Here is a 243,031-nt window from a genome sequence, read left to right as displayed (position 1 = left end):
CCTGTATCTTTGATTTCATTATGTACCAAACGTTTTAAGTTGGTGAACGTCTGGACTGCGCTCTTATGGACAAAGATCTTGGATGTTGTTCCTGGGATCTGCTGGAGCCACTCACCCAGCTTGGGAGTCACTGGACCGAGTGCTCCGATTACTGCCACTGTTAACTTCACCCTCCAAATCTTCTCGAGCTCTTTTCTCAGGCCTCGGTATTTCTCAAGCTTCTCATGTTCCTTTTTCCTGATGTTGCTATCAATCGATGAAGCTACATGTATCACTACAACTGCTTTCCTCTGCTTGTCCATCACTACTATGTGCGGTTGCTTAGTCATCACCAGTTTGTCTGTCTGTATCTGGAAGTCCCACAGGATCTGGTAGTATTTCTGGATGTCAGCCACTTCTTCTAACTGACAGGCTGCTGTACATACCGTACAGCAGCCTGTCCTTCCACGATGGTTCCTCTCCTTGCTCCATTTCTTTCTCCGGTTTCTGCCGCCTGAGATAAATAAATAAGCATGCGGTCAGTTGTGGCCATCTTGCTGATGTACTCATAGATGTTTGTCTCAGTGGTTCTGACACCCACTAGTCCTCGTCCTCCTTCCTTTTGCTTAGCATACAGTCTCAGGGAGCTAGATTTGTGGTAGAAACCATCAGCTACTGGTATGCCAGTACCAGTGTACTAGCAGCTGGCTAATTTACAGGGAGTGCAGAATTATTAGGCAAGTTGTATTTGTGAGGAATAATTTTATTATTGAACAACCCAAAAAACTCATTAATATCAAAGCTGAATGTTTTTGGAAGTAGTTTTTAGTTTGTTTTTAGTTTTAGCTATTTTAGGGGGATATCTGTGTGTGCAGGTGACTATTACTGTGCATAATTATTAGGCAACTTAACAAAAAACAAATATATACCCATTTCAATTATTTATTTTTACCAGTGAAACCAATATAACATCTCCACATTCACAAATATACATTTCTGACATTCAAAAACAAAACAAAAACAAATCAGCGACCTGGTGTCTTCCAGAAACTGGCAGTAGGACTGGGAGTTGAGCTTGACTCCATCCTCAACCCGAAAAGGCCCCACAAGCTCATCTTTGATGATACCAGCCCAAACCAGTACTCCACCTCCACCTTGCTGGCGTCTGAGTCGGACTGGAGCTCTCTGCCCTTTACCAATCCAGCCACGGGCCCATCCATCTGGCCCATCAAGACTCACTCTCATTTCATCAGTCCATAAAACGTTAGAAAAACCAGTCTTGAGATATTTCTTGGCCCAGTCTTGACGTTTCAGCTTGTGTGTCTTGTTCAGTGGTGGTCGTCTTTCAGCCTTTCTTACCTTGGCCATGTCTCTGAGTATTGCACACCTTGTGCTTTTGGGCACTCCAGTGATGTTGCAGCTCTGAAATATGGCCAAACTGGTGGCAAGTGGCATCTTGGCAGCTGCACGCTTGACTTTTCTCAGTTCATGGGCAGTTATTTTGCGCCTTGGTTTTTCCACACGCTTCTTGCGACCCTGTTGACTATTTTGAATGAAACGCTTGATTGTTCGATGATCACGCTTCAGAAGCTTTCCAATTTTGAGACTGCTGCATCCCTCTGCAAGATATCTCACTAGTTTTGACTTTTCTGAGCCTTTCAAGTCCTTCTTTTGACCCATTTTGCCAAAGGAAAGGACGTTGCCTAATAATTATGCACACCTGATATAGGGTGTTGATGTCATTAGACCACACCCCTTCTCATTACAGAGATGCACATCACCTAATATGCTTAATTGGTAGTAGGCTTTCGAGCCTATACAGCTTGGAGTAAGACAACATGCATGAAGAGGATGAAGTGGACAAAATACTCATTTGCCTAATAATTCTGCACTCCCTGTATGTTTCATGGAGTGCGGTCCGGCTCTTCAGCCAGTAGGCGTGAATCATGTCTTGATGTCAATCATCATGTGATGCTATCCAGCTCATCATACTGGAGACCCTTTCTTAGATGCCTGCCACTGTGATGCTTACTGGATCCGGTTCAGGGAGGTTGCTGTGATCTGCTCTTAGATCCACTAGCCACTGTGGATTGCTGTTATGGGTTTTGTCCTTCTTCAGTATGCTCTTCCCCTATTTCTCCATCTCCTGTCTTGGTGGAGCTGTTCTAATATTGTTCCCCTGCCACTGAGAATACGCCTTGTATCCCATCCTGTCTGAGGGTTTATTAACAACAAACCACTACAGGAAAATTGTTCTGAAATTGTTTCACAATTTCTAGATTTTATTTTGATTTTTTTTTTTTTTTTTTTTGCAGATTTGTGAACCTCTATCCATCTTTACTTAATATTTTACAACTTCTGGACTTCAGGGTATAACTGGCTGTCTTTTTACTATTTTTGATTTTAACTTTAAAGACAACCTACTTTCATTTTATTTTACATGTCTGAATTTAATTTGTGTTTTGACATGCTGTATGAGCACAATTGATCTAAAATCACACACACACACACACACACACACACACACACACACACACACACACACACACACACACACAAACTAAAATCAGAGTAGGAAAAAACAATATTTATTAGTGTAAAAACAACAAACATGTAGGAATTCAAATATAAATTGTAAATTTATACAATAAGGTGTCACAATAAGATGGCACACAAATCATTTGTGCCACTACAAAAAATAGTTTCTGTCCACCACAAGACAGAGGAGCACATCATGAGCCTGACAGCAGGTGTATCAGTATATTAGTCGACATGGTACAATGTTTTCCTGCATAGGAAAGGGGTTTTGTGTTTTTCTTTTCTTGCGTTTTCCCTCGCTGCTCTTAGAAAATGCCGTTCTTATCGTTTCTTCCCACACTAAAAGTGACGATAGTATTGAGGAAAAAGGATTGAGTATATTTATTTTTATCATAACTCTGGTTTTACGTGGTCCATCCACACTATTTATTTATTTATTTATTTTTACCTGTCCCGTTTGGATCTTTAGCCATCAGAATTGTTGTCTGAAGGCCAAGAAAGATGCCAAGCGGATTTACTTTACCAAGTGGATCATCATGGCCTTGCCATATTGGTCGTTTGGTTGACCTTTATTATAATTATGTATTTATTTGATTTGATTTTCAGTTGCTACAAACGGGACAGACATGACTGGGGGATAGGACAGGGAGAAAGAATGAAAGAAAGAGAGGGAGAGAAAGAAAACCAGAGGAGAGAAGAGATGGTGAGAAAGGGGGGAAGAAGAAAGAAAAGCAAACAAAACACCTGGATCACCTGTATGGAGATGAGAAAAAAACAGAAGAGAAAACAAACAAGAAAGAGCAACATAATAAATACAACACCATCACAATATACTAGCTAACAGTAGATAACAGTAGATACTAATATCAACTAACTAATATTACATGTTATTGTGCAGCACGCAAGATCGACAGCGCACAATGTGCTTTGAAGTAGCAGCCAAGAAAGGTGTAGTTTGTGTCTGTGAACACCTGTGTGGATCAGCATGCTTGTATTCAAAAGGTTTCTCCATGTATCGATCTAGTAGGGAGTGTGGGGACTCATAGCCCCGTCCCCCAGGGCATGAAGCAGGTATGAAGAAGATCCAGGCCCCAGACATCCAGCGGCCCCAGAGTACGAGGACCCAAGGAGGACCACCACAGGGGCAACTGTGCCACCCTCCTGGGAAGAGCTGAGGAGAGCCCCAAATGAGAGGTCACTCAGCAGCCACAGAGCAGAGGCCAGAGGGGGTTGCAGTGACATGCCCGTGGGCTCTGCCGGTAGCCAGCTGTGACAGAGAGGACCAGGCCTTGGGCCCAGAGGCCACAGGCCTGAGGGCACCCCACCCCCTGGAAGAGGCCCAGCCGGGCCACAGGCGCTAGGCCCCGCCAATCGGCCACCAGGAGTGAGTCGGTACATAAATGAGCGCCCAGACACCAAGAACCACCAACACACCAACGTCTGAGGGCATCAGCCACTGGCAGGGAGTGTGGTGAGGGGAGACAGGCCTCCATAACTCGGAGAGCCTGAGATGTCCCCAGAGAGGTGGGAACACAATTTCCACAACATCCACACAATTTAAAACGTGTATAGTTTGAAGTCTGCACTTTCAACCCAAATTGAACTAGAGACTCAATGTGGCTGTATCTTGTTGCTATGTCATCTTAAATCGCTCATGTAATGTGTATTAATACATTGAAAAAATGTTTTTTTTATTTATTATTTTTTGTGAGCTTTAGTTACCTGCTCCCCATTTTTTTTAGACATGTTGCTGGCATAAATTACAAAATAAGCTCTTTATGAACTAGTAAAATGTATCTATTTAAACATTTGATATGTTTTCTATTTTTTTACTTTGAATAAAATATGAAACTTATGAAACTTTCAAATCGTAGTATTCTGATTTTACTTACATTTTAGCCAGTGTCCCAACATTTTTGGGAGTTGGGTTGTATTTTTAAACTCATGTTCAGTATCATATTTGTATCAGTGTGTTTCAGTAGCGTCTTAAAGAGGAAAAACAAAAAGTGAATCTACTCAGTCTCTGGCCACACTGGCCTGATATGCCCAGTATGATGCATCAGTAATGCCAAACTTCTCCCAGAAGCAATTCCCGACCCTATAGCCATCTTAAAACACCTCTATGCATTTACGTGGGCTTTTTACAAAATGTTTTGAATGCACATTTATTTCAGTGATCAGAAAGACCTAAAAGCAAATGCAGGAATCACTAGTCAAATCAAGCTTTAAATTTAAATAGAAATGTCACTTTTCCGATCAGTAATGAATAAGGCTTAATTAAAAACCCATAATTAAAAGCTCGCGAATCCATTATTGAATTGTCACGTGTTGTCTCCATATTCACTTGCTGTAGGTGGAATCTTAAATGTAAGTAACTACTAAACATTTACAACACTGGGGGGCGGGGGGTGATTGGGTGTGTAACACCACACGTTATAAAGGCCCGCACTTTTACGGTTTGTGCAAACCTATCAGAACGCGAGGCCGCGAGTGCGTCATTCACACGTCAGGACAAACATTATCAGTTTGTTTGCTAACACCGAGTTAATATTATTTTCGTAAAATGGATGAAATGGGCAGCGCAGGATAAAGAACAGCCCACCGTGGTGCGGAGCTGTCCGTGGTGCTGAAAACTGCCTTTACCTTCTCTCTCTTTTGTTTTTTGACAACTTATGGAATGAAAAACCTGAGCTGGCAAATACTTTAGTTGGATTCCTTCTGAAACCACCCTTTTATTATTTTTTTTCTATTATCTAGAAGAATAAGTTAGCTTTTCTAAATATACAAATTATTTATATTATTTAAAAGAAAAATGTTGATTTGTGTCAATATTAAAGCAACAATCCTTAAAATCGATAATACAACATCACTTATGGTGGTATTAATACTTGTCTTACAGATTTTAGTTAAGCGTCAAAAGCTGTAATTCATTTTGCACAATCCAATTACTAAAATCTGTTAAACAGGTTTTGTTTTAATCAATTTTTTTAATCAGCTTTAAAGTTTAATTATCAGATATTTTATTGCTGTTATAGATTGAATTGAATGTTAGTTCTTGTTTTTTTCTGCATTATTACACTCTTAGAATAAAACAGTGTAACAACTACCAACTGAGTTTTATTGGTTTGTTGATAACAATCATACACAGTTACATCTATAAACAAATCATGAGAAACCGCACACTTGTACTTGACACAAATACCTAAAACCCACATGAATATTGCTACTGCTGGTATGAATTTGACATTTCAAATAAATGTACAGTTTGTTGGCCTTTAAGCCAATCTATTTTTTTAACGGTTACATACCACATTAATGTGGCCCAAAAAGAAAAGAAAAAAAAAAGAGGAACAAATTCCATTTTTACCATCCTTACAAAGTACCATTACACACTGCATACAGAAAGATTGAAATCCTTTTTCACAGCAACTATACAAATTCATTGCAATGCTATCACAGAACAGACACAACCAACACGCGCAATGCACAGTTCTGAAAGAGAGAGCCGCAGTACTAGGGGTTTTAGGTTTATTGGTCAGATTTGTTAAGAAAACTGCATCAGTACAAGAGTTAACAAATAGGAACAAAGCTTTTACACACACCCTAAAACACTGTTCTTCAATAAAAACAATAAGAGAATGAGGTGCCCTGTGACTTTGTCAAGCCCCACCCCGGCACAGATTACACACACTGTCCCTTATAAAGCATATGGAATGTAATCCACGCAGGCAAGCTCTTCCAGTTGTTTCCCCAGCTCCTGTGAACGTCATGCTTGTGTGCCGACACGGTAACCTGTCCCGCACCCTCCACTCCTTCACATTTACACAAACTGAAAAAAAAAAAATAAAAAATCCACTGACAGTAACAACAATGACCGCAATTTTCATGGCGATGCACAATTGTGAGATGTGATGAAATTCCCCGTCTCCAATTGACTTGTTTTTTTCCCCTCTTTCATTTAAAAAAGTGTTCTCTACAATCAAACTACTAAAAAAACCTGTATTTAGAAAATAGTTGATAAAAATATTCCCCTGAATTGTACAAGAAAAGAGGTACAGGGAGCACTGGTAAAAGACGTGGCTTGAGAGATGTTATTCTGCTGCCTTATCTTTTTGTTCAGCTCCATCTGTAGTGGGTGCCTGTAAGATGACATTCAGAGTTTAACAGCACCGCCAAGAAGACTATTATCTTTCGATGTGTTTAAACGTGTCGCAGCACTTACCTCTTCCTCAGCTTTGGCTTCGCCATTCTCAGCAGGAGCCTCCGGCGCCTTCTCTTCTGGCTTGGCCTTTTCCACCTCCTTAGCTTTCTTAGGCTTAGCAGGTCCCTTCTGCAAAAACAAATATTAACCACATATTAGCCACCATATGCTAACAGTTCAGGTCTTATGAGAAGTAATTAAAATGAGACCCTACCTTTGGCTTAGGTTTGGGCTCTGGCTTTGCATTTTCAGGTCTCTGTGAGTAAAGAAGATCATTTTCTTTTAAACCAAAAAAAAAATAACACAGTAAAAAGACAGCATTTTATCTATGCTTCTCCATACTTACATCTTTCAACCTGAGAGATCTCCTCTTGGGCTGCAGAGAATAAACAAACATAGTGATTACTTTTAACAGTCAGTCTCAGGCAATGGCTTTGAAAGATGAGATATTACTGACCCCTGGTGAGTGTGGAGGCTAACTGTTAAAATATCTAAAACCAAAAAACAAGAAATTCAGAAATGACTGCTTACCTCTGAGTCACCTGCACCTGCCTGTAAGGAGAACAAGAGAAAAAGTAAATAAATCAGATTATGATAACTGTCTGCATTCTGCTGTGCCTCTGATTGATTTATCTGGTACTGGGTGAGGACAGTTTTTTTTAATAAGTTATTATCCTATTTGAGTTGAGTAAGGTAATACATGCAAGGCCATTTAAAAACTAAAAGCAGTTTAATCAGCATGTTAACACTAAATGCTACTCCTTCAGGAACTACATTTTCCAGCGCAACGATAACTGAGCAGGAATAAAGTGCCCTGTAACATGCTGGCCTACAAAAGTCAGGGCAATATAATAGCATAATGTAGTTTAAACTGAGTCACGTGGTGCTGCTCTCCCAGCTCCTGCTAGTGATTTGCCTACAGTAATACTTCAGTGGAGGAGGGGGCCGACTCCGCCTCCTCACGACACATTCATTCATTGGTAATAAATGGGATTGCCAGTGGCCGGAGAAACCCGAGCAGCGTAGCCAGTGTTCCCGCCACGAATTTGAAAAAGAATATCTCCGAGATGCTCTGCGACTCTGTCGGTCTGCATGCAGAATCTACTAGAACCCCCAGCAACAGGAGCAGCGCTGTGCTGACGGAGGCTCGCCATTGCATAACCTACAACTGGCCTGAGCCGACAATACACAGAAAGCCTCTCGGCTAACGAGCCGTACGCCTTCCAAGAACTGCGTTTTCGCTTGCCGTGCATTAATAAACAACGCCTGCACACTAACTTTATAAAACAATATCGCTAATCAAAGCGTATTATGTGTTTGTTTGTTTTGTCCAACAAAAGAACTACAGAGGCCACTTTGTGCCCGCATTAAAATTAACGTTACAGCCAACCGCCACAGAATAATAAACCAATTAGGAATTTTGTACGTTTTTTTTCGCTACTGGGTCTTCTTTCAGGAAAACTTTCGCATCCAGGGTGACGACCCCAACAGAAAACAATCGATATGCCGCCAACTTTCTGCGCAGAAAAGCCATCTATCGGCACGGTAAATGAATTCGATGCAGCTGCACAAACTGTTTTTCTGCTATAAAACGGGCAACCACTTGCCGCCGACAGTCACTGCACGAAAGAGAAGCTTCAATAATTAGCCGCTTGACAAAATCAAAACAGACACTACATGCTAACTAAACTCCGCGATACACAACACTGCTGTTGACGTTCACTTGGTACATAAAACGGACATATTGCAGCAACGTTTGAACAACTCTCGCCACAAGCCCCTTAACAAATTTTAGCTGTGGGTTATAAATACTGTGTTATTAAAGGCATGAAAGATAATGGTCTACTCACTTTGCTCCTTTTAGGCATGGTTGGTTTGTGGGTTTAAAAATAGCTAAATGTAACTGAATACAGGAGAAAGTACAGTGGTATATTCTGGATAAAGCTTTGCCAGTACAGTCTAATACAGCGCAGGGAGACGTTAATGTTCCATTGGAAGAAAAACTAGCTCAAACCGGATTGGATTCTCCCCCTACCTCCCTATTCAAACAGTTATAGTTCCTGCATGATTGACGGCGCTTCTGCCCGCCCACGCTGCACGCTGATTGGAGAACACAGCAGTCGGCAACACCATTTCAAATCTGTGCCCTTATCCGTGTGGATACGTGACACGTCAGTCAACAATTATGGTGAGGTATTTGTCTTTCTGTGCAGCCGTCTGCTAAACAAGGCAAAATTGTCATTAAAGCCGTCTTTCAGCTGGCCAGAAACGTCTTAATTTTCTCTCTAAACGTTCCACGGCTTTGAATTATGTCTATGTGCGCGAAAACAAAACACATTTTGCGTTTACAGTGCTAGTGTGGAAAGACTATCCATTGGCATATGACTGTGAGAGGGGTGTGTACTCCTCGAGCCAAGTCTTTGTAGTTTAGCTTGGGAAAATGGCGACAGGATACGTGTGGGTACAGCTTCTTGCCTCTGTGTGTGCTCTTGTGCAGCCCTTCTCATGCAGTCATCGTCCACTTGCTCAATGGTGTGCATACAGTCCAAACATGACTTCACTGGAAACAAGTGCGTTGGCTTTGTGCTGAAGTCATTTCTCACGGTTCGGCAGGGGACATTTATTCATTTCCCCTGAGTGAATGACACTACCCTGACACGGTTACCTCTTACTTCTTTACCGCCCTGAGAAAAATACAGCTGCAAAAATACAACTGCTCATGATCAACTACATACATGGGAAATGTTTAAATATTTTCTGGAACAGATGAATACTATGATAAACTAAACTGTTTCTGTGTGTAAGTGACAAATGATTTATTTATTTACTTTTTTTTTTTTTTTTTTAGCTCATAACCGTTTCTGTAATTTCTTAAATTAATAATTGTTAATTTATCCCATTTCTAGACTCTCTTCCTATTAGAATTTTCTTCAATTTTGCAAAGAATAATATCTCTAGACAGGCTACTGTAATAGAGAATTGAAATAAATTTAGCATACAAACACTGCATTTGGGTGTATTACCGGGATAATTACAATAATTCCCTAGATACAGTGATCAGGAAGCATAACCATAATATGGTATATATTATATTGCACAATATTGTGTAGGTGCACCCTGTGCTGCCAAAATAGACGTGTCAGGCCATGGACACGGGACTGTTGGCACCAGTGTTGGTAAAGTTACTTTGAAAAAAGTAATCAGTAACTAATTACTGATTACTTCCCCAAAAAAGTAATCCCGTTACTTTACTGATTACTTATTTTCAAAAGTAATTAATTACTTAGTTACTTTTTAAAAACACGATTTACAACCTGAAGAGGTGATAAAGCGATAGATCTTTCAGCCCAATTCTACTTTTTCTGCATAATCCATCATACAAAATGTAATCAAATGGAAAAGTCTCTTTTTTTTTTAACTTGTTTTATTAGTTTTAATCTTTTAACTTTATGCATCAAACAAAAATTTAATTATATGCAACATTCTCTGACTTGAATAAATTCGTTTAACATTTAAACCTATTTTCTGCACATTCCAGCACATAAAATTAAATATTTTTTTGTGTTTACACTCAGTCTTTCAAATAGATGCAAGTAAAACACAGCAGAAAATAAATAAAGTCAAAGACTCAGCGGTCCTGTTGCTCTATTTTCACCTGCAAAGCAGGAGTGGAGTAGGCGGAGGTTTACCCTGGTGCAGGTGTGCCGCGGTCAGTTGAAGAATCCGCGAGTTTCTCTGTGAGTTTCCCATTACGTCGTAGCTACTCGGTGCTTGCTTGGAAGTTTAGGGGTTTTTTTCGCTGTAAAAAGAAGTTTTCTTCCCACGCACGATGGACGCTAATGTTTTTGTCACTTTTTATGGAATCAAACTCAAAGTAAGGTCAGTGCTTCCACGCTTTAAACGCTGCACGCTCATACTCTCTCCCACAATCGATATGTGATCCATTGTTGATCTGCACACAGCTGTTGTCACTTAGGCTACGTTCACACTGCAGGTCTTGATGCTCAATTCCGATTTTTTGATCAAATCCGATTTTTTTGTCTGCTCGTTCACACTACAAATAAAATGCGACAGCAAACGCGCTCTAGTGTGAACGCTCAAAGCAGCCGCATGCGCAAAAGAAGACGTCACACACAACGCGCTCTGTTTAGACCCAGAACAAACTATATTGTTTGACTGATGGCCTTAATATAAAGACTTCGGACTTCATGTTTCCCGATTTTTGCTTTAAGTTATTTTGTTATTTACATAATAATGTAAATAACCTAATAATGATCCTTATTGCTGTTTTAGAGGAGCGGTGCTTCAAAGGATAGCTGCAGATTTCTGTCAGAACCTGCAGGTTATGCAGTACAAATAAAATGTTAACGTTTCTCCAACGTTGTCTTCCCAGCAGTTTCACTGGATGGCCAGGAAGCGTTCACGGTGTCTTCTCTGGCGCTGATAATTGGCCTCTGTCTTGTGTCAGTGACGTAAAAGACGGATTTAATGCAACTTGACCGTTCACACAGCAGTCGCTTTCTGAGACATCGGATTCAGTACCACATACGAAAGTGACCCAGATCGGATTTGAAAATATCGGATTTGTGCCGTTTACACTGTCAGCCCAGGATCGGAAATGGGTCGCATAGGGTCAAAAAAATCGGATTTGATGCGCTTTCGCCTGCAGTGTGAACGTAGCCTAACTGCGCACTCGCTTACGTCACTGTCGTGAGACATTCTCGCAAAAATCACAGTTTTAGTAACGCAGAGGTACTACAGGAAAGTAACGGTAATCTAATTACCGTTTTTGCAATAGTAATCCCTTACTTTACTCGTTACTTGAAAAAAGTAATCAGATTACAGTAATGCGTTACTGCGCATCTCTGGTTGGCACTATGTACTATTTTGACTATGCCTGCCCCAAAGCCAAAAACACTTTGCTGTTAATCATGTTGTTCTGGGCACAAAGTTGTCCAGCAGGGTTACCATTCTCCTAGAATAGTTTCATATTTGTAATCTGCAGTAAATGCAAAAACACCACAATTTCTTCCAATTTTGCATCATTATTTGTAAAAGAAGCAACAACCAGTGTAATACCTCTGTATGCTGCAATAATGTATTTTGCACTGTAGAGCACACTGTGTATGAAATTATACTGGAATAAGTATTTTGTTTTTTCCTTAAGTAAAAGCTAAAATATCAATATGTAAAAATACTCTGAACAACAAAAAACCTTGCATTTAAAATTCTAACTAAGCAAAACAGATCAAAAGTAAAAGTGCTCGGTTTGCAGCCATATGTATTGCTGTGCAGTCTTGTTGTTGGAAATTGAATTTCCTTTGGAGTATTTCATTACATTCTATTTATATCTATTATTCAGTGTAAACAGACATCTGTAAAATGTGTTTGTAAATTCAATTCAGTTTTCAGAATGTACAACGAAACCATTATTTCATTCAATTTCATTTCAAATTGTACATTAACAATGACAATAAAGGGCTAATCATAACATCAGTTGTGTCAAGGCACTTTATATTGTAAGATAAAGCAGCAGCGTAGGTCTATTATAGCATAACAAAGGATACAGGGTCCCCTGATCCAACCTTAACTAGATGCTTTGTCAGAAAGGAAGGCTTTATGCCTAAAGTAGAGAGGGTGTCTGTCTCCCAAATCCAAACTGGAAGCTGGTTCCACAGAAGAGGAGTCTGGAAGCTGAGGGCGCTGCCTCAAATTCTACTTTTAAATACCCGAGGAACCACAAGTAAACCAGCAGTCCATGTGTGTTTTCATTTGTAAACGCATCATTTTCTCTCCGTTTTGGCCTCCCGTCCACACTGAGACGGCGCTTTTGCTCATGGAAAACGCAGCGTTTTGGAAACGCTCTCGTAAACGCATACATTTGAAAACGGTGCTTTTGCGTCGCAGTGTGTACAGTGAAAACACAGACTTTCTAAAACGATGAGGCATGTTAGTCATGTGATGCAGTCATGTGACCAATTAAACTAAGATAACGGAGGGCATTACACAGCAGTTGTTTTGTTTGCTCTCAGTTTGACAGCCCTATTAAAGATTAAATTCAGTATGTACACGCTCCAGATAGCTTTACTTAAAATTCTTTAACTCTCACTCGCGTTTGCAACTTTGTGTTTTTGTGTTACCCGCAGCAACAGCACCTCATTGTTAGTCCATTTAAAAAACTCGGTGCTTTTCCTCGACATTTTGCCGCGACTTTTCAAAGAGCCGGAAGGAAAGTAAATAAGCAGCAGACAGAAATGAGGCAAGTTGAATCTTCTTGCCCTTCACGCATGTGCAGGACTGGAAGGTAAGCGTTTTTGACCGTTTCAATGTGGTCGCACAACTGCAACGCTAGTGTGGGCACGGAGCGTTTTCAAACGAAAACGCCATTTTCAAATCTATCTGGGCGAGTGTGGACGTTGCCTGAGACTGAAGTGCTCTATTGGGGCGATTCGTTACTATGAGGCCTTTAAGATAAGATGGGGCCTGCAGACCTGCAGTCACCTTTCAGAAAGGTCCCAGGGGCCCGATACACAGCAGGTGCAGTACAGATTAAAAGGTTACAGGTTACTATTGTTTACATTCAGTGCCGCCATCTTTGATTGCTAACTTTTGCTGCTTCGATTTGCAGATTGGAAAGTCTGAGGTGAGTGAGTCTTCCACAAAAAAAACTCAGACTGGGAACTCGGAATTTCAGATTTTTTCTGTAACGCACCATTAGAACAACCTGATCATTACAATAGTTGATCCTAGAAGTTATAAATGCATGAACTAGTTTTTTAGCATCACTCTGAGACAAGATGTTTCTACTTTTAGAGATATTGTTTAAATTACATATTTGTTTAATGTGCACATTGACAGACATATCCTGGTCAAAACGATTCCTCACAGTGTTCCTGGAGGCCAAGGTCGTACCATCCAGGGTAAGAATATGGCTAGACACCATGTTTCTAACTAAAAATGTATGCTATGTTTTCGAATGATAAAAGGAAGCATGTATAGCATGTATATTGTAAATAGAATTGCTCAGAGCACTGCAAAAAAGTAAAAGAGCCCAGAGTAGCAGCCTGGACTCCAATTTATTAGATCCCAAACAGATCGAGATGTGCATGGTGGCTTAAAGCCCAAACCCTGCGGAACCCAAAGGATCCTCCGCCAACATCTCAGTCCCAGCAGAGACCACACACTCCCAACGCCTTGTAGCTGTTTGATTCAGGAGGAGGACCTGCACATGTCTATTTGTTTATTGGTGCTACTACCATTAAACAAACAGTCCTGACTCACAGTGAAGTGCTATTTCCTGGAGGTGTCCATTCAACAGCAGTTTGAGAACTCACCAACTCCTTTCTTTTTGTTTATGTAAAACCCACATCACACCTCAGCCCTAACAAAAGCTACCATATGTTAGATTTGAGCTTTTCCGTATAAGAGCCAAGTATTAGTGAGAAAGTGAAATCAGCTAATGAGTCAAAGAGGTGTTATTACCCGAGGTCTACTTTTCATTCCACGAGACATGCTTGAACAGCCAAACAGGCGGGAACTGATGTTTCTGTAGCTTGTGTGGCAACAGCAGGACAGAAGGGAATCAAAACGTCTGTTCTCTATGGATAAAAGAGAAGGTGATGTCAATAGACATTGATTCATTTATTTTATTTTTATACATATATATTTCTATTGTTTTTGTATGTATTCCTCTTCATTATATATATTTCTCCTGTTTGCTATTTATATTGTATTCTGGCACCCACTGCCCCACTCAGTGATGTGTAATCTGTTGCAATCTCTTTTTTTGCTTCCTAAACAACCATCTTAATCGAAGCATCAGGAGTTTGTGTTCTCTGTTAAAGGTATAAAACTGAATGACAGCAACCAGTTCCACAGGTTTTTAATCTTTCTATTTACTGCTTCACTTTGCAAACTATGTTCACTGTGAAGGACCTCTCAGAGCCAATTTAGGACGAAGAACCATTATATTGCACTTATAGCTCATTAATTAAAAACTGATGCAGAAATGGACAAAACCAAAAATCCAACATGGATCTGTGGACCCTCAAGTGACACTGCATTGAAGCCAGGAATGATTCCATCATGGAAATCATTGCATATGTGCACATGAGATCCCTGGAAATCTTTGCTGGACTCATTTAAAACAGACTGAGGCAAAATGGAAAAGAAGCTATAATGGTAGTAATTGTCAATGCTTAAAAAAATATAACAATATGCAACATTCTTTTATGATAGAAACTCTATATTCGTGTCCTCAGTGTGTATTTGTTGTTGTACACTCACTGGATGCTTTATTAGGTACACCTAGCTAGCTTCTTCTTGGATCACCTTTTGGTGAGTGCCTGAAACATTCCTCACAGATTGTAGCAGTTGCTACAAATGCATTAGCTGCATGTTGCAATATTTCATCTTAAGCTTAAAAAACAAATCTAGTCTATTTGTGTATTTTTTAGTTCCCAACAAGATTCTACTCTGAAAAAAATGTAATGTGTGCATTAGTAAAAGAAATCTGGATCCCAACACAGCAGAATTGGAACTTGTTGAACAACATGATTAACTGTAAAGTCTATTTGGCTTCAAGAAAAATAAACCTCAAAGTGAAGGAGTGTGGAGCACAATCAAGTATTAAAGGCTTCCCTATTGCATGATTATGAACTGAAAAGCATGTTGCACAGCAGTAGTTGCAGCTCTGTCTTGTCTTGAACTTCTGGCTTTGCAGGACTTGATAATCTGGATGTCCTTAAGAACATTCTGCAGCTCTCTGCAAAAGTCTTTCTTTAAGGTAATATATGTACATAACAGAGGGAGGTGAAAAAATGAAGGAAGGGCACAGGGAGGGGTAAGGGCATTAGGTAAGTCTCAAATAACAATGGTGTTGTTGTGTTGAGTGTGGAGGAGCCCTTCCATCACAGCCGCTGCATGTTGCTGTCTTTCCCCTCCTTTTGGCCCACTCATTTTCCCTCCTGAGTTGTAAGAACAGTGGGAGGAGGGAGCAACACCTCAGACGACTGTGGAAAGGAGTCTTACTGCAAATGTATGAAAAATGACTGTTTTACCTCACAGAAGGCAGCGTTGCAAACTGACCCCTCTGATCTTTGTTTTTTAGGCACAAACAGTTAATATGTTGTATTTAAGGAAGTTCTCAGAGGTAACTGGACCACAAGTGCTGTCATAATCCTAGTTGAAGGGTGACAGGATGAAGGGAAAGGTGACCTCATCCAAAGCCTCTTTGACAGAGGGCAACTTGTTTATCTTCCTAACCGTCAGTCAGTCAGTAGCAGCTGGTTAAGTCTAGTAAACAGGATTGGAGCAGGTGAGACTCCACAGCTGCTTTTGTGCATACTTCTCTTTACTTCTGCTCAGCTGTAAAACTACCACGTGGTCCTTGATGCAGCCAGGCAGAGACGTGACAGACTGGTCAGCTGGACGTAAGGAAAAGCTGAGTCGCTCCCTCTCCCTCTCACTAAGTGGATTTAACCCATCAGCGAATGGTAGGCTTCCCATATGGAGCACCGGGTAAAGCCAGATTATTGCAGTTTGTGTGAGGGGGGCTCCAGCACGACCAGAGCTCACAGTGTGAACCCAAGAACGTGACATTATGGGGCACAATAACAGCATCTGCACAGGTCGTTTGTGTAGCCAGACAGTACGCTCTTTGCTGACAGGCTAATGTTCTAGGCTTTGTAACAAGCCAATTTTTTGTGGGACACTTAATATAAAGTTGGATATTTTTTGATGAAAAAAAATCTTTTTTAAAAAATCCTTTTGACTGATACATATTTGTTTGTATTTAATATACATGTCTATATTGATTCATTGATTCAAAACGATTCAGAAAGTAATAATAGTACAGTTGAGAATGAAAAAATATATTTTCTAAAAAAAGAACACTGAATTGTATTTGTCCAGGAAACTGTTGCAGTCTAAACAAGGGAGTGTCCATGTTTTGCCTTTAACAGTATTTTACAGGTGAAAGAGGGCGGCGGCATGTCCCAGTGACAACATAGCTTAATAAGCTCAGGAACAAAAAACCTTAGTCGGCTTTAACCATTGATTAGCTGACAGCTGACACAACAAAAACAAATCTTACAATGGTAATTAATGTTGCTCTGAATTTCTTTGTAAGGAATGTGTTCCATCATGGGGTCATATCATATTTTCTTCTCACAGATAAAGGAAGTGAGAAGTAGAAATAATCTGTGGTTGCAAACAATGTATGGAAACAAAAGGCTAGTTAAGTGAAGCAGCAGATGAGTGATACACTGGGACTGGTGATCCCTGACAGAGCAAACCTGGTGGCAGAGAAGGCCATCTGAATTACAGCAGAGTCGGTCATATGCAGGGATCAGTTGACCCTCCCCCCACCGATCTACTTCCTGTGTTTCATGGTTGTCTGCTCACTTATGCCTATACAATACCAACTGTGTCTGGAGATGTTCCAGCTCCTACTACACTGCTGCATTCAGAAATTGTGGCCCACATCAGCCTTTTATTTAAGCGGAAAGGCCGGTCATGTTGGCATCTTCAGCTGTCCATCAGTCAGGCGGCTGTTCCAACCAAAGGCCTCCTTTCAATCACATGTTCATCTTCAGAAAGATCGTTTTGGTATATTTTATCAGGTTCTGCATAAGAACAAATGTACTAGTATAGCTACAGTGTAATGTTTATTTTGCCATCACTACGTTTCAGTAGGAAATATTAGACATTTCACTCCATTACAATTTAAAGTTTACATTTTAAACGTATAGCAAACAACTTACAAATAATTCACTATAGTAACAGAAGCCAGGTTTAAATTTATGTATAATTTTGAGACCTGGGAGACATCTTTTTCTTTCTGTTCTTCCACTTTGAACACATTTGGATAAACGCCCTGTAATAAACTCTTTTTCTTTTTCTATTGTGGCAACAGGTAATTTGAGTAAATTACCTGTTGCCACCTCTTTGTTCAAATATTTAATTCATCTTCATGCATAGAAAACAAGTCCCAAATCCACAGAAACACAAAAACATATTTTACTTTTTACATAAATTTTTTTATTCATAATTGCAAAATTCACTTCCCTGCTTTAATGCATGAAAATTGAATTTTTCCAACATATGCAACTGTGGTTCACAAGTTAACAAGCAAGCAACAAGCAGTAAGTGCGTGTAAAATGCTGCCATATGCGCAATTTCTACCCCAGCCTTTTATATAAGAAGAACGTGATCCCACAGTGACCTCTAGTGGTCAACCAGGAAACCCTGACTGACCCAGTGTCAAACCCCTAGCTTGCAAATCAAACACTAAGCAATCTGCATGTCTTTGATGTTGATGAAGACACTCATTGAAATGTATCACAGGTCCACAGGCTGCACGGCTTTAAGAATCTACACACACAAACCTCCCACCATCATTCATAAGCATGCTGCAGGCTTACAGGGTAATCTGGGGAACTGCTTTTACAGTCTAAGCAGCAATAAGGAAGACAAGTGTGTGATTAGTGTTTAGAGCAGTTAGGTAGCGCTTAATGAGCGGCTATGTAATCTCTAAAGTTTGTTGATCTTACTGTGCAAACGAGACTGAATCCAGACAAGATTACGTTTTTGGAAAAGACTTACACTAGACTATTCTAACTGCACAATATTCTTATATTTATTATAAGTTATCATCATCTGATTTCTGAAGCAATCATAAATCAAGGTCATATACAGATCTGAATCACCTTTCTATGAACAATTAAGACATAAGCACTGTGGACATCAGAGATAAACAGAGTTAATGTCCCTTTACTAATGTTGAGGAGTAGTCTGATAAACAAACATAAATATTAATATAACCAATTAGTGAAAAATAAAGTTGTTTTTTACATGCACTGCCATATTCAGTCGCTGTTCTGCCTTCTAACCATCTTTGGTTTTAATAGCCACTGTTGCTTGTGAGACATATTTGTTTTCTTATTATGCAGGGTGAGGAGACGAGGGATAAAAATGCCGTGGAAACCTGGCTGAGCTAATTCCAGCCCACCTTGGGGTTGGAGCTGACAGTGACACTGCATGAACTTATTGCAGTGACTGAAAGGTGAAAGAAGTATCCTGTGCTTTCAGTCGAGTACAAGTAGCAACACTGTAACATGATCAATTACCAATCAAAGTCTTGTCTTCAGCATGTTAATTATATTAAACTGTGCCAGTATTAGCTAGTATCAACTCACTGTTGTATTAACGAATTAACAAACTACCTTTCCAGGAAGGATGATAGATGTAAGGTTAGGAAATAATTTTAGATAGTGGATATCTCCTCTGTGGAGTTCCTGAGGTGTGATGAGGCTCTTGAAATCCCTGAAAACTTGGCACCACATCTCAAAGGTGCCCTGTGGAGGTTTTATGTAAGTAAACAGAAGTTATATTAACATTCAGCATTAGCTGCCAAATGGCACTGTTTGTATCTACGAGGTGTATATTAAGTGTGTTTAATACATGCCTCCTTCATAATGTACTCATAAAGCTGAATTTGGGGAATATTACAAAGCCTGCATTGTTAACTTGCCAGCAGTCCAGTTCTAAACTGCCTATAGCTGTTTCGCTCGTTGACTTTCAGCTGTCAGCTCTGGTTTCCCACTGTTTTGCATTTACATTGTTATCTTCTCCAAGGAGGTAGTATTTGCATGCATGCATATCATTCTGTCTGTAACGATAACTCAAATAAACTTACATTAATTCTGATAAAAGCTTTTTATGGCTGTAAAGTTAACAAGTCTTTACAAACTTGCCTTTTATCGACCAAGTCTTTAAGGTCAACTTAAGGATTTATTGGTCAAACTGGGACAAAAAGCCATAAAACTGTTATAGTTAGGTGGCATGAATTGTCAACATATAAAAGTACTGTGTAAAGATTTAAAATTTCATGTTACATTTGACCTCTGACCTCTCCTTCAAGGTCAATAGATTGAGCTAAAACTGCTAAAACTCTCTTTCTTACTGCCGTTGTTTGTATTGACCACATGTAAGCATATAGACAATGATTTCTGAGCTTTCTAAATATCACGTTACGTTGGACCTCTGACCTCTTCTTCAATGTCAAACAAGGTCAAACTTTCATAAAATGTCTGTTATCTTTAAAACTACTGATTTTGTTTGTATTTTTTTTTTGTATGATAAAGAAGTGTAGAAAGAACAGTCAGGAGAAAGTGAACGAGCTGCCTGGTTAGTTATTAGTTAAAGAGTCTCTAAAACCTGTATATGTTGTTCAGCACTAGCAGGACTTTCTCAAATACATTAATTATGTGCATTAAGCCCTCCATACGTAACAGATGCTGGTTTTGAATTCAAGAATTTCAGACTTGGACTGGTCAGACCACAGGACAGTTTTAAACTTTGTTCAAGTCCCAGAGTCTGGGCTCAGACTGGGCTCAGAGAAGGCAGCAGCAGTTTGCTGGCAGAGCTGCTTCCCACCTTTACACTTATTTGGGATTTGGTCATAACTTTTTTGAATTGTATTCCTGGCATCAAATTCAAAATGAGCGGGATGTTTGCTAACTTAACTAATCCTTTTGCCAGTTTCTGAAACTAAGAAGGGTAACACCAGTTTGCACAACTATAATCGTATCCTCAGGTTATTAGAGGATAATCTGAGCATTAATTAGCAACAAGAAAAACTTTTCGTCTTTTTAAAAAAATTAGTTAATATGAGCAAACTATATTTCATTTCGAATTAACCCAATTCATAATGACTAATTATTAATTCTGAAAACCTTGCAGTAGAACAAGAACTGTGATTGTTGCACTGAGCTACATGACATTAGTTGCTTCTAACGGAGTTTCCACTGTCTACTAAAGATTATTTATGTCTTTGAGATTCATATTCATAGACTGAAAGGTCACTTTGGATCTGTGTTTGCTCTGTTTTATGATAAGCAGGTCTGACTGGAGTGTGACTGTGATAATAAAGGACTCAGGCACACAGCGTTATAGTTGCAATCTGTTTCTACAGCAGCTTTCCAGCTGCTCTCCTCCAGCTCCACACCACACTCTCTGCTCTGATCCTAGCGACGTACTCAAAAGGGGAAACATGATCAGATGATGGAGGTCAGGTGTATTGAGTCAGCCTCCTCTGACACCACAGCCTGAACCAACTGCTCCACCCCTTCCCTGCAGCTGAGCCACAAACCACACTGTGCCACAGTGACGGTTAACTTTAGTAATAACAAAACAATTGATGGTGTTAAATAAACCTTTTGCTTGCAGCGATATAAAGTGAGCATACACAATTATATTATAGTATATTACAGTATATTGATATATGTGACATTAGGACATTTATTTAATGCTTGTTAAATAAACACTGACTAACATGGCTGTTTATGACTCTGTTTGTGAATCAGTTAACTCTTATCTACTTTTTATCCCTTTTTGTCCCCCATAAACCCCCCACCAGAGCGGCCAAAGGTTCGCCATCGAGCCCCACCCTCAACAGAGCAATCGAAGTCACATTGCCCAGCCTCGCCCCCCTTAGTTCCTCTTCATGCCCTGTCTCCGCAGTCTGATGCGTGATGTGTGAAGGGTCCGGGCTGTGAGGATTATGGCAGTGATGACTTTTCCCAGGAGAAGCTGGGACCCTGTTTACTAGAAGGTTTTAAAATTTCTGTACTTTTAGGTGACAGGAGACATGTGGCCTGGTCAAAACACAGAGAGCTGCACTCTAAAAGATCTTTAAACATAGTAAACATACCTTGTGTGCCACAGACTGCTCCCAAACACGAGGGGACAAGTAATACCTCTAAAACACTTAAGTTGGCTTTATTAAACATTAGATCTCTAGCTGGGAAAACATTTTTAATTAATGATTTAATCACTGAGCACAGCCTTGATTTTATGTTTTTAACTGAAACTTGGTTGGACCAAAGTAACAGTGGAGCTGTTCTCATCGAGACGACCCCTCCTAACTACAGTTTTATCAGTGAGGTCAGGGCGAGCAGGAGAGGAGGAGGGGTTGCTGTCTTATTTAATGAATCATTTCAATGTAAGCAGCTATCTCCTGGAAGTTTTCAGTCTTTTGAATATGTGGCTTTACAGCTGAAGGCCCCATCCAAAGTTGTGTTTCTTAATGTTTACAGGCCTCCCAAATACTGCACAGACTTTTTTAATGACCTCAGTGAACTGCTGTCTGTGATCTGTGTTGATTTTGACTGTGTAATTATTGTTGGGGATTTTAACATTCATGTGGACAACCCTCAGGACAAAGGGACTAAAGACCTGAGTAACACTCTGGGCAACTTTGGGCTGACTCAGCATGTAACAGAGGCCACACATAATAGAGGACACACTCTTGACCTACTGATCTCCAAAGGCCTGAGCATTTCAAAGGTTACTGTGTCTGATGTGGGCCTGTCTGATCATTACTGTGTTTTCTTTGAAAGTAAAATCTCAGCCCACACAAATATATCAACAACAGTGATCACAAAACGGTGTATAACTGAACACAGTAGTGCAATTTTTAACCAGGTCTTCCCATTAACACCTGACCTGTCCAAAGGTTCAGTCAATGAGCTCGTCAATAGCTTCAATGCTAACATGTTAAATGTAATGGACACTATTGCTCCCATTAAGGTGAAGGTTATCTCTGGAAGGAAAAAGTCTCCATGGAGAAACTCCACACTGGTGAAAAATGAAAAAAGAGAGTGTAGGAAAGCTGAGCGCAGATGGAGAAAAACAAACCTCCAGGTTCATTATGACATCTATAAAGAGAAACTTCACAATTATAATTTACAACTGAGGAGTGCAAGGAGGTCCTACTTCTCTGACATCATCACTAAAAACAGCCATAATGCTCGGGTCTTATTTTCTACAGTTGACAGGCTAACAAACCCTCCTGTGTCAGTGGCAGCTGAACTTCATTCAACCATGGCCTGCAATGACTTTGCCAAATTCTTCACAGACAAAATCCAAAAAATTAGACAAGCAATTGGTACATCAACAGCAGATCCAGGATATGTACTGTGTCCACCAAAAAACTGTTTAAACACCATGAAACAGTTTCAACCTATTAACAGCAAAGACCTGGAGGACATCTTAGGTCAACTGAACTCCTCCTCCTGCTGTTTAGATGTCCTGCCAACAAGTTTTTTCAAAAAGGTCTCAAAGACTTTAGAGTCAGACCTGTTACAGATCGTCAACTTTTCTTTATTATCAGGTGTGTTTCCAGAATCACTAAAAACTGCTGTAATCAAACCTATACTGAAAAAGGACAATCTTGACAAATGAACAACTACAGGCCGATCTCAAATCTCCCGTTTTTAAGTAAGATCATTGAAAAAGCAGTTTCTCAACAGCTCAGTTACTTCTTAAAACAGAATAATTGCTACGATGCCTTCCAGTCAGGTTTTAGACAGAACCACAGCACTGAAACCGCTCTGACCAAAGTGTTTAATGACATATGTCTGAATACAGACAGTGGAAAAATGTCAGTCCTAGTTTTACTGGATCTCAGTGCAGCATTTGATACAGTTGACCACAACATATTACTCAAACGACTGGAGAACTGGACAGGTCTTTCAGGAACTGTACTAAACTGGTTCAAAACATACTTAGAAAACAGGAAATACTTTGTATCAATAGGTAACTTCACATCTGAGCAGACAAGTATCACATGTGGAGTTCCCCAAGGTTCCATCTTGGGACCCCTTCTGTTTAACATCTACATGCTCCCACTGGCACAGATTATAAACAACAACAAAATAAACTATCACAGCTATGCAGATGACACACAAATATATATCACAATGTCACCAGGAGCCCGAGGCCCTGTACAGGCTCTTGGTAAATGCATTGAGGAAATCAATGACTGGTTGTGCCACAATTTTCTCCAGCTAAACAAAAACAAAACTGAGGTAATAGTCTTTGGCGCCAAAGAAAAACGATTACAGGTCACCAGAGAACTTCAATCTATACATCTAAAAACCACAAACCAGGCGAGAAATTTGGGTGTAGTGATGGATGCAGACCTAAACTTAGAAAAACACATTAAGACAATAACAAAGTCAGCTTACTATCACCTCAAGAATATATCAAGGATAAAAGATCTGATGTCTCAACAGGACCTGGAAAAACTAGTCCATGCATTCATCTTTAGTAGGCTTGATTACTGTAACAGCATCTTTACAGGTCTACCTAAAAAATCAGTCAGACAACTACAGCTCATTCAGAACTCTGCTGCTCGAGTCCTCACTAAGACCAAAAAAGTGGACCACATCAGTCCAGCTCTGAGGTCCTTACACTGGCTGCCTGTCCGTCAGAGGATAGACTTTAAAGTTCTGATGCTGGCCTATAAAGCTCTGAATGGTTTAGGACCAAAATACATCAGTGACCTCCTGACCCAGTATGAACCATCCAGATCCCTCAGGTCATCTGGATCCGGTCTTTTATCAGTTCCCAGAGTCAGAACCAGACACGGAGAAGCTGCATTCAGCTTTTATGCTCCTTATATCTGGAACAAACTCCCAGAAAGCCTCAGATCAGCTGAAACACTCAGTTTATTTAAATCCAGGTTGAAGACTCACCTGTTCTCAGCTGCATTTGAATAAAGCACCAAATCCACACTTTAAGCTTAAATTTCAAAACTTACATTTAACTACTGATTTTATCTACTGTTCTGATTTTATCTGTTTTGATTTTATATACTGTTGTTTGTTTGTTTGTTTGTTAATTAGTTAGTTAGTTTATTTGCTTGTTTTACTCAATTTTAAATCATGCTTTTTATTTGTTCTTGTTTCTAATGTCTCTGTAAAGCACTTTGAATCACCTTGTTGTTGAATTGTGCTATACAAATAAACTTGCCTTACTTCACATCCACCCCGAGTGGATGTTTGGGACATTATTACTCACTGACAGGTAAGCTGATAAGGGCATGTTTCAGTGACCAGGTTTGAACTTTGCTCCCTGTGAGAGTCGCAGGTGGAGTCAGCCACAGCGCTGCTCACCTGCCGTTTCAGGAAATGAAGCGTTGATCCACGGCACCCGCCACGACCCACGACTGGAAGTATCACACAGTAAGTTGATCTAATTGAAGATGTTTCTATTTCTGGGGATTTTTTTTTAAATATTAATGAAAAGATTCAAAACTGAGATGATTTTTTACATTTATATATCAAAACAGCAAAGAGTGGAAAACTTCACAGCAAGTGTAAAACGTATTACAGAACAGCCTGGCTCTGCCGTGAGCAAATAAGTGATAATTAGTAATAATAATTAGCGATATAGCGCTAATAGAACTATTATATTATATTATATTATATTATATTATATTATATTATATTATATTCAGTGTTGGGAACTAACGGAATGCATGAAACCCAAACAAAACACGCAATAAGAGGCTCTAATATAAGCGCTTGATGTTGGCGACCCGAAGCCAGCGCAACGCAGCCAGCAGCGCACGGGCAGGAATCCATTTCTTACTTGGAAATTCCGTCACCACTTCACATACAAAAAAGAAAGGGATGGGCGAAATCTGACCGTGCAATGCAAATTCAGTTTGCATTGCAAGCTGCTCTCAGCATCGAAGGACTCCACCAGGTTTTAGTTGTGGTTGCTGCCTGGGTCATGTTGAAAGCAGACAGAAAGAAAACACAATACTGATACAGAAATTGTTTTCTATACGAGATCTCTGCAAAACCTACAGCCTTACCTAATGTCCACCCTACTGTTGCTCATTTATATTAAGATTTAAACATCTAGTTGGTACTGCTTTCAGAGGAGCACATGATTGTTTGCAGCTAGCAGGTTGTTAATGTTATCCATCAAGTCTAACAGCACCTCAGCTAACACCAGCTAACAATGTTAGCTTGGTAATATTAATAAATCACACAGTAATAGTACATTACATAGTTGTAAAAATCATGACAATATATCAAGTAATCCAACGTATTCAGAATACGTTACTCACACTGAGTAACTTAACGGAATATGTTACAAACTACATTTAGTGCCATTCTGTATACTGTAATCTGTAGTGGAATACATTTTAAACGTAACCTTCCCCACGCTGATATTATATTATATTATATTATATTATATTATATTATATTATATTATATTATATTATATTATATTAGAACTATTTAGTCTGACTGCTTTGCTTTTTAAAAATATTTTGTTGAGAATAAAGAGTTACAAAACTTCAATGGATCAACAAACGTTTAAATCAACTAAATGTTTCAAATTTCAGTTTTCTACTTTTCATTGCTTTAAAATTCTCTGTTTCAGATAGTTTTTTGTGTCAGTTTACTTATGTTTTAACAAGATTTAAGTTCTTTTGCTCATTATATCATGGGACTATTTTTAGGATCACAAGTTTCTAATTACAAATTGTGTGGATTGGGAATTGTTGAATGTTGTCAGTTTGTATGCCCCACAGGTCAGATTGAATTGTCAGTTAGAGAGAGAGGAATTGTACAATAAGCTGGATGAAGTGATAAAAACAAAAAATCTTTTGTCTATTGAAGTTTGATTTAAGCAAACCTTAATAGACATGTAGTGGAGGGGAACAGAGGTGTTAGGTAGGTACTGTGTTAAGGAGATAAATGCAGATGGACAGATGGTGGATTTTGGAAAAAGAATGGAAATGACTGTGGGGAACACTTTGAGAAGAGGGATGGGTGATGTATGAGAGGGAAACAAGGTGTACACAGGACGACTACATCACATGCAGTGAGTGCAAACTTAAAGAGATAGGAGGAGGCGAGGTGTGGTGGCAGGCCAGAATGTAGCTGGGCAATATCACATGGTGTTCTACATCTATGATACGTTTGGACATCAAGACAAAGAAGCAAGTGAAGGCAGTATTAAAGGATCTATTAAAGGGTGGAAGTTAAGAAGAGAAGACTGTTGCTCAGAGTTCAGGGAGGAGTTGAGACAAGCTCTGGGTGGCAGTGAAGGGTTACAGGGAAATTAAAGCTTTACTGCTGAGGGAAACTAGCAAGAAGGCATTCAGTGTTTCCTCTGGATAGAGGAAAGCGAACAAAGATAGAGGTGGAAATGTACTAATAGGTCAAAGAATTGTGCTGGAACTGAGCTAATGAATGATAAAATGAAAGAGAGAGGAGGCTGGATGAAGGACAGTTAGTGAATGAGGAAGCAGAGTAAGGAGGAAGTGAGGCCAGCTGTGAAGGGGATGAAGAGTGTGAAAGCACCTGTGGAGGTATGTCCAGGAGAGAGGGCAGTGGACCTTATAACAAGACTGTTTAACATAATCCCAGACAGTGACGACGATGCCTGAGTGCTGTCCTTTGTTATATTTGTAGTTTTGAGTTATTTACTTGAAGTTTAACTTTGTGCTTAAGCATGTCCAACAGTCATTTTAGAAACATTCAGGAACATTTTTCATTTTTGAGTTGCTGAGTTCTTGTTGCTGCTCATTACAGCCGCCTGTCCCCATCTTTGAGATAAGCACTACCATGACTGTCTCCTGGGCCTCTCTCTTCTTCATCTGTTTATTACCCTGCACGATGGGAGGTGAGTATTCATTTCATTTTGTCAATGACTTCCAAGTTTTATTTTTGTTGCATGTCAGTAGCAGACCTGCCCAATAACAACAAGAGGGGGAAACCTCAAAATATGGAGCAGCTTTCTTTGATGTGAAGAACAAAATAATTACGGACAGTGTAATCTCAAGAGAAAATACACAGGAGAACAACATGATCAGAGCTTCCACCTCAGATATCACAGTTAGAGCTGATAGATTTTGAGGCATGTCCACATTTCTCATATAGAAACCGCACCAGGCACATGGTTTCACTCCACACACTGAGAAAGACACTGAACGCTGCGCTGAATTAGGAACTTTGGTTAAAAGCACACTGTAGAGAGAGTAAACCTCATATAATTTTATATCCTTTTACATGCTAAGCTCATAGTGGACCTCAGAGCCACAAATTGTTAGACTCACATTGCGGTTTCAGGATTCTTTTCCAAGACAGCCAATAAATGAACAATAACAATCAGCTTTATTGATCAGTGTAGTCATAAGATCATGGAGTCAGTCTGGGGCTGTGAGATCTGCAGGGAAATACGTGATCCAGCTTTGCCGCTCTTCACAAGAATGAATCGAGTGACCTGACAAGTACAAACATATCCCTGGATGTGCTTTATTTGTTGTCAGATAAAACAAACCTCTGATGTCTGATTCCAGCTTGTGGTACTGTGTAACTATGGTGACTATGTAGCAAATGTTTCTGAAACTTATATTTCCACAGCATGTTTGAACCTCTCGCTATTACAAAGGATCAGTCTTTACCTATGATGCAGTCTTGGGGGAAAAACTGATCAAATCTATAATTTCAGTAACATGTCAACAGCCGTGCTCAGACATTTGTTTAATAATGTGACTAACAAGGAAAATCTTCCTTCTAGGTTTGAACAACAGCGAGAAAATATTTTACAATGTCAGCTTTGATGCTTATCAATTGAAGGATCAGTCCTGTTTTGTGCTGTGTTTAACTTTCAGCCTTGTCAAAAGCCAACACAACAAAACCAATGGCCTTTGTGATATTTACTTACCTTGAGCAAACAGCTCTCAAGCACCATATTGAAAAAAAAGCAGTATGTACCTGTATAGCCTGCAGCATGCATTGCCATTGTCCTGTGACAAGGAAAAGTTCTTCACTGATTGATGTCACTTCCATATTTCACTTGTATTTTTTTAGCATTTGTGTTTAAAATGTTGTGATTTGCCAACACCACACCTTTATACACCTTTCATAATAGTCTACTGTAGTTAAAACGTCAGTTAATACCAGAGTTACTTTGTATACTTATGCATATTTATGCATTTATCCAAACAGCTATTATGTGCCAGCGTAGAGTTTAAAACCCTGCATATGCAGGAGCTTCAGGCAGTTTCACATCAAACGTTAGAATAAGTTAAAATCCACTGAATCAAAATTCAGTGGAACATTTTTAGGATTTGATATGATTGGAGATATAACTGGTTGCAATCTTTGGAGATGTTGTAATGCAATCATGTCAACACACAGCAGAATCTCAAAAGAATATCTCCAATATTTTATTATTATATTACATGAAGAAGAATGTGTATTTAAAGCAAATTCAAACCTTACCTAAGAATGAATGTGGCCCTTTTAAGTAAATGTTACATACACTTTGAGATCATGATATTAAATAAAATTTTTTCATATAGTAAGGCCAAAAGTATTTTCTAAATCACAGAATTAAGGTATTATCACAGTAAAGAAATATGTTTTATATGATCATCAGTGACAGGAGCTCATTTAGTCAAACAAAATGTGCAGAAACACCTCTATGTTCCACACAAGGTTGCAAATCCTCACATCTATTCTCTTTTAAACCTACCAGTGTCAGACCAGTTTCAGCTGGAGCCGATGACTGCAGCAGTGTTTAAAGGCTCCGATGCCCAGTTCATCGCCAGAGTGACCGGATTGTGGGAATTCATGACCTGGACAGTTGGACAGTTTCTGGTCCTCACGGTCCGTAGAAACACTACAATACTCCAAGTAGAGCAGTATTCAGCTAGATTCTGCTCCAGTGATAACAGCAGTTGTGTGGAGTTTACCATCCATAATGTCAGCCGCTCACTGATCGGGCCCGTCACCTGTGCGGTTCAAGGGTCATATGGAGAAAAAACAGCACAGCTTTCTGTACAAGGTGGGTTCGTAAACATGTATCAGACGTTTTGAAATCTAAAAGCCTAATTCATGTATCGGTTGACCTCTAACCTCAATGTGCAGTCAGTCAAACCTAGAGGAGGATGTTACCTTCAAGGTCTTTACCTTCTTTTCCTTGTATTTTCGCACCATTGTTGTAATGACTGGAGTGTACTCTGGAGGACAGCAGTGAGCACTGATTTTCAGGCTTCTCAACGGCCTCTGGCAGCAGCGTCTAACCATAAAGTAGATCTGATGAGAAAGAGAAACAAAAAGCTTTAAAGCTAAAATGAAAGTTGAAATGACCATTTCTGTGACGCTGACAGAATGTTAGATGGTAACAGGCCAGCCTGTTTTATTTTATTTTAATTTGATAAATCTAGTTGGATAAAATTAGCATCACGCATGCACAGAGTTGCAGTGATCTCATAAATGAACCAGTTAAACAGTTTATTTAGACCCTGGCTGACAATTATGAATAAATTATCTGGGTTATTGTTGTGGAACTTCAGGATTTATAAAAAACGAGCGAGTCTTTTATATTTTCCAGTTTAACAAAGTGTAAACCTAATGAAACCGTGGCAACAGTGACTGAAATAATTCCTTAGGTGTTCCCCCAAAACAAAAAACAAAACCCTGTACAATAAATTTGTTGCAGGCTTAGAAAGATTTAGAAAGGTTGTAAAAGTGTCAGCAGTTCAGTTGTATGTGAGCTCAGCCCTGACATGTGTTCAGCTCAGATGTTGAATCTAGCAGTTTTCCAGATAATCAGCCTGAAGCCAAGCTTTTACACAGACAGCAGTACGGAGTAAAATATGTTGTTAATCTGAGTCCTGGTCTGCCTATTAATGGACATTGATTGTGAAGCACTGATGGAGAGCTGTCTCGTGAAGTTGATTAGAATCTTATTGCTTTTCTGCAAGGGGACATTAACGAGGGACACTCGCAGTGAACATTCTGGTTAAAGAGAGTTTCACAGTGAAACAATACAAGTTCCTGAATGGGAGCACCCCTGTAATGATCGAGCCCTTGTCAAAGACGTGCTGATCTTTACACCTGCCTATTTCTCCCACGTGGTGATCTGGCCATGTGTTACCTGGTAATTTCCAGTGTCCATATTAAAAAGAGTCCCTGGAAATTTTGTTCTGCCCAACTTTGCATTGGTAGTTTAACTCTGGGGATAAAATCAGTGCATAACCTTATGCTGAAGAAAACGATGACCGTACCCCCGGTCGTGCTTCTGAGCTGATTCTAAAAACTATTACTTGGGGTGTAGTCAAAGACTGTAGATGAGAGCTGGGTCACTTTGACACAGAAGCTAATATTTCAGGTTTCGTGGTAAAATTGTAAAAGTGCAAATGGTCCGAACACGTTTTACAGGGAGCAAAGGCTCATTTAGGGGAGAACTAGAGTAGTGCATGGATCGACTACTGCTGATCGCTAACATTGCAACAGTTTCCTCCACCCAGTCCCTTTATGTAACATATTTAAAAAATAAAGAAGTCAACAGGCAAATACTGCATTTCAGCATTTAATAAAGCACACAGAGAATCAAAGCCCCGACATAACACAAAGGAGTGCCAGGAGAGGGTCTTTTATGAGATAGCGACCAGACATCTGGTTAAATGAAGCCTGCTGTTAGAAAACAATAATTTCTTATTAAGATATAAGAAGTTATTATAAAATATTATCCACACATGCGTACAAGGTGTATTTGTCAGCAGTTGTTTATAGCCACAGGTTTGTTTCTGTGGTGTATATTTATTAGAGCAGGATGAAGTATTTATTTCACTCAGCTTAATGATAATTTGAGGAAATAACATAGCTCACTCTCAGAGATATAGTGAGTGAAAATTTAATTAAGCTCGATCAACATTTGGCAGTGGTTTATTGGTTGTTTGACTAATTTACTACATTGGCTTCTATACTAAACATGAATCTCTAAATCTCAGCTGGAGGAAGTTATGAGGAAGTCGATCTCTGCTTACATGACTTTACTGCAGATTTTTGGTCTTTTCGTGTTTTTTAAGGGCAATGTTAAATATAGGGAACAACTTTCATCTATATTTTTCAGTTTATTCTTCAGGTCCAATCATGAAGCTAAGAATTTATTGTGGACAGCGCATTGTCGCCACTCTTTGATTATAAGGTCAGAAATGGGTTTTCTTCTGGACCTAAACTCTCCTCTGTCTTTCTCAGAGAACGGTACGATCAGCATCGCAGGACCGAGCATGAAGGTGATGTATGACCAGCAGGTAACGTTCCAGTGTGTAGCAGCTGGTTGGTACCCCAAACCTACAGTCACATGGACTCTAAATGGTAACGCTATGAACAGCACCCTGGACAACTTCACAGATAATGGGGATTTCTTTAACTCCACCAGTGTACTAACCTTCCAGGCAGTCAGAGACACGACAGTCAAATGTTTGGTGAGCATCCCAGCACTGACATCTCCGCAATCAACGTCTCTCTTCTTAGTAGTTGGTAAGAAACTCTTACTTACTTTTTGTGTATAAAGTTGAAAATGTTTAACAAAGAAGTTACAAGCCATGACTTCTGCTACCTTCAGAAACAAGAGGATCTGTTTTTGAGTCATTTCCTCTATTTGTGTTACTGCCACTACTTTACACTTTAATTCCAACTACCTTTGCAATGCTGCCAGTCTGACCACAGACTGCAGACAAGCAGAAAACTGTCATTTTATGTGCAAAGCAATCCCTGTGTAAAACAAAGATGTTAGTATTTTTCATTAAACCTTTGGTATGCTGCACTATTTTTTGCTAAACCTAAAACAAAATGTTGCCCTTTTTAAATCTAAAAGCTGTTTTAAATCACACTTTTAGAAAAGAGTTAGATGTACGTGCCCTCGTGGTGAACTTCAGACGATTTTGGTTCAGGAGATTAAAAGCAAGAGAGCAATAAACTGTCACCTTCCAAAACACACTGTACAACATACTTGCATGACTGAAACTTTTCTAATTAAAACCAAATCTAAAATAAAGGTCTAACCAGGTAATGTAAATATGATGTAATAGAATTTTATCATAGGTCAAGTCTGGACAGTCATGGACACAATGTGAGGCAGTGGTATAGCTGGAAACTGTCCATGTATTAGGGTACTCACAAAAAGTAATGTATTACATTACTTACTGTTTTCTTCAAAAGTAATGCAGTATGTTACTTTATTACTTGCTGGAGAAAGTAATTTGTTACACTACTTGTTACATTACTTTGTCATTACTTAATAAAATTACTTGAATTATACTGTCTTGTTGTCTGCACACCAATACACATGTGTAACCTAATGAAAAAAATCTTTCTTTCAGTTCTTACGTATGAACACAAAACAATAAAACAAAGATGAAAACCAGCCTAAGAGACTTCAAAGTGATCGCCACAGTCATCCTGCTTTAGAAATACGAACAGGCAGCTAGCTTAGTGTTAGCGAGCTTTATGTGCAGATGAGACAAAAGTTCAAAGCGCCAAAGTTCTGTTAGCAGGATAATACATGTGTTTCTCTCCCGGATGCAGTTTGGTTTACCACGATGCTCGTGTCCTGTTAAGCAAGCAAAAAGCTTGCGTCAAAGCTCTAACCATTTTCCTTCTCCTGAAATCCACTGACTGCTGCAAGAGTGCGCAGGAAGAAAAATGTTATTGTTGGATTCTTTTTCCTTTCTATCCACCCGGCATGCAGATAACTAATGAATGTTAGTAACATGTCACATTACTATGTTACTGAAAAATATAAAGTGATTACAGGCATGTATTACTTTGTAACATATTACACCCTACACCGATATATTATAATCATATAAGGAGATAATTATATTTTCACGTTTTTTTCCGTGTGAAGGCAAATCTCACATGGGATTATAAGACATATACTCTCTCCAATTAATGCGAGAGATTTTTTTTCCACTTTGCTTATTTATGCCTGATAGATTCTCTAAAAGTGCATAAACTTCTTCGGACATGAAGGTCCTAACAATGATTTCAGTGTTAGAAGTAATCGGCAGGGTCTTCCTTTAATGAATGACCCTGACAAAGCACGACAGCATGAATGATGATATATTACTGTTTGCCTTAGCCAGTATAACAGAATCCTTCTACTGTATGCTCAGATCTTATGAATAAGTGAAAATCCACAGATAGACATAAATATATAATTTATCAGATCTGATAAAAAATAAAATAAAATAAATAGACAAAAACCAAATAAAAGAAATATTCAACTTATAACGTAGAGTAATTACCCTAACACCAATAGCCCTGAATGTTTGGAGCCAGCCAAGAGGACACAGATATCACATGGATTCTATGCTGTAATATGCAAAGAGGGAGAAGTGACATTTCTACCAGGAAGTAAAGCGTCCTGCTTCAAATAAATAGAGTAGAATAACAGCTACGGACTGTTCTGAATGCCCAATCTTAGGTTTTTTGAATCTTGTCTCTGTATGATGTCAGTAAGAAGAGATATACCTAATATGGTCGTGTCCACTGTCATTATGCAGTGCCACAGGACTAATTCTTGAGTTGGTATTATACTCATCTAGTTCCCACACCTTTTAGGTTTTTTGTTAGATGCCTCAGAAAAAGTATCCAGTTAACGCAAGCTTTAGACATTCACATTCTGTTCTGCAGAATTAAATATGTAATTTAACACGCCACGCTTTTGCCTCTCCCAGAGAAGAGGAAAAGACCACAAAGGTTGTCATCAGTTCTCATTTGTCAAGAGAACCACAGTCGTGCTGTGGCCAGGATGTCAGTCTCTGTTCAAATATTTTTGTTTTGTGAGCGATAACCAATCAGATGAAGCAGTTTAATGTGTAAAGCATAAAAGAAGTGTGTGTGTATGTGTGTGTGTGTGTCTGTGTATAGGTGTGTGCTTGCTCATGGGGGGTCATATGATTGTTGGGGTTTTCTCTGTATGTGTTATTGTAGGGTCTACCTTACATACAAAGCACCTTGAGGCGACTGTTGTTGTGATTTGGTGCTGTATAAATACAACTGAATTGAATTGAATTGAACCTAGGCACAGTATGAGATACATAGGGATTAGTTTGGACACTGAGTTTTAAATAAGCAGAAATTTATTCCTTTCCCTCCGTTTTAGGTGCTTTTATTGAACAGTTTAGTGTGATAACAACAGCTTTAAATCTTTGAATCACTTTCTCTTACTTCTGATCTTTCTTCTGCAAAAGCTCCCAAGCCGCCTAATTGGACTGTGTTGATAGCTGTGGTTGTGTCCTTTGGAAGTCTTGCTCTGCTGGTTTTGCTCATCATTGGAATTTGGTTCTGCTACAAACGCAGGAAAGAAAAACGTAAGGGTCTCATTATGTCTTTAACTACGTAGATTCTGTGTCCCCACAATCACAAATGTTATACTAACAGATGATGAGCACAAATACAGAAGTCACTGTTTCATTTGTTAACTACAAGTATTTGTGAATCTGTTTTTAGAAACAAACTATCAGGATGAAATGAGGTAAAAGCCGATTTTAAATTATTCTGCCATTTAATTTATTTATTAGCTAATAAACCTTTTTCAGCATACAGTAAAACTGACTGATGTTCATATTTGTGTGCTGTAGGAGAGTGAGGACACAGAGCCAGTTAAGTGGTGTGCATGGACCCAGAAACAAAGAGGGACAAGTGAACACAGCATATGTGCCGGAGGGTCAGACAAGTAAGACTGAACACAAACACACAAGCCTTTAAGAAGTTACTCGTGTACTGTACCAGTATCTAACAGATAAAAGGGTACTTGTTCTTGTACTTTGCTCTTTGGTGGAAATCTCTGAACAATCTTAGAGGTAATCCAATTATCCAAAACCATCTGATACACTTTGAATCTTTACATTTTTTTGCATAGTTGCTGATCCATCCTTCTTTTCCTGTTTTGCTTCTCTCTTCGCAGGTGTTCCTACCAGTGAAATCACTGACAATGGCTTATTCCAGGTAAATAGCTCCAGTAATTTAGATCCTGGTCTGGGTTTTATGCAGCAGTAAACATGCTAGCATATCAGCCTGTCCAAGCTGACATTGGGATGGGTTAATAGGCCGTCAGGCAGACAGCTCACCAATCAATCACAGGACTGTTATTGGACAATAGAAAGCAGTTTTGTTGGGTTTGTGACTTTCTTACAACTCCTTTTCTTACAGCTGCACTGTACTGGTGACTTTGGTGGAAGCGAAGAGCAAAGATGTGTTACAGTTCTCGTCTATGTCTTCCGTGCTAGCAGCCCAGTAAAGCTGTAGCATATTAGCAAACTACTATTTGGCTACGTTCACACTGCAGGTCTTGATGCTCAATTCCGATTTTTTGATCAAATCCGATTTTTTTGTCTGCTCGTTCACACTACAAATAAAATGCGACAGCAAACGCGCTCTAGTGTGAACGCTCAAAGCGGCCGCATGCGCAAAAGAAGACGTCACACACAACGCGCTCTGTTTAGACCCAGACCAAACAGTATTGTTTGACCGATGGCCCTTAATATAAAGACTTCGAACTTTACGTTTCCCGATTTTTGCTTGAAGTTATTTTGTTATTTACATAATAATGTAAATAACCTAATAATGATCCTTATTGCTGTTTTAGAGGAGCTGTGCTTCAAAGGATAGCTGCAGATTTCTGTCAGAATCTGTGTCTTGCTCGAGGATACTTTGACATTTTGCTATTCAAACTGAAGCAGCCAGGAATCAAACCATCAGCTGACCTGCTCTACTTCCTGTGGCAAAGCCAACCTGTAGAGAAGCATCGTTTTTTTCACAGTTCAATCTTTGTTTCATGCTGTAATGTCATCTCATGGATCACACAATAGAACACCAGTTTTTCTAGTATTGAATCCATCTGATCTTTGGAACCATATTCTTTACATAAACCACAGTGAGTAACACTGGGCAGAACACTTGACACAGGTGGCGTACATTACAGTCCAAATTTTGCTTAGTCATGCTGTGTGCCTTTGGAAATGCTGAGACAGTTTTGATTAATTCAGATCATTTTGCTCTGGTAAATGAGCAAACATGATAATGTATTCATGTGGCTTCACTTCTGCATTCAACCACGTGAAAATATATTCTCCATAATTATGAACATGTTAATTTTTCCATGTACTTTAGCAGGCAGGGCACAAATGGATGAGTCACTGTTTTACCATGCAACTAATTTAAGTTTTGAATGACGCACCCAATAAACAAAGATGTTATTCAAGACCACAGTTACATTGCAGTATTTCCAAGCTGATTACGTGTTCAGAGGAGGAATATGATTAATGTGTTGTATAGATTTTAAAGTAACACACAGGAATATAGGTTGATGAAAATGTTGAAAGAAAATTTTGGATTTATTATTATTTATAATGTTAAATTTTGCTGTTTTTGATTTTTAGGTATCTACTGTGGCAAACAGTGCACAAGCAGGTGGTGCCTTCTACAATTTTGAGGATCCAGGCTTCATAAAACACAGACACGCCACGATTGTGTGAGGACAAACAGAGGACACGTCTCTGAATGCTTGCGAGCCTGGGAACAAACCTGCACAGCATCTAAACGGTGCTCGGCTTTGTCTGGATAAAAGGTGATGTGAATGACTGGATCTGCTCAAACCAAAGACTGATGTAGTGTGAAGGCTGTAGCCTCAGGTGGCCATGCAGATTTTAAATCCTCCATAATTTATTGTAGAGAAGAAATCATATAACCCTGCGATATATATACGAATTGTGTACATTTTTATTGTAACATTATGTGAATTTAAATATTCAAAAGTGATGAAAGTGATTAAACTTCTAAATCCCCTAATTTGCATCTCCTTACTTGTAAAGCAATTGTTCTCTGAAGAGTTGTCTATTTTAAAAAACATTATTAAAACCTGTTTTAAATGGTTACTTTGAGAATGACATGGCAGTTTCACATGTATAAGTTATTAGCCAGCTGCTGTGCACGGGCAGTTTGCGGTGGTTGTAGCTCATGAGGTGGAGCAAGTCATCTACTAACTGGAGGTTTGGCAGTTCAATTCCTTGTTGTTCCAGTCTCCATACCAAAGTATCCTTTGCTCAGATATTGCATGAGTACACGATTTCTTTGAGTTATAGCAATTTTATTTGTCATGGTGCAAAATAGAAATTCGTCATTTTGCCAGGGTCACACCCTCTGACAAAAACTCAGTTTTCAATGTAGCCCAAGACCAACTTCTTAAGGCTTTTCCTGGACAAATTTAGTTAAGGTTGCTCGGGTCACCCACCTCTACTCTGTATCCCAAAGTGTTAAACATGACATTTCCTGTTTCCACTAGGTGGCGCTGTCACCAATGTCAAATATGGCAGTTGAAATGTTTTCAGGGGCGGAGCCTTATCACATGTGGGAAGTTTGGGCCAGATTGGACCATGTTTGAATGAGAGCAAATACAAATTTATTTATTTATTTATTTATTTCTGCCTGTCCCGTTTGGCTCTTTTGCCATCAGAATTATTGTCTAAAGGCAAAGAAAGATGCCCAACGGATTTACTTTACCAAATTGACCATCCCAGCCTTGCCGTAATGGTCCATTTGATTCACCTTTTATTGTTTATTTTATTTTCACTTACTGAATACGGGACAGACTTGACTGGGGGAAAGAAGGGGAGAAAGAAAGAGGGAAAGAACAACAGCGGAGAAGAGGGACGGGGGAGAAGGGCAAAAAACATAAACCAACAGAATGAGCAGAAAAAGAAAAAAAAAAGAAATAAAAAACGCATATATCGATCACCTGGATCACCTGCTGAGAAAGAAAAAAGAAAACAAGCAGAAGAGAAGAAGAGTAATAGAATAAACAACGTCACAATGATATATGGGAATATGACAGTAAATACTAAATATTAAACATTATTGTGCAGCACATAAGATCAACAGAACACAGTGTGCTTTGAGGTAGGAGCCAAAAAGGGTATAGTTTGTGGGTGTGATCACCTGTGTGTGCACCTGTGAGCATGGACGCGCTTGTTTTTTTAAAAGGTTCCTTCATGTAATAATCTGCTAGAGGGTGTGGGGGGGCCACAGCCCCGTCCTCCAGGGCATGAAGCAGGTATGGAGGAGATCAAAACTCCAGACATCCAGAGGCCCCCAGAACACAAGAGACCAAGGAAGACCAACAGAGGGGCAGCTGCGCCACTGTCCCAGAAAGAGCTGAGGAGAGTCCCAGATGAGGGCTCACTCAGCAGCCGCGGAGCAGAAGCCAGGGGGAGTTGCAGTGACGCGCCCGTGAGCTCCGCCGGCAGCCAGCCGTGCCTGAGTGACCGAGCCCCAGGCCGAGAGGCCGGGGGCACCCCACCTCCGAAGTGGCCCGAGCGAGCCCCAGGCTCCAGGCCCCGATAAGCGGCCGCCAAGGAGTGAGCCGGTGTGTACCTGGACGCCCATCCCCGGACACAAAGAACCACCAACGCACCGATGTCTGAGGGAGTCCGCCACTGGCAGGGGAAGTGGTGGTAGGTGGAGATAGGCCTCCAAACCTTGGAGGGCCTGAGATGTCCCCAGAGAGGTGGCGCCTGACACCCAACCTGACATATAGACACAGACATACAGGCACACACAGACACAAACATCCATTCCCACCCTCATGCTCTCATATGCACTTACTCCACACTCAACCAACGTGGAGACAGACATAAAGAGACGCTGTACACACGATCACACTCCCCAAGCGTACTCTACGAACCGGGTCTAGGTACCCTTGCCCCTGGAGGGGGGAACTGCACCCAGACCCAGGTGGTGTTACCCTTTTCCCTGCGGTGGGGAGAGGCAGACCGCCCCGACTCCGCAGCAGCAGGGAGGCCCCACACTCCAGACCGCAGTCGGACGGCCAACTCCTCCTCCTAGCCCCCCCGCTCCAGCAGGCCGCAGAGAATGGGGGTGAGAGAAGACTCCAAACCTCCCTCCACCCGCTCATTGTAGTGTTGATGCATGTGTGTTCTAAGGTGCATTTAAAACCCAGGAGGGCATGGAGCTACCTGCCAGAGAGCAGCAGGTAAGCGCATGGTCCCTCCTGCTAGCCCTCAATGTCTACGTGTATTTAAAATTGAGAGGTGGGCAACGACGCCAGGGGTGGGGTGTACACCCTGATGGTACTTTGGACTCCGTGTATCGTGCCCACCCCCAAGATCCTATATGTATGTGTAATGAGAGTGTGAGTAATGTGAATGTCTAAGTTGTGGGATAAAATTGAGGCAGAGGCAGCCAGAAGGGGACAGAGGGGGGGGGTGGCCTCCTCTGCACCCTGGTGACATACCCCTACTCCAAGGTCCTGCATGTGTGGGTGGTTGTGGTGGAGCGGGAAGAGGGAGGCAGCTGGAGATGGGGAGGGAAGGAAGGGAGGGGCAAGTGACCCCTCCCTGGGGCCAGCTCCCCCGCTGACCCCAGTAGGGGTCAGCGGGGGAGCTGACCCCTTAATTTAAAATGATCGCCGTGGCGCCACAGACTCACCCTATGACAAAAACTCAAAAGCTCCACAATTTAATGTGGCCCAAGTCTGTAGTTGAGACTGACCAAATATGATGTTGATTTGTCCCTATGAGGAGTTCGCAAAAGTACAACACCTGGAAATCAGCTGGAAAATATCACCTTCAATTGAACAACGGAAGCTAAATGTCCCTCCATCCATTCCCTTCCACTTATCCTTGTTAGGGTCACAGGGGGGCTGGAGACTATACACCCTGGACAGGTCGCCAGTCTGCCGCAGGGCTAACACACAGAGACAGACAACCATTCACACCTATGGGCAATTTGAAAGAGGTACCATAGGATGTTCATTGCCTGGGCCCTTCTGGCCTTAAGAATTAAAGGCATAGTACAATTAAACAAACCAAATGAGGGGTCCAATCATTGTAGTTTCATTCATAGTAGTTTCATTGGTTTCAATCATTGTAGAAACCAAATTGCCTGGCGACGGTATGATGTGTACGGCTGCATTTTTCCAGCAAGGCACCCAGGCTCTAAGTGGTGTCCTGATTGGAGCTTTGTATACTGGAGTGTGGGGCCACATGGGTATACCTACAAAAAAGTGCCTCACACTTATATCTAGACTCTAATTTTTGAGATTTATATTTCCATAGCCAAGTGAAACCCTACTGAGCCACAACAAAACTTTTAAATTAAATAATAAATATTTCAAATATTTTGGACCATTTAAACCATTAAAATCAGATTTAAATGAGCAGATTTCAATTACAAGTTCAGACATTTTTGCTGTTTAAGCGGTCAAAAGCCAAAACGAACCGTAATTCCTGCTATGGCACAGAAATGCTGTTCTCACACTTTAATGTACGCCAGTAATTCCAGATTCAGCACGTTTTTATCGACTGCTGGATCAGCTGGACTCAGATTACCTTTACTTGGCCAAGAAACAATTTTTGGAATTTGTTGGTGAAACCGACCAGAATGCAGCAAACTCGTCCAGCTGAGCTTTACGATCAAATACAAGCCACTGATTGGCAACGCTCCCCACTGGATCAATTAGGTGATAACGTGACATCGCTCTCATTATCACTCCTATGTAATTAGAGATTAAACTTAATTTGTGAGTAGATTTAATGCGATCTTCATTCAAATAGCCACTGAAGGTTCTGAGATGAACTTTGGGACTACTTAGTGAGAAAGTTTGACTTTGTGTTTTTATGAGACAAAGTGGAGTTAGCTGAGACATCACAGCTAAATGTTTCATCTGATCTGCTTAAACCAGCAGTAACTGATTTTAGAGATAAAGGCTGAAAACACCATATCAGCTGAGAGACAACAGCTGAATCATTTCTACAGTCACAGAGAAGCAGTTTAGCCTCTGTGTAGCCTGAGAGGAATAACCAGCAGCTTTATGGCTCTGCATCTCTGTGTGTGGACAACTGATGGGAGTGACTCACATTAGACAGCCGATGTGCTGAGGAGGCTTGTCAGAGTGTCTTGATGAAGAGTGAGGTTCCACAGCGCTGCTGTAAGAGCCCTTCAAGTCTGAGAAAACTGACACTAAATCCGATTACCTGCACTGTTTACGTCTCCATATTTGAAATCACATTAGTGTCTGTAATGTTCTCTTCCATTTAGTGTCTTTGAAATTGCGATTAATGGCTTAAATATGAAAGAAGATCCTCTTCATACTCCTTGATTTTACTCTTGTTAGTTGTTCACATTTTCTGTGAGTAGAAGACTAGTAGCTTATTTCAGCCTTCATATATGATTATTACGATTTACAGCATTGTAATTGGATGTGAAGAGCAGAAACAGTGGCTTCTTGGTTCCTCCTAAAAATAGATAATTACTTAAACAGCAGGCTGGCAGTGGATGTAAGTGGTAATGAACAGAACCAATAAAATTAATGAATAAAGCTATGGTAATGACTATTGATAAGCCATATATAGTGCTGCTTGTTGAGTCATCCTGGCTTTCAGGGCACTTCTGGGCAGTTTCACGCTTGCATTAGGAATGTCCAACAAATTAATCTCACAAAGCAGACTTCAATCATCAAATTTCCTGTGCAGAGTTGGAAGCGCACACATGCATCCTGCTTGCAAAAACCACTGGCTGGCAGAACATGTCGATAGTGTCATAGTGTCGATTAAACTATGGAATATTTGGATCCTACTAATCATTTTCTACTAGGAAAAGCAGCAATCAAAAAATTACCTGGCCCGATGAGTAACCCCTTTATTTCTCCTTTTGTTTATATTTTAACAAAGTCCAAGAAAATGCCCTTCGCATTACAGGCATACTGTACAGTACACAAATGTTGGAGGACTAGACCTTTTCTTTGTCGTTATTCATGAAAGTGTTGGGACAGTGATTCAGAGAACTGTGTAAGTCAGTCAGTTTGTATTATTGCTGCCACAACCATCCATGTTGCTAACGGCTGTTTTTGTAATAACACTGTTGAACTATTGTTCCTTTAAAGGTCCATCCTTCCTCTGCCGCTTATCCTTTTCAGGGTCGTGGGGGGCTGGAGCCTATCCCAGGTCACCAGTCTGTCACAGGTCTAACACATAGACACAGACAACAATTCACTTCTATGGGCAATTTAGAGTTTCCAGTTAACCTATCCTCACTAACTGCATGTCTTTGGACTGTGGGAAGAAGTCTGAGTACCCAGAGACGACCTACGCCAGGGGTGGGCAACTCCAGGCCTCAAGGGCCGGTGTCCTGCAGGTTTTAGATGTATGCTTGATCCAACACATCTGATTTAAATGGCTAAATGACCTCCTCAACATGTCTTGAAGTTCTCCAGAGGCCTGGTGATGAACTAATCATTTGATTCAGGTGTGTTGACACGGGATGAGATCTAAAACCTGCAGGACAGCGGCCCTCGAGGCCTGGAGTTACCCACCCCTGACCTACACAAACACGGGGAGAACATGCAAACTCCACACAGAAAGACCCCGGCCTGATAGTGGAATTGAGCTCAGGATGTTCTTGCTGTGAGGCAACAGTGCTAACTATCATGCCACAATAATTCCACAAACTAAGAAATGTAAAAAAGTAAGAATGACAGATGAATAAAGTGAAGTCTTTAGTTTATTAAATGCTTTGTTCTGTCCAGAATAACCAAACTTTAATGTGTTGTTTCTCTTAATTTACAGCCCCAATTAAAAAAAAAAAGCTGTTTAAAATTTGAATAAGATTTTCAAATCCCATGTTTTGTTCCCAGTAAAACAAAAAACATATGACATGTTCGATATGAGACCTTTTACTATTTCATGAAAAAATAAAAGCTTGATGGCAGCAAAACATCTCAAAAATGTAGGAAGGCAACGAAGGAAAAATACTAAAAACAAACAGCTGGAGGAACATTTTGCAACTAATAGTAACATAACTGGGTTTGAAAAGAACATCTAAGAGAGGGAGAACTTCTCACAGGTAAAGAAGGACAGATGTTGAGTAATCTGCAGCAAACTACTTCTTCAAACTGTGGAAAAACTAAAATTGTGAAGACTTTGAATATTTCATCGTCTGATTGTCTGCATACTATCATTAAAACATTCTGAAATCTCATTTTCATTGCATGGGGTCAGAAACGCTCACAGAAACCACTGTCTGTGCGTTTACCTCCTAATATCACCGCATAGTGTATTCAGCTGCTGTATGACTGAAAACAACTATCTGATTTAGTGATGGGATTTATTGCCTTAAGCTGTAAGGGAGGCAAGGAATTTTCCTCACACAGTATGATGGAGCGATCAAAAACAACACAAAGTTCCAGTTTTTTGAAAGCTCTTTCTTCAGAAGACCAGTCTTAAAAATAGCTGATCTCGAGGTAGCAGCTTCTTTGCTAAAAATGCCTCAGCAGCATTACAAGAGCCAGAATGAAGCTGGTGACTGTCAGACTGGGGGAGAAGGCTTACTTGTGCTGCATCTGGTAATAGATAACCCTGCAACTTAGCGTGCAAAGGGAGAATGCGTGAGTGCCCACTTTGTCAGATTGTCAATATGTCTTCAGGATACGGAGACAGAGTGGGTCTAGAGTTCAGAAAGAGTTTGCTGACGCGATCAGCAAGCCAATATGTTCACCACATTCTAGAAACACATCCATATACTGTAAATGCTGATGTATTTAAGGATGTAACTAATAATATCATTTGTGACATTTTTTATTCAGAGATTTCATTTATTGTAGGATCTACCTAACAACATAAAGCGCCTTGAGTCGACTATTGTTGTAATTTGGTCCTGTATAAATAAAATTTAATTGAATTTCCAGAGCAGGGATCTAAAGACAGTAAGAGACTTGAAAGCTGTGGGGCTGCAGGTCCTTTATAACACACTGCTTCTTTTATAGCATCTTTCTACTCATTTGAACACTTTCTCCCACAAGTCTCACTCTTCCAATCACACACTGCACAGGGGGAAGCTTGGGGAGTAACATTTTACACAAGGATACTCTGGCATGTAGACTGGAGAAGTCAGGGATTGATGCACCAGCCTGATGATTGGTAGATGACTAAATCTACCACCTGAGCTGCAGACAAACCTAAAACTGCTTTTCAAAACAAAATGAGAAATAACAAAAAGACAAAAAACAACAGAACGAAGAAAAACTAATTACTGGAAATCACATGGAACTTACTTGTTTATCCATCTAACACAAAAGACTAATTCAGACTCTTATTATTGGATTTAAAATAATATTGGGTTTGCTTGTTGGCACAAAATTGCGTGTCAACATATCCCAAGCTGCGTTATTTGGAGCTCTGCTTCAGGTCATGTGGAAATCTAAATCTGAAGCTAATTTATTTATTTGTTGCCATTATAGTGGTGATGGTCAATTTTAAACACTTTACATATGTTTTATTTTCAAATGTTGAGTTACTTTAACAACACTGTGTTGACAACTGACAGATAGATAAAGAAATAAACAAACAGTCTTGCATATATTCTGTAACTTTTGGGTAACCTGGTAAAGGCCACTGAAGCTTTCCAAAGTGAGCCTTTGTTACTTGTAAAGCAGGGGTCTCCAGGCCTCGAGGGCCACTGCCTGCAGGTTTTAGATCTCACCCTGGGCCAACACACCTGAATCAAATGATTAGTTCATTAGCAGGCCTCTGGAGAACTGCAAGACATGTTGAGGAGGCAATTTAGCCATTTAAATCAGATGTGTTGGATCAAGCACACATCTAAAACCTGCAGGACACCGGCCCTCGAGCCCTGGAGTTGGGGACCCCTGATGTAAAGTATTACTCAAAAAGATCCTGAGCAGCTTAAAACAGAATAATGCAAAAGACGTTTCATTAGCACTGAGTTCAAATGCATAAAAAAACCCCACCAGATGTATTTTGTTTATTTATCCATTCTTTTCTTTTTTCTTTTATCAACGATAGCTGCAGAGATGCTTTGAATGTATTTCTTGTTTTTCTGCCATGCTGCAGCCACACAGTCTCCACATGTTCAGCATGCTCCTGATAAATAGGACTGGGACCGATTAAGAAAACAAGCTGAGGATCCTTCTTTAACATCTCTGTGAAAAGAGAGAAATGAAACAACACCATGAAAATCTTTAAAAATAAGCTCTGCACACTGGTGAAGACTTTATTTCAAGGAGTCGATGAGATTTGACGTGTGTGGGCAGTCCCAGTGAATCAGGGCTTTGAGTGACTGATGATCAGTTATTACCTCAGGTGGATCCTGAGGGACACTGAGTGTGGTGGATCTGTGAGCAGCTTGAGGCTCTGATTAAAACATGACTGATTTGCGGTTTACTCAAACTCTGCCTGATTCACGAGTGTGCAGACACACACATGCATGCACATGAAAAGTTATGAAAAAGGTTTTCTGAAAACTGTAAGAACAGGCAAAAATAAATCTGAAAAAGAAAAAAACCCTGCAAAAATGTAAGTTCATAATTTATTCCAGTGCTCTTCTCTGTTGCACAGCAACAGTTTGGTAGTTTGTGAATACAAATGACTAAATCATATATTTCTCCTCAATTAACAGTTTCAGCCATAAAATCAACACGAGTATGTTAAAAATCTTTGTGGTATTTTTTCACACTCAATAACTTTGTTTTATTGGTATGTGAGTGTTTAATGGGAGCAATTATTAGTTTCCCTGATGTAGTCAAAACCAGTAATAATAACATAGTTTGGCCTGATATTACTGATTCTTTCCACACAGATTTTTTTGTCCTCTAAAGGCAGCAGGACTGATTCACACACACGGGGTAACACATTCATTCAGTCTGATAAATATGGCCATGGTGTGCTACGGTGGCTACAATGTTCCCCCTTTCAACTGGATTTGCTGATAATAATTAATTATATAATACGAGTAATAATAAAACCTATCAGTCAGTGTGTTATATATTGAATCAGGCACACATTCATAATGTGAAAACACTCTATGCATTATTGTAAAATCAGTAGTCACTGACATAAATGAGACATCTTATAAAGTGATCTATAGCAACATTGCACATCAGTTTGCCTGCTACATTTTACAGCGGTAAGTGTGCCTGAACTCTTTCACTGAAGTATTTAACCGGGATAAAATGTTACTTTCAGGTCTTCAAGATAAAATAGGAAATAAATAATGTCCAACTTTGCAGTTTTCTGCAGCAGGGTTCCTCTTTTATATGTACTATTAATATTCCCTCTACCCCAATACGCCTTCAGGCACCTGCTGCTGCAAAGGAGCCCCACAGCATCAGTGCTCTGCCAACCAGACTTCACCATCATCGTGAGAAATACTGCTGGGAAGTACAAAAGTGCAAATTTGATCTCCGCTTACTAACAGTGCTACTTATTAATACTACATATCTGCCCACTCTATTTGTAGTTAAAGGCTCTGCAAACCCACGCAGCTATGAGTAAAAACACCTGTGTGGGTGGATAAAAAAAATACATTCTGGATAATACATTTTTATTGATCAAAATGCCAAACAATACTCCAAATGTGCTCTGTCTCAAGCAGCAGCAGGAGCCACCATGAAAAAGTATAATTTTTTTCATGAATCCTTACTTTTATTGTTTGAAAATGTTGGAAAAATAATATTGGAGACATCTTTGTATTATCTTTATTTTATGAGGGGTGCGCCCGCCTCGCCCCCCGGTTGGTGGCATCTCTGCCCAACACATCTTAAAAATGCTACAAGTACAACATAAAACAAACAAAAATCCACAGCATAACACAGTGGTTTAAAAAACATTACAAAAGTGGCTTTTTTCAAAAGAAATATCCACAAGTCTCCTTCACTGCATTTCTCATGGTGTTTTTTAGATTCACCAATAGTCAGAGGCCTGGTTACATTCCAATTCCCTGCTTAATTTTCAACCATTGCTTTGTCCTCATGATGCAGAGTCACTACAATTGATATAAACTAATCAACTAAAACTGATATACATTTATAGACTGGAGATTAATACTAAAATTCAAATTGTTGAAATAGTTGAAAAGTTTAATCTTTTAGGTTTTAACAATTAATCAACATTAGCCAGAAAACATCGGAAATGTAAGACCACAGCGACTGGAACATGCAGTACTGGTTCGGGATTAACAGGAGCTTCACATCAAACTATCCAGTTTAGTAAACATATAATACATGAAAAAAAAAAGTGTTTGATGGCTTATTTTATTTTCAGCGGACCCGCAGAATCAGCAGATGGTGAAGACGTGAAGGCTGCTCCTTAGTGTTGAGCTACAGACGAGGAGCCCATTGGCTTCATGGAAATGTGGTGAGGGGGGAGCGGGGCTTCCTGCGCTATAAAAGCGGAATGTGCGCGCGTGGAGAGGACGGTACCTTCAGTCAGTCGACCGGTGAGCATCACAGAAATCCACACGCAGACACGCACAGCGAAGCCATGAGTGAGGTAGGTTCTTCTTAGTAAATCGCTTTTTCCGCTTTGTGTTTGTACTTTGGCGTCAGAGACAACTGATATTCCGGACTTGGTATAAAGTTATAAGAGCAGAGCTGCAGATTCAAATAATAATAACATTTAACCCTCGCTTTGTCCAACACTCTTGCTGCTGAGATAATCGATATTCAACTTTGGTGTAGAGCCATAAAAATAACATGCACACATGTTTAACATGAAGAATGAGCTCAGTGTGCGCTTTTCTCGATTTTTCCACACATTCCTACATTTTACGCAAAAAAGCGATAAGCGATAGTGTTACAGTGAGTCACAGCCTAGATGAATATTGCTTCTGTTGTCATGACTGGAACTGATGTGCAGCTACCAGGCAGACTCTCAGCATACGTGATGGGATTTTTGCAGCTCTGATGATCTTAATCACTTCACAAACTTAAAATGACAGCCAGCACAGTCAGGTTGTTTGAGCCACTCCTCAAACCGCTGAACTGTGTGTGTGTGTGTGTGTGTGTGTGTGTGTGTGTGTGTGTGTTGAAGTTTTACTGGTGAATATGGCTACCAGTGACATTTCAGGCAGCATTGACCTACACAGTTAGTCTAATCACACAACTATTCAGATGTGATAGAAGAAGCCAGTCTGATAATGTCAGAGTGGATTAGAAGTAAGAGTGTTCACTGGCAGGGTAAGTCCTGTTGTTTCTGAATTATTCAAGGATAGCTGGGAACCCAGGGAAATAAAACATTCCTTGAGCATTCACAAGGAGCCAAGGCTCCAACAAGACCGCTCGTTCAACCCAAGAACCTGGACTGACTAAAACCATATAATACAAGGCTACTTTTAACCTGTCTCTAGCTCTGAGTCCACTGTTGGGCTTTATTATGCAGTAATTTTGTCACTCGATTAGTGCTTCCAGTGTATGTAAATTGTGATGAACACCAGCTGTCTCTACCTTATGAATCTTTTATTGGAGACTTGTTATGTCTTTTTGTTCACTCACATACACACATACACAAACTCACTGACTTCTCTCTTCCCCTCCTGTGTGCTGCTTACAGAGTGAAGTTAAAGTCCAATAAATAAGTTATTATTACACAAAGGAAAAGTCATGAAATAAAATTGCATAGCGCATGTCTGTGATGGATTCTTGTGTCTTTAAAAACAGCAAGACCAGGGCAGGAATCTGTTGCTCTGAATGAATAATTAAATGCAAATCAGTGGTGGGCTCCATTTACCTTTAAACACTGCTCTTCTAGCTCTTTTTTATTGCGCTCAGAATCCCACACAGTTTTAATGCTCGTCAAGATAACCGGCATTCCCACCAGAAGCAGAGAAGACTCACATCACTATAGAATCATTAACAACAACAACAAACTTTATTTATATAGCACTTTAAAAAACAGTGGTATGCCAAAGTTAACATACAAGAGGGTCAGATATAAGTAATAGAGACAGATGAAGGCAAGTACCATGTATGCTCGCAGGTTGATGGCATTAAAAACACAGAAACAAAAGAAATACAAATAAAAGCATAATAGAACAATATGTGCAAAGGATAAAAGAGTCAAGAAAAATTTAAAAATAATTTAAAGTTAAGAATAGAACTAAAGTAGCAGCAAGCATTAACTGGTAGAAAAGGCTAAGTTAAATAAACAGGTTTTAACCGCGATTTGAAGGATTGAATGGAATCGGACTCACGGATAGTAATGGGGAGGTTATTTCACAAATTGGGTGCAGCCAAGGCAAATGCGCGGTCACCTGTAGTCTTCAGCCGGGATCTCAGCTGTACTAAAAGTGACTGGGAAGATGATCTGAGTACCCCAGCACGGGTGTATGATCTAAGTAGTTCAATTAAGTTGTCTAGACAATGGGGGAGACCTTTATCAAAAACACGGAGACTTATTTCTCTAGTGACACTTGATCTTACCACCTAAAGCAAGTACAGGCAGTGCATATAAGCAATAAATATGCCTATAAACACTGTGTAACTGCATTACAGCAATCTACCGAGGCTAAATCCTGTTTCAAAGCCAGACAGCACTCTACACCAGCCAACCTACTGCCTGGATTGGTAGTGTTTTAAAAATCAATGCATGTATCACTGTCGTATTAAGCCTTACACTGTGCTATGATTCATGAAAAAAAAAGGCCATAAGTGATCCCCTGCTGTATTGTTCAGGCTCGGACTGATTCATCTTTGGCAGTGTCCACAAACATCAGGCAGTCTGAGGCTCCTGTCGAGAAAGTGGCTTAAATGTGCTGCCTGTCACCATAGTGATGAACAATTCTGCATTTCCAGCCAGTAAGAGGCTTTGAAATTACATTAGCAGCATTTTAGGCTGGTGAGGACTGCATTGCTGATGTTTATGTTGCATATTATCCATAAATCTCTCAACATTTTGTTTCTCAAACTCAACCAATGTGTCTGAACTCGGCATCATCTTCTTATTTAAAGCTACATAAAATAGAAACTTTCATTTAGTTGCTAGTTGCTGTGTACGTGTCTAATGGGAATTTTCCAGTGTAAGTAACCTAGTGTCGCTTGTAGTTGCTGTTGTGCTGTTTCGAGTTTTAGTCCTTTTTTTGTTTGCTTAAGCCTCCGGTTGTTGAACAAAAATTTAATTAGATGGCTCTCAGTGGAGAGGTTTCAGCCAGCTGTTTGTGGTTGCCAAGATATGTCCGTTCCACTTTTCAGATTTCCAGCTAAAGATAATGACTCCTTGTGTAGCCCAGTTTCTCACCTGGAGATTTGCCTACAATACCCAGCCCCGTGGTGGTTCAGGGGGAAAAGTGCCAGCCATGCAAAAGCGACTGCTGTTGGTCATGTTACATCTCCTCCCTTTTGTGGGATTAGTAGAAGTACATTGAAAGTACAGTGTGTACAGTAGGCTGCTGCACAGGGCAGATCCATGTAAGAGAGAGAAAAACACATCTGGATTGGTCACATAGCTACTGGATAACTGTAAAAAAAAATCTCCTCTAACAACAATTTGTGATTTCTGTATTCACTTGGTTACATCTTTAATGATTTTTCCTGTTTCAGTCACTGAGGGCAGTGAGGATGCCGCTGCCCGGTGCTTCTTTGGTTACATGCAGACTGTAGCGGCTTTACACCTGGGTCATGTTTTCATTTATAAAGGTATACGACCTCTATTTTGGTGACATACTGCCAGTGACCCCTTCTCAAGAAGCAAGTGAGCAGTCAGATGGTGTATATACAGTTTAACCAGATAAACCACTGTTGAGGTAAAACTCAAATTTACCATGAAAATCCTAAGTTCTTTATTATTATAGTAAATATCAATTTTCTTTTACTTTTCCGAGGATCTGTTGTGAGCTGAGTGGCGGCCTAGAGCTCTTCCATCTTCCCATCACTCTATCTCTAACTCCAGACACCTTTTGAAGGAAACTCATTTCCACCACATGTATCCCCAAGCTCATTCTTTAAGTTACTGCCCACAATACGTAGTAATGTAGATCAATGAGTAAATTGCTTCACCTTCAAGCTTAGCTCTCTATTTATGGCAACAGACTGGTACTATCTGTTACTGTACTCCAGATCTCTCCCTCTACTTTGCTCTCTTCCTACTCATGAACTCCTCCCTAAACGTGAGCAGGTAAGCCATTGTTTTATGGCTGAGAGGCATGGCCATTGGACTTAATGGTGCTAATTCTCCCAGCCACTTAGCACTGGGCCACAGATGTAGCCTTAGTCTATGTCCAAACTTGGTATATCCGCAGTTATTGAGTAGTTGTCCTGTTATTAATGCTTGTAGAACAATAAAACTGTAGTGAAATTGTTTAATATCAGAAAAAATAAAGGAATATGATGATTTCATATGTGTTGTTCTCTTATCTGGAACATAACCTGCTGTGGAGCAGGTTTCCAGCTACCATGGCAACATATTCTAGTAAGAAGTGAACCACCTTTGTTGTACAGAAAACCCAGAGTTTACCCTGAAGATTTCTGGATAAGATGAAATACTGCTTTGTAGTACAGGCCTCTGATGGCAAGGTCCAACACCCACCAGGAACATGTCTCTTTTTGCAACATGAGCTAAGTTATCACTGTGATAGTACAACTACTGAATGGATTGCATTAAATTATCCATCCATTTTCTGCTGCTTATCTAATTCAGGGTCACGGGGGAGTTGGAGCCTGTCTCAGCTGACATAGACCATGGACAGATCGCTGTGGCTAACACAGAAGGACAGACAAGCATTCAAACTCACACCGATGGCCAAGTTAGAATCACCGATTAACCAACCCTTATGGTGGTACCCAGAGAGCCCCCACAAAAAGAACATGCAAACTGCACACAGAAAGGCCCCGGCCAGATGATCAGTTCAAACCCAGGACCCAGTGCTAATCACACCCCTAACCGGTGGCCTGCACTGAGTTAATCTGGAATAAATAATGCCATTTGCAATTGAGTGTTCAGACTTTGTTGTGGTAAATAAAGTAACTTTTAGGACAGTGATGTGGTCTTCCTCACCCTGGCGCTAACTACAGAGACTGACGTTACTGCATTCAGGCAGTAGTCTCAGACGTTCACTTTTATCACCTTTTTGACTTCTCGGTGCACAGTGTTGGTAGCACAATGGTGAAGTCATTAGCAAAGTTGTCACACAGAATGGAGATGCAGGGGAATTTTTTATTAATCCTTTATTTATCCAGGTAAAAAAATCTCATTGAGATTAAAAATCTCATTTCCAAGAGAGACCTGGCAACAGGAATAAAGTTTTCCTCTCCAGGGACTCCAGTTTCCTCTGGAATTACACTTTTTTCTGGAAAACAGACAGGTGGTGATTTCATATGTGTTGATCTCTTATCTGGAATATGTTAGGTTCTGGTGAGAGAGACTGAGTGGCTGTCTGTCTGTGATGGACTGGTGACAGCTGTGACTGTGAATCGGACATGAACAGATAGATTTTTTTAAATTATTGGTGGACAATGTCATGATGCACTGCACAATAATAACCACGAGGAAGATGGACAAAGCCACACAACTGAGACTCACAATGCAATAAAACAGATTCAGCCCTGGTGTCAAATTGTGCAGCAGCTTTTAGTGGACACCTCCACCTGCTAAAAGCTAGTGTCAACAAGACTGTACTCAGATGTGGAAATCTGATTTTCTTGTAATGTCTCTGTGATTCTGCTGCAGGTTAATCGAGCTGTGCTTAAGTGCTGCTTGACATTACAGTTTTTTTAGGATTTGACTAGCCTTTTAAATCAAAGTCATTTTCATTGTGATGATTCACTTTAAGCATGTTGTTGCGTGTGGGCTGTGGCGTGTACAGTGTGTGGATGATTAAATGGCAATTTCTTAGTCATCTGTTAAAAATCTGCTTGAAAATGTAATTATTGAAAGATGGCCACAAGGCCATATTAATGGGGATATCCTGTTTTGTCCTTCAATCAGTGCATCGACATTTAAGTGGTCTCCTGTTGTGTTCACCTACCTCATACTTTAATTATATTGAGAGTGGTGGCTATCATGGCTGCTTGGCAAAGCATTTAGTTTCATCATCCAAAGTGGACTAGAGCCTTTTTTATTAAATTAATGAGATAAGAGTGTTAGAAGTTGCTGATCAGTGTAAAAAGGACAGCAAGCTGAGTGGGGGAAAGCGTTCAGGGATAGATTTTCCTTAAAACTCCTTTTTGCTGACTGAAGATGAGGTGATAGAGATGTGGACTAAAGTGATGATTAGAGGAAAAAATCTCTGCAACTGGGAGAAAATGTTCAAATAAATTTTGACTGAAATATTGTTGATTCCATGTGATGTTTTTTTCTTGCTCATTGACCATAAATGTCAATTTCTGGTCATTTCAATCTCCAATTCTCTAAATGAGATGCACACACTAACCCTAATCCTGCTTTAAACAGTGAACAGAGATTACACTAAAGTAATTTGGTGGCATTCCTGGTTTCTGCACATGGAAAATGACAAACAGCAGCGGGGGAAGAGTGGGATGAGTAAGGCCAACGTGGGAAAAAATAAAACTGACTGCGGTTAAATGACCAAGATGGGATTTGTAGGGAACCTTGCAGATGTACAGGTTTACTCCAAGGTTCCCAAAATGCCATTCATCACTTCTCTGGGGAACTACAAATAATCTTTTATAGGAAGAACTCATACTGTGCTATAATTCGCTTGTGGCCATTGCCTGACATAAAATGCAAAGCCACCCTGAATTGAAAGCGAAATCCTAATTTATTTATCAAGTTATAAAACCATCACATCAACCACATTATGCCCCTTGGAGATTCTTGACTTTCCAGTCTCCAGTAGTGGTATTACCTTTCCCTGAATGAGAACAGTAAACGACTCTCTTAACCTTTATGTGTAAATCAGAATCAGCAAATGACCTTTAACTGTTAAACCGATATGAGCTTCATTCATCTGTTTGTTAGTTTGTTTATTTTTTACTAAAATGGTTTGCCACACCACTTAGCAGTTCATATCATAACAGCATCATCCATTTGGGAGAAAGTACCGACAGAAGCGGAGTGTTTTTAAATTCCACTGGGATATTTCTGGCATACAGGATGGAAGAACGTGAGCTGGCTCTAATCTCTGTAGGTTTCTGGAGATACATTATAGTCATTCTGTGCAACAGTGCAGCACATTGTTGCTTATTATTGTTTTAAATTATGTATTCAGTGTTTACAACTGCTTTTTTTTAAGACTATGAGTATAGTTTTTAATGCACACTCTGCCTAATGCATACTAATGCTCTTTGGGAAAACCATGCTGATCTTTTATTACTTTTACTTGAATGACTCCGGCTGGAAAATACTGCACACTGCTCCTTCCATATATTGAAAATATGCTGTTTTAGATGTTTATGTGAGATAGACACTTTCAGTTGAGTTTGAGGGGTTTAATGAATCAGTACTTTTCAGTGCAGAGAGGTCTATTAACACATAGTGAGTGAAAGTAAAGTGACTGAAGAAGACATGAAATGCATCATGGGAATCCCCCGGCAGCCTACACCTATTGCAGCATAACTAAAGGAGGATTCAGGGTCACCTGCTCCAGCCATAACTATATGCTTTAGCAAAAAGGAAAGTTTGAAGCCTAATCTTGAAAGTAGAGATAGTGTCTGTCTCCCAAATCCAAATTGGAAGATGGTTCCACAGAAGAGGGGCCTGAAAACTTACAGATTATCATGCTACAGAAACAGAAACAGAGGGAGGCTGACAAATGGCAGTGAGGATGATGGGTGGCATATTTATTTATCTACAGAAGAATTAAAGTGAATGAAAAATGTAGCTGATATATTAGCAAAACAACTGGTTAAACTTTGTTTATTTGGTCAACCGAGTGATTCAGATGTTAATCTGAAAGTGCTGCTGAAGTATGCATTCAGTTCAGTTCAATTCAATCCAATTCAATAAATCACAACCTTGTTTGTATGTGAGGAGAATGATTTTAAATTCAATTCTGGGTTTAACAGGAAGCCAATAAAAAGAAGCCAGTATAAGAGAAATATGCTCTCTCTTTCTGGTCCCTGACAGGACTGTTGCTGAAGCATTTCAGATCAAATGAAAGCTTTACAGGGAGTTTTTAGGAAAACCTGGTAATAATCACTTACAATAGTCCAACCTAAAAGAGAAAAATGTATGCTCCATCCATCCATCCATTTCCACTTACCAAATTCAGGGTTACTTGAATTCAGTTACTACAGGGGTAGAGGCAGAGTACACCCTAGATAGCCTGTTGCAGGTGTCCCAAGGGAAGCGTGAATAATGTAGATAGAACTGGTCTCAGCACAGAACCCTGTGGAACACAAATTAATTCGTCTTTTCAACTTGACTGTTTTACTAAATCGAACATGGCAAGAGTTCCCCTATTTATCATTAAAGCTTTCACTACTAATGTGCACAGTCTATATTAAAAGTTACTTACATCACACATGGTGACCAAGCTTGTTTACAAGAGAAGCTAATCTGCTATGCTGAAAGTGCTCGTTTATCTGCTAATGCTAGCTCGTTCCCCACAATTTGTGCAGCTGTTAACTGATCTCACAGCAGTGAAAGCACAGTCAGTGGCTTGTCTACAAAGCTAATCTCCCATCAGTCTCAGCTTGACAAGCTCCATGCACTCTTTATGGGACACAGGCAAGTCCATGAGAATGCCTGTCAGATAGCTACAGTCAAGTCAAAGATGTTGTGGAGTAGAAACATGAAAAGAAAAGTGCAAATACCTCTACTTGAATAAAATTACGTTCCAGCCCTGCACTACTATGCTCAAAATAGTAAACATGGTAACAAGGCCAAAAACCTGGTTTGTTGTTTGCTGATGTGTAACCTTTTTATTGTGCTTATATAAGCTCGTGGTACAGCCTCAGAGCTACAAGCATGGCTTTAGCCTCATTCACTGGTGTTTTACTGCCGTGAGTGCTGATGTTTTACATAACCCACAGACAGTTGTACCTAAGCTGTAGTTCTCAGTGTCACATCCTGTACAGTAAAAAGAAAAGAAAATAATAAGCTATTTTTATATCGTTTTTTTCTTTTTTTGTAAATCTGGGATGAATGTGTAAAAAAAAAAAAGCCTAGTCCATCAAATGTGTCATCACACTGCTCAGGTAGTCAGTCATCGCTCAGCAGTGTCACTCTTCCATGCTGTCATCTCTGCTTCCAGTCTGGTGGTGGGGAAGCTGCTACACAGTTGTAATGGTGCTGGGATGAGCTGTCTGTGACCTAGTTTTGCTGTCTTCTCGTTAAATTGTTAATAGATCCTGAGTGCAGCATGGAGTCTCTCTAGGGAGCTGCAAAAAGAACCAAAAATAGCCCCCCACACACTACCGAGGTAATTTATTTATTTTACCAATTGCCAGGTCTTATGAAATCAGTCACTGAGAGAAAACATACATGAGCATCACATGAGGAAGGAGTGACGGAAACAACAAATCTTTAGAAGCTGCAGAAAAACATGTAAGTTTCTGCTGACACTGAAACCAACCCGCTAAAGAGCAAATTCTGGATAGACTCCATCTGAATTCTTGCAATGTGGACCGAACAAACAAAGAGAACTTGATGATGTCATGGTCCGCGGCCCGGCGTCCGGGGTGCTGCTGGGATGTCCACGCCCACGAGCGTGGCTGCTAACCCCACACCTGCATCCCATCCCAGGCGATCACCAGGTGGACTATTTAATCCTGCCCTACCTGCTGCTCCACGCCAGTCCGTAGTCGCCTCTCAGCGATCACAACTCGGCGTGTTTTTGTTTTCGAGCCACCTGCCTGTCCACCTGTCCGCCTGAGATTTGGTTCACATTCAGCTTCGCCGTCTCGACCCCTTTTGGAGCTCCACCCCCCTCTGGTTCACTCGGCCCGGCTATCACCGTGAGACGCACACTCCACCTTCCCTCGTATGCTGCCTTTTTTCCGCACCCCAGTAATCTGTCTCTCTTTTTGTTTTACAGCCTCTCACAGCCCCGCTCTCGGCGTTCCCTGTGCGGTCCCTCGGTTTCTTCTGGTTTCATACGTTGTTTTTCTGGCTACCCTCACGGGACACCTTTAGTTGCAATAAAAATTACTTTCTTTATTCGCTCCTACCCTAGTGTGTGTGTTCTGCTACTGGCTCCTGCCTGCGCTCGGAACTTCGGTTCATGACAGTACGGACTGGCCAGTATGGACCCAGCAGATCCACTCCGCTCCGCTATTAATAAACAGGGCGCTATCCTCGGTCGCCACGATCAGCAGCTCCAGTCTCTCCAAGACCGTTGTCAAGAGCTCAGTGACACTCAGAATAAATTACAAACTAGGCCGTCCGACCCCGTGCACCGCGGCGTGTCGCCTCCGCCGCTGGAACCCTTCCACGGGGAGCTGGACCTGTGTGGGGGGTTCCTTTTCCAGTGCTCCTTGTTTTTCAGTCGCACGCCTCACGCGTTCCCCACGGATACTGCTAAGATCTCCCACTTCGTGGGATTGTTACGGGGGCGTGCTCTAGCATGGGCTGAAGCCTACTTAAATTCTCACCCCATTCGTGATTGTGATTACGATGACTTCCTGGAGGAGTTCCAGGCTACGTTTTCCCCTCCGATATCGGAGGACGATGCCGCGCAGAAGTTGCTGGGGCTCCGTCAGGGGCGGCGCAGTATTGCGGAGTACCTAGTTGAATTCCGTACACGAGCGGTCGCCGTGGGTTGGCCCGATTCGGCTCTTTGTGGGTTTTTTTTACGGTCGTTAAATGACCAGATGAAGGACCAACTAGCTTTTCACGAGGAGACCAGATCCTTTGATGAATTGGCCTCCCTCTCCCGTAGGATTGATAGACGCTTGCGGGAGAGGGATGCCGAGCGGCGGTCTAAGCCTATGGGCTCCGTATTGCGCCCCGGGTTTCGCGTTTCTCCGCCCCCGCCCCCAGCTGCGTGTGCGCGCTCTCCGTCGCCGCCCCCACCTGAACCCATGCAGATCGGACGCTCTCGGCTTTCTCCGGAGGAGAGGGAACGCCGATTTCGGGCTGGAGAATGTCTGTACTGTGGGAGGCCCGGTCACCGCATCGCTGTTTGCCCGGTCCGCCCAAACGACCCGGCCCACCGGTGAGTCCGGGGATACGGGTGGGCAGCACTCTAAGCACTATTAGACCCCGATTGTTACTGTCCGTTACTATCGTGACTTCTAATCAGACTTTTACATGCCCCGCGTTAGTGGACTCCGGGGCGGAACAGAACCTTATGGATGAGAAGCTGGCTAAGAGGCTAGCTGTGTCTCTTACTCCACTCGAACCGCCCATCCCTGCGTCTACATTAAACAACCAAGTGTTTGCATACATAACTCACCAAACCGCGCCTGTACGGTTAATCACATCAGGTAACCACCAAGAGCAGCTGTCCTTTTTCACTTTTCCTGCTCCTGACACCCCGCTTATCCTAGGCTACCCCTGGTTACAGAGACATAACCCACACATAGATTGGGCCGGAAAAAGTATCGCGAGCTGGAGTGTGTTTTGTCTGGCGAACTGCCTGAGGTCAGCCGTTCCCTCCGCCTCAACGGAACGGAGGCCCGCCCCGCCACCCGCGCCGGACCTCTCTTCCGTGCCCCCCGACTATCACGATCTCCAGCAGGTGTTCAGTAAAGATGAGGCGCTCTCACTCCCGCCTCACCGTCCATATGACTGTGCTATCGATCTGCTCCCGGGTGCATCGCTGCCCTCTAGCAGATTATACAACCTGTCTCGCCCCGAAAGAGAAACCATGGAGAATTACATCCAGGAGTCGCTAACTGCAGGACGTATTAGGCCGTCATCCTCTCCCGTGGCTGCGGGTTTTTTCTTCGTGGGAAAGAAAGACGGGACGCTCCGCCCGTGCATCGATTACAGGGGGCTGAATGACGTCACCGTCAAAAACAAATATCCCCTCCCACTCATTAGTTCTATTTTTAACTCACTCCAGGGAGCTACGGTCTTCACCAAACTAGATCTGCGGAACGCCTACCACCTGGTACGGATACGTGAAGGCGACGAGTGGAAGACCGCCTTCAATACCCCACTAGGGCATTTTGAATATCTAGTGATGCCGTTCGGGTTAACGAACGCCCCGGCGGTTTTTCAAGCCCTAGTCAACGACGTGTTACGGGATTTCCTGAACGTGTTTGTTTTTGTTTACCTGGATGATATTTTGATTTTCTCCAAGACGCTCGAGGACCATCGCATCCATGTGAGGAGCGCGCTACAACGGCTGCTCGAAAATAGACTGTACGTAAAAGCGGAAAAGTGTGAGTTCCACGCCTCATCCATTTCCTTCTTGGGCTACATCCTCGCTGGTGGGCAGGTGAAGACCGACCCGGTGAAGATCAAAGCAATATTGGAATGGCCGGTTCCGGAGACACGAAAGAAGCTTCAGAGCTTCTTGGGGTTTGCGAATTTTTATCGCCGTTTCATTCGAAACTACAGCCAGGTGGCCGCGCCTCTCACCCAACTCACCTCACCCAAGGTGTCTTTCACATGGTCCCCTGAGGCCCACGCAGCCTTCGCTAAATTGAAGCGATTATTCACGTCCACACCCATTCTGACCCATCCTGACTCTTCTAAACAGTTTGTTGTTGAGGTCGACGCATCTGATGCGGGAGTCGGGGCGGTTCTTTCCCAGCGGTCTGGGCCCCTGAACAAACTCCGGCCGTGCGCCTTTTTCTCACGCCGACTCACCCCCGCGGAGAGGAATTACGACATCGGCGACAGGGAACTCCTAGCGGTAAAACTCGCATTGGCGGAATGGCGTCACTGGCTGGAGGGGACTGAACAGCCCTTCGTTATATGGACGGATCATAAAAATCTACTGTACCTTAGAACCGCCAAGAGGTTAAATCCCCGTCAAGCTCGCTGGTCCCTATTCTTCGCCCGCTTCAACTTCACACTCTCCTATCGTCCCGGGTCACGAAACATCAAACCCGATGCGCTCTCCCGTCTGTATTCCCCCGACAGCGAGGCGCCCCCCCCCCCTGCCACCATCCTGCCTGCCTCCTGCGTGGTGGGTGCTCTCACCTGGGAGATTGAGGAGACCAAGAGGACCTGTCCCTCTCCGTCCCGTCGGCCCCTCATCACCTCCGGCGCTGCCAACGTGTGTGGCGCTGCGCTCGCCGCGCCCTCCTGCGCGCAAAGGAACGACAGGCGCACTACGCCGATCGTCGCCGCGCCCCAGCCCCTGACTACCAGCCGGGACAGAAGGTTTGGTTGGCTGCTGGGAACATCCCGCTCCGGGGCACGTCCTGCAAACTGGCTCCCCGTTTCATCGGGCCGTACGAAGTGGACCGAGTCATCAACCCGGTGGCAGTCAGGCTCCGGCTTCCGGCCTCTCGGCGTGTGCATCCCACGTTCCATGTATCTCAACTTAAGCCGGTCCGCCTCAGCCCCCTGTGCCCTCCTTCCGTGCCCCCTCCTCCCGCCCGGCTCGTCGGCGGCCATCCGGCCTATGCGGTCCGGCGGATCCTGGATGCGCGCCGGCGCGGGCGCGGCTGGCAGTATCTTGTGGATTGGGAGGGGTACGGCCCCGAGGACCGCCTCTGGGTCCCGCGCTCCTTCATTCTGGACCCTCGTCTCATCTCTGCTTTCCGTGCTTCTCTCCACAGGCGGGGTCCCGGCCGGTCGCCTGGGGGCGACCCTTGAGGGGGGGGTACTGTCATGGTCCGTGGCCCGGCGTCCGGGGTGCTGCTGGGATGTCCACGCCCACGAGCGTGGCTGCTAACCCCACACCTGCATCCCATCCCAGGCGATCACCAGGTGGACTATTTAATCCTGCCCTACCTGCTGCTCCACGCCAGTCCGTAGTCGCCTCTCAGCGATCACAACTCGGCGTGTTTTTGTTTTCGAGCCACCTGCCTGTCCACCTGTCCGCCTGAGATTTGGTTCACATTCAGCTTCGCCGTCTCGACCCCTTTTGGAGCTCCACCCCCCTCTGGTTCACTCGGCCCGGCTATCACCGTGAGACGCACACTCCACCTTCCCTCGTATGCTGCCTTTTTTCCGCACCCCAGTAATCTGTCTCTCTTTTTGTTTTACAGCCTCTCACAGCCCCGCTCTCGGCGTTCCCTGTGCGGTCCCTCGGTTTCTTCTGGTTTCATACGTTGTTTTTCTGGCTACCCTCACGGGACACCTTTAGTTGCAATAAAAATTACTTTCTTTATTCGCTCCTACCCTAGTGTGTGTGTTCTGCTACTGGCTCCTGCCTGCGCTCGGAACTTCGGTTCATGACAGATGATAAAAGAGTTTTATTAAACTTAATTCACTTCATTATTTTTAGACAAATAATGTTTTAGGTCGTTAGCCACAAACACACAAAACAAAATAAGGAAAACAAACAAACAAAAACAAGAATTGTATGACCATTGAAAGGCTTTGATCATTTAAAAACTGCCAAACTTTTTAATAAAACTTGTCACTTTAAGTTCACGTGTTTCCTTGCACTCCATGTAGGATGACATGTGGGTCATTTCTCACATATTTCCTGCTCGGCCATCTCGAATTTGCATGAAAATTTTATGGTCCCAAGTTTTAACACATGCAGTGAGTGCTCTGAAATTTTAGCTTCATATATCAAATACTTTGAAAGATACTGAAAGTGGTCAAAGTTTCCTTGTGGTGCTCTTATTATAACTCAGAGCAGAAAATATTCTAAAAATCTGATGATGGTGCGACCCGGGTTTTAAAATGGAAGAAGCACATATTTAACAAAATGATTTTCTGAATTATAATTAGAGTACCATCTGGTTTTATTTGGACAATCTAAAGATATTTTTGTTTTTGTGATACAACTTGTTATATTTGCTCCGTCCAGCATGACAACTGATAATGGCATTTTCTTCAAATATGTGATTAATTATGTCACATCAAAAATAGTCTACATACTTTATTTTATAGTATTCTCTAATTCAACTATGTATATTCAGAAATGGTCAGTAATTATTTTTTTTTGCAATTTGGAGGGGTGCTGGATTTTATTAATTTTATTTGAACTAGTCAATATTTTGACATGTTTTGATGTATCTGTCCCAGATCACATCATGATTGTGATTAATTCTGATGGTAAGAAAGACCAGTGATACAGGAGCACAAAGGACGAGAAAACTAATAATTTCTGGTGTTTATCGAGCTCTGTTTGTTGCCAGTCAACCATGATAGGCATAGTGGCACACACTGTACAGGAGGAGATCATCATTAGCAATATAATTATCATCACTGCAATCCATTTGTCAAGCTCCCTCTGTTTCTGGCATATGGGACTGGAAGCCTGCAACAGTCGTGGATCCTCCTCTGAGACAATGCAAGCTAAAAAAGAAATATACAGAAGCTGCATATAATCTGCTCAAACACCAACCAGTAACACAAACTTAGGTTCAGTTTAGCTATTGGCACCAGAACGCGTACGAGACTCGTGGTCTGCTCTCATCCAGCTTCCTGCCCTGACTCCCCAGATTTGTCTTTATGTTTGTGCTGCAGGGCCAAGACTTCAGAGTAAATCCAGATAACAAAGTGCAGAATCGATCAGTTCAATTATGTTTTAACAGCTAATGCTACTGATTGACCTGGTAGTTCAGCTTTCCATACTACATTGTGCCAAAACTTTAAACTAGCAAAAATCTCTTTGCTCAGTGTCCACAAGTTTGGGTCAGTACTCTTACCAAGATAGTTCCAAAGGCCAGATCTGAATGAGGGTGGGGGAGGTTCAATTTGCCATGTTGCAAGGAGAGCTTAACTTCTGTCTCGCTAGCTTGCGCTGCGCTCAGTGGATCTGCGCTCGACAGTGCAGCCTAGGCAGAGTAGTCGAACACAGATCCACCGAGCTCTCAACACAGACAGCATCGTCAGAAGAAAAGTTGTTTAAATAAATTAAAAATTTTGTATTGTTCGATACATATGTGTACCGAACCGAAAGCACTGTATCGAACGGTTCAATATCGATACGAGTATCGTTGCACCCCTAATATATGTATATATATATTTGTGTGTGTGTGTGTGTGTGTGTGCATATCAAATAATCTTCTTTAAAGTACATTGCAAAGTGTTTCCTATTGTAGAATATAAATTGCTAAGAAGTTTTCTTTTCTTTTTCTAATTATATACAACAAACATGTCTGTGGTACCTGCTCCTTTGGCAGTTTTAATAATCATGATAGCAGGCATCTCAGCTTGGTGTCACATCTGTTCCTTAGAATGTCAAGGTCACAGCTGTCAAGTGTGAACATTAATGGAAAGTGGACAGCTACAGGAGGTTAGATGTGCTTTAATGATAAAAAATATGCGAGGAGGGATATTTGATCATGTCTTGTAGAGCTAATCACAAAATATGGAAATACTACAGAGGTAGAATGCAGTAAAAACAGTAGAAGTGCTGTGTAGAATAACAACAGAACTTAAGATCAAGCTAGTCTTTCTTTCTGTTTGGCTTCAAAGGAGCCTGAAGTCTTTAATCGGTCTTGAGCAATACTTCTCCAGGCTTTATGAATGTTTGTTAATTATGAATTAATTATGAATTATGAATGTTCAAGCTTTTTCTTTGGAAATTGGCTGCTTGTATGCCAGAGGCGGAGCCAGACATTTGAAACACCCGGGGCTTAGCCATAAAGGGTAGTATGCATTGGCGGCGGGGGGGTTTGCGGGGGGGGGGGGGGGGGGGGGGTAGAAATGAATGAGCAAGGCAGAGCAAAATCAGGGCTGTATCAAGACACCGGGACTGAACCCCAATTCAACCAGACCCAGAACTGATCCGGAATTAAAACAGGACTACAACAGTAACCAAGACAGAACCAGAATCAGAACTAGATGATAGCAGCACTAAAAATCATCATAGCCCTGCACTACACTTATTTTTTAATTCTACCAAAGTCCACTATTTAGATTGAGAAAAGTTTATATAATTATTTAGCCTTGTTGTGCAAACAAGCCTGCAAAACTTAATAAATATAGAATTTGAAAAATAACAAACCTAAAAAGAAACACTAGGTACGAGATACATGAGTCCCTATGATACGGTGATACTTTTGGTAAACGACCATTTGACTAACATGTGTGTCTCACCTGCTCTTGTTCCACCTCTGTTCTGTCCTCATTCTCCATCTCCCTCTCTGTTCCTCTCTCTCCCTCTTTGTGCTGACAATCATCAAATATACAGTTGAAACCAGATATTTACACACTCTTCAGACAAAAACACTTTTTTAATTGTAACATCAAATCAGACTAAATGTTTAATTTTTTAGATTGATAAATATAAAAACATATTTGTTAACTTTCAGAGTAAAGAGAGAAACTATCTGTATTTCTTAATTGCAAATGGCACCAAATTGTATTCATAATTGAGCCACATTTATGGAGCTCCACAATTCTTTTCTTGGTGTTTTGGTTGACATCTCTGGATTTTCCCATGTTAAAGAAACAGGCTCTGTGTTTTGCCTTATATGCATCCACAGCTGTGCCACCAATTTACTCACATGGACTCTACTAACCTATCAGAAGAGTCTTCAGCTCGCCTGGCTGCGTTTCTCTAACAGCGCACTCGCAGGCAGCAGCTGCCCCGCTTAGTGTCTGAGCTTGGATCATACCAATATTAGGGGGGATTTACGCACAGTTGTAAATTCCCGAAGTACGGAGCCCCGCAGGGGACATGGGAGAAAAAAAAATTAAGACGGACTTTTGCGAGATCTCGCAAAACTATCTCGGGATCTCGCAAAAGTTTTGCGAGATCTCGCAAAACAAACTCGGGATCTCGCAAAAGTTTTGCGAGATCTCGCAAAACAAACTCGGGATCTCGCAAAACTTTTAGCCACATTCTTCGGATGCCGGCTCGAAGCCGACCGGGAGGTCGAGGCGTGCCTCGACCTCCCGGTCAACTTTACTGTGGGATCATCTTGTCAGGGAACCAAAGGTGAACATGCAAGCAGTGGAGATAGCAAAAGTAGATGCATTTAAATACCTGGGTATGGACTAGGGCTGGGCCATATCATACCTTTCACAGTGTAATGTTGGGCAACGATAAGAAAATGAAATATGGCGATAGAATATGGGTAAAACGCGCATGCGCAGTGCCTTTGTTTTCATACATACATGGCGGCGACGCAGAATAAGAAGAGCGAAAGCGGATCGTTGAATGAAACTGATGAACCAGAACTGGTTTGTAAAAATGCTGCAGCTTCACTGGTGGAACTGGTTTAGCTTTCGTCCATCAGATACACAACAAAGCACTATTTTTTGGTAGCGCATGCTAGCGGGCCGTCGTTATTACCGTGTTTTTTGCGTCCACCCTCCCTGCACGGCACCGCAGACCGCGCCCCACCACATACCTCCATCACCCGATTGAGGCCGGGGAGCCATCTGGCTGAACCTACTCCCCCGCCGCGAGTGGGAGAGGGAATCAGCCTGGACCGTCGGCACCCAACAGGGAGGTGCGAGTTCAGGTGGCCGCCCGCGAATCGAGTGGCGCCGGCGATGCTGGTTTGGAGGTCGGCCGCGTGGCAGATGGACACGGCACGGCTGGAACAGTCGTGAGCCCCAGCTCACAGGCGGCCAGCCGCCTGGACATGCAACACAAACACATTTCTGCACAGTGACAATGCTGCTTCCTCAACTGAACTAAGGGCACAAGTGATGAGAGTCAAACCTAAGTAGGGATGGGTATCGAAAGCCGGTTCTTGTTGAGAACCGGTTCCCACTGTTTCAATTCCTTGGAATTGTTTGCCCTTTTTGCAAACGATTCTCTTATCGATTCCAGTCGCCCCGAATGATGTCAACACGTTGCGGAGCGTCATTTACCTGGCAGGAAACATGGCACCTAAGCGGCTCAAACGCTCAAAAATTTGGTTATACTTTACGAGAACTGATGACAACAGGACAACTTGCAATACTTGAAAAGTAGATATTTCATTTAAGGCAGGAAACACTACGAATATGCAAAAGCATTTGCTCACAAAACACGCGATGACCTTAAATGAATGTCGTGTTTTTAATTCCGCTCCGGACTCGTGAATCTCAACCAGCAGCAGCGGTAACGTTTGCACGTCCTCTCCCATTAATGCGGCAGGTAAACAATCAACTAACAGTGCATATTATGTTAGCGCGATCTGCCTTATTACAAAACCTGCCATTACTGTGCATTTAGTGACCATGATGAGAGAGACAGAGCCTGGCTCAGATGCTGGCAGTTCTCACTGCAGTCTACTGGTAGCGTCTCCTTTCAGGCCAGGATAGACGAATGTCACCGAGCAGTGACTCAGTTTGTGGTTAAAGGCTTGCACCCGTTTGCCACAGCAGATGATTTTCAGTAAGTGAATGTGTTTAATTGTAGGCAGGGACATTACTGGATATTCTTGTGTAATTGCTACAGAATAATTTATGTTACACTTTGTTATTGCTACAGAAGAATATTTATTTTATTATTTTACATTTACATTTTTTTTCCTGGGGACCCTGTGACACCACATTGAAGAGCTGTAGGCTGGATCTCTTAAGATCTCACTGTTGGGTTTGTAAGGCCATGTTACTCCTAAATTTCTATCTTGTTCAAAGAGAAGATATAAAACAAAGTTCTAAGCTAATCGACCTTATTGTTCTCCTTTTTTATAAAGAATCGAATCGTTAAACAGAATCGAAAATGGAATCGGAATCATGGAAATCTTATCAATACCCATCCCTAAACCTAAGTAAAAACTGGGATGGGCCATGACAAACAACTCATATGAAAGTCACTCGTTGCTCCCTAAAGTCATCTTATGATATAGACTGCAGGCGCGCTCTTGTTCTGAAATTGAAGAGATGAAACCTCTGCTGAAGAAGTGAAATGGAACAGAGAATCAAATAGTGCAGAAAAAATGTGCTAATGTGTAAAGAGTGTGCACATTAGAAGTTCAGCCGTCATGTAAGCTGTGAAAAATGGAAGACTGTTAAGGGAAGAATGGAGTGGGCATGTTGGAGAAAAGAACGCTGTCCTCCAGACTTTAAAGGAAAACATTTTATTTATATTTCATGAACCAATAAGGCTAAACATACTTTGTTGCCATAGCTTGCAGCTAAAATACACCTGGTGATGATGCAGGAGTTGCTATGATAATGATATATACAGCTCTTGTTCAGTCTCCGTCTTTAAACTCAAAATTAGTTTTTGAGACAAAGACAAAAATAATCTCACTCAAAGTAACCACACACACACACACACACACACACACACACACACACACACACACACACACACACACACACACACACGTGTGTGCATCCAGTTCTGACCTGCCGTTTTTTACTGTTCATCAATATTGTGCTCCATCTTCACATTGTACTGAAACAATTGCTCAACTCTTATTGTCATTCTCCTCCTGGATCTCAGCTCTGGCTGAATGCTCGCTTGTGGTGGGTGGAGGTGTGATGTATGGCACCATCACTTCATGGCACTGCCTCCTGCCCTCTTGAATAACAGACCACAATCAACCAACTGACAGTAAGCACGATGCCAGGAATCCCAGGAGATTTCTGCATGTAAACAGAAAAACAGATGGCCAAGTTGCCAAACAAGTTTTTCTTCTACTTGCTCTCCTGATGGCATAAGGGGACTCTGGGGGGAGATATTTGGCTTTATCTAGGCGTCCAGGCAGCAGAGCTATATAAACCCTCTATACACATTGAATATTCTATTATATTCTCATAAAAGTGTTCTATTAGGTTGAAGTCAGGACTCTGTGCAGGCCAGTCAAGTTCTTCCACACCAACCTCTTCATCCATGTCTTTATGGACCTGGCTTTGTGCACTGGTGTGCAGTCATGTTGGAACGGGGAGGGGCCATCTCCAAACTGTTCCCCCAAAGCTGGGAGCATGGAATTGTCCAAAATGTCTTGTTTTCTTGAAGCATTAACAGTTCCTTTCATTCGAACTAAGGGGATGAACCTAGCTCCTGAAAAACAACCCCACACCACAATCACCCCTACACCAAACTTTACATTTAGTACAAAGCATCAGACAAGTACCGTTCTCCTGGCAACCACCAAAACCAGACTTGGTAATCTGAGTGACAGAAGGAGAAGCATGATTTGTTACTTCATGGACTATAGAGCTAGAGAGAACACGTCTCTACTCCTCAGTGGCGGTGTGGTTTGCACCACTGCATCTGATGCTTTGCATTGCTCTGGGTGATGTAAGGCTTGGATGCAGCTGCTTGACCATGGAAACCAATTCCATGAAGCTCTCTACACACTGTTGTTGAGCTAATCTGAAGGCCACATGAAATTTGGAGGTTTGTAGCGATTGACTCTGCGGAAACTTGGCGACCTTTGTGCGTCTCAGCGTTTTCTGAGCCCGATCTGTGATTTTGCATGGCTGTGGCTGAATTGCTGTCATTCCCAGTTACTTTCACTTTGCTATAATAACACTAACAGCTGACTGTGGAATATTTAGTAGTGAAGACATTTCACGACTGGACAAGTAACATCCTATCACTGTCACGGTTGACACTGGCCAACCGTGGGGATGTGAGGAAGGCGTGGAGCTCTGAATGCAAACAGTGCATTTATTTACAGTGAAAATGGAAAATAACAATAAATCCTCAGTGCGCTCCCGACTCCCGTGACGTCCTCTTCCCAGTGTCAGTGTTCCTTGTCCCCGCTCCTCAGTGTCTGAGCACCCCGTGCTCTCTGAGCTCTTGTTTCCACACTCCTCCTGGGGAGATAACAAACAGGCAGCTGTAAGACACACACAATGCAGCAGACTAACCGTACTGACCCGACGAGAGACTAACGTGAAGTCACGCAATGATCCAGCGTCGGAGAGAGCTCCACCACAATCTTAAGTAGCTCCTCCTACGGGGCTTCGTCAGCTGTGTGATGGTTTTCAGGTGTGGCCAACCACCTGGCAGGGCCACACCTACCAGGCCTGAAGGCGCCTGTAAACAGGTGCTCCCAGACACACCCAGACTCACACACATACCTGCAAGCAGGGAGAACGAGGGACAGCAACACCAAAAATACATATAATGTAATACAAGTCCATAACTGCTCAGGGACCCCAGGTCGCTCAGATCCAGGTCCCTGACAATCACGGTACCAGGCTGCAATTCACTGAGCTCCTGAATTCAGTGATTTACATGGGTGGGTGAATACTTTTGGCCATATTGTGTGTTTATCAAGAATGAGGAACACTGATGGCACAGATGCCAAACTAAAATGATACTTAATACTTTATATAATTATACTCTACACAGTCGCAGTCCGTGCATGTCAATATCAAGCATAAAAAATAAGACGTGCCTTTTTTGTAGCATTAAGTATTGGCATGATTAGCAGTAAACTGCATGTTGCAGTACTTTTTATACTTTGTAATAAATATTTATTAACAATCCAACCACTTTTTGTATGCACATCAGCTCAGAACCCAGTATATGTTGGTATGCAGCCAATGATTGACCCGCTAACCTTTGACCTGTTCTAGTGCTTGAGCCACAGCCACCCCAAATAAACGGCACGAAACCAAAGGTCCATGTGAAGGAAACTCTTAGAAAAGCAGAAGTTGTGAATGAAGCGAGCCTCGGCTCACACTGTAAGCCTGGATGCAGTCTTACTGCAGGCGAACGGCATCATCCCATCAGAGAACTCTCAGGAGCTGCAGGAGCAGGTAGAGCAAACTTGTCTCTGCTGCAGAAACATGGATTATAGATCAGCTTATCACATCCTGGCTCGCCTCACAAAGAACCACACCTCTCCTTTCAATTGTCTTATGTGTTGCTCACATCTGTGTGACTATAGCAGATGCTTGTTTTGGTCCAGGAAACGATCAGATTGGTACTTGGGGGAATGAACAACATATTTTGGGTTGAAGGCAGGTTTACATGTAGCATTTCAGGCTGATGTTAATTGTAACTTTTAATTGCTCATTGTTTCTCTTCTCATTTTTGCAGAGACAAGCATCTGGCCCAATGACCGGAAACAGCAAAGCATCTGTCCAAGGTATTTTTAAACCGAATTTAAATAATGTGAAGTTTTCACCAAAGATTAGATTGTTTAAAAGACAATCGTGCATAAATCTTTACACACTAAAGTGACTTCAACACCACAATAACAAGCTAAATTTCTCATATATTCTCTACTTCTGAGTGGTTTAATTTAAAGCACTGCATAAGTGTTTTTAAAGCACATTATAGGTTTTATATTATCCACAGCTGTGAACATGGTGGAAAAGATTTACAGTAAAATAAGCGTATTTTTTGCATTTAGTAAGCACAGTTCTTGAGTAAATGTACCCACACTAGAGTTCAAGTGTTTGGGCATTTTTGCATATTTAATTTTAAGATATATTCTGCTTTAAACCATCAAGTTAAAACAACAAACTGAGAGACAAAAACAAACAAACACAACCTCATAAATCCACCAAGACAGTTTTTCACACCAGCTTGTGCACATGTTAGTGTCACAATCTGGCTGAAGCAGACTGTATGGAGTGAGGAGGAGGACCCAAGTCCTGACATTCGAAAGAACAAAACTTGAGCTTGACAAAAAACGAGCCATTTATTCAAGGCCGGTGGAACAATACAAAACAGAAGGGCAAGTGTGAAACTAAACTATAACCTAAACTGGGTGATCCAACGATAACACAAAAAAACTGGAACATGAACGTGGAAACCCGGCATGAAAAACCTGGAACGTGAAGACTTGACATAAATACACGAAATCCCTGGAAACATGGATGTAGTAACAAGCACACATAGCAGGAAAGCAGACAACCGGACAAGGAATGAGTGAAAACTCGGAGACTAAATACACACAGGAGGTGATCAGGGGAAGTGAAACTAAATACACTGAACATAGAACGCCAGACCTCTTCAAAATAAAACAGGAAACATAACAGGACGCAGACATGACACACGGACTGTTGAGGGACACGCACATTATGAATACAGAGGGGGAAAGGGGACTGGGGATGAGACACGGACATAACTAAGCACAAACAGAACATGATGGCTGGGGGGAAACACGTGACAGAAGGAATGCATCACAAGTGGAAAACATGTAAACAAGAGGAGCAGATGGGAGAGAAAGGCATCAATGAACCACATGAAGGGCGACTTAAACACAAGGGGTGAAGACATAAGGGGAATCTAATAAAAAATGAACTATAACTGGGCAACATAGGGGCATAAGGTAACTAAATTGTCATGCGCCGCGGCGCGCGTGCACAAAAGGATCCAAACGCAGACTCAAGCGCTAGCAGAAAAGGACACTTTATTATAATAACAAAAGGCGAAAACCAAAGGAGCAAAACGAGGAACTACAAAACCCGGGAAACAATGATGCGAGGAAGCCGGAATCGGGACCGTGGGAGGCTGCAACAGAAAGGGGAGAAGATTACTAGGGAGCCGGGAAGCGGAGGAAACACATCAAAACTGAGTTAGACCAGTTGGCTTACGATTAGAGCGGGACCGTGGGAGCTGGGGAGGGAAGTCCGTGGAGGTAGTGGATGGGCCAGATGATGCACCGGGTGATCCAATTGAGCAGGAGGACAGGCAGGTGGCAGACGCTGAACGCCGGATCGAAACCTAGACACAAGTAGGCAGATTTAACGCAGCTCCAACAAGATAGTAATGCAACGCTTTCGCGGGAGTCTAGTTACCACAGAGAGGTGATTAACGGACTGGCGTGGAGCATCCGTCAGCGCCGGGTTATTAAGTAGCTCTTCAGGTAATCACCCCGATGGAGAGCAGGTGTGCCGGTGATGGCCCAGCCTGGGGGTGTGGCTACCCGCACATCACACACAGGACCACGGACAATGACATAAATGAACTTAAACATAGACCATCAAAATAAAACTCAAAGCACTGGGTCAAACGACCCAGGACCGTTACAGTTAGTTACAGAGCTGAAGCTGGGCATTTTAATATGGGAGCGTATCAGGACCCATGGCCTCTAAACCAGCCTCAAAACAGTCGTTTTTGGCAATGCTGCTATGGCTTCATTTTTCATCCTCAGAGGTTTTCACTTGGTAATGATACAACTTGGCAAAAACATAAATTTTTATATCTGACATCTTTAAACAATAAGAAAGTGTTACAACCAGTTTTCTTAAAATAAATAAATGAATAAATACAAGTATATATTTTTTAAATCCTCATATTTGAATGTTTTCTCTGCAATTAAGGATTATTATTGTGAAATTTCATGCTGATAAAATGAAATCTAACATTGTGCTCCAGTATACCTGTCGTGCTTTTCTTATTTAATTTGAATAGTTAATTTCAGTTTGTTTCTTCACTGTTTATCTGAAACAACACACCAGTTCTTTCTAGCATGGCAGTGACTTACTTTGTAAACTGGGCCATGGTATTGTTGGCACGATGAAGTAATTCTAATCCCTTGAGTTATAAACAGCAAAATTGGACTGTGAATACTTGGCAGAATCCTTTGAAATTCATAAATGGTGCTAAGTGCAGAACTATCATCCTGGCAAAATGATAGTGTGGAAGAACAAAAGACTGCTTCTAATGAACCTCACACCAGTGAATGGCATTTTTCAAGACCTGAGCTCAGGTGAGAAAATCAGTCTGGCTTGCAGGATTATCAGTCGCTAACTAAGCTTAAAAATATATATCCTGTCAGGAATATGCATTCAGCAGCTGTTCGACCATGGAGAAGGTGTCATAAATCTTGTAAGTAAATCTAAGTAAGTCATTGTAGTCTGCACATTTTCTGAATTCAATTTCACGGCACTCACTGAATGTAATCTCCTCCACTGCTCGAAGGTAACATTCTTCTCACACAATCAGTGTAGCAGGTTAATAGCAGCCCATTCACTGCCAAACAGTTCCATAGTTCATTCAGCACAGAAGGACCGGATGTTATTTCGCCTCCGTCTCTGGGGCTGCTGATAACCCTGTAAAGACCCCGTGTTGAAATGGATTTTTGTCTCAACCTTTGGGATGATGAAGTGTGTTGCAGCTCTGGCTCGGTCCGAAGGGGGACATGACAGCAGTGATCAGGAGGAATTTGAGGACACTAAATTGAATTTGACACGTGTGAATTGCATTCTTGTGACATTTGTCCGTTTTGGTCTTTCCTTTTAAGAAGAGGTGGTAAGCTGTGTGCCCTTGAATTCTATGCAGGAAAGAAAAGGCACTCACAAAATGAATAATGCTCAACACATGACAATATCAGGAATCACAAATCCAAAGATGACATGTGTTGCATAGATTGTATAGAAACCTCCTTCACATAGATGGAGCCATACAACTGCTGTCATTTGCCTGTTTGCTTTGGCATAGCCACTCCAATGTCTCTATTCTCACCTCTAACATTTTTTTAATCCATTCATATAAATTACATGCCATGTTCCAGCTTCAGAAAAAGGGAAATCTCAAAAAGCAATTTCTCACTGTAGCAGTTTATATTTGTCAGCAAGACCTTCCTGCTCTTCCATGTGCGTATGCGGACAGTGGCGTGAAAGAGGCCCAGAGAACAGCAGCAAAACCTGAAGTCAAACATGGCGGCCCATTGTGTGGGGCTTGTGGGACGAAGCTATATCTCTTAAAAATACAGAACATAATAACTAATTTACTTTACAACATTCATGGACTGTACCATTTAATATACTCAGAATTCTAAGCAACACTTAAACATATGGGAATTGTTATCTTTTATTTCTTAATTTAAACTTTTTTTTCTTTTCTGACTCCAGCAGATAAAGATAGAAACAAAGTTACTGCCAAAGTCCACAGTGCCTTGCAGTCTGGGATAATTTACATTTCCCTGTTTCAAGATTATAGATGTTTCCAATGTTTGTTTGCCTAGGCCTTCACTAATCATTGTCCATATACTCTAAGGTTGCTGTAATATATATGTAAATGACCTGCAGCAATGATTTACAGATGGGATTCATTCATTGGTTCAGCAGTATGACATACATATGACCTAAAGCCTGATGTGCTTTTAAAAGTTTCTTTGTGGTGTAAAGGGCATGAGCCATGTGGAGCAGGTGTGACTATAAAGAGTGATGGTGTGTGTGTGTAATAGAGAGAGATGTGTGTGTGGCTTCTGCAGTTATGAAATATAAAGTTGTTTTTCACTGTCATCCAAGGGCTTCAAGGTCAACAAAAGGTACCATCTAAGCGTAAGTAGGCCATTTGGAAAAAAATCACCTTTCATGCAAGAGTGCACAACCACGCACGGAGCACTGTACTGCATGAAAACTGTAATGCTCAAATAAACAACTGACCTTTTAAAAAAGCGAATGAATGAGCATGATGTTTTCTGGTGGGTTTTTTTTATTGCCGTGAGAACTGAAGAGATATCCTGTAAAACTTTTCACATGTTCATGTTCTGTGATCAAGCAGCCAGATGCACTTCTGTCTTCTCTGTTTATCCCTGTTTGGGCACTTCATCTTTGTTGCTTTGAATCTATTAATCAGAAGCTTGTTTCTTAATTAAGTACAGTGCATCTCATTCCCTTCACACACAGCACCCGGAGGCTTGAAGGAGTTTTGGGTTCTGGCTTAAAGAACTAGAATCTTCTCTGCTGCGCTGTGAAGAGCACGTTCCCCGTTTGCTTCTTTTGTCAGTTTGGGAGCTTCTGCTCTGTCCTTTTACTGAATGTCAGCCATCTGTAATGACATTTACATCTAACAAGAAAGAGGTCACTTCTGCAGCACTGCAACAGAGCAGTAAACTGCAAAATCTTTACTAAATGTTTTCTTTCTGTGTTTATAAACCGCCGTTTATACTGTTGTGTTCGTGTCCAATAATGGCTCGTTTAATGGCTTCCCCATGCCCAGAGTTTACCGGTCTCTTTGAATCTGTAAAACATTAGGCTTCCCTCAGCCGTCGAGGATCTTCCAGCCTGACGAGGATAAAAGTTAGGCTCATGAAGCTGGCGGATCAGTGTAAAATAATGGTTTGAAATTAAATACAAAGAGAAAATATAACGTAAGTAGAAGCGGCTTTACCTTGCTCTCTGTGTCAGGAGTAGAGGTTAGCCAAGTTTGTCAAACTAACCAGCTAGTCTTCATCTCAAAAAACTTTTATGCAAATTTACATATTTTTGTAAAACCAAAAGTTTACAATACCTGTAATAACTAGGAATAAAAAAACAGCCCTGGTTGCTGAATGTTCTCTTTCACAGGATAAAACAGAAACTTAGCGTTTTGGACACCAAGGGTAAGAAATATTGAGACTCCCAGTTCATGACATGTGGACTCTTGTAAAGGTTTTCTTTGCCAAAACACATAAAAAGTCATTTGGCATCAAATATTTTTTCAGCGCACAGGTTTACCAGGTAATTTTGAAGCTTGAATCCATCCTGTGAAAGTGAGACAAATTAGTGAGTGAAAACAAAGCCCCAAACTTCCTTAACTTGGATGAGTTTACATCCTAATTATTGACAGGAATTACAAACTTGCAGCTTACAGAACAACAGTATTTGACCCTCTGGGATGAAGTGTGTTGGTGATTATATGTTACAAGCCTCAGGGGGGCAGTAGTGAGTCCTTTATCATTTGATGCACTGTATTCAGATGACGTCACATTACTAGAGGTTCATTTTGCTCAGAAGATAGAACAGGTCATCCTGTTGGAAAGTTGGTGGTTCAGTTCTTGGTTGTGGCCTGTTGAGGAAAAGCTGGATCGTCAGACACCAGCTTGTCGGTCTGGTGACTCAAACAAGCTCTCCTCCGCATAAATCACTTCGCCAACCCCAATGTTACGGTTAACAGGTGGATTTTCCCATTTGAGTGCAGCTAGCCGAACAGCGAACACCCACTTATTGCTAAAGAGACAGAGAGTGAAAGTGGACAGCATAGATTGTGCCTTGAGAGAAATCTTTCAGGAACTTTTGATATGTTTATGAACTCCCCTCTTGAAAGTCCTGCTGTCCTCTCACATTTCCACGTCTCCTCTCTCCCCAGAAGAAAAGAAGAACAACCTCCCCCCGGATTTCGACATCGACATGGACGCCCCGGAGACGGCGAAGGCTGCTGTGACCATCCAGTCACAGTTCAGGAAATTCCAGAAAAAGAAGCAGGATGTGAAGTCGTAGAGTGGCATCTCTTAGCCTCGTCTTCAGCTGACGTGGGCCCGGTCATGCATGTCAATTAAACTGCATCATTATGAACTGGAAAGGGAGGGTGAGGGCGAGATTCCTGAAGGTGGAGGTAGAAGGGTGCGGTTAAATTGTACCTTTGTGAAAGTCTGTGCATAATGAATAACTTTACTATATACAAAATGTTGCATTATTACTTTCTTGGTGTATGTATTTAGATAATAATATAATTTTGCTATTTCTTTTTTACTTCAGTGACACTTTACAGTGTGGTTTCACACTCACTGCACACCCACATAAACAGGAAGCTGGCAGGTCTTCTCATGTAATGTTAAACAGCGATCTTTGATTGATGCTATAATCTGGGTCACAGTACCAGCAGAAGAGTTGGGCTCCACTGGAGGCCTGTTACTGGCTTCTTCCTGTGGCTGAGCAGAATGATTCCATACTGTTACCAGTGTCTTTAAAATCCAATCAGTTTAGTGTCTCTAAATGTGTTCACATGTCAGAGATCTCCTCTCCAACACACTTTTCCCCCGATGACTCTCTCAGTTGTATCTTTGTTGAGACTGCAGATGTTGTGATTGTGGTTCTTTGTTGTGGTTCCAGTGTGATTGTTCATTTTTAGATTGGCTCACGTGTATTGTACAAGCACACACATGCATGCATGAAAGCTCACACATACGTGCACACATGCATACCCACTTCTACAGAGAAATAAATAAAGACAACGGAAAGGAGTGATTTTTTTTTTGAGTATTTCTTTCCTTGCTACAGAATTCGTGCACCGCATGCAGCAGGTCACATGCTTCAACATCTGTGATTTAAGAAGAAAGTTGAAAAAGCTGACAGTGGAGCATTCATGTGCAAAGCTGCAAGATTATACGAAAACTTTAGTGACGATTGTGAAAGTGGTTAAATGCACACACAATGTACTTTGTGTGCTGCAGTTAAAAGTCTATTTTCATTGATCACAGTGCTATACAAATATTGCACTAGTTAATTTTTTTTGCTAGTATATACAAGCTGGGATCAAAAGGTTCTAATGATTGACCTTGAAAAGAGGTTTTAAGTGATTCATGAACGTCGTTGATTTCTCATTCAACATCCTTTTGTCCTTATGGACCTGTGCCCTTAACTTGATTTACATTTTTGGTAATGTGGACAAAAGAGTTGCACTAACCAAACTGTTGAATATTTTGAATTTAAATATTTTTTAAAGCAGCTTAAAAGTACAACTTTCTCAAACACAGATTTCTCCATCATTCTAGTAGCAGATGTTTGGCTTCTAGAAAACAAAATCATGAATTAATTAAAACTGGAAAAACAAAACAGGAGATCCAATTAAATTTTTATTTTCGATTGTCACAAACAGTGTCCAGGAGCATAAAATCTAAGCAATGTAGAAATGAGCTACATTCTACGCATCAGAAATGAGCTCCTGGGGCTTGTTGACATGACAGGATTCAGTATGTGACTGGACTGTCTCCACTTGGCTCTAAAAACACCTTCGCAGCATGGCAGACCACAAATGCTGAGCCACGTGTTCCTATTTTTGCCCTGCAGTGCTACTCATTACTAATTTGTTACCATGGAAACACTGAGTTATAATGCAGGCAGACTTTTTAAGTGTAAGTTACGTGGGGTTTTTGTGTCGTTTCAGAGCAACAATATCATACGGCGTTAAACACAGTGCTGCAGGTGAATCTCTGCTCTTCTGCCATCTCATCAAAAAGCACAGCTGCTGACCACAGTGTTCAGTAACAGAACCTCAGTGGAGTGGAAGACGTGAAATTCTAATTTAAACCTGTTTCCTAGTAGATATATTGGGTATTATTTCACATTAAAATCATTCGTAATGGAAGCTGAGAATATTAAACCAACGATTTTATCAGGAAGTAATGACATGTTTGTTATGCTGTGTATTATGTTCTTTTCAGAAACTGTCCAGGCATCCTACTGCACTGTATGATCTGTAAAATTCATTTGAAACATTTGCCATATTCCCACAAGTAAACTCAAGCTATAATGACAAACTAAAGTGAAGTTTTCTTTCTTCTTTTGTGTCTTTATGATTTGCAAACCTGGATGTGGGCAGATTATCCCTTTCTTCTTAGCATATTGTGTAAAGTAACTTCAGACTGGAAGGGAAGCATCTATGATGACGTGTCTTCTCTGTGCGGGTTTGTGCCTTTGGCCCTGGGTTTTTCATCACCTCCCTGATCGATAACCTGGCAGCCGGCTTCAGAAAGAGTCCTGATAGTTCCAAACTTCTTCTATTTTACATTTCTTGAGTGCTCATAGCAGCCCTTGCACAAATTAAGGTTTAAGTTTCAGCAAAGTTTTATTATGTAGGCATTTTTCCCAACATGCTGTGTTTAAATTGGGATTTTATATACATGTATGAATGTGTGTCCCAGCTAAGTACGAGTTGGGCACACTCACATTCTTGAATACATCTGTAAGGAACAATTTCAATTTAGATTTTCAGTGAAATCTGTAGAAATTTCTGATTAGTTGATCTGATCTGATCTCTTCGCTTTTTCATTTGGATATATCGATGTTGATTTTGCCAGCTGAGTGCGAACAGATCACACTGTAAGGATTTCTCTGTGATCATCACATAAACTCCTTTGCTGTAACTCACTAAATGAGTTTGTGAGGAGTAAAAATATCTGGAATCCAATAAATGACAACATAAACAATGCCAGCTGCCTGAGCCATGCTCAGAGCTCATTGCTTCAGGTCTGCACTGGGACATGCATCCGTGCTTATTACTTTACGTTTTCAGAACCACTTCCTCAGCTCTGCAAACGATGGATTCATATTTCTCAGGCTGATCAGAGGCAAAGAATTCAGTGCAGCCTGAACCTTATTTATGACAGCTGTTATTAACCACTGAGTGTGGTGGTGAGTAAATCTCTGTCACCGTGCTTAATTTGTTGTGGACTTTGGAGGTGGATGGCAGATACAGTTGTCATGCTGAGTAATACACCTTCCTGCTAATCTGTGTCTTGTGATATAAGACCATGGAAGCAATTTAGCAGGCAGGACGTGTGAGGCTCAGGTGGACTCTTCAGGATGGCAGGCTGGTGAGTTCAGAATCAATAAACCAGTTTAGGAAGATTCTTCATAATTCTGTCACTACTGTTCACACTTATCCTCTGCAGCAACACCAGACGGAGTCTTGACAGGCTGAAATTTAACAACACTTTAAATTGACACTGACTTCATTAGAGCAGAAAATTAAACTGATATGTTTCACTCCAGTCTTTTCAGCGCATTTCGTCCCTTGCGTGATATTTAACTTCAGCCTACATGTCCCACAGTGCCTTCTGCCTGTTAAGTGGCACTTTATTGCTTGGCAGTTCTCTTTATCCTTTCTTAATAATACCACAGAAATGTGTGAAATGATCTGAAAACCTCAATGAACATGTCTGTTATGGTGAAGAAGCTGTTATCGGTCCAACTGCATTTCTGCTCCGGCCAAATGTCACCCTCACAAGCTCTAGAAGTGCTTTGATTTTCAAATGACAATAATTATACTAAACTTTATCGATTAATGCCAAAAAAAGCTTAAAATGAAGTTAGTACCTTTTATTAAAATGTGTTCTGGAGCAGTGAACCTGATGCCTCCAAATACCGTGGACAGTCATGTGGTACAGAGGGGCACTGGTAGTGAAAGAACTGGTCCCACTCCCCAATTTCAGATGAATGATCTGAATTACACTTGTAGTCTTTAGAAATGAAGTTTCATGTTTCAGGCAATCAGAGCTAAATCCATCCTAGAGTTTCTCAGTGTACGGCACCACAGCAGTTAGTCACGACCAACTGTGGCTGGCAGTCTGGCACTAAGTTAGAAAAACGAAAAATGTTTCTATGAGAATTTCTATTTAAAATTAAGTTCAAAACTGAAGAAATACATCAGTTTTAAGATTGTGGGAATAATTTTAGAGCCACAACTGAATTTGATAAGTATGTTTGGAAGATTTCAGATATGTTTAAGGTCAACCTGAACTGTTTTAAGTAAATTTGACTCCACCCGCTCCGGCAGCACAGTCATTTGGGCATTCATTCATATTCTATGGCAATATGGCATCAAGCACCACCATCTATAATTAAATATCTGACATGTTTATATAATTAAACTCTGACAACATTGGATAAAAAGTCTGTTCTGGGGCATCGCTGTCACATTTAAAAGAAATATAACTGATTTAGTTTTGAGTGTTTCATTCATTTGGTTTTCTTAAATGAGTTTTGTATAAACAGTCCTGCCCTGTTTATACAAATGCGTCTTTCTAGATAAACCCAAAGACGAGACAGTAGCAGAGTTACCTGGAGCACGGTTAGTTGCTTTAACCTGTCACATCACTGATCTAAATTTGGATAATCAGCGTTGATGTTCCACGTCATCGATGGACGACACAACTGAAATCAAACTGATCACAGATTTTCAATCTTTCACAGTAAAGGTCAAAGGCTGCTTTCAAAATAAATCTGAACTGCTTTTATTTTAAATGAATTATATAATTGTATATAATTTACAGTGTAATTTCTCAGTTATTGCAGTCAACAGCTGCAAAGCCTCATGGAGAGAGTGGAGCCACTGACATTAGGAGTCTGCAAACCACTGGATGTCATGGCGTTTAAAAGTGAGGCTGCTGGTGTGTTAGGCATTCTTAAAATAATGTTTTGTGCTTTCAGTCAGCTTCGATTTATACAGTCATCCCTGAGCACAGACGTGGGATTCATTCTGAAGCTACGGAAACTTTTGAAATTTTGCTTAAAACACATCTGAGCTGAGGATGAAAAATTATAATAGCTTATCATGAAGAGTTCAGACGTCTGACTCTCTCTCAAAACTGGGAACCCTAAAGAGTAAGTCAATAGATGTCAGTGGGAATAACATGACACCGGGAAAAATGACTCAACTGTACTGCCTGTTTTCTTTTCCTTTAGGGCAGGAGTGTCAAGCATAACGCCCGGGGTTGAGAATCAGCTTTGGAAAGGTGAAGAAGGACCCTGGAATTTCAACTGTATTTTCAGAAGTTTCCTAGTGTTTCCTACTGATAGCTTTTCCTATTCATACTAAAGTAATTGAATTCCAGATTTCTGTATTTTACACATTTAAGATTCATGCTCACAGATTTCTTTCATTTACGACAGCAGCATGTAGAAAAAACAAGACTTAGTGTTGAAATTGCGCTTGTTTTTCTTATATCTCACTGTTTACACTGACAGAAAGGGGACTTTCACTACATACGATCAAAGGGAATAAAATGGCTTGGACACCCCTCCTGCTTTAAGGAAAAGAAACATTTACACTGTTGCTGTGCATTCTGGGATTTTGAGGCTTTGTTGGTGTTTTCGTCATTTGTCTTCTGACAAAATCTCTCCATGCTGCACATTTGCTGCTGAATATCTCTGGAAAACATCCCGTCCACGATTCAGGGCAGACTCAGCTGCTCATCTTAGTTTAAAGCAGGTTTGATAGAGAGGGTCTCAGCACACTGCAGGCTCATTGTGTTGACCAGACTGTACTGAGCAGCACATCACTGCCACCTGCAGGTAGGGAGTACAACGCTCAACATTAGGAAACTCATGTTTCATTGCTGTCACAGTGACAAAAACGAGGTGAAGACCGGGCATCTCTCTCGCCGAAATTCACGGCCCAAGCAGGCAGGGAGCGCGGCCTCCACCCGCTCTGGGCCCGTCTGCTCCGTCACCTCCGCCCCACCATCAAAGCTGCGAGGGACACTTTGGGGAACAGCCATTTTATTAATCAAATTTGAACCTTTGTGTTAGTTTCTCTTTATTCCAGTGCCACCATGGTGAACACTCATGTTAAAAATAAAAAGTGACATTTTTTTTGTTAAAATGTATAATCATAATGAAGACAGTTAATCATAGAAACTAATCATAGAAACTGACATTATGACCTCACAGCATTTTGGATCCCTCAGGCTAACTGAAAGAAAGAGAACAGAAACGGGCCAGGGCAGACAGGAACAGAAAAACAGTTTCTTACGTATATATCCACATGAACTTTTTTTTTCAGATACTTCCCATAGACATTATAGGTTTGGTTCGAAGGGGGGAATTCTGCTGGATTGTCTCACGTTTTTTTTTCCCTGTAGAGGAGCATTGCTGCAATGCAGCAACAGTAAATCTACTGAGGACAGTGAGAGCCCTGAAGACTCTACCTAGTGCACTGAGAGAAGGGATCTGGACACACTTGAGTCGGGCTGTTGTGAAGTGCAAACCATCAGTACTCAAAAACCTCCCTGTTCTAGCTAACATCATTTACCAACCTGGCAGACAAGCAGTGGTAAACTACACCTGAATACAAAAGCTGGAGTGTGTCCGGCCCTGTAAGTATACTCACAACATAGTTATTTATCATCATTACAGTACAGTATAGAGCAATAGTTTCCATAGACTTTTCATATCTTTTTTCATATTGCACCATCAGAGAATGGGACACAGAGAAAGATCAACAGAGACTCCATTTCCTAATTAAAATGAGATATGTGCAAACATGACTAAGGACTTTATTAACCAAATCAATTCTTCCCTGTAATATCCACAAATAAAAGTGATTTCTCTTTTTATATATATATTTATAGTAATAAGAATAATAAATCTTCACATTGGATCATTTCATAGTGTGACAAAATGCTCGACTGGGCTGCCCACCCAGCCGCGATCATAATCCTCATTGTCTTTTAATTGGTCAGTCCCCATGCATCCATAGGAAATAGATTTTTTTTTCTTCAAAAAAAGTAACAATTTGAGAGCAGCTGAAAAGTTTGGACTCTAGTTTCAATTGCTTTTGTTCCGAGATTTCTCCGAGTTTCACTGAATGCTTCAGAAGAAAATTCCATAGGAAAAAACATGACTCCAAATCGTCATCTTCCAGAAACCAGGAAAAGAAACCAAAGAGGAAGAAAAAAAGATGTCCAGGTTCTTATGAAAACACTGGAGAAGTGATGGTGATAATAGATCACTTGGTAATCAGTAATTAATGATCAATAATAGCTGACAACTAACAATTAATAATCACCAATTTCTTATAAAGAATGAACAAGAATAAATAAATGCTCCCTCATTACTCAATTAGTTTGGCAAAGCTCCGACTGGACTCTAAATTTTTTTTTCTCAAGTGATACAAACAAATAAACAAAACAAAACAAAAAATACAAACAAGAGGTGAAAGAAAAGTCTAAAATAAATAAAAGGACATTAGTAAAAGTGACCCCGTCCTCGGAGGGAGGGGACATATATACAGAACTGTGTGGTGAAAGTCAGTTTACTGCACTTGAGTGTTAAGTCCAGTGTTAGAGTGAGTTCTAGTCCCGCCCCAGGTGCCCCTGCTGTTATACTAGCGTATAAGACTTTGCGTAGGGGTTGCTGCTCTGTTTCAGATGTCCTCTGGAGTCCAGCAGGGACTCCTGGGAGGTGCTGAGCTTGGCTGCCTGGGCCAGCTCTGAGCCCTCTCTGTGGGGGAGTGTGGCCGCTGATCCGGGTTGCCACTGGGCCACTGGGTCCCTGCTGGCCTGAGGGGCCTCTGTAGGTGTCGGGGGCGCCATCCGAGAGGGCCGCTTCAGCGAGCGGCTCTTCTGGGGCTCAAGGCAGGCTTGACCCATGGCCGCTCTCTCCCCACTAGCTGTCCCCCTAGATGACCCCGAGCAAGACATGCCTCGGTTTAACAGGAAGTCCATGCGCAGATAGGGAGGAAGGTGAACCAGCTCGCCCCCTGAGGGACAACAAACACAGAGCAGGGTCAGTAAGACGACAGACACTCCTGAACAACCTCACCCTGTTCTTATCAGGCTAAAATAATCCTGCTTATTCTTTTCAGCCAAATTACTCTTCCACTCCTGTGACATTGAAGGCGTGTGGAATAACTGGGCACTCTTATTTTGAAATGCACAAAACACCAAATCAGCAGTAATGCACTAATGCATGCGCTAATCAGGTAATGGACAGTTTCATTCATGTGGATTTACATTATAATGGCTGGGATTTGCTCACACTATCAAAACGTTCCTGTGCCTTTTAAAGCAGATATCGCTGCCTTTCTTTTTTGCCACATTTATAATGAATTTTTAGACAATGCTTCTGCATCTGTGTCCAAGTTGTTTTCATTCAGATTCGACTTGTGGTTTCACTTTAAATAAGACGACTATCAGCTTGAATGAATTCACTGCTGGTGTTAATATTAGGGGTAAACATTAGAGATGTTGAGCAGTTATAGTTTCAGGCAGGCTGACGTGTGGCCTCTGGACAGCTTGGCCTCACCCGGTCTGTGAGCCTTGGGCACGGCCATGTTCATAACCCGACTGACGTCCTGAGGCTTGGGTGGGGAAGCGGTGAAGCGGCAGATGCCTGATTCGGATGGTGTGCTGGAGGTCAGGCTGTCGGTGTAGTCGTTGGTGCCTGCCGTCATCTGCTCTGACGAAGTGTCAGAAATGAAGCATTCGGTGATGGTGAATTTGGCGTGTCGCAGCTGCTCCTCCATCTTGGCGTGCTCGTAGGCTCTGGCGAGCTCCTCGTAAGTGGAGGAGGCGCTCTCTGTTGACACCATGCTGCTCCGTGCACGGTCTGGATCAGGCCCAGAGTTAGTGGAGTGGATCATTGTTAGAATTAGTGCAATGGCATTTTGTGAAGGTTAATACAGGTGCTATGCTGTTAGACACGTAGGGTCACACAGAGCAGCTCTGTGTCATTTACCTGTGTCCTGAGATGGGCTGACGCTGTAGCTGTCACTCTCCTTGTCAACAGAGCCTGCCACTCTGGGTGTGGGCAGCCTCCAATCAGTGCTCAGAGTGTGAGAGGAGACTGGCGGATGGGGGCGGTTTAGGGTCCACTGGCTGGCGTACCTGTTGCGAGCAGCTGGGCCAGCTTTGGCTGTGCGGCGGGCTGTCGGGTCTGAGAGCGAGGCAGAGAAACGCAAGGTATTTAAACAGGTCGAGCAACAACTTGGCTCAATGAAATGGTCATGATTACAACAGAAAAGAGTGGCAACAGTATATAGTCTCTGGGATTACAGTGGATTTTCTTCTGCGTCACTATGCAGACTTTGATTACTAAAGTAATAAAAACTAACGGTGAGCTCACTGCATGAGAGCTATTGAGCCAAATTTATTAACATGTTGCACGAGTGTAAAAAAAGTGTTGTCAGTATTTATAAAGAGAGCACAGTGAGAAGATTGCATGTAAGAGGCGGGAGGAATTTTAAAATCAAGAACTTTATCTGATTCACTAATGTTGGCGGTGCACAATTTACCACTAACTGTGCCGATATCACAGCAGCTACTGCTGCACTGAGACGGCATCGCAGAGATTTAAGAGTGTGTGGATTACCAAGATTACCAAGTCACCCAGTTCTAAATGTGACCCGGAGCCTCGAACCTGAAGGAGGTCATCCAATGGCAACAAAACTTCGTCCAACTTTTCGTGCTTGTGGCATTGAGTTCAACATACTGTGGCTTCTGTGGCAGTAATTCCACAGTGGGGTTCAAATACAAAGGCTAAAGAACAACCGAGGGATGATGGCGCTGACTTTAAAAGCTGTCCTGCAAATAATAGTTTGTGCAGCCATCCTGCAGCTATTTATACCTGATAATAAACCAGCTGAAGTCTATTTGTGGAGTGGATTTCATGTAAATATAGAATCTGTAGTGAAACCGCTCCACAAGGAAACACCTTATTGACTCCAGAACAGCAGGCATGGCAACAGCACTGTAACTATGAAGCAGCATAATGTGGCGTATGAGTGTGGCAGCAGTCTGCTGAGCTTTTCAATGAATCCTCATAACTTCCAAAACAAAAGGCAAAGTGACAGAGGGAAGGTTCATGAAAGGAGAGAGTTCTGGGAAAATAAAAGGACACATAAACATTTTAATGTATTATGAAGTTAAAAAAAGAGTCCGTACTGGACTTACTAGTTCCTGGTCTGGCATCAGACACGTCTACCAGTGGACCAGTGGCCTGGGAGATTGATTGGTAGTGGACAGTGTGGGTGACTGTGGACGACTTCTGCTTCTGTGTCTCCCCGAAGTCGTTGTCGGTCAGTAGCACAGTGGACCTGTCATCTTTGAGACAGCAGCAGAAACAAACTTAGCCTGCGCGCCATCGTACATTATGTCCTGTGTCACCAGTGCTCGCTGCGTGCTTACCAACAGTCTCCATGGTGTCTCTCTCCTCGATGAGAAGCTGGGCTCTGGGGATATCGATGTGCATGCGGAGCGTCTGCTGCTGTTTGTTAATTGGCTCTGCTGGACGCGTGTTTTTACTGAGAAGCACAGAGCAGATGAAAAATGAGTGGAAGTAAAAAGATCTGTAATTGCGTCTGTGTGCATGCTGAGGTAAATGATGACGGCTTAATGAAGATGTTACCTCATGAGCATCTCAGCCAAGCTTTTTGCATCTAGGAAACATAAAGAGAAAATGTTAGAGGCAAGCACGTAGCAGATTTGGGAAACCCGCCCATCACGTGCGGGGACCCCCATCATCTCACCTCTGAGCCTCTTGAGCCTCTGCTCCCTCCTCCTCCTCCTCAGCACCAGAAGGCCGATGAAGATCACGACGATACCCACCAACACGCAGGAAATGGTTACCATCATCTTCAAACCCTCACCGCTCCCAGAGTTATCCTCGCTCACATTGGGCGCCTTCACTAAAGGTGCGATGGTACCTGTGCAGAGGTCATGTGACAGTGTCAGGAGACACAACCTGCATGACAACCCCCTGATCTGTCTCTTTAAATGAAAGCTACTGAATGAATCCTAATGAGTAAAAAAAAGTCAAGAGCATTACAAATTTTGTGTTTCACCATAAGCTGCTGCCCTTTCCTAATCGTTGTGCTTGACCTTTGTCAAATTGACACTAATGCTTTGTTCTCATTTCGCCCAACTGTACCTCAGTACCAATGAACTCATCCTTCACAGCTTAATGCTCACCCCCACCCTCTCTTCAGCAGTCGCAGAATGTGAGTGAGGGAGGAAATGAAGTATTTGTTCCTCAGAAGTGATTGTGGTAGAATACTGCTGAGCCCCTGGTGTGCAATATGAGCTGGTAATGCTGGTATCCTTTATCTCAAAGGAGATCAGGAGATTATTTGATTCTTGTGTTAGAATTCAGAGGGCTTGTGAAGGCGGCGTCATCATGAAAGCCAAGCTGCAGCCACTAGATTTGGTATGAAATGTGCTTTTTATTGCCCGATTTGTCAAAGGCGGCTCAGTCTCCTTGAGCCTGGAGCTCTGCCATTAACAGAAAAGGTAATTTATTCCTCTTTGCCTCAAACTCTCACACTTAGTCAGACTCTTAATGCTATAGTTACTGAGAACTTATGGCTTTTATCACCAATTCCCTCCTAAAGTGTGAGTGTTCACATGATACTACCTCTGGAGCAGCCAGTGAATCACGCAGCTACAGTACCCTGCTGGTTTCAGTAGCCCACGACAGACAATCACTCTGCTCCCTGTGAAGAAAAGAGTGGGAAACAGATGGTCTCCTGCCACCATGTGAACTCACTGCCATCATAGCTGAGTGTTCCAAACTTGACTCTCTTCTCGGCATAGCCGGCGCTGTTGTAGACTTTCATCTGCAGCTCGTACCAGGTGGCCTCCTGCAGGTCGTAGAGGACGTAGCTCTTGGTGAGGGAGGTGCGCTGTGCCGTGGTCCAAGTGGGCGAGTCTACCGGCCGATACTCCAGGGTGAACGAGGTGATCGGGCATCCGCCGTTATTCCAGCCGTTCAGGTTGAGCTTGACTCGAGTGGCATTGATGCTAGTGAAGAGCTCCTGTTCTTTAGAGTACTGAGGTTCTGTGGGAAGAAGGAAAAATAATCAGCATTCAGACACAAAATTAAGAGCTTAAGACGAAGTACACCTTGATTAGACCTGCTTTTGCATTCACACAGTCTTTATTCTTTGTTGCATACGTTCAACAAAGTGCTGGAAACAGGAAACCTCAGAGATTTGGACCCATGCTGGCATTGGCAGCTATCGTGATAAGGAAGCCATTTGAGTAAACTCACTGTCAAGTTCATGAACTTTGTGACAGAGTGCATTATTTGCAGGAAGGATTTACCAGTGACTGTGTGTACACTTAATCAGATGCAACACATTCTGTGCTATCACTTTATTTTCTAAATCAGGATGTTTTCAGAAACTGAAACCAAATTCAAATTTGGTGGATCTGTCGAGCGCGCTCTGAGATTTCACCAGGGATCTGAAACCTGCACAGGCGGCGGTCTGAAACCTGAGCGGGTGGTAGGATCTGGGTGTCCTGGTAAGAAAGTCTACAGCTGAGGAGTCCACAATGAGAATTTATTCTCCAGGGTGAGACTGTCAGCTCAAGCCCCGATGAGGGAGTGCAACCTCCTGAATTGCCACTGAGCCATTGTGTGTTTGCACAAAGTACACTAAAAAGTTGTTTCCATTGCTCCAAAAAATGAAAATTAAGTTAACACACCGGAGAAGATCCAGGATAATTAAAAGGCAATGATCTAAAAATAACTGCAGTCTGCTCATGCATGAGAATTTTGAAGGATCGGTCTGGTTTAAATCCAATAAGGTTTTGGCTCTTCACAGGTTTGATCACACCGTATATATTATTATTTCTCAGGGAAAAAAGTTAAAACCTCTTTGACCTTTTAAAACGTGTTTATCACTCCAATCATTTGCTGTATTGTTAAGTATTTTAAGTTTACTTTTAAATAAGTGGAGGCTGCACAACGACTAACCTGTAACATGCCCCTTAAAGAAGAACAGTTCATACCTTTCCCATGGGTCTTTGCTTCAATGATCTCACTGATGCGTCCGGGGCCCACGGCATTCTGGGCGGTTAGGGTGAACTTGTACCAGGTGCCGCATTTGAGATTCTCTAGCCTGTAAGAGCGCTCACTTGGACTGATGGCAAAATTACCCCACTGTTCACTGTTATCCTCTGAGTACTGCAAGATGTAGCCTGAAGGTGGCACAGATGGAGACATGAATGTAAATCAAATGGTAAAAAAAGCAGTGACAGAGAAGGACAGGCAGAATTTCTCTGACCTCTAATGGAGCTGCCACCGTTATCTCCTGGGATCCAGGAGAGGGTGATGGAGGTGGTGGTTGTCTTGGTCACTGTGAGGCGAGGCTGGTCAGGAGGAACTGAAGGAAACAGCAGGATTTAAAGAAAGAAATCTAGCACTGAAAAAGATGATAACGTGTCATTCTTTTGTCTTTCTGCCCATGTTGTAATTCTCACCTTGAACCTGGAGGTTTAGGACAATCTTGTCCAGCCCAAAGCTGTTACTGGCCACACATGTGTAGTTCCCAGAATCCTCTGCTTTCACTGTGCGGATAACGAGGCTGCCGTTCGTATGGACGCTGCGCCGGCTGTCAATCACAACGGGTGCTGGGGTCCCGTTGCTGAGGCAGAGATGCATTTACGATTAACTTTCAGCTTCTAGTGTGCCACACAGACACTGGATATTTTAAGGAGACAATATCCACAAATATTCAGCTGTGAAAAGATCCTCAGTGATCCTCAGTGATTAGTATTTTACTCACATCTCCTTCAGCCACTTGATGGTTGGTGAAGGATCACCAACTGCCTTACAAGGCAGCAAGATGTCCCTCATCCAGGGGGTCGTTACGGTCCTGTTGAAGGTCAGGATCCGAGCCGGAGCTGCAAAAACACACAACTGATCAGCCTGCAGTGAAATTCAAAGACATGTGTTCCTGTTTAAATATTTCAGATGGAGAATTTAACTTAAGGTGTGCTCACACATGTCTAACCTGACAGACTTCTTAAAGAAACTAGTGAAGAATACATTTCTGTGACAATTATTGCAACTTTCTACAGGGGAGCAATAGAAAGAATCGTAACTACAAACTGGTATTAGATATGCACAGTGCAAGACCAGAAAGCTCTGCAGCGGGCGCTTAATATAGGAGCTGACTCCAGACAATAAAGACCTGTTGGTATATGCATCAGCTTATCTGCGTTTACAGAACATGCAACATGTTCCCAGGGCCAAATGCAGCATTATTCCCATTTAGTAATGCTCCTTGTCTTAAGAGTCATTTTTACCCAAACTGCACATTTTACGCATCCACTTTGCACTTCGAGCTCACAAACGTGATACCAGGCAACAGAGAGCTGTTCAGCATTGAAAAGCACATTTTATAAGAGAGTAGCTCCACCGACCCTCAGCCATGGGTTTGACAGTGATGATCTCGCTGGCATTTCCACGGCCCGCAGCAGTCACTGCAACAACCCAGACGCTGTACTGACGGTTTTTGCTCAGGTTGGGGATGCGGTAGAAGAATACATCTGGGGCCGCCTCAAACTCACTGCTCACCTGGAGGAGGGAGGACGTTCATAAATGACTCCAGTGCATAAAAAAACACTCAGGGGTAAAACTACACATGCTGATGTTTTCTATTGAGCCCAAACCAGTAATGAACAAATATCGTGTTTGCACCCAGCTGGACTGATGCTGTCCACGACCAGTTCTCAAACAGCTCAAACTATACTGGCCAGAGTTCACATTTATTCACTATCTGTGATTTTTTTGTACACCTCTGCAAATGTTATAGTTGTTTAGGTGCTACAAATATTTGTGTTTCACATGTTCATGCCTTGTGTGTACACACATCTTTAGGACACATCACATATTTACAGTTTCTTGTGTGATATATGCTTCAAATAGTAATAAATAAATGGTTCTAAATGTCCTGATATGCAGGGCTATGAAAACTTAGGGTGCTGTAGCATTATGCTGAGCAGGTGTAAAGCTCTTTAAAGCTAAAGAAACCCACACAATTACTAATTATTTCTGTTTTTTGTAAACTTTTGTTTTTACTTTACTTTTACTGTAATTATTAAACAAACATAAGTCATCTTTGCTTTGAGCCGAAGCTCCAGGTTCCTGGTTATCTTCCTGGTTAGCTAGCTCTAAAACCGGAACTTGAATTAAAAAACGAACAAACAATGTTGCAACAATGTGTAACAGTGTAACATTGTCTTTTTGAATGATACTTTGTTGATGTGCTTTACCGTGGGGTGTGGGTTGGAGCAGAAAACGGTGTATTTCCTGATGATGCCGTTCACTTTGAGAGGAGGAAGCCAGGACACGAACACCATTGAGTTGGATGCAGCTGCTGCCTTTACCCCCGCCGGAGGACCGGGAACTGAAAGCATGAGATAATTTAGTTGATATACTCCGTACATTAAGCTAATATTAATACTTGAAAGATTTTTATGGCTCTTTTTACACTGATTATACAGCTAGATAACAGATGGCCACATAACATATTCTCTCTGCTGCATGCGAGACTTACTGCTCTCTACTTAAGTATATTTAGGATCCTGCCTCATTTTTATCCCAGTAAAATACTGTTGGTCTAGAAAAACTGACATTTAGTGTAAAGAGGGGAGATATTGTAATTCCTTGAGGCAGTGAGTCAAATTCACTTTAGCACAGATCTTAGCATAACCTGACCATGAAACAACCTCTATGACAGAAGCTCACTACAACCTGACAGCTGCCTTTTTATTTGGAGAGGTGACTTAATCGGCCTACCGTCCTCCTTGGTGCGGGTGTAAATCTGTTCACTGCGGACACCATCACCAGCTCTGGTGAAGGCCAGCACCTGGATGCTGTAGTTGGTATATTTCTCCAATCCATCCAGCTCCAGTGAGGGCTTAGAGGTTGTCACGTTCCTGATCTCTCCGAGCTCTGGCCAACAGAAAACAGAAGAAGATGAGTTTGGAGAATAGTGAATAAATCAGCGTGGTGTCTACACATCTCTGTTCACTTCTGACATGTTAAACTGTTTATGTTTGACTGGATCAACTGGAAAAAATGAGACTGAGAATACGGTAACTGCACATATAATGTCTGTGTAGGCTCTCACTCATCCAGGTCATGGTAATCTAAGGACCTTGGAGACATCTTCAGGAAACTTAAAAGTCTTTCTTTGTTAACCTAAACAGTTATATGTTTAGGTTCTGAACTTGTTTAAATTCAGATTTATCCTCTAAACACACTGACAGCAGTATTAAATCGGGCTTCAGTATATGTAAGAATATTCTGGTTCCTGAATAATTTTTGTGGAAAACAAAAATCCCCATAATGTCTCCTGTTGTAAATAATCCCGTTATGTGACAGGCTGCCACTGGTCCAAACATGTGACTACTAAAATATAGAGGCTCAAATACATAAAAGTAATATCAGGCCTAAGCGAGCACAGCCTGAGATGATTTCATATTCAGTCACAAAATTTAAACAAGTCTGGATCCAAGCGTACATGGTTCCCTCAGCTCTTAACTTCTGGATTATCAACACCTCAATGTGTCTGTATTCCTTCACCACAATGTGTTCTCGTCCACAGTTCTAGTTTTTCATTTCACTCCAGAGATCTATAACGGACCCCCAGCTACTGCTCTTCTCCTCATTAAGGAGGAGAGCGTTTAAAACACTTGAAAAACACAATAGGATGTACAGGTTAACCAAGACTGTGGTTGTCTGTGTCTGGCCCACAGTCTTCATATCCAGGAACAAAAATTTAAAAAAAAAAATTTTTAATCAAAAATTATGTTTGCATCAAACTGGAACCACATCCTGATAAAGAAAAGTGACAATAATCAGAGGCCCGTATTTTTCTGGTGCCTGCAACTGCGAGATAACTGCAGCTCTTCCGTGACTTTAATTGATTCGAACGGTGGATTAATTGTTTTTCCGAGCCAAAAGGATATTTGCAGATGGTGTGATGACTTGCTGCTGTTCATTGTTTGACATAATTGCTGAAGATAATAGTTTTTGGCTGTTTAGGCTGTTGGTCAGACAAAAGAAGCAATTTGAATATGTTACATTCTAATTTTTTAACTGTTTTGCTGACATTATGGAGAAAAAATAGACTGAATAAGCAGGAAAATCACTGGCAGAGTATTCAAAAATTCAGTTCTGTTGTCTTTTAGAGTTTAGATACTTTGATTTCTCTTACTCAACAGAAGTATTTACAAAAAAACAAAAACAAAAACAAATGAACAAAGTCATAACATCCAGTTTGTTCTTGTCTTACAAACTGCAACACCGGCACAGCCTGCACCGCTGCAGGTTCTATAACTCCCTCTGCTGGTCAATGAGATTATTCCATCATCCTGATGTACTACACTTGTCTGGCACTGAGTGCAATAAACAGCTCAATATATTAATTGTTAGGCTGCAGTATATATAAAAAATTAAAAACACAAATATTTACAAATAATAGCATTTTAATGTAGCTTTGAGAATACATTCACTGTTACCATGCAAACTAGCCATGGCTGTCAAGTCTTGAGCGTTCATGTTCTGTAGGCAGGCCAATGTGATGTGACAGTGCAAGGGGCAAAGGTAATCATGCTGTCACAAGCAATCTGGCTGACACTGCCATGCTATGCTGTCCGCCTTCCATCAGCATACAGCCTGTTGGCCAGCAGTGAAGGTTATGCCATGCCTTAAAAATCCATCTGAGTATCTACACTAAAAGCTACTTGTTTCTAATGACCAAGAAAAAGTCACACGCAGTAACGCTTTGAGCCGGCATGTCAGGATGGTAACTTAGAGCACTGCTTAACCTTAGCAATTCTATAAATCTTTTTACACGTGCACATATTTACAGTAATAGCCTCAGAAGTGATGGCCTGCCATTGGCATCAACAATATCTTGCCCAAGGACATCTCAGAATACTAGGACCACTAAGTCTGCTGTAATTGGGCAACACGCTCCAAAACCACAGTGAAGCTGTCAGAGTGTCCTTGGATGTGGACTGGTCAAGTAAAACTATTTGGTCTAGGCTCAGTGTGGGGATCTAAATGTAAGAAAACAGCGGGCCTCATTCACCGACACAAACAAATCAAATGTTTTATGCACAAATCTTAGCTTCATCCCTATTTTTTTTATCTGTTTGTAGCTACTAACAAATTAGAACATCAGTCCACAAGAATGCAGGAATTACAGCAGATGGTTGTCCTTCCTGCTAAGAGGGAGTTTTTCCTTCCCCACTACTACCGAGTGCTTGCTCATAGAGGTTGTTAGAGGTGCTTAGAGGTGACTGAACAAAGCTGAATTGAATTGAAATAAACAATAAAGACCGTGGTTGGATAAAATAATAGAAATACAAATCTTTAGCATATTAAAATGTTAAATGGAAACATATTAAATGAACAGATGTATTAAATAATTATAAAACGGATGCCCCTTCATCCTTGTTGGATGTTATGACTTTGACCTACATTTCTTGACATTTCTTTATCCACTGACTGCACTTGTGCTAACAGATCAGGTGATCCTTGTCCAGGGAACGCAGCTCTCTCTGACTTGTGGCTTGATCTGGCTCTTAGCTCACACACTGATCCTTCAGACATGCTAGCAGGCTAGGTGTGCCCCCTGCACAGGTGCATCGGACAGGGTTATCCACCTCTGCTCTGATTGGAAGCAGACTCATAGTAGTGCAGATCACACCAACCTGTGTGTGTATATGTTTTCATGAAAGAAATGCTATCAGGAATAGTTTATAATTATACTCTATTTGAGGAGGAAGTGCAGATTTCTGGAGACTGAGATGCATTTTTGTAAAATGCATGTTAATCTAAACTCAGGTTTGCATGCTCTCGTGTGTGTGTGTGTGTGTGTGTGTGTGTGTGTGCGCGTGTACCTCCATCAGGCAGGTTGGCCCAGTAGATAACCCTGAATCCCAGCAAGTTGCCATTCAGAGCTTCTTTAGGAGGCGTCAGCCAGGATAGTGAAATGACCTCTGGGGAAGTCGCAACGGCCTGGACGTTCTCTGGGGGACGACTGGGCACTGAGTAGAAAAAACCCAGAGTATAAAAACAAACACTGACAACACACGTAATACCCAGTGATCTCCACTAGGTTGTGTTACATCCTCACAAATAGCTGCAACATTAAACCACGCTACCTGGCTCCTTCACAGCTGTGTTTGTAATGCGATACTCCAAATGTATTCGTGCTGTATTTAGATCAAGGGTTTTGTCTCATTTTCTGCGTACAACATTTCTCATTCATTAAAATGTTGATGTGAAACTGCAAATAATAAGAATAGTTTTATTTCCTCCCCTCTTACCGTCCTCCAGTGTGGTAGCAGCCACCTCGGTGGAAGACGGCCCCGTCCCAGCGCTGTTACTGGCTTGCACCACGACTCCATACTGGGTGAACTTCTTCAGATTATCCAACACCAGGCTTTCTGCATTGTCCCCTGTGGTCTCCACGCTGATCACACTGAACTGGTAGTTTCCTCCTGAGCTGTACTCCCTGTAGCCTACCTGGTAGCCTTTGATGGCCCCATTTTGGAGGTGCTTTTTGGGCGGCTGGCAGAAAAATGACAACACTCATTAGAGATTTTCTGGCTGAATTAAATATACACTGTGCTAACGAGGGAGTGCTAGCACACACACAGATAATTTGTCAGTTAATCAGATTTTTTCCACTCATGCTCCTATCATGTGTTGTTCACATCTGGTAATGAAATCCATCTTGTTTGTAACACCCAACCTACCAAAACACAATCAAAAATGCATTAAGGGCGTATTTAGGTCTGAATGGTCAGTACGGGCAGGAAACAAGAAGGTGTAACGATACATGACACCAAGTAGGTGATGCATCCAAATGCATTCCTCATTCTGCTGAAGGAAAAGAAAATGTTGTAATGCTGCAAATGATTTATATTCAAATCATTCTGTTTGTCTTTCTTAATCATTTACTGGGAGAACTGAAGCACCAGCACAAACCTTTTCTTTTTGCTGGTTGAGAGAAAATGTGCACTTTTTTACCATTTAAAGCAGCGGTCTCCAACCATTTTTGCGCCACGGACCGGTTTATGCCCGACAATATTTTCACGGACCGGCCTTTAAGGTGTCGCGGATAAATACAACAAAATAAAACTAGTACCGGTACCGAAAAAAAGAAGATTTATTCATAACACACGTGAAAAGACCCAGGAAAACAGAGTTAACGATAAAAACGATAACAAAATAACGCTGAAAACCGATAAAAACCCTGAAAACTATACATTTCACACCTGAGCTTCAACTCTCGCGGCCCGGTACCAAACGACTCATGCACCGGTACCGGTCCGAGGCCCGGGGGTTGGGGACCGCTGATTTAAAGCGTAGCAGTGTGCCATTTGTGAAAGCATGACGTGGATGCATGAATTGAATTGCTTTGAAATACAACAATGCAAGCTTTAAACAAGACCACATGTTATTGCACATTGCAAATTAATGGATTCTCCGACTTTCAACTAAGCAGATGAGAGATGCAAATATTGTAACTTCTTCTGAAAAAGCAGAGTAATAAAATATCCTACAGCAAACTGGTTCAAATCCTCAAAGTAAAATAAAGAAACACCTGAGCTGAGCTACTCTGCTCGCTGCTGAGCTAATCCACAGGAGCAGCAGGTTAAATGCTTATGGACACAGTGGAGAGAACAGCACTGGATTTGGAGATAAATCTGTATCTATATGTATACAGCTAAAGACTGCACACATTCAGTCTATGGTAACACACAGGATCAGCTGAACTCACCCTCCATGTGACTCGGATGCTCTGGGAGGAGAGGGCTTCCAGCTGCACATCCTGAGGTGGACCATCAGGAGCTGAGATCATGTCAACGACATAAACGTCTGATTAAAGTGTGCACATCGAACCAACTGAATGAGTGAGGCTGTGGATAAATATATGGAGCTTGTATATGTAGGTGGCTGCTGAGGGTGAGGGGAGGCTGCCAGAGTGGGGAGCACTGGGGGGGGGGGGGGGGGGGGGGGTAATTTCCCTCCTGCTTTTCTCTATTGACCAGAGTGTGACATTTACTACCGAGGCTGCTAATTGAAAAGTTTTGCTTTTAGTGCAGGGTCAGCGTGTGTTCAATAATGCATCAGAGCCGATGGGCTGATGTCACCGGGCTGTTAATGAAGTGACACAGTTGGCTCTTCACCTCCTTTTGCCTCCTGTCTCTAATTCGTTGGTCACACTCTGATTGTTGTCTTTCATCGTGCGTTTTTGCTACACCGAGTTTTGTCTTACTGTACATTATTCACAGTCCTGAAAATCAGATAATTGCGTGCTTGCATTATTTAGTTCTGCAGAGAAAAACAGCACAGAATGCATTTGGCTTTGTGAGGGATTCAATCTCTTAATTCTCACCTGCTTCATCAGTGGTGATGGTGAGCTCATTGCTGGCCTCACTCTTCCCAATCAGGTTCTTGGCAAACATGCGGATGTTGTAGGTGGACGAAGGATGAAGGTCGATGATGGTGGCCTGGTTGAGCTGAGGGGAGACGTCTTTGGTCTTCTGTGCAGTATCCCAGGAGGCTGAGGGGGAAAGGCCAAGTTTTATTGGTGGGCCTGAACTCAAGAGGTCAAATCAGGCTAAGTGCATTAAATTATAGCTTTGAGATTAAATGAATGCACTGATAATTCACGTCTCTCTACTGGCTTAGCTGTTTTCCAGATTGGTATTACACCAGTATGTTGTAATTATGGACTCAAATGAGCTTCACTGTACCTGATTTATTCTTGCTCTCAATATCAAAGCCTGTTATTGGACTGTTGCCATCGAACCCCATCGTCCAACGCAGTGCGATGGTTCTGTCTTTCACTTCTCTGATCTCCACTTCTGGGGGGTCCGGGGGCTCTACAAGGCCCAAAGTTAACTCAGTGTTACTGGAGGATGCATTATTGTGAGGCTTAAAAGGATCTATGGCTTTATTTGAGCATTTCAGTCTGGTGAAGTTATACCTTGTACCGTGAGCTGTATGATTCCTCTGTCTTCACCAAAAGAGTTAATGGCATGGCAGGAGAAGAAGCCGGAGTCCTCCCTCACTGTGGGCATGATCTAGTGGATGCAGAGGAACGACAGGACGTGAATAATGAATGGGTGTAGAATAATACATCTAATGGATGCCTTTTGGTCCATTAGTATTGCCGAAGCAACAAAGTGAGAATAATTGTTGTATCTTTTTATTTTGGGATGTTGCCTCAGCGTAAGGATCTTGGCAGGATGTGAAACATCATTTAGAAAATTGTTTCCCATCGTTTTTGGCTTTTGAATGTTTGTGGCCTTGAATGTAAATGTAAAAATACAATATTCCCTTTGTTCTTATGTCTGTAATGATGTGACGATGCTACAGATTCATCCCAGCACATCCCCATAGATGGCAAACATACAGTATCCATCTTTAAATACAGTCTAACAATTAGATTAGGTTTAAATCTAATTTAACTCACATGGAAACTGCGCCAAATATTAAACCATCATCATACACCAACAAAATATAATCTCAGACTGACCACTTCAGCCTCCTACCTGCAGGGTGGAGATGACTTCATCGCCCACCTCCTTGACAGAAACCACGTAACGGCTGGTCTCAGGGTTGATGATGCGTTCCTCCTTTTCCCAGCGCACCATGATGGGTTTCTCACCGTGGGCCGTGCAGCTCATCTTCTTTTCTTCGCCCTGCGTGGCCAATGTGGTGTTGGGGTAGGACGTGATCATAGCGGGGACTGGTGTGAAGACAAAGTGGAGAGAAAAAGATTTTGTTCGTTTCATTTCACAGGTGACATCGGTACTCTGTAAACACCAGCTGTTGTTCAAAGGAACAACAACTTTTAATTAAGATATTGATATTTTGTATTGACAAGATATTGTTGTGGTATCAGTATTGATATAAATATGTAGGCATATAAGATCTACTGATGCCCGTCTGTTGTATCAATTTTCGAATAAATGTTCAAATGTAGTGTGAGAAAGAGCTTTAAACCAGTATGTGCTTATATATATATATATATATATATATATATATATATAAAAACACCCAGCACGCCCCTGCGGGCGGTTTATCCTTCAAGCTCGGGTCCTCTACCAGAGGCCTGGGAGCTTGAGGGATATATATATATATATATATATATATATATATGCAGTTTAAAAAATGATCAGACCACATGCCATAAAAAACAAGAAAAAAAATAAAGGAAATAACTGTATTTTTGCATGTTTATAAAGAAAAAATAACAATGTGCTTTAGTAGTTCTTTACATTTTTTATATTTGAGTATTTCAATATTCCATATTTCAGTTGAAGACCTTGGGCATTCTAGTGGAAACATAAATCATAAAAAAACTGTGTTGGTAATTACAATTTATACAACAATAATGATAAAAAGGTTTCAAAATCTGGACTTAAATTCCACTGTGATGCGTCGGCGTGACCTTAAACAGGCTGTTCATGCTTGAAAGCTCAAGAGAAGAGAAAGAACGCAAGAAGAGTGAAACATGTATTTAGTATGTTCAATAGTGTCACGTGTCTGCAGGCTGCATGTTTTCTTAGGTAAGTATGTTGGTGCCACCCATGTCATTTTTGAGCTTGTTTTGAGTTGTGGACTTTTTTCCTTCCTTGTTTTTCTGGGGTAAGAGCTCAGCTACGTTTTGGTTTTGTCTTTTTTGTGGGGTTTTTTTTGGCACAACCCAACTGTCCCTTTCTCCCCAACATTTGTTTTATGAATTTGGGTCATTGCTTTTGTGAGAAAGCTGCCATTAAACTTGTCTCAGCGTATAACACTTGTACTGGGTTTCTGGAGTTGTTGTGTTGTTGTTACGCCCTCGAGGAGGCGCAACAATAGTGATATCTGTACTTTCTGCTAGTCCTCATCCCTTCACCTCTGCCTCTTTAAGCAAGCGATTACTTGGGAACTAATTGCTCTTATAGCTCCTTTTAACACTGTAAGCCTAAAATACCTAAAACCCATTCAGAGTAAACTGACACTATGATTTCATTATATTCAATGTAATATTATATCTATCAGAAAGATGTTCCTCAGTTAAAGATGCACTATGTAGTAAAAAAAGCATAAACAATCAAATAACACAGTTAACAGGCAGGCCTATGATTGGCTGGAAGGTGAGGAGCAGCTGATGACTCTGCTGTCCTAAACATAAACATCATGAAATAAAAATGAACGAATTCCTTTTCTGGAACTTCTTACAGAGCAAACGTTGTTTTTTTAGTTTTGCAAAAATGTTTAGTATTCATTTTGTAAATTTTATATTAAAATACGATAAAAGCTGAAAGCAAAAATAAATAAATAGAAAAAAACACGAAGCTTCACGTGTGTTTTGTTGAAACAGCAGATATAAAACCTGTAATGTTGTGTTGATGGCAGCGCACAGCTCTGGCGTGCATCGTAGGGTACTAAGTGGTACAGTTATGCTCTAACAACACTCTGAAGACACCACACTAAATGTACACTAACGACATACTGTACATGGCTCATTACACCCACAGCAGAGTGTATAACAACCTTCCACTCCCAGATGCTCTCACACATAAACACACCTCTGCCTGCGCATGCACGCCAACACGTGTGCTCGCTCTCATTTTGCGTCCCCCCCCCCCCCACATACACACACACAAAGCGTTACTCTGCTGATCTGATGGGACGTGTCAGGCAAGAGGTTGCGAACATTTAAGCCTCATCTCTTATTCACTCTGCCGCCATTTGAGGCTCGGCTCTGGAAAAGAACGCTGATTTATTTTGCATGACAAGTATGAATTTTTTGTGAGACACATTTGGAAAAGTGAGGGGAAATAAATAACCTCTCCGGCTTTATGTAAACGTTATCGTTTGAGAGCACAGCTACTTTCATTTCGCCATGTAAGTGGCTCCGAGGTGGCACGGGGCCGTGTTGTTGACACTCCTGGCACAGTGGGATACTACGCTAGGCGACAAAAAGGAAGGGCAACGAAGAGACTGAGAAGGCTCGGCTCATCAGGTGTGGAGAATACCTGTGTACTGTAAACTTTAAGATATTTTAGTATCTGGCATTTTGTAAAGAAACATTGAAACTACGCTCATCACAAGAGCATCATTATACAGTTGTGTAGACGTTTACGTTCACTCATCATGGGCAGGACTGTAACAGTAATTTGGGGCTTTTAACAATGTCTTCTGGGTGCTCAACTTTAAAATTTTTTGGGATTTCCACTAATCAAAAATGAGACATTCAGGCTCAAATATATACATACACCACTAATATATGATTAAGTGTCCCTTAGCAAGTTCGACCAGATGGTTTTGGTAGCCATCAACGAGCCGCTGGTATGATTCTGGTCGTATATTTGACCGGCAGCAGAATTGGTAGAGTTTACTTATAATGTTTTCCTGACATGGATCCAGCTTTTAAACACTAGAAAGTTCACTACAGAAGGCAGCATTCTGTTCCATTAACTGTCAAGACTATGTACTTCAATAATGTTGCGGTTCAAGCTCTGGGGGGCCAATCCATGACTATCAGTCTTTCATCGTGTGATGTTCTATCCAGGTTTGCTTTTATTGCATTGACAGTGTGTTTGGATCCATGCTGAAAAATGAAATTGTTACTTCCCAGATCGTATTGCATGGTGGATAAAAATCTGATGGTACTTTTCTGCATTTATAATTTCATCAGTTTTGATAAGATCTCCAACATGAATCGAAAGACCTTCAGTCAGAAAGCCGGGGGAACTATCGCTCGAGAGCACTTTACAAAAATGCCAAAAAGTTTTGGATCATTGGAAGCAAGGTAAAAAAAAACAAAAACACGAGAAGCAGCTCAGGTTTTTGTACACAAACTATCGCTGTGCCCTTTACAGGTTTTTTTTCTTTTGTAGTTCCAATTTACAAATGTTTCCTAAATGCCTCAGTAGCAGTTCCTGTTTTCCAAGCAACAACAGTAACTGATGTGACAGGAAACCAATGAGGAAAAAATTAATGAATGTATATGTAAACTAGTCTTTGTAGAAGCTAAACCTAAAGTTTTTTGATCGAACAAAAAATAATCAGAGCAGCTGCTCCACCTCGGAGAGGCTCACCAGTAGAAACCAGTGCTTTAGTTGGGTACAGCAGACAAAGAAAATTTACATTTATTTGCTGTTTGAAATGCACAGAAAACATTGGATGAAATTTTTGGCAGCCTTTTCAAATTTTAAAATACTGTGGAACAACCCCCCCAAAGGTTCCATTTTTGGGATAATATATTTTTTTATTATTTTTTCCCACATTAATGAAATAGGAAATCCTGATTTGAGATTAAAGACAAAAGCAAACATTTCTTTAAAAGCAGGAGTGCCTCTGCACCATGAAGAGGCCTCTGAGATGAGGCGTATGCAGCTTGTGTCTATGTAAATGTATGTGTGTACAACCCTGTGTGTGAGCAGCCCAGCTGCGCCAGCCCCGAGGCTCATTTTATGGCCTCGTAATTGTTGTGTTGATATATTTCTTTAATATCCAGCAGAATTATGGAAACAGAACCAGGGGAAGGAGTGTGGACAGAGGGAGGAAAGAAAAAGAGAATGAGAGGACAGATGGTGGGAAAAGGGTATCTCCTTGTGTCAGAAAGCACCGGCTCCCCGATGCCTAATTCAGCTCTAAACATAACTGGAGGTGTGCGTGCAGATGTCTGGAAAAGACGGATTGTACATATCATTAAACAAAAACAAACACACAATGACATGATGAACTCAAGCACACATAAAGAGCTTAGAGTCATGCACAAACACACACACACAGGAAAACCGCTTACATACTGGTCTCCAGTAGGAACCAGTAAGATGTGACATGTTGCCAAGGAAGGCTGAAGGAAGGCATGAGCATTCGAGAGAGGAAACAGTGGACTGCGTTGTGTATGTTTACTGCACTGCACATTGTGTCTTTTATGTGGAGGTGAGGAGAGCCCTGTTCCTCCACAGCAACCCAGAGGGCAGTGATGATACGCTTAAGCCTGCAGGGGATTGTGGGGGATAGGCTGGCTGCTGATAGGCTACTCCCCTGAGACAAAAGCACCCCACCCCCTCCCTCTCCCCCTTCTCCCAGGCTCCCTTTCACCTGGCCAGGTTACCATGCCAACCAGCATCGGACAGTCTCTCCTCTCCTCTCCTCTCCTTGCCTGCCTCCTCTCTCTCTCGCGCTCTCTCCTTCGTCTGTACTCTTAGAAATAGGGCCATTTGTAGTAGCCAGGAATAGAACGCAGACCTGCCATTGATTTCCACGGGAGCATGATGATGATTACACAATCACACCCCGAATGTCGCAATGCAGAAATAAAAGACAACACAAAAAAAGAAAATGTTTCTAATGCCTGTAACTGCTGGTGTTAGCGATGTGGAAAACAGAATTAGCCAAATGGTGGAGTCAGGAGAATAATACTAACATATAATTATGGGTGAATGGCTACGTCGGCGTGGGGCTATTCATATGAGATCAAAGAAAGAAAGCAGTCACACCGTCTCAGAGGATCAATGAGATGTGAGAGGTGGTGAAGCAGGATTACTTTTATTTATTTATTTGTTAATAACAATAAAATGGACACGGACACCAAGCTTCACTTTGTACATCCTGCAAAAAGAAAACTATGCCATCGTTAATGGCTTTTAAGAAAAGTTTGACTGCTGTGTTGGCGCTGCACTTATCAGGGATCACCTCTCATTCACACCGTAATAATTAAAGTGGCACCTCTCCTGTATGGATCCTGGTGTGAATTTCTCTTGGGAGGGTACTGTTTACATCAGTCGTGGTGACGATCCGTTTTTTCCTTGGTATACAGCATCTCTTGTGTGATTGATGTAATAGCTGCTTTTAAAAAGTGAAACCTTTGAATTAACAAGAAGACTTACGGTGAGCCGGCTTCTCCACAAATACAAGCTGTGGATCCCTCCGTGGTGTGAACACTGGGATGCTAGTCTACATTCTACACAGGCAGCCTGGCTAATGTGAGCCAAAAGGCACCCCGGCTCAATGGGGCCACAAGGGCTGACAAGAAAAGACAAGCTGAGATGCATCTAGCTTTATGCCTTGAGGGCACACTGTAAGTGGGCGCTGGGGAAGAGGCAGCCTTGACGTGGGGTATTGTGCTGCGGTGATGACTGGTTCACTGGCTGCCTGCAATGTACTGAAATAATTCCTTTAGCTGCACAATTGGCTTGGACGTGAAGCATGATAGCAAATATAGGCCTGCACACTGGAACAGTGGCTTAGTGCAAGTAGGCTCAATAAACACAATGAGAGTCAAGGGAACTTCTTTGTTTCACAGTCACACTTTTAACTGGTCCAAGGGTTAAACTGGGCTTAATATTTCTCTAAAATTCATTTAGAAAAAAAAAGTGCTGACTACTTTAAATCCAGCAAAGTAGACAACTTACCAGCACTGACTAGTGGAGTGTGCAAAACAAGGCTCATACTTTCTTATACACTGAAAATATACTGCAGTTCTTGCAGTCGACCACTTCTGTTTACCCAGTGAATCCAGCCTGAACCTCCAAGGTCTGTTACAGGTTTGCACTGTGTTGAGAGTAAAAGCAACAGGAAGTGATGCGGTGAGTCCCAAAAGGTATCAAGAGAACTTTCAGAATTACTTGCAGACTTTTTATCCTGTACAAAGCTTCTTTTTTTAAAAAGAAGAATTTATTTCTTCACTGAAAAACAAGTCTTTGTTTAAGATTCATTTCCTGATCAAAGACAGCAGAAAACTAAACTGTTTTGGATTTAGATGAAAGTCTCTTTAAAACCCGGCCCCAAGAGGATTCTGTGCTTGAGACTGCTCCGCGACCATAAGACCATTTAGCACTGCACTCGAGTGACGCTTCATCACTGCGTCTGCAGGCATTATGATGTCTAACAGGCTTGATTGGTTTTAATTGGCCCTGATAAACACTGAGTGGCTGTTGACCGCCTCTGATAGCATCTGTTGTGGATTGGTAATGAATTGACTGAATAGCATCTGTTTTGTAGGTAGAGATGCTTGACTGTAAATGACATAAAAATCATTCATTCAAGCCGCCACACAGGACAAAAAGTGATTACTACTCAAATAAGGAAGCCTATGAGAGAAAAACAAACAGAGTGCATGTGCACACACTTGCTCTCCCCCGGCAGAGAGCGCGAGCAGTTTCTGCTGGCTGTTAGTGTAGTGTTGGTGCTCATCCTGCATGATGCATGGTGTATTATGACGAGACATGAGCCTATGCACAGACACTCATAACAATGAAAGTGCCAAGCAAAGACATCACAATAGATGCAATTCATTTCCCAGGCAGTCCACTACAATAGCCTGGTGGAGTGGGATCTATCCCAAGCACTGCATTAGCTGCCTGGCCCATTATTCTTTAGTAATGGCTGCACTGCTCTGCACTGTATCAGTGCCTTTACAGTAAAGTGTGCACACCTTTGTGTGAAATCTCTGTCTTTGTGTGGGCTTATGAGCTTGTTTGCTCACCTGTGTCCCACACGCACACAAAACTGACAGCATCTTCACCATAAATATTTCTATGCTTACATATGTTAAAGCTTCTCATTCAATCTATTGTTTGCCAATGCATCAAGCCACATGTGGACGGCCAATAATAGTGAGTGAAGATCAAGCCGTCTGTCCATCACGTGACTGGTCCAGCATGCGTCAGATTGTGTGCCTCTCAAATTGGCTCCTAAGCCTCTTAAGTGCTTGCCACTGTTCAATTAGTGTAGGCTGGTCTGAATAAACAACATAAAGGCAGCACACGGTGTACAGGACATCACAGATTCAGGCATTACTGTGGTGCACCGTCTCTGTCAAGCACAGAGAGAAACTGTACGGGTTAATGAGCTCATTGTCCACACACAGACACACACGGGATAGAGGATGAGGTGTGGCTCCCTTGGCACGCGGGGAGATTTGGGTTACTGCACAGAAGAGGCACAAATCAGGACAACTACCACAACAACGGGCAGATGCTTCAGGAGCACAGCATGCACCTGAGGGGCTGCAAACATAAAGAAGACAAAGACAAATAATCTGTTAAATAAAAATCCAAATCTTGCAGTGTGTTTGACACGTGTTATAAATAATGTGGTTTATATAAAGAGTTCAAACCAGTGAGATTAGGTTGTGTACTGTGTTAGAAACTCAAAGTTGTAATCCAAATGCAGAGACTAACTAAACGTTTGTTAGTTTCTAACATGTATACCATCTAATCCAACATCCAACGGTTTTTCCATAAAGGTTTTGCCTTTTCACACAGTTTGACAACCTGGAGATATTGGGTTTACGATGCTACAAACCGGTTAGGCTTAGCTTGACAAAGCTTAAGTGAAGTGTAAGCGTAAATGAGAAAGCTACAGTCAACAAATGATTTTTTCTCCTTGTACTTCTCTGGTGTTTCTGGTGGTTATCAATGTCAAATCCACAATATACTAATCATAATGATAATCAGTCTGTAATATTGCTTATACAACTCGATGCTCTTGTAAGATACACACTGGACTAGAGCACGCACTTTGCAAATGATGATCTTATGACGTCCCGAGCTTTGAGAGTTTCAGAAAACCTAAAGGGGAAAGATTATTTAGAAAGTAGCTTGTCAGCTGATGATTTAAGGACATTTGAGAGATAAAGTAAATGGACTGGTTCTTATATAGCGCTTTTCTACTCATCAGAGTACTCAAAGCACTTTACACAACTTGTGCATTCACCCATTCGCACAAGCACATCTTTCTAAGTGCTTCATAGCTAACATTCACACACATTCATACTCCGATGGATGCATCGGAGAGCAATTTGGGGTTAGTATCTTGCCCAAGGATATTTGGCATGTAGACTAGGGGAAGCCAGGAATCAAACCACCAACCTTCTGATCAGTGGATGACCTGCTCTACCGCCTGAGCTACAGCCACCCAATAAAGGAGTTGTGTTCCAGTTAAAGGTTCAGATTTTTACCAAGTTCAAGAACTCTGAGGTCTGAGGAACGTGTGTTAAAAAATAAATTAAAGACACAACACTTCACAGAGGTGTGAGGATTCAAGTATCAATAAGAAAATTCAACCGTGACTCACACTCAAATGGCCTAAGACACCAAACCGCAGCTACACTGAGAGCTGGTGCTTCTGAGCACACTTGTCTATGAGGTGACATGGTGGGCCTCAATCAGACAGAGGGGGTCATAAAGGAGTTGGAGCCTATTTGGCTGTGGCTGGCAGACAGTTAGACACTCAGCAGGGAATACCCTGCTCGGGCTTGATAAGAGCCGTGGTGGCAAAAGCTTTATCTAACAGCAACCAATCAAAATGAGCGCCGAGCCGCAGTAAAGCAGTTGGAGCTCACACATCCACGGACACATCCACAATCACCAGCTAAAGTTAAGTAACTGTACTTTTTGGTAAAACTCACATATACATTATTTCTGAGGTTGTTGTTTTCACCTTGAAGGAAGCTCTTAAAACCATTCCTACCATTTCTGCAGGCTGCTTTCAACATCTCTCTTTCTGAGAAGATGCGCTGGAATAATTTATGCGCTCTCATGGTTTATTAAACAGACTTTCAACCTCAAGAGGGCAGCATTCCTATTAAAAAGTGTATTATCTATACAAGAACACAAACAACTCAGCAAATAGTTAACATTTTCTTCTACTTACTAAACTAAAGACAAGATAGAAGACATATAGGACACAGAGATGAGGAGAAAAGACGTGGATAACCTATTCCTTCTTCCAAACTCCCTTGCTGTATTCCACAGCCCTCTTTTCCACATGGCAGCTCTTGCTCGCATGCAGAATTCAGGGATTAATGGAGGGGAGCTAAATCCTTGGCCACACAGCAGATAAATGCTGTACTTTCTCCAAGAGATGTGGTGTAGAGGCTGTGTGCGTTGCTTTCGTGGGATTCGTTCAGGCAGAAAGCACAGCGCAAGCAACCGTGGTGACATCTTTCTGGTGGCCTGACTGACTGTCGAAGTTCAGCTCACTTAACCTTTGTGCTTTAGCTTTAACTTTTTGTTTTAATGCACCAGCAGCTGGTGCATGAAAGAGGAGAGTCAACAGGACAAAAACCAAACATGCCAAATTTACATTCTTTGGCTCTAATAGGTGCTGTCGTCCTGTCAGACTTACTTTTGACGTTGAGGTACATCGACTTGCTCACGTCGGCCCCGACGTCATTGCTGACTCTACACAGGTAGAAACCACTGTCTTCTTCCAGCACGTGCTTGATGAGCAGAGAGCCGTTGACCAACACTTCAATCCGAAAGCCTGAGTTGAGGGGGATGGGTTTAAACTGTGGGACTCCAGCGCCTGTCAGAGAAAATACACGGTTTGTCAATAGTAAACTGCATGAGGCAGTCCAGTTTGCTGTTCGATGCTCCTGCTAAAGTCTCAATGAAAACCTTTACAGATAAAAACATTACATTTTGTGCATTTTATTTATACTACAGAAATAGTAAGGCTTTGTTTTATGGGTTCAAATGAGCTAGTGTTAGTCTAGTATGGTTTGAGTACCACATATCCCACAATTCCTTTTTATAATTAAGCCTATACTGTAAATCTGAAGTTTTCAAAAGAGAAATGGTGGTAAGGGACAATAGTAATGCATTTGTTACACAGTAAAACTGACATTAAAAGAGGAAAGAGTCTTACAAATACTGAGATTGTGCAATCTCAGAATTTTTCATTTATACGTAAGTCCACTAACCCCCACTAGTGGGGTTAATTGGTGAATCTAAATTGCTCGTAGCTGTGAATTTGAGAGACCCATCAAGGGTGTCCCCCTGCCTTCACCCATAGCAGCTGGAACAGCCTCCAGCGCCCCCCAAACGATGGACGGAAAATTAAGCTGGCCATACACTGTGCGATATTTGGAGACGATTTTTCAGTCGTGCGACAGTTTTAGGGATCGGCCCGAGTTTCCAACTTGGACCAACTTTGGCAAGCTCAGCCGAGTCTTTTCGATGTGGCCTCACAACATTATCACAACCACAACAGCCGTGGAAAGAGTTGGATGGACATTGCTGCTCAATCACAGCTGCCTGGTCAGCGTTTCTTCATTAGCAATTTAGCAAAGTTGACGGTGTGTGTGTGTGTGTGTGTGTCTGAGTGAGTGAAAGACAGAGAGCGAGAGCGAGAGACAGATTTTGTGTTATAAGCTTCATGTTATGGATGCACAGTGTGAGCACTCAGGTCGCATCAGAGCATCGGGCCGTATCGTGTGAGAGCCTGCATCGTGACCTATGAACTTCTAACCTCTGCGATTCAATTGTACTGTTTGAGCAGGAGCTGAAAAACGCGACTGAAAAAGTCGCACAGTGTTTGCCCAGCTTTAGTCCAATGGAAGAGGAATAAAAAACAAGTCATTGTTATTTTATGTGTTTATGTTATGAAAACCTTCAGAGATCTCAAACCATTAAACACACGTCTTCTTGCTCTGCAGCTGCCAGTTTAACTGAAAGAATTAAAAACTCTAATTATGCATTTTTTTTATCTTATATCTCATATCTCAAACTTTGCTGTTGTGTCCAGCTGGGCTGAGAAATGTTACACGTGAAGTACCACAGTTACATAATTTCACACCCACTTCCTCGTTACAGAGAAACAGAAAACTATTCCTTGAAACGCAGGTTTGACTTGAGGGTTTTTATGCATTCATCCTCATGGCTGTGGACATCGTATTAGGTGTGCTGGCAACAGAGGATAAGCTTGCTGTAGGTAAAATAAATAAATAATGAATAAATAACAGTATTTTTCAATGCAGCAACTCTTCTCAACTCAAGAGAATGATTTTAAAAGTGTTTGAAAACATGTAAAACATCCAACACTTGCAACAAACCTCAGGGAGACGGCTGTGTAATCAACGTGTGTGTAAACTGTGCAGGTTTACCTTTAGAGTATTCCCACTGGATCGTAGGAACAGGATAGCCTTCAGCTGAGCAGTTTAGTATCACTGCTTTCCCGTAGATGCCATCCTGGTCTTTAGGTTGCACCACAAATTTGGGAGGAACTGCAAGTGAAGAAACCTTACTGTGAGATCTTTACATCTAAAAAGTCACAGGAACATTTCAGTTCAGAATGGGGAAAAAGACCAAGTGAAAGTACAGTGTGGTCCGCAAACATCCGCTTCCTTAAACTCCTGAGAAGTGCAGCCACCCCTCATTTCTTTACATTTTCCAGGAAAATGGGAAATAGGAACAGTGATTTATTGAAACGTGTAAACATACATAAATGCAAAAAAGTTTATACAATTCTCACAAGGTTTAGAATTACTAAAGGGCTAAAGCAGGAATGTCAAACTCATTTTATATTGTGGGCCACATACAGCCACACAAACCTGCCCAGAGGGCCACTTCTGGCTGAAGACATTCTGAACTCTTGTGGGTTTCTTTAAGCAGTCTTCTGGGAAAGTTCTCCCGGCTTCTTGAAGGACATTCATCGATTGTCTTTGGATGCTGGCTGCTGTTTGTTCAATTCTCTATCAGGATGATCCCACAATGTGCACCGTTTGAGATCATTGATGCAGTTAGGTCCATATATATTTGGACAGAGACAAGTTTTTCCTGATTTTTCCAAGTTTTTTACCACAACAAATTTGAATAATAATAATAATAATAATAATGGATTGGATTTATATAGCGCTTTTCAAGGCACCCAAAGCGCTTTACAATGCCACTATTCATTCACTCTCACATTCACACACTGGTGGAGGCAGCTACAGTTGTAGCCACAGCTGCCCTGGGGCAGACTGACAGAAGCGAGGCTGCCATATCGCACCATCGGCCCCTCTGGCCAACACCAGTAGGCAGTAGGGTAAAGTGTCTTGCCCAAGGACACAACAACCAGGACAGAGAGCCCGGGGACCGAACCCGCGACCTTCCGGTTACAGATACGCTTCCCAACCCCCTGAGCCATGGTCGCCCATTGAAATGAAGTAACTCCGATGCGATTGAACTGCAGAAGGTTGAACAAAAAGACTGCATAAAAATGTGAGGAACTAAAGCATTTTAACACAGTCCCTTCATTTAAGGGGTTCAGTTCTAATACTCAAAGTCTTGAACTCATGGACATCACCAGATGCCGGGCTTCCTACTTTTTAATGTTCTGCCAGGCCTTTACTGCAGTTGCTGTTTATTTGTGGCCCTTTCTGTCTGAAGTTTAGTCTTTACCAGCTGAAATCTTGTTAAAGAGTAAACTTGGCTTTTTCCACAGCGTTGGTGATTCCACCTCTGGGCGGAGTCACCGCTTCATCACTGACAGGCTGCACCTGGAAGTAATTTGGCTGCCAGCGCTCACAATCCCTCTTCGGCAGATTGTCTGATAACCTCAGTTAGTGAAGGCTGTCACAGCTCATGTTTGATACTCATAGTGTTGCTCATACTTACCTGTGCTTCTCTTTCACTCGCAGTAATCCTCTGGGATGTCATTACCTAACCTCTTCTCAGTCGCTGGCCTGCCCGGCTGCCTCACCGCTTCACTGCTGCCTGCCTACATGCCAAACTCACTGGAACATCTCGGACCCTCTCTGGACTCTCTCTCGGCTCACCCAGACCATTTACCCCTTCGCACTTTGCGCCCGCCTGCAGAAAGTAAGACTGCACGCAATCTATTGTGTCTAGAACTCCCTTTGACGTCTGCTTCCTTCAGTTACAGTGACTCCGAACTCCCCGGCTCCGTGACCCCAGTCTAGCCTCTTCCTTACCTCCACGCCACAGGGTTCCTGTGCGGGCAGTTACCCCGTATCGGGTTTGCTGGCCCTTGAACACGTCAGCTCTTGGGCAACACTCATGGACTCTTTTCATAGCTTGGAATTTTTACTGTTTTGTGATTTTCATGTGTTGTTGTTTAGTATCTATCATAGCCATGCTCTCGTTAATCCTAGTGTTGTTATAGTTCATGGTAATCAGTTTATCACTGTGAAACTCAAGTGCTTAGTTCACAGTGATCTTTATTGTTGTTAAGTTCCTTCGGTTGAATCTCCAAGGACCTCGTGTGTAGGTTTAGTTACACTGTTGCTTCCTTCACTCTCTGTAAAGAAAGTGTTGCCTTCACTCTTTCTCCGTGCTTCCGTGTGCTGTCTACACTCGAGTCCATACTTCTGGTGGCCACTGGGCCGCGACAGCAAGATCAGGTGACTGACTGGTCCATTCAAGTATATTTGCCTTCTTTGCTTCAATAAACCCCTGGGTTGCTTTAGCTGTATGTTTTGGGTAATTGTCCAACTTTATTAAGAAACGCCACCCAAGAACTTTGACTGCATTTAGCTGGATGTGAGCAGAGAGTATGTCTCCGAACACCTCAAAATTCATTCAGCTGCTTACTGTATCACATCGTCAATAAACAGTGTCCCACTGTCGCTGGCAGCAGTGCACACCGAGGCTAACACACTGCCTCCGCCCTGTTTTACCAATGATGTGGTATGCTTTGGATCATGAGGTGTTTCACACCTTCTCCGTATTTTTCTCTAGCCATCATTCTGGTAGAGGTTGATCTTGGTTTCATCTGTCCAAAGAAGGTTTTTCCAGAACTGTGCTGCCTTTTTTAGATGTCCAACCCAGCCTTTCTATTGTTGAGGTCTTGTACCTTGCAGTGAACCGTCTGTATTTACTTTCACGCACTGTTCTCTTTATGGTAGACACGGATATCGATACACCTTCCTCCTGGAGAGTGTTGTTCACTTTGTTGGCTGTTGTGGACGGGTTTCTCTTCACCATGGAAATGATTCTGCGATCTTGCGGAGTTCACCAGTGCTTTCTTTCTTTCAGGATGTGCCAAACTAGATTTTGCCGCTCCTAATATTGTAGCAGTATCTCAGATGGGGTTTTTGTTGTGTTTGCAGCTTAAGGATGGCTTATTTCACCAGCATGGAGAGCTCTTTTGACTGCATGTTGTCTGTTCACAGCAAAATCTTCCAAATAAAAGCACCACACCTCAAATCAGGCCTCTATGCTGTACATAACTTTTTATATAGCTGTCTGTCACTTCTTGTTTTGTCCACCACTTGAAAAAGTACCCAAACTGTTTAATCTTTGGCAGTTTTCATTGATTAAACTTTCAGAAAGCCTGGAGAATTACTGCTCAAAGCCAGTTAAAAAATCTTTTTACAAGAAAGTCTGGCTGCTTGCACGTGAAACATAAAGAAATGAGGGGTGGATCCAAACTTTTCCACGGCACTGAACTTCTGTAAATCACATCCAGATTGACTCTCTTACCCATCTCTCCCCTCCTCACCTCGGACAATGAGCTCACTCCGGTGTTCCACAGCAGCAGCCTGATTCCGTGCGATGCAGGTGTAGTTGCCGTTATGCATCAGTGTGAGGTTAGAGATACGCAAGGAGCTGGTGAAGTCTATGTTGTCTATGGTAACGCCCAGGCTGGCCGGGATTGGCCGACCATCCTTCTGCCAGGTGATGAAGACGGGCTGGTCACCAGACATAACCACACAGGGGACGAAGACTCGCTGGCCGATGGAAAACCGGGGAAACTCAAATGGTTGGATGGTGGGCGGGACTGTAACAGAGACGGGAATATTGCTTCAGGCCTGCGGGTTACAGGTTGTTTAATTTCAGCCAGAGCTACTCAAAATCACTAACCACTCATGCACATTAATAATCAACACATTAACATACTATACACCGCGGCTGAGCTACTTTACAAAACACTCGCATAGCAACTCATTAGGCCCAGTTCTCTCTTTATCACCTTATTTTCCACATTAAGCTGTGATTTTTCAGGAAAGCAAGAAATATTTTATTAGCTCGCCTCATGTGGAGCAGCTGAAGCCTCTCAAAACATAAGCATATAGCATTCACTCTCACTCGGCTCTCTGGGGACACTGTAGCCATCGTGAGAACCAGATGCTTTGAAAAATTAATGATTTAAAATAACATTGGAATAAGCAGCACTTCAGCGCTTATTTAATTCACAACAAAATAAGCATAATAGGTTCCTGGGGATTCCCTCTCGGCAGCGGTGGAATGCTAAGCAGCTGAGAGGCAAATTAGCCAAGGTGGAATAGAAGTGTCGCTTTGTCTATGCTGTGTGATTTCCCCCTCAAACGCTCGTTAGCACGTCAAGACCAGTGAGAGTGGGTGGTGTGGGGGGGTGGGGATCGGCCCATAGGACAGTTGAAATTATGCTGCGTCACTGAAGAAAGAGAGCCATCGGAGGTTATCATCATCTGGCTCTTCTCAGTCCTGCTGCATATTCAGATGAGCTCCAGATAAGCTGGCTGGGATGATGGAGATGGTGCCTTGCTATCAGTGATGTGAGTGCTTTTTTCATAGGTAGTGATATACAAATATCACTCTGCATATCTGTGTTTTCTGCAACGAGGAAAGGGGGCATACACCTCAGATGGAAAGGCACTACGGGGTCAGTGTGTACACCGATAAAGCCGTTCCCTTTGAATTGCAAAGAGATTAATGACAGCATAACCACAAATGTATTCTGCAAACACAGAGTACAATACAGTACCGTACAAATGCGAACGTACATCTGAAACAGCTGCTTATTGGCCTCGCAGATGGGTAAACGTGATGATGTCGCACAGCTAAATGAACTAAATCTTGTTTTATTGGACCAAATATAGAACGAGTCCCGTGCTGTCTGTCTGAAAATCAATTAGACTGTTTCATACCTTTCACTGTAACGTAAACGCTCTGGTGTGTGGACAGCTGTGGCTGCACCAGCACATTACACGTGTATTCTCCTTCATCCACCTCCTTCTGCACGTCAAACAGTTTCAGGGTGCCGTTGTTCTCGAAGGCCCGCTGTCGGTGGTTGTACGGCAGCAAATTGGAGTCCTTGTACCATTTGATGGAGTAGTAGGGGTAGCCAATGACACGGCAGTGGATGTACATGTCCCGCCCAGCGATGGCAGTGAGGTTTTTCATTGGTCTGATGCTGGCAGGCCCTTGAAGGACACATTGGAGAGACAACTCTCTTAAAATGATTTTGAGGTGGTTTGTGGTGTGAAAGTTAGCTTTTCTGTGTTTTGTGTGTTTTTAAGACACCACAAAGTTGTACATGCCTCGATTCACTCTGATACTGTGACATAAAAAATGACCCAGATGTGCGTAGGGGTTACAGACTGCTCGATTAAGCGAGAAGGACCGTAAAACACAAATGAGACTACGAATCATCACAGGGTGGACCGTTCTGCTGTTCTGTTCGCGTCACATCCTGCTTTGCCAGATTCAGGGATTGGTGCATCTTTCTGTTTGAGACTGTAGTGAATATTACCTTTTGCTCCCACCTCTTTGGTGCAGGCTGTGATTGCTTCTGACAAGCATTAGAGTCGAATGTTCGCTTTCTCCACTCATGAAGCTATTATCAAAGCCATTACTCACGTTGCCGCCTTTTGTGCATACTTGTGAAAAACCAACAGAATAACCAATAGGCTTCCATAGCTCAGTGTCTATCAGGGAAATGGACTATTAGGTGTCTCTTTAAAGCACTGGAGAAGACAGTTTAACTAGGCTCTGCAGTGTACTTGGAATACAAGCGTATCCTGGGTTGCTACTCTCTTTAGCACGATTAAGGAGCCAATGACGTGAGAAGCAGTCATTACACGTTCTCCGCGTTGGCACCTGTGGAGATTTATCTTCATTGCTTGGCTGCATTTGGCATCCATGAACCCTCGCTTAAGGGCTGGAGGATCGCCCTATTTAGCCCCACAACATGCAAGACTGAGCAGCAATCAAATCCGACCAATCTGTACAAAGAAAGCAACATTCCCTCTCTGCAATAGAGAAATAATAATGTTCTGGAAAGCACGGCAAGCTTGAGCGCCCCAGTGTCACTACATGACAGCAGCAATTCAGCAAGCCATGTCCCTGTAGAATGCATATAGCAGTACAGTCAACAGTAATAACTGTCCTGATATAGAGATGGTGAAATCCAAACGCAAAAATACCCCCAAAAAACTGGAAAAGTGGAAAGATAACAGGAAAAGCATCTTCTGGGCGTCTTGCTATATTCTGAGGAGAAACAGAGCCAAGCTACGCTATCAGATTTAAAAGTATGTGAAAAGCTAGAAACACGACAGCATAATAAAACCTCTTTCATCACGTGCACTTTTAAAGTAGCCAATCAGAAATGCGTCAAAACAGAGTGACTCAAGGCATGTCGATGTGTATATGTGATGGTGTGTTGGAAGAGTTGATCTGACAAGCACCTCTTACGTTTATTCGCGCCTGGTAGGAAACGGTCCCAGCTGAGTTGTTGCAGATGCAGCGGTACACTCCTCCATCGGGGACTTGAGTCTGGCTGATGTTCAGATGACTCACCACGTGGCCCTCGGCATTGGTGTAGTAGGAGATGCGATGGCGGCTGTCCCGTACCACGGGCTCATCGTCCAGAGTCCACGTTACCCGCGGCTCTGGCGTGCCCTTCACTGTGCACGACAATGACACAAACTCGTTGACGTTGTAGACCTTCTCGCTGAACGAAGCCAGAATTTTGGGGGTGCCATCTGCACAGAGGGAGAAAATTCACACGGTGATGTATATTTTGTTGTTCCCCTCATAAGGGATGCATGTCAATTCATATCTGATGCTTTTGAATGAGAATCTTGTCCAAATCTGCACTTTTAGTGGAAAACATGCACATCTCCAGTATAAAAAGCAGTGTCAGAATGAGGAGCAGATTAATCCAGCTCCTCTCTGGCTCCACAGCATTATTGATTATCAATATTCCCCTTATAGTACCCTGGTTATGGGAGACACTGCAGCAGCAACCAGCTCATGTACAGCTCAAGGCTTTTCAGAAAATCTTATAAAAAAGGGCTGGGCCCTGCAGGATTGAGCTTCACACAGCACAGTCTGGACTTGCATATGCATAGATACACACAATTGCTGTGCACACAAAACCAAAATGGTGCACACGCACTGCTCCCACCCACACGTCTCACTGTGAATTCTGACCTTCCAGTATGACTTGAACAAAGTCCTGGGCAGACATCTTGCCATGTCTGGCAAAGCACTGATAGGCTCCTCCGTCACTCTTGGCCATGCCAGCCATGACCAGGTTCTCTCTGTTTTGGCCTGTCATGCGGACACTGTTACTGGGGTAGATGAGTTCTCCGTTGCGATACCAGGACAGCTGATACTCCTCGGAGCCCGTTACACCGCAGGACAGTGAAACCTGGCTTCCCACGCTGCCTTTCACCTTCCGCGGACTCACCATGACCTTGAGGGGCTCTGTAGTTTAGTGGAGGTACCAAGTTATCATCATTAGATAGATGAAAAAATGTAAACAAAAGTGCTTCACACTTAAAAAGCAAAAGAATCTGCCTCTTTTGATTCGTTGCTCCATAATAAAAAAAACTCCACAGCCTTACTTAGCACCATCACAAGGACACTGACCTTTTACCTGCAGCCTGCCAACCACCTCGGCATTGCCGTAGCCATTCCACACCTCACACACATACGTCCCTGTGTCACTGGGCTGGGTTCTCTCTATGAGCAGGCCTGTCACACTCTGTTTGAAGCGCGAGTCTGTCTCCAGCGGGCGGTTGTCCTTCAGCCAGCGGTATTTGGGTACAGGGTGACCAGAGGCCTTGCAAGGGAGCTCCACTCGATGAGATGCCATCACCTCACGGCGCTCAAAGCTATCCAGGATGTGGGGTGCAGAATTGGTCGGATCTGCGTGGGTTCAAAAAGGGTTAAATGCAGCACAAGGAGTTAAAAGTGGAAAAGTGTTTAATCGTGAACTCATGAGTAGCCAAAGGAAGAGAATGGGATTTTTTAAATTTTAGTGTAATGGCTCTAGTCCCCCCCCCCATCAGTAAACATGGTACAACCCTGCCTATCTTGTGAATGAATGTCTTACAAACTAAAAATACTGCATCAATACTCTGAAATCTGCAGAGTGACTCTTTAAATGGTTTTGGAAAGGAGGGTATTTTTCTATCCTGAAGTCCTCCCCCAAACTGGAGAGTTCTCATGGCCTTTACTGCCTGTCACCCACTCTTTAGTTCAAGGGTTTTTATCCTGTCGCCCTCCGTTTAATTCAACTGACCAACATGTTTTTTTTTACAAGCTCACATTTATTTCCATATGGTCCTCTCACATGCAGTCAGTGTTTCTGAAGGCACACTAAATCAACAGCAAACCCTATCTGACTGTGTCATGGTGCTTCCTGTCCTTGTGTCTGATTACTTGTCTTGTGTCATTTTATCCAACAGTGTGTGGTATCACCAGCTGGTATTTGCAACACATTAACCATATTATTCTAAACTGAAATCAAGGCAACAGACTGGGACATTTTTAGAGGGTTTACCTGCTGTTACTGACATATGCTGGGGCCGATGTGAATGCCATTATGAAACTTTTATCAGATCAAACACACCGCAGTATTGAAACTCACACACTGATTACCTTAAGCTTTAAATATGAAACTTGGAAAAAAAATCCCATCGCATATCAGCTGTTGGTTGTTGTTATGCAAACATCTGTGTAGTGTAAATTTGACTCTTTGGCCATCTGTTTAACGCAGAAAAACACACTGTTGGTTGTTTTGGCATGATTTCAATTAGCATGTGCCGGGTAAAGGGCTTAAACCTGCATTCTTTCTTTCTAACGGTCTGACAGATACCATCAACAGTATAAGCTGTCATTGGTATCTTGGTATCTCCCATCACTGTAACAGTAAAAACAGTGAAATCAGCAAAAACTTCATATTACCCACAGTTTGTTATGAATCGTCTTCAAACTTCACAACAATATACTAGGCCTTAGGGGACATGATTACCCGGGTTGGCTAAGCATTTGACTTTGACCTTCAGAGTCAAAGTTAACTTTGAAAAAAAAAAAACCCCAAAACAATCATATGAAAGGGAGAGAAAGCTGTTAAACCCCATTTTTATTTCTTCAGTACGATGCTTTACGTCTCAAGTTTTTACAGCTTAAATAAGCCAAAGATTTCAGCCGATTCTGCTCCAGTCATATGGGTAAAGATAATAAAATACACTATTTTAGTATGTAGTGCTTCAAGGTCATAGGTAGGCCATGAAAATCTTCAAACATTAAAGCAATATATTAGACCTTGGGGGACATTAGCACTTTCTTTGTTTGACCTCTCTAAAACATTATTTTTTCCAATACAACCTTATATGACACAATGATACAGAAAGATGAATATACTACACAAGATGCCCATATTAACAATGCTGACATCGGTATAAAACACTGCAGGAAGTTGTGCTTTCCGAGTGTTTGTTTTATAAAAATACATTTGGTTGTATCAAATCCAGGAAAACTTTCATGACCTATGACCTCAGTAAACATGCTGGTGAAGAGTTTAATTTTGCGGTTGCTAGTACTGAGTCACTACTTTCAAGCCTTATTGAAAACATACTGATGTTCATTTTGTATATTACAGGTAGAGTCAAAAAACAACGAGCAACCTAGTCACCGGACAGAGAGCGTGCAGTATCGTTTCGTGTCTCAGTGCGATTACTCCAAATCAATCTGATCTACAAACACAAAGATGGAGATGGTAAAAACGCTCATCTTAACGTTTCACAATGAAACCAACCAATATATATGCACATAATACAACTCTGTAGTTTTTTGCACCGTGAAACAAGTGACCATTCAACCCAGAAGTGCAGCTTAATATACAAGCTAATATATATCAAGCTGCAGAACTTCCTATTCATTCTAATTGTGGTATCCCCCTCTCACCTGACACAATGAGGCGGGCACTATTGCTCTGTCGGGTTTCTCCGGTGTACTGATGCCGTGTCATACACCTGTAGTTGTACAGCCCGTCTTCCATTTGCACATCCAGAATATACAGGGCTCCCGTGGATGTGATGAGAAACCGTTGCACTGGAAATGAAAAGATAAATAAAACATATTAGGTGACGTTACCTACATATAAAGAAAGCAAAGCAACATCTTCAGTGAACACCAGTAAACTACATGTGGGCCAGTTAGTACCAAACACGTCACTTTCATGTGACCTGTGAGTATAGCCTGTGGTCAGTCCGCGTGATGTTAAACATTCTGGAAAATCTATCTGTGGTTTGCTTGTTCACTAGACGGCAGAGTGCAGACTCTCCTCAGAACGCATTATCTCAACTGAGCTTCACTGTTTGCAGCAACAAGACTTTAATCAAAATACTTATCAAGAAAAATCACTAGATAGAATTAAACCACAGTTTTTTTTATGTTTAGTCAATAAGTTTTTTTAACTGTCTCAAAAACTGTTCATGAAAGTACAGGATCAGTTGCCTCGGGGTTTTCATCACAAGCGACGGTTAACATTTTGTACCAAACACAGCGCAGCAGTAATAGGTGTCAGTAGAGAAAGCATGCTGCGCGTATTCATTTTTATGCGCTGGAATAACCACCTTACACATTCAAAAAGAATGAAATAAAGAAAAGCCAATATTGAAGTCTCCAAGCAAATATTTGCAAGTCAAGTGAGGAACGCAGCTCTGTGTGATTGTAGTCACCAAACATCTGCTGCAGCCCATTTAGCTCAGCTAAATCAGCTCTGAGGCGCAGTGACAAGGCTGTGTGTTGTATAGCGGTGTAACACAGCTCGTTATCATGTAGCTCATCGCTCTCTTCCCTCTCTCTCGGGGGAAACGCTCTGTCTTTCTCTCTTTCTCACTCAGGTTTTCGCTCTTTTTTTCTGATCCAGACTAAAGCACGGGGAGCCGGGGATCACAGAGTGCTTTGATAAGGCATGGATGTGCAGGTCGGATGTGCTAATATCATGCTAATGTAATGCTAATTTGTGTGAACACATGGAAGTAGAGAGAGGTAGTCAGTGTTTCTGAGGAGCGATGTGTTCTGTAGCCGGTGGCTATCGGGGTATTTCATGTCACAGATGATGGAAGAGCCTATCTGGTTTGGGCATCGAATAGGGCCGCCGTACGGTGGGGGATTCTGGCAGTATTGCTAGAGATATAATAATGCATGCTTTATGGGATGTTGAATCTTCTCATTTAGTCTTGTCATGACACATTAAGACAGGTTTATCCTGCTGGCAGAGGCCTTTGCATTGAGCGTGCCTAAAATGATGGAAAAAGGTGTGAAGGTCTTAAGACAATCTCTGAAACGGCTCAGAAATAAAAATAAAAAAAACCCTCAAATTATGGCAAATATTAGGAAAATGACACATTGTCCCTACTACTGCCTACATTTATGTAGAAGCAAAAAACACCCAAAACATTTATCATAATTTAGAAATAAATGATTGGTACCAAAGACAGAGGTGTTGCAATAAGAAAGGTGTGAATGTGAGTACAGAGGGGAGAAAACAGAGAAAGAAAATGGGGAATACACAGGGGAGGGTGGCCAAGATGCTATTGTGAGCAAATGTTGACCTAGATAGAAAAAAGAGACCAGGGCATCGATATCCTGAAGAGGTTTTTGCCTTGCTTGTGGTTGAGCTACTCAACCAGTGATACAACTGAGAGACACTGGATCCATGTGTGTGTGTGCATGTGTAGTCCTTAGTTACTTAAGCATGGAAACAAGCCACGACACATCATCAAATTAAAACTGCAATGCAGTTGCTTTTTAGGAATGAAATCATTCAGAGAAAGCAAAGGAAAAATTAGGTGTAGGCTAAGTCTTCTGCAGTCCCTCTCTCCTGCTTTCCTTCTTTCCCGCTGCAACTTTTCTGGCATCAAAAGCTGACAGCCTTATGAATGAGAGGAGCTTTCATTAGAACAGACTGCCTGTCACTATGACAAAAGGCTAGGAAAGGGGAGCACATGCTTTAAATGCACGTGGAAAGAGACACATACACACATGTACGTGGGTTTGTGTGAGCATTTATGGTCTTTAAACTATCTTTGGGTTATTTGTGAATTTCTCAGAATACAATCTGTCTTATTTAACAGATCACATACCTCTATACTGTGTGTGCCTCATATTGGAAACACTGCAAATGTCACTATTACAGTGAAGGAATATAAATTAAAGAACAGTTAAGATGAGAGGATACACGCATCTGTCTGCTACCCAGACATTATCGTTGGACTTGTGAAACCTTATAGTATGTCACAGTATTCAATTAGAAATACAATACATGTATTATTCTGACAGATAGCTACTGCAGTGCCAACCAGCCCTGTCTTAAATATTTGGAGTCAGTTTCTCCTGCACACCACTCCCTAGGTGCTGTCTTCAGTACATCTGCAAAATTATCTTGCAGCCTGATACATCTCCAGGACTCTCCTGCAGATATATCCCTGATATCCAGCATCACCCAGGCGAGGCATCGGGTCATACAGCTCACAGTTCTGTAAGGGAAATTATTCCTCTGTAGGACAGATGAATAAAGATGGATGAGGAAAACAGATAATAGTACTAAGTTAATGTGGCATTTTCATTTTTAATGGGCAACATCAGCCCTGTTGTGTTTTCAGCTTCTCATCTGAGAATTGAGTTTGACACCTAATTCTGACTGAATGCACTCCAAACATAAACCACACAGCTTTCACTTCACTGTACATCATTATCAAGCTTTTGAACATAAATCTTTTTACACTGCTACATTTGAAACTTAAACTCTTTCTATCTTTTAGAAACAGAGGTAGAGCATTCATGCACATCATGAAGTCCTGTGCAGCTGATCTCAGTGCTGGCCCACATCAGCCGATTGTTCAGCTGATATCCAAATGTCCAACAGGGGCCACTATTTAAGTTGCTCTAGCTTGCCCAACGTTGCTGCAAATCTGGAACTCACCTCCAACAATATCTAACTTAATCTTAACTTGATCTATCTCGTATTTGTTCTCAGTAACACCTGTTCTGCTTTGTACTCTGATCCTGTTGCTCTCGTCAACTCTGGCTTTCTATTCATCCACACGGAGGAACAGGAAGGGGTGCTTTCCTCACCTTATGTTTTCAACATTTGGGACTCAGTATGGAAACTGGAGAGAAAACTTTTGTTATTAAGCTTTACATGCTCATCTCCATTTTGGAGGAAACAGAGGTGGCAGTCTGCTCTGTCCCTGTAACATCTGTCCACATCAAAGATGTCAAATGACACAGCAGCTGATGGATCAGACCAGGATGTTCAATGCAGCTTCTCTCTGTCTGTCCTGAAACATCATTTCTCTCTGGCTGACTCTGACTCAACAGCCTGTACACTCAAGAGGCTGATAACTGTTCTACAAGGAAAGTCCTTCGTTTATGACATTCAAACACCGAAACAGGATGCCTGTTTTAGCCTGTTGTACAGTCATCACACAACCTCACAAACGTCACAAGATATGTCTCCGATTAAATCACAGGGCAGCAGTCCTGCACTGTGGAGCAAGCACAGAGTTAGAAACACCAGGTGATGTTTCTCTCTGAAGTGGCCATAAAAAACACACTTTACAGCTGTTTGTATGGAAGAGGTGTGCTGCATATAAAGTATTGCAGATGGAAACTATCTGACTGTAGTATTTCTGTATTCTGAATCTTCCAACACTTCTTAGTATTTTTTCAGCAGTAGGTAAATTAATGCGTATTAGGTATATATTTAGACTACTGGAAAGAAACAGAAGGTGGTGGCGGCTGGATTTTATTTAAATTACAAGAACTCTTCAGAGTCAGTGCGATAACTGATAGTGCTCTCGATTCTTTGTTAGCTCGTTCTCACTCTCAACAACAGAATATAGTGCTCAACACAGAGCTGGAGGCCTCTATTAGCATATGTGCATGTCCTTATAACCTGAGACCATTTCAGTGTTCGCTTATACTGCAGTTATCTCATATCCCACTGGCTTGTGCATATATTAAACTCTTTATGAGCATGTGCTTGTGAGTATACATGTTTCTATGCATGTGTACATGCAAGGGAGTCCTAATGTGTTTAAGCTGTGTACAGCTGCAAAGAGGAATGGTCAATAATAATGATCGGAGGTGCACCGCTATTCCTTTCTCCTCTGAGTTCAGTCTAATGCATACTAACACCATCTAGCAGACAGCCTTTCCTGTTCTGTCCACATCTGCGTTTATTAGTTTATATTCCAAAACTATGGCTTCACTTCACCCCAGGTGGCTTCCACAAATATCAGCCATTTCCTCTTCCCTTCGTCACCCCGTTCAGCTGCTTTGGCATCATCAGTGGCACAAACACAAGCCCTTTTCTGTGGCTGCAGACTCATTAGCTTCAATCAATCCTCTTATAAGCCACAGTGAGCCTGTAAGGAGACTATTTGTTCACTCAGACTGGTAGCTTTTGCAGTATCAATGAAACTTAAATTGCTTGTGGGACATAAAAACAGAAACAGCCAGAATTATATTCCTATTACAATGCAAGTGTCACACTTTTCACCAAGGAGAGTTTGCCCTGGGCCAGAGATGTCACCGCTGAACACAGGTTAGTGTGTGCCAGGGACTAAGAATAAAGGATTTGTGATGAGGTGGAATACAATGACACATGGTGACATAGCTAAGCATTCACATCTACTGAGTGACATACCCCAAAACATACACTTAAAACTGTGAGTTGGCCTGGCTCTTTCAGTCATTTCCTCCATCCGTCCATCAGTTTTCTGCCACTGATCTGCAGTCACGACGCAGTGGTAGTCTAAGCAGAGAAGCCCAGACCTCCCTATCCCCAGTCAGCTCCTCCAGCTCATCCGAGAAACACTGAGGAGTTCACAGGGCAGCTGGGAGATGCAATTTCTCCAGCATGCCATGCTTTCCACTAGAACATGCCTCGCTCTCACCCAGGAAGCGCCCTTGTCCGATTTGCCTCAGCTGACTTGTTTTGAAGGAATAGCAACTGAACTCCTCACCTTATCACTAAGGCATATCCATATTTCATTTCTGCTGCTCACATGGGTAGTCTCATTCTTTCACCACAACCCAGAACTCATGACCATGATGGGAATTCTTTGCAGCTAATAATCATGGCTTCAAACTTTTAGTACTAATTTTAATTCCTGCTGGTTCACAGTCAGCTGCACACTGCTCAAGTGTGAGCTCAAGGTCACCACCTGAGTAAGGCAATAGAGCCACATCATCTGCAAAGAGCAGAGATGAGATTCTTACAGCACTGAGCTACACCTGAAATTCTGTGCATACAATTCTAAACACATTTGGTGACAAAGGGAGCCTTGGTGTAGTCCAACACCAACCCGGAACAAGCCCGACTTATTGCAAATCTGTAAAAATAAATGGAATAAAAAGATATTAAATGAAGCTGCACTACAACTTTTTTTAACAGAAAAATATAGGTTCATTTTCTTTCTCCATGACCTTGAAAATCTCAACCTGTGCTCCTTTGACTCCTCTGAAGAACTCTGAGTCATCTGTCCTGATCAACACCCACAGCCTGAACACCACTGATGGGAAAGCAACCAAGTCAGCTAAACAATGCAGATAAAAATTGCTTCCTCATCACTCTGCTGGCAGTGTCCCCAGTGGGCAACTGTCTTGGAGTGTATTAGTGAGTGGAATGTGGTCTCCGGAGACAGCCGAGCCCTACAGTGTCACCGTAACCTTGGCCACTCAAAGTCACACAGCCTGATTTAAAATAAATAAATAAAAAGATAAGCCAGGCTTGTTACACAGCCGAAGACTAACCCAGGGTGAACAAACTCTTCCAGTTAGGATGCAACATTTGGAAGTGTGGAGGACTGAAATGAAACAAAAGCAGACACAAGACTGACTCTGCGTTTGAGAGAATATCACCACTGCAATGGTGACTGCAGATTTGCATTTTCCATAGAAAAACTATGGCGTGGCGTGCATGCACCCTCTGTTTAACAAAACTACAATTTTCACAAAAACAATGTTGTGTTGATGTATGTGAATGTACAGGAATCATCACAAAGGCCCCTTTAAACTATAATTACTTTTAAATAAAAAACACTTGTCTTTTAATAACATGTAACTGTGGTGATAATCCCACCATATGTTGTGCCTTATTGTTTCCCACCATGAGAATGTCACACAGTGACTGCTGCCAGGACTGCCAGTGTAGTCTGTAATAATGAGTGTATGATGAGCCCAGGAGGGCCTGTGTTGTAATTAGGCCTGGTCACTGTTATTGGCAGAATGACTCCAAAATGATCAGGCTGGGATGTGCATCTCTATGGAGTGGGGGGACCCCACCAATTTACAGCCCCTCTAATAAAAGTCATCTGTCATTCTTGCAGGAGGCACACACTGACAGCTGCTGTGGTTACCATGGCAACATGCTGACCACCATTCGCTTAGCAAGCACTATTCCCAATACTGTAAATGGTGGAGATGTACAATCATGCACATATACTGTCCCGACCAATCTTTCAGTACTGGATCAAAATGCATACACAGTTCTTCTGTTTACTAATACTACCTCCCTCTTTTGAAGGTCTGGCTGTCCTGTGTACTCTTTTCTCTGATATCTTCTTTTTATTTCTTTATTTTTCTGAACATGGAGCTGGGATTTGTGATTTCAGGCTAGATAAATAAGACAGACTTGTGTCTTCCTACTTGTGTCAGTGCATGCAGTGATAAATAACATAACTTGGTTCAGATCCTGAATATTTTTAGCTTTTCTCTGAGGAAATACTGTACACTTAGAAGTACCACCTCTAACACTGACTTGGCCTTGCATCAACAGCAAAAAATGCATGTAGAACATTGTAACATTGTAACATTTAGAACACTAGTAGCTAGTATTTTGACTTCATAGCTGCACACACAGGCTTTAACAATTCTTAAATAATTTAAAGTCGCTATTTAATTAAGATAAATAGAAAATCATTATTAGGAAGGAAGGTTTCTCAGGTCAACATCTTTCTGTAGTTACAGTTTATTAAATTTGAGAAATGTATATTTTTCTTTGTGTTATTGGGCAACTGAAAAATTTAAGACATCTATATGTATATGTATATATATATGTGTATATATATATATATATATATATATATATATATAACTTCAGTACTGAGAATGACTTTTTAGACTAACAGTTCGAGTAAATGCAACCACTCTGTATTTCGGTACACCGTGTATCTAAAAATGACATGCTCACAAAACATGCTACAGACTGCGCTTTCTTAGACTTGTATAACTGTAGCTGTATAACTTTGAGAAAGCAGATGGATTCTTTGGCCTTGGCTAAATACACGTGTATAAAAATGAAGATCAGCAGTCTTCACTCGGAAAATTCAACCTGAAAATTTAAATTAGAAATACGTATGTTTTCATTTTCTGGAGTAGCTGCTTTAACCTACACACACATATAAAAGGGAAAAAAATGTTTTTTCTTCTTCTTTTCTTGCTAGTATAAGAAATAAATCTATAATTACATATATATAATTACAATTTGGGCGTTGTAATTATATATACACAAAATAAACACATTTTCTCATTTCTCATCCCACCTTGATCAAAAACTTAAAGCAGCCTATCCTGTTCTAGGCCAGATCTTCCCACTACAAAGTAGAGTCAGAGTGGGGGGCTGAGCTTATTTATTGCCGGTCCTAATCATCAGCAGGATCCCTCTGCTCATTAACTAGACACACAGTAGCCTCAGGCTAACAGCCTCATATGTCAGCCAAAGAAAAAGATGTCATCTTCTGCTTGACTGAATAAACTGCTATTAAAACTGGATGCAAATAGGCACTGAACGACACTCAGATCAGGAGGTAGCAGGCGAGCTTAAACCCTGAGGTGCTCAGCCTCATTGTTGCCCCACATTTCTCAGTTAAAATGCAGAGATTCTGGATGCTGTCTGTCTCCAGACTTACAAGGCATCCAAACTCCCTGCGGAACAAAATGCCACAAAAGTGTTTGTTCACTTGTATGACAGTAAGTAGTTTACACTACTGACTGTTTGCTGGGAAACTATTTCACATCTAAGTTAAGGTGAATATATTAAATGTTTCTGAAATATAACACAGCAGACGCACGTGGGAAACCATCATGTCAACCTAATACGAGAGCAACAGTGGAAGCTATTGTGTTGCCCATTATGCTCCACTGTGCCTATATTCGGCTCAACTGGCTGTACGGTTGTATAGACAGTCCAATGAAACTCTATCTCCCCAGATCTAAACAGAACCAAACAAAGCGCAGTGGAAGAATGGAGTGTGTTTGTACAGGACTTATTTGGCAGACACTGACGTACTATGACTGGATGTCTCTTTTCTCCATCAGACTGTTTTGAGGCAGCTGCGTGAGTATGTTTTTTTTCTTCTTTTTTTTTCTCCCCATCAAACAAATGTTTGTCTGTTGAATCAAAACTGAAGAGGGAAATCTCATCACAATAGCTTTCAAATCTGTGCCTGCCTCTGTGTGTGTGGCTGTGTGTGCAGTGCAATTAGCCAGTACTGGAGTTGAGCTATTAAACCTCTGATGGTTGTGTGTTTACAATGCTATCATTGGCCTCTCTCTGGCCAGCGCTAAATGAGCCAGTGTTGAGCCTCAGCTGTATAATCATGAATATTCATCTGTGTGTGTGTGTGTGTGTGTGTGTGTGTGTGTGTGTGTGTGTGTGTGTGTGTGTGTGTGTGTGTGTGTGTGTGTGTGTGTGTGTGTGTGTGTGTGTGTGTGGGTGGCACTGGCAGGCATTAAAGAAGCTATTACTATCTACTCATCACAATCCGTCACTTTGTCTGGATAATAAGTCAAGCTGACAACAATTCTACTTAGCGCCAAACACCACCAAGACAGGCTTTGTTCTGAGAGCAAAGTTAAAAAAAGAAGGGTTTTCTTGGTGGGTCCCACACAATGTCATGCCTTTATTTTTCTTTTACTCATGTTTGATGAAAGCCTTGGATAAAAGGGGGGAAAGAGGAAGAGCTTGAAATATCTTTGCAACACCTGGGGAACAGAAATGTTCTCTCCCACTTACACACGCTTATTTGTTTACAGCATGACGTAAATAATGTGGTTTCCATGCAAATGTGCATTCTTAGCGTGGTTATTAATTACATTTCCTAAGTGTGAACAAGACAATCCTTGAAGCCCTTGCTAAACTGTGATAACCTCAGTTGCTAAAAGAGTTACTCCCACGGTGCCATTCCCCTGAGACCATGTGGCACAATATTCCCGTTCATGGAAAAAGAACTTAAATACAGCCCGGCGTGGTGTTTCATGGTAATTTGCGGTGGCAAGTGGAGCAGGCGATGCTGCTCTGTGAGTAAAGCAGAAGGGGCAAGAGGAGGATTAGATAATCAAACAGTGTGCCACTTTAAATAATCTCTGGATCCTCTGGGGGAGGTGAGATTTAAAGCCGGTGCCCTTCTGCTTTAATTGTCTGATTTTCCCGTCATTACAGTTGAGAGCCTCAGTAATTCAGGCTTATTAAATATTCAGGAACCACACCGAGGAGGAGGGAAGAGCGAGTGATGGGACAGAGATAAAGGTGGAAGAGAGGAGTGGGAGAGTGCGAGGATGTTATGGCAAGACAAAATGTATGGTTTGGGAGAAACACAGATGTTTCCCTTCTTTTCCAACTCTGAAGGAGAAAAGCACTTTTGGAATGATCAAAGTATGTGCAGGAAAAAAACGTCTTGATGCATTCTCAAAGTAAATCTCCAATAAGTTGATTCTGTTCATCACTTGGATGAGTGACGAAACGTTCCTCCCACAAAACACACACAATACGTCCACATGAACAGAATCAACTTTTTGGAGATGCAGGAAAAAAAGTTTTAGCAGTTTACCCTTTGTCCAGTTCACTGTAAAAAATACTCACCAGTATCAAACAGTAGTAACGTAACTTAATAAAAGATAAATTCAATGGAGGAAATAATGATAAAACAAATCCTTCAGGCTACAAAATTGAATTTGGGAAAAAAAAAAAATATATATATATATATATATATATATATATATATATATATATATATAACACCCAGCATGCCCCTGCGGGCGGTTTATCCTTCAAGCTCGGGTCCTCTACCAGAGGCCTGGGAGCTTGAGGGTCCTGCAGTATCTTAGCTGTTCCCAGGACTGCGCTCTTCTGGACAGAGATCTCCGATGTTGTTCCCGGGATCTGCTGGAGCCACTCGCCTAGCTTGGGAGTCACCGCACCTAGTGCTCCGATTACCACGGGGACCACCGTTACCTTCACCCTCCACATCCTCTCGAGCTCTTCTCTGAGCCCTTGGTATTTCTCCAGCTTCTCGTGTTCCTTCTTCCTGATATTGCTGTCATTCGGAACCGCTACATCGATCACTACGGCCGTCTTCTTCTGTTTGTCTACCACCACTATGTCCGGTTGGTTAGCCACCACCATTTTGTCCGTCTGTATCTGGAAGTCCCACAGGATCTTAGCTCGGTCATTCTCCACCACCCTTGGGGGCGTCTCCCATTTTGACCTCGGGACTTCCAGGTTATACTCGGCACAGATGTTCCTGTACACTATGCCGGCCACTTGGTTATGGCGTTCCATGTATGCCTTGCCTGCTAGCATCTTGCACCCTGCTGTTATGTGCTGGATTGTCTCTGGGGCATCTTTACACAGCCTGCACCTGGGGTCTTGTCTGGTGTGATAGACCCCAGCCTCTATGGATCTTGTGCTCAGAGCTTGTTCTTGTGCTGCCATGATTAGTGCCTCTGTGCTGTCTTTCAGTCCAGCTTTGTCCAGCCACTGGTAGGATTTCTGGATATCAGCCACCTCCTCTATCTGCCGGTGGTACATACCGTGCAGGGGCCTGTCCTTCCATGATGGTTCCTCGTCTCCCTCCTCTTTCTTGGGTTTCTGCTGCCTGAGGTATTCACTGAGCACTCGGTCAGTTGGGGCCATCTTCCCAATGTATTCTTGGATGTTCCTTGTCTCATCCTGGACTGTGGTGCTGACACTCACCAGTCCCCGGCCCCCTTCCTTCCGCTTAGCGTACAGCCTCAGGGTGCTGGATTTGGGGTGAAACCCTCCATGCATGGTAAGGAGCTTTCTTGTCTTTATGTCAGTGGCTTCTATCTCCTCCTTTGGCCAGCCTATTACCCCAGCAGGGTACCTGATCATGGGCAGGGCGTACGTGTTGATGGCCCGGATCTTGTTCTTACCATTCAGCTGACTCCTCAGGACTTGCCTGACCCTCTGCAGGTACTTGGTGGTTGGAGCTTTTCTAGCGGCCTCTTCATGGTTCCCATTCGCCTGCGGGATCCCCAAGTACTAGTAACTGTCCTCTATGTCTGCAATGTTGCCTTCTGGTAGTTCAATCCCCTCAGTTCTGACTACCTTCCCTCTCTTTGTTACCATCCGACTACACTTCTCCAGTCCGAACGACATTCCAATGTCATTGCTGTATAGCCTGGTAGTGTGGATCAGTGAATCGATGTCTCGTTCACTCTTGGCATACAGCTTGATGTCATCCATGTACAGGAGGTGGCTGACAACTGCTCCGTTCCGTAGTCGGTATCCGTAGCCAGTCTTGTTAATGATCTCACTGAGGGGGTTCAGGCCTATGCAGAACAGCAGTGGTCATTGGTAGATCCCGCACTTGATGGTGACTTGTGCTATGGGCTTGGAGTTGGCCTCTAGTGTTGTACGCCACATCCCCATTGAGTTCCTTGGGGATCAGGACCGTCCGGCCTTCAGTTAGCCATTCCGGGTGTCTCTCGTTAACTAGCAGCTGGTTCATTTGTGCTGCCAGACGCTCGTGGAGTGCAGTCAGCTTCTTCAGCCAGTAGGCGTGAACCATGTCGGGCCCTGGTGCTGTCCAACTCTTCATACTGGAGACCCTTTCTTGGATATCTGCCACTGTGATGGTTACTGGACCCTGTTCAGGGAGGTCGCTGTGGTCTGTCCTCAGATCCTCTAGCCACTGAGCATTGCCGTTATGGGTTGCATCCTTCTCCCATATGCTCTTCCAGTATTGCTCCGTCTCCAGCCTTGGTGGTGCTGTTCTCTTATTGTTCCCTTGCCACTGAGAGTACACCTTTGCTGGTTCTGTGGAGAACAGCTGGTTTATTCTCCTGCCTTCTATCTCTCTGGTGTACCTCCTCAAGCGGCTGGCCAAGGCTGTGAGTCTTTGCTTGGCAGTTTCCAAGGCCTCAGGTATGGAGAGCTTGCTGTATTTCTTAGGCACCTTATTTGTCGCAGCTTTCTGCAACTCCGTTAGTTGGCTAACCTCCCTCCGTGCTACTTTGATCTTGCCCTCTAGCCTCCTTCTCCATGGAGGGTACTGCCCCTTGTCGCTGTTCAACTTGTAGCCAAGCATCTCACTGATCACTGTTGCCGTATTGTAGATCACCTTGTTAGTGTCGGTAATCGTGGTTGTAGGTATTGCCCGTAGTGCTGCATTAACATCATCTAGCAGACCTTCTGAGGGTACTTCACGTAATCTTGGTAACCGGCTACGGGGGATCCAGGTTTCAAGCTTGGCCATGATCCTATTTTTCAGGTCAGTTCCTCTCGCACTATATATATATATATATATATATATATATATATATATATATATATATATATTTAATAATATGTTAAGAATGTAATCTTTAATTGTAAAGTAATCCTATATGCAGGGGGCCTTGGCCCCACTGTTTGTAGACAGGGATGATGAATGCTGCTGACTGACCTACATATTATTGCAGCATATTTTACGTTTAGAATCTCATAAAGTCTGTTGTTTGTCTTTTTATTTTATTTTTTTCAAGTAACAAAAAGTAACCACATTTGGATCACTGAGCTCAAAAGACCAATTAAAAACTTTAAATAAAAAACATTTGGATTAAAAGCTAAATGGAAAAATAAAAGAATAAAAATATGGCTACCAGTTGTTAAGTAAATATCTGTGTTATAGTGCTCACGATTTTGGATAAACCAGATTCCAATAAACATTCAGATAAGCATGTCGAGTGGAGCTCTCCATGGTGCTGAACAGAGATGGCGATCCATGAATGAAAATTATGGCTGTGCACAAGCTCAGCGAAGGGGGATATTAGGAAGAAATGCAGTCTCTTAAAATGAAACACCTGAAGTAGTTTAATCACTGACACATAAAACGTCTTCCTCTGCTCCGTGTAAGATGACAGAATTACTCCAATAATGGCTCAAAGTATTTTAATTACTAATAGAACTAGTCTAAAATCTCAAAAAATGAAATCCTGACAAGTTGAGATCATTCTGGCGAGCTGAGGTTATAAAAGTCTATAAATGAAAAAGCTGAAATCTACATTACAGTGATTATACAGAAAGAAATGAAAAGACTTCTACTCCCTAATGAGTCACCCTGTCTGATCACAGCCTGGAGCTACAGCTTCCATCCATAACTTTGCACAAACTACGTCCTGACATGACGTTTACTGGGGGTTTTAGCCTGAAAATGATTAGTATTAAAATTAGGGCCTGAGTCAGCCACTGGAGCAAGATAATTTTACAAATCTCTTAGGCAAATCGGCTTGTTGTCCTGAATCAAATCTCATTATTCCGATCAGTGAATTTTTACCTTATTTATTTAACTAAATAAATGTAAAAAACGAATGAAAATATATTGGAAATGATCCTCAGTGTAAACTAAAACAGCGAGTCTTCAGCATGGAGTTATAGTGAGGAATAGTGAGACATTGCTTCACTTAAGAAAATACGGCAAACCCACAATTGTACTTTGCTCAAATATTATCGAACCTTCTGTATTTGTGCAAAAACTTAAAAGTTTAAAAAGTAAACTATTCATTTAACAGAACAGTCCAGTTCAGAGCTTAGATTTATCATATTAATCAATAAGAGTTAAAATTAGCTAAAATATAATTATAATTATAATTATACGTGTGTGCAGGCAGTATTATAATGTTATATTCTACATACTTGGGGAACGGAAGCCCTGAGGGCCATAATCGGCCTGCGGACCATCTCAGTCTGGTTCAATCGATTCATCTCTGCAATATGCAAATCTGTACTGTTACATCATTTTATTCCAAGGTCATCAGTGAGCTATGTAGAGGTCAAAATCTTTAAATGTTGATAAAGAACTTGGTTCTTTTCTTTTTTTTGTTCGACTTTTTTTGTAACATTGTGTGATCCTGTTCTTATAGTTGGTTTTGTAAACATCTCTTTCCTTTCACTGTTGTTGCAGTGAGAAAACTTTGCTTCACATGTTCAGTCCTGTTAATACATTTTAACATAAAGTGAAACTAAATTTTGGTCTGAATTCCCTTTACAGTATTTAAATATATAAATTTTGACCAGTTTCACATAAAAAAATGTTTTTTTCTGACACAAACACAGTTTAAATAAATGCATCATGAGATTTTTTTTTTAAACACGACTGTTTGATCACTGCAAGGCAGAGTTTATGTTCAGCCGGTCACTACGTCTATGAGAATGTGACTAGTATTGTGTATTTTCAGATGGCGCCGCTATGTGTGTTACTGTGCGATGCTGAGCACAAGTAAAGGGTATTTTCCACAGTGCAGTAAATGGGTGAAACTGGAGCGCCACAATGTGTGAGCTGTGATGTGCATGCAGTATTCTAGTTTTACTTTTTGCATAATCCTGCTGACAAATCTTTTCACAGCTTTAATCCAACACCCATTGCTATCTGAATTATGCTTCAAAAACAGCTCCATGTAGTGCGTCGCATCTTTGTGAGCAAATACACACGTGTGTGTGGTTGCACAGTTTCCTCTAAATGTGCAGCACAACCTGGCTGCAAATATCCAGCTGGACTAATAAATGAAAGTAGGTCTCATTGAAACAAACTTGTAATTGAACTGTTGCTTCGGCACCTTCTGAAACCTTTGCAGAGACGTTGGTGAGAAGCCAGTCGTGCTGGCAGACGACGATCTGCCTGCAGGTCTGGATCTTCTACTCGTTTCTAGATTTGTTTGGGTCTAGTGTTCTAGCAGACCCTTGTGTGATGTTGAAGGGTTTTCATGCACAATATTGAAAAACATGGTGAAAGCAAAAAAGCAGGCCGCTGCTTGATTGCTAACAGTAATAAGCTCACCACAGAAATGTCTCTTTAGCCTTGTTTATTTTTTTTGCTGCATCTTTTTCCACTGTAGTCACAGATGACTGTAAACATCTGCGCCGTCATTCCTGCTGTGGACGAATCATTTTTGTGCAACAATTAAATGGATAATTATCTCTATTTATTTTAAAGAGTTTGAGTGGCAGCTGAAAAGAAATGTAAACAGTCGAGGGCCCGATCATAAAAACGGTGACAAAAAGCAAAAAGCACGTGGGAAACTTTTCCACACAAATATTCATAAACATGTGATAACAAGGTGCAGGCCTCAGAGACACTTAAGCTCTGTGCAAAGCAAGTTTTCTATGTCAGTGAGAAATAATTTTACATAAAACAAAACAGCTCATCACACTGAGCCACCATCCTATTTCTCCAACTGACAAACTCATCAATCTGCAGTAATATTTAAAATCTGCCATTCACAGACTTCACTCCTATATTTATAGGCCCTCTCAGTCCTGGTTCCTTCTCTTGAGTTCCTTCTTTGTAACTCTATATTGGTGCGTCTAACAATTTAAGGTGCAAAGTGTTCTTTTTAATATGTCAAAGGTGAAATACGGGAGGTTCTGCAGCCACTCGTGGCTAAAAGGGACAGTATGCATGTATACAAAGACATAGCACCATATGTATGCACAGCTTTATAAATCGGACAATGTATGAAATGAAAATGTAGATTTGAATTTGTTAAATGTATTACTGAGACATTTGATGGTCTTTATAACAGCAAATGAAAATGTAAAAATATAAGAAATATAACACTGCATTTAAATAAAACAGAATTAAATAAAAAGAAATAATGTTTCATTTTATTTGATTTTAATAAATAGCTTTACTGCAGAATTACAGCAATGCTCAGGAATTGGCAAGTTCATAAAGACACTTCGAAAATTACTTTTGGAAGGATATGATATTGAAAAAAACAATCACCCATTGTATGTATAAATATGTCAACTCGTATTGAAATTATAAATATCGTGCCAGCCTTGTTGATATAAGTTTTTTGTGTATTGTGTGGAATATGTGATGAGGAGAATTAGGTAAATATGTGGGATTAATAAGATGTTGAGCAGGGGTAGGAGTTAATAAGTATGTGTATACTTCTTCCTACTCCTTTTCAGACCAAACAATTGTTATTTCATGTTAGACAAATGTGTTTTATTTTATTATATTTCTTTTTTGCTTGTCTGTACAAATACGTGTGTGTGTGTGTGTGTGTGTATCTACACATATATTCGTATCCGTAAACGAAAGTACATGTAGACGAGTATATATTGGGTTTTTTTGTTTTTTGGTTGTTTGTTTTATTATGTCTGAAATAAATAAAGATACAATACAATACAATACAATAATGGTTATTTTTCTTTTTAATACAATTTTTTATTATTATTTTTTTCAATTTCTTATTCTATCCATTTTATTTCCTTTTGTTAGATTTATCTTATTTTCATTTTCTTACATTCTGAAATTAGTTTTGTTAGTAGTAGCAGTATTATTGTTGTTACCATGGAAGCATGGGAAAATAGGGAGATCATTCATTCAAACTACTCTCTTTAAAATTCTGGGATGGACAACAGAAAATAAAATACAGGAAAGTGACTGAAAAAAATGGGGCTTCATGGAACTACACTGAGATTGTATTGCATTAACCACAATCAAGATTATATGTACAAACAGAGATTGATGATCAAATACAAAATTGAAAAAACCCCGATGATTAATGTAAGATATGTCAGATCAGTCTTTACCAAACTGACTCCACATGTTTTTTTCTCTCCCTCCAGATGTCCAGGACACAGAATGAAGACACGCCCCCATTTACAAGACCACTTGTCTACTCGACTGTTATAAAATTCCCACAGCAGCCTCTGCCATTCTCACAATGGCTCAAATCAAAGCAAAAAGCAAAAATTAAAAAAAAAACACTCCTTCTCTTTATACAGCAATTTCAATTTAGCCTCCTCCTCCTGCCCATCTTGTTCTTTGTCACTGTCTCCTCTGTGTCCTCGCTTTTCAATTCTTCCCTTTTCCTTGGTGTTTCCCTTTCCTCTTTCTCCTCCCTCCCCCCTCAGAGTATTAGCTTGCAGTGGCCAGGCCGCTTGACAGCTGCTCCACCTGAAGAATATCAATCAATGTTGCTGTGGAGACCAAATCAGGCTCCCCTCGTTTATTTTCTGCCCCTCTTTTCCTTTCCATCGTCTTGGCCTTGCATGTTGCTGTTCATGGTCTAATCATGAACCAGAGCTTGTTTGCTGCTCTAAAGTGTAAATGACTCATTAGGCTCATAAAAGGTGTGAATATTTACATAGTATTGACTTCTTGAACTGATATATTACAGGAACACACCTCGCCACCTTCTGCTGCTAATTTCCTTGAGGTGTGAATAATTGAGTTGCAGATGCAAACCCCGAGAAGTCTCAGACTATCACTCCAGATGAGCCAGGCAGACAGGCGTGGGATGCAAGTGTCTATCACTGCTAACGCATGACAGGAGAGCGAGCACTGTACAAATCACAATGCTCAATATAGGACCACACTCAAAGTGTTACTAATCACCATTAAAGGCCTCCAGAAGTGGTCTGCCTGTTCTGATCAGGTTACCATAACAATATACAGTCACATTTATTAGTTTGAGGTCAACTAAAATTTAAAGGGAAAATGTCTGAAGTCTGAAATAGTTATTTTTTTAAACTTGAGCCCCCGTGATTGTGCATCCATCCATCCACCCAGCCCTCCCTCCGCCACCCATTCAGGCTGGTGTCTGGTGTTTACGGGCTTCCTCAGCAGGCGGGGTTGTTTAACGAGAGCAGGGGGACAGCGTGGCACTAATTGCTGTGTGTGATTTATACCAGGCTGGGACCAGGCAGGAACACAGGCAGACGATGGTACTCTGAGAGCAGCTGCTTTGCCCAATATTTACTTAACCCTCCGCTGGCGGGCCTGGCACTAGCGCCACTGACGATGGGTCTGTAGGGAGTCATTTCATTGCTTAGCACAATGTAGTGCAGCAGGATTCTGGCCATGTTTGGAGATTGGCTCAAAGTGGGACTGTGTGAGAGTGTATGTTAGCTAGATTGGAGCAATTACAGGGAAGAATCTGATTGGTCTCCTGACAGCTTGATAGTCCAGGAAAAACTGCTGCCAGGTGTAAAAAAAAAAAAAAAAAAAAAAAGAATTTTCAGGAATTTTTAAAAGTAGCTTTTGGGGTTTTTTATTTAAAAAAGGGACTTAAGTTGTTTCTTTATTTATACATTTTTTGAGGGGGTTAATGACCTTTCTACAAGTTTTATGTCATTTTACGACATAATTTAAAAAAAATCCTCTGCAGGGATGAACAGAAGAGCCCTTAAGTTGCAGAATGCCAGTCCTGTAATATTTGGAAACAAAGGACCTAAACTAGGCATCTCTTAAGTTAGCTAACAGTTAGCAGCCTATTGGTCATTTTATACATGAAGGTCGTCAACTCTAACAAAGTTTAAAAAAGGGATAAAGAATTATACAAATGTTAGAACATGTCTCTGTCTGTGTACTGCAGGAAAGCTCATTCTTTGCCACATGCTAGCAAAGTTAACCATAATTAGGTGCTCTTTGACTGATACAGGCAGTGCAGGTCTCTCTTTCTCTCTGTCTTGTCATCCTCTCACCCACTGTGTGTGAAACGATGCTCTTATGCCAACACAGCTTTAAATGTACCCCACGTTAACTATTTTTTACCAGGACGACAGCATCTGCAACAGGGTGAAAAGTCTGTGTTCCACTCTTAGTTTCAGAACCACACAGTGAGTAGTTGGAGAGTGTTTGTAGACAAGTGTGTACCTTCAATACAAACTATGGGTGACTGCAGCATTCTGCAGTCTTTTAACATATTGGTATTTGGTGCAAGTCTATTCGTGACCAGTACAATATACACTATGCTAAACTACAGATATTTTGTCCCCATTCCTGTGACAAAAGCACTAGTGCTAGTCTGTTGATCAGCTATAATTGATCAGGGACAAACCTGCAGTCTGTCATGTCTTTCAGTTAAGTCACTATGTTAAAGAAAAAAGTCTGTCCGACAAATGAAAAGTCATTTAACTCCTCATTTTGGCAAACGTGCAGGATAAGTGAATCGTTCTTCAGTTTAATTTTTCATGGTTATTGTACTTATTTTATTTTTTTATTTTTTGGGCCCATAAAGGTGTGGAGCCGTCATCGTCGAGGAGAGTAGATCAACTGTTTATTTGTTTATTTATAAGGAACCCCATTAGCTTCCACAACAGGGGTTGCTAGTCTTCCTGGGGCCCAAATCATCAAATACCACCAAATAAAATGTTACACAATAAGTTGGATGCAAATTGTCCACATAATTTGGCTCTTACATCCGCAATAAGGTTTTACAATTCTGAAAATGTAAACATGTGAATATTAAAAATTATATATAAAAAGCAAAAAAAACCCAAAACAAAACACTCAAACAAAATACACAATTTCCATTACAAGTGACATTACCCTCTACAATTTTTACAAATAAATTAAAAACTGCCTAAATAGGCTTTTAGGTGATTTTTAAAATTATGAATAGAAGCCAATTCTCTAATTGCATAAGGCAACTTATTCCACTGAAAAGATGCTTTAAATATAACAGAGTTTTTCAGAAAGTTACTTTTAACTCGAGGAGTCACTAAATTGTGGTTAGTTGAGAATCGTGTGGCATGATTATGTATTTCATCTGGATGCTGCAACTGAGCATAAAAAAGTGTGGTGTGTTTACCAGTATTGCTTTCTTTAAAAATACAAGTAAGCCATAGTATAATTTAACTTGTACAGAAAGCCAAGAAAGTTTACCGCGCATTTTATCAATATCTGTATAATATGAACACCTTAACACTAATCTGGCCGCCCTATTTTGGACTAACTGAAGTTCAGATCTGTCTTATTAGCTGCTGACCAAATGACTGAGCAGTACTCTAGATGAGATAACACTAGTGCATTAATGACATCTTTCATAACTGAAGAAGTAATATAAAAGGAGCATTTCCTAGCTATAGCTATGCCCTGTCCCATTTTCTTAATAACAGAGTTGATGTGCTGAGACAATGAAAGGTGGTGGTTTATGGTAACACCAAGTAATTTAGTCTGGGTGACCTGTTCTAATACCGATCCAGCTATGGAAAGATTTAGTTGTGGGCTGTTGACTAAGCGTCCTCTACTTCCTATTAACATGTCTTTGGATTTAAACACGTTTAAAATCACGTTGTTTTTACTTATCCAGTCAAACACGTTCAGCAAATCTAGTTGTAACACGCTGGTCAATTCAGAGTAGCTACTGGCTGAATAAAACACGGTGGAGTCATCAGCATACATTACAAGATGAGATTTATCCAGGACGTACGGCAGATCGTTTGTAAAGACTGAACACAGAAGTGGACCGAGGCAGCTGCCTTGGGGTAGACCACAGTTCATTTCACAGCCCTCCGAGAAATAACCGTTATAATAAACCTTTTGCCTTCTTCCAGACAAATAACTTTCCATCCAGCACAAAGCAGCTGGTGAAAATCCATAACATTTTAGTTTATCTATCAAAAGATCATGATTTATCAAATCAAATGCAGCACTAAAATCCAAAAATACCACCCCGGCCAAATTCCCATTATCTAGATATTTGTACCAGTTATCTGTCATGTGACTGAGAGCTGAGCTGGTGGAATAACCAGGTTTGTAGGCATGTTGAAACTGAGCGAGTAACTGGTTTTCTGTTAGGTAATGTTGAATTTGTTCATAGACAATCCTCTCCATAATTTTACTTAGAACGGGGAGCAGACTAATAGATCTGCTATTGACACCATTAAAAACGTCATTCTTGTTTTTAGGGATGGGAATTATTTTCGATTCTTTCCACTGCAATGGAAATAAGCTGCATGCCAAAGATCTATTACATATGGGACATATAGGAAGGGACACAAACTTGCAGTTTGCTGTCTGTGTTATCAGAGCCGGAGGATGTATCGTCAGGAAGTGATATCAATAAGCGCTCTACCATCTCCACACTCACTGCCTCAAACTTAAATTGGCATTGCTTATTATTCACGATAACATCCTGTATAAGACGACGTGATAAGGTGGGATCGCCTCTGCTCATATTAGATTTTAAATTTGTTATTTTATTGCTGTAGTTATTCACAAAATAATTGTCCTTAGCTTTACTTATAAACGTTCCACCCGTGTAGATGTGAGACACCACCAGAGCAAGATCTCTACCCATTATATTATTTAAAACTTTCCACACCTTCTTGCTGTCCTTACTGGCCTCCTTGAGCTTAAGTTGATAATATTCTTTCTTCTTGCGCCTATTCAGTTTAGTTACTTGATTTCTTAACTCGCGATATCTTGCCCACTCTTGTGGACTGACAGACTTATGTGCTTTTGCTTTTGCTATATCCCTTTCTGACATTGCAACCTTAAGTTCATTATCTAACCAAGGTGCGTAGTTCTTTTTAACAGTAAATCTTTTTAAGGGGGCATGTTTGTCAGCCAGGTAGCAAAAGTTTTCAATAAACATAGATAATGCCATATCAGGGTCACTCTCGAGGCAGATGTCAGTCCAGTGAATTTCTTTTACGTCATTAATATACTTATCTGCATTGAAATTTTTGTATGATCTATGAAAAATAATCTCTTGTGCAGTTTTCAGTGGTTTCATTTTCTTGGTCAAACCTACAAGATTATGGTCACTATAACCAACTGGAATAGAAACAATATTAGAGCAATGCTCAGGAACATTTGTATATATATGATCAATACATGATGATGACCTATGACCTCCTGCGTTGACCGTGACCCGGGTGGGAATGGTGATCATCTGAGACAGGCAACAAGCCGACGCTGATGAACTTATCTTTTTCCTTAAAGGACAAGAAGGAGCTGACCAATTGATATTAAAGTCTCCTAATAAGAACATGTTACTCTTTCCAGCATTTCACAGATTCGTTTTACATACAACATATTACTACTGTGCAATTAAAGCACTGATGTGCGGTCAGAGTGGCTGTAATATGTTTGGTAAAAACCTTTCAATAAGCTTATTGATGGAAAAAAAAAGCTTGAACATATCAGTAAGATCAGAAAGACAGCAGAAAGTCAGATAAGGTGAGGTGGCCAAAGTCACAGACTTGATTTAAAATTAGGAAAACACACAGGAGTAGGGCCAACAGATAATGGCTATTTCTTTGCATGAACAATTGTTAAAACGTTTGGCAATTACAGAGAACAATTTATGCTACTTGTAATCTATAATGTTGCTAGAAGCCTGCATGTGTGAAATGAGCCAAACAAGCTTTAAACTAGAAACTAATAAATAAGAAGAAGTGTTTTGAAACTTTCACCATTATATATTTAGTCATGCAGATATGAAGCCCAAGAGTTAGAAAATAAATGAAAACATTTCATATTTAAACACATTTGGCATGTCTGCATCCACATACTGTGTTGCAGTCTATTTATCAATATAGATCCAGACTATAAATCCAGACTTTAACATAGAATTGGCTCAGTAAAATAAAACATTTTGACTGTGATTAGTATATTTATACTAAATTAGATAATAAAGGCAATCACAAGTGTGTACTGTAATCACAGCCCTGTTTCATATCTGCGCCACTGCAAACCAAATTCAGAATAAAAGAGACAATTCATTCAAAGACTGTGCCACCAACAGCAAGTCTGCTCCGCTATACTTATTTAGCTTATACAAATAAAACAGCATGAGCCAATGATGGGCTAATTTATGATGCATGCTCTGAAAAGTGATAATCAATGATCACTGAGCTGATTTATATCATCCATCAACTGTGATGCCCGTGATCTAAAATACCCAATTAAACCCTCGATGTAATTTGGCCAACAACAGCTCATGAAAGGACAAAAACAGCGGCTGGTGAGAGGAGAAATAGCCATCAGCAACCCTATTACCATATTGCTCTAAATTACCACAATCACCAGGGGAGCATTTAACATGCCACCACCCAGTGGAGGAAAAAAAAGTCTTACAAATAATGTCAGAATGGCTGTAACTGATTTACATTCGGCTCTCTTTGTGACTGTGCTACCAGTTGCTGTTGCATCCAGACTAATTAGGAGGTAATGAGAGTGCAATTGGGCAGTGGGCACATTTAGAAAGAGCGAGACGGTGACAGACAGGCAGGCAGACAGGGACGGCGAGCTCAGGTGCTCAATGACTCGTCTAAGGTACAATAGTGCATAGGCAGATACTCCAGCACCACCACCACCACCTGACTGCCACTCACAGACGACAAGGCAGAAGGCAGAGGAAAGCAGGGGGGTGAAGGAGGTGGGAGGACTGATATGAAGGAGGGGGATGGGGCAATATGGCTGGAGCAGGTGGAGAGAGCTGGTTAGCAGCGGTGATACCGGTGCTGTGAATGGATTTACAACAAAACAAAACAAAACACACAAAAAACAAAAATTAGACTGACATTCTAGGTCTGCTCGCTTTGCACTTGTTTTTTTCCAGGTCTTCATTTGCTACTGTTTTTTCTTCAGCCCTCTTCTCTTGCCTTGTCTGCAGTGTGCTGCGTATGTGGATAAAACTGTAGAGGAGAAGACAAATGTGCAACAGCGTTCTTTCGGAAATATGCCTCCCCCAAATTTCCCTTGTCTCTGTCAGACTGAGACACGTTCTCCTGTTTAGGTGCATTGTGAGAGTAGAAGATAGAGAGAAAGAGGGAGATTGTGTGTGTGTGTGTGTGTGTGTGTGTGTGTGTGTGTGTGTGTGTGTGTGTGTGTGTGTGTTGGGGGGGGGGGGGCTGTAATGGTTACTGTGGCAACCAGGAGAGTGACTCTTAGACATTGGCATATGCATGGGGAGGGGGAGAGGTGGAAGAGAAACGAGTGTGCTGGTGAAGAGATGTAGTACAGGGAGGAAAGGGTGGTGGTGCTGAGGGAAGGGTGGGGTGGAGGAGGTAGAGTGCAGGAGGCAGATCAGAGGGAGGTGTCAGAGGGTTACTGCGCACAGAGATTCACCCTTTTTTCTAGCGTGGCAGAAGAAAGGGAGGCAGAAACAAAAGGAGCTGTCTTTTGAATGGTGGCTGCGCTGGATTGGACTGTCAGCGCTTCCTCTCTAACAGCCTTACTTAGCTTGCTGCTCCCACTCCCAGACACTTCCTTACTCTGTGTCTCTTTCAGAATACAATGCATGCTTGAGTCTATTGCATGTGATTCTCAGATGAAAATTTAACACTGATGTTGCTTATTGCATCTAAAGGTTTAAGCACTGTAATACAATATATTCTGCACCTTTTTTCTTTAATAGATTTTTTGCTTTTCTACATCACTTGTTTCATAAAATATCAGGGTGTTTTCTTTTGTCTGTGTGTGTGTGATCAGCCAAAACCCAAAGACAGTAAGTTTTACTATATGATGTAAATAAGAAGAAAATGGGAAAAGAAAAAGTTCCTGCATATAAAAACCAATCACGTTAGCAACTGGACTTGATGAATGACTTGAAATGAAACTATTCATACTTCAAATGTTGGACTGTGATTGTTGTGCTAGCTACTGTGTTTTGTGAACATTTGCAGCCTCTCTTGTATGTAACCACCAGAGCTGAATAGTTCCAGAAGCAACGATCCTGCTCATATTCTCCGCAAGGTTTTTGATTATGAGCCACAATGTTGTAACTTTCCAAAGTAGACTTGGTGGGAGCAACAACAATGGTATGACCTCCTGTAGAAAGTCTGTATCATATCGACCTTGTTTTAACAAACATGCATTAATTACGATGTTGTGGAAAACAACTACTCCTCTGACAATCTGCACTAAATATTAAGTCACTTTTCACTTAGGAATCAAATACTTATTTCACTCAGAGACATGCAAACCAATTTATAACTTTCATGTAATGTGTTTTATGCAGATCTTTGGTTGATATTATGTTAAAACCATGACAATTAGAAACTTTATTTCTTTGCAAATGACCAAACTTACAAATTCAGCAGGGGATCAAACAATAACTTTCCCCACTTTTTTCTATTGGCGCTCAGAAGTCTTTTCACTTCTCATGTTGAACTTCATGACAATTGCGACTATCCAGACACTTCAGGTAGCTGTACATGACAGTGTAAATGGATAGGGAGTGTAAATATGGAAACACAGGAATCACCTGGTGTGATTCACATCTTATGCTGGCTAACTTTCAGGTGAACAGTATAACGGACAATTTGCATGGAGAAAGTACGTTCTGAGCAGAAGCTGTGTCAGTGGGTAAAATAATCCTCCTTGGGTGATCTGGTGAAAGCATAGACAGAGTTTAGAGCACCTTTTAGACCTGACCTGTTTGTTCTGGACTTTTCCGGTTGATCCAAACTCAGATTTCAGGTGTGAAAATGGACTTTGGTCCGACCCAAACAGGTTCCACGAGCTGAAGGTCAGAAAAGGCCAGTCTGAAGTGCTAAACTGTTTTGGCAGAACATGTTAGTCGGGTCGTTTACTGGTGTACATCTGCATGGCAGAAATTTTGGTTATTGCAGATTTTGCTCGACTTTCAATGTAAACTTGGCATTTTTGTTTTGATAAGGCCAATTAACCTTTTTACTCTTCAAGATGCACCGTGACTTCTCTGCCCTGTTGCGAAGACAAGAGCAGGATAATAGTAAGTACCCTCTGACCTTATGACAGGAGCCCACAGAGAAACAGACTGCCAGAGACCAACAGAGCTATGGGCTGAGTGTAATAAATATGCTGCCCCCTATAGTGGTGATGACCTTATAAACAACAACAAACTGTCACTATGGCCAGGCCTGCTGGGAGCTGCCCTCCATGCAAGGGCAAATGGCCCAGAATTCACTGGACAGGACAGCCAAAGCTTGCAGAAGAAACAGTTATGTGATGTTATACCGCAGGACAAGCGTTTGGCCTGCCGGGACTCATTTTAAATGTTTGTTTTAACAATCACTCACTCTCATTGAGCAGCCAGCCGATGTTTCTGTTAGACGTTACACACTTGAGTCAGATCTCTTTTTTTCCAACACAGCATTTTACAAACAACATAGCACGGCATTTATTTTTGTCACAAGTTATTTGTTGTATTTACCCAGATAGACCATCAAAAGTCTCATGGATGCAGCCGCGGTGAACGCGCTCCTACTGTGTCATGTAATGCTAAGTGACTGCTTTTATTATACAAGACAAGCTACGCCTGCAATCGCTGTGATCTCAGCCAGCCGTTCTGAATCAAACAGCAGAGGAGAGACATCCTTATTTTCAAGGGGGACTTTCATGTCACCATGAAGGAGACGGGGAAGAGCAGCAGCGGAGGGTTAGAAGTCAGAGTGAGGCATATGGCATCTTGAATTTTGGGCAAAGAGAGCTGACAGGTTAACTGAACATTTGGTGGGGGCAGACTCATGGTGGGGGTGCAGGGGGAGAATAAAGGGAAAAGGAGAGGTGGGGCATAAGACACGGAGGACGTGTGTGGATTCTAATGTGTGTGTGTGTGTGTGTTTTGGGTTGCAGGAGTAGGTGGGTAAGGCTGCTAAACACTCCCATCTGTTCGTATCCTGAGGCGCTTCTAGGGCATTTAGCTACTGTCTTATCCAGATGAGATGTTGCTGTGTCAGCTCCTTCCACTTACAGCACATAAATAATGATATAAATATATAAATATATTTGAATAATAGGAATGGCAGGATGAGGAAACAAGGAGCAGCAGGGTCAAGCTGTTTCCTAGGGAGCATTTTCTTTATACCAAGCGATGATCACAGCTCCTCCAGGATGTGTGAGCGCTGTAACTACGTGCTCATTAGAGTTTTACTTCCTCTGGGCCCTGACACAGTCCCAGGAGAGAGATCTGCTCTTAACAAGGGTCCTCTACGCATACTGGCATACATTAGACGAGCAATAAAAATATAATAGAATGCAAAGTTATACTCAAGCTGATGTTAAAGCTATCACCATACGTTTACGTTTAAGGCTGTTTGATTATGAGAAAACAATTTCGGTCAATAACAGTATTTGTTTTCACTCAAATCTTAGGCTACGTTCACACTGCAGGCGAAAGCGCATCAAATCTGATTTTTTTTTGACCCTATGCGACCCATATCCGATCATGGCATGACAGTGTGAACGGCACAAATCCGATATTTTCAAATCCAATCTGGGTCACTTAGGCTACGTTCACACTGCAGGTCTTGATGCTCAGTTCTGATTTTTTGATCAAATCAGATTTTTTTGTCTGCTCGTTCACACTACAAATAAAATGCGACAGCAAACGCGCTCTAGTGTGAACGCTCAAAGCGGCCGCATGCGCAAAAGAAGACGTCACACACAACGCGCTCTGTTTAGACCCAGAGCAAACAGTATTGTTTGACTGATGGCCTTAATATAAAGACTTCGGACTTTACGTTTCCCAATTTTTGCTTGAAGTTATTTTGTTATTTACATAATAATGTAAACAACCTAATAATGATCCTTATTGCTGTTTTAGAGGAGCGGTGCTTCAAAGGATAGCTGCAGATTTCTGTCAGAATCTGCAGATTATACAGTACAAATAAAATGTTCACATTCTCCAACGTTGTCTTCCCAACAGTTTCACTGACATCTACACTGGATGGCCAGGAAGCGTTCGTGATGTCTTCTCCGGCTCTGATAATTGGCGTCTGTCTTGTGTTGGTGACGTAAAAGACGGATTTAATGCGACATGACCATCAAAGAGCAGTCGCTTTCTGAAACATCGGATATGTATCGGATTCAGGACCACATACGAAAGTGACCCAGATCAGATGTGAAACTATCGGATTTGTGCCGTTCACACTGTCACACCATGATCGGATAGATGGGTCGCAAAGGGTCAAAAAAATCGGATTTGATGCGCTTTCACCTGCAGTGTGAACGTAGCCATAGTTGAAGGAAATCCTGTACCGAAGAACGGTTTTTCTATAAATAAATGATGCTTTTTAATGCATTGTTTCTCAAACTAGGTGAAAATATTAAATAAAGCTAAGTTGAATTAACATGATTTGGTTTATAGTTGATAAAAAATTGCAGGAGAGAGGCCACACCAGAGAAAGACATGTTATAGGATACATATTATATTTATTAATACCTAAATATAACATTTAAAAAGTCTCACTGAATTCTGAATGAAAGATTGAATTTCATTATTTGCTTTTTCAGCTAGCAGAAATGAGGCTACCAAGCCTCAAATGTTTATGTATCTCCACGAACATTCAATGTGGCAGCTGGGAATTTGTTTACTTTACCGGATCCCCATTAGCATGTGCTAACCTTCCTGGATCCACAGTGTCTCAACACGTCCACATTCACGCAGACACTGCTTCAAGCCTACGCTGTGGATTTGCCAGAATAAAAGGGGCTTTAAGGGGTTCACATCACCCACATCCCTGTTCTTAGACACAGTGGAAGTCATGTCATGCGTGTGTTACCACTAAATGATAACATATTCAAATAAGGATAAAGAGCTTTTGATGGAATGAGGGGGAATAACAGGAGAGAGAGAAAAAAATGAGTGAAGAAGTGGAGGAAGGAAAGCAAAGCCCAGACTGATCTGAATCTGGTAAACTGTCAGAGAGAGGGATTACCCTACCAAATCCCTGGCGAAAATAGAGGCCCGAGTTATTTACTAGCCTTACAACCAGCTGCAAACCATCTGTACTTAATTGTAAGACACAAACTTTATGAAGATCAACTGGGGATTTGGCCGCAAAGCTTCTTACGCCACTGAATTGGTGTCTCTGCTTCGAGGGAGAGTACGGAAGGGTGCTCGAGACATGTCATGTGTGCTTCGGAGGGCTCGGACTTGACTGCACTGTCTCGTTTATCTCCGTGTCCTGTTCTACTGAACATGATCAGTTCTTATCTATAATTGTGAGGGTGGAGTGTAGGCGAGTCAGGTCTTTTCTTTACAAAGAAATGATGTGCTTGTTTTAGACAAGAACCTAAAAAAGCCAGTTCAATGTACACACACGCACTGAGACTGTTTGAAAATATTTAATTGGCTTGAGCCTCGATGCCTTTCAGGATGAAGCCGGTCATCAGGTCCTGATTAGGCAGGTAAGTGGCCTGGTAACCTACTAAATCAGCATTGGGGAGACAATACCTACGCTGGCCATGAGATCCAGAGCTAGTCCAAAACCTGCATGTGGCATTGTTTAATGTAGGTCGTTGTGCATTATGTTGTTGTTGGCAGCAATCTGAAGACAGATGATAAGAGGTCCTGTCCGAGCCGCTGAATGGCAGGTAGCCAGCTTAATCCTATTTAACAAGATCTGAGTTGAACCTGGGGTGGGGCATGTTGGGGGGGGGTCACGGAAGTAGCCTGTTGGGGTCAGTGTGTGGCTTTGTGGAAGGTGTGGTCCTAAACATTGAGCATTTTTTACACAAGGCACGCTCCTTTTATGTGCTCAAGCCCACCCTCAGAAATGAAAGCAATGCCTATCAGGTGCACGTGAATGAGTTAATCACATGCAAAATGACCACGGCAGCACCGAAGAGAAAGGATGCACACGAAGAGAAAACCTCCAGAAACTCACTCAAGGAAGAGCACTGTGGGATCTAAGCTGATGGCTGCTTTGACTCGTCTATTTTCTTCCAGTGCGCTAATTCCTTCCATCTCCATATGTTAAGTGGTGGGGAGGGAAGCGGTAGTGCGTGTGGTACACAAGCACTGGTGCGGTGGAGGGTGGTCAGGGATTAGGCCATCCTGTCTCGACGCAGGCCTTGTATAATTACACTAGAAGGGTCCTTTTATATCTCTGTCCAGTAAGGGTGTGCGGTCCCAAGGGCATCGAACCACACTGACTGTGACTCCAGCTGCTCGAAGCACGAGCAGGTTAACCAAAGACGATCTCTAGAAAATGAATAACTGAAAAAGTCTGAAAAATAAATACAAATAATTGCAAAAAAATTCATATGATTTTCAGATTTCATAAACTGCCCCCAGTGTCAGCACGCAAACATATCTACTGGAAGGAGAGACCTGTCAGCGATCTGCTTGTTATAAATAACCTACAACCCTCTACCCTATCCCTAGCCCCCCACCCTCTTCAACCTCTCTTCGTTAGCATGAATAATCCCCGATGGCCCATCTGCCAGACGCCAAAGCTACAAAACGCAGAGCAAACAAGGCTGGAAGGAGCAGGCCATTACGGGGCCTCTTTGAATAGGTCGACCGATCACTCACATAGGTGTGTTTGCTCAGGCTCCGCACAAGCAAACAATATCGCTACTACAGCGCTGCTATTTTCACACACACATAAGATGCTATTTGAGCTCCAGGAGAATGATTGTAGCTGATGAGCAGTGCACCTGTTTCTGGTGGAGAGGACAGGTGTGTGTGTTTGAGTGGGAGGGAGGATTTACATTCATATGGACCCTCTCGTGTTAAGCATGAAAAAGAAAAGAACTGCTGCTTAAACTTTAAAAGTTAAACACATCTGTTTTTAACTGAGCACGTTTTCTTGTTGCTAACACAAAATGGCTGCCTTGGACTGAAAGAGGCACTAAGACAGAGCAGCAGCAGCAGCGGCGGCGGCAGCAGCTACCTAGACAGAGCAAATCTTTTTATCAACGATTTTTCCTAACTTTTACTGACAGTAGTTTAAAAAAAATCAGCACGGCAACACCACTTGATTGCTGTCCTCCGCTTCCAAGAGTCCCGCAATATCAGCGTCATTAGATGGTCGCAGTCCTCCACCCCAGGCAGCCAAACCAGGATTAGATTGTAGAAATGTAATCCTGGATGTGGGAGGTGGTGGTGGGGGTGTAATCAGGAAGAATGTCTGCACCCAAAGAATCGGACCACAATCTGGGGATGCATATGTGGCGCGACACAGAAGAATAGGAATCAGAGTTAAATGCACATTTATACACATCATGTAGGACGTGTCAGGACTTCAGCTCACATGTGATGTTGGTGCTCTGTGCTTGAATATATCTGCTCACAAGTTGGAGTCAGCAAAGCTGAGGAGCTAAGAAAGACGTGTGAGTCTGTGTGTGTTCCTGTTTTTCTCTGTGTGTCTAAATGGAGGCTGCCCAAGGTCACGTGACGTGGTTTCCATTTTGGTTGAGTCGTGCATGTGTGCAGGTAGAGCAGTGCGCACACACAAATAAATACCAGCAAACTGCACCTGTAAATTCAAACCTGAGCACTGAGGTGACAGCTTAAAAAAATCTAACTGGGAAGTAAACAAAAAGCAGGAAAAAAGAGCAAACTGCTACAGCAAGCCTAATAGCTGCTCAGAGAGGGGAGCTTATCTTACCACCACAGTTAATATGAGCTTCTCAATTAGATGAAAGGCTCTCTCTCTTTCTCTAATTTTTTGTTCAATTTCTCCAGGCAATTTATTTAGGGTGGGGAAAAAAAGGCCAGAGCCAACCGTCATTGGCTAAGCGCGCGGCGAGTCACAGCAAACTCCAGCCAATCAGGCTGAGCTCACAGCGTCAACTCAGGCCCTCAGCAACAACACGACTATTTACTGTATGCAAGAGAAAAATCTATTTGGGGTTCGTCCCTGCTCATCCAGCAAAGCAGAAAACGCTCAATTCTACAGTCCTTACACCCGAAAAGAAGAAAAGAGTCAATTTTAGTGCTTTTCTTCTTTTTCTGCACACTTGTGCTGGTTACCTGTGAGGTAATGCAAACCTCCACAAACCTGAAACTGTAACGTTATTATCGGTGGCTGCAGAACTGAAATGTTTCCTTCATTTCTGAAGGCAGTCAGAGATATTTTTAGACAGCTCACTCTGTATTCTGCATTATGGATTAACTCAGATTATGCAAAGGAGCCTTCATGCGTTAACTTATCAGTTTTATTTCTTTGTCCTTTGAATTAGTTTAACGCAGACCCTCTTGGTATTGTATCGTTCGCTATAGCAGCAGAGTGGAACTAAAGGATTATGCAAGCGTTTCCAAACAATTCGTTTTTTTCACCTTTGACAAACTAATGTAAAACATCGGCACGGCAGGTCGACAATTCTCTCTCTGCAGGGCATTTTCTTGAAGACATAAAGTTCTAATGTATAGATACAAATGAAACAAAATATGGGATAATTGTTTCAATTTACTTCTTTATTTTCCTTTAAAAAAGAAAAAGAAAAAGTCAGCTGTGATTACAATTAGATCACAATAAAATGGCTCAACATTATTTTAGGCCTCATTTTGTTAAAGCCATTATTTTAAAAAAATACATATCTATCTATCTATCTATCTATCTATCTATCTATCTATCTATCTATCTATCTATCTATCTATCTATCTATCTATCTATCTATCTATCTATCTATCTATCTATCTATCTATCTATCTACACACACACATATATTTTAATTTAAATGGAAATGAATAACTAAAAAGGTAGAATATTTTTTTTTTGCTTTAAAGGTATTTTTTTCACTGACACAATTTAAAATATTTTATTGTCAGTTTTCTGTCGTGATGGTGCATAGTAGTAATGAAATCAGAAAATAGGAAATATATATATATCGTTTTTTTTCTTTGAGTTAGTTTTTTAAAGTAAAGGATACATTTAAGCTGTAATGAAGGAACACATTTTCTCTTTGCAAAATGTATTTCCAAATAACCTACATGGTTGTTTTCTGCTTCAAACTGTGAAAAGTGCTGCTGCAGCAGGGTATCCACACCTCACAGGGCACTTAAGCAAACATGGGTGTGATGTGGGGAGTGTGCAGGGAAAGCTACAAATCCCAGGATACAGTCTGTAACTTGTGTTGTTTGGGGATCTCTCTTCCCGAGCTGTCCGAAATGTTCATCTATCAAGGTGATATCCCGTGGCGGCTCGTCGTGGAAATACCTTTCTACGGGTCACCTTTGTATTGGCGCCGATTCTCAACCAAATTAATTCACTTCATTATTCATAGCTCTGTTTAGCACTGTGAGGCAGGTTTCTTCATTGGCATTTTAGCCAATTGGCTTATTTAACAGCTACGGCTGGTACCGTGTTTGTTTCTTACTTCTTTCCACGAAATCTGTGAATAGTAATGATAACAGTGCAAACGGCACTGTTTAAGACAGGTCTGTGAACAAAGGAAGACTGCTGCGCGTTTGTGCACACCATCACACGTCAGTCGGGGCGATGCGGTGATGTCCGATGACATTTAATTTCTTGCCTGTCCCTTGGTGTAAGAATCATCACGAGGATGTGAAACGGGGGGCCTGCGCATCATGAATCTGCGTGAAAGCCCAAGTCATGATTTTTTTCTTCTCCCTTCTTTCTTTCGTTTACTTCCTTGCCATAAAATGCATCACAGACAGGGACAGAAAGCAGGAGAGGGATGTAGAGAGGGAGGGAGGCTGTGAATAGGCAGAGTGAGTGGCATGCATGGACAGCCCCTCTGTCTCTCAAAGACACTGCAGCAGCTGTATGCATGCGATAAGAGCATCCATTCACAGCCAACTCCCCCTTTTCCTCCTCCTACACACTAAAACACACACAAATGCACTTTTTTCCTCTCTCTCTGTCTCTCCATCTCTCTCTCTCACACACACACACACACTAAACAGCCTCTCTGCAGGTTCCTCCACAGAAGCTGCAGTTTGAAGCGGCCTCTGTCACCAGTCAAAGGTCTTCCCTGAAAATCATTTTTGTTTTTCTCTGAATTTTCTCTGACGTAAAAGCACAGCTGAGTTAAACATGGTTCACAGGCTGGGGGCGGGGATCACCTTTCTTTTTCCTTTCTTTTTGTCCGAACTGACAGAGCACTCAGCACATGTTCCTGGGATCTTGCTGTTTGCTTTGTTGTCGTGCATTGCCTCAGTCTGATCTTTTCTGTTGTTAAAGGCCGCCAATTACTGTCCCTAAATAACACCTCTGCACTATGTAAGGTTCTGACAATCTTATGTTGTGCAGAATTGGGGAGGATGTCCATTGCATCTGCATCATTCTGTCACATTCTAGTTCTTCCCATCATCACGGGAAGAGTGGAGGCAAGTACACAAAAGATTTCAGGTCTGGGCCTTAAGTATATCTTGAGATTTAAATAGTTTGACATCTATGTACCCACATAATATATCTTTTTTCCCCATTATGTGACATGGGAATTTATCAGTCTGCCATACCAAACTCTATGATCTATTGATAAGACTCAACTCCAAGTCCACACAATCCAAAGAATGTCTGAGTGCCAATTAATTGGCGACTCCTTCCACCATTAGCTCATGTTGCACTTATAGCTAATCTGTATCCTGGCAGGGAGCCATGCATGACCTGGCTCCCATCCAGGTCCAGGAGCTGTGGAGGCGACAGCCTTGAGCTAGCCCTGCACAGCGCTGAGGAGCCTGGAGAAGATGTGGCAAACTGCAGCAGCACAAAGCAGTCCTCACTGTTTATCAAAGATTAAGCAGTGTTTAGTACCTCGACCCTCCTCTTCCAGCCAGCCTGTGCTCAAATCTACACATGCGTGCACGCACAGACGCACACACACACAGATATGCCACCACCTCCAGCTCACACCCTAATTGTTCCCTGCCCCGAGAGTTTAATAAAGAACAAATTGCGGTTATTGGTGAGCAAACAGCACAGTACGGAGGTGGGAGTGTGATCATTGCGGTGCCAGAGCAGCGAAGAGAGAGAAAGGGCATCAGCCAATTTAATTAATATCTCTGTCAGTCTCAGGCTGAGACCGGAGCAGCAGGCTGTGTGCGGAAAGACTTGGAGTAAGCACACAGAGTGTTAGCATGCAGATACACTCATGTTTCCTACCTACATTGTAACTGTGAGTTCAGCTGCCAAACAAGCCTTATTAGGCAGTACAGTATAAGGGTTGTCCTAAAAAGTCATAATAATAATTCTAAATAAATAAATGTGACTACTTTTTATATTCTGGTCCAGCAGCACCTTTTTTGCAAAGCTCATATAGATATTAATATTTTCTACCACATATCCACATATTTACTGTGAGCAGTCATTCTGTCACACTCAAATTCATGAACTCTAATCATTATTCTTTGCATTTATTTTTCCGTTCATGATACCGTAACGGGATTTCAGACAATCCATCTTTGTCGCTATCTATGTACATCTTGTTTTGATGCCCAAAAGGTTTGCGTGCTTTTTTTTCCCTTAAAGCTTATCATGCTGCCTGCACACTGCCCAGCCTAAGTGTATCTACCCGTCATGTTCCCATAATGCTTTGTGGCAGCTGCAGCCAGCTTCATGCACACAGGTATTGATTTTCTTCCCAGCTTTCTTTTTTTCCTTCGGTGCATCCCTTTATTTATCTCGCTAAGCCCCTGCCACTGGGTGTGAGGAGAGAACCAGCTCGCAGCTTGTGTGAGAGGACACAGTGAATTCGGCACGAGAGACGCTCGCCACATAACCTGGATTTATTTTCATTTATCTGTTATTTATCTGGCAGCGCTGCGCCACGGCTGAGTATAATCCTGCTCTGTGTGGGTTGCATGCGTAGGTATGCATGTGTGTATTTGTGCTGTCTGTCCATCCGTCCATGCAAACACTCCATTTTCCACAGGCCACCTGACCCATTTTTCTGTGTGAATAACAATACTCCAGCCAATCATGGGCAGACAGAAAGACGAATGCTGGAAAAAGACTACATCCAGCCCGTCACACGTCGGACTCCCAACCCTGCCTGTCGACAGAGTGAGGCAGGGAAAGGGAGAGACAGCGTGAGAGAGAGAGAGTGTTATCCTCACTTCCTTCCCTCCTCCCCTCCCTCTACATCTTTACCGCACAGAGGCTGGTGAAACCATAACCCGACCTACCTGGTCCCTAGCTCAGGTTTGTGCTTTGCCAGTGGCTGCACTTCCTACATGCCCTGAGAAAAGGGCGAAGCTGCAAGGCAGCTCCAAAGAAAAGCTGTTCATGTTAGCACACTACCTGCAGGCTACAACCCACAGTATATGGTGAAGGATTAACTCCAATCCGACCCGCTACACAAATGTTTACACTGGGGCTACACTGAAGCTGTGAAGCAGGAACGGGGGATTATCTTAATATTATATGTTCAAACATAACCTTCAATTAAACTATCATGCATGTGCACTTTAATGAAACATTTACATGATCTGTTAACCTTTTAACCTGTGCGGCACAACACATCTGCCTCCAAGGACATCTCAGGGTGACTCAGTGTCTCACTAGTTACACAACTACCTTGGAAACACACAGTTCAGCTCAGATCAACAATGCAACCCTAAACTTCTCACTTTGTAGCTTTGTAAATGCAGGACTGGTGGAGAGGAAACAGTAGGGACTGTGGCAATGCATGATGACGTCCAGCAGCCTTTTGATTGCAACTCTTGATATTTACTTCAAAGGCCCATTATACACAGCCAATTAAACTGAAATAGTGTGGCTGGCTCCTCTCCCTCCCGGCAATGGCTGCAGGGATCGAGGCTGGCTGCAGAAATAACTCAAACACACATCCCAAATGTCAACAAACATGAAAGAAGCTGTGAAATGCACAAGAAGGCTCAGCATATAGACAGACTGCATGCATGTGTTAGAGCAATCTGTAATCTCCTAAAAAAACAACTGTCTCTACACGCTACCAAAACCAGCAGTACTACGCTGCAAAGTGTGAGATATCACTGGTGTAATCTAGCACTATTAGTTCATTTGTAAAATAAATGACTACGGTGAAGGGTACAGGTCCTCTATATGTGTAGGAGAAAGTGACAGAAATAGTGTAAAGAGGGAGCAAGAGAACAAAAAAAGGAACTGCAGGAGAAATAAGAAAAGGCTACGCAGAGCAAAGAGAATCTGTGTGAAAGCCGACGGGCCTCGTGTTTAGCTCGTGCACTGAATGAAAACAAGCCCCTGTTTGAGTGCGTGTGTGTTTGTATGTGTATGTGAGTGTCTGCAGTGTAGCGCTGGGGGGTCGGCCCCCTCGCAGCCTTACTGGTGCTGAATGCAGAGCAGGCAGCGCCAGGCCAAGGCGAATGACTACAAGGCCTCCTCAGTGACTGCAGCACAAGCTGCACCTGGGGAACAGCCCTGCACAGCAACACAGCTGCAGCCAGAAATGCTACAGACGCCCTAAAGTAACCCTGCAGGAAGCACATTTGTGTATAGCAGGTATGAACCACAACTTCCAGATATACCGAGCTGTGCTGAAGTTTGCAGCTGTGGTGATATATGAATGAATGCTCTTGCTTTTGTTATGCCAGCTTGTCCATGACTGTTATATCTTTGGAATCCATTTTTAAAAAAAAAACATATATTTCTTTTATTTCTTTGTATATGTGTGTGTGAATGTATGCAGTATGTAAGCATACAATTATAGTCAGTGGGTCCATTTCACCCTGCCCTTATCCTTGCGTGTATCGTTAAGGAGGCCAGCTCCTACAATGACCTCCCACAGGCAGCGTGAATCTCTCAGTCACCCAGTCTTGTTACTTTCAACTAAAAAAAACACATAAATCAAGCCCGTCATCTGCCACTTAACTACAACTTTTAGTACACACTCTAATCTTTTGCCCTTTAGATTACTACAACTCACTTTTTCACGTACACTACTTAGTTCTTGCTGGCTTCCCTTCAATTGGTCCTGAATGCAGCAGCCAGGCTGCCGAGATGTTATTCCAGCAGTTGGTCTCAGCAATAATCTGATCAGGGCCTTTCAGCTCTTCTACACTTTTATTTTAAATCCTCAGGCAGCCATGCTTTTGACATTTGAGTACCTAAACTTTGAAACAACCTCCCATCAGAACAGCTGAATCTCTGGATTATTTTAAACATCTGATGAAAACACATTTTTAGAGGTTTTCATAACCTTTTGGCAACAGTTCACATTAATGCTTGCATATATATTTTATGTATGTATAAACATACATAAAGTATATGCAATGTACATGTACAAATGTACAAATATGTGCTCGTATGTGTCTATGCGTGTTGGGATAGATACACTTAACTTTAATGAGTGGATATATTATTAATCTTTTGGCTCCTCCTTGTAGAGGTCACCACAGCATCTGCCTCCATTTCACTGTATCATCCTCACACAACTCTCTGTAACTCCTCCATCCCCACATCCATAAACCTCCGAGGTCTCCCTCTTTTCCTCCTGCCTGGCAGCTCCATATTCAAATGGTCTGTATTTGTATAGCGCTTTACTTGGTCCTAGGACCCCAAAGCGCTTTACACTATACACAATCATCCACCCATTCACACACACATTCACACACTGGTGATGGCAGCTACATTGTAGCCACAGGCGACAGAGGCGAGGCTGCCGGACACTGGCGCCACCGGGCCCTCTGACCACCACCAGTAGCCAACGGGTGAAGTGTCTCGCCCAAGGACACAACGGCTGAGACTGTCGGAGCCAGGGCTCGAACCGGCAACCTTCCGATTACAAGACGAACGCCCAACTCTTGAGCCACGATCGCCCCAACATTCAACATCCTCTGTCCCTCCTCTACACGTGTTCAAACCTTCTCAACCTTTCCTCTGACTTTGTCTCCAAACTGCTCAAACTGAGTCCCTTCTGTCTTACTTCTAGTGAGTTTCATTGTTCTTCTCTCCAGTTCATACCTCCACCTTTCCAGGCTTCCTTCCACTTGCTCCCTACTGTCACTCGCAAACATGATAACTCCATGGAGACTCCTGCCTGACCTCATCTGTCAGCCTGTCCATCACCACTGCAAATAAGAAGGGGGTCAGAGCTCCCTGATGTAGTCCCACCCCCATCTTGAACTGATATCTCATTCCTACTGCACAACTCACCACTCCCTTATGTTCTCATACATGTCCTACACTAGCCTTCCTATTATGTGATTTCTTAAAGACACAAGGAGCCTCTTCTGATCTATACTTCTCCATCATGGCAAACATCACATCTGTAGCGCTCTTTCTCGGCATGAAGCCATACTGCTACTCAGTGACTGTCACCTCTCTGTTTAACCAAGGTTCAACAAGTCTTTCCCATGGCTTCATGGTATGACTCATCAATGTTAACCCTTTGCAGTTACTACAGATCTGGACATAGTTCTGAAATATTGGTACTGAATCACTTCTCCATTCCTCAGGCATCCTCTCATTCTCCATGATTGTGTGAAGCAATCCTGTCAACAAGTCTACCTTTCTCTGTCTTAGGATTATCCATACTTCCACAGGAATGTCATCCGGACCTTTCCACTCTTAATATCTCTTACAAGTTCATAGTCCACACCACAGCTATTTCTGTCCTTTTAGCAAAATCCACTACCATCTGGCCGTCCACATTCCTCTCTTTAACATCTTACCTAGCCAACACCTCCTTGCTTCCTCTGTCCCCTTCACCTACCTGCCCACTGAAGTTTGCCCCAGTCACCTTCTTCGCCTCCACAACACTCTTCAAATGTTCTTCAAAATTGCCACTAGTTCATTTTACTTCCTATCTACAATATAATAGAAAATTTCACCTCCAATGCCCTTGGTCTTGTTTCGTCTCCTGAACACAAAATATACTTTATCTACCTTCCTTCTCTGCATCATATCAGCTAGGACTCGTGACTTTACTAGTCTACACTTTTGCCCACTTCTCTCTCACTGCCTCCTAGCACACCTTCCCCTTCCTTTATCTTTGGTGAAGAGTAGCACAGTGCAACCAGCACCCTGTTGGTAGTAGCATTGGAGGCGGCCATTGTTAACTAGGACCTCAACTGATCCAGTATGGAAACCCCACTTTTGAGCCACGTGTTTGATTTGGCAATCCCCCATTTATAGTTTAGTGGTAGTAGTAGTACTAGTAGTAGTATTTATAGTTATAATCTTCATAGCAGAAATTCAGCTGCTGCCATCGCCACAGGAGGTGACGGTGACGGGAAATCAGTCTGAGCTTAAACTCTATTACTACAATGTAAAAAAGTCCAGAAATATAAATAAACACAATATGTCATTTAATAATAATGGAGTTGGTTATCTCTCTAGTTCAATCATTGTTTCAGCTTACAGGCTGCTGTAAAATATGCACAACACATATTTTACAGCAGCCGGTTTTTCCTTCCTGTTTGTAACGGACCTTTTAAATCCTCTGCTTTGGGCAGTGACTTTTGAGGACTGTTTGAATCCTGACAGTGATTAGCTCTGTTGGTCAAGCAGTCGGCAGCAGTTTACATAATGTGATGACCTGAATGTGCGCTTGTTTTATGGGCTTTGGTTGGATACACCTGGTTAACATGTGATGATATTTCATGTCCATGAAGCAAAATATGTTACAATGGGAGCAAACATACTAGGTATATCTACACTATGTTAAAATAAGTGAAGATTTTTTTCCCATCAGTTAGGCAGGTTTATGACTTAGTGACCAAACACAGTGTTTTTCAAGAGCCTTAATATTCAATATTCGATACTCTATCATGTAATAGAAAAACAGTAAAACCAGTGCTCCCTCCTCTCTCCTCTTTAAACAGTAAATACTCTTAAAACGACAACAGCAATGTAATAATAATAATAATAATAATAATAATAATAATAAAAAGACAGAGAAGAAGAATCTTTACGTAGATACTTTTGAAAATAAAATTAAAAGGTGCTTCATACGATGAGAAGGAAAACCAGCAGCAATAAAACATTCAAGAAAAGGTAAAGGTAAAACAACGCTAGCAAGGAAGACAAAATTGAAAATCTAAACACAGGTAAATTACAAACAAATTTAAAGTAAATAAAAATAATCATTAGGAAGAAATGATAAAACTTTATAAAAGCCAACATAAAAATAACTTAAAGTGGAAGAACTGAAAAAGCCTGTTTATAAAGTTCTGTCTTTATGAGAGATTTAAAAAAGGAGCCTGCCAAGGAGGAGCTCGTCTCCTTACAGAGAATGGGTTCTGATCAGAACCTCAGCCGAGGACCTGCTAGGTTACCAATGGGCATGTACTATGTCAGAAGACCCGAGATATCCTCCTGAGAACTGAGGAAAAAGCATCTTTCAGTTTAACTTTTCTTGTGATTTCCTGGAAATAGGCCACCCACACACATGGGATATCATTGGAAAGGCCAGCATGTCCTCTATTGAGCACATCAGGACTTAGAAGGTAACTCAAATAAGTCAAAAGATATAGACCAAAACAACTGTCCATTACAGAGGACAAAAATGAATAGGCTGGGCCTCAGGCGGATATACCACGGTGCAAGCTCAGTGTGGGCTTTAAAGTCATCAGTAAAATCTCTTTAGATTTCTTTTAGACAAAACTGAGCTGCTCAATGGTCATGTTATCCACATGTGTGGAACACCTAAGCTGTGTTTTCCTGCTGTAATCACTCGTCCTTTCAATTTTGGCCACGAATCAACTCTTAACTATCTGTTGTTCCACCTCACTGCAAAGCATTATCTTTGTTCTTTCAGTAAAACAAAGCTGTAAGAGACCAAAAATACTGGAGCATAAAAAGCATGTTTTCTGAAGCAGCAGCCCACTATATAAGCACTATATCAGACAACGACAGCGCATTGTTGCTTTTACTGGATGTCCTGGCTGAATGCATTATAATTTTCCATTCTTTTCTAATGGACACCAGGGTTTTTAAAGTGGTGCTTTGTTAGTGTACACTGCAACAACTCGACAAGGCTCGGTCCAGTGAGACTCGCAGAAGGCCTGTCTGCACACCACGCTACACCTTCCACACTGAGAGAGCCGCAGTCAATTATTCATACCAGAGACAGAAAAGCTACATTTCACAAAGTTTTTTGTTTCAAGTGTCAATATTATTTTTAGTCATGAAATATTTAAACACTGAAGGTTGGTCATCGGGATGTAGGGGGTCAAGCCATCTTGAGTTGAGTTGTCAGTTAGTGTGAATATAGACTTAGGCACGCACACGCACAAAGCACAGTTAAAATGTGTGCAGCAGAGGATAAGGGGAATGGACGGTGCGTCAGTAGGATGTGTGCACTGAGATGTGAATAAAGACCATTTGCTCATGGATTCATAGGCTTCCGTCATCCATTATTTAGCATTGAGAAGAGCAGTGGATTGGTGGCTGGATGATTTTTTCTGACAGCGTTTACATGGCTGACGGCTACAGATGGGCCGATTTTTACGGCTCAAGATAAACACTTTGTGTTTTCAGCGCAAAGACTTTTCTCTGTAAAGATAACCAGTGGAAAAGGTCCTCGAGGATCGGGGGTGTGAAAAAACGTGGTTCCCTTCACACAATGTGCCACACAGTGTGGCGATAAGTTTAAAAGGTCCAGATGCGATGCATTTCAATGACAAAGACTGCAGTACAGGAATATATGCCTGTGTCTGAAAAACATGCCTGCGGCAAATCCATTTATGGACAATTAAGAGATTGCTATAGATTTCAACATGAACGATTTTGCCTCAAATGTGAAACATCAACAAAAAAGCAGCTACTAGCCGGCGTTTGCCCTGCATCCAAACGCAAAATAGCATTAGCTCCTGCCTATTGAGTTTGCTAAATGCCCCACATAAAGTGAATTTGCCCCCCAGGGCTGGGAAACAATCACGGAGGCGAGTGTTCCATTTAAGTGATTTGAATGATCGGGGCACTGCAGTGCTTCCTATCAGCCAGAGAAATGGGTCAATACACTGAGACTAAGTGACATGGCTGGCAGTCTGCGCTCTTGTGGAAGACCGGGCAGAGGAAGAAGAGCGGGACCTAACTGTCATTGGGTCAGACAGATGTGGAAATACAGACGTGCACATACACTGAATGACTCCGGCTAGCTAGGATAAGCTAGGCCTGAGATGGCGCACAAGCCTCTCTTCTTCTTTTGACAAACAACACTTGTAATCAGCATTTGGCCAGGACAAATAGTCCTTTCTACTACAGTGTATTCATTATCAATGAAACTGTGAAGCTTTATCTCACTGCATGTACCTGCACCTGTAGAAATGCTCCCAAATAAAATCTCTTTTCTGCAAACTAAACAGAGTTCTACCACTGTGTGTTTCCTAGTATATCAAGAAAGCATATTACATCATTCTGTCAGTACCAAAAATAGCCACCACACCACTTTTTCACTCCAGTTTACTAATATGCAAATCTCTCCTAATTTCTCAAAAAAAGATGAGAAGGCAACTGTACAAGAACAATGCAGCAAAAAGGCAAACAAGGTCCACATCAGTCACCAAACACTGCCGCCAACTTTTGATGCAGGAGTCACTGTAGTGAAGAAAAATGCCATGACTTACCTTCAGGGGTGATTGACACAGTGTCTTTCTCCCAGGACACAACAGTGATGTAGGCCTCCACTGAGGCAGGTATAATACACTTGAAGACCGCCACATTGCCTCTCATGGCTTTCTGGTCCTCCACCCGGACAGTGTAGGGCTCTCGTAGGACTAGGAGGGGAGGACAGACAGGTTTTAATATAAAATGGGACCAAATTAACACGGGCCTCCTGCTCGAGTTTTTTTTTACAATGATTGCTATAAAATTTTAGCTTCATATATCAAATATTTTTGATATACACACAAATATATGTGTGTAGATATATATATATATATATATATATATATATATATATATATATATATATATATATATGTACATATATAGATGTTTAAAAAGCCAACTAGCTTTCAGGCCTTTTATGGCACATTGAAATCTGAAGCAATGTTTGAGCAAAAAGCTATTAAATATAAAATCCTGATATTTTAACTGGTCTTTCTTACCATTAAACTGAATCAGGATCTGTATTTGGTGACAGATACTTCAACCTCAAATATACTTCATCCTGTAAAGTCTAATATTTGAAAACACACTAATAAAAAAATGGACATTTTTTGAAAGTTATATAGCTGTATTTCACAATAATGCAAAATAAAGCATGTAGAATGCCTTTCAACAAGAAATTCTTATTCACAGTACTGAGGAAAATGCTTTTTTCATTCACATGGGTAGTCTTGCAAGATCAAATTGGCACGTCCACATGGCCTGATCAGTGAAACTACCTCGCAACATTCAAAAGAATTGATTTCTACTTATAACTGAGTATCATCTGGAAACTGGAATCTGAATTTTGTTCTTTTGGGATTTTACTTTATATAAAAGTTGAATGAAAATATAATTTTCTTTATTTTTTGTGACTAAGAATTTTAAGATTCTGTTTTATTTTTGCATAATTGTGAGATATAATTATATACTATTCAGACATTGTCACTAGTCTTTTTCTATGTTTATGAAACGTTGGTGAATGTATATGTTTGAAATAAAAAAGAACTGAACTGAACTATGTGAAGTTTTTTGATTTCTCAAATATGGGAATATGAAGCAGTGATGGACAGTTTTTCATATTTTAAATATCTAGTTATTAGACTTTTGTTAACATAAGCACCAAATTATAGTTAGAAAAATAGAAATTCAGGCTTTTATCTTTATTAGTTTTTGATATACTCATGTTTAAATATTAGATTCCATTGTATGAAAAATGACCTGAAAGTGGGTTGACAGACCATTTATCAAAAAAAAATTATCTTGAAAAGTATTTGATATGTCAACTTAAAATGTCACAGCACTTATTGTATATGTTTAAACTTTTGACCAATCTGTATCCAAATCGGAGCATAAATTGTTCTAAAAGTTTGCTGATTTGCGATGTGACGACCCAATGGAAAACAAAACAGAGTGACGAGCAGAGAAACTGACCAGCCTTAATGTGAACATCTTGGCTCCTGATTCTCCCTGAGGGGTTCTCCGCTGTGCAATAGTAGGTATTGTCATGGATGAGTTTGCTGAAGCTGGAAGGGGGGATCTGGAAGATCTGAAGGGTGCCATTGGGGTGCACATGACGGATCCCTGGCACATCATAGATCTCCTCGCCGGTGGCCAGGTACCAGCGCAGTGAGACAGGAGGCACACCTGCGGCGGGACAGGGCACCGATGTCCCTGTGGTGCTGGCAAACACTACCTCTTGCACAGATGCATTGACAAAATATAAGCTGGAACGTAGATCTTCACCGAAAACTGCAGAGAGAAATGAGATCAGAAAACCACGTCAGACACGGCACGGCGAATCCTTTAATAACTACCAAGAAAGGACCCCGTCAAAGATCTGTGAGAGAACAACCATATTTACATATTAGTGCTCTACTGCATTTGATTTTTTTCTTTAATTTAGGCCAAGTGTGTTTTTCACAGGCTGGCTGCTGTGTTTGTCCTCGCTGCAGTGATAAGAGGTGGCAGGAGTGTGTTTCTTGTTGTCTATGAAGAGACACTGCAGCAAGGCCCCAGAGAGTAGTAGTAGATGTGAAACTACAGAGCTGCAGAGAAAGCCAGACCTGCCTACAGACAAAGTGCGTCTATCCATACCAGAGTCAGTTCAGTAACTTTCATTATTGTTAAGAAAATACTTTTTTTAAATCGCTCACCGAGAAATAGAAACAAAATTCTTCTAAAAGGTGCGGTCAGAAGAAAGGCCTGCGGCCCACAACGTATTCACCAAAGGGTCTGATCGTGTTTTCACCAGGATGGATTGGCGTCACAAAAATGGAACACATCAAGACAATGACTATGCTCAATTTAACACCTTCTGATATTATGCATTGTCTGCAATACCACACCAAAGTGAGGTGATTAAGCGAAGGACCTCTATGCATCCATCTATCCTCTGCCGCTTATCCTTTTCAGGGTCGCGGGGGGGCTGGAACCTATCCCAGCTGTCTTGGGGCAAGAGGCAGGGTACACCCTGGACAGGTCGCCACACACAGGCACATTCACACCTGTGGGCACTTAGTTTTAGAGTTTCCAATTAATCTATCCCCACTAACTGCATGTCTTTGGACTGGGGGAGGTACCCTGAGAGAACCCACGAAACATGAGGAGAACAAACTCCAAGCTAAGGACCTATGCTACTGAATTTCTTTGAGCTCTGACGAATTTGTTTCTTTGTAATCACAGTGAATGTATGTTTTTAAAAAGCCATTACAGGCTATTTTTTTAAATAAAAAAACTCAGCACTTTCAGCTTAACTAATTATTAATTGGAAACTCTAAATGGGAACTTGTATTTTAACCCTCATAGGGAAATATCCATACGTTTTCTCTTGACAAACACATTTGTGCCTACATTTTACAATAGATCTAAAAGCCATTACAGCAATATTTAATTTTGCATTTTAAAAATAAATTATTCATCATTACAACAACGATATAGCATATTACTGCTGTGGCATCAAGCACTCACTGAGAATACGTTTCGGTGACTACCATTTGGATATTGCCAAAATACATGCACCAGCTGGTAAGCTGTGAATTTGTCATGTGTGCAACAGAAGATGTTTTCTAGTCATCTTAACTAATGAAGCAAGTCAATGTAATGTGATGCACTTCCCCAGCAGTAAGTTACCGCTGTGGATAAAAACTGACAATGCAGCTCTGTGCTGTAATGGACAACCCACACTGTCGGCATGCAGCCAGGATATGTTTATTGGCTGGAACCCAAGTAAGACAGCAGAACTCGTTTAGTACATCCAGTGCAAAATAAAGTCATGATGTGTGTTTGTAACATGTTTCTATAAATCTACAAACACTCCATATGTATCACAGTTGTCACTTACTGTAGTTCCTTTTATACGATTTTCTCTCCCCGAGGAAATTGCATAACCTTCAGCGGTAATATTTATTTAAGAGATTCATCACCAATAGATGAGATTCAACAACAGTGTTGTGTCTTACAGGAAATGATGCCAAGGCAAAAGAGAAGATGCGTCATAATTATATAGATCGCCATTGGAAACATAGGTAAAAGACATTAAAATGAGTGCTGCTCATCATAATCACATAATTGTTTTTATATGTGTTTTATTTCTACTGGTTTTGATCAGTCCTAATTGAGCTGAGTTAGCAGCATTCATTCACAAACACAAAGGTAAACATCAGTTTGCTTTATGTTTCAATTCAAATTTAGAGATGCTCATGAAACTTGTTTGTCTATCAGACAGGTGAATATCCCACCAAGCACCAAGCGTCCATTGACACTGTTTTTCAGGTTAAAGCTCTTGGTTTAAAAATATGTTACATTACGTCTAAATTCAGATGGAAGACACATCCGGGCTTAGTTTGCTTCAAAAATAATACTTTACTCATTTACTCTTTCACTTTTTCAACTAAAACTTAAAGAAAGTTTTAAGCAAACGTGAACACTGCTGTCTTTAATGTCTTTTAAACATAGCTGAAACACATATTTATTGGATGCTGCCTCTGTAATGTGCAATGCATTGAAAAGGACTCTACTAGATCTATTGTGACAGTGTCACCAGGGTCCATGGAGGGTACCACCTATGAAGTTAATGACAAAAGTTTCTTCATTAATATGATATAAGGGTCATGGCCCATGCACATTTAAAATGACTGGTTGTCATGCAGTGCTTTTAAGCTGACTGTTCAGCTCACCTTAATTTTCACAAAAGTGTGACTGAGGATCTTTTATTGAAATATGCAATATTGTAAGTGGTTCTTTCACTCAACGTCACTGAAGGTCACTGATATTCTGTGGTCTCTGGTTGCTATGCTGCTTGCAGCCACTTCCTGTATGCATGCGCCGTTACATGTAATGGAATTCATATTTTTACCAGAATGTACAAGGATGATAACGGCAAAGACTGTAGATGTGATGAAGCTTGCTGAAATGCTGCCCACATGCTTCTTTGTGCTGTAGAAACGAGTATTGCCTACAATGTGTTACTGTAATCAGCTCTGCTATCTGCATCTCCAAACTAAATAAAAAAATTGCACATATACAAACTTGGAAGTGATAATTCCTCACTGCACACAGAGCGAGTGAACAGAGAGTGATCAGCAGTCCTGCAGAGCTGTCGCATGAGCAGCCTCTGTCAGTCACCCTTTGTAAATATTGCATCTCTACTGTATGTCTGCTCTCTGCTAATGCGGTCTACCTCCTCCTGTCCCCAGCATGCTTGTGCGACGGCTGCCAATCCCCCCTCCCCAGAGACCAAACATTTTAGCGCTTCATAAATTCCTAATGAGCGTTCTCAAGTCACCGGCTACTTCCACCCACTGGTCGTTCAACCTGTAACAACAAACAAACAGTGTGGCGTACACATGTTTCTGCACATTTCTAGCTGCACTCACTTCACACATACAGTACTCAGAGGGCCGGGCCTGGAGGTGTCGAAAAGAGAATGGCTGCAGTTGTCGACAGCTACAAGACTGTAGTTTCTTTTTCCATGAGGTGGCAAGAGAGGGTAGAGTCACCATGATACACAGTTCAGCTGTGGGAGACTTTATTGATTGCCAGCTTGGCTATGTTTAGACTTAAATGTTACCTACCTTAACTGGCAAAAATGCCCATGCAGGTCCACAGTGACTAGTTATAGGTGAACTTTGGGGCTGTGTGGGTGGAGCAAACACAAACTTATCCCACGTGGGCCCCAACTGGGCGTGTGAACACAGAGCTTACAGTAGTTTTGAATGTTGGTGTCCCGATATGGGTTTTATACGGTCAGACCCACTATGGACCTACCCACATGTGTGGCCCCACGTGGGACCAAATCAACCATGTGGTGATTCCTTGTGAATAGCCATTGAGTATTTCTTCTTCAGACACCTTTCTCACTCACTATGTGTTAACAGACCTCTCTACATTGTATCATACTTGTTATTAATCTCTGTCTCTCTTCCACAGCATGTCTTTATCCTGTCTTTCTTCTCTCACCCCAACCAATCGCAGCACATGGCCCCGCCCCTCCCTGATCCTGGTTCTGCTGGAGGTTTCTTGCTGTTAAAAGGGAGTTTTTCCTTCCCACTGTCACCAAAGTGCTTGCTCATAGGAGTTCATACGATTGTTGGGTTTTTCTCTTTATGTATTATTGTAGGGTCTACATTACAATATAAAGCCTCTTGAGGGGACTGTTGTTGTGATTTGGCGCTGTATAAATAAAATTGAATTGAATAAGGAGTTTATTTATTTTGAGCAACATTCTGGTCCACACTTTATACCAATTGGTGGCTGTATTGTATAATTGGGCAGATATGAGCTCCTCTCTCCACTTAGTGTAGGCAGCCCACTCTATAGGCTACTCCACTAAAGCCCATCTGGGGCCCACATGTGCCCTTATTTTCATGTTGGTCCTGGGGCCCACAATGGGCTGCCCACTGTGTGGGTCTGTCCACAGTGCCCCCTCATGTTTGCTGTGCAGATACCAAAGGTTTGGACAGATAGCATTCAGCTTTAATACATGATATCAGCACAAGAGCCTCCTCAAACCTCTCACTAAGCAATTATACAAATAATCTAACTACAGTACAATTATTGTGAGGGTGTTCATTTGATTTTTTTTTTAAAACTGCCTTAACACTACTGCCCTTATATTCCAGGGCAACTCTCAAGTGTTTCGTTTGCCGTGCTATCTTGTTGACTTCATTTTGATTTCTGTTTTATTTTGAAGGTTAGTCCCTTGTGTTTTTTCTCCTTTGCTTTTTCCCCTACCCTTGTCAGTGTCATAGAGTGACATATTATTAACCCTTTAAACTTGTCAGTCAACAATTAAATGGCTCATTTATGAAGCATAAACCTTTTACCATTATTATGATTTTTATTTCCTCAAAACAGTTGTTCTCGGAGTTCGACTATGCTGTCATAAACACAGTACATAAGCTGCAAGCAGGCCAAAATCATTAGACAGAGGCATAATAAATAATTTAGAATGGCCCTCTCCAACTATAATGATACACAGACAACTTCTCAGGGGTTAATTTACAGCCATGTAATCACACAGAGTAACAGCTTGTCAGTGGTTTTCTCAAGCAGGAAAGTCTGCCATCAAGATGGTCATAAAATCTCAGCATCTGTTATGAATAGCAGGGAGCGAGACTCTTTTATATGGATGACTTTTTCACCGCGGTGCAGTTCATTTTCTTCCAAAACAGATGTATGAGCTCAGTCTGAACCTGATCTTCAACAAGCTGTACAATGTAAAGGCTGAGGAAATCCAAGAGTTAGATCTGTCACACTGCATGATTTTTCTTTCCAATATAGTGTCTATATTTACAATTATGGGGAAGCCCAGTATATGAAGCTATCAACAAAAGCAGGCAACAAAAGTACTTCGATTTTATCTACTGTCAGGTCAAGCTGGGTGCCAGACTTTTAATATAGATCACAAGTTCTGAAAAACACCTCATAATGACAGGTCAGTAAGAAAAAATCAGACAGAATCTAAATTCTCTTCATATCAGAATAATATTCGTTTTCATTCACCTTGGCCGGTGTAGTGGTAACAACCAGCTTTTACCATAACTGTTAAAAGTGACAGAGTGAGAAAGAGTTCACCCCACAACTGCTTTTGTTTCACATACACGTGAAAAAAATTAAGACCCCCAAACTACCTCTACACGTTACTGCTTGGATGTTTATTTTAAGATGAGAAAGCCTGATGGATATAAAACCCCACCATATCCCAACAGTTTCAGATAGATACACTGGGAGTGCATTTACGTTTTAGAGGAAAATAGTCAGGGTGGGGGTTGGATGGGGAGATGGGAGAGCTGGAAAGCTCTCAGACAGTGACACAGAGGCCGCTATGTACACAGAGATGGGACGAGAATGCAAAGAAAAGGGTGGAAGAGATGCTCTGACAGAGGTCGAAAGCACGCTTCAGCTTAGTCGTCATCCACAACCTCCTTGAAATGAAGGTTTTTACCTTTTTTATTCCTCTTCAGTCTCTTTTTCTGTATCTATTTCTTTTCCAGCTGTCTGATTGCATTCTCTTCTAACCTTCATCTCTCCTTCACACTACTTTAACCCTGCCTTCAACATTCTGATTTTTTCCACCTTTACACAAGGATACAGGTACAAAAACAACAAACCAGAGCAAAAACAAAACAAAACGCATGAAGCCACCTCCTGATCTGCATTTATTATCCACTATTATCCACTGGACCTTTCTTGCAGCTAAAAATTTGGAAAATTAAACAACACATATGCTCTGCTGTGCTGTGGCTCATGGTTCATGAAAATTGAAAAAGAAAATCAACTACTTTATAAATAATTAAGGTACTTGGGCCCTACATCCAGCAATGCATCTGAATCTGGTTAAAAGTAGACACTCCTCACAGTCTATTCCCTCTTACTCTGACACTGAGTAATATCTAATAAAGAAGAACCCACACATAAACACAATTTGTATTTTGGGGAACATAATATTGAATATTCAGTTATAAATTAACAGCCCAAGACTATTTATCATAATTGTTTCTTTCAAGCAAAGAGACAGCACGTGGGAGGCTGCTGGCTGTCATCAAGCGTGTGTACCACCGTTAAATAATAATCTTATTAACGGCTGTGATAAAATAGAAAGACGTAACACATACACATGCGCATCTCAGAGATACCTTACGCATTGTTTTTGCAGCGGGATAAAGCACATTTTTGAGGATCTGTTGATAACGCTGGGACCGCACGAGCAAGATCAAAACAAGAGCTAGCAGAATGTTGAAACAGGAGATAAAAGATTTATGTGGACCCTATCAATACTCAGTCAGCCGTCAACCTGGTTGGCAGATAATGGCTGCAGTCTGCAACACTTTGGTCCACATCTTGTTGGATTTTCTGTTCATAGGTCTCTCACATTAATGGGCTTTTTATCAATATTACTAAAAATTAATATAAAACAGCAATTGAAAGACAGCAAACATCATGGAACAGGATCATTTTGACACATAAACAATTTGCACTAATAATTGCACATTAACTAAATGAATACTAGCTAAAAAGAAAAGAAAATCACAATTGGAAGGGGTGCTACTGCTTTATTTAAGTACTGTAAAGACAGATTGACGGTAAAGAATAAAATAGAGGAGAAATGCATCAAAATAAGTCATTACCGGGAGAGGAGCCGTGTCTGCTGTGGGGAGATTTTTCAGTTTTAAAAAATGAGTCTTGTTTTGTTTTGTTTCTGGTCATTCTGTGGCTGGAATTTCACTGTGGAAGTGGTTCAGGCAGCTCCACCCACACACAGCCACTGGGGTCCAGGTGGGATTTTCTTTTTCTGGTCATTTGTGTCACAAAGTCTAAAAGAATAAGTCCAAATGAAGCTACTGTAAATATCTACAAAGGCTCACTCTTGCGAAAATGACACGAATCATTATACCATGAAACTGTCAGAAAACACTTTTTAGGTTTATACAAACTATTTAAATCCTTCAGTGCATCCGTTCTCTGTTCCCTTAACATGGCTCTGGCGTTACCCACATGCCATCACATTATCATGCTGAAGGAACACCAACCCTCTCCCACGCCCATCATGCCCACACACAGAGGCATACTCTCTAACAGCTTCTACATGGCAGCTTGTGCCAGAGTTGTCTTAATTGACATTACTTTTCCCAGAGCCAAAATCACAAAGAGGAAAAAGTGATATTGTTCAATTATGAATCCCACGCATGTATAATAGATGGACTCTCACTTTTTTTGCGCGTGTTCTTCCTTAGCAATTCTCAGAAGAGGGGCAGGAACCGGTGGGGGTGGGATGGGGGTCCATTTGAGTTAGCCTCTTCCTGTGTGGAATAATGCTTGGCACACTCCCAGATGTCAGCACCTATTGGTGGCAGGCCCTGCTGAAGACTCTAATCATGGATTGCAGGTGACTCCTCATGCAATCTTCTCTTTGCAGAGCCTCTGCTACTATGTTCGGAGCTCAAGGGCAACAGACAAGCTTCGGTCACGGAGAGTGCACACAGGCGTGTCAGATGGATCTGTGCGCTTGTGTGTGTGTGTGTGTGTCTGTGTGTGGGAGGTGGGGTTAATGTCTGGTAGCCCATGAACATAGAGACTGACATGGGCTTGGTTCACTGGTGAGCCAGCAGGGAGTCAATGCAGGCAGGAATGTTGCTGATTTAGCCTTCCAGCATGACAGAGAATAGCAGACAGGAAACAGTTGTAGTTATCTTTTAAAAATCAAGATAGGGGTTAAAAAAAATTCTCAGTTATATAACATCTCAAAAATATTAACCAAATAATGTTTATATTTTTCCTTCAGTATTTGCTTGCAGACCAATGCCAGTCAGTGGTTGCTTCACTGAGGCAATTCATTTAAGTAAATGTGAGATCAATACAGGTCCCACTAACACACAGCATAAATAGGCCTATGCATTAGCCTGTGCATTAGACCACTGATGTGTCAGGGGGGTTTTGCGCAGCTTGTATTTACCTCAACCAAACATCATTAATCAACTTTTACTGAATGAGTATGGAGGCTCCTTTTTTTCCCGATGAAATGCCAACAAAAGAGAAAAAAAAATCTACAATTTATGACATATTATCCGGGTTGACTGCTTGGTTCCCACAACAAAAGCATGATTTTCACCCTTTCTTCTGTGATTTTATCACATTCAATGAGCTATTAGCCCAAAAACATGTGCTCAGCCAAGGCTGTTAATGTATTTAAACACTGGAGCCCGATTGGGTATTAACCACAATGTGGCCTATGTGGTCTGCACCAGGTCAGCGGGCACCAGGGCATCAAGACATTAGGGCATCTCCACTGGGGCAAACAAGGACTGAGCCACACTGACAGCTCATAGCAGGCGATGCAGGTAATTAAGGCAAAGCTCTGCAGTGGCTGCCTAGGGAGGAGAGTGTGGTGGTTGGGGGAGTAGAAAATGGGGGTTGGATAGGGAGGGGTGGAGATAGGGTGGAGAACAGGATGGCCTCATGATGGCAGTGAGTAAGCAAGCACCCACCCCACCCCCTACCCTCTCCACTGTTGCCCTAGGGGCTTACACAATGAGCGGTAAAGAGAAGCGCTGCACTGAGCTGAGATGCACTGATCGAAGAACAGAGTCCCCTCACTCTCCCAAATCACCGGCGCCCAATTTGCCCTCATGAATAATGTTGAGCGATGTGCTCAGTGCCACGCAGCCGCTATGTAAAACCAATGATACCCTTCTCTGATGTCAACTCTCTGGAGGGTGAGCAAAGAATCACTGTGGAGTGGGTTAGTTGATGCATATGAATGCTCATTTACATAAGCGCTAACATAAGAGGAGGGAGTTCCTACATACTGTGCACTTTGAAGACATTAATCAGTTAAATCACTAAGGCGGGAAAGGACAAACACGGCAAATAGACTGAGACGGAGAGGTAGGGAGTAAATAAAGTTCTAGTAACTGCCACTGATACTAACATACAAAAGCACATCAGGAGAAAGAAACAACCATCTCAGATAATGCTCCATTACGCTTCCCAAGTGATGCTATGTTGATATGACTGCATTTACCTAATATTAGGTCATATGGAAATTCAAGCGCGGATCAGAGCTTAATGTAGACTCTAGTCATTTCCCAGCCTTCTGGAACCACAGAAGTCAGTTCTCATTATGAGTTACGGAGCTAACTACAATAAAAGTAGCCATCCATATCTATTCTGTGACACATTAGCTTTCTTATCTACCTACAAGCCACAAGTCTGGTCCAGACTGAGTTACTTTAGTCTGAAACACAGATATTCATGATATTCAGTGGATGACTCCTACTGAGTTCAGTAATACACACTTTTCTCAAAACATTTTTGGCTTTAATGAACGCTTTATCAAGTTCTGGATTGGTTGCCATGAGATCTGAGTCACACGTTCTTGTTCCACTTCAGGATAACCTGTGGTGATTCTTTAAACTTTCCTCCAACTCTTCTCTCTCAAAATTTCTCAAGTTCTGTGGTTTAACCCCCCCACACAGGGACAATGAAGAGCTGCAAACTTCCAAGCTAGGGAAGCAGTGGGGAGCATCTCTGCCATTAACCAACGGCCTTGTTGAGGGTAACAGCACCAGGGACAACCAATTCAAATGTTCAGTTACTGTTAGGATATAATTCTTTCAAGCATGTGTTAACTTTTAGGACATCATAGGTTTGCTGTGGCTCCAGAGAGCTGACAAGGATCAATACCCTTGGCTCATCCCACCAAAGCACTGAATTCAAGAGGGCCAAGACAACAAAGTAGGGTACATTTGCTTACATCTCTATTATTGTAACCAGATAATATTGCTGCCGCTCCGATGCTTTAATTGTTCCAAACCTTAACAGTGGACATGTATGGATGACATATTTCCCTGTTCAGCTGTCGATCGGTTCTTTGGAGGGGCCGAATAGGGCTTTGGAGCGTGATGTCACGGGGGGTGGGCGTGGAAAGGATTTTGACCCGATTTTGGGGGTCTAGCGCAAGTGAAAAGGGAGCGAAGTCACACACAACAACCATGGTTCGTATTTGCTGTGTGGTCGGCTGCAATGTTCGATCACACGACCGGCAAGAGAATAAGGTTGAAAAGGGTTTATCTTTTAATTCTTTCCCAACCTGGAAGCAACATGAGGCAGCTCGTGTATTGATGTTACCAAACGAAGGCGTCCAGCCTGGATAGCAGCTGTGAGACGAGCTGACGTGCAGCTCTCTTCCATCTCCAAATATCTGTTGGTGCTCCAGACATTTTCATTCCGGTAAGTTCTAAATATGTTCATATCTCTCTTTATAGCCTATTAGTTTTATTTTCTATGCGCTCTGAGGTCATAGCAATTTAGAACAAACATCCTACTGAGTGATTTTGCAGAACTACCCTCTATTTATAGAGTTGCTAATTATTTGGCATTATTGCAGCAAACAAGCTAATGAAATGGATGAAACATCGTGACTGGGTTCCAGTGCTACACAAGGGACCTGCTGCAAACATACCACCATGCCAATCAGATGACTTCTTCCATGTGAGGGTGAAGAGGTGACCCTCCTGGATAAGATGGTGAAGGTTTGCTGCGTTTTGGTGAACAGTGTGATAATAAAACCAGGGAAGAATGAAACCTGCTCCTGTTAAATATTCTTAAGTCTTGTGCTGTTAAAATTGCTGTATTTTTTCAAAAGATACAATAAATAAAGTAATGTTAGTAGTGGGTGATATCATGTAAACACTCATGATTTTGTGTAAACATTTTGTCATTTGTAAACTATAAATGATATCATCATTGTAACTGATGTGATGTTCTATAAAGTGGTTTTAATAAAAAAAAAAAGGCAAAAATTAGTTTGTTTCTTTATTCAACTTTTGAACAGTGGGACTCAGTCGGTATATATTCAGTAAATGCAAATTATTTACACGGCAGTGCACTACAGGCATAAATCTAGACCCCTAGATAAAACATTATGGGTCATTCCCACAACCCACAGCTTTACTGTGCTCCAGCAAAGTATCCAATAGCAGTGACAACTCCTCCACAGTAGCAGGTGGGATTTTTCTGTTTTGAGGACGGCTCCTTTTCCCTGTCACTACAGATGGTCTGTTTATGTTTTGATTGAGAGCCTTTTTTTTGGGCAGCTGAAGAGGAGAAGTCTATCTTATGGCCAACCTCTGGTGGTATCTTGGTCACATTGCCCAGCAAAACCCAGTATGCAGGTTCATCTGTAACAGTCCTTGTGCCACAGATCAACACTGTTGCTTCTACATTAAACAGAAGAGCAGAGACATGGCTGCAGGTCTCTGCGACTCCGGCCATACAGCTGCAGTGGGCGGTTTCAACCTTCCCTGTGATGCTCACAGTGACCCATGGCTGCAATGCTGGTTCATTCAGTCTTTGAGAGTGTAGGACCTGAAACACACACAGACAAAGTTCATTTAAAGACAAGAACTAATGAGCCAAGGCCGACGTAAATGTGTTTTATCTACTTTATCATAAATGTAACAAAGTGTTTAGAAAGTTAGCACATACATGTAATTTTTCATTTCTTTATGTATCCATCTATAGAATGCTGCATGTTATATTCTAAATCTGCCTGTTCTGTCAGAAACCTGCCTGCAGAAAATGAACCTAAAGTATGTAATGCAAGGATGTCATCACTTTAGAGATGGAGAAAGCATATAGTGACAATTATGAATCACTTAATATGATAAGGAGATTCTGCAGGTCATTAATCGATGTATAAAACTAAAATAAAATGTATTTTTAGTGACACAGGATACAAACATGGAAGCAAGATGTATAATTAGGATTATTTATAATAAATATGAATAAATTAGTGCAATTTCTTTAATCATAAAGAATAACAATCCTTCAGGACAATGTCACATCAATGCACTGAACTCATTATGTTATCCACCTAACAGCCTCCACATGTTCTCACTGTAATTTCCCCTCATGAATGAATTTATGCTGCACTAATGTGAATGTTTGCAGGGAAATCAAACGCATTTCACTCGCAGTACTCGAGCTGACTTACCTTTGTTTGAATGACGACTTGTACGCGCTGACTCCACAGACAAGGTACGAACATATGTCAGGCTACGTCAGTAGCGGTTGGTCTTCAGGGTTTCTACTCCACGGCCGTATTTCATACGGGTCCACATTTCCAATGCACACTATTTTCTGCAAGTACCGCCGCTTCGCCTCTGGACGCAATCGGTCTCTATACAGTTCATTCTCTTTTGAGCTGCTTTTAAGCATCTTTCTTGTAGTCGTCGTTCCAACACAGTGTGTTTGGTTTGATTCGTAGACCCCGAAAATGGCGCTGCGCTCCCATAATGCATTGCGGCGTGACGTCAACTCCAAAGCCCTATAACTAGAACTACCTTTAGATTTCCCTTTCAGCGCCACGCCTTTCTCTTATTTTTGGCTCTGAATCAGTCTGCCAGCAGAAGATGTAATGGAAGGATCAACGACTGGTGGTCTTCTGTTAGATGGAGGTGACAGTGGAGAGGTACACTCAGGGTTCAAGGTGAGCAGGAACAACTAGCAACACCATTCTAGCACCTTTTAATAATAAGTCAACATACCTCATAGACAGGCTTCATTCATTTCATTGCCTTGTGTTACATCCACATTTAGGGTTACTTTGTTAACCACCAGGTAAACTAAAGTAGAAGCTGAGATATGGCCAGCCTACTGACAGTTACTAACAGCCATGGGCTGAGAGAAAAAGAAAATGTTATGTCTATAACATCTTAGTCTAAGGAGCTTGGAAAGAAAAGCATCTGGACTTCTTTAAGTTACTTGAAGACGTTTCACCTCTCATCTGAGAAGCTTCTTCAGTTCTAAGGCCAAATGGTGGAGAGTCCCAGATTTAACCCCAGTGGGAGTTTCCCCCCAAAGAGGGACAAAAGGACCCCCTGATGGTCCTCTACCTCAGCAGTCCCCAACCCCCGGGCCTCGGACCGGTACCGGTCCTTCAGTTGTTTGGCCGCGAGAGTTGAGGCTGAGGTGTGAAATGTCTGGTTTTCAGGGATTTTATCGGTGTTCAGCGTTATTTTGTTATCGTTTTTATCGTTAACTCGGTTTTCCTGGGTCTTTTCAGGTGTGTCATGAATAAATCTTCTTTTTTTTCGGTACCGGTACTAGTTTTATTTTGTTGTATTTATCCGCGACACCTTAAGGCCGGTCCGTGAAAATAATGTCGGGCATAAACCGGTCCGTGGCGCTAAAAAGGTTGGGGGACCTGGCCCCACCTTATCATGCGATTTCCTGAGGTCAGATGGCCCAGGATGTGAGTGGGCGTTAAGGCGTCTGGGGAGGGATCTCAAAACTGGATTATAGATGGCAGAGAGTTGGTGTCGTAAACCCCGCCTCTGTTCAAAGATGGTCGCTCACAGTGGACATAGATGCTTCTTTCACTCCTCTTTCAAACCATCCGTCCTCTCTGTCCAAAATGTGAACATTGGCATCCTCGAAAGAGTGACCTTTGACCTTTAGATGCAGATGGACTGCTGAGTCTTGTCCTGTGGAGGTGGCTCTTCTATGTTGTGCCATGCGCTTGTGAAGTGGCTGTTTGGTCTCTCCAATGTAGAGGTCTGAGCATTCCTCGCTGCACTGTACAGCATACACCACATTGTTAAGTCTGTGTTTTGGAGTTTTGTCTTTCGGGTGAACCAGTTTTTGTCTGAGTGTGTTGCTGGGTCTGAACCTTCACAGACGTCTATAACATCTGTTCCATGATGGAGAGAAACACGGTACAGCACATGTAGCATGAGATGCCATGCTCTTGCTCTACAGCCAGGACACGTGTGGGTGGGATATCCCGTACTAGAATCAACTGACAATGACCATTTCAAATAATGCTTTTTAAAAACACAGTTTGACATTCTGGGAAATTTGAAATTTGGACTTAAATGTCTAAATGTCTTTATCTCAGTTCTGGATGAAAGATAAATGTTATGCTTGCAGCTTATAGCTTCATGCAACCTGCAGTTATGAGATCACTGTGAGGCTTTCAAAGAATCAGTTGAACTCCACAAATCCCAGAACATCCATAAAGCGATTCTTTCTTTACCCTTCACTTAAACAATTTGTCATAATAATTACTTGGCTTTAGAGGCATTAGTTTAAGCATAATGCTTAGAAAAACCAAATTCATACATTTTCCCTAAGATTTTGAAGTATTTTTTAACTTAATTTTCTTTGTACAAGAACTAATGTACTTATTAAAAGAGAATATTGTCAGTCACTCCGAGTACACCCCAAGAACGTTAACATGACTGCGTATTTTGCACTGAAAATGGTATTTTTTTTTCTATTTCAGCAATAGGAGTACGTTTTTTGAGAGAGGATGTTTTAGTTAGAGATGCTCTCGTGAGTTCTTGACTTGTATCTCTGAACAGTGCTACAGCACTTGACTTAAATTTGTATAAAATCTAGTGAGGCACAATATACGCTGTGCATGCTGTTAGAGGGTGGGAGAGTGGCATTATTTCTGTTTGAGTAAAATTCCTCCTACCTCTGCTCGCTATACCATCAAGTACCATTCAACTGACTGAGCCGACAGAGAGAGAGAGAGAGAGAAAGAGGATCTCAGGTGAGCTGAGGAGGAGGACATTAAACCCAGCAGGAAGGGATGAATGAGGAGATTTGCTGGAGGAGGAAGGCTGACAGCCTGAAGATCATCCACAGTACTGGTACTGTGACACAGCACAGGAGCTTAGAGCCTAAAGAAAAGACGTTTGGTATGCATCTGAGCAGAGTAATTACAGTACAGCTGGATTTTGTTTCTCTGTGAGAAAGAAAGAGAAGAAAGTGAGAGAAAGCACGGTAGTGTACTTCACCACTAACCTGTTTGTCCTTTTGACTTGATCTGACATATGCTGGATTTCAGCTTTTGGTCATTCATGCCAACATGTTTAGTCACCACTGGGTGAGAAGTTTACTGAAGCTCAGACAGTTCTGGTGTATTTCACTTTCCACCTTTTGATCACTTTGACATGTTTTTAGATGAGACACGTGCTCCATTCGTAACCGACAGAATACTTGGGATCATGTTCATCGTTTCAAAGGAAAGAAACAACAATGCTCACTCATTCGGTCTGCTAAACACGAGTGCAAATGTGTGGGACATGTGTGAACTTTGACTGGTGAGATGTTGTATTGGTGAAAAAGTAAATTTCCACTTCTGATTAAAATGCTCGATCAGTACAAAGGAAACTTTTAAAAGAAGATGCTTGGCTGCTTAATCCTTCGAGTAAAAATCATACAGTGTATTTGGTGTGTTACAAGTACTGGCAGATGTATTTTTCCTGAGCCCTAAATGGATAGATGTATTTATTTCACTCATTTACTGGACTTATAGAGATGAACATATAAACAGTTGTGTAAATATGGTCTTTCATAGGCACTGGTTATTGTATCAAAATAAACACAACAGAATTTCCTTAACTGTGTATCACACGAACAGATTAGAGAATTTTCCGCCTCTGTAGAGAGCTATAACAGGAAGACATTTTGCTTCATTGCCATGTTGTTTTCCTATTATCCCGGGGCACAGTGAATGCCATTTGCAGGAGAGAAAGAAGGAGGCGAAATGTGGCAGTTAACAGTGGAGGGCAAATCAAAGTCCTGGGGTTAAATGGGATTGTGGGTCAGATGACTAGACATTGTTGCCTTTCTGCTCACGGCCATACTCTTCTGCCTCAGAAAAATATCACCGCTCCCCTCCCATCACTGTCTCCCTCATCCCTCCCCCCCCTCCTCCTCCTCCACTCATCAGCCCACCATTTCCCTTTGAGGCAACAGCATTTTGTCTTTAGTAACCCCACTAGAAAAGACAATCCTTATTGCTTCTATGCAAAAAAATTGTGAGCCAATTTGTTAAGCGTGGATTTTTGTGGTTCTTAACGATTGTTTAGAATATGTGATGTTTTCATGTGTCTAGCTCTACTTTAGCTTTTTCATTTATATCCAGTCAGGAGGTTTAAGAAGTCACAGTCACACTAGCAATGCTAGCTTTACAGAACTTCAAAAAACCATGCAGTCCTGTACGAGGCTATCTGCACCCTCACTAATATAAATCACTCTGACGGATACACAGTCAATTGAGAGGAACAGGGACAGGCGACGGCTGAGAAAATGGCAGATATCTGCATTAGAGCTGCACTCAATCAGCACACAGATGGGAGTGAGCTTTTATTAACCATCATGTTTTCTGTGATTACTGCGCAGCTGTACATCAACACCGCTGTTTCATTCGTGTCCGTAACTACCTTCCGACGCAGCCTCGCGTACTCCCTGTCCTATACCTGAGCTGTGTGAATTATACTGGCAGCACCGGTGACAGGGGCCCTGCAAACACTGCCAGGCAGCAAAACACACATCAACATATTCAGAGCGTTTAGTGCCTGGGATTAATCAAATTATAATTTAATCATCTGATCAAACAGCAATTAGCATAATCACTTCTGGGGAAGGCCTGATAGAGCTGAGACTGGAGCGGAATGGAGCTGGGGGCGAGCAACACTTTAATGAAACATTTGCCAGAATGTTTGAAAATGTTACACATTTTGGGCTACAGGAAAAGAGCTGGACTGTGAATGTTAATCAGCACGGTCTGGTATGCTTAATGAATATGTCAGCCACAGAGGAAGAAATTACAAGTGAGTATTTTCTATTTTGTCAGTGATTGTCTTTTATGGTTTAACATTGGGTAATCTTTATTGTAAACACCTCCCCCCATAAAGAAGGTTTATTCTAAAATGGTTCATTTTTAGCTTTCCCCCCTCTACACAAACTGACCACAGAATTCGAGTTCAGCTGATAAAATCTGATAAAATCATTTCCCAGCAGTATAATTTAGTTTAGCAGAACATTGCTCCCACTTGTTCAGGGCAAGACTCAATTAATATTTTTATGAAATCACATTCTAAAGTCTACAATTAACGCAAGGACAGCGAATTTGGACGAACATGCAAAAATGCTTCCATCACTGTGTCTGCCATCATTGGTCTTGTTAATCTGCTGCAAGCTTGAGGTATTTTATATTACTGACATGAATGAGATGCTGTTTGAACCTCTTGCCTCTGTGTTTCATCCCAGGCAGCAATCATTGCAACGCAAGCAACGCAGTCGTTCACTTTGTTCACGTGAAAATGTGTAAACAGCATGAAATCGATATGGAGTGAAGCTCAAGAGGAATACTTTGTAATATTACTGTGTTTCAGATGCTTCTGTTGTAAACGTCTCATTTTGGTTTCATTTTGGTTTAGACAGTGTTAGTTTAGTATAATTTGCTGACATCCCTTCACGTCTTCTCAGGGATAACAAATGAGAACTTCCCTCTGTGGTCTATGAGGTAAAACCAGCAATCTGATCTGTGCACAGATCTGTGTTGTTTTGCAGTAGTTGCATCATTTTTGTCTGTTCTACATACTTTTTTTTAAATAATATGAAAATTTCAAATCAGGCAAAACGGTAAGTGTAAACATATATAAATTCAGTGCATTATGTAGATGCTCCATTATCAAATATTGTTGATGGGAAACAGTGTTTGTCAACAATTTTAACCTCATATCTGCTCATTGCAACCGAATCATGGCACAAGTTTAGTGTTCTTCTCCCTTTTGGATTGATTTTTTCCCTTTAATATATTTGTTAATATTTTTTTACTGGCTTTACTAGACAGATACAGTGAAGACTGACAGTAAAGCCATGCGGCAAAGGGCTGCGGGTCAGACTCGAACCCGGGTCGGCCGCCCTCAGCAGCATATGGTTGCCCGCTCAGTCCAGCTGAGCTAAACTGGTGCCCTTGGATTGAGTTTTGATTCCATTTGTAGAAGGGGCCACTCCATAATGTGTCTAGAACTTGGCTCTGGTGTTTATTTATTTTTATACCTGATGGATAACCACAGCCAAGCTCTAAACTTCTGTGGATACAGCTGACAGGAGCGGTCCCCATAGTGGTCTTCTGCTGCTTCAACATTCAGCATGTTGCTCTCCGTGGTTGTAACCAGTGGTTATTTGGTTTTTATCAGTGCAAAGTAGTCTGGCCATTCTCCTCTGACCTCTGACATCAACAGTGCTCACTTGATATTTTTGTCTTTTGTGTACAATTCTGCAGTTTTTAACATACCTGTATGACACCAATAACCATGCCACGTTTCTTTACCATTCTGATGCCCAGTTTGAGCTTGATTATGCCCGTATGGATAAATGCAGTGAATTGTTGCAATGTGATTGGCCGATTAGACATTTGTGTTAAAGGGCAGTTTAACAGATGAACCAAATAAAGTCCAAGAGTGTATTTCATATGCTAAACTCACTACTTTCACAGTGATACACTGCATGCTTTAGATAATAAAAGTCAAAATGTAACATTTTATCCGGAATATTAGAAATGAAGTCCATTTCAATAAAATCCTCCAAGTTCAAGGACAAACAGCCAAGGTCTTTATTTTGAGAGCTTATGTTACCTGTTGTTGTACCTGACTGGTCACAGCATTAACCTACTGCCCTATTTTCTAATGAAAGCCTACATATGCAAATAACTTAGGTAACTGTGATCTTGTTAAATCACTAGTCCCGATAAGATGTACCGGAAACTCTAGTCCATTGTTTTTAACCACTTTACTTGCTCTGTAACACTGTCTCATTGTACACTCACGCAAGGCCATTTCTGAAGAATGCAGCTTATATGTCACGCAAAATGTCAAAGATGTTCTGGTAATCAGGTTAGACAACAAGCTAAACTGCAGTGATCCATCAGTTAAACTGTGCAAAACTGATCTGAGCCAATATTCTGTCAAAATGTCATTCAATACTTTTGAGTATTACCTTTAATCTGTGAGTCCATGTTAAGTGCTAGATGTGCAGATGTGCTGTATATGAATACCATAGCCATAAGCACCGACAACAACTTTTATAGTTACCACTTAGCTGTGAAACACCCATAAGCCTGAATGCATGTTGTAGTGCTTGGCTGATCTAATGATTGCATAGCATTTTGTACTTTAACCTTATTAAGTTTATCTTCATATATCTTTAATGAACTATCACACTTGTCAGCTGCAATATGGACTAGAACCAGAAAAAAAAGCAGCAGGATGCTCTGAATTATCATTACAATGTCAAGAACAAAGGGCTCGAGCAATTTCTGTCACTTATACCAGTTAATTTGGGCTGTGGCACTCGCAGCCATGAACTTTAACTGGACAAAGGATAAAAAAGGCAGTTCAGTCTTCATAAGTGTAAAAAAAAAGCTGAGAATAATCTTGTTTCTGCATGGAAAAGCAGGGCGATTTGATATGACTCTTTGAGTTTTAGATACCACATAACACAAGCTGACTGTGTGCGTCCCTCTTCCCCCCTCTCTTCCTCCTCTTTTTCTGCCTCACTACACACTATCATCTCCTTAAGCATTCTGGTCTGGGTTAAATGAAACCTTTAACAGTTCAATGTGCATCCATTAACATATGCTTGAGTCTACTCACAGCCAAGCTAAGGCGTAAGCATGCAGTGGCAAAAACAAACAAAAAAAACCTCGATCCGATGGCACGGACAAATCCCGGAGTGATTAGCGAGTCCACAAAAACACTAAGTCTCTAATGCCTTCTAACATTACCGAATGAACCAGATTTCATAACACCTTGAAGAAAAACAACAAATGTGAACGAAATCTATCCTACTGCGACACTCTAAGCTAATATAAGAGCACAAACACTGTTTATTTCATAATAAACGCATTTAGGTTTTAGAATATATTGACTTTACAGTTTCTACTAACGGTAAACATGAATGTATGAATACAGCTGTCAGAAATGACTATCTCGAGCATGAGTGCCGATCCTAACTGAACAAAATCAAGACATGACAACTATGCACTTACAGAGTAAACACGCTGAGTTTAAACTCATGTTCCCAGTGGCCTACATTGCATTGACTGGTGTGCTGATATTAACGTGCTACTGAGGAACTGAGCTCAGTTATTGTTTGCTGATGTGTGTTGCTGTGACTCCGTCAACCCGTTCTGTCTCTATGTGAAGTGACAGATGTATACCAAAAGACCAGAGTCTGCACAGACCTAGTTTCCTACTGGCCCTGATGCGACCTCTAAGCAACACTGTTTTGTGTGGTGACGATTGGCTAAAACTGTAAAATAGGAGGAAAATTTGGTGTGCAGTCGTCTCCAAATTTAAAAATAGCAAACCCAAGACACATTTTTCCACTTGTAAATTACAGATAAGGAAATTCATTTTAGCTGTGTACAATACATTTAGTCTGGTCGTAAAATGTTTCAGGGAAGCGCGCCTCCTAGATTATCTTCAGAAAACTCTTTTCGATTGAAGGTAGTGATGTGTGATTTGCGCTGAGGTACACTTGTGAAAAATTAAGACTAAGATGCTGTAACTTCAATGAGATGTTGGCAAAATAAGCTTTGTCTTGCTGTGTGCTTTCAGGGAGTTCTTCCTTCCCTGTGTCGCAAAGTATTTTCTCATATGGGATCATGTGATCATTGGAGTTCTCTCTCCAGTCCTACAGAGTCTTTACCTTACAGTATATAGCACCTTAAAACAACTGCTGCTACCAAAGTATGAAAGTAAAATCTGAACTGAATTGAATCGAATGAATCATTTTTTGAGTGTTTTTTTAACTATATATTTGATGAGGAACACAATCTTTTACATAACATGGATCAAATTCCTGAACAACCAACACGAGTTCCTTTTTCACTCTTCTGTGACAGGAAATATTGTGGAAAGCAAATGAAAGTTGTTACTTAGTGTGAGAAATTTACAACTATACGCTCTACTGATTAGAACAATGATATGAATATAAAAATATATAGGTATGACCGAGCCACTGTGTACAGATACACATCGCTGATTTATGTCAGTTTAGTGATGTTTCATTACATAATTTGCTCATATCTGAATAAATATTCCTGGGTCTTGGTGTTTTATATTTTTAAAACTGGAAACAGTTGTTGGTTATTGTGAAAAGTTTGCAGTACGATGTTGTAAAACAGAAACAAATGCTGAGGAAAACTAAAGTCTGCTCCGACATTAATCATGTTTGATAACACGATAAAGACCTTTTCTCCAGCATCCCCCTTTCCATCCCAAGCTAAAAGCTAAAAATAAACATGCACAGAGTGATACTAAGAGCCAATTGAGGCGCTTCACTGTATATTTACACAGCTTATTAGTGTCCAATTGAGCATGTGTCAGATTTCCCCCCCTGGCATAGCTAAGCAAAAACAACATTATGCCATTTCCCCAATTTTCTCTCTTCATAACTGGAATGTTTTTCCTATTCCATTTAGGATAGACACTTTTGTAAGAGCACTTTAAAAGCTTAAGCACCACTGGAGTGAACTCTACAGCAGATTTTACTCTCTACAGTGCTGAATTGTTTATATCTCTTGTAGATGAGCTTGCAAATGTGTCCTCAAATTGGAAAACAGCAATTCAGAGCAAAATGGAGTTTGTACAGTAGATACTATTCATAAATGATCACTGAAAAGCTGTGCAAATAGCCAGGAGCTGCAATCTTTAAATACATTTTCTATTAAGAGCCAATGCAAATATAGTGCATGCAAACGACACCTGCACAGACGTGTATCAGTTTTTGAAAATTAATGAAAGGCCGTGATGTGTATCGAGAAGCACTGATCAGGTCACCTGAACAGAGTGCAGTGTTTGTCAAGCCCAAAGCCCACACTGCAGCAACACTCATTACCCAGGTCTCCATAGAGACAACCTCAGCAGCCTGTACCGGACCAGAGCTCTAAAAGCCTTTATTTCGTAAAGCTTCATCTCTCCATCCACAAGAGGTGTAAAAATGTACGATTCGGATGGAAATGGCTCGTTAAGTGCAGTCTTTGCAGGTCTGTCCACTGAAAACAAATGCACGGCAGAAACAATAGCATCTAACATCACCACTCACAGCCTTTTAATTCTGTGTACTGTCAATTTTAGCATGGCACAGGAAAAATACAGGGATCATCATAATGAACACTGGTCAATTCTACTTTCCGACACAAAAACGACGCTCAGATCTCTGAATGAGAAGAAAAGGTCAGCGTCAGACGATTCAAGTCTGCTGATACAAATGGTACCGCATCAGCAGCAGCCTCGAACGTAGCATTCATCACAATTACAAGTGCTGTTGCTGCCATTCAAAGTTTCCATGTAGATGTCTCTAGTAGCAGCCATTTTGCAACACTGTTGCCTGGACCAAAGAGACTGAAAAAAGCCATTCACAAGCAAGCTAAGCCATGGATCTCGCTCTGCAAACGGGGATTTCAGTACAGCGTTTAGTTAGATTTCAAATGAACACCAGTGTCCTCTCGTGTTCTTGGAAATTCTCTCGTCTCGGCTGCAGCAAAAAGAGAATTTGCTTTGAATCCATTCTCTCCTATAAATAAACCCTGCCTTCACAGAACCCTTCACATTGGCAACAAAATGGTTTTCCTGTCATCTTTGCTTGATGCATCATCATCTACTCTCAGTTCACATTGTGTCCAGTCTTGTTTTTTTAACCCCTTTGCTTCCACGTATCTTTCAAAAGATCTTCAAAATAGCTCAATTTTCTTTCGAGACGATTTCTGCCCCCCAACATGCGCACATCCCGTCCTATACCCCACAGCCCCGTGTCCCTCACCACCCCCCTTTTCCAATTCCTGTGTTCGCTGTAAAAAAAAATCAGTTACCCCCACTCCAAAGAAAGATACAACTACCACTTATCAAGCCAATCTTTTGAGGAATTCACTGTATACAAAACGGGATGTGGATGCATTTTGCGAGATGTGCATTTGGGCAAGGGTGATAAGGGCTTGTCTCTTTTTTTCCCCCCAATTCAAAATGACTCCATGTCTGTGCTTCTAATATGGCGGGTGCAATGCCGGAAAAAAAAGAAACACACACACACAAAACAACTGGCCAACCTTTTCATTCTTTTTCAAGGAGACAATTAATAGATCTGAGAGAAAGCACACAAACATGCAGTTACATGTGCAAAGCATTTTGTTAATTTTTTTTTTTACTTTAAATAAATTACAGAATGAAAGTAAATATCTGACATATTCACCAGCTCATTTCTTGGTTCATGAGTAGATTTTTGAATAGAAAATCATTGTGAATGTCAATAAAGAAATTATTTCATGCAAATAACGGTTTTTGTTTGAATGCCTCTCAAAAGCAGAATAGAGATTAAAACAACCAAAGGCTGATTGCACCAAGTAACACACAACTGTGTTCCCACAAAATGATTTACTAAAATATTACTTTCATAATTTATACAAATAGAAATCTGATTTATAAACAGTGCAGATCCGGCACCTAAAAATGATGTATGAAAATGCAGCCAAACTGAGGCCCAGCTTAGCTTCAAGAGAGGGAATAAATAATCCTTTCTGTACAAATTTAGAATGAAAACTGATAATTGTTCCAATTATTTTGACCCTAAATTTTACTAAAAAAAATCATTGTAGAAAAAAGAAAATAGAAATATTCCTGTAAAGAGCCTCGTTCTTCATGCAGTACAGGCTGCACCTATCCACAACCTACATTTCTCCCCTCTCTCTGCTTCTCTATCTGCACAAGGTTATTGTTAAATATCGAAGGTGTATGAGGGGATAAAACATTTTCACTTTATTAAAGGTTACTGTGCAAGTAAATATCAACCTCCCACCAAAAGCCCCACTGTCAGTGACAGGACATAGCAACAGCCTGTTCTACCCATCGTTTTCCCGGGACAAAATATAAATAAATATTATCCTCAAAGTAGAAATGGTTCCAGACCACCCCGCATATTAATTGCAGCTTGGTTCTGTTCGATAATCAGCATAAACTTTAAGTTCGATGTGCGCAAAAGCATCACTTACCATTCAAGATGCACTGGAAAAAGAAAAGAGCCAATATCCACATGCCCCGCTCCGTTCAATATCCAAGCTTATGCTTTTTTCTTCTTCTCTCCACGCACTCTTTCTTCTTCTTATTTCCCCCCTTTTTTATTTTTTCCCAAGTCAATTGCAATATAAGAAAAGGGAGCCTGCAAATCTCTCTCTCCCTCTGGCGCGCTCTCTCTCCCTCTCTCTCTCTCAATCCTTCACGTTGGGAAGAAGATGAAGAGGAGGAGGTTTGAGCTTTTTCCTGCTGCTGATTGTCTCCTGGTACAACGGGAGATGGTATATGATCCACAACTGTGCGTCTCACCCCTCCTTTCTTTTTCTTTTTTTTAGGACTGACCGCACCGTGCCGGGCCTCAGTGCAGCCGTCCCCCCGTACCGGAGTGCTGCTCTGTGTGGAACATGAGGGAGCTCGGCTCGGTGCGCTCCGGACCAGGTGAGCTGTGCTGCTGCTGAGTCAGAGGCTCAAAAGCACAGGACGCACTGCCTATGCGCACACCGAAATCCACGGATAGAAAATTAAAACATCAAAGAAAAAATATATTAAAAACATAAAAAATAAGAACCAAAAAAGCCTCCAATAATGAAAAGAATCAATAAAGAATGAATGAATTAGAAGTCTATGCCCTGAAAAGAGGCAAACGTGTCATCTCAGGTATGTGCGGGGAAAAAAATGCGTAAAAAGTTGGAATTTCTGTCGAGGATTAAAAAGCGCATGGAGTTGACTGTTAGCTGCGCTGGAAACTCATTCTCTCTTCGCCACCTCTCTCCATCCGGCGAGCAACAAGCACACGCATCTTCCCCCCGCAGCCGCACACACAAACTGCGCACACTGGTCCCTGCGCTTATAACCTGCCCTGCCTCAGAGCACCGTGGAATAAAACCTCGCTTCCTTCTCCGCAGCCGCTTTCCTCCCTCTCCATTGCCTTAAAGGTGCAGGGGTGGGGGTGGTGGGGGGCACAGCTGAGCCTCTGGCGTAAAAAAAAGAAAAATCAGAAAGAAAGAAAAAAAAAAGGGGGGGGGGGGGGGGGATACAAAAAAAAGAAACCCTTTCTTTTGTTTTATGACGGATCAAGGTGCCACGCAGGGTGAACTGTGCATTAACGCAAGCAAAAAAATATAAATAAATAAATATTAGCTCAGGCAGGACATCCTTCTATGGTTTGTTGCCACTGTTGTGGTGTAGCAGGCTGCAGGATGGAGGCTGAAGGAGGGAGGGAGGCAGGGAGAAACAGTGATGTAGGCTACACCTGACTGGGTGCTATGTAGGCATTTGGTTAAGGGGAAAAAATCTAAATTATCTTAATTGGAGGAGATCAAATCGTGTCCTTTAATGTGTCTTCTGGGTAATTTATGAGCCCCGGGGGCATTTTGGGGACCCTGCCAGCTTTACCCCGGCATTCATTAATTGACCTTGACAAATATAAGTAGCGACCCCCCTAATGCACCAGGGGGTATCAAACAGCGGCCATGTTAGACATCCACAGCCCCCTGCATGAGTTCACCTCCATTCAAACCACAGCGGAGGAGGAGGAGACTGAGAATTAAGTTGTGAAACTGCTACTGGATGAAGACAAGCATATAGAGAAGTGTAAAGCCACATTTTTTAAATGATTAGCGTTGATATTTCTCTCAACATTTTATAATTTGTAATTAGCGTGTAGTTGTAAAAAGGAAGAACACACCTGAAAAACAACCTTATTTGTTTTTTTATACCAGCCTGAGACACAAAGATTCAGACGCTTCCTTTTAAACCTTTAGTGAGCAAACAGCAGTGCTGTATTGAAATAATTTTGGAAGCTATGACACTGCTGTCATGTGACTGTTTGGATTTAGTGAATTTATGTTCAACGGCGACTCGAGCTTTAGCCCACAGCCTAGATGCAGTATCTGTCTTTAGGACTTAGCATCCACATCAGACCTGCATGTGAACATGCGCTGCGCCAGGAATACAGGACCTGTCAACGCACGTCTGGCCCCTCCATGCGCTTCCAGCCAGGCATCCCCAAAATAAAACTGATCATTATCACTGACTGAAGCTACCCAAAATAAGATAGCAGGAAGGAAACATGCAGACACTGTGCACAAAGTATTTTGTTTGTATGTATGTGTGGATTTTGCCTAATCCCCTTCTCTGTCAATCTCCTTGACTCCCAGCAGTGAGGGGGGGGTTGTTGATCATTCAGTTATGGCATTTTGTTCCCTGGTATACGCATGTCTCATCTTCTTCTGTCTGCCTTTGTATAGCACTGGTCTGCAGTCGGGGACTCTATATATCTTGCCCCAGTTGCAGGCAGCTACCTATTCAGACTGCTAGCAAATTTGAGGCTAAACTGGCTCACACATCAGTACCTGTAGTATCTATGCTATCTATACTAACTATTAAATGCAGACTTAGGGGTTTGTATCTAGTATGGCTAAGCTACATTGTGCTGAATTGCTAAAATTTTCCTGTATCGCACCTTATGACAAACTTCTAAGCAAATTCAATTCAAACAGACATTTTTAATAACTGCTGTCCGAGAAGCAAGAAATCAAAACCACCAAACAGTTGTATTGTGCTAATAACATGTTTACAACTGGAATAAATAGGTTGGTTATTGAGAAAACATGTTAACTCAAGAGCATCAATTAATTTGGCATCAGCCCATTTCCCCACTGGTTTTGTTGATTCATTACCTTTTATGCCTTGTTATGGATAATCATTCAGCCATATGTTAAATGATTGTCTTCAGTGTTCATCCCAGTGGACGGGGTTCAGAGATTGGATTAAAATCACTGGCTGTATGGTCATACAGAGCTCAATCCTTATTTCTCTAATCCCTGCATTAACTCCATGATATGTTGTGAGGTTTGGATCAAATCAAAGGTTTTATCCTCTTTAAACCATGTTGTTATTTAACTGCACTGATTCTTTAATCAAATGCAAATATTTTAAAATATTTTTAATGTCTAAAACATTAAGAATTTAGTGATGGAAACAGATACTGGAAACAATTAATACATTTATTAAGCATTATGATCTGCAACACGATGTGTTATGATGCTTTAGATAATGAAAATGACTAAACATTTGACAAGCAACTACTGGTTTTGCTTTCCCAGTGTTTGGACATTAGATTTGAAATTAACAATATTAATACCATTCATACCAGTACAATCCTACTTCAAACCTGTAATATATGAACAACTGGTCAAGACCCCTTGAAATACTAGTCAGTTAAATGCTTTATTCTTATTTTATTAACGCACTGCAGCATTACCGTTACCGCTTCAAAGTTATCTGGGCCCTGACGGTAAGCCGTGCCCCCCTCGCTTTCATTCTTTCTGTGGAAGTAGTAAATGAGTGACGGGGAAAGTAAACAAATGACAGCCATATAATGCTGTACTGCTGTACTTTGTTTAAAAAATAACAGAGAGAGCAGCTATACGTCAGGGGAAACAGTGAATGTGTGCATTGTACTGAAAACAGGATTTTTTTGCCACGTGAAAGGTTTGGCTCGTTGTGACATTATCTTTTCCCCCAAAATTAAAATCAAGATGAAAGATCATCATTTTGACACATTAGAAGAAATCTTGTATGCATTGCAGAGCTAAAGCACAAGGAGACAGAGCAGGTCGTTCATCAAGTGTTCTAAAAATAGTAGCAGTGTTGGAAGCCGACTGGATATACACAAGAAAATGATCTTGAACCATGATAATTAGTCAGTTTACTATTTCAGTTTACGTACAGCACCCATTTATTAATTTATTTTTATTTTATGTTTTTTTTTACTATTTTAATTTTAGCTTTTCACTTCTGGTTTCTGTTTCTAGCCAAATTAAAAATACTAATAAAAGGTAAGGGTCAACAGTGGTCTACCCTGCCTTTCGCCCTGTGACCGCTGGAATAGGCTTATGCCTCCTATAACACTGAACTGAATTAGTGGAAGAAAATGGCTGGCTGGCTGGCTGAATGGATGGATGGATCGATGGATGGAAGGATAGATAGGGAGTTGAAAGTGTTGGTTCTGATGGGTTCAGACAGATAGACATATATTTGTGGAAACGTGTCTGCCATATCAAGTGTCATTATCAAGTACAGTGGGGCAAAAAAGTATTTAGTCAGCCACCGATTGTGCAAGTTCCCCCACTTAAAATGATGACAGAGGTCAGTAATTTGCACCAGAGGTACACTTCAACTGTGAGAGACAGAATGTGAAAAAAAAAAATCCATGAATCCACATGGTAGGATTTGTAAAGAATTTATTCGTAAATTAGGGTGGAAAATAAGTATTTGGTCAATAACAAAAATACAACTCAATACTTTGTAACATAACCTTTGTTGGCAATAACAGAGGTCAAACGTTTACTATAGGTCTTTACCAGGTTTGCACACACAGTAGCTGGTATTTTGGCCCATTCCTCCATGCAGATCTTCACGAGAGCAGTGATGTTTTGGGGCTGTCGCCGAGCAACACGGACTTTCAACTCCCGCCACAGATTTTCTATGGGGTTGAGGTCTGGAGACTGGCTAGGCCACTCCAGGACTTTCAAATGCTTCTTACGGAGCCACTCCTTTGTTGCCCGGGCGGTGTGTTTTGGTCATGTTGGAAGACCCAGCCTCGTTTCATCTTCAAAGTTCTCACTGATGGAAGGAGGTTTTGGCTCAAAATCTCACGATACATGGCCCCATTCATTCTGTCCTTAACACGGATCAGTCGTCCTGTCCCCTTGGCAGAAAAACAGCCCCATAGCATGATGTTTCCACCCCCATGCTTCACAGTAGGTATGGTGTTCTTGGGATGCAACTCAGTATTCTTCTTCCTCCAAACACGACGAGTTGAGTTTATACCAAAAAGTTCTACTTTGGTTTCATCTGACCACATGACATTCTCCCAATCCTCTGCTGTATCATCCATGTGCTCTCTGGCAAACTTCAGACAGGCCTGGACATGCACTGGCTTCAGCAGCGGAACACGTCTGGCACTGCGGGATTTGATTCCCTGCCGTTGTAGTGTGTTACTGATGGTGACCTTTGTTACTTTGGTCCCAGCTCTCTGCAGGTCATTCACCAGGTCCCCCCGTGTGGTTCTGGGATCTTTGCTCACCGTTCTCATGATCATTTTGACCCCACGGGATGAGATCTTGCGTGGAGCCCCAGATCGAGGGAGATTATCAGTGGTCTTGTATGTCTTCCATTTTCAGATGATTGCTCCCACAGTTGATTTTTTCACACCAAGCTGCTTGCCTATTGTAGATTCACTCTTCCCAGTCTGGTGCAGGTCTACAAGACTTTTCCTGGTGTCCTTCGAAAGCTCTTTGGTCTTGGCCATGGCGAAGTTTGGAGTCTGACTGTTTGAGGCTGTGGACAGGTGTCTTTTATACAGATGATGAGTTCAAACAGGTGCCATTCATACAGGTAACGAGTGGGGGACAGAAAAGCTTCTTACAGAAGACGTTACAGGTCTGTGAGAGCCAGAGATTTTCCTTGTTTGAGGTGACCAAATACTTATTTTCCACCCTAATTTACGAATAAATTCTTTACAAATCCTACCATGTGAATTCATGGATTTTTTTTCACATTCTGTCTCTCACAGTTGAAGTGTACCTCTGGTGCAAATTACTGACCTCTGTCATCATTTTAGGTGGGGGAACTTGCACAATCGGTGGCTGACTAAATACTTTTTTGCCCCACTGTATGCTAACATACTGCATCTCTGTATGGTCCTCTAGCAGTACCACGGCACACAAAAGGCACTTAAGGGGTCATTAATATTACCCCAAAAAATCATGGGACATCCTCTTTCCTCCCTAAAGGACCTGTACAGCATTCGCCGTCTCAAGAGGGCACGCAGCATGCTACAGGATTGCACACACCCAGGACACGAGTGTGTGTAAACTCCTGCTGTCTGGCAAAAGATTCAGGTTGCTTAGGTCATGGACAAACAGTAATGTGAAACAAACATTCATACTTTAGTTAATTAAGTCATACTTTTTTGCACATTATATCAACTTTACTGTTTACTGTGTTGTGTTTTGTTGTGTTTGTTGTGTTTAGTGCTGACATGGAACAGGGGCCTGTTCTTCGTACCTCGCTAAGTAGGTTAGCCGGATTAGATTGTTGACGATTTCGCGTGATCCTGGATCAGTCGGTTCCCCGAAGCTCATCCGGGACTTGCTGTCATAGCAACAGAGCCGTAAGCGTAAACCTGCTCGGGAGCAGGTTTACTTTATGTAAACAGGATTAGATCGCGGCCACGCAGGTATGTCCGCTTCATTTATACGAAAGCAACAGCGATAAATAAATAACATCAATGTAACTGAAGATAATGCAGCACTTGATCCTTTTATTGATGTCACACAGATACATACAGGTCATTTCCTAAAAAAGGGAAATGTACTATTAACATCCTATTACATGTATGTGATTATTACAGATGTAATTCATATTTCAGAGTAGTAATTGTAAATTACTTCGTGTAATCAAGATGAGAGACCACGGCTATAAAAGCCAAGGTGGATTTGGGAAGTCTGTCGCAGCCATGTCCTGTCCGTATACGCGAGCAACCCATTGCGGAAGGTGCAAGATTGATAAGGAGAGTCCTCAGAATTCAGCATATATTGCGGGACAGACAGGATCCTTTAGCTCAGCGCGACAGTGTGCTCATTGAGAGATATCGATTTTCCCGTGAGGGTATTATTCACTTAACCAACTTGTTGACGAGGGGGTGCAGGACCACCACCTGTCTTTTTTTGCTCTGCCCTTTTCTTGGTTGCTGTTATAAACAAACAAACAGATTATTTCAGGGTCTCTTTCCAAGAGACGAAAAGCAATATAAGTGATAAATATTACCATTCTATAGAATATTCTTATATTTCACTTTTACTTGTTCCCATGTTCTAGTGGGTCCTGTCGTGGCTCTAATGTGAAAGAGGATATAATATAACAATATAATATAATGTAATATAATATTGGATAATATAGTGTGATATGATAAATCTACCCTACCGCCTACTGGTGTTGGCCAGAGGGGCCGATGGCGCGATATGGCAGCCTGGCTTCTGTCAGTCTGCCCCAGGGCAGCTGTGGCTACAACCGTAGCTGCCTCCACCAGTGTGTGAATGTGAGAGTGAATGAATAGTGGCATTGTAAAGCGCTTTGGGTGCCTTGAAAAGCGCTATATAAATCCAATATATTATTATTATTATTATTATTAAATTACTTACGAGTTTAATTTGTCAGCAACTTTCTGCCAGCCCTCTCTCCTTGCTTTTGCAGCCTTTGCAGTGTTCCCTTGCGTTCTGATTAAACTCTGAAACTCCTGAAATCCCTCACTCAGGAGTTCTTGCTCTGCTGCCGAAAAATACCGAGCCGAGCGCGTTCCTTCGACATTTTCGCCGACCAATCAGAGGGTTGCCGATCAATGTTTCTACTATCGATGCGTAGCCCCTTTTACGACACCCAGTGATGTCACATTACTGCGTCCAGCTGTAGTAATCGTCAACAGCAGGTGTGTTCGGGGAACCGGATTAGCGAGCTCACGGTTAGCGCGATGATTTGATCTTGGATGTGTCATTTGATCTTGGATGTAGTAAGCGACGTACGAAGAACGGGCCCCAGTTTTACAATTTTGACAATAAAGAGTTATCTCATCTTATCTTATGATCTCTAGTGAAAAATTACATGTGGTGTAAACAGCTACTGAAGCACCCTTAAACACAGATGAATGGGGAGGGTTGTGTTTGGAAGGGCATGAAATCGTGGTCAAATCAAGCATCCAAATCATAACAAATGAGATTTCCATACTGGATGGTCAGCAGGGTGCAAGTGGAAAGTTGGGGACATGAGGCTATTGAACTGTGAGTATGTAAAAATTTAGCTAAGACCCGATGCAGGACTTCACAGCCTACACTATCTGGGCACCATCACGCACCCAATCAACGGTTTGTTCAAAACTGACACTGTGTTGACATGGAGAGAAGTGCAGAAACAAGTATTCACAAAAGTGAAAGCCATGTTGACTACAACACCGGCATTAGCATATTACGACGCTGGCAAGCCAACAATAGTAAGCACTGATGCGAGCAGCTATGGATTGGGTACCACTCTGTTGTAAAAGCAAGGAGATGAACAACAACCAGTTGCCCTTTGCGCAAGGACATTAGAAGGGGCAGTCGAAGCATATGTACAGGATGTCATTGTGTCACAATCTGTGACGGGAAGTTAGATGCATTTAGGATGGCTACAGAATGTGATTTGGGGCAAACTTCACAAATTCCACGTAGCTAGACAAATCTCTAGCTGCGCGACACATCCAGGAGGTTCCACTGTCTCTTAATGGGACTGCAGAGTTCCAGACCCTGTCTATGACTCGGGCCTGTCTAATGGTTCACCACGACGCCCCCATCCATGAGGGTGCGCTTGTATTGGAGGCGCTCAATCAGCTGTAAGAGGACGTAGGATAGAGAAATCAGACCACCCAGTAGGTTCAAAGACTTTGTTCCAAAGTGTGTAATTCATTGTTTGGACATCAAGTTTCCTTTTGGTTTGTTTTGTTGAGGAGCTTCACCTCTTAGAAGTGTTGGGAAATTGTTAACTCTGGTTTGATTGCTATTCATGTGTCTTCAACTGGAAATATACATGTGTATATTGTTGACCACATTTATTTTGTAGATTGGTTGGATGTTCTACAGAGGGATAACATTGGAGAGTCATACCGTGAAGCTATGGGAAGCAGTTGTTGAAGCTAGGTTAAGAAGCAAAGTGACAATCAGCAAGCAGCAATATGACTTAATGCAGAAAAAGAGTACTACAGATGCGATGGTTGTTGGAGTGTTTATGGAGTATAGAGAAGGTCAAAAGGAGCTTCACTGTGCCCTTCTAATCTAGAGAAAGCACATGATAGGATGCCAAGACAGGAACCGTGGCTCTGCATGATGAAGTCAGAAGTGGTTAAGGAACTGGCGCAAGACTTGTATGAGGACAGTGAGACAGTGGTGAGGTGTGTAGCAGAAGTGACAGACGGGTTCAAGGTGGGTATGGGACTATATCACGGATCTGCTCTGAGACAAACTGACGGATCAGGTCAGTTGGGAGACTGTGGATTGTGGTGTTTTCAGATAGCACTGTGATCTGTACTGAGAATAGGGAGCGGGTGGAGGAGAGTATGGCGAGGCGGAGGTATTCACTGGAGAGTAGGGAATGAAAATGAATAGACACAAGACAAAGTACGTATGTGGGAATGAGCGGAAGACAGTTGGAAATATGAACATGCGGAGTTGAGATAGTGCGGGCAAATGCTTTTACATACCAGGGTTCAACCATCTAAAACAACAAATGGTGCACAAGAGAGGTAAAGAAGAGAGTGCGTGCAATGTGGAGTGGGTGGAGATTAGTGTCAGGGTGATAATAAAGGTGCCAGGCAGGAGGAAAAGAGGAAGACATCAGAGGATGTAGTGAAGGAGGACATGCAGGGGGTTGGTGTGACAGAAAAGGATAGGGTGAAATAGAAGGAGATCTAAAAGAGGCAGCCAGAGCAATAAGAATAAGAAGTAAACATGTACTGCAGAATGACAGTCGTTAATGACAACCATTGTTATCCACAAAGAAACATCTAACAACTTAACAATGGCTAAATTACCTGTTTCTAGCTCAATTAACTCTGTTGCAAATGTTTCTTGAAAATTAAGTACTATTAAAAAAATAGTAGAAATACTGTCCTACACTGCTCACAGACAGTTTATAAACAGCTATATCTAAATAGCAGTCAGGCTTGTCCCTTTTCACCAAATCTCTTTATGATTTTTATAGACAAGATTTTTATGGAATGAGAATCAGCACCTCCAATTCTGAGGCCATGGTCCTCAACCGGAAAAGGGTGAAGTGCCCACTCCACATCAGGGATGAGTTACTGCCCCAAGTGGAAGATTTTAAGTATCTCGAGGTCTGCCTCTACAAACAAATGTGAAACAATGGGTCTTTCTAAAGAGTTCACTGAATTCAAGCATGGTAATGTAATACGATGTCACTGCTCCAACCAGTCAGTTCATGAAAGGTATTCCTTCCTAGATATTTTAGCATCAGCTGTGTGTGTGATGTTATTGCAAAGTGGAAGCGTTTAGGAACCACAGCAACTCAGCTACAATGTGGCAGACCATACAAAGTTACAGAGCGAGGTATCCAAGAACTGAGATACAAGGTGTGTCATCAACACTGGGGCTGTACACTGGGAGTTTCATGGCATGGATTTCTATGGTTGTGCAGCTCTGGTAGGTATAATAGGCAGGTACCCAAGTACATCTGTCTAGTACAGTACATCTAATGTATGTTTGGAGAGAAATGAAAGAAGCGTTTGATAAAAATAAAATCTGTGGATACCAGAAGAAGGAAACACTGCAGGGAAACTGTGAACAGTTGCATCTCACGACCCTTAAAATCCACTAAGAATTATTCCAAAAATACACAAGAAAAGATTTACAAATGGCCCTCACAAACCTCTGATACCTCTGTAAACTAAAATCTTTGATTGTTAATGTATTGCATATTTTTTCTTGATGAAACAGGTTTAGCACCTTATTTACAAAATATATGTATATGAGTTAAACAAGAAGCAAGTCCAGCGTGGCTAACTATAATAGCTATGTAATCTATTTGATAATTATACTTAGAAATAGACCCAAAGGAAACATTAATTGTTGTATTAATAAAATAGTCTCATGTTTGACTACATTTAAACAAACCTATTAAACATATTTCTGATATTGTTTTAAAGATGACCAAGGCAGCTTCATCTGAATAAGTAACTCATATGGAATGAAGGAGCTCCACTGCTTGGGTCAGACTGCTGAATAATTTAAACCGCCTTATGAGACATAAACGCAGGAGCAGTAGTCTAGCATACATCCTGAGACCCTCATTTCATTAGATAATCTATGAATCCTAGCCTCAGCCCAGACATTTTGAAAAGAATGAGAGACAAAGTCACAATTCACGCTCTGATTGAAAATTAGCTAAATGCCAGACTTTCCACACCACAGCTTTACAATACAAAATATATTCTCAAAGGTAAAGCAGCAGACATCGAATCCAGGCCTTATTTTATATATAGTAAACTGCTTATATAAATAATCTGTTGTAACTGAAATAAGTTTTTCTAATAATACTGCTAATTCAAAAATATGAAACTGGAAAAGAAATATAACTAAATATATAAATAAATCTTTATATAAATATAAAGAAAAATATAAATAAGAACACTAAAAGGAATTACTAATAAGTAAGTGATGTAAAAATGTTATATATTTAATTACAGATGCTCCGATACCTGAACATCACATCTGTATCAGTTAAAATTGGTCTTAATGACCTATATCAACATATTACAAAATGAGATGACAGTTACAGATGTTAGTGGCTGATATTTATTATTACTTTTTTAATGTGTTACATCAATTTTGCACTAGTGAGACGTTCAAAGACAATATGGTGAAGGGCTATAAGACTTTAAAACATCAAAAGTTGTTTTTGTAAGGAAGATTTCCTCATTTTCTTGGCTCAAAAGGAAATACATACCAACAAAAAACAAAAGAATTAGTTGTGGTATTGATATGTTATTGATACTGGCTAGTAACTAAATTCGTATTAGACTTTCACAACTGAAAGCTTCAAATGTATTTTAATTGCATTCAGTTGTGAAAGTCGGGATCTCAGGTTCCCAGTTATCTATGGCAGATAATATTTTTTTTACTGTCATAGATAACTGGGCTGCTAATCTACCAGAAATGAGTTAACACGCTCCTCTATTTAACTATGGATTGAAATGCAACCTATATCCTTCGTACATTAACCCTCTCAGGCTCAAATTAAACTTTTTGTTGCTAATACACAACCAAGTCCTGCAGTGGTACTTCTGAGTAAAAAAAACTCATAAAATATGTATGTGGGGTAATCAGGTTGTTAGATTTTAACTGTTGCAAATCTGCCACGCCTGCCTGGAGAGGGTTAATTAAAAGAATGAGGAACTACAAACGCCAAGTCCTGATTAACAAGGTTAAAAAACACAGAATTTGCCTGGCTGATTTCACTATCTTCCTTTGTAAGCAACTGGCTGTGCAGAGCAAACCTCCTTGACAGCCTACTATCGCAGATCTATTCATTGATTTAACTGTTTGACTACTTTGCATCTCACAGCTCAATGCTCTGATCAGATATAAGTGGTCAGTAGGGTCATCCAGAGGTAATTCAAGGGTTTTAGGTCTTTGAAATTAAAGCAGGAGAGTTAATGAATATAGTGAGGTGTTGATTCACAAGATTTTATTTTATTTCAATCTAGAAATCTCATTTTTGTTTCATTTGGAATTTTAGTTGCAGTGTGTATAACGAAGTGAGGTTTCTGACATACTAAATGTGTACTCATGAGAAATGTAGATTTTGATGGTTTAAACTGTTCTGTGACTTTTTGAAATAGTGAAATTTTCTGGCTCCCAAATCTTTACTGTTATTGGTATTTAAAATTGGACTTTTACAATAGAAAGATCATTTCATTGACAGGTTACTTTCATCCGCTCACGGCAAACACACATAACAACAAACTACTGAATGTAATGGGAATTTGCATTTTTAAATTCTGACCGTGCTTTCAAATAAGATCAGAAAAAACCTTTCTAAACGTTTCAAATGTTAAAGAGATATTTGTAATTTGTCATTTTGATATTCGTAATTTTCCTAAAATGTAAACATAAACAGCCTTTGACAGAAGAGATTCTTTCACTCACCCCCAGTTTCCTGCTTCACTTCTGCTATTGGAACATGGACGTCGTCAGAATAAACGCTATGGGCAGAAATCTGTGCCATCAGAAACTGAATTTGAATAAGTTCAATTTGAATTTGAATTGCTCAGATTGAATCTGAATTGTAACTTGAATAAATGCTTTTGAAAACTGAATTTGAATTAGTCTAATTTGAAATTGAATTTATGGTTTGAAAATGATCATCACTAAATTGAAATTGAATTTTATATTTTGAAAATGAATTCATTTGCTTTGAAACGGCATTTTATCCTTTAAAAATTCAGCTCTCGAATACTTTCAGTTTCACTTCTCACCATTCAGTTTCAGTTCTACAATTCAATTTCAGTTCCAAAATTCAGTTTTTTGGAACTTACATCCGGTTCCGGTTCAAGCGCAGATTAATAGAACTACGTTTTACTAGCGGACCGAAAGTGTTACTGACGGGAATCTACAGCGTCTTGAGCTGAATTAAGACTTCAGAAGTCATTCGTCATGTCGAATGACCAGCGGATAAACTCTCAGGTTGGTAATAAATGTATTACATGTATAAGAACAAGCGTCATGTTAACAAATGATAGCCGTACGGTAACTTTTATGCTTATTGTAGCTGCTAGCTAAAAACGCTAATTTAGCGTAGTTTGCCCTGAATTCAGCTTTGACAACAAATATGATCGACTGTTTCTAGTAGAATTCCAAAGTTGTCATCTTGTACCCTCTCAGAATGCTTGCAGAGACCCCTACAGTAGGGAAACATGCAAAACGGTGTCCAAACCTTTGTATTTTAGCTTTATTTATGTCTTACACAGCATCCCAACTCTTTAGCTAACATAATAACTTTAGCTAAAGTGAATAGTTATTAGTGCAGCATTACTGGGTCACCTCTGTTTGAAATGATATAATGTGATATACAACTATCACTGAAACAGCAAACTTTGTAAATAAGCAAACAACACTTCTCATTCTCTAAACGTTTGGCCACAGCTGTAGATTACACTATCAGTGCTTGTTCACTCTTGACAATAATAACATTTCTAAATTTACTTTGTGCATTTACAGGTAAACAATATCTAATATTTTATCTAAATGACTGCTTTGTCTTTGAAAAGGGTGAAGAGCCTGAGGCCGGTGACAGTCCAGTTCTACTCTAAGTACATCCTTACAGTGGCTCACAGGACAAGGCCACATTCCTGTCCTGCCAGAAGAGAAGAGAAACTTCAGAGTCTTCATGCAGTTCAACCACACCTGTCATATTCCATATGACAGGGGTCTCAAACTCCAGTCCTCAAGGGCCAGTGTCATGCAACTTCTCCATGCCCTCGAGGACTGGAGTTTGAGACACCTGCCGTATGGTGTTCATGCTGTTTTCTACCCCACAGTTACAGCATGTCTGACTGGCCTGTTCAGCATATGCAAAAATATATGATGAGTTTAAGCATGTGATGACAAAGGCCTTCCATTATGGTGTTTGTCATCACATGTCACAGACATCTGGATGATCATTTGGAATAAACAAAAAACTAAAAACTTGTTACTTCATCTTTTATCTTTATTATTATTATTATTATTATTGTTCTTATTTTACACTTTTCATTGTTAGGCATTAGGTTTATTTGTAGTAGTCCTTTCCAACGTCTTTCCCTCTTCCATGTTACTGTGGCAGCTTGTCAGCATCTATTTGGGGTTGGGAGTGGAACAGAAAGTAAGGAAATCCAAAGTGCCATTAAAACCAGGAGAGGTTCTTATATTTCAGAAGAAGGGATTAATTCAAAAGACCTCAATGCCATATTTTATTTAGGAACCCTAGAGAGCACTTTGCAAAATAACACATTCTTATAATTTCACCCTCAGATGAGCCAAGCTACGACTGTCAGGGAAGGTGATGTAGGTACAGAGCATATGAGAGTGGTTAAGTTTGTCTCTTGTCTAGATGAAGGCACAAGAGGGATGGATGGCAAGGCGTAGAGATTCAGTATCTTCAGTCTTCAGTGGACACTCCATTTCTGGCACAAAACACCTGTAAAAGATGGTCGATTTAGGAGGTGACCCGACAACTTCAGCCTGTCAAACATAGTAATGGAGCAGTATGTTTAAAAAAAAAAAAAAAATCTAATTAAGTAGAATTATTATGGTAGTTAAACACAGTGATAGTTGTATATCATATTATATCACTTCAAACAGAGGTGATCCAGTAATGCTGCACTAATGAATTAGACTAACTATTCACTTTAGCTAAAGTTATTAAGTTAGCTAAAGAGTTGGGATGCTGTGTAAGACATAAATAAAGCTAAAATACAAAGGTTTGGACACCGTTTTGCATGTTTCCCTACTGTAGGGGTCTCTGCAAGCATACAGAGGGGGTACTCTGAGAGGGTCCAAGATGACAACTTTGGAATTCTACTAGAAACAGTCGATCATATTTGTTGTCAAAGCTGAATTCAGGGCAAACTACGCTAAATTAGCGTTTTTAGCTAGCAGCTACAATAAGCATAAAAGTTACCGTACGGCTATCATTTGTTAACATGACGCTTGTTCTTATACATGTAATACATTTATTACCAACCTGAGAGTTTATCCGCTGGTCATTCGACATGACGAATGACTTCTGAAGTCTTAATTCAGCTCAAGACGCTGTAGATTCCCGTCAGTAACACTTTCGGTCCGCTAGTAAAACGTAGTTCTATTAATCTGCGCTTGAACCGGAACCGGATGTAAGTTCCAAAAAACTGAATTTTGGAACTGAAATTGAATTGTAGAACTGAAACTGAATGGTGAGAAGTGAAACTGAAAGTATTCGAGAGCTGAATTTTTAAAGGATAAAATGCAGTTTCAAAGCAAATCAATTCATTTTCAAAATATAAAATTCAATTTCAATTTAGTGATGATCATTTTCAAACCATAAATTCAATTTCAAATTAGACTAATTCAAATTCAGTTTTCAAAAGCATTTATTCAAGTTACAATTCAGATTCAATCTGAGCAATTCAAATTCAAATTTAACTTATTCAAATTCAGTTTCTGATGGCACAGATTTCTGCCCATAAAACGCAGTCATGAATTTAATACTGCAAAACAGAAAAAGGGGTTTTCTGTTTTGAATTCCTTAAATATAATCATAGTCAATGTTGACGTAATAAACTAATAATTAGGGCTGCTCAATTAATCGAATTTTAATCTCGATTACGATCTGGGCTTTCAACGATCATTAAAAATGACTGAGCCGATTATTAGCCCCTCCCTCGTGCTTTACTCTCGCGCTGCTCCGTGTGGCAAATCGAGCGCACCTCTCTGCATTTCGAACACGTGTCACAACAATTAAGAGCAGCGGTCTCCAACCTTTTTTGCGCCACGGACCGGTTTATGCTCGACAATATTTTCACAGACCGGCCTTTAAGGTGTCGCGGATAAATACAACAAAATAAAACTAGTACCGGTACTGAAAAAAAGAAAATTTATTCATAACACACGTGGAAAGACCCAGGAAAACCGAGTTAACGATAAAAACGCTAACAAAATAACGCTGAAAACCGATAAAAACCCTGAAAACTATACATTTCACACCTGAGCCTCAACTCTCGCGGCCCGGTACCAAACGACTTATGGACCGATACCGGGTTGGGGACCGCTGATTAAGAGGACCTGAGGGAAGCTCGGAAAGCTAAGCAGAAGTTATTTGGAGAGGAGAGTGACTGCCATTGGTTGAAAAGAGAGGTAAAAAAACTTCAGTGGTGTGGAAACATTATGGGTTCGCGGAGTCAGACGTGGATCAAGTAGACATAGTGTAAACTTTGCTACAGTGTCGTAGCTGCACCACAGAGCAACACTGCAAAGTTCACTAAACATAGATGTTTACATTTTTCATTAATTTTTTATATTGCAAACATTTGCACTGTTATCAGTATTTGCACACTATTTTATATTATTTTTTGACAATCTTTAAAGTCATTATTCAACACATTGTTATTGTTAAATAAATATCGTCAAATAATCGAGATCTCAATTTCAGTGAAAATAATCGTGATTATCATTTTTTGCCATAATCGAGCAGCCCTACTAATAATCATTGTTTTTAATTAAAATTATTTATTTCCCCACAGATTTGGCAGACAATATTTTAAAAAAATATATTGTTATGCCTTACAGCTTGATGAACAAAAAAATGTCTTTCTCTGGGATAATTCAATTCAATTTCAATTTTATTTATACATCGCCAAATCACAACAACAGTCACATCAAGGCACTTTATATTGCTTTATATTGTAAGTATACTGATTATACTACAATAATCCATACAGTGAAAAACCCAACAATCACATGACCCCCCTATGAGCAAGCACTTTGGCAACAGTGGGAAGGAAAAACTCCCTTTTAACAGGAAGAGACATGCTGTGGAAGAGAGCCAATGTGCATAATGTGCCATAATGTGATGCAATGCAAGATTGAGATGTGTGAGATGTGTTATAGTAACTGCACCATGAGGCTGAGCTAAGACGCCTGAGAGATACTGGGCGACTGTCAGTTAGCGTAATAGTAAACATCTCTGAGTTTGACTCTTTTTTTTGTAACTGTCCAACACGGGGTGGCAGCGTTGCTTAGTAACCACAGCACATGACTGACCTTATCGGTACAGTCATAAAAATGTATGAAGTCCCCTTACTCATTTACCCTTCTCTGCTGAGCCCTGTCTCTCTTTTACACTCTCAGAGACGCACACAGTGGAGAAGAACACAACAGAAATATGTCTTCCATATTTCCAACCATATCCATAATCACATACTGTGTATGCTACCATTGTATATAGTGTGTTATCTTACTTTTTTTAATTGATTGTACTTATTTGTATTTTTGTATTTCCTTCTGATATCTGTACCTGAGCTGAGGTGACACAAAAATTTCCCCGTTGTGGGATCAATAAAGTCTTATCTTATCTTATAAATGTATTCTTTGTCTGTTTGTTGAATGGAGAGAGCACGAGAGAGTAAGAGCACAAGTACACTAGGGTAATGAACGGCTATACCTGACACATGCCACAGAGGACATAAAGCAGAATGGAGAGAGGGAGGGAGGGATATGTGGGGGAGAGCGAGTGTGGGAAAGAGTCCTGCTAATATATTTTTATTAAGCCACTTGTGAGAACAACATGTAAATCATACAGATTTAAGAAGCATACACACTGTGATGATATTTGGATTATGCTTGGAGTGCTTTGAGTATCAAATCTCTGTGATCTACTTAGTTGATGTAAATCTGTCTTGTTTACAGTGTCTTAATCTGGGTTTAATCCCTAGAACATATTTATTGAACTGACAAAGTATTATGCTGCGGAGGTGGTCTGTAAGGCTGTGTGAGGTTTTCCGAGGCCTTTGTGAAACAGGAGCAATGCTAATGATTCCACACAAGACGTTAAGCACCACGTCTGTCAGCTCATTGACACGGTATCACAGCGACTGGCTTTCCTGCAAAGTGCTGCTCTGCTGTTCCCACAGGGACCGCAGATGTTAGCCTTGCTGTTGGCGCCATCACCATCTTTTCACCCTGACAACATCTGCACAGCTGTGTTGTCGACTGAAACGATGCAACCCGCTCTTGAACTGTTGACAGCTAGGGGCAGGTCAGCACAGATGGCAGGAGGGGGTGTCAGGGGACTGGCAAAGGGACGGGGGGTGGTGGGGTGGCAGGTAGAGTGTGGGGCTCCCATCTGGCCTTGATGCTGGCGATCTGCCCTGGGGCATCTCCAATGTTTCCTTGACAGAAAAACTGTCAGGAGTTGGAAGTCACCTTGCGTAAAATGTTGTACTCTCTGGGAGGTTTCAGTGGAGTTGGTGTGCAGGAGGGGCTTCAAATGCTGCAGTCTGTACTAATTTTAGTAGGCAGTAAAAGAAAAGACAGGGGAACTATGTAATAGACTTGAAAATGTTTGGCGTGATAGCAAGGTCTGTTGATATTAAAGACTGCCTCTGATGAAAACTTAAAAGAGCCATGGGGTGATAGTTGCTATAATGTGCAGAAGTCTTGAACCATCCCTTATCAGTTAAATTCTGCTAAAAGGTTAGGCTTTGTTGTAATTTTTAAAGTCAGCTCGGCCAATAGCTCTCCAGGCTTTCTGAAGGACTTTTTCTTTGCTTTTTCACTCGTTTCAGTTTGTTTGTTAAGCCACTGAACACCAATCTATGAATCATTCAAGCATAAAAAACCCAGACATCTAACTTAAGGCATGAACTAGTGTTGCCTACACAACACAGACAACTTAGCAAGAATTCAGTTTCGAATCGTTGAAGCTACAAAAATGATAACACTGTGTGACAAGCATAAAATAGCATTTTGCATCAAGAAGTGAATTCCCAAAAAGGTATTAGCTGAAAACTTGGCATATCTCAGTGTGGTGTGCAGTGTGTCCTTAAAAAATTCAGGACAGTTGACAAGTGGAAGACAAAAGATCACATGTATTTCAACTGAGTATCTTCATACTGGACAGGCAAAGTGAAGATAACTTCACCTCAGTTAACAACAACTTGTTACATTACTGTTACTGCAATAAAGTCTTTCCAGGATGTGTTGTGCAAATGCTTTGATATGACAGCTTGGTTTAGTTTTAGTAGCTAAAACTTAACTGATGTACAGTGTCCCCTCGGTGCAGTCCGTGTCCATTCTTCTAACGTGTAAGATTAGCATGATACAGTATCTGTATTCTGACCTTCTCATTGATAAATAAAGGCCTGGGTTTATCTGTCCAGCTTAGCAACACACACTCTTCCCTTCAATCTAGAAAGGAAATGTGTGAGTCAATCCCACAGATACCTAGAGAACGAGTTTACTGTTTTTGTTAAAAGTTAAGTTCACTGAGACACAAAGTCCTAATAAAAATGTACTTGGATGTACATCAACCAAACAAAACAAAACAAAAAACCAACCAAACAACCCCCACCTCCTCACCCCCAAAAAACTAAAGAAAAAAGAAACAGTTCTGGAGCACTCATGCTGTATATTGACAGAAATGATAAATCTGCTGAAATAAAAATGGTCTTTAGAATTATACACTAGTCATATTTCTACATTCCAACTGACAAGTTAATATGTTCTAGCTAATTTTATCAACAAACTGACAAATTGCCAGAATAATAAAGTTTTAGTTCTAATGAACTCCTGCTCATCCCAGAAAAATGGTCTCACTGGCTGCACTGCAAAAAGAAACAATTTTCTATGACTGACGGATAATAAATGACTTTTTGTTTTTCCCATTTCACAACAATCTTCATGTAGTTTCTGATAAAAACAAACAAAAAACTAGATGTAGCGATTAACTATGTTTATTAGACTGACATATAAAAAGCTACCATGGATCCCGGCAAAGCGTGTAATAAACACACCGGTCCACTGTTTCCACTTGCCTCTCCAAAGACTGAAATGCACACGCCTACAGAACTTGCAGTAACAGCAGGAAGAGATAATATACTTAAAGCCAAGAAGTTGCTAGTGAGCAAAGAAGGCATGCAGTACATTCCAGGGTCCTTAAAACATGACTTATGGCTTATGAAGTCCCATTTAGAAGCCTTGAGATGAGAGTTTTTGCTGTTGCTATGTTGGTATTTTTAAACTGGATGTGATGACCAACGGATCGAGCTGACTGTGAAACTTCACACTCATTAACGCTAATGACTTGTCAATTCCTAGTCTTTACCTAATAAGCATACACTGCATAATCCTTCTATCCGAAAATTTGACCAAAGTTTTTTAAATGGGCTCAATCTTTTATTCAATATGACCCAAAAAGAGTGAATGAGCACATAAACTCATCAGGAAAGTTTTACTGAAGTCAAGTCCAAGAGCCATTTTTCCACAGACCAAAGGTCTTTTTGCAATTGCAGCTATAACCCCCTGGCAGTGGCAGCCCTGGGCGAACACTCCCTCTGCCCCCCCCCAACACACACACAAAAAACATATTAAGGATTGTACATTAACATAAAACTGTTGTACACACACACATATGAAGAGAGAGAGAGTATGCATAGTATGCAAACAGCTACCAAACAGCCATCCTAATTCGTCAAACAATGAGATCAGGTCAAATCAACAATCGACAATGTCTAATTAATATTAAAAATCTGTAACATAATGTATTGTTTGGAGTTTAGTCTGTTACTGTTACTATTTTTACCATTTCTTCTTGGAGCAACTGTAACCCGCATTATTTCCTTAGGGATTAATAAAGTATTCTGATTCTGATAGTTTCAGGATGACCTGCCATTATCCAATCACACATCTGCTTACCTGTATCTTTTGCTCGTTTCTCCTCTTCTTTTCTCTTTTTTCTAAACTGAGCACCTGATGGCTTTGAACTTTTCTTGTCCATCTTCCATTGGTTTTAATTTTGCACTCCAGTATGAACACTCATCCCCCAACCCGAGGATCACCACAACATAACCTAACAGACCAACACCTTAGTTCACAAATTCACTTTGTCTAGGGTTTATTTCTGAGATTTCACACAACCCAGGATTAAAATCATGAATACATAATGGGCTTGGATTTACAACATTATAAATGTTTTTCGTCTTTCGACGGGTTGTGTGTGAGACTTTAAATCATCAAACTGTAAATTTTAAATTGTTATTGATCCCTTTGCGCCGAGTCCTAAAGTGTATATTTATTTTCTTACTCTTCTTATATTTATTGTTTGTTTACTTGCACTGCTGTAACTGGAGCCTCGTCGTCTCGTCTCTCTATATACTGGACTGTATGTAGCGGAGATGACAATAAAGTTTACTTTGACTTCAGCAGCGAGCAGGCGCACCGAGGGCTCTCGCGCTCACTTTTCCCGTATAGAATTTCGAAAAAACATCGGTGAAAATTATGAGTCTGTATCATAATGTCTGGTGTTTTTGTGTTTGTTAGTTTGTTTTTATTTTGTTTTATTTTGCGAGTTGGTTATTAGATGCTGCTCCAGCCGGTCAGAGAATCCCCCGCCGCCCCGCCCTCTCCTCTCCGCAAGCAGCAGGCGCACCTCGCAAACGAAGGGCGCCCTTACTCCCATCAAATGGGCGATAGAAAACCAATCGGTGCCTATGACATTCCCAATATGCGCTGGCTGACGTCAATGCAGGTTTAAGGTTAACTGACTGGTAGCTACAACCATCATTTATACAGTCTGCGGTTCTTTTATATGAGTATTTGATGTTTTGGCTTTCCATCAATAGTATCTGTAGATTTTTTAGGATGCCAACTAAATTAAGTAACCCATCTGTTATGGAAATGATTGACAAATTAATCACTATTGTTGGACAGAGGTAGGTGTAAAAATCTAATTTTCAAATAATCTTGTTTCCTCTGACCTGAAGTACTGAATGGTAACGCTTTTCTTTGACACAAATGTGCTTTCCAGGATGACATGACTTCCATATTCCCACCATGTCAAACTCAATGCTGAGGTCATTGCTCGAGGCCTTGTTAATCTTCCTGTTTGCCTTATCTAAGCCAATCAGCCTCCATTCTGCTTAATTTAAATATCAATGCTCTTTTGTCATTCTGCCTTTCAGATTGTCTTTCAGTGCTGCATTAGTTGCCTTCTCAATCATTTTGATTCAGGCAACGTCATCTTTGGGTCCATAATGATGCTCTTGTCCTGTGTAGGTTGAGCTCTTGTGTAGTAATAGGACAAGCAGATCCTGCACTGCATTACTTTAGGGTAATTCTTCCTCACTGTAGTTTTCTGTTTTTAGCTATTTCAATCTAGCACCCATTTCTATTGTTGTGCAAATTGCAACTTTGCTTCAGTTTCTTTGCATCTGCAAGCTTTTACCATTTGCCTACAAGTTCTGGAGAGCAAAACAGCTTGCTCCCCGTACACATCTCTCATTCTTTCCTAGGCCATCCTAGTTCCCCAGGCTTCACAGAACTCACCTAAGAATCTAACAGCTGATCCTAGTCTCTGCAGGTAGTGGACCACAAGAGTTTCTGCATGCATCACCATATGACAAATATAGTGCCAAGATTACATTCGGCTATGATCGGTCAGAGAGACTGAAGGCATCCAATCTCGTTTGTAGGTTATCTTTTTTATCCTGGCCTTTATCAACTCTCGTGCCTTAATGTAGTCTCTCTGCTCTCTCTCGACCGCAATGGTCTTCCAGCATTATTGCAGTCTCTATCCTACACCTCTCTCCAGGCCTCCAATAGCCTTTGAGCCTTATTGCAGGCTCGCTAGACAACCAGTGAGCCTTAACTTTAGACCAGGGGTCCCCAATCCCAGTTCGCGAGGGCCAGTGTCCCTGCAGGTTTTAGATCTCACCCTGGGTCAACACACCTGAATCACAAGATTAGTTCATTACCAGGCCTCTGGAGAACTTCAAGACATGTTGAGAAGGTCATTTATCCATTTAAATCAGCTGTGATGGATCAAGGACACATCTAAAACCTACAGGGACACCGGCCCTCGTGGACTGGGATTGGGGACCCCTGCTTTAGAACACTGAGCCTTAGAGGCTCATTCTATTGCTTTTGTCACTCTTTCCCCTTTGGTGCCTGGACCCTGGACCTCTTCATTTCCGTTATTTTTAATAGATATATTCTGTGTCTTTGTTAATGCTGCTTCTAACATTTATATTTTTATAGAGCTGAATTTCCCTGCTACATTACGATTGCTCTTATCAGGGTGAGGGTTGCTGTCATAATTCCTATCACTGCTGAGATTACATTCTACTATTATGGGTCACAACAGTAGAACAACTTAACTGAAATCTCAGTAACTCATACTCAGTTCTTCCAAATTGTCTCTCCTTAAAATAAAGCTTATGCATAAGTTGAATGAGGAACACCTACAATTACTCATCTGTTTGCTTTCCTGGGTGTTCAGCTGTTAGCCTATTCTTTACATCACGTCCACTTTCCCACCACGTAAAACTCAATGCTGACACAACTGTTCTAGTCCAATCATCTTCTTGCCCGCCTTCTCCGCACCAATCTCCATTCTCTGTACTTTAAGTCTCAGTAATCTGTCATTCTGCCTTTCAGGCTCTCATTCATGCAACGCACCGCCTCCCAATCTCCGCCTCACCGTATTCATGCAGGCTCCACCCAAGCCTTCATTTTCACCTTCACCACCACCAGTGTCTAGACTCCAGGTTCCTAATTCTGCTGAGATTCCCCTCTGCAATGATGGGTCATCGGAGTCTAATCACCAGATAGCTTAACTGAATTCTATATCCCAAGTAATCATGTTCACGTCTTCTAATCCATCCTACCACATATTTACTTTTTTTGTTTGTTTGTTTTGAGCTCCTGCCTTGTAGTTCTCAAAGTGAAGAACTGTGCCCACAATGAAAAATCACACAGGAGAGGCTGACTGAGCAGATATGCAGATCACAATGGCTGTTGACGGCAGCACAGTGCATCACTCAGTGGGGGCTCTGGGTTTGACCTGGAACGGTTGCCCAGGGCAGCGGGCCAGTGCAGAAGAAAAGCGCTTTACGGACGGAGCATGTGGTCAGGTCACCCCACCCCACACACACAGACACACAACATCTCCCCACCCCCTCTTCACCCTCCTTAATCCCAGCCTTAAAGCTTCCTCCCTCCCATCCTCTTTCCTTTACCTCACCCCCCACGCCCCACCCCCTCCTGTATCTAACATACTGCGAGGAAATGCCACCAGATGCCCAGTGTCTAAGACGGGCATTATGTTCTTAGAGGATGTCCTGGTAATTCAGGTTTTTGCCAGGCTGCTGATTATTATCATGTTGTCTAGAAGTGGTAAGGATGAGGGGCAAGAGAGGACAACAGGTAGCCATCTCTGATGCCTGGTCACGTGATGCAACAGTCTATGCAAAACAAGATCTTACACACCCAGAGGGGACACACGTCTGTTTGTTTTGTATTATGGAGAGATGGGAACAAGATCCGAGGAATAAACAAACAGACGTCAAAATAATTATATTCTTGTACTCTTCATTATTAACAGTATTATTAGAAGTATTCAGGGAATAACTAAACGGTATTGAGGGATATCTAAATGGGAGTCCACCAACAGCAGCGTTTAGTGTTGTATTTTATAACATGTTACTCATCAAGAATTTAAAACTGGAGGAGCACGATTTCATTTGCCATAAGAAAATGTGTCAATCATAGGGACTCGGGGAGAAAGTGGTTTGTCAGAGCCTGAGGGGGCCACACTGACCTAAATACAAAATAGTCAACAGCAATAATACACTCACCAACCAAGCAAGAACACTGGGGAAACAAACGTTTAACTGTGCAAAAACAGCACCGGTAAAGATACCACAACTGGGAATCTATAGAATTGAAGGCAGACTTAATGTTTCATAAGAAAATGTCACCAGTAGACACAAAAGAAGATTTTCTGCAACACCCACATTTCCATCCTAAGGAAATAAGACATGTTTTTAATCTGCGAGCAGATCTTTTCATCTGTAACTAGCCGTCTTACAAGGAAATCCATTTGTTATTCCTCTCGTTTACATATCTGAGAGGTTTGGACAGATGTTTCTGGCTTATAGTTATTGGCATATGGTTTTCACAGAAAGGGTTAAAAAACACTGTTAAGATTAAAGTTGAACCTTCCCAGTAAAGAGGATTTATCAACACTCAGCTCATCAGTAATGCTGCATTCATGAGGTGAGTCAGTGAGGACTGATGCCACCATGTGGTCAAGGCTGATGTTGTGGATGAACTCAACCAGCCTGTAGGCATGTTCTGGTTATTTTATCCTAATACAACATGTAGCCATTAGATGGCTTGTCTGCCTCTGTATGTGTGTTAATGATAAACAGACCTTTTAAAAAGTTGGATGATTTACACAAAGTTTTGGTGATTTAGAAAAACATACAATTACTGCTAGCCAAAAGTAAGAAGTGTGCTTTAATAATAATAATAATAATAATAATGCTGAATAAGAGGTTGAAAAGTGATGTAAATGTTAATGTTAAATATTAACCTGGTCTGAAGGACTGGACAAAGCTTTGAATGCCTCTTAAAATGCACTGTTTATCTTATATGGAACAGAAACACTGAATCACAACAGAAGAAGTGTACGGCGTAAAACATCCTCATTTTAGCTAGCTTAGCATTTAATGCTCATAAAAATTTCAAGTGTAGCTTAAAATGAATTTGGATTAATTTACTGCAGAATGGAGGCTCTAGGTTTGTTTGGTCTGTTAATGGTGCATACTTTTATACAGTGCATTCTGGAAGGTAGTACTAGAGTACCTTCTTTACATTTCAGATGGAAATATTACACCTGCTAGTACTACTCATAATAACTACTAAGATGCGGGACAATGCTACGATCAAACCTGTGTTTTTTACATATTGCCTTGCACACAAGAAGTGTATAATTTTCTTTTTAGTATAATGAGTTTCATGCCACAGGATATTTTTGTAAGAAAATGTCTAAGCCCTTTATGACTCCACCCTCAGTTCTGTTGGGTACACATTACGTTTCTTTCAGAAGAAGCCCATTTATTTGGATGGCCGATTGCAGTGTCTCAGAATACACACTGAAAGTGAGGAGAATCCACATGTGATAACAAATATAATTGATAGCTAAGTCATGTGAAATCTATACATTTGCTAAAAAATGTCTTTTCCAATAAGTCAGCGTTTCTTTCAGACCCTAACCCTTTCAGACTGTCCATGAAAGCACTTTTATTAAACAATCAAGTACAATTTGAAAATCTAACTAGAATAGGAAACTTTAAGAAACTAAAATAATGAAGGACGTCAGTCACGCCAGTGGACTAAGAGCGCCGAAAGCTAAAATAAGCTAATAATCGCTGATCTAACCTACGTTAGCTAACGCTTTTGACACCACTTAGCAAAGAAACATATAAAACCAGATGAGCCACAGCAGTGACATCAGCACTTTTGCTTGCTAATATTTCATGTAGTATGTTTTAAATCTGCACCACTGGTTTGTGTAATGAAATTACAGTGCAAACATCATTCTATGCTTTTTGAGCATAAACATTGTGTAGACATAGAAATATTCATGAAAACTTGTTTTTAAGTTTTTCTTGTCTCTTGTTATTTTAGTTATATTTACATTTTTTTTAACATTCAGTCAGGATTAAAATTCCTAAATCAGAGTATTACACAAAAATTAAAAAACAACTGAAAATGTCTTCTTTGCTTAATAAACGTGATATTATCACATCAGTTAAAATAGGAAAGTTAAATCTGTTTGTAACTGTAAAAATTTGAATATGACACTTGCTCATCCAGCTCTAGCCAATCATTTAGTTTTTTTTTAATCTATCTATTATCTATGTTTCTCTCTACATATATATAAATTCCTGTGTGACCTTTGCTCTACCTGCTGCACACAAGCACATGTGCTGTAAGTTGAGCTGCACCCGTAGCTAAATACTGGTTGACCTACAAAACCAGTAAGAGTGCTGATGTTCATCACAACCGCAGGACCCCGGTGTGTCGTAAAGACTCATGCTGATCTGAGAGTCTATGAGGCTTGACGCGTGACATCGACCTCACGAAAGAACAGGAGAGGGAGAATAAACACATAACTGCCCAGTAACAAGGGCTTGCTCCTCATTGGCTGCAGAAGGATGTTGCATTGATCATACTCTTTGTGCAAAAATGACACATGGGGTTTTCAGTCGTGCACACGCAGGCAGGATTACGGTAACATGCAGTTCGTGTGTGCACATCAGCACTTGGAAGCTTGGATGTGCATGAACATACGTACTCTGCGTCACACAATTACACTTATCAGCAAAGTGTTGGTGAGAACTAGGGCAGAATCACACCAGCAAGAATCTTTTTTTAGTTACATTTCCTCTGAGATTTGAGCCCCCGCCACCCCCAACCCAAGATTAGCACTTCGCCCCTAGTAACAGTGTTGCTGTTTTGTTGTTACACATCACCCACCATCATTCATACTTGATGTCAACACTGTTTCCTCTTCCATCACTGGCTTCTTTTTGTAGTAGCGCATAGTTTACCCCTTCAATTAAGAACATCACTTTGATCTGAAAATGGGCAGTTGGTCTTTCTAACTAGAAACAGGACATGAAAAAGGGCTAATTGCAGTTGAAAAATCATCTTTTTGATTTGTATAAAACCTACACAAAGAGTTCATAGATTAACTGAAGGTAGATTTTAAGACTTTTTAAGATTTTTTTTAACATATGTTGTAAATACTATATTTAGTATATATTTATGTGTAACACCAGAGGTGACATTGTTAAACTACTGTAAATTATTTGCACAGTCATAGACCATATATGCAGCTACTTGCAGCTTATTTAACTTCTTGAGGGAGAAAAATCAAAGCAATGTACTTTAAATGTCTGAAACACATTTTTGAACAATTTAAAGTTTTCTATACACAAAACCCACACAAAATAGGTGTGATAGGAGTGGGACAAAATCCCCCCAGAGATGTGTGCAAAACTTGTGGCTAGCTACAAGACATGTCTGACCTCTGTGATTGCCAACAAAGGGATTGAATACTCATTTCCTCCATGAAAATGTAAATTCATTTATAACTTTTTAAAAATGCATTTCTCTGGATTTTTTGGCTATTGTTCTGTCTCTCTCTGTTCAAATGAACCTGCCATCAAAAATATAGACTCATCTCTTTGTTAGTGGGCAAACTTACAAATTTAGCAAAGGTTCAAATAGTTCAAATAATCCTCCTATGGGCCTTCCACCCACAGGAGGGGCCATAAGGCAATGTTTCCCAACCTTTTGGAGCCACAGCACATATTTCATATTGGCAAAATCACACGGCACACCACCAAACAAAAATGTCACAAAAAGCATATTGATCATTTTTCCCTGCACACCATGGATAGTGGAATTGGCTCCTTTTTTGCTTTCTTCTGACCACTACTCATGTTAGGACCTTCATCTGAGTCGGAATTTTCTCCAGGACCAGGTCAGACTGACTACTTTTTCTTTTCAGATATTTATCTATTGCACTGCATCTCACAGCAAGACTATTATCTAATTTCTTCTTCATGTTCTTCTGTTTTACTGCCAGTGGGCAACCAATTTAATTAGAGCAGGTAGTTGTACTGCCCTCTAGTGGAAGAGAATGTAATTTTTCTGCCTGTTACTCACACTGATTGCTTAGAGCACTAATCAGGTGAAACCAGATAATCTTCCACGGCACACAGTGGATGGGAAACACAGCCATAAGGGTTCAGTGCTTTATGGGTCGAGCAATGGTCACAGGTGGAGGTCCCTGGTCCAGTCCCTGGCTCCCAAAGTTGGCTTGTGGAACTAAAAAAACCTTTAAAATACATGGCTACTGTTGCCAGACGAAACCACCAACATATTTTTAATTACTAACATATTTTTTTTCTTTTAAAAGTTGAAAAAAAAATGTATTTTCTGCACCTGGAAACAAGTCAGTACGTATGAGAGCAGACAGATGAAACGTCATGTCCACTAGGGCTGCCACAAACGATTATTTTGATAGTTTTTGCGATTAGTCGACTAATCAGATCATGCATCCATTGTACGTAAAACGGACAGCTTATTGCACCAGCATGCATCTGCTCTTATATAACTATCACTAGCTTACAGCTTGAAGTGTTTAACCTCCTAGGACTTGCCGTCCACATATGTCAGACCTTCCCAAGTGGGGCCCGCCCCCTACAGGCGGCGCAGAGCCATTGCAGGGGGGGGGGGGGGGGGGGCGCGGGATGAAAGGGGGGGAAAACAAAACAAAACGCTTGGACACTGCTAGCACGGGGCGCCCACACAAACGCAAAGCAGGAGATGAAGCATCGCTGAATATGTTTCCAAACCAACTTCATTCTAAGCCAAAGACTAGAAAATATGGTGAAGCATATCTTCCCTTTGGCTTCACCTGCACAAGTGCCGAGTTAGGTCTCCCCCTGCAGAATTGGTTTTCCCTGCATCGGGAGCAGCGCTGGGCTGTTTAGATCACGGACAAACAGTATCCCACATTCTGGATTTTTAGTTCACAAACACTTGTAATGACTAACTGCTCCTGACATTTTGGAGATGTTACTTCTTTATACAGTAAAGTTACAGTGGGATACAAATAACAGCAGGCTGATCCTGCCACGATTTGTTCCCTCAGTTCAAATCCCGGACAAACAGTGTTCCACAGTTGTTTATGTTTTTAAACCCATTTTGCACAGAGAGGCATTTTTTGAAAAATGTATTGATAGCAATGTTGAATATTATTACACATGAAAAAAACAACTACACGTAAAATAATTACATGTGACGCCTCTGCCTTTGTAATGGAGGGACAGTAACTGCTAGGGGTGGGGGGAAAAATCGATACTGTGTAGTATCGTGATATTTTGTTTGCTAATAATGTATCGATACAGGGATAGCAGGAATCGATATTTTGTTACAAAAAAAGTTTTTGTGCTCTGACTTCAGAGCATGTTGATCAGCTCCTTTTTCTGAGCAAGAATCCTGACACTCCTTCACTGTCCAAATGTGTTTAACTTTTTTTTGGCAGCAATAAACATGACAGTTTACTTATTTTAATTTAAGACATGTTTTATTTTAATTAAGTTTAAAACTTTTTTATTTAATGTAAAATTATATTTAGTTTTATTTTACTTTCAAATTCTTCAGTTGCTGAATGGGCTGCATAGTTTTCATAAATTGCATAGTTCAGAATAGCTATAATTGTACCAGATGGTTGCATTCAGTTAAGTTGGACTAGACTGTAATACAAACCGTTCAGTTTGTCAACAATAAAACTGACTGAAATGAGAGAAAGACTGAGTGTGAGACTTTGATATTTGATAAAATGAATATTGATAAAGTTTACCTTTATGTACAGAATCTGAATATCGCAAAATATTTTAAAAAATCGCAATAATAGCGTATCGTGCGTTAAGTATTGTGATAATATCGTATCGTGGGATGTATGGTGATTCCCACCTCTAGTAACTGCGTGTGTATGTAAGCGTGTAAACACTGCAGATAGTCAGATTAACAGTATTTTGTCTCTATCTGCCATTCTGCAATTCATCTCATGTAAACAATAACGTGGCGCATGGCGTGACGTGAAAAAGGCACATACCTTTGACGTTGCGTGACGAACTCTGTATTCCTCGTCCACACGTAAACGCAAAAAAGGAGTTTTAAAAAAACTTTCAGTTTTCGGTGATTCGAAACGTCGTTTACGTGTGGACGAAACAGCTGCGTTTTCAAAATCACCCGTGTAGGTTTGGACGTAGCGTAACAGAGTTAGTAGTTTATTTTATTACTACCTGTAATTGTTTACTAAATGTTTGAGGTGTGAAATAAACTGCAATGGAGCAAAATATGGGTGTGTGTGGTTGGAGGATGTGTTTGTGCGCGCGTGCACGCGCGCGGGGGGGGGGGGCGAACATTTTTCTCGTAAAACAAAGGGGGGCCCAGCAAAAAAAGTTTGGGAACCACTGACATATGTGGACATCACATTTTGGGTTATTTAGACCAAAATACTCAATTTTGCTCTACAAGGGCTTGATATCCACTTACGAGGACATTATACTGCTACTGTTCTATCGAAATTTTAAACGAATATCCTCATATGTGGCTCTCATTTTTTTTAGAAACAAAAATCAGGTAAAACAAAAAAATCTGGTAATTCTTTGTTTTTACATTCATCGGGTCCCAATATGCCCAAATATCAAAGAGAATTTAAAATGCATGCCGTGGAAGAGTTTGGGTCTTAGGAGGTTATGGTATGTGCTAACTAAAAATAAAGACAAGATGGTAGTTTATTAAATTTTAATTAAATGTGCAGATTGTTTCGGTGGAGTTTAATAAACTCAGCCGATTTACTCAGGAACAAATAAAATAAAATAAAAATATTGGAATGTTTCCGTTTCGTTTCTTTTTTGTTGTTGTTGCTCACAGTTCATGTGGTTTCTTTCTTTCTCTTGTCTTTCACTGCTGTGATCACCTACTTCCCCACTCACCTACAAACAACACCCTCTATTTCTCCATATTTTCACACCACGATCACGCAAACACATCAGCTCAACGGCAGCACATTCACAACAGCCTCACAGCACGCACAGACTTGCAGGACACATAAGCAAGCCACGCTTGTTCATATTAGTGAATATTCACACACATAGTCAGACTTATGGAGCCTCTCACCACACTTCTTTTTCTCTTTCTATTTACAAACAAGGGATGTTTCCACATTCTCTCCACCTGTCTAAACGAAACACCCAGCATACTTCATTAGACATACACACACACAATTATGGGAATGCTGAGGTTTGTCACATGGAATGTAAATGGAGCTGGCTCCAGAGGAAAGAGGTTAAAGATATTTAACCAGCTTAAAAAACTACAGGCAGATGTTGTTTTATTACAAGAAACTCACAGACCTGTCACAGGCTTAAACGAACTTAAAACACCTGAGTTTCCTAACGTGTTTGCAGCCTGTTATAATTCTAGACAACGGGGAGTAGCAATTTTAATACATAAAAATGTTAATTTTACAGTACTCGATACAGTTATAGATCCAGAGGGTAGATTTCTAATTATTAAACTATCAATATTGAACAAAAAACTATGTATTGTAAGTATATACGGTCCAAATGTTGATGAACCCTCATTCTTCCACGGATTTTTTAGTGCACTCTCTGAACACCTTGATTGCAAACTCATTCTTGGCGGTGACCTCAACCTTGGACTAAATGAAGACATGGATAGGCTCAACACAACAGGAACTCAGCGCAATTGGCAGTCCACAAATATAATCAAACAGTATATGAGCGACTTTGGTCTTTGCGATGCATGGCGCTCTCTTCACCCCACCAGTAAGGAATATACTTTTTTCTCGCATGTTCATCACTCTTACTCTCGTCTGGATTATTTTTTGGTCAGCAGCTCACTGCTGTGTGACATTTTAGACACTGAGATTCATCCTATAGCTGTCAGCGATCATGGTCCTGTATCTTTAACACTAATGCACAAGAATAACACTACGCCAAGAAAAAACTAGAAATTTAATATATCACTACTTAAAGATGAAGACTTTATTAAATATTTTAAAAAGGAATGGACTTCATATTTAGACTTTAATGACACTCCCGGAATATCTGCTTCTGTTCTATGGGAAGCAGGGAAAGCTGTGATGAGAGGTAAAATAATTTCTTTCTCATCACACAAAAAGAAAGAAGAAAACAAAAATATTCAGGAATTAGAAAAAAACATCAAATCACTAGAAGAAGCCTACGCGTGCGACCAAGATCAGGAAACATTGAACAAAATATGCAAAACAAAACTAGAATTAAATGAAATTATTAATAAAAAAACACAATTCCTTATACAAAGACTTCGCTTGCAGAATTTTGAACACAGTAACAAATCAGGTCGATTTCTAGCTAACCAGCTAAAAATAAATAAAGAAAAAACAACTATATGTGCTGCTAAAGATTTATCGGGGAACATAATATATGATCCTGGAAGAATAAACAACATTTTTAGGGATTTCTATGAAACTTTATACTCACCACAAATAAACCCATCTAAAAATGAAATTGATCTGTTTCTTGACAACGTAACTCTTCCAAAATTACTAGACAGTCAAGCAATGGAACTGGATTCGCCACTGACGCCAAGTGAACTCCAGGAAGCCCTGATAAGTATGCCCAATAATAAGGCTCCAGGTCCAGACGGCTTCCCTGCAGAATTCTACAAAGAATTCTGGATAATTTTGGCACCAGTATTCCACGACATGTTGCAGGAAATCGAGGAAAATGGCAGACTACCACCAAATATGAATTCTGCCAACATTAGTCTCCTGCTAAAACCAGGCAAAGACCCTTTATTTCCCTCAAGCTATCGTCCAATTTCTCTTTTAAATGTAGACCTTAAAATAATCTGCAAAGCTCTCTCAAAGAGATTAGAGAAAATGACCCCCCTCTTAATTCATCCTGACCAAACTGGTTTCATAAAAGGTCGGCACTCCTCAACAAACACTCGTAGATTACTTAATTTAATAGACTACTCATACGATAAAAACATCGAAACCATAATATTATCTCTAGATGCAGAAAAAGCATTTGACAGAGTTAACTGGAAATTTTTATTCGCAACTTTACACAAATTTGGTTTTGGAAACTCTTTCATAAACTGGATAAGAATATTATACAATTCCCCAACAGCTCGTATCAGAACAAATGACCAGACATCCTCCAGCTTCTATCTCCTGAGGGGCACCAGACAGGGATGCCCACTCTCCCCTTCACTTTTTGCAATTTTTATCGAACCTCTAGCAGCAGCATTTAGACAGGCTACAACAATTAAGGGCATAAAATGTAAGAACATAGAACATAAAATCAGTCTCTATGCGGATGATGTGTTGCTTTTTCTGCAAAACACACAAACCAACCTCTCTGAGGTAATTACTTTAATAAACTGGTTTTCAAGAGTTTCAGATTATTCAATTAACTGGCCAAAATCTACAGTTCTCCCCATTAACTGCTCCTTCCATAATTCTTCCTCTGCCCCACTGCAATCCGGAAATATTAAATATTTAGGTATTAATGTCTCTCCTAAGCTTTCAGACTTAACTAAATTAAACCACATCCCACTTCTAAAGAAAGTAGAAGGCGATCTGACTAGATGGAAATCTTTACCCATATCACTCATGGGAAGGGTCGCCACTATAAAAATGATGATCTTGCCAAAAATAAATTACTTATTTTTGATGATCCCTAACAAACCATCACAAGATTGGTTCAGATCTCTGGATTCATATATTTCCAAATTCCTTTGGAAAGATAAACCCCCGCGTATCAGCTTAAAAACGCTACAAAGAACCAAGGATAGAGGAGGATTAGATCTGCCTAATTTTCACCAATACTTCTTAGCCAACAGGCTTCAGTTCATCTCAGAATGGTTAAAACATACCTTCTTAGTTGAGCCCTGGCTAGATGTTGAACAGGCACTATGCAAGGATCTAGAGATTTCAGACCTACCATTTATTAGCTCAAACATCAAAAGACATGAATACTTTAAAAGTATCAACATCAGCTTTTCTCTGACAGCCTGGTGGGAGTTTCTAAAAATAACGGAGTCTTCATTAATCCCATGCAAACGTACACCTATCTGGAATAACCCTGACATATTACAAAACAATAATATGATTAATTTCCCAGAATGGAGTTGTAAAGGAATTAAATACTTAGAACATATATTAGAGGGAACAGAATTTATTCCATTTGACAGACTAGTTGCACAATATGGGATCAACAAGACAAGATTTTTAGAATATCAACAAATTAAATCCATAGTAAAAAAGAAATTTAACCTCAGTCAAGTTGAATTACAAACACCACTAAGTGCGGCACATTTTCTTACTCTTAAATCCCCCAAATTATTATCTAAAATATACAGAACACTTTCTAAATTAGATGAATCAATATCCCTTCCTATTGCAAAGTGGGAAGCAGATTTATCAGTCAGCTTAGACCAAAACTTCTGGTCTCAGATTTGCTTAAAAACCTTTAAATTAATTAAAAATCCCAGTCTGCAATTAATACAATACAAAATACTACATAGAGTGCACTATACAGGTCATCGGATGTTCAAGATGGGCTTTACATCTTCCAACAACTGCTCACACTGTCAAGGCAATACACCAGACAATTACATCCACGCTCTTTGGTTCTGTCCACCAGTGCAAAAGTTTTGGCGCGAGATATGTGAAGACTTATCAAAGTGTCTGAAATGTAACATTCCAACCTCCCCCTTAGTGTGTTTACTAGGCAGCTTAGATAATGTCACTTCAGAAAAGAATATAGCCCATATGATTTTCACTGCCCTATGCATAGCCAAGAAAACAGTCCTCATGAACTGGAAAAATAAAAATAATCTTAATTCTAACCAATATAGAAATTATCTATTAGATTACATTAGTCTTGATACAGCCTCTGCCACCACATCAGATCAATTGCTCTGGACTCCTTTTATCAGCTCCATCACCTAGTGGGGGTGGGGGGTCATAATTTGGTCCCACCTTCACTGTTGTGATTGGTGTGGGGGTAGGGACAGGCTTAGGGAGTCGGGGGGTTCCCCGGAGGCATCTTCCTTGGGGGGCTCAACCCGGGGTAGCGGTCATGTCCGGTTGGGGGCTCTGTTGGCTCTCAGGTGACTGTTTCCTCGCGGCTGCGTGCAGCGGGGCTAGGGGAGGGTCTGTGCTGACGGACGTGGGTTACTGACCTGGTAGCCTGGCTGGCCCTGGGTGGGTCCGGGATGGGCGTGAGGTTCTGGGGGCGCTCCGTCTCTGGGCTGGGGCCCGGGCCGGGCCTCGGGGGCTTGGATCCTGGTTGGTGTGTTGCCGGGGTTGTGGGCGGGTGGGTGCATGGGGGCCCGGCCCTGGAGCAGGGTGCCGCCGGTGCGTCGAACCGCCTGGGGGGCTCTTCAACTGGTGGGGGAGATGGTCACATCTTGCAGGAGCTTTCCTCTCTTCAGGAACTCTCTCTGCAGGAGGGGGAGATACAGGAGAGGTGGAGGAAGATCTCAGCCTGGGCGTTTACTGTCTTATGTAGTCTGGAAGATGAGTGGATGGCGGGGTGGGTGCAGTTTTCTCTGTGGTGGGGTTGGGTGGACTGTCCCGGGCTCTGTGGGGCCGGGAGGCGCTGCTGCACTGGGCCCCGGTCTGGATGGGCCTAGGCCCCCTTTCCCTGGCGGGTCGCGGAGTGTGGGAGTGCCTACTGGGGTCAGCGGGGGAGCTGGCCCCAGGGAGGGGTTACCTGCCCCTCCCTTCCTTCCCTCCCCATCTCCAGCTGCCTCCCTCTTCCCGCTCCACCACAACCACCCACACATGCAGGGCCTTGGATTAGGGGTATGTCACCAGGGTGCAGAGGAGGCTACCCCCCCCCCCCCCCCTCTGTCCCCTTCTGGCTGCCTCTGCCTCAATTTTATCCCACAACTTAGACATTCACATTATTCATACTCTCATTACACATACATATAGGATCTTGGGGGTGGGCACAATCACGGAGTCCAAATTACCATCAGGGTGTACACCTCACCCCTGGCGTCGTTGCCCACCTCTCAATTTTAAATACACTTAGACATTGAGGGCTATCAGGAGGGACTATGCGCTTACCTGCTGCTCCTTGGCAGGTAGCTCCATGCCCTCCTGGGTTTTAATTGCACCTTAGAACACACATGCATCAACACTACAATGAGCGGGTGGAGGGAGGTTTGGAGTCTTCTCCCACCCCCATTCTCTGCAGCCTGCTGGAGCGGGAGGGCTAGGTGGAGTTGGCCGTCCGACTGCGGTCTGGAGTGTGGGGCTTCCCTGCTGCTACGGAGTCGGGGTGGTCTGCCTCTCCCCACCGCAGGGAAAAGGGTAACACCACCTGGGTCTGGGTGCAGTTCCCCCCTCCAGGGGCAAGGGTACCTAGACCCGGTTTGTAGAGTACGCTTGGGGAGTGTGATCGTGTGTACAGCGTCTCTTTATGTCTGTCTCCACGTTGGTTGAGTGTGGAGTGAGTGCATATGAGAGCATGAGGGGGGGAATGGATGTTTGTGTCTGTGTGTGCCTGTATGTCTGTGTCTATATGTCAGGTTGGGTATCAGACGCCACCTCTCTGGGGACACCTCAGGCCCTCCAAGGTTTGGAGGCCTATCTCCACCTACCACCACTTCCCCTGCCGGTGGCGGACTCCCTCAGGTGTCGGTGCGTTGGTGGTTCTTTGTGTCTGGGGGTGGGCGTCCAGGTACACACCGGCTCACTCCTTGGCGGCCGCTTATCGGGGCCTGGAGCCTGGGGCTCGCTCGGGCCCCTTCGGGGGTGGGGTGCCCCCGGCCTCTCGGCCTGGGGCTCGGTCACTCAGGCACAGCTGGCGGCCGGCGGAGCTCACGGGCGCGTCACTGCAACTCCCCCTGGCTTCTGCTCCGCGGCTGCTGAGTGAACCCTCATCTGGGACTCTCCTCAGCTCTTACTGGAACAGTGGCGCGGCTGCCCCTCTGTTGGTCTTCCATGGTTTCTTGTGTTCTGGGGGCCTCTGGATGTCTGGAGTTTTGATCTCCTCCATACCTGCTTCACACCCTGGAGGACGGGGCTGTGGCTCCCCCACACTCCCTAGCAGATCGTTACATGGAGAAACCTTTGGAATACAAGCGCGCTGATCCACACAGGTATGCACACGGGTGTTCACTGCTCGTAGACCCAAATTACACCTTTCTTGGCTGCTACTTCGAAGCACATCTGTCCTGCGTGCTGCACAACAACATTGAATATTTAGTATTTACTGCTGTTTACACTTAGCTAGATTAATGCGATGGTGTTGTGTTTAGTATGTTGCTTTGTTTTTTGGTTTTTTTTGTCTTTTTTTGCTTGTTTTCTATTCTTCTCTCAACAGGTGATCCAGGAGATTTTTATTTTTTTTCTCCCCCCCTTTCTCACTGTCCCTCTCCCCTTCTGTTTTTCCTTTCCTTCCTCTTTCTTTCTCCCTTTCCTATCTCTCACTCATGTCTGTCCCGTCTGTAACATCTGAAAATAAAATATAATAAATAATAAAAACAAAGATCGACCAAATGGACCAATACGGCAATGCCACGATGATCCATTTGGCAAAGTAAATCCATTGGGTATCCTTGTTGGTCTTCAGACAACAATTCTGATGGCTAAAGAACCAAATGGGACAGGCGAAAAAAAAAAAAAAAAAAAAAAAGGAACAAATAAAATACTGAAAAAAGCCAAACAATAACATTTTTAAGTTATCTAAGTGACTTATATATCATGTTTAACCTGAGTAGCGAAAGACGGCGGTGGGTTTGAAAACGATTTGCCAGGAGTCCGGTGTTCTCACGGCTCTAGTGAGCCTTGAACCCCGGCTAGCTATCGAGCTGGTGGGTAACAGACGTCTCCGAAAACGTCGGAGCGCTTTTGAAAATATGCGGTGTCTTGATAAACTGAGCAGATATTTGAGGTTTACACAGCTACATTCTCGCCTGAAAATATGTTAAACGTTTATTTTGTGACCCAGAAAGAATAATAAGAGTAATATTAAAACTAACTAGCTGCCGCCATTGTTGGAAACTAAGCAGAGCCGTGCTATGAATTCTGGGACACAGCTTCTTCTCCTTCTGGGTTTAACAGCAGCTGGCATCCTTGTACATGCAGTGCTGCCATCTTCTGTTTCAGTCCGTTATTACACTCTTAAATCCTACTACTTATTCCTGCGTCTTTTGGGATCTTACAAAGCTTCAAACGAGGCGTCGACTATTAAATTAGTCGTCGACGATTTTGATAGTCGACGTAATCGTGACTAGTCGACAAATCATGGCAGCCCTAATGTCCACCAACACAAAATAATGTTGGGCAATTTGTTCTGCCTTGAATTTAGTGGAATGAAATCCAAACAAAAAGGAGCAGTTTCTTGCTTTCATGCAGCATGTATTGGACAACAACCACGCAGAGCTAGCACCTCCACTGATACAGGGGACAGAGTGCTGGTATTTACCAACATTTGAAGTTTATCATCCAAGAAAGCCAGACCAGATCAGAGTAGTTTTTGATTCTAGTGCACAATACAAGGGCATCTCTCTGAACAATGTTCTACTCACTGGACCAAACCTGAATAATAGTCTCTTAGGTGTCCTTATGCGTTTCAGGAAGGAGCAGGTGGCAGTGACAGCAGACATCGAACAGATGTTTTACAGTTTTGTGGTAAGAGAGGATCATCGAGACTTTTTGCGCTTTCTGTGGTACCGTGATAATAACCCAAGCAAAGACGTGGTGGAGTACAGGATGCGAGTCCATGTATTTGGCAACAGCCCTTCACCGGCAGTGGCTACTTACCTCCTCAGGAGAGCAGCTGAGAAGGGAGAAAAGCAACATGGGCCAGACACCAAACGCTTTGTGGAACGTGAGTTTTATGTGGATGATGGTCTAGTTTCTTTGCCAACTGAAGAGGAAGCCATTTCCCTGATTAAGAGAACGGAAGCCTCTCTTTCAGAGTCTAATATAAGGCAGGATAGTATCAAACAACATGAATGTGCTGAGAGCATTTCCAGCAGAAGACCACGCGAAAGAAATCAAGGATCTTGACCTAGGAGCAGAACCTATTCCTACACAGCGCAGTCTTGGTTTGAGCTGGGAAGTGGCTACAGATACATTCACTTTTCAAGCATCGACCAACCAGCAACCTTTCACACAGCGTGGGGCTTTATCCACAGTAAATAGCCTCTTTGATCCTCTTGGGTTTGTAGCTCCTATCACCATTCAAGGAAAGTTCCTACTAAGAGAACTATCCACTTCAGTAAGCGACTGGGATGAGTCACTCCCATTGGAGAAATACAGTGAATGGGAAGCATGGAGGGACTCACTACAAGACCTCCAACAGCTGCATATTCCTCGAGCTTACACACTCAACTCTCCTTCAAATGCCAAGAAAAAATAAATCTGCGTTTTCTCAGATGCTTCAACCAAAGCCATCGGTGCTGTAGCATACCTCAAAACAACTGACGACGAAGGACAGATAAACATTGGCTTTGTTCTAGGGAAGGCCAAACTGGCACCATTAAGTGAGCCCACCATCCCCAGATTAGAACTCTGTGCAGCAGTGCTAGCGGTGGAAATGGCTGAACTTATTGTCCAGGAGTTGGACTTGGAGCTTGATGCAGTCACCTTCTTTTGTGATAGCAAAGTGGTGCTTGGATATATCTATAAGTAGTCAAAACACTTTTATGTGTATGTTCACAACAGAGTTCAACGAATTCAACAATCGACGCAGCCAGAACAGTGGCGATATGTGCCCACAGAACATAATCCAGCAGATCATGCTTCAAGATCAATCCAAGCCTCTCAGCTCTAATACGAACTGGCTGACTGGACCAGCGTTCTTATATGAACAACACAAAAATTCTGCTGAGCAGCAAGAGATCTTCAGTCTTGTTGACCCAGACTCGGATAAAGAGATCCGGCCACAAGTCACATGCTGTGCCAGTAAGAAAGAGGAGAAGAAACTTACCCCAGAAAGGGTTGAGAAATTTTCTTCATGGAACTCTTTGCAGAGAGCAGTTGCCACACTTATTCACATTGCACATTCTTTTCAGTCCATGACCAAAGCACCAATGAATGCAAAGGATGGCATCAGTGTTCAATGCCACATACTGTCAGTGAATTGTCCAAGGCAAGGCGTGTTATTATTCGCTCTGTGCAGACAGCTAGTTTCTCTGAGGAGTTAGACACTCTCTCCAAGAAAGGCAATATCAGCCAGAAAAGCCCTTTTGCAAAGCTGAATCCATTCATGGTCTGCTTCGAGTTGGCGGCAGGCTAAAACTAGCTGATCTTATCAGTAAGGAGAAGCACCCAGTCATTATGCCTGGCAAACATCATGTCTCTACATTGCTCATACGACACTACCATGAACAAGTGGAACACCAAGGCCGTGTCTTCACAGAGGGTGTGATTCGAGCAGCTGGAATATGGCTGATAGGTGGCAAAAGATGCATAGGCAGTGTTCTTCTTGGATGTGTCATTTGTCGGAAGCTGCGAGGCAGAACTGAAAGGCAGAAGATGTCGCATTTGCCAGAGCAACGACTTAGTACTTCTCCCCCCTTTACTTACACGGGTCTGGATGTCTTTGGGCCTTGGAATGTAGTTGCAAGGCGCACAAGAGGAGGACTGGCCTACATTAAGCGCTGGGCGGTGTTATTAACTTGTCTAAGTACTCGTGCCATTGACATTGAAGTGATTGAGTCCATGGATGCTTCATCCTTCATTAACTGTCTCCGAAGATTCTGTGCTATCCGGGGCCCATGTAAACAATTGCATTCTGACTGTGGGACTAATTTTGTTGGCGCCTGCAACAAACTCGAGTACCACAAAACAGTAAAAGACTCAAAAGTACAGAGATATGTGAACAATTATGGTTGTACATGGGAGTTCAACCTTCCACACTCCTCACATGTAGGGGGCACATGGGAGCGCATGATTGGAGTTACAAGGAGGATCTTAGACTCTATGCTAATGCGCACAGATTGTTCCCATCTCACTCACAAAGTACTGTGCACTTTAATGGCAGAAGTAATGGCTATTATTAACTCCAGGCCTATAGTTCCTGTCTCTTCAGATGCCAACTCACCTGAAATACTTTGCCCGGCTATGCTCCTTACTCAAAAGGCAAGCGCACCACCTCCACCTGGGAAGTTTACAGAGAAGGATCAAGCAGCAATGGCAGCAAGTCCAGCACCTAGCAGACCATTTCTTGAGGCGCTGGAAAACAGAGTATCTACACACACTCCAAGCTCGTCAGAAATGGTTGAAGTCATGTCCTAACATTGAGAAGGGCGATGTTGTCCTACTGAAGGATAATGAGGCAGCCCGCAATGACTGGCCTATGGCACTTGTTACAGACACTTTTCCCAGCAGTGATGGAAAAGTTCGCAAAGTGGAGCTCAAGGTCACCAAACAAGGATCAGAAAAAAGGTTCCTCAGGCCTGTCTCTGAGGTCATTCTTCTCATGAAAAAGTAATGTTATAAGAAAATATATCTCTTTATAGTTACAGACTAATTTGTGGCATCTTAAAGATACCAGGCGGGGAGTGTTCTGCCTTGAATTTAGTGCCCCCTACTGGGCCTTGTAAATTGTTGTTAATGTGACAGTCAGCTATGTTAGTTGGGGTAAACAGGTTCACATGTGCTGAAGTGTTCCTGTAGTTATCCGCTGCAATCCTCTTTCTTGTTTATGCCTTCGAAAGCATCATCTGTAAGTACTTGTTGACTTAAGAGTATAGAGTAGTGATGTGACGTTCTGTATCGAGGCTTCGAAGCTTGTGTCGAGTAATTGAGGGAGCGTTTCCGCGATGCACGTATCGAGGCTTGCTTCATTTATGGGAGGAGCTGAAAATGATGACGTCCGAAGCCTCGCTGCCCGGCTGTACCACGTCACTGGTTCATGAAGTGGTTCAAACTTTGCCGCAAGCTATGATAGAGATATAAACCCCTCAGACTTCATTCAAAATGTGGGTGTTTGATGGAGAGTTGCGGTTAGTGAGAGTTTGGAGACCGTTTGGAGGTTTATGAGAGTGAGGAGAGAAAGTCAGGAGAGAATGGAGCCGGCTAAGAAGAGGAGGATGTCCTCCCCTGTGTGGGAACATTTTGATCTTATTCCTCCCAACAAGGTATGTAAATTTCTACAGAAGATGGTTTTTCATAATACTGATGGTGCAATACAATTTATGTTAAGCTGTCTGTACTTTTGTACAAGGTGAAGTGTTTGCTATGTGCCAGGGAGCTGGGATATAACAACAACACCTCATCCATGCTTAGGCACTACAGAGCTTTGCATGAGAATAAGGGGAACACCGATTGTGGAGCAAGACCAGGTGAGCCATCAAATGCCATGATAATATAGCATGCAGTAATGTTACTAAATGATATAACAATATTATACAGCTGTTATAAGTTATGTGTGTGATATTTATATTTTTGCTTTGTCTTTATTGTCTTTCCTCAGGAGAACAATCTCAAATAGATGAAGACCTGGTTAGCATGGTGATTGAGGACTCCCAGCCATTCAGCATTGTGGAGGACAAAGGATTTAAAAGATTTGTTAAATCATTAAATCCTAGCTATGTTCTCCCCACTAAAAAGGTCATAAAAGCAGTGGAAATTTAGTTTTTACAGAATAAAATGTGAACAGGCAGGACTGAGGCTCAAAGCCTCAGTGTGTAGCTGTCCATACCTCAACGTTACAAAAGCACAACTACTGTCCACACCCCAACCACACCTCACCTCACAGTAAATGATCATTTCCATTTTAAGCATTTCCAAATAATCATTTTCCATACTGCCAGTATAAATATACACAGTATACTGCATCACTACAATATACATGTTTTACACACTCCTTTTGTTGTTGACATTTACAGGCTGTGTGCAAAAGGCCACACTCTTCAAATTCATGCCAACTAATATTTTTACATCCAGTAGATGTCCTACTACAGCAAATGAAGCTTCAAGAAGCTTTGCGCTGGGGTGAACCAATTGGATGAAAAGCTTCAGTGCTTCATGAAGCTTCATCTGCCCATCACTAGTATAGCGACATATTTTAGTAACATTTTGGTAGTTTTGTGTTCTAAAGCCTAACTTTGTGTATAATTATATTGCTAAGCTAATCTCATGTCATGTATACATAGGAGGACCGATTACATGGATATTTCTTTGTCTTTTGTTGCTAGCCTTGACTTGCTGTAGAGTCGATAAGGGAATTTGTAATATCAGTGTGTTAATCACCTTACTGTTGTATTCTTGTTTTTGTTTTAGTTTCACTCTGATTCAATGGTGTATGGCGGTGCAACGTAAAATAAAGCCCCTGGAGCTTGGACGCTATATCCTGACTCCCGTATTCTTTTGAATGGAGTTTGGCTGGCTGCTGAATTGTGTACCTACGCACGCACGCATGCACACACACAAGGAGAGCAGTACACAATTTGTCATTAGAAACACTCAAATTAAATTTACATGTTAAAATAAAATAAAATAAAAAGACTGTGACTATTTCAGAACAATACAGAGCTGCACTGTTTTGTAATCAGCAACTGTCAGAACAGCATGCCAGCATTGACAAAGGGAACTAATGAGCTACCTGGGAAGTTCTAAACTTCACCTCATTCCTCACCCCTAATGCTCGGGAGAATAGGTCATGATCAGCTGTACTCTGAAGTTTCCTGGAACAATAAATAACATTTTCTGAGCTGGGCACTTGTTTGTCACAAGTACCACAAATATGAGCATTTGAAAATCCGCCCATCCATCTATAATATACTGTATGCAGTGAATTTTGCCATCCAGCAGTGTGTCACCATCACCTGGAGCAGTGGGACTGGAGAGCTAATTTAGGGATATAATAAAAAGACTGCTCAACACACTGGGGTTCCCTGGCCTTCCCATGCCTCATTTGAGAGGCAACAAGAAAAAAAGGCAAATAGATGAAAGGCGGTCCCCACAGTTGGAGATGATGCAACAAGGGTCCTCACGCTAAGCAGGCAGCTATTCAAATGAGTAGCTAATTGTGGCATCTGTTAACCCGTTGAAGAGGTGTCAGTGCAGTATCATGGGCCTGTTAATTGGTACAAACAGGTAGCAGATGCAGGCTCTGGGATTGAGCATATGCCAACCAGCGAGCCAACCTCCATGAGCAGTGATTATACAGCCAAGCTGATGGAAGGAGATCAAAGCCCAGGATAAACCAGTGAATATGTTCGTTATTGACAGTGCATCTAGTTCCATGTTTTTATTTAATGTTATGTATTTATTTAGCTACTACTTATAACCAGAGAAAGTTGAACATTTCCCTTCATTCACTAGTAAACCCACAGTGTCCAGTGTATGATTGATTCTAATAACAAATTGTTGAAGAGTCAAATATAAACCAATTTCAGAGTTCCCACCATGAATGGACCTGTCATGTTGCCTTGTACCAGCAGATGGTGGTAGATAAGTGGACAACAGTCGCTCTAACCTTGAATGAAACACTCTGTTTACAGTTTCATGTTTTGCTTGAATTTTACACCAGTTTTCACTGTACTTTGATCAACAAATGTCTGGCATTTATACAAGTTTTAGAACATTAAATCATACCTGCAGTTCTGTAACAGGAGAAAATTTCATAGAGAATGTATGTAGTTATTTGACTGATATAACGAGATATAGTATCATGTTCTGGTTCTTATTGTGTATGTATTTGTGTTTATGTGAACGTCAAAAGTGGGATATTTAAAAAGCAATTCTGTTATAAATAGATTAAAGAGGAAAAATGAATCATCTGCTTTTTTCCTGACTTTGAACGATATATCCTCATTGCGCACATTGAGGATAGTTAGGAAAGCCTCAACCACCGAATACCTGCAGAGAGTAAGAAAAGTCCTGAGGAGTCCGCTGAGAAGAACAAGATGTAGGCAATCATCACCTACACCCTGACAGTCATCATATACCCTGCTGGGATAATAAACTGCCATAGAAGCCACTAACATCAAGGCAAGAAAGCTCCAATAATGGAGGGTTTCACCCCAAGTCCAGCCCCCTGAGACTGTTCGCTAAGCACAAGGAAGAAGGCCGAGGACTAGTGAGTGTCAGAACCACTGTCCAGGATGAAACAACAAAGGTCCATGAGTACATCGGGAAGACAGCCACAACTGACCACATGCTTAGTGAATACCTCAGGCAGCAGAAACTCGAGAAAGAAGAGAAGCAAGGAGAGGAACCATCATGGAAGGACAACCCTCAGCACAGTATTTACCACTGGGGAAAAAGGAGTGATATTAAAAACCCCTACCATCTGCTGAAGTTAAAAAAAAAAGACTGCACATATGATAGCAGCAGAAATAAATGTATGTTTGTGTTCCTATAATGACCTGTTCTGGCTTTACTTTATTAATAATGAGCTTTTGCTCCTTTACTGTGAATCTGTATTATTGCTAGCATGCTACATTTTTATTATAAAACGTTTTAAACATCACTTATACAGGCAAACAAAGATAAAAGGCAGGAAAAACTGAGGCAACCAATACTTTAGCAGAGGAGAGAAAACTAAAACCGCAAAGTCAGCCCTTACCTGAAAATCTTGTAGTTTGAGAACAGTTTTTCTCCCCCTTTCACAGCCTCTGCTCGATCCACACTGACACCTGCTGGAGTTACTGGTAACGTAACACGTGACCATAGGCACACGCAGTGTAAAAGGCACAACTCCGTTTTTATAGATTTAATAATTGGTTACGCATTTCCCATTTATGAAATGTCACATTTATACACCTGGAAAAACCACCTGATTTTCGTTTAAAGTGTGTGATCATCTCATTCAACATACGTCGTTGATTAAAGTTGGTAACAGTAGCTACAACATGAAAAACATAAAAATGCTACCAACATAAATAAATGGATCTGTAGTATGTATCCATCAATACAAAAAAACCCCAAAACAAAACAAAACGATCCTTCAGTTCTGATGAACGCAAACAAACCCAGTTTTCTGCAGATTAAAAAAGCATTTCATTGCTACTGGTATCTTTTGTATTGACCACTGTTGATGAAAATAGTGCTCACATTTTATGAGTACGAGCCTACAATAAATCAACATAAATGATGGGAAAACACCACTAGAAGTTCAGTTGATATATCATTAGCTCATAATAAACTGTGATAAACTGACAGTTCATCTAAATCGTCAGCTAATGACACGACTGCATGTTCTGTAAGAGTTTGTACTTGAAAATATTATAATTAATGAACCTGAAAGGGGCTAAAAGACATTTGACTTCCCATGTCAACCTTTTCCACAGTATACAAATAAATAACTGATGATGAAGGTGACTCTGGGAACCTGAGGAAGAACCTGTGTGGAAATCTGCGTATGAAAACTGGCCATGCTGCGATGTGGACAAACAGAAAACTGTTTCTCCTCACATCGTGCCAGCTGTTAGCTCAGGTGTGTAAATGCGCAGCAGCTCTCTCACCTTGAAACAGTATTATGGAGTCTTTCCAAAGTAATCTTTAAAAAAAAAATTGATAAACTTAATAAACCACATATATTCCATATATATAAAAATGTATTTAAATGTATTGTTGACATTTATATTAGATTTGAAACTTTAGTGTATGCACACTATTAAATGTAGTGACAGATTGCTACTGCTAATCCACACAAGTCACAAGAATATTAATTCCTTCTAAATCTAAATGTCTGCCAGGCAGATATATGAACTTAAACCCATCTGTGATTGACTTCTCCTCTGTGATCACTAGAACTGGAACATTTTCTGAATCATTATTGTTATATCAGAGCATTAATGACAAAATGTTTACACCGTGTACAGTTAGGTCATTAATTGTTGTACATGGACACTTTGCTTATTATATGTTTTTTTTTAAATAATAATAAAAATAATAATAATACTAATAATTTATTTTGCCTCTGTGCACCAGTAAAGAGAAATTTGTGAAATGCAGACTTCAAACATTTTGCATTAATTAGAATTACAGTAATTTATGTCTAACAGTCCCTTATTTTTCATATACTCTAAATTAACTGGATAATTGACTGGAAAACAGTTCCTGTTCCCTTCATTATTTCATAACAAATTAAGCAAATCTGTCTTTTAGAGCATTATAATATATATTTAATATATATTTAAATATATTTAAAATATGAGGTACAAAGAAAAAAACGATCTAGCTGGTGAAGATCAAGCAATAATTTAATGTGACACGCAGGAGGGAATGTGGTGAGTATTTCTTTTGGAATTTATTTAGCCACACAGCATTTTATGCATTTTATCTTTCTTGCTGTATCTGATAAGAACGTTTCTCGGAGTCAAATTCCATTAAAACGACTCACAGAACAGAAATAAAAAGAATCGTATTAAAAGAGCGCAAAAAGATGTAGAGTGACATATGTGAGTGTGGCTGTGGCTGCCAGGAGAGGGCGCTATAGCCCACATTAACTGTGTTTGTTTGAGGATCTTTAGTTGTGCTGTCTTTACCGACACTGAATTCTGCTTGTAATTTCAACATGAAAGATGTAATGATATATAACAAATAAGCTATTATGTAACAATCGCTCAATATAATTATAATCACGTGTCATACTTAGTAGAATATAATACTGAAAATAGATTTGCAATAGTTTTAACATAAAATCACTCATCAGAAGAAATGATGAGTGATTTTATGTTAAAACATGTCCATTTTTAAACAAACCCTTATAAATATCCAAACTACTGAAAAACTATTTCAGAATTGTCACACAGAGTTTCGCAAAACATCAGGTGAAGGAAACAAACAGGTTCCAGGAAGGATCAGGAAACAGGAAACAGGAAATTTGCCTTGTATGTAGTGACACACCTTTTTCAAAAGTCTGCTTGTCAGTAAATGACTCATCATTGACTGTTTACTGGTAATACCATCAACAAACATGATCAACGTTGCAATAATGCACAGTTTCACAGTAATTATAACTTTCTTATGGGCAGTAAGTCTTTAAAACAAGATGACATCGGTAACACAAAAATGGAAAACACATTTACAATCACAATTCCAAAAAACTTGGGTTGTAACATAAATAAAAAAAGAATGCAATATTTTGCAAATCTCATTCTTATCTTATTTCAATTTAAAAGTTGAGACAGGGCCATGTTCACCGCTGTGCAGCATTATCTCAGCATCAACAATGGAGAAACATCTGGGAACTCAAGAGACCAGTTACATTTAGGACAGGATTTTGTTTGTTTTTTGTTTTTGCTTTTTTGTGTGATGTAGAATTCTAGCTGCTCAACAGTCTTGGGTCTCCTTTGTTTTATGTCTTGTTTTATGATGTGCCAAATGTTCTCAGTAGGTGAGAGGTTCTGGACTGTAGGCCGGGCAGTTAAGCAGCCTGACTCTTCTATGAAGCCATGATGTTGTAAGAGGTGTGAGATATGGTTCAGCATTGTCTTACTGAAATATGCAAACAATTCCCTTAAAAAAAGACATCATGTTATGTTTTTGCAGTTTCAAGTAGATTGGTTTGGGGGAGAGGTAAGGATTGAGGGAGAGGTAAGGGTGGAGGGAGAGGTAAGTGACGGAAGTGACGGACAAGGTAAGCGACTCATGTTGTAACTGACGTCAGACGCCGGAGATTTTGGCGGAAAATTAAAGCAAATGGTAGTTTAGATTTGAACAAATTCATTTAAGCTTCAGCATTACCAAATACACTTATCAATTGTCTTATAACTAACACTATTTGTCTAAATAATCTCCAACACCCTGGAGAACAACGAGGAGAGTTTAGAGACTCTCCAAGATTATATTGATCAGTGCTTTCAGGATCTCGTGATGAAGAAGACCCAGTGTGCAGCTTCCCCGGCCAAACCTGAGACGCCGTCGTCGAAAAGACAACGCCCGGCAGATTCCCCCGGCTCAACATCGCCAGCCGGCAAAGATATTGCTGACATACTGGAGTCAATCGACAAGCGATTGTCCAGTTTCGACGCAAGGCTGTCCTTGGTGGAGATTCTTCACCGAGAATTTAAATGCTTGCGAGAATCCCTGGAGTACAGCCAGCAGCAGGTGGAAACGCTTGCTGCTGAAAATGCCACGCTAAGGGAGTCGGTGAAATGTCTCACAGATAATGTTACCCAGCTCAATAGAGAAAATAAAAAAATAAAAGAAACAGTTATCGATCTACAAGCTCGTAGCATGCGTGATAATCTGGTATTTTCTGGTATTCCAGAAGCCACTGGAGAGGACGCGGAGACCACGGTAAAAAGCTTCATCAAAACCCACCTGAAGCTGCCGGAGGACACTGTGAAGAACATCGTCTTCGATCGGGTACATCGCCTCGGCCCCATTCGGGCAACGGCCGGGAGACCACGTCCTATCGTGGCCAAATTCGGCCACTTCAAACAAAAGCAACATGTGAAAAGCCGCGGCAGGGAATTAAAAGGAACGGACTTCAGCGTGAACGACCAGTTCCCCAAAGAGATCTTGGAACGACGCAGGGTCCTCTTCCCAATCCGACGCGGCTTCATCCAGAAGGGCTCCCGCGCTGTCATCGCTATGGACCGGCTGTACGTGGACGGACAGCTCCACCGCGACCCCAACATCACTCCGTGGCTGTATTAACCTCACACCAGATAAGAATCAGCTGCACCATTTCCCCATCCACTCACACTAACTTGCATTAACATCTGTTTAACAAATCGCATCTTAAAGTGTGATTTCATAGCAGAATTAACACCGTCACTCTCCGTCAGTGATTTAATTGGAATGTTTACGTTTTGTTTTTGTTTGTTTTTTTCTCGTTTTTTTTCCCGCTCTTTTCCCCCTCTTGGTTTTATGCTGCTCACCCCTGTCCTTGGTTTCTTTCTTTATTCCTTTCACTGCCTCGATCACCTGCTTTGACACTCATCCACAAACATCCTTCATTTCGACACATATGCACCATGCGCTCAACGGCAGCACATTTACTTCAGTCAGACAGCGCACACAGTCGTTTAGGATACACACACTTAAGCCAAGCCTACTCATATTAGTAACTATGCATACACAAAGTCCGACTCAGGGAGCATCTCGCCACACATTTTTTCTCTCTCTCCTTCTCTTTATTTATGAACAAGTGACGTATTCTCTCCACCTGTCTAAGCGACGCACACAGCATACATCCCTAGTTAAACACAAACATCTATGGGTACACTGAGGTTCATTACATGGAATATAAATGGAGCTGGCTCCAGAGAAAAGAGGTTAAAAATATTTAACCAACTCAAAAAACTACAGGCAGATGTTGTCCTTTTACAAGAGACCCACAGACCTCTTAGAGGTTCGAATGAACTTAAAACACCTGAGTTTCCTAATGTGTTCTCAGCTTGTTATAATTCTAGACAAAGGGGAGCAGCAATTTTAATACATAAAAATATTAATTTCACAGTACTCGATACAGTTATAGATCCAGAGGGCAGATTCTTAATCATTAAACTATCTATACGTGATAAAAAGCTATGTATTGCAAGTGTATATGGTCCAAATGTTGATGATCCCTCATTCTTTCACGGTTTTTTCAGTGCACTCTCTGAACACTTAGATGGCACACTTGTTCTTGGAGGCGACCTCAACCTTGGACTAAATGAAGACATGGATAGGCTCAATACAGCGGGAACTCAGCGTAATTGGCAGTCCATAAATATAATCAAACAGTATATGAGCGACTTTGGTCTTTGCGATGCATGGCGCTCCCTTCACCCCACCAGTAAGGAATATACTTTTTTCTCACATGTCCATCACTCCTACTCTCGTCTGGATTATTTTTTGGTCAGCAGCTCACTGCTGAGCGACATTTCAGACACTGAGATTCACCCTATAGCTGTCAGCGATCATGGTCCTGTATCTTTAACACTAATGCACAAGAATAATACTACGCCAAGAAAAAACTGGAGATTTAATACATCACTACTTAAAGATGAAGACTTTATTAAATATTTAAAAAAAGAGTGGACTTCATATTTGGACTATAATGACACTCCCGAAACATCAGCTTCTGTTCTATGGGAAGCAGGGAAAGCTGTGATGAGAGGTAAAATAATTTCTTTCTCATCACATAAAAAGAAAAAAGAAAACAAAAATATTCAGGAATTAGAAAAAAACATCAAATCACTAGAAGAAGCCTACGCGTCCCACCAAGATCAGGAAACATTGAAGAAAATACGCAAAACAAAACTAGAATTAAATGAGATAATTGATAAAAAAAAACAAAATTCTTAGTACAAAGACTACGCCTACAAAATTATGAACATGGTAATAAATCCGGTCAATTTCTAGCAAACCAGCTAAAAATAAATAAAGAAAAAACAACTATATGTGCTGTTCAAGATTCATCTGGGAACACAATATATGATCCGATACAAATAAACAACATTTTCAGGGATTTCTATAAAACGTTGTATTCACCACAAATAAAACCATCTAAAAAAGAAATTGATCAGTTTTTGGATAACATAACTCTTCCAAAATTATTGGACACTCAAGCAATGGCACTGGATTCACCACTGACACCAGGTGAACTCCAGGAAGCCCTGATAAGTATGCCCAATAATAAGGCTCCAGGTCCAGACGGCTTTCCTGCAGAATTCTACAAAGAATTCTGGTCGATTCTAGCACCAGTTTTCTACAGAACGTTGTTGGAAATTAAAGAAAAGGGCAGACTTCCATCAAATATGAATTCTGCAAACATTAATCTCCTGCTAAAACCAGGCAAAGACCCTGTATATCCCTCAAGCTATCGTCCAATATCCCTTATAAATGTAGACCTTAAAATAATCTGCAAAGCTCTCTCAAAGAGACTGGAGAAAATAACCCCCCTCTTAATTCATCCTGACCAAACTGGTTTCATAAAAGGTAGGCACTCATCAACAAATACACGTAGATTACTTAATTTGATGGACTACTCATACAGTAAAAACCTAGAAACTACAATATTCTCTTTAGACGCAGAAAAAGCATTTGACAGAGTTAACTGGAAATTTCTATTTGCAACTTTACACAAATTTGGTTTTGGATCCTCTTTCATAAACTGGTTAAAAATATTATATAATTCCCCAACAGCTTGTGTTAGAACAAATGACCAGACATCCTCCAGCTTCTGTCTCTTGAGGGGCACCAGGCAGGGATGCCCACTCTCCCCTTCACTGTTTGCAATTTTTATTGAACCACTAGCAGCAGCAATTAGACAGAATTCAGTAATTAAGGGCATAAAATGCAAGAACGTGGAACATAAAATCAGCCTTTATGCGGATGATGTGTTGCTTTTTCCCCAAAATTCACAAACCAATATCTCTGGGGTGATTGAATTGATAAACTCTTTTGCAAGAATATCAGATTACTCAATTAACTGGTCAAAATCTACAGTCCTACCGATTAATTGCTCCCTCCATAATTCCTCTTCTACACCACTGCAATCGGGAAATATAAAATATTTAGGTATTAATGTTTCTCCCAAGCTTGCAGATCTAACTAAATTAAACCATATCCCACTTTTAAAGAAGGTAGAAGATGATCTGGCTAGATGGAAATGTCTACCCATATCACTCATGGGAAGGGTTGCTGCTATAAAAATGATGGTCTTACCAAAAATAAATTATTTATTCTCAATGATCCCAACTAAACCGCCACAAGATTGGTTCAGATCTCTAGATTCATGTATGTCCAAATTCCTTTGGAAAAATAAACCCCCACGTATAAGCTTAAAAACACTACAAAAGACCAAGGATAAAGGAGGACTAGAACTGCCTAACTTTCAGCACTACTTCTTAGCCAACAGGCTTCAGTTTATCTCAGGATGGCTAAAACATACCCTCTTAGATGAACCTTGGCTAGATGTAGAACAAGCACTTTGCAATAATCTAGAGATCTCAGACCTACCATTTATCAGCTCAAACATCCAACGACATGAATGCTTTAAAAGCATCAACATCAGCTCTTCTCTGACAGCATGGTGGGAGTTTCTAAAATTGACGGCGTCTTCATTAATCCCATGCAAACGTACACCTATCTGGAACAACCCTGACATATTACAAAACAATAATATGATAAACTTTTCAGATTGGAGTGATAAAGGAATCAAATATTTAGAACATATACTAGAAGGAACAGAATTTATTTCATTTGACGGACTAGTTACACAATATGGGATCAACAAGAAAAGATTTTTAGAATATCAACAAATTAAATCCATAGTAAAAAAGAAATTTAAACCGGGTCAAGTTGAACTACAAACACCACCAAGTGTGGTTCAATTTCTTACTCTTAAAACCCCCAAATTACTATCCAAAATATACAGAATGCTTTCTAAAACAGATGAATCAATATCACTTCCTA

The 243,031-nt window shown here is 41.4% G+C and overlaps 4 protein-coding genes and 1 long non-coding RNA gene across 10 annotated transcripts; 3 read left to right on the top strand and 2 right to left on the bottom strand.

Moving 5' to 3' along the window:
• Positions 1–5,614: 5,614 nt before the first annotated feature.
• On the bottom strand, positions 5,615–8,779 carry hmgn1b (high mobility group nucleosome binding domain 1b). Of its 2 annotated transcripts, none has more exons than XM_082549869.1 (6): positions 8,569–8,779; positions 7,250–7,270; positions 7,065–7,094; positions 6,933–6,974; positions 6,740–6,847; positions 5,615–6,346 (listed from the first exon to the last, which is right to left on the bottom strand). In XM_082549869.1, the coding sequence occupies exons 1-6, from the start codon at positions 8,584–8,586 to the stop codon at positions 6,338–6,340; spliced, it is 228 nt and encodes a 75-aa protein (XP_082405995.1). In that variant the 5' UTR covers positions 8,587–8,779; the 3' UTR covers positions 5,615–6,337. The 2 variants fall into 2 exon arrangements, with proteins under 2 accessions (XP_082405995.1, XP_082405994.1); XM_082549868.1 differs by having other exon boundaries at positions 5,615–6,656; positions 8,569–8,776.
• Positions 8,780–10,152: 1,373 nt separating this feature from the next.
• On the top strand, positions 10,153–21,027 carry LOC309716194. Of its 2 annotated transcripts, XR_014279382.1 has the most exons (4): positions 10,153–10,597; positions 13,577–13,638; positions 18,670–18,782; positions 20,621–21,027. It is a non-coding gene; the product is annotated as an uncharacterized lncRNA (long non-coding RNA). The 2 variants fall into 2 exon arrangements; XR_014279383.1 differs by lacking the exon at positions 20,621–21,027 and having other exon boundaries at positions 18,670–20,612.
• A 26-nt stretch (positions 21,028–21,053) lies between these two features.
• Positions 21,054–37,120, top strand: igsf5a (immunoglobulin superfamily, member 5a; the record flags this gene model as incomplete). The annotated part of the gene is given in 11 exon segments (XM_082549902.1): positions 21,054–21,075; positions 24,622–24,725; positions 24,727–24,747; positions 27,121–27,211; positions 29,072–29,380; positions 31,579–31,863; positions 34,581–34,700; positions 34,840–34,864; positions 34,971–35,065; positions 35,297–35,337; positions 36,771–37,120. Coding segments are annotated over 11 exon segments (1,209 nt in total). The 3' UTR covers positions 36,867–37,120.
• A 10,023-nt stretch (positions 37,121–47,143) lies between these two features.
• pcp4a (Purkinje cell protein 4a) lies at positions 47,144–78,220 on the top strand. 3 transcript variants are annotated; one of them, XM_082548082.1, is made up of 5 exons: positions 47,600–47,690; positions 69,603–69,785; positions 70,069–70,117; positions 74,235–74,267; positions 76,057–78,220. In XM_082548082.1, exons 2-5 carry the CDS (start codon positions 69,687–69,689, stop codon positions 76,185–76,187), a joined length of 312 nt encoding a protein of 103 aa, XP_082404208.1. In that variant the 5' UTR covers positions 47,600–47,690; positions 69,603–69,686; the 3' UTR covers positions 76,188–78,220. The 3 variants fall into 3 exon arrangements, with proteins under 3 accessions (XP_082404210.1, XP_082404208.1, XP_082404209.1); XM_082548084.1 differs by lacking the exons at positions 69,603–69,785; positions 74,235–74,267 and adding an exon at positions 47,144–47,365 and having other exon boundaries at positions 47,463–47,690; XM_082548083.1 differs by lacking the exon at positions 74,235–74,267.
• A 3,500-nt stretch (positions 78,221–81,720) lies between these two features.
• dscama (Down syndrome cell adhesion molecule a) lies at positions 81,721–189,819 on the bottom strand. 2 transcript variants are annotated; one of them, XM_082549866.1, is made up of 33 exons: positions 188,896–189,819; positions 164,478–164,795; positions 163,022–163,171; positions 119,699–119,845; positions 117,377–117,655; positions 116,936–117,211; positions 116,188–116,484; positions 114,649–114,924; positions 113,241–113,519; positions 109,900–110,019; positions 108,141–108,320; positions 98,558–98,754; positions 97,990–98,086; positions 97,757–97,885; positions 97,396–97,563; positions 96,778–96,848; positions 95,318–95,561; positions 94,889–95,035; positions 91,773–91,928; positions 91,247–91,380; positions 90,395–90,548; positions 89,755–89,872; positions 89,450–89,613; positions 89,254–89,352; positions 88,979–89,167; positions 87,732–88,022; positions 86,716–86,892; positions 86,595–86,625; positions 86,375–86,490; positions 86,132–86,290; positions 84,927–85,124; positions 84,495–84,797; positions 81,721–83,949 (listed from the first exon to the last, which is right to left on the bottom strand). In XM_082549866.1, the coding sequence occupies exons 1-33, from the start codon at positions 188,936–188,938 to the stop codon at positions 83,570–83,572; spliced, it is 6,087 nt and encodes a 2,028-aa protein (XP_082405992.1). In that variant the 5' UTR covers positions 188,939–189,819; the 3' UTR covers positions 81,721–83,569. The 2 variants fall into 2 exon arrangements, with proteins under 2 accessions (XP_082405992.1, XP_082405993.1); XM_082549867.1 differs by having other exon boundaries at positions 86,141–86,290.
• Positions 189,820–243,031: the final 53,212 nt, after the last annotated feature.

Source organism: Aulonocara stuartgranti (assembly GCF_965226115.1).
Source record: "Aulonocara stuartgranti genome assembly, chromosome: 10".
Lineage (NCBI taxonomy): Eukaryota > Metazoa > Chordata > Actinopteri > Cichliformes > Cichlidae > Aulonocara > Aulonocara stuartgranti.
Note: the sequence above shows the minus strand (reverse complement) of the source record. Positions and strands in the feature narration are given on the sequence as shown.

Excerpts from the sequence above, each read along its gene's own strand:
- hmgn1b (XM_082549868.1), bottom strand. Across the intron at positions 7,095-7,249 it reads CAGGTGCAGGTGACTCAGAG|CCCAAGAGGAGATCTCTCAG; the intron begins GTAAGCAGTCAT and ends TATTCTCTGCAG. Across the intron at positions 6,848-6,932 it reads AGCCCAAACCTAAGCCAAAG|AAGGGACCTGCTAAGCCTAA; the intron begins GTAGGGTCTCAT and ends TTGTTTTTGCAG.
- pcp4a (XM_082548082.1), top strand. The coding sequence starts at position 69,687 with ATGAAGCGAGCCTCGGCTCACACTGTAAGCCTGGATGCAGTCTTACTG. Across the intron at positions 69,786-70,068 it reads CTCAGGAGCTGCAGGAGCAG|AGACAAGCATCTGGCCCAAT; the intron begins GTAGAGCAAACT and ends TCATTTTTGCAG. Across the intron at positions 70,118-74,234 it reads CAGCAAAGCATCTGTCCAAG|GGCTTCAAGGTCAACAAAAG; the intron begins GTATTTTTAAAC and ends CTGTCATCCAAG.
- dscama (XM_082549866.1), bottom strand. The coding sequence starts at position 188,938 with ATGTGGATATTGGCTCTTTTCTTTTTCCAGTGCATCTTGAATG. Across the intron at positions 89,873-90,394 it reads TGTCAAACCCATGGCTGAGG|CTCCGGCTCGGATCCTGACC; the intron begins GTCGGTGGAGCT and ends GTGTTTTTGCAG. Across the intron at positions 86,626-86,715 it reads GAGGCTCAAGAGGCTCAGAG|ATGCAAAAAGCTTGGCTGAG; the intron begins GTGAGATGATGG and ends TATGTTTCCTAG.